The following is a 288,358-nucleotide window of genomic DNA, read 5'->3' as shown; positions in this document are numbered from 1 at the left end:
TACACAGCTCATAAGTGGCAGAGCTAGTGTTTGAATCCAAGACATTCAGGGTCCTAGAAGGAGTCTGTATTTTCAACTATACTACTGTATTTTCCCTCAGCTAATATAGCTACTCCTATTTCACAGGTGAGGAAAGTGGGGGCAGTACAGTATTCAGAGAAAATAAGTAACGTGCCCAAGATCCCACAGCTAGAAAGAAAGTCTGACTATAAACTGTCTTGTACCTGTGAAGTGTTCTGCCCTGTAGACATTGTGTGATGAACTAATCAATTTATAAACACTTTAAAAAACTGATCTCAGCTATATGTGTCCCTGTAGAGCCAGAGGAATCCACAGTGGACAGTGCCCCGATGAAGGGACAGACAGTGAATGCCTGGGCCTTAATTGAATTAATTAATTAATTAATTAATTGTCCTCTCCCCCACCCAAAGACATTGAAAGAGCACTCTTCCAGGGGGAGCCCTAACTAAGAAGGACTATTTTATACCTGGGCCAGCCTATTTTCAGCTTCAATCATTATACAGAAGGAGCTGTTCTTTCTTAACTATGATTGGGCTACACAGTTATTTTTAAAAGAGTACCTTTTGAAGCTTCCCCAATTTAAACAGACCTGTTAAACATCAATTTAAACATGGGGTTCCCATTCTATTTATAGTGCTAAGTCTCATACTGATAAAGAGATTGAATTCCACATGCCACAACAGCCACACATTTAGGATTGCCAGATTTAGCAATTACATATACAGGGCACTAGACAAACTTGAATTTAAATAAACAATGAGTAATTTTTTAGTATATGTATCATGTAAATAAAATTTGATCTTATCTGAACTTCAAATTTCACTGTACATTTCCTATTTTATCTGACCCCCTCTACAAGTACTTATTAACAACTCTCTATGTACATGGAGAGAGTTTTAATAGTAATTATGGCTTCTCTACAGCATATCCTATACTTAATTTGCCAGTTAATCTCCAGAGGAACTCTTGGCCCTCAAGATTTGCACATGGCACACAGTTTGGTCTGCAAAGGAAGGTCACAGAACCTTTGCAGCCAGCTTTCTTGGAGACTAGATTTGACTCTCATCCTAGAGCATCCTGATCAGACAACTCCACCCTGAACTTGGAACCGGTTCTTGGGTGTTCTCCCTGCTATGGGACTTGTGGACCCTGCTCATTTCCACCTCCAGTTTTCCTGTTCTCTTATTTTATCCCCACCAAACCCAGTGTGTTCAGACCCTGTCAAAGCTGAAACTCAAGCTGCCTGAACACAGTGTGTCCAAGGGAGAATCCAAGTGATGTTAGTGGGAAATTTAGGCTATGAAAAAAAAAAAAAAAAAAAAAAAAAAAAAGAAAAGCACTTTTGAGGGTGGACCTGAAGGGAAGGTGAATAGATATAGTCAGCAAATATAGCAAATAGAATAATCCAGTAAAGTCAGAAGCTAAGAGGATCTCTGAGAACACTGAAGGGTCAAGGTGAGAGGCCAGGACTAAGGCAGTGGATGATGGGAAGGTGCTGGGGGTACCCTGTGGTGAAATAGGGTGGTTCAGAGACAGGTAGGGACGAGGTAGGGTCTGTGTTCAAGTATGATGATTAGTTTTATGTGTTAACTTGACTGGGCAATGGTGCCCAATTGTTTGGTCACACACTAGTTTAGAGGTTGCTATGAGGCATTCTTTTTTTACACGAATTTAATATTTAATCAGAAGTAGGAGTAAAGCAGATTACTCTCTGCTGGGTTGCTCTTGACTAAAACACTCAGGGGTTACTCTAGGGAAACTGGGCTAACTGGGCTGCATGAAATAACCACACAAGAGACAAAAATACCTTTTTCTTTGGGGGTGCTGTGACGGCTCCTCTGACCTTAAGGGTGGGTGAGGGGGAGGAGAGAGAGAGAGAGAGAGAGAGAGAGAGAGAGAGAGAGAGAGAGAGAAAGAGCACATGCTAACCCCTTTTATTGAGGAGAAGCTATTCAAATAAGGCAAGGGGTCAGGTTTCAGGGGGCTGAGTCTAGCTTCATGATGTCCACTGTCAGCAGGTTGACTGACATCTGGGTAGGCCACACCCAAGGACACAGAAAGATAAGGGGACACACAAAGGGTGTTTCCATGGAACATTCTATCCCAAACAGGGCAAGGGGTAATATTACAAAGGAACAGGTGAGCATAGCTTCACCCATGAGTATGCAGAAAAGCACGCCCATGCACAAAGACACAATTACTCAAACCCTAGAAAAGTGGGGCAGTCTAGCAGCATGGCTGCCGCCTGATGCCTCATTACTTAGCAGGGGAGTTGACTCAGTCACGTGAAAGGTTGGTCTCCCACAACTCTCCATATGTGTATAGGTCTCATCCAATCAATTCTCTCTCTCTCTCTCTCTAATTTTGTTTTTGTTTTGGTACTAGGGATTGAACCTAGGAGCACTTTACCACTGAGCTACATTCCTAGACTTTTTACTTTTTATTTTGACAGGGACTCACTAAGTTGTTTAGGGTCTTGCTATGTTGCTGAGGCTGGCTTTGAACTTGCAATCTTCCTGCCTCAGTCTCAGGAATCACTGGTATCACAGGCATGCACCACTACATCTGGCTCACCCAAACAATTTTAAAGGCCTTCAAGGACTGAAGTTCTCTGGGGAGGAAGGAATTCTGTCTCCAGAGTTATCTTTGGATTCAAGGCTGCAGTATTGGCTCCTGCTGGAATTTCCAGCTGCTGGCCTGCTTCATAGATTCCTAGACTTTCCAGCCCTCACAACTATAGGAGCCAGTTCATCTCTGTCATTTTCTCCACTCTGGAGTTCTGTTTCTCTGGAGAACACTGACAAATACTAGCATATGCTCTGAAACATTTCTGAAGGGGATGGAGGTGTCTGTGAGCACTACCCTGGTCCCCTGCCTTCCCACCTGCAGCACAGCTTGGCCACTCAATTCATGGCAAAAGGATCATGTGATCTTTTCCTGGTGGTCAGCCCAGGGCTACATGATACTATAAAAGCACTGGACCAGTGGCTTAAATTGGTTGCTTCCTGGTCGGCTGGCCTTGGTGCTCTGGCCAGGATTGTGAGTAGCCAGCTGGTAGTCCCTACCTGGAGGGGCTGTGCACATGGGGTAGTTCTGAAGAGGACCACTCTGCATCCCTCATGTGCTGAGATAAAAATGTTACTTGAATTAGACTACTTGTTATTTATTTATTTATTTATTTAACTTCTAAATCAGTACTTGTGGTGCTATTGTGGTTTATGGAAAACAGCTAAGGCGGAATCAGGTGCCGGTTCTTGTTTCAGCTCTCAGACTGGAAACAATTGTCCTTTTTGCAGTCTACTTAATGCAACTTTGATTTGCATTTTTGTCCTTTTTATTGAGGATTTCATTGTTAAAATGGCACAGTGCTGAAGTGCTAGTTACTACCCCTTATGGAGAAAGTACAGGTCACGTAAGTTGGAGTTAAAGTGCTGGTGAATCAATAATATGTATTGTATAAGATGCCTCTAAACAGAAGTACACATAAATGGGGATATGTATTGATCACCTGATGAAAATGTGACCAGAGGCTCAGGGGACCCTAACCTCTATTTCTCCTAGGAGCTGCAGTTCAGTTTTTGGAATTCGGTATTCCAGCCAACTTTACAGAACATGACTCCTGAGAAAAATGAGTAAAGGTCAGATTCTGGGCTCATGTTTTCTAGTTATGATTGCCTTTGTTCCCAGTGTTCCTTTCATCCAGGTATCTACATGCAGCCCCTCAGACACTTGCTTTGCTCTTAGGGAGACAGAGTGTGGTAGAGAGGCTGCAGCGTCTCACCCCCAGTAATTCTCTCTTCTTTACCTCTTCTATCAGGGGATAGAAGACTGGGTCCTATTAAGTCTCCTCTTCATCCTGCATTTCTTCAGGGCAAACGGCAGTTGGAGAAGATTGTTCTAGGTATGTGCATACTTTTCTAGTGAACATCAAAAAGCCTTCTCTGCTCTGTTGCTGTGATGTCACTCTTTTTTCTGATCCAGCAATGCTTCCTTGACTACGGATTGACCTGCAAGCTTTCCTGTTATCCTTTCACACCAGCTTCTTGCTCTTTTGTGTGTGATGTCTCAGTCTCTTAATGGTCCTTCCAGTGGAGGATGATGGGTCTTTCTGTTGAAGAACACTGCTTTGGAGTTCTCATTTGGTCCAGCTCCATCTGGATATTGTGTGTGGCCAGGCCCTGGTGGCACCATCTGTGGGAGAAACTCCTTTCTTCTCAGGCTGACTTGACCCCACGAACTGAGAGGTCCCCACTCAGTCCTGGCTGTTACCCACCAGCACCTGGGAAAATGTGCCATATAGCCCAAGTTGGGGAGCCCAGTGACCCTGCTTGGTTCAGGGTAGGTTGAAAAATGTCAGAATTTAAACCTGTATTGCCATCTGGCAAATAAAGGATTCTTTCTTCTGGTGATTCTCATGCCTGCCTGACTTGGTGCTCCTTTTTTAAAACAATATTTATAATAATGCCCTCTTTACCTTCTTGAAATGAAGTCATGAATAATATAACTTATGTGTACACACATAATTAAAAAATCAATATCATGGCCCACCATATAAAATTAAATGAAAAGAATTGATAATAAAATAGTATTGTTGATGTTCACTGAGAAAAGACAACCAGAATCATCCTGGCAGTAAAAAAAGTTAGGTTACTTAGCTTGCTGCAGCTGGGGAGAACACACCCCAGATGAGGCATAAAAAGAGAGAGGTGAGAGAGGCCTCTTATAAGCCTTGGGCTTAAGGTGAGTGGTTCTAAGGAGAGATTAAGAAAGGAGGGGCTGGGCCAGGATGGGAGATTGTCAAGAAACCGGGGTATGTGGGGATTGACTATCTGAACAATCTTTATCTAGGAGGATTCTAGTGAAGTTCTGGGGAGGATTAAAGTTCAATTAGAGTGGCAGTTGGTAAGGAAGTGATCACTCTTGTTAGTCATAAAAGGGGTATACTTAGTCATTTTTGTGGTTGTAGAGTAGTCTTGCCTCCAAATTTGGTCACAATATGGCCTTGTCTCAGAATTGTTTATGGAGTTAAAAGCATCATAATCTGGCTGCCACAGTGAATGTCTTTCATTATCTTGGTATATATTTCAGGTCTATCTGTCTGTCTCTCTCCTTCAATTGAAACTGGGGCCTCATGCATGTATTCCACCACAGATACACTCTACACCCTTGACACATCAGATATATTTCTCAGCATATATTCCAGTGCTTAGGCATAACTAATTAGAACACATGAGGAAATAGGTGCTTCTACCCATGTGAACAAACACATGAATGCAATAGCTACAAATGCTGCACCTCCTCTCAACTGTATCAGGGGACTCAAATATAAAAAGAGGGATTGCCACAGTGATGGTGTTTTCAAAATGGTGGACAACTTTGAGCAAATTTCTGGAAACACAAAACATAAGTTTCTTTTGGTTTATTCTGTAGTTATATATCTAGGAAATCTGGATTACATTCTAACAGTTCCAAGTTAACTTTTATTTATACGTATGATAGAATTTGGTTCAAATTTGACTCAAATACTTGGAAGTCAGCTTTTTCATGTATGTAAATGTCCAATTTGATATTCAAACCTCATTCAGGATTCAGAACAATTCTTCATTGTAGGGCACTGTTGTATGCCCTAAAAATACAACAGTACCTTTGGCTCTTAACCATCAAATGCCAGTAATGCACCCAATGATTTTTTTTTATTGGTTGTTCACAACATTACAAAGCTCTTGACATATCATATTTCATACATTAAATTGAAGTGGGTTATGAACCCCCAATTTTACCCCAAATGCAGATTGCAGAATCACGTCGGTTACACATCCATAATTTTACATAATGACCTATTAGTAACTGTTGTATTCTGCTACCTTTCCTATCCCCTACTATCCCCCCTCCCCCCTCCCATCTTCTCTCTCTACCCCATCTACTGTAATTAATTTCTCTCCTTGTTTATTTTCCCATTCCCCTCACAACCTCTTATATGTAATTTTGTATAGCAATGAGGGTCTCCCTTCATTTCCATGCAATTTCCCTTTTCTCTCCCTTTCCCTCCCATCTCATGTCTCTGTTTAAAGTTAATCTTTTCTTCCTGCTCTTCCTCCCTGCTCTGTTCATAGTTGCTCTCATTATATCAAAGAAGACATTTGGTATTTGTTTTTTAGGGATTGGCTAGCTTCACTAAGCATAATCTGCTCTAGTGCCATCCATTTCCCTGCAAATTCTATGATTTTGTCATTTTTTATTGCTACATAGTACTCCATTGTGTATAGATGCCACATTTTTTTTATCCATTCATCTATTGAAGGGCATCTGGGTTGGTTCCACAGTCTAGCTATTATGAATTGTGCTGCTATGAACATCGATGTGGCAGTATCCCTGTAGCATGCTCTTTTAAGGTCTTCAGGGAATAGTCTGAGAAGGGCAATAGCAGGGTCAAATGGTGGTTCCATTCCCAGCTTTCCCAGGAATCTCCAAACTGCTTTCCAAATTGGCCGCACCAATTTGCAATCCCACCAGCAATGTACAAGTGTACCCTTTTCTCCACATCCTCGCCAGCACTTGTTGTTGTTTGACTTCATAGTGGCTGCCAATGTTACTGGAGTGAGATGGTATCTTAGGGTGGTTTTGATTTGCATTTCTCTGACTGCTAGAGATGGTGAGCATTTTTTCATGTATTTATTGATTGATTGTATGTCCTCCTCTGAGAAGGGTCTGTTCAGGTCCTTGGCCCATTTGTTGATTGGGTTATTTGTTATCTTATTGTCTAATTTTTTGAGTTCTTTGTATACTCTGGATATTAGGGCTCTATCTGAAGTGTGAGGAGTAAAAATTTGTTCCCAGGATGTAGGCTCCCTATTTACCTCTCTTATTGTTTCTCTTGCTGAGAAAAAACTTTTTAGTTTAAGTAAGTCCCATTTGTTGATTCTTGTTATAAACTCTTGTGCTATGGGTGTCCTATTAAGGAATTTGGAGCCCGACCCCACAATCTGTAGATCGGAGCCAACTTTTTTTTCTATCAGACGCAGAGTCTCTGATTTGATATCAAGCTCCTTGATCCATTTTGAGTTAACTTTTGTGCATGGCGAGAGAAAGGGATTCAGTTTTATTTTGTTGCATATGGATTTCCAGTTTTCCCAACACCATTTGTTGAAGATGCTATCCTTCCTCCATTGCATGCTTTTAGCCCCTTTATCAAATATAAGATAGTTGTAACTTTGTGGATTAGTCTCTGTGTCCTCTATTCTATACCATTGGTCCACCCGCCTGTTTTGGTACCAGTACCATGCTGTTTTTGTCACTATTGCTCTGTAATATAGTTTGAAATCTGGTATCGCTATACTGCCTGATTCACACTTCCTGCTTAGAATTGCTTTTGCTATTCTGGGTCTTTTATTTTTCCATATGAATTTCATGATTGCTTTATCTATTTCTACAAGAAATGTCGTTGGGATTTTGATTGGCATTGCATTAAACCTATAGAGAACTTTTGGTAATATCGCCATTTTGATGATGTTAGTTCTGCCTATCCATGAACAGGGTATATTTTTCCATCTTCTAAGATCTTCTTCTACTTCTCTCTTTAGGGTTCTGTAGTTTTCATTGTATAAATCTTTCACCTCTTTTGTTAGGTTGATTCCCAAGTATTTTATTTCTTTTGAGGATATTGTGAATGGAGTGTTTTTCCTCATTTCCGTTTCAGAAGTTTTGTCGCTGATATACAGAAATGCCTTTGATTTATGTGTGTTGATTTTATATCCTGCCACTTTGCTGAACTCATTTATTAGTTCTAGTAGTTTCTTTGTAGACCCTTTTAGGTCTTCTAGGTATAGAATCATGTCATCTGCAAATAGTGATAATTTTAGTTCTTCTTTTCCTATTTTTATGCCTTTAATTTCTTTCGTCTGTCTAATTGCTCTGGCCAGTGTTTCGAGAACTATATTGAATAGAAGTGGTGATAGAGGGCATCCCTGTCTTGTTCCAGATTTTAGAGGGAATGCCTTTAACTTTTGTCCATTCAGAATGATGCTAGCCTGAGGCTTAGCATAGATAGCTTTTACAATGTCAAGGTAAGTTCCTGTTGTCCCTAGTTTTTCTAATGTTTTGAACATAAAGGGATGCTGTACTTTGTCGAATGCTTTCTCTGCGTCTATCAAGATGATCATATGGTTCTTATCTTTAAGTCTATTGATGTGGTGAATAACATTTATTGATTTCTGTATATTGAACCATCCTTGCATCCCAGGGATGAATCCTACTTGATCATAGTGCACAATTTTTTTGATGTGTTTTTGTATTCGATTCGCCAGAATTTTATTGAGGATTTTTGCATCTAGGTTCCTCAGAGATATTGGTCTGTAGTTTTCTTTCTTTGAGGTGTCTTTGTCTGGTTTCGGAATCAGGGTGATGTTGGCCTCATAGAATGAATTTGGAAGCTCTGCCTCTTTTTCTATTTCCTGAAATAACTTGAAAAGTATTGGTATTAATTCTTCTTTAAAGGTTTTGTAAAACTCCGCTGTATACCCATCCGGTCCTCGGCTTTTCTTGGTTGGTAGTATTTTGATGGCTTCTTCAATTTCATCCATTGATATTGGTCTGTTCAAATTGTGTGTATCCTCCTGACTCAGTCTGGGCAAATCATATGACTTAAGAAATTTATCGATGTCTTCACTATCTTCTATTTTATTGGAATATAGGTTTTCAAGATAATTTCTAATTGTCTTCTGTATTGCTGTAGCATCTGTTGTGATATTGCCTTTTTCATCCCGTATGTTAGTAATTTGAGTTCTCTCTCTTCTTCTCTTTGTTAGCATGGCTAAAGGTCTGTTGATCTTATTTATGTTTTCGAAGAACCAACTTTTAGTTTTGTTAATTTTTTCAATAGTTTCTTTTGTTTCAATTTCATTGATTTCCGCTCTGATTTTAATTATTTCTTGCCTTCTGCTACATTTGCTGTTGTTTTGCTCTTCCTTTTCTAGGGCTTTGAGATGAAGTGTGAGCTCATTTATTTGTTGGTTTTTTCTTTTTTTGAGGAATGACCACCAGGCGATGAATTTTCCTCTTAAAACTGCTTTCATTGTGTCCCATAGATTCCGATATGTTGTGTCTGTATTTTCATTTATCTCTAAGAATTTTTTGATTTCCTCCTTTATGTCTTCTGTAACCCATTGATCATTCAGTAACATATTGTTCATTTTCCATGTGATGTAGGATTTTTCCTTCCTTCTTTTATCATTGATTTTCAGTTTCATTCCATTATGATCAGATAAAATGCATGGTATTATCTCCACCCCTTTATATTCACTGAGGGTTGCCCTATGGCATAATATATGGTCTATTTTTGAGAAGGATCCATGTGCTGCTGAAAAAAAAGTATATCCACTTGATGATGGTTGATATATTCTATATATGTCAGTTAAGTCTAGGTTATTGATTGTGATATTGAGTTCTATAGTTTCTTTATTCAACTTTTGTTTGGAGGATCTGTCCAATGGTGAGAGAGGTGTGTTGAAGTCACCCATAATTATTGTGTTGTGGTCTATTTGATTCTTGAACTTGAGGAGAATTTGTTTTATGAATGTCGCAGCACCATTGTTTGGTGCATAAATATTGATAATTGTTATGTCTTGTTGGTGAATGGTTCCTTTTAACAGTATATAATGTCCTTCTTTATCCCTTTTGATTAACTTAGTCTTGAAGTCGATTTTATTCGATATGAGGATGGCCACCCCTGCTTGCTTACGAGGACCGTGTGCATGGTATATTTTTTCCCATCCTTTCACCTTCAGCCTGTGTATGTCTTTTCCAATCAGATGTGTCTCCTGGAGGCAGCATATTGTTGGATTTGTTTTTTTAATCCATGATACCAGCCTATGTTGCTTTATTGGAGAGTTTAAGCCATTAACATTCAGAGTTACTATTGATATATGGTTTGTACTTCCATCCATGTTTGATTATTTATCCTTTTTTAAAAAAATTTAGTTTGTTTCTCCATGATTATCTTTCCCCTCGCCCTCTGTCTTTACCGAGGCACTTCCTACTGATGGTTTTGGTTATTGTTTTTCATTTCTTCCTCGTGTAGTGTTTTGCTCAAAATGCTTTGCAATGCTGGTTTTCTGGCTGCAAATTCTTTTAACTTTTGTTTATCATGAAAGATTTTTATTTCGTAGTCATACCTGAAGCTTAATTTTGCTGGATACAGAATTCTTGGTTGGCATCCATTGTCTTTCAGTTTTGAAATACATTGTTCCATAACCTTCTTGCTTTCAGCGTCTGTGATGAAAAATCCGTTGTTAACCTTATTGGTTTACCACTGAATGTAATCTGTCTCCTTTCTCTTGTAGCTTTTAATATTTTCTCTTTGTTCTGTATATTGGATATCTTCATAACAATGTGTCTTGGCATTGGTCTACTGTGATTTTGTGTGCTCGGTGTCCTGTATGCATCTTCAATTTGTATATCTGTTTCCTTTTTTATTTCTGGAAAGTTTCTGTAATTATTTCATTCAGCAGGTTACTCATTCCCTTGGTTTGAATCTCTGTACCTTCTTCTATCCAGATGACTCGTAAGTTTGGTTTTTTTATGTTATCCCATAACTCTTGGATGTTTTTCTCGTGATTTTTTACCAGCCTTTCTGAGTTGGCTAGACTCTTTTCAAGATGACATATTTTGTCTTCATTATCTGATGTTCTGGCTTCTACTTGCTCCACTCTGTTAGTGATACTCTCAATTGAGTTTTTAATTTGGTTTATCGTTTCCTTCATTTCTAGAATTATTGTTTGATTATTTTTTATAATCTCTATATCCTGATAAAGATGCTTAACTTCTTCTTTTATCTGTTTATGTAATTCATTCTCAATGTGTTCTTTCACTGCTTGAATTTGCTGTCTCGTATCCTGTTTAAGGTTGCATTCCATCTGTCTAAGGTGTTCCTTGAGTTCTTTATATGACCATTTTTCTGATGACTCTAGGTCCTCCTGAATATTTAGGCTGTCCTGCATTGTTTGTACTCATTTTCTTCCTTGCTTTTTGAAGCTGCTCATGTTACTTCTTGTTCTGTTTGACTGCTGAGTTACTGTTTACTCCTATAAATTTATTGGATGCTTGGGAGGAAAGGTATTAGAAGGGAAGGGAAAAAGTCACTAAAGAGAATGAGAGTAAGCAGGTAGAATTCAAGGAAGGGGGGATAAGATAATTGAAAAGAAATGAAAAGACAAAAGAAGAAAAAAAATAGGAAATAAAAAAAAAGAAAACAAATTTTTTAAAAATAATAAAAAAATTAAAATTAAAATTAGAAGAAAAAAAATTTAAAAAAATTGTAAAAAAAATTTAAAAGAACAACAAGAAAGAAAAATGAAAATGAAAGAAATACCCAAATCAAAAAAAAAAAAAGAGAAAAGAAAAAAAAAGAAAAAAACCTAGTAACTGCAGTCTTAGAGTTTGATTAACTTCTCTTCCAGTAGGTGGCGCTGTGCCCACCAGGCCAAGTTTCTCCTGTCAATACGCGGGAACCAATCACGGTGCAGCAGCTCCTCCCAGTCTGGGCGAGTCTCCAATCCTGAGTGCCTAGGGCCTCCTCTTGTGTCTAGTCACTTCCCACTTTTCCTCTAGCCAGGCCCCTCTCACGGGTGCCACTCACCACAATACTGGCTACACGCCAGGTCTGCTGCTCCCGGGAGCCCTGTTTTCATGAACGACCGGGCACACTCTCCCTGTTTGCCATTCCCTCAGATCCTAAGTTTGTAGAGCTTGGGGCTGAGAATCCTCAGCAAATTTTACTTGCCCTCTGGTAGCCATGCCCCCAGTAGCTGGTGCAAGAGACTTCAGCTGTCAGCACTGGTGGGAGGGGTAGTTCCGCGCCGCGGGTCCCACGCCACCTCTGATTCCCTGGGTCTGGCTATCGCGCTCACGGGAGAGCTGGGAGGGGCCCTTACGGGAGTGCTGGGAGGGGCCCTTAAGGTTTCCCCGATCTGTGGAGAGGGAAGGCTAGGGAATTACACACCTGTAGCCGCAGGTTTCAATGAAGTTATCTCCTCTGCTGCAGTCTGATGACGTCAGTTCTCTGCCATGGTGGTACCTCTTGCAAATGGCGACAGTTCGTTTCCCTTTGTCGGGTGACCAATGCAACGGGTGGGTCCTTACTGTCTCTCCCAAGCCCCGTTTCAAACCTGTGGCCACTACCTATGAAGGCTCGGTAGGCATTTACCTCCGTAGGATCAGAAGGGCTGACCAGTTGTTTCAGCCGGATGGATTAGTGCTGAGTCACAGCAGTTTGTCTGCGGGAAGCAGGCGAACTGGAGCTTGAATTCAGCTGATCCGGGCTCAGTGTGTGTTCTGAGAGGCCCAGACTGTTCGCCCCAGATCCACGTCAGCTCAGCATTGCCTAGTGATCCTGAGCAAACAGATTTAGGTTGTTTACGACTCCCTATGCCCGCACAGCTGAAGAGGTCAGAGACTTGATCTCTCTGCGCCCGCCGCCATGTTGGAATCTGCACCCAATGATTTTAACAATCAAAACATTAACAAGGGGACTGGAGATATGGCTCACTTGGTAGAGTGCTTGCCTCTCATGTGTAATGCCCTGGGTTCAACCCTCAGCACCACACACACACACCCACAAACCCACACACACACAGAAAACAAACAAACAACCAGTACCAAGAAGATGATAACACCATCAGCACCACAATGGTGTGACAGACCCACATATTTTCAAGGTGTCCTAAAGATGGTATGACTGTACGATTCCACTGAGAATCATATCATTTATCTATTTAGTGAGGCCCCACAGAGGTGAAGTTTACTGTGTGACAGGCATAGTTCATTGGGCTTTCCCAGATTTTGGTAAATATCCCTTAAAGCTATTCAAATTACACTGTTAGGATTCCATTTTTCATAGACAATCTGATGGTTAATTCAGTTTTTTGAGTACTTTGGTTTGGGAAAGGGGATGTCAGAATTCAACTGTTGAATCTCAAGCAATCCTAACTAGGCTTGACCTAAGACATCAATTGGCTTTTCTTCCCCCCCCCCCACTCTCTCTTCTTGAATATTTCAATAGACACAATTTGCAAACTTAAAGGATTTGGTGGAAGGGGCCATTAAATAATTTTTAGAATTTGTTTTTAATTACATAAATAATAGAAATATGCATATTTTAGAAGGTGCAAATATAGGGCACAATGTCTTGCTCAACCTCACCCAGTTATCTATGTGTTTATAGGGAATCTGCTATTTTTAGCCTGGTGTTTATTGTGCTGTATACTTTTAATGATGGATTTATATGCAAATGACTTTATAAAGACATGGAGTGTTGTGGTTTTTCATTTATCCAAATGTGATTATAATGTATGCAATCTTTCATACTTTGTGTTTTTCACTTGGCCATCTTTCCATACTAGATGGGATATAGGTCTTCCTCAATTAAACAACGTCTAAAACAAAATGTAGCTTTCCCTTTGACTTTATTTAAGATATTTTTGGGTACCTGAAATCTTTTCTTTTAAAGTGGCCATACTTATTATTTCCTTTCTGTGGTAGGCTGAATGTGTGTATACATCACAATTCCTATGTTAAGCCTCACTCCCAATATGGTAGTCCTTGGAGGTATGACCTCTGTGTGGTGATTAGGTTGTAGGATTAGTGTCTTTATAAGAAACCATAGAAGACCGGAGGAGGAAGACGCCAAGCGCCAAGCCAGACCAGAGGAGGAAGTCCGGCCCCATCCTGAGTGCTAGTCCGGAGGAAGCCCATCAACCCTTAAAACCCATCAAAGGGGCCCATCAAAGGGGGTGTGGCTACCAGCATGGTTCTGCGGTTGATCCAGGTACCCGGTTTCCAACTCCCCCACCCTTAGCTGCGATAACTCAAAATATTTCCCACAGGGGCTGGGGATGTGGCTCAAGCGGTAGCACGCTCGCCTGGCATGCGTGCGGCCCGGGTTCGATCCTCACCACCACATACCAACAAAGATGTTGTGTCCGCCGAGAACTAAAAAATAAATATTAAAAAATTCTCTCTCTCTCTCCTCTCTCACTCTCTCTTAAAAAAAAAAATATTTCCCACAAGCTTTTGGGGGTTGTAGCTATCAACGCAAAACAACAACTGTACAGGCACCTGGTTTCTACCTCAGAGACTAGAGTAGGGAAGATACAGGTGGAAGCTCATTTCCTTTCACACTGGCTATACCCACCACCCTGAATACAGAGGCTCAAGCTAGGAATAGACAACGCCACCTACTGGAAGCAAGGAAAACAGTGTTCTGGGAGACTTTTTTTTCTCTTTCTTTCTCTCTTTTCTTCTCTCTCTTCCACAACTTCAGCATATGTGAAACCAAGAACTGTGCATGAACAACCGAATTACCAAAGTAATATAATATAGAGGAATTGCATATATCCCACCTTCCCCCCATTTTTTTCCTTTATTTCTATCTTACTTTCCTTCTCTTATTTCTCTTTTCTTCTTTGTTATTTTTTTCTTTTTTTCATTCATATTCTCTCTATCCCACTTTTAATCTCCTAACTTTTGCTATCTATACATAGGGTAACTATCTAAATACAGATAGGAGGTTGAGTCTATACATTACTCCATAAATTACCAGTCTATTGGTTAGAGTTCTTCAAAGGTGCTAAGTTAGTTTAACCTCATACCCTCACTCCTTTCCCTCTAAGTATAACATCCTTCATCTAAAATTAAGTTTTCTATATGCCACCAGATATGGTACGCCTTTTATGAAACTAATAAATATATTCTTAAGTAATAATTAAAACCAATATCTATAGTCTTAGAATCTAACTATAAATGTATTAATAATGAAAACTTGTGCTTAGATAATGTACTGTTGATATTGAGAACTGTTAACATTTTCTTTCTCCACAAAAGAGGGATTTTGGAGCTATACAAGAACAATACAAATATATAAGGGGAAAAACATTAGCACAACAGTTTCATAAAGCTAGAAAGAATCATGAGCAGCATGAAAAGACAAGGAAAGAAAGGACCACAAACAATACAGGTCAATTCAACATTAGATGAGGTAATATCTGCAGCTGATGGAATGTCAGACAAAGAGGTCAGGATATACATGCTTCAGATGATCTGGAGTCTCAAGGAAGACATTATACAGAAAATTCAGACAATGAAAAATCACTTTGACAATGAATTACATTAACAAGTCCAAGAAGCAAAAGATCAACTCTATAGGGAGGTAGAGGATATAAAAAACAAACAAACAGAAATCCTGGAAATGCAGGAAACAATAAACCAAATTAAAAACTCAAATGAGAGTATTACCAGCAGAGTAGAACACTTAGAAGATAGAACTTCAGACAACGAAGACAAAGTTTTTCTACTTGTAAAGAACATAGACAGCTCAGCGAGAATGTTAAGAAATCATGAGCAGAACATCCAAGAATTATGGGATAACATCAAGAAACCAAACCTAAGAGTTATTGGGATACAAGAGGGTATAGAGGTCCAAACCAAGGGAATGAGCGATCTATTCAATAAAATAATACTAGAAAACTTCTCAGACTTAAAGAATGAAAAAGAAATCCAAATACTAGAAGCCTACAGGACACCGAATGTACAAAATCATAAGAGATCCACACCAAGACACATAATAATGAAGATGCCCAACATACAGAATAAGGAGAGAATCTTAAAAGCCACAAGAGAGAGGAAGCAGATTACATTTAGGGGTAAACCAATCAGGATAACTGCTGATCTTTCAACACAGACTCTGAAAGCTAGAAGATCCCGGAACAACATATTTCAAATGCTGAAAGAAAAAGGTTCCAACCAAGAATCATGTATCCAGCAAAATTAAGCTTCAGGATTGAAGATGAAATAAAATTCTTCCACGATAAACAAAAGTTGAAAGAATTTGCAGCTAGAAAACCAGATCTTCAAATCATCCTTGGCAAAACATTACAGGAAGAGGAAATGAAAAATAACAATGAAAACCAACAGTGGGAGGTAGTACAGTAAAGGAAAAACTAAGCATAGAGGAAAAACAAATCATGTTAAGTAGCATACATAACCAAATATGGCTGGAAATACAAACCATATCTCAATAGTAACCCTAAATGTTAATGGCTTAAATGCATCAATCAAAAGACATAGGCTAGTAGAATGGATTAAAAAAAGATCCAACAATATGCTGCCTACAGGAGACTCATCTGATAGGAAAAGACATACAAAGACTGAAGGTGAAAGGTTGGGAAAAATCATATCACTCATAGGGACCCCGGAAGCAAGCAGGGGTGTCCATACTTGTATCAAATAAAATAGATTTCAAGCCAAAGTTAATCAAAAGGGATAAACAAGGACACTACATACTGCTCAAGGGAACCATACACCAACAAGACTTGACGATCATTAATATATATGCCCCAAACAATGGTGCAGCTACTTCATCAAACAAACTCTTCTCAAGTTCAAGAGTCTAATAGACCACAACACAATAATCATGGGAGATTTTAACACACCTCTCTCACCACTGGACAGATCTTCCAAACAAAAGTTGAATAAAGAAACCATAGGGCTCAATAATACAATTAATAATTTAGACTTAATTGATATATACAGAATATACCACCCAACATCAAGCGGATACACTTTCTTCTCAGCAGCACATGGATCCTTCTCAAAAATAGACCATATATTATGTCACAGGGCAAATCTTAGCAATTACAAAGGAGTTGAGATACTACCATGCATTTTATCTGATCATAATGGAATGAAATTGGAAATCAATAATAAAATGAGAAAGGAAAAATCCTACATCACATGGAGATTAAACAATATGCTACTGAATGAACAAAGGGTTACAGAAGACATCAAAGAGGAAATTAAAAAATTCTTAGAGGTAAATGAAAACTCAGACACAACATATCGAAATCTCTGGGACACTATGAAAGCAGTACTAAGAGGAAAATTCATTTCATGGAGTTCATTCCTTAAAAGAAGGAAAAGCCAACAAATAAATGACCTCACACTACATCTCGAAGCCTTAAAAAAAGAAGAACAAATCATCAGCAAATACAGTAGAAGGCAAGAAATAATTAAAATTAGAGCTGAAATCAATGAAATTGAAACAAAAGGAATAATCGAAAAAAATCAACAACAAAAACACCAACCTGTCAGCCCTCTTACTCAGCCACAGCCTCCAGAGCCACTGCACTGTACCTGTCACAGACCCTGACTCACCTGAACCTGCGCAGCGCCCGAGAAGTAGTCGCCGGAGTCTGCGCCTTGCTCTCGTCCTTTAGGGCAGCATTTGCCAGGAGTGTTCAGAAAGACTCTGCGCCGGATGGAGATCCAACATGGCGGTGGGCGGGGAGAGATCAAGTCACTGACCTCTTCAGCTGTGTGGGCATAGGGAGTTGTAAACTGTCTAAGTGCTGTTTGCTCAGGATCACTAGGCAATGCTGAGCTGACGTGGATCTGGGGTGAACAGTCTGGGCCTCTCAGAACACACAATGAGCCCCAATCGGCTGCATTCAAGCTCCCGTTCGTCTGCTTCTCGCAGCCAAACTGGTGTGACTCAGCACTAAGTATCCCGCCAAAACAAGTGGTCGGCCCTTCTGATCCTACGGAGGTAAATGCCAACCGAGCCTTTATAGGCAGTGGCTACAGGATTGAAATGGGGCTTTGGAGAGACAGTCAGGACCCACACGTTGCATTGGTCACCCGGCAAAGGGATCGAACTGTCACCATTTGCATGGGATACCACCATGGCAGAGAACTGACGTCATCAGAACGCGGCGGAGGAGATAACTTCATTGAAACCAGCGGTGACAGGTGTGTAATCCCCTAGACATCCCTCTCCACACAGCGGGGAAACCTTAAGGGCCCCTCCCAGCTCTCCAATGAGCGCGATAGCCAGACCGAGGGAATCAGGAGTGGCGCGGGACTCGTGGCGCGGAACTCCTAGCTACCGCTCCCGCCAGTGCTGACAACTGAGGTCCCTTGCACCAGCTACCGGGGGCGTGGCTACTGGAGGGCAAGCAAATTTGCTGGGGGTTCTGAGCCCCAAGCTCTACAAACTGAGGGTCTGAGGGAATGGCCAACAGGGAGAGTGTGCCCAGGCGTTCATGAAAACAGAGCTCCCAGGAGCAGCAGACCTGGGGTGTAGCCAGTATTGTGGTGAGTGTCACCGGTGAGCGGGGCCTGGCTTGAGGAAAAGTGGGGAAGTGACTAGACACAAGAGAAGGTCCTAGGCACTCAGGATTGGAGACCCGCCCAGTCTGGGAGGAAGAGCTGCTGCACAGTGATTGGTTCCCGCCTATTGAGAGGAGAAGCTTGGCCCAGTAGGCACAGCTCCACCTACTGGAATAGAAGTTAATCAAACTCTAAGACTGCATTTATTAACATATTTTTTTTAATTTGGGTTTTTTGTTTTTTTATTTTCATTTTTAAATTTTTTTAAAATTAAAAAAAATTTAAATTTTAATTTTCATTTTTTATTATTATTTTTTAAATTTTTTTCTTTTCTATTTTTTTCTTTTGTCTTTTGATTTCTTTTCAATTCTCTTATTCCCCCTTCCTTGAATTCTACCTGCTTACTCTCATTCTCTTTAGTCACTTCTTCCCTTCCCTTCTAATACCTTTCCTCCCAAGCACCAAATAAATTTATAGGAGTAAACAGTAACTCAGCAGTCAAACAGAACAAGAAGTAACATGAGCAGCATGAAAAAGCAAGGAAGAAAATGAGTACAAACAATGCAGGACAGCCTAAATATTCAGGAGGACCTAGAGTCATCAGAAAAATGGTCATATAAGGAACTCAAGGAATACCTTAGACAGATGGAATGTAACCTTAAAGAGGATACGAGACAGCAAATTCAAACAGTGAAAGAATACATTGAAAACAAATTACATAAACAGATAAAAGAAGAAGTTAAGCATCTTTATCAGGAGATAGAGATTATAAAAATATCAAACAATAATTCTGGAAATGAAAGAAACTATAAACCAAATTAAAAACTCTAATGAGAGTATCACTAACAGAGTGGAGCAAGTAGAAGCCAGAACATCAGATAATGAAGACAAAATATGTCATCTTGAAAAGAGTCTAGCCAACTCAGATAGGCTGGTTAAAAATCATGAGAAAAACATCCAAGAGATATGGGATAACATAAAAAAACCAAATTTAAGAGTCATTGGGATAGAGGAAGGAATAAAGATTCAAACCAAGGGAATGAGTAACTTGCTGAATGAAATAATTACAGAAAACTTTCCAGAAATAAAAAAGGAAACGGATATACAAATTGTAGATGCATACAGGACACCGAGCACACAAAATCACAGTAGACCAATGCCAAGACACATTGTTATGAAGATATTCAATGTACAAAACAAAGAGAAAATATTAAAAGCTACAAGAGAAAGGAGGCAGATTACATTCAGGGGTAAACCAATAAGGTTAACAACGGATTTTTCATCACAGACGCTGAAAGCAAGAAGATCCTGGAACAATGTATTTCAAACACTGAAAGACAATGGATGCCAACCAAGAATTCTGTATCCAGCAAAATTAAGGTTCGGGTATGACAATGAAATAAAAATCTTTCATGATAAACAAGAGCTAAAAGAATTTGCAGCCAGAAAACCAGCATTGCAAAGCGTCTTGAGCAAAATGCTACATGAGGAAGAAATGAAAAACAATAACCAAAACCATCAGTGGGAAGTGCCTCGGTAAAAATGGCGGGTGGGGGGAAAGCTAATCATGGAGAAACAAACTAAATTAGAAAAAAAAGATAAATAATCAAATATGGCAGGAAGTACAAACCATATATCAATTGTAACTCTAAATGTTAATGGCTTAAGCTCTCCAATAAAGCAACATAGGCTTGTAACATGGATTAAAAAACAAATCCAACAATATGCTGCCTCCAGGAGACACATCTGATTGGAAAAGACATACACAGGCTGAAGGTGAAAGGCTGGGAAAAAATATACTATGCACACGGTCCTCGTAAGCAAGCAGGGGTGGCCATCCTCATATAGAATAAAATCGACTTCAAGACTAAGTTAATCAAAAGGGATAAAGAAGGACATTATATACTGTTAAAAGGAACCATTCACCAACAAGACATAACAATTATCAATATTTATGCACCAAATAATGGTGCTGCGACGTTCATAAAACAAATTCTCCTCAAGTTCAAGAATCAAATAGACCACAACACAATAATTATGGGTGATTTCAACACACCTCTCTCACCATTGGACAGATCCTCCAAACAAAAGTTGAATAAAGAAACTATATAACTCAATATCACAATCAATAACCTAGACTTAACTGACATATATAGAATATATCAACCATCATCAAGTGGATATACTTTTTTCTCAACAGCACATGGATCCTTCTCAAAAATAGACCATATATTATGCCATAGGGCAACCCTCAGTAAATATAAAGGGGTGGAGATAATACCATGCATTTTATCTGATCATAATGGAATGAAACTGGAAATCAATGATAAAAGAAGAAAGGAAAAATCCTACATCACATGGAAAATGAACAATATGTTACTGAATGATCAATGGGTTACATAAGACATAAAGGAGGAAATCAAAAAATTCTTAGAGATAAATGAAAATACAGACACAACATATCGGAATCTATGGGACACAATGAAAGCAGTTTTAAGAGGGAAATTCATCGCCTGGAGGTCATTCCTCAAAAAAAGTAAAAACCAACAAATAAATGAGCTCACACTTCATCTCAAAGCCCTAGAAAAGGAAGAGCAAAACAACAGCAAATGTAGCAGAAGGCAAGAAAGAAATAATTAAAATCAGAGCAGAAATCAATGAAATTGAAACAAAAGAAACTATTGAAAAAATTAACAAAACTAAAAGTTGGTTCTTTGAAAAAATAAATAAGATCGACAGACCCTTAGCCATGCTAATGAAGAGAAGAAGAGAGAGAACTCAAATTACTAACATACGGGATGAAAAAGGCAATATCACAACAGATGCTACAGAAATACAGAAGACAATTAGAAATTATCTTGAAAACCTATATTCCAATAAAATAGAAGATAGTGAAGACATCGATAAATTTCTTAAGTCATATGATTTGCCCAGACTGAGTCAGGAGGATACACACAATTTGAACAGACCAATATCAATGGATGAAGAAGCCATCAAAATACTACCAACCAAGAAAAGCCGAGGACCGGATGGGTATACAGCGGAGTTTTACAAAACCTTTAAAGAAGAATTAATACCAATACTTTTCAAGTTATTTCAGGAAATAGAAAAAGAGGCAGCTCTTCCAAATTCATTCTATGAGGCCAACATCACCCTGATTCCGAAACCAGACAAAGACACCTCAAAGAAAGAAAACTACAGACCAATATCTCTGAGGAACCTAGATGCAAAAATCCTCAATCAAATTCTGGTGAATCGGATACAAAGGCACATCAAAAAAATTGTGCACCATGATCAAGTGGGATTCATCCCTGGGATGCAAGGATGGTTCAATATACGGAAATCAATAAATGTTATTCACCACATCAATAGACTTAAAGATAAGAACCATATGATCATCTCGATAGACGCAGAAAAAGCATTCAACAAAGTACAGCATCCCTTTATGTTCAAAACATTAGAAAAACTAGGGATAACAGGAACTTACTTCAACATTGTAAAAGCTATCTATGCTAAGCCTCAGGCCAGCATCATTCTGAATGGCATATTTTATCTCAACCTTTCACCTTCAGTCTGGGGATGTCTTTTCCTATGAGATGAGTCTCTTGAAGGCAGCATATTGTTGGGTCTTTTTTTAAAAAAAATCCTGTCTACCAGTCTATGTCTTTTGATTGGTGAGTTTAGGCCATTAACATTTAGGGTTATTATTGAGGCATGGTTTGTATTATTGGTCATTTTTGCTTATTTTTGGTATTTAGCTTGATTTTGTTTCTCCTTTGGTTGGATGTTCCTTTATTGTAGTTCTTTCCTTTGCAGATTTTCATTTCTTGCTCATGAAATATTTTGCCAAGAATGTTCTGTAGTGCAGGCTTTCTTGCTGTAAATTCTTTTAGCTTTTGTTTATCATGGAAGGTTTTTATTTCATTGTCAAATTTGAAGCTTAATTTTGCTGGATATAAGATTCTTGGTTGGCATCTATTATCTTTTAGAGCTTGGTATATATTGTTCCAGGATCTTCTGGCTTCGAGAGTCTGGGTTGAAAAATATGCTGAGATCTGAATTGGTCTTCCCTTATAGATAATCTGGTTTTCTCTCTTGCGGCCTTTAAAATTCTATCCTTATTCTGTATGCTAGGCATTTTCATTATAATGTGTCTTGGTGTAGATGTTTTGTAATTTTATATATTTAATGTCCTATAGGCCTCTTGTATTTGATTTTCCAGTTCATTATTCATGCTTGGGAAGTTTTCTGATATTATTTCATTGAAGAGATTGTGCATTCCTTTGGTTTGAATCTCTGAATCTTCCTCTATCCCAATAAATCTTAAATTTGGTCTTTTGATGATATCCCATAATTGTTGAATAATCTGTTCATGGTTTCTTACCATCTTTACTGTGAAGTCTACTTTATTTTCAAGATTTTATATTTTTTCTTCATTGCCTGAGGTCCTGTCTTCTGAATGTCTTGTCTGTTGGTGATGCTATCTATTGAATTTTTAAATTGGCTTATTGTTTCTTTCATTTCAAGGATTTCTGTTTGTTTGTTTGTTTTCAGTGTCTATTTCTTTCTTGACATAATCTCTTGCAACCTGTATTTGCTCTCTTATCTCTTTGTTGGTCTGACTGATGGACACCTGTACTTGTTCTCTTATCTCTTTGTTGGAGCAATCAATTTTTGCCTGTATCTGCTCACTTAGGTTGTTCTTTTTTTAAATATTTTGTTTTTTAGTTGGACACAATACCTTTATTTTAATGTGGTGCTGAGGATCGAACCCAGGGCCTCCCACTTGCTAGACGAGTGCTCTACCGCTGAGCCACAACTCCAGCCCTAGATCGTTCTTTAATTCCCAAATTATTTTAGTTATGTATATTCTGAACTCCTTCTCTGACATTTCACCTACTTCACTATCTATGGATTCTATTGTTTTAGTATCTTGGTTTGTTTGGGGCACTTTCCTCCCTTGTTTTTTCATGATATCTATGTGTCTTCCTCTCTTGCAGTGTAGATCCTAGGTATTACAGCTTTTGCCCTATTGTATTATAGTGTCCTTATAGGTTACCAATACCTCACTTTTAAGGGAGAGATCAATATTACAGCACTCAATGTAACCAATGTGCAGCCATATATCAGTTAGCTTCTATTTTTACATTTACAGTTTTGTCACTATAATCAGAAATGATGAGTTTGGTTATCTTCTACCATATAGTCAAAAGGTTTGCATAATGGCTTACAGTTTCTAATGGTAGAAGGGGGGAAAGAGGGTTGGCTGAGATGTTTATGAGGTAGGATGTAAGAATATGGAGATATTAGATTATATGAATAGTGAGAGGGTAATCATAAGAAGTTGGCTCTTAGTAGGAGAAACAAGAGAGGCAACCCCATGCAAGACTCCTTATTACCTCAGCAATGGGATAACTATTAGCACCCCTAGTAGAGAAACCTCTGGTGCAGCCAGACCCACAGGGACTTTGGTGACTTCTTACCAGGTCCTTAATGTTGTCCCTTGATAGAAGCAGGGATATCCCAGTTTCGTGGCTATGGCAGCTTCAAGCCTATATGTATCCTGATTTTGGGGCTGTGGAGCCACGCTTTGGTGAATAAAGAATTTCAGAGCGGGGTGGTTCCCTGAGCAGGTGCAGGGTGGGCCTCTGTCTGGATCTCCAGGCCTCTGTGTGGTGGGGTGGGTGGGCAGGGTTGTTGCTCTCTTTAAAAAAAAATTGCATGACTATTGTACATTTCTTTTCTGGATGGTTTTAAAATCAGATTATGAAATTTCATAAATTTTTAAAATTTTGATTGGGATTACATTGAATTATGGATAATAATGTAAGAATAATTAAAATTTTAATAACATTGAATATTTCCTGTATTAATTTCCTATTGCTGCTATAACAAATTACCTCAAACTTAGTGGCTTAAAACAATACAGATTTTTGTTCTTACAGTTTTGGAGGCCAGATCCTGGCATGGGTCTCACTAGGCCAAAGTCAAAGTATTGAAAGGGCTTTGGTCATTTTGAAGGGTCTAGGGGAGAATCTGGTGTTGGTGTATAAGGAATCTATAGATTTCCATTTATTGATTTTGTGTCAGATTATCTTAGTGAACTCTTTTTATTTATCTTTTCTGGTAGTTTTCCTTGGATAGTCTTAATAGGTGGGTTTCTGTAAATTGTGAAAATAATGAGCGTCACTTTTTATGTACATTTTTGTGTTCATGCTCTGGTCAGGACCCCCCCCCCATTACTAATAATAGAGGGCATCTTTATTGTTTCTCTGGCTTTAGCGAATGCTTCTAGTGTTAAGTTAAATGAAATGTTTGGTAAATAAACTTTATCCAGTTAGGACACTTTCTTTTTTCCCCCTTTTTTTCAGTTAAGATGCTCATAGGGCTTTTCTTCCTTGGTCCATTTATGTACTAAATTATATTAATAGTATTAGTCATGTAGAACTGTCTTTATATTCTTTAATTAAATTATATTTGGTCATGATATAAAATTATTTTAAATACTGTTAGGTTCAATTTGCTGATATTTTACTTAGGGTTTAAAAAACATTCTTGAGAATGGCCTATATAATTTTTTTTTCTTTGTGCTTACCTTGACTTGGTTTTGGATTCCATATTATGCAAGACTGTGGACTCTTTCCATTTCCTAGTCTACATTTCCAATCTAAAATTTTGAGGAGGAAGCCTCTGATGTACTGTACCCACTAACCTCTCTCCACTCAGCAGTTGCTTATGGTTTGGCTGATCTAATTATCAGTGAGATCCTAACCTTCTTACTCCCTGTTGTGACATGGGGACTTTGTAAAATCTTGTTTCAGTATGTGTCCTGACCTCAAATACCAGATCCCATTCCTCCCAAGGGCCAGCCCAGCCTTGACTGCAGTCCTCTTGTGTCCATTCCAGGATGGGATGCTGCTCTTTTGCACCTGACCCCTCTGTTTCCCAATATATATAAATTAACTGGCCTTTAATTAACCCCTCTGTTTCCCAATATATATAAATTAACACCTTCATGCTGGTGGAGCCGACTGGGCAGTCTGGTAAAACTTAGAAACCCTAGTTGTTCAGAGAGGAGACTCAGCAACCTTTACTTCACTTATCAATCCCAGACTGCTCATAGTTCAAGCAGGGGAGACACTTTTTTTCCCCTTACCAGAGTCAGACTGCTCGCAGAGCCTTGCATTCCCACCTTTATTTTCCAGATCCAACCATCTGTACAAGTCCAAACTCTGTCTACTTTATGTTTCTTCAGCAGGGATTCATGAACCACTGGGGACCTCAGGTGTATTCTGAGTTTGTATGTTCTTTTTTTTATGTTTATTTTGCAGTTGGACACAATATCTTTATTTTATTTATTTATTTTTATGTGGTGCTGAGGATCGAACCCGGGGCCTCACATGTGCTAGGTGAGTGCTCTACTGCTAAGCTACAATCCTGGCCCCTGTGTGTTCTGTATAGATTTTTAATGTTGTACAATCATGTACCACAGAATGATGTTTTGGTCAATGGTAGGCTGCAGGTATGACAGTGATTATACCATACAACCTAGGAGTATAGTAGGTTATACCATATAAGTTTATATAAGTATACTCTACGATGTTTGAACACTGACAAAACTGCCGAATGACACATTTATCAGATTGCAGTCCTATATGGCTGTATTTTCATTTTGTTAACAATCTAAAAAAAAGTTAATACAAGCATGCCTTAAATTAACCGAATGATGTCTTCAAGTGATGTTTTTTAGCTTAGAAGTTGAGGTGTTTTTCCAACTGTGGTCTTAGGCAGTAGAAATTTCTTGGTTTTGGGCCTGGAACTTTCCTTAAAAATGTGTATGCAGAGTCTGGGGTTGTGGCTCAGTTGTAGCGCACTCATCTGGCATGTGAGGGGCACTGGGTTCAATTCTCAGCACCACATAAAAATAAATAAACAAACAAACAAATAAATAAATGTGTATGCATTTCTCAGTTTGAATATAACTGCTGTAGACTGCTCTGAGACTACTCCCTTTAGTGTTTATGCTCACCTTGATGCCTTTACTGCCATCCCTCACCCTTAGCTTCTCTGTGGTGCCACCTTCTAGTCCACAATTGGACTCTGCACACACAATGCTTATCTATGAGCGTTGCTGGTGGGGAGTGTAGGCTTTGGGCAAGTCCTTTGGTACAGGGAGAATGGAGGGGCCAGAGCCTCTCCTCAGGTTGGCACCATGGTTTTCACATGTGTCTCCAGGACTTGGCAGCAGGGGTCGCTGTACATAACGTTATTATCAAGGTGCCAGCTTTTCATCAGCTTCTCAGTGTTATGCTCAAGGGAAACCAGGGTGGCTTTGTTCCAGCTGTTTATCCCAGAGGGTCTATATTAACTGTGCCAAAGTGCACAGTGGAGCTGAAAGGATCTGACTTCATTGTGGCTCCTGCCAGCATCACCACAGCAAATGGGAATGAGTTCACTTCCTGAACTGATTGCTGGGACTAAGAATGCATGTAGACAAATGAGACTCACCCAATTAAATCAGAAGTTAATTATAAGCTCCCTAGACAGCTATGCATATTAAGAAAATAATCATATCACACCACTGAATAAGACCCAAGGACCACATCTCTATTTTAAATACTTAACACCTTGAAAATTGTAGCAATAGCTCTGGGTCTTTTGACTCTGTCCATGAGTCCTGGCAGCTCATTGGCCCCTCATGGCCCAAGAGTTCCCTTAAGATCAGAGACAAGAGCTGGGTGTGGTGGTGGTGTGTGCCTGTAATCCTAGCGACATCAGAGGTCAAGGTAGGAGGACCGCAAATCAAAGCCAACCTCAGCAATATAGCGAGACCCTATGCAACTTAGTGAGACCCTGTCTCAGAATAAAAAATAAAAAGGACTAGGGATGTGGCTCAGTGGTTAAGCACCCCTGGGTTCCATCCCTAGTACCATAAACAACAACAAAAAATAAAGATTGGGGGAGATCAGAGACAAGGAAGTCCTTAGCATGCCTTTAAGTCTTCTCCAAGTAATTTTTTCTTCTGAAAGTTTGATAGAAAAAAAAAACAACAACTTGCCATCTTGGATAGGTTATTTTCCAACTGAAAATGAGGTTAAATCATTGTTTCTAAATCTGTTTTTTTGTGAGATGATCATAAATGTCCTAAAACCAACCTAACCAACTCTCAGAATAATGAAGGCAGTATTTTTTCTTAAATGTAAGCACACGTGTTGTGGTTATTATTATTATTATTATTATTTTAAAGAGAGAGAGAGAGAGAGAGAGAGAGAGAGAGAGAGAGAGAGAGAGAGAGAGAGAATTTTAATATTTATTTTTTAGTTTTCGGCGGACACAACATCTTTGTTTGTATGTGGTGCTGAGGATCAAACCTGGGCCGCACGCATGCCACGCATGCCAGGCGAGCACACTACCGCTTGAGCCACATCCCCAGCCCTGTTTTGGTTATTATTATGTAATAAACTACCTTTAAGGGCTAGTGACCTGGCCTGGGAATATGGGGTTGAGAGTGTGCTCCACCAGATGATGGTGACATTGAATTCTGTCTTTGATTTAATTATATTGCTCTATGATATGTCTTTTGTCTTGCAACTCATACACATTTTTGTTACAGATTATGCTTTTCATTCTTCATACAAAAAATTAATTTATCTAATATTTTCTCTCCATTATGAGTTAAAGCAACATGAATAAATTTTTGATTATTTTGTGTAGCATTTAACTCCCCTATGAGACCATTTTGGTAGAAACCAAATGAACTACTGGCATTAGGTCAAAGCATGATAATTTAAAAAAAGTGTTATTGTTAAATTTCTTAAGAAAACATTGGATTCTAGGATCTCTAAAGTTCTTTTTGGGCCAGTGAATCTAGGCTAATATGGATGTAATTCTGGAAAAAAAGAAGAAAAGAGAGTAAGCACCATCCAATAGGATATTAGGGATCTTCCAGTTGAAGTGTGTGTATGTGTGTCTCTCTGTGTGCACAGTGGGTGAATGACGAAAGCAATCAAGTTCAAGGCTTACGTCGCCTGGACAGATAGGACTGTATTTGGAGTTTATCAGGGAACATGTGACTAACGGGCCTCCTCAGGACTCCTGCCATGGCCACACACACACTCAGACAGGGACACACCCACCCATTCAGAGGGACAGACAGACATACACAGACCCAGACACACCCATACAGCCACAAAGATGCAACACCCAGGCACACATAGAAACACATCCAGACATAGACATACTCACTCAGATACAGATATACACACAACAACACACACACACACAAACACACACACACAGGGCAGACATACACACCTATTTTTCAGAAAGTGTTAAAAACGAAGGCATCTCCTTCCTTGGTTCTTATTTTATAGGAGCTTTGATAAGCTTCCTTGATAATCAGGGCCTTTTCTAGTGGCATCCAAGGTGCACTGGTGACCTCTGAGTATTCTGTTCACCTTAAAGGCCTTTGTATAACTGAGTTAATCCTTCATTTTCTATGGGAATTTGGATTTCAGATATTCTGACAGTCTTCCCTGGGACTCAGTAGACCTCAAAATTCTTTGTGCTTATGAGATGAGGTCTTGGGCCCCAGCCTCTAATTCTGTAAGTTTGAAAAGTGGCCAGGGATGTTCAGTTTTACAAGTCCCCAAATGATTCTGATGCAGGAGTTTCAAGGAGAAACATGCCATCAACCTGTTTAAGAAATTACACAAATGCAACAGCATGTGCTGAGCAAATCAAGGCACCTAAGTATTATAGTAAAAATGTACAAGAACTACCTGGAACACCCCAGTCCTAGGAGTCCCCTTTGTTCTTGCTTTCACAAACAGACAGTTTTTCTGCCTTCCTGTCTAGTCTAGATAATAAAGCTAAATATGTCCATATGTAATGTGCTCTTAGAATTCTAGGATTCCCAGCCTCCTTGACTCATAAGATAATGACTTCACTGACTTTACTGGGGTTGGTTCCTTCTCTTTCTTCTTTCGATACTGGGGGTTGAACCCACGGCCTCGCATGTGTTAGGTAAGCATCTCACCACCGGTCTACATCCCCAGCACTTTTTATTTTGTTTTGAGACAGGATCTTACTAAGTTTCCCAGGTTGGCGTTGAACTTGTGATTCACCTGCCTCAGCCTCCTGTGTAGCTCAGATTATAAGTGCCCACCACTGCATTTCACTTCGTGATCCAGGATATACATATGCAAACATACTTATTGAAAAAACTTCTCAACAATGTTTACCTTTATATTTCATTTTCTTTTCTATTTTGTTTTGCTTCATTTTTGAAAACATGCTGATACAGTAGATTGATTTCATGACCCACTGTTCTGGTTATCTTTTGATACACACACACAAAAAAAATCATTCCAAAACTTAGTGGCTTAAAGCAACAGTAATCATTTTATTATCTTATGCTTTCTGTAGGGCAGGAATTTATTTATTTATTTATTTATTTATTTATTTATTTATTTATTTTTATTGGTTGTTCACAACATTACAAAGCTCTTGACATATCATATTTCATACATTAGATTGAAGTGGGTTATGAACTCCCAATTTTACCCCAAATGCAGATTGCAGAATCACGTCAGTTACACATCCACAATTTTACATAATGCCCTATTAGTAACTGTTGTATTCTGCTACCTTTCCTATCCCCTACTATCCCCCCTCCCCTTCCCCCACATCTTCTCTCTTTACCCCATCTACTGTAATTCATTTCTCTCCTTGTTTATTTTCCCATTCCCCTCACAACCTCTTATATGTAATTTTGTATAGCAATGAGGGTCTCCCTTCATTTCCATGCAATTTCCCTTTTCTCTCTCTTTCCCTCCCATCTCATGTCTCTGTTTAAAGTTAATCTTTTCTTCCTGCTCTTCCTCCCTGCTCTGTTCATAGTTGCTCTCATTATATCAAAGAAGACATTTGGTATTTGTTTTTTAGGGATTGGCTAGCTTCACTAAGCATAATCTGCTCTAGTGCCATCCATTTCCCTAGGGCAGGAATTTAAAAAGGGTTCAGTAGGGCTGTCCTGATTTAGGTGTTTCACATGATTATAGATAGTAGTTGGGGCTGGAACAGTGGCAGTTGAGTCAGCTTTCTCCATGTAGTCTTTCTAATGTGGTCTGTCTGCATGGGCTGATATTATGGCAGCCTCAGGGCAGTCAAATTGATTAAGGTACCTCAGAGTGCCAAAGGTAAGGACCAGGCAGAAGACAGCCTAGCCTTGGAAGTCACATAGCATCGTTTTCTCCACATTCACAATTCCACTGCAATTCAAAGAAGGAAGCACAGGCTTCATCACCATGATGGATGGGGCTTCAAAATCTCATTTTAAGAAGAGCAGAAAGGATGGGAGATACTCCGTCAGTCATCTTTGAAAAACACCTATTGAGGGCACCATTGCAATTTGAAGAACACTCCCCTAGAGGGCACTGTTGTCATGAGACATCAGATTCATGGGTAGAAGGATGGGGAGAATGTTGGGAAGAGCGATGGGAAGAGAGAAAAAGGAATTTGGATGTTAGCAAAGATAGAACAGTTCATCCTTTGAAATTGATTGTTTTTATGTTTCATAGAGCTTGAGGTGGCTATAATGGGGTATGTGGCTCTGCAGATGTCCTAAGGGAAGGGAACCCAACAAAAAAGGAGCAGGGCTAGTAACCAATTTGCAGGGTTTTAAGTCTTTGTGCATTTCCGCCAGTCCCTAGCAGAAGACCTTACACAAAGATCCACTCTGAAAACTAAGCATAAAGTGCCTGTGGGTCACTAGGCAGAAGGGCAAGCTTTGGGAAGAACAATGCTGCCTCTCGTATCCTTAGTTTGCAATAAACTATGGCCGGCTCTACATTTTCAATGCTTGGGCACTGGAAGTGCTAATTTGGAAGACTGTTGAACATGTATTTGTGGGTAAGATTGCCCAAGGAAAATGCATAAAGTCAGAAGAAAAGGGTGTCAAGGAGAAAAAACTGAGAGCCTCCAACATTTGAAGTTAAGAGATAGCAAAGGAGACTAAGATGGTATGGCCTGAGATATAGGAGGAGAACCCAGTGAGAATGGCGGCATGTGCTGGGACAGTTTCCAGGAAGAGGGAGTGGTCCTCAGGGTCAAGTGTGGCAGCAAAATCAAGACTAAAAAGACACCATTGGATTTGGCAATGAGGAAGTGACTGATGACTTTTATAATGTCACTTGCTGGAAATCAGGTAAGGATGGTATTATGGGAGTCTGGAAGTGATGAGAGGGAGTAAAGGGTGATAACTTGAGATAGTCAAGAGATTATCATTTTTAAAAGTTTTTTTGGATAAGACTAAGCATGTACACAGGCAGACGAAAGGATGAGAAATCAAAGACTAAAATGGAATAATTGATACAGCCTGGTCTGGGGAGGAGTGGGATCCAACATCCGGACTGAGGGGTGAGACTTGAAAGAGTAAGGCGGCTGCTTCTGAGAGGAGAGATGGTAAAACAGGGAAGAGATCAAGATTTGGGAAGGAGGGGCATTCACTGTGTAGATGCTTGAGAATAATTTGCCAATCGGTCAGAGATGAGTGAAAACCTGTTCAGTTTCTGCTCACACACATCCAGTGCCCATTCTGTTAAGTATTGTCATTTACAACAAAATGTGAAATAGGAGGCATGCTTGGCTGCAGTCTCTTGCCTCTCCCTGGAGGAGTTCATTCTTCACCTAAGCATGGAAAGAAGGGGTTTGTGAGGGAAAGGGGGTTATGGCAACCAGGTCAGTCTTGAACTCAGAGTAGTGTGGGCATCACCCAGTCCAGAAATCCTTGGCGAGGCAAATTGCCTGCTGGAGACAAGAAAGAGCTTTGAATCTGGAAAGAAAGTGTCCTTTCGACCTTTGCCCAAGCTCTAAGCAAAAGAGGGAGGGGGGATATGGTGAGTTTTGGATCCAGGTGTGCACATGGAAGGTTGAGGTCCATAAATGGTGTGGCCTTGGCTTTTGGTTCCTAACAGCTTTGCATCCTTGGACGGGGCACTTAATACCAAGCTTCTGTTTTCTTTCCATATAAAGGGCACCATCTTACTGAACTAGTGTTCTTTTTGGAATTCAAAGAACCTGTACATCCTAGAAACCCCATAGCTGCTACTATTATTATCAGTATTTAATTTACTATCTATCACAGAGAAAATCAGGAGCTTCTGACTTAATACCAGGATTGTAAGAATATGGTATGATTTTGGAATCTGTATGAAATATAGACTCATTTTATCATTTTCCTATAATTCCATAGCAATTATCATATTATGCATAGTAATACCAATTATTCCATAGTAATTAAACCCAAGATTCCTGAGTACTTCATTTTGGGGAGTAATTCAAAAAGGGAGCTGAGGAGAACATGTCCTACTTTACTGCTTGAACAGGGGGTGGGAAGAGGAGGGGAGAAGAATCCAGAGGTCAGAGTGGCCATATCTGTGATGGCAAGAAACTTGCTGCTTGGAGGAAAGGTGACTGTAACTAGAATGGGTTTGGAACCCAGATAAAAGGAAGGCCTTTTGGGGGACTCAAGAGATGCCAGCTGCAGCCAAGTCATGTCCAAAGGGAGGGCTTCATTGTCTTGTGTACTGCCCAGAGCCTGGACAATTGCCAAGATGGCTGGGTCCTGTGCCTCCTTTCCCCCAGGTGTTCATCTGACCGTAGCACACAGTCTTTTGTGCTCATCTTGTTGGAGTCACTCATCACTCAGGAGTGCCTCAAGGGGAAGGGCAGGTGACTTGTTCACTGTTTGGTTGAATTCTTCAGTGGTTGGTGTTCAGTGCCTTCCAAGTAGCCAGTTCCCTGTAAATGTGATTCACTGGCTGTCTGCATGCCCGAGTGGATAAATGACTCATATATTTTTTAAAAAAATTATTTATTTATTTTAATTAGGTGTATATGACAGCAGAATGCATTTGGAGTCATTGTATGTAAATGCAGCACAACTTTTAATTTTTCTAGTTGTACATGATGTAGCAATGTAGCTTTGCACCATATGTGCAGTCATATATGTACCTAGGGTATGGTGTCCATCTCATTCCACCATCTTTCCCCCATACCCACTCCCCTCTACTTCCTCCCCTTTGCCCAATTAAAGTTCCTCCATTTTTCTGACCCCCCCCCCACGTCCCGCTCCATTATGGATCAGCATTCACTTATCAGAGAGAATATTTCGTCTTTTTTTGCGGGGGGGGGGGGAGGCGGATTGGCTTACTTTGCTTAGCATGATGTTCTCCAACTCCATCCATTTACCTGCAAATGCCATAATTTTATTCTCTTTTAATGCTGAGTGATATTCCATTGTGTATATATACCACAGTTTCTTTATCTATTCATCTACTGAAGGGAATCTAGGTTGCTTCCGCAATTTAGCTAGTGTGAATTGAGCTGCAATAAACATTGATGTGGCTGCGTTACTTTAGTATGCTGTTCTTAAGTCCTTTGGTTATATGCCAAGGAATGGGATAGTTGGGTCAAATGATGGTTCCATTGTAAGTTTTATAAGGAATCACCATACTGCTTTCCAGAGTGATTGGAAAGACCAATGTGTAGTCCCATTACCAGTGTATGAGTGTGCCTTTCCCCCCACATCCTCACCTACACTTATTTTTTGTTTGTATTTTTGATAACTGCCATTCTGACTAGGGTGAAATGAAATCTTAGAGTTTTGATTTGCATTTCTCTAGTTACTAGAGATGTTAAACATTTTTTCATATGTATTGATTAATTATATATCTTCTTCTGAGAAGTGTCTGTTCAGCTTCTTAGCCCATTTATTGATTTTTTGGTGTTAAGTTTTTTTTTTAAATAAATATACTAGTTGTAGATGGACACAATACCTTTATTTTATTTATCTTTATTTGGTGCTGAGGATTGAACCCAGGGCCTCACATTTGCTAGGCAAGTGCTCTATTGCTGAGCTACAACACCAGCCCTAATGTTAAGTTTTTTGAGTTCTTTATATATCCTGGAGATTAGTGCTCTATTTGACGTGCATGTGGCAAAAATTTGTTCCCAAAATATCAGCTCTCTCTTCACCTCATTGATTGTTTCTTTTGCTGAGAAGAAGCTTTTTAGTTTGAATCCATCCCACTTATTAATTCTTGATTTTATTTCTTGCACATTAGGAGTCTTGTTAAAGAAATCAGGGTCTAATCCAATGTGATAAAGATTTGGGACTAATTTTTCCTCTATTAGGAGCAGGGTCTGTGGTCTAATTCCTAGGTCCTTGATCTGCTTTGAGTTGAGTTTTGTGTATGGTGAGAAATAGGGGCTTAGTTTCATTTTGGTGCATATGAATTCCCAGTTTTCCCAACACCATTTGTTGAAGAGGCTATCTTTTCTCCAATGTATGTTTTTGGTGCCTTTGCCTAGTATGAGATAACTGTATTTATGTGGGTTTGTCTCTGTGTCCTTTTTTCTGTACCATTGGTTTACAAGTCTATTTTTGGTCAATACCAGGCTGTTTTTTTTTTTTGATACAATTGCTCTGTATTATAGTTTAAGTTCTGGTATAGTGATGCCAACCGGTTCACTCTTCTTGCTAAGAATTACTATGGCTATTCTGGGTCTCTATATATTTCTAAATGAATTTCATGATTGCTTTTTCTATTTCTATGAGGAATGTCATTGGGATTTTGATTGCAATTGCATTAAATCTATATAGTGCTTTTGGCAGTATGGTCATTTTGACAATATTAATTCTGCCTATCCAAGAACAGGGAGATCTTTCCATCTTCTAAGGTCTTTTTAAATTTCTTTCTTTAGTGTTCTGTAGTTTTAATTTTAGAGGTCTTTCACATCTTTTTTTAAGTTGATTCCCAAGAATTTTATTATTTTTTTGAGGCTATTGTAAATGGGGTAGTTTTCCTAATTTCTCTTTCAGAGGATTCATCACTGATGTACAGAAATGCCTTTGATTTATGGGTATAGATTTTATATCCTGCTACTTTGTTGAATTCATTTATTAGTTCTAGAAGTTTTCTGATCTTTTAAATAAAGAATCATGTCGTAGGCAAATAGTGATAATTTGAGTTCTTCTTTACCTATTTGTAACCCTTTAATTTTTTTTCATTCATCTAATTGCTCTGGCTAGAGTTTCAAGGATTATGTTATAGTGAAAGAGGGCATCTCTGTCTTGTTCCAGTTTTTAGAGGGAATACTTTCAATTTTTCTCCATTTAGAATGATGTTGGCCTTGGGCTTAGCATAGATAGTTTTTATAATGTTGAGATATGTTCCTGATATCCCAAGTTGTTCTAGTGTTTTGAACATGAAGCGGTGATGTATTTTGTCGAATGCCTTTTCTGCATCTACTAATATGAACATATGATTCTTATCATTTTTAAGTAATTTTTTAGTTGTAGATGGGCACAATACTTTTATTTTGTTTTTATATGGTGCTGAGGATGGAACCCAGTTTCTCACATGTGAGAGGTGAGTACTCTCACTACTGAACTACAATCCCAGCCCTGATTCTTATCTTTAAGTCTATTTTTTTAAAAGAGAGAGTGAGAGAGGGAGAGAGAGAGAGAGAGAGAATTTTTTTTAAATATTTATTTTTTTTTTAGTTATTGGCGGACACAACATCTTTGTTGGTATGTGGTGCTGAGAATCGAACCTGGGCCGCACGCATGCCAGGCGAGCGCGCTACTGCTTGAGCCACATCCCCAGCCCAATTTTCAAGATTATATATTTTGTCTTCATTGTCTGAGGTTCTGCTTTCCAAGTGATCTAATCTGTTGGTGATGCTTTTTATTGAGTTTTTAATTTGGTTTATCGTTACCTTCATTTCAAGGATTTCTGTTTTTTTTTCACAATCTCTGTCTCCCTATTGAAGTAATCTTTTGCTTCTTGTATTTGCTTATGTAGCTCTTTATCAAAATGATCTTTTGCTGCCTGTGTTTGCTCTCTCATATTATCCTTTAATTTACAGAACATTTTAATTATGTACATCCTGAACTCTTTCTCTGTCATTTCTTCTGCTGTGCTGGCCATGGATTCTAATAACGTAGTGTCTTGGTTTGTTTGGGGCACTTTATTCCCTTGTTTTTTCATGTTGTTTGTGTGTCTTCCCTTCTAGCAGTGTAGATCTGAGCTGTTACAGTTTACCCTGTAGACTTTTAGTGTCCCTGCAGGGTTCCAATACTTCTCCTTGATATTGCTTCTAGGCTCTAGCCCAAGCTGGGAGTTGCCCCAACTGAAACCAGTGATGGCGTTACAGAGCATATCCCCAAGATGGAGACAAATGTGTCCCAAGATGGAAGTGGCCACTTTCAGAGATGGGGCACTGAGGAATGCTGGGCAGTGGCATTGGGCAGCATGCTTGGAAGTGCAGTTCAGTGGCATGCAGTGCTGTGGCAGGCAGCTGTCTCCAGACCCTGTCTGGTGTCCCCAGATGCAGGGTACTGTGTACAGGGGACTGTGGCAGTGGTTGCAGTGTCCCAAGGTGGAGGTGACCAGGGAAGCCCCACTCTGGGAGATGAGGGTCCACATGGGAAAAGTGGTGGGAGGTCCTGTGAGGGCACTGAGGCCAGGGAACCTGCGTGGGATCAGCTGTCGGGAGTCCTCTGATAACTCGCAGAGGAACAGTATTTCCACTGCTTTAAGCCCAGGTCATGGAGCAATAAGGAATGCAGCCTCCCTCTGGCCCGCCATCTTGGATCCTCAATGACTCATAATTGAATAACAGAATAAAGTGAATACTAAAGCCTGTTTGAATCTACTGAAATGTGGCCCAAGCATCATTCAAGGTTACCTAATGCCCTAAAAACTAGATAAGACTCCTCTGAGTGATATATTTCATATCTGGGAGGTTCTTGGGGCTGTGGGCTAGTGTGGGGAAGGGAAAACAGAAGCAGAGAGGCTGTGGTACCCACTGGCTCTAAACTCCTGCTTGCTTGGTTTAAGAATGGTTTCCGTTTGACTCTGCCTCATCCACGTGTGCAATGCAATCCCTCCTTTATTTCCACATAATCTGCACTCCCACTGATCAAGGCAATTTGTGTGTGAAGCAGATTTTACTGAGTACTTGGGGTCGAGGCAGAGGAGGAGTTTATATCATGGCAACATGAGCAACTGCAAGTGGAATGTTATTCTTAAAATCCTTTTGCCACCCACCATTAATGATTTCTTGTTGGTCTTATTGACAGTGAAGCCCAGTCTTAAGCCATTTTATAATTTCCTCTTTCCTTTCTTTCTCTCCCCTTCTTTTCTCCTCACCTCTCACACTTCAGATTGCTTTGGAGAAATTAAAAATCTCTGTATTTTAAAGAGCAATTTATCCTTTCAAGAGCATCCCTAGTAACAAAATAACTAAAAATTATAGGTTACTTTATAGCTCTCTCTCTATTTGTATATATTAGGTGCACTCCATGTTTATTTCAACATTATTCATAATAGTCAAGATTTGGAATTATATTAAGTGTCCATTAATAGATGAATGGATTAAAATATGTGGTATATATATACACACACAATGGAGTACTATTTGGCCATAAAAAGAGCAAAAATCTTTTCATTTGCACAACATGGATAAGCTAGATAATATTATGTTAAGTGAAATGAGCCAGGCACAGAAACACAAATACTATATGTCCTTGCTCATATAGGAAAACATCAAATTTGATTTTATAGAAATAGAGATTAGAATAGTGTTTGCATGAGGCTGGAAAGGTATTAAAGATGAGGTTAACACTTAAATAAGTAGACTTTGAAAACAGAGATTTCTCTCCACAATGTATTTCTCACCCAATCAGTTGATCTCCTTAAGAGAAAAGACTGAAGTCACTTGAAAAGGATAAATTCTGGGGCTGGGATGTGGCTCAAGCGGTAGCGCGCTCGCCTGGCATGCGTGCGGCCTGGGTTCGATCCTCAGCACCACATACAAAGATGTTGTGTCCGCCGAAAGTAATACACTTGGGGTTGGGAATTGTGGGTCAATGGTAGAGCGCTTGCCTAACACGTGTGAGGCCCTGGGTGTTCAATCCTCAGCACCACATTAAAAACTAAATAAATAAGTAAAATAAAGTTATAAAAAAAAAAAAAGAAAAAGAAAAGGATAAATTCTGCCTCCAGACTACCTTTGGATTCAAGACCACAACTTCAGCTCCTGTTAGAATTTTCAGATTGCTGGCTTGTCCCACAGATTTTGCAGTTGCCAGCCCCCAAACTGTGTGAGCCAGTTCCACCCTCAACCCTGGATCAAGAGAAGGTCCATGGACTGGGACCAATGTGGGCAAGAAGCCCAAGAAGTATTAATAGGACAAACACCTCTGCAAGGAATATATTGATGAGCCTCTGAAGCTGGTCTTGAAATTGGGAGGAAATGAGGCTACTGACAGGTCAGGATGCATTGTTTTAAAGATCAGAGCTATATTGAGATACAATTCACATACCACATGGTTCACACGTTTAAAGTGTCCAATTTGGGATATAGCTCAGTTGGTAGAGTGCTTGCCTCATATGCACAAAGACCTGGGTTTAATCCCCAGCACCGTACACACACACACACACACACACACACACACACACACAAAGTGTACAATACACAGAGTTGTGCAGTCATCATCACAGTCAATACCTGTTGAATTTTTCTCTTTTGGGGTGAGGATGGGTGCTTAAAACAAGAGTTCTGGAAGTCAGGAGTCAGACATCAAGACAAGGTTAGGGTTGGCCTTCTGGAGGCCTTGAAGGAGAATCTGATTAATCTCTATCTCTTAGCTTCTGGTTGTGACAGTCCCTGGTATCCTTGGTTAGTGGCTACATTACTCCTGTTCCTACCTCTGTCTTCATATGACATTCTCCGCTGGATTCATGTCTCTGGTCCTCTTCTGTTTTTATAAAGATGCTAGTCATTGGATTTAGTGTCCACCCTAATTCAGTATGTAAGTCAGGACACAATTTAAGGCTCTCTGAGGACAAAAATGAACATGACAAGCAATAATGGAAAAAGTAGTTCCCAGATAATGAGAAAGGGAAAAACAAAGAAGAGTAAAGGTGGATAAGAAGCAACAAGATCAAGACCTTTTGGAGGATGAAGCAGAATGCTTTTGAAGTCATGCATGTATAAGTTTGGGATTTTTATATCTGAGTAGCTTCCTGAAAGGTCTTTAGATAAGCAAGAAAGACAACAGGCAACCCTTCCAGAAGATTTGAATCAACAGATGAGGCAATTGCAGAGAATGGACCCAACAGCTTTCTGTTCATTCCCTGTGACTCCTCACTACCTTGTAATGATTAAACAATAGTGATTTTAATATTTAAAGGGAATATCTAGATTAATGACTGACAGTCTACAGAACCACTAAAGAATGATTTAGAAGTAACATGTACCAATTCCATGCTGTATAACAAACAGCATTATTATAAGGTTGCAAAGAGGCTGCTGCAGGAAGGCTGGCAAACTCTTTGCCTGGACCAAACTCGGAGCTTGAATCAGTGGCTAGTCTTCATTGGCAGACTCACAAAAGACTGGAGAGCAGAAAGATAAATTGGGTATTTGGCAGAGATGGGAGGACCATGGCTATAGGCCAAAGAAGAATGAAGACCCTGTAGATATTGATACCAAAGTCTTCAAATTCCCACTAAGGAAAGTAAACAGAAGTCAGAGAGAGATGTGCTCTAAAATAAATGTAAAAGCAAGATGTTAGAAAGAGGACAGGGTCAGTCTGGGTCTGTATTTATGGGATCTGAAGGAAGGTTGACCAGCAGGTTGTATGGTCAGTTGAGTTTGAAAGAAGAAGACCAGATGGCCAACGACACGGAGACTTTTCCTTTCTGGACATCCTATGGTGGGAGACTCAGGTCACTGTCTTGTAAGACTGGGGACAACAACTCAATGGCGCCAGGCTGGAGTGAATAGCTTGCAGAGGTTCTAAAAAGATCAAAGTAATCCTGTTGTTCCAGTGTGTTTGAATTACGGACCCTACAATTCTCACACAGTGTCCAATGACACCACATTAACAATTATTAGCCAAGATGGTTCAAGTTTAATTAATTGAATTTATGGGGAAGAATCTGCCCTTCTTAGTACTTTCAACATACAGGTTTTATTTCTGTTTTTCTTTTGTAACATGCCACATTTACCTATATATCATGGTAGATCATTTATTGGATATTTTGTTGAAAGGAGGGCATTCTAGAATCCTGTAAGAGTTGGAAATGTTATCTCCCAACGAGGAAGGTCAGAGTAGAACCCTCCACACATCAAAAGAAAGAGAGGTTATAGAAATACAGCAGTCCTATAACTAAAATAGTAATATATTTTTGGTGCTCCAGTTAAACTTTTTTTTACTCTGAAGAGGCTGAAAACTTCCAGAAAAAACTCAGCAAAGACACCAAGTTGCTCAAGGAGTTCCAGGAACCCAGAATAAGCTTCTGAGCCTGGGCCTTCTCCCACAACATGTCTCCTTCAATTCTCTCAACCAAGAGATGCATTTTGATGAACAAGTGATCTATGACTTTAAAAATTTTGCACAAGTAACTCCAGCATGCATCACAAGCATACAGAGTGGGGAAAAGCAGTGGGGATTTTCACTCCTTCCCCATTGTAGAAAACAGAAAACATTTGTAGATTTAACAGAAAAATTTAAAGAACTGATTTTTCTTATTGATGACTGTGGAATTAGAAAGTAAATGATATTTAATAATATATAATATACTTTTTACATTCTTAACTTGGAGATGATTTTTTTTCCCTAGAACTACTACAGATAAGTATTACATTAGATATTATATATTAATAGATTTTTAATTAGTTTTAATTAGCAATTAGTGTTCTAAGGATTGGAAATGTGTTGAGTAATAAAGCTGAACCTTGAACATGGAGAAAAAGAAAGGAAATATATGTTGCCAAGAGGGCATCTGATCATGTGTCAGTACCCCTTACCAATTTGCAGTGCTCCTCTTTGGTAGCCACTGCTCCTTGGTGGAACTGACCAACCCTCACTCTGTGCAGTTCTGGTAGGAAGAACACTCTAAGGACTGCAGTAGCCTAGGCTTGGCTGATCAGGACACTGCATTTGTAACTGAAAGCTCAGTCCCTGTCCCCAATGCCAATCAATGTTAATTTTATAATGAGGACATGGTTTTGAGAAAAAGGAAAAAGAAGGTTTATGGCTTTGTTAGCAAAGGAGAAACACAGGGGACTCCTGTCCCAAAGGCTGTGACTCTCTCGATCAGGAGGGACAGGGGGGTTTTAAAGGAAACCTTCAAAGGTTATTATATTCCAGGTTTGCTCTGGTGGGGGTCCCAGGGCACCCTGATGGAGTGTTAGGATTCATTTGTTAATTTGGGAGAGATTCACTTCTCAAATCCTCAGGAGGCATCTCCTTCCTTAGTGGGTGTGTTTAAGGGCAGTTAACTAGGGCAAGAAAAGATAACACTGTCTCCCTAATCTTGTTAGAAAGGGGGAGAGGGGAGAAGAGAGAATCCCCTCCTTTTTTTTTTTTTAATAAAAATAAGCCATAGAGCAATGAGGGCTACATTTCAGAAGGTGAAGAAGGGACCAGGGACCACTGTTACACATTCATTTGACCAAGGTGATTGGTCCAGGGATGGGCATATGATCGAAAGAAGGCCAATGAGAATTTTCTCCTGGCTTAAAGATCTATTTTTCCCCTCTTGCTGCATAGAGGAAATCATCTGTAAAAAGTACTCATGAGACTAATCCACAGAGAGAATCAGTACAAAGGGAAGGAGTTAGCCTTAATAAATGGGGATATTTTAAGTCGGTCATGCTCAAGGCCAACTCCAACTCTGCCATAAGGGCTAACAGCCCCCTTTCATTCAAATTTGTGAAAATTGAGTCGAACATCTGTCACTTGTAATTCGAGGAGCCCTTGTTGATCCCTTCACTGCCTGCTATATCAATTTTGACAGCCTTCCCCAGCCTGACACTTCTCCCGGGGAATGTGTGATCTTATCGTAGATGCATCTAATGATTCTGTCCTCTAGCAGTGTACTCAGAGTGTTCCTAGAATAACCACCAACATAAGAATAGCTAAGATCTTATCAGAATCAAAGTCTTATCAAAAGCATAGTGCTAAGGGCATTATATGCATTTTTTTCTTTGGCATTATTATCTCCAATTCCTTACTTTTAATTGGAAAGTACTAGGATTTGGGGAATTTGAGAAGTTGCTCATCATTTGGCCACCAGTAAGTTGGAGGAAAGAATGTGTAAACCCAGTCGAACTCTCTGGAACCTGTGCTGTTACATTATATTGTCCCTTCCTGGGCTTGGCCTCCCAAAGAACAGTGCAGTCACGGAGAGCTCAAACAGAATCCTGTGGCTCCACTTATTTATGAGTTGGGTGGCCACTATTTTGAGATAGTGAGTAATGCTGAAGGGCATTTTGTACTAGGCTGACAAAGTGAACCCTCTTAGCAATGCAAAAGAAAAGGAAATAATGTCCGCAGCTTACAGGTTGAGAAACGCAAACTCAGAGTGGTTAAGTGACTTGGACATGGTTACACTGTAGCAGTGTTGAAGTTGGGAAAAGCTCCCAGAAATGTGTGACTTCAGACCCAAGAGGGCTGAAAAGAAAATGTGACTTTGGAAGGCTTATAGAAATCAACGTCTTTAGGTGGATGGTGTGAAGGGCTTGTTCCAGTAAAAAAAAAAAAAAAGTCTTTCCTTGTTCAATGAATTATTTCATTCTGGGGAGGAGGACTTTGTCTACTTTTCCTTTTTCTGGAAAGGTCAGCCAATGGGTCAGGCAGTTGGGGATTTTCATGAGGTTAGGTTTCCTGATTCATGGGGTCAGATTTATCTCTCTTATTGCCTCTCAGAGAAGGATGAGCTCATTGGTGGTGACAAGAGCAGCTCTCTGTCCCTTCCCTTCTCCAAATGCTGGAAGAAGTGGGATGTGAGCTCTCAAATGTCACAGAAGCCTACAAAATGCTGACTCCCGGATGCCGTGCATAACTGGGGTTGGCTCAGAACGTGGAGACAGGGCAACACCATCATCTGCTAAGAATTCATTGTTCTGCAGCTTGCCCTGGACACAATGGTAAGACTGAGACAGGAGGAATAGATGTGGGGTGGGTGGGGGCAGCAAACTGGGTGTGTCTTTGCAAACAAGTCTTCTTAGGGGGTGGGGAAAGGAGCAGTGCAGGATTAATCAAGAAGCAGACTGTGTGTGGGTTTAGGGCACTGAGAAGCAGGGACATAAAAAAACCAGACAGAACAAAGCAAAGCAAAGCAAAACAAAACAAATACTCAAACTAAGAAAAGGAGGTGGGAAGCATTTGTTTGGAAAGATTTTGATATTCACTGCTTAAAAAGAAGCATTGAAGTCCTCATGGGAAAATTTAGAACTTTGTTTAGTGTTTTTGTATTCTAAATCACAAATGGTAGGTGGGCTCCTTGACCTTTGCAGAGTCAAGGTGCTATTTGGATTAGGAGTTCTGCTGGGTTGAATGGTGCCAGAATCCCTTGTGGGCAGAAGGGCAGCTGATGGCCACATGCTTTGAGTGGCCCCGAGCAGTAGCCTTGATCATTTCAAAAACAACCAAAAGGAAGAGTTCTGAAGGAAGAACTCCAGAGCTCCAGAGGGCTAGCAGAGGCGAGATTGGAGGTTATTTCTTTTGCTTCTTTGTGTGTTTTCCATTGTTTTTGGAAATACTGCAGTCTTATGCAAAATTTTATTTTTATGTAAGAGTAAACTATGTCCCTATTGACCATCACTCCATTTGTGGCTTTTCCTTTGTATTAACATGTATATAATGAATCACACAGATGAGAATCCCTGTTTTGTGTGAGTGGCTTTTAAAAAGCATAAATGATACTGGACTGTTCATTCTTTCTGCAACTTGCATTTTCCTCTCAAGATGTCCTGATCTACTTCATTCTTTTAACTACAGCATGATAGTCCATAGTGTGATTTTATTATATGTACATATAATATTTACAATAATACAATTATTGTTGTAGCTATTACCTTTATAGTAAATATTAAAATTATTATAATAAATATTCTAACACATGGCTATATATTTATATAGCTATATATGACTTTCTGTTTTATGTATGTTTTACTTATTTATACATTTATTCCTTTTCTTATGGACATTTGGGTACTTTCCACTTGCAACCCATTGCAAATTTTCAGTGAACAGCCTTGAGGGTAGGGATATAGCTCAGTGGAAGAGCATGTCTGAGGCCCTCAGTTCAATTCCCAGCACCACAAAAACAAAACAAAGATGTGAACAGCCTTGACTCCCTAGGCATGTGTACAGAAGGTTTCTCAAGGCAGATATGGAGGAACCACTGATGGTTGATGCAATCAACTTGTGCTCCATAGAAGCTGTAATGATTGTAGTCCCAATTGCATTATTAAAATATTGATTTCCTACAATTTTATCAACACTTGATCATGAGGGAAAAATTGCCAATCCAATAAATGAAAAATGGTATCTCATTGATTTTTCTTTGGTATTGCCCTAGTTCCCAATGAGGCTATTTTAATTTATTATTCATCCTTTTCTTATTTAAAAAATTTCCTCAGGACATATTCACTCCTTTTATAGTATTGAAGGGAGTTCTTTCCTCTTCTTTTCCTCCTCCTGTACAGTATACAGACAAAGACTATTAGCTCTCACTGGGCCATATTAGGTCTAATGACTATTCTTGAACCCGTTTTGGTTAGGAGGTAGGACCTATCACTGGAGCAAGTTGAGTGGGTTCTCCTGATTGGTTGTGGACTTCTCCTGGAGCTGGGCTGGGTCAACCCTAAGTTCCCTACAGCTGCTGCTGCTGAACAGAGAATGGAAGTAGGGAACAGGAGCAGTGACTTTCCAGTTCTAATATTCTACAACTCCCAGAAGTCCTGAGATTCTACTTGCTTTATCAGGGATTTTTTAAAAACAAATATTTATTTATTTATCAATCAATCAGGGATCTTTTGATTAAAGAGAACAAACACTACTCAAGCTAAATCAAATGTTAAGTGGGATTTATTTAGTGGGGGGAAGCATGGCAGAAAACAGCTGGGCCAGGGTAGGAGCCAGAATGCTGGTAGAAACAAAGGCCTCTTTCTCTCTCTCTGTTTTCCTAGGCACATATTCCCTTTTCATTTTCCTCCCGATCAACCTCTTCTGCTCACATATTTTCTGCATGACCTAGGCTGACCATCTTAACTTTGACTTAACTATGTTTTCTTCTTAAGTATCCACCACCTATTTCCTGTGGTCTCTGGGTCTCTTGTTCAATTATTGGTAAGATAGGAATACATTGGTTTCTAGCCAGCCAAAGGAGATCATGTGTTCAAACCTGATCTAATCAACTTGTCCACCTACATGAAGGACAGAGCTATTGGCCACAGAGAGCTGCCCCTTCCAGAGTCAGTGGGTGTGGCAGTTCCTGCAGAAACTCTAGGCAGGGCAGGCAGTAAAATGTGCCCACTACAAAGGTGTGGTCCTCTTAAATCCAATGAGTTGTGCTGTATTCTAAAGTATGTTGGGGTGAGCAAGAATAGCAAGAGTTCCCCTAAATATTCCCTTTTCTCTTCTTCCTCCTTTGACCCTCAAATTTAAATTCTGGATCAAGTGGAACATGCTTAGTAAGTGCTCTACCACTGAGCTGCACCCCAACCCTTAAGCTAAATTTTATGTACAAAGATGTTCTTTAAGTGATAAATGGAAATTAATGAAGTGTTATACTCAAAGCATGGCTGAATAAAATACATCAATTCCATGAAATAGTGTGTGTCATTAAAGTGATGCTCTTAAACATTAAAAATAAAGGAAATGCATACAATGATATATATATGTATATAGTTAGTGAAAAAATAGGCCATTTTGGTATATATAGTATGCTTATGGTCATAGAAATTAAAAACTCAAAATTATATATGCATATATATGTATTTATGGACATACATGTATATATACATATATGTGCACATATATATGAATGATATGGTAGTCTGCTTGTTTGACAATGGGCATTTCTTTCTTGCCTCTACTTTTCTGTATTTTAATTTTTTAGATTTTTTAATTTTTCCATATTTTTTATTGGTGAATTTTAATTGTAAATAATGGTGGAATTTGTTGTTACATATTTATACATGCACACTTCTGTACTTTTAGAGGAAATAAATACATTTGTCTTTTATAAAAGGAAAAACCTAATGAAATTTATTTTAAAGAAGATAGCTTGGGCCTCTTGAACTCTGGGCTATGCGACCCATAACTCTTCTCAGTAATGTCTAAAAGCCATTTCCATTGGGCTCTGAGTTCTGGGCCAAAGGGAATATTCTTTATATTCAGGGTATCACAGCTTAGCACAGTGCCTGGGTGCATTCGACACTGAGCAAATAATTGCCAAATGAATGAATGAATAATGTATGGATCCTTGTGCTGGGTGTGTGGTGAGATTCCAGCCTCTTATTTAGCAATTTAAGTGGAAGAATCCTTCAGTGTTTCTCAACTAATAATCCTCACTTAAAAGAGAAGTTCACTGGGAGTTTCCTTATCCTTCTCAGGGCCACCACTGATTTATCCTGGGTAGGACTTGGGAGACCTTTTTGGCTCAGCCCCTGCACAAACCACTTGACTTCCATCCATGAAGTCGGGACCTCAGGCTGTCAGGAGCTCAGTCCTGTGATCAGCAGCATTCCCATTTCTGTTCTCCATTATACAAAGTGCGCACCCTGTCTTGGGGTGTTGCATTGGATTGGGGTCTTACTAAAACCAGAGCTTTCTATTCTGAGAGACATATGTGGGAGTAAAATTTTGAAATCAATAGATCTGTGAGAATGAACAGGTAACACCCCCACCCCCTGGAACCTGTCTGTGCTGCATTGTCTTTTGACCACCAAACATCCATGAACTTCCACATTCTAGATTTCATCTCTTTCCTCCTTTAAACCATTTTACCCTGCTGGGGCCGCCCTCACCCCAGGTGGCGCACTGGATCCCATACAACTCCTGTGTCCTTCGGGCTCCAGTAACACCTATTTATTGTTGAGATAAACCTCCAGGGGCTGCCAAACTGCTTTTTGCCTCTCTCTGCAGAAGCCCCCTTTCAAAGCAAGTAAGCTTTTCTCCCTGTTACCCCTTCACCTTCTCTGTAGTGCTATAGCACCTCATAGTAGCCAGTACTTGGTAGAGCCCTGTGCCACCCAAAAGTAACTTTAACATTGACTAAGGTCCTACCATATGTTAGACACCTTTCATGGTGCTGGGGGCACAATAATGGACAAGGCAGAACTGATTCTTCCCCCCTGAAGCTCACCTTCTACCAGGGTGTCAGACATCAATAGAATCAACACAAAATTGGAGCTCAGTTGTCACGATAGCCATGAAGAATTGCAGAGCACCACAAGAGCATCTTGGTGACAAGGTCCAGGGTGACTGAGGGGCAGATGAGGATGTCGAGGAACTGCGAAGCCAAGGTTTTGGATGGGTTGATTTTGTGGATAGATGTCTGATTCACCCAAGAAGCAGAGAAAGTATGAGCCAGGTGGCAAATTTTTCAATGAATAATGAATTTGGAAGAGGGAAATGATGCTGAAGTCATATATTTGGAGGGGAAAAATGTTAAAGGAAAGATAGAGAAATCTAGAAAGGGGTGGTGGCAGGCAAGTGTTCCACTTAGAGCTTTGACCAGTGGGGGACAGCATTGAGATGCTTGAGGAGTTTAGACCTGACAATCTCTGGAAGGAGGGAGGGCACCCACCTAGTGGATCAAAGTCCTTAAACATGGAAACCAGAGGCTTGTTGGCTTATCTTATTTCACTCTGAGTGGATATAAGAGTCCAGTAACAGCGCACCCCAAATACTCCTCCCTCTGTCAAAGACTTGAATAGTGGCTGGCACTATGCCTGGAGGAAGTCATTTCAGTGGGAAATGCTCTTTTCCAAACCCAAACAGGCCTCTTTTCTGCTGAGAGCTGAGAGTTCTTTCTGGGTGTGGTTCAAATCCTGGATCTGCCATCTCTTGGCTGTGTAACCCCAGGCAAAGTACTTAACTTTCCTGTGCCTCAGTTTAATGTCAGAACCTACCTAATATGGAGATTAATGATCTACTTTAAGCAAGTTAGCACATAAGGAGTGCTTAGAAAAGTGCTGGGTACCTAGCAAGTACTAATAAGTCTTACATAGATTACTTGGATCCCTGCAAATTTACAAATTTGTGGAATTTGTAAAAAAAATTATAATTATTTACTTATCTGGCAAGAGTGAAAGGAATAGGACTTATTCAGGTGTGAAGAACAACTCCTGCAGGGGGAAGGGGGGATCCCTGTTGGGGGTTGCCCTGAATTTTGAATTTTTATTCTTACAAATTCCTGGGCTACAAAATTACCAGCTTCATGCCTTTTTGTTGGTTTGTCTCTCAGTGCCTCTGATAGAGGAAACTTATCTCTTTCCAAAAGTTGCCAGACTGGGTTAAGCCCACCTACTAGACCCACCCAAGAAAAGTGTATATGGCTCAGCCTGGGGGTGATGGATGAGGCAGATGGTGCTAGCAGGATTCTGGGAGAAGGTAGGGGTTGGGACAGCAGTGTATGAGAATCAGTTCCTATGGACCTGCCAGAGTCAATTGCTAACTTTCTGGCAAATTTTAAGCCATTAAACATAGCTATTATTAAATATTACTTTACTTAAACTTACAGCTAAAGACATTTACTAAATACATTATAAGTACCAAAATTATCTTAATTATTTAACTACATTTAAACACTTATCTATGTTTGCAAGGTTATTAGGTTATTAGTGGAAATATTATGTAATGGTATGCTATTGAACATCTTTCCAACTCTGTATGAAGCGATTTTGTCAGTAGCTTGAAAAATGGCCGTGTAGGGATGGAGAAAATGATATATTGAAGACTAAACTTGTAAGTGTATCACATCTGTTGCTGTTAGCTGTTACATTGCTAGTAATAGAAACATTTGAAGAAATATTCTTCCAGCATTATAATGAACAAGTCACTTGTTACTAAGCATGAAATATCAGCCAGCATTTATGTTGGACCTATTCTTGTTTATCATTCACAACATTAGGTTGGTTATCCGTGAAAAAGTTTGGCAAAAATCAATGGAAGTTTTGTTTGGCTTACCAATTAATTGATTTGATGGAATTTGATGAACTTTTTCATCAAGAATATTAAGTATTGTTATTTGCATCCTTTATATCCTAAAATTTATATGCAAACATGCCACCCCACCCACACAGGTTGTTAAACATTTATCAGTGCAACTCTAGTGGGGAAAGAGGGAAAGCTGGGGAAGAGAGCCAGGTCCTGATGGTGCCTTTATGGATTCTTGGCCACAGGAAACATGAGGCCTCTAGCACCCAATAAAACAAAACTGCAGACTTCCTTTCGGGTTGTTGAATTTCCTCAATCTCCTCCCACTCTCATATGGTCCCCATGGTGTCACTCCAGCTGCCTTAAACTTAGACTCTCCCTCCTTGCCCAGTGCCTTTCAGTTGCTGAATCTTGGTGAGGCTGCCTGGCAGTGCATTCCTCGGGGACCTAAGGCTACAACTTTGTTCAGCACCCAGACTCTGGCTTGTCTGAAAGAAACGTTTAGAGAATTTATCCTTCTCGAGAACTTAACTTTCTCTTATGTAATATTGTGATTACTAATAACTAATATTTATTCTGTTTTTATTATTAATAGAAGCAGTTCTTTGGGCAGTTATTCTGCTCCAGGTGATCTCTTGGGAAATTTACATGTATTATCTCTGATGCCCACTACCACCTGAGGTTATTTTACAGATGGAGAAATTAGAGCCCAGTAGTTTGGGGTCCCATGACCAGTTAAGGCAGAGCTTGGATTTGAATCCAAGATCTGTGTGACTTTGAAGACAGTTTCACAAAACTACTGTTTTACATCGTGTATGGATTCTACCCTTGCTTAATATGTAGAAGAGTTCGTTAGCTAACATTTTAGCATTGCAATCTAACAAAATTATTTTTCATGTACAGTACTTTACCAAGAGAGAAGCTGTGCTACTTGAATATCTTAGAAAGTTCATTAAACATATAATTAGACTATTTTTGTGAAATAATCTGTGTGAGTCAGCTTTTTGTCTCTACGACCAAAATACCTGACAGTAACTATTGAGAGGAAGAAAAAGTTTATTTTGGCTCATGATTTCAGAGGTCTTAGTCTGTGGTCAGCTGATTGATTCCATTGCTCTGGGTGTGGAGTAAGGCAGAACATCATGGCAGAGGGGAGTGGTGGAGGAAAGTGGCTCAGCTCATGGTAGCCAGAAGGCAGAGAGAGGGCAAGGCACCAGGGAAAAATATAAGCCCCAAAGTCATACTCCTAGAGACCTGTTTCCTTCAACCACACTCTATCTGCATACAATTATCATTCAGTATGGTAGTCCTTTCAGATTATTAATCCATCAAATGGATTAATGCACCGATTAGATTGCAGCTCTCATAATCTAATCATGAGCTTTTGGGGGACATCTCATATCCAAACCAGAGCAGAATTATTTTTGCTTGGGTAGTGATTTGATGAAACAAAGCCAACTTCACTCATCTTTTCTGTGAGACTGATCATCAGGAGCAAACCAACAGTTATAGGGACTGACAGCTTTGGGGTCTCTCTGAATTTCCCTATCAGGTCTGCTCTATCCTGGCATCACCTAGACACCCTGGGGAAAAGATACAAATATTCTGTCTCATTGCCAAGTTACTCTGTGCTTCACTTTGCTTATGCATATAAAGGCAATGTGAGACCAGAATTGGATAGAAGAATGACAAAACCCTTAATCTAATGTGACTTAAAATTATTTAGGGAAATGGGCAGGGGTGAAGATAATGGAAGGCCACTGTCCTACCAAATCCTTCCTTCCTACATTAATTCTCCCATGCTCTAAGAAGTTCGGAAATTCAAATATATATGATTCATTTCCTGTTCTTCAGAAACCCATAGCTGTGAAGACAATTAATGTTTAATTAAAGTACAATAATTGTATCTTCAGGATCTAGCCCCAAACCATCTGGACCAGCAGAATGAAACTGAAAGAGTTTGGGGATGTGACCTGAGCAGGACCTTGTAATGGGGTAGACACTGGAGGCTGGTTCATGGGCTGACGTATAAATTCAGGCAGTAGGTGAGGTGGGTGATGAGTTCCAATGTGGTTCAGGCAGAAGTTGACGTCTAAGTTGGATTCCCCAGGGTAGAAAGCAGTCAACCCAGAGCAGGGAGTCTGGGATAGATGGTCTTGCCACTCTTGGTGCTTACTGAATGGAGGCAGGCTTGCCAAGGGGTGGGTTAGTGGGACTGACACCAGGCTTTGAAGTGGGGAGATACGGGAGCAAGGCAGAAGCCCAGGGCTGAGCATTTGAGCTTAGCATATCAGCTTCAAGTAACACTATAAGAAATCATTTCAAGTACTTACTGCTACATAGTAAATCATTACAAGACTGAGCATTTTAAGATAAAAAGAGTTTGTAATTTCTTAGGACTTTGTGAGGAGCCATGCAGTTCTGTGATCTTGCCCAGGCTCACTAATGCTGTAAACCCACAGATGGTGGCTAGAACATTGGAAGGGCCAAAGTGGTCTGTGGGTTCTGGTTGTTGGCTGGGTGTCTTGGTTCCCTATGTAGCCTCTTACTTAGGAGTAAGCTACACTAACTGGAGGGCATGAGAATGAAGATGGAATCTTCATGGAGCTGGCTTTGTAAAGCCCAGGCTCTGGAACTCACATAGAACATTTCCTTCATATTTTATTGATCAAAGGTAGTTACCAAGCTAGTCTAAGATCACCTAGATTCAAGGGGCTAAAGACACAGACTCCACCTTTTGAAGGGAGGAGAGACATTACCATGTGGCAAAAGGGACCTGGATCTTTATTATACTTACCATATAGCCCCAAGGAGCTACATAAGACCTCATAGTCAGAAAATGGAACCTCTGGGTTGGCATTATCTTATTTATCTTTATGGACTGGAGCCTGAGAGTGGACTCAGGCTGCCTGACTGATGGTGATCTGAGAGGCAGAGGACCAGAATCAGGGGATGGATACTTTCCACAAGCCCTGGGCTGCTTCATGCTTGCCTGTCCCTATGGTGGCAGACTGGACCTCATTGCATTGCAGCCTCTAGGGGCCTTTTGCACACATCCAACTTAGATCCCAGGAACAGTTCAGACTCTGTAGACTTTGTGTTCTCTTCATGGTAGGAAGATGGGCCTGAAAAGAAGAAGAGAGGCCCTCCAACCCCTCCATGCTGTCTCCTCTTCCCAACAGAAAGTCTTCTACTCTTCAGGTGTGTTCTGAGCTTTTCAGCTTGTGGCAGGGAGTTCCAGTCCTTTGGGTGAAAATCTGGTGGCATAAGAGGAACGGAGAATAGGGTTGAGGTTGTGGGGCCAAAGACAAGCCTGGAATTTCTCAAAGTACCCTGGTCAGCTCCTCACTACCTGGAGGGGAAATCAGGCATAGTTTTCTTCAACCAGGGCTGTGGTTCTGGTAGTTGGGTGGTGCTTGGGGGCATGGAGACTGAAGGATGAGGGGAGTCTTAACCAGCTGTGGCTAATATGGATTAGAACCTTCTGCTGTCACCAAGGTCAGCCCCAAGGCCCCACGGCAAATCTTACTTCCCGCCCCCAGCCCTAGTCATAAGAAACCCACACCACTTGTTCAGTCTTCCTTGCAGAGGACATTTCATCTCTTTGAAACCAAGCATTCAGGTCTTTCCCCAGCAAACTCGGCCCAGTTCTAACTACAAGCTCTAACTACAGAGAAGCTTTCAGTAAGCTTCATCCCCTGCTTCCCCTAAGGTCTGCCTGATCCCACCCCATAGCCCCCTGTGCCCAAAGGAGGAGCAGAGGAAAGTGCCAGAGCCAATCCTGGGTGGTGCTGCTCCAGGGGTTCCAATAGCACTTTTAAGCCTGGGCCAAATGAACTTCCTGTTTCAAAGAAAGGAGGCTTATTGTGGAGGGGGCTCAAGCAGCTTGGCACAGCCAGCGGAAGAGGTAAGCATAAATAAATCACGCAGGGCGACTTGACTTTCTCTTATAATGCAAACTGGGTTTCAAAATCCCAGGGAATGTGCTTCTGGGCACAACTAGTTTTCCGAATGCCAAGGCACTGGGTGTGGGAGAAGGCTGTGGGCTTGGTGTGGGTGGGCTCTGGTGTAGAGTGGCGCTGGGAGAATGGATATACAAGAAGCAGAAAGTGTTTCTAAACCTCTGATAGTCACAGTTTTCTGCTCCTGGACTTCACATTTCCCAACCAAATCTCCCACTTGAGGCTCATGGAGCTATCCTGACTTTTTGGCGGGGGAGCAGGGGGCAGAATCATTAGGAATTGAATTCCTAAACTTTTCAAAGTCTAGACTCAGTTTGCTGTGCTCCAGTTTCTAGCTGGAGTAGGACAGCCCAGGATGGGGCTCAGGGGTTAATTTTTATTTGAGAAGACCCGTCTTCCCAGCCCTAGTTGAAGACATGTCTGGGTTCCTACTAGGGTATCAGTCATGCAATTTCCCAGTGCTAGCAATGCTGATTTAGGCCATTCCTTTCAGCCCAGGTGATCACAGTGTCAACAGTCTGGATGGGATAAAGGGTGAATGGGCGAAGGGAGAGGGTGGAAATCCCAGTGAATGGCCAGTGATGGACTCATGGATCAGACCAACGGATAAGGTCTAATCAAGGTCAGAAGGAGTTGGCATCTAGATAGGTCCTTATAGACACTCTCACAGGAGGGAATGCCAGGTAGTGGAGGTGGGGCAGAGTAACCAAAGGAGCTCAGGACTGTTAACCTCAACTCTCTGTGACTTGGAATTTAAGGAGTCCCTGGGAGAGAACGAGCATGAGACAGGAGTTGAGGGAAGAGGGAATGATTAAGCAAAACCATGCAGAGATGCAAGATGGTGCCAGGGCCCAGCAGGGATGGAGTCTTGGAATCTTTTTTTTTTTTAATATATATATATATTTTTACTTGTAGTTGAACACAATACCTTTATTTTATTTATTTATTTTTATGTGGTGCTGAGGATCAAATCCAGTTCTTTACATGTGCTAGGCAAGTGCTCTACTGCTGAGCCACAACCCTAGCCCCAAGTCTTGGAATCTTATTGGCATCAATGATGATGTGGTTTTCCCTAGCAGTGCTTGGGAATCCTGGCCACAGGGGCCAGGCAGGGAGAAGGACAACATGAGCAGATGACTAGGCACTTATTTTTATAAAACTGCTGATCTTGAGAGAAGGATTCAGAGCTCTCAGGGTCTAAGAAGATTTTTTTTTTTTTTTAATGGCATATCCAGGTCAATTTTTAATGCTGCCTGGGAATACTGCACAATTACAAAGTTTATACTTTAATAAATCAAAATGATACTTTGCCATAGTGGGTAAGCAGTGGCCTCACAGGACTGTTCATGGCTAAGGTAATCAGCAATGTGATAAAAGGCACTTGAAGATCTGCATGGGCCCAGTCTCTGCAGGCTTCATGATGTCTGTGATGTAGTCATCAGGCTTCTCCCTGTCTTTCCAGGCCCGTTCCGGCCCTTTGGCCATTTGCCTTCTACACATTAGCCATGCATTGCCACAGGGTCCACAGTATTGGTCTTTCTCTTCTATGCCAAGTGCTCTGCCCTTGTCCTAGAAGATCCTCTCCCCATTTCTAAATGGAAGAACCTCTCGTCCTCAATCAATTTGACTGTTTATTGTCTGCAACCTAGAAACTGTTTTTGCTGGGCCAAGTTCTGTGTTTCTTCCTCTGTACTCCCCAGGCCCTCCAGTACATTTCAGTTATGGCATTCATCATTTTTGTAATAAAATTTTATGCACATGCAGTTTTCTCTCTAGGCAACAGCATGATCTCCCTGTCTTATTTATCTTTATACCTCCAGAGCTGAGCGTAGTGTGTCTTGTACATATTTAAATTCTTATTAAAGTATCTTACTTTACTTGATTTTAGAAAATCAAATGATTTAAAACTGTTTTCTTTTAAGGATACATATGAATGTGTGTTTTAAATAAGATATGTGTATACTTTTTTTTTTTTGAAAAAGTTACAAGTTTTTCAAGAACTTAGGGTGTGGTATCTTCATCGGCTCAGGCTGCCATAACAACATTGACTGCATGGCTTAAACAACAGAAATCTATTGTCCCCACAGTTGTAGAGGCTGGAATCTCCAAAATCAAGGTTCTGGAAGGGTTCAGTTTCTGGTGAGGGCTCTCTACCTGGCTTGAAGACCCTGCCCAATGGTCCTTCTTGGATCTAAAATATTTCCTAAAACGCTATTCCAAATGCAGCACATTGGGGTTTGAGGTTTGACACACACACACACACACACACACACACACACACACACACACATATATATATATTTTTGGGGGTGGTGGATACAATTTAGCCCATAGCAAATATTGTAAATAATAAACATGAATATCTTAAGTGGTATCTCTAGTGAAATTCAGGATGAACCCTGATCTCTCAGCAGACTGGGACCTTGCTCAGTGCTGCCAGTTCTTCCAGATATCTTCCTCCCAAGCCTCATTACTACCCACTTTGAATCTTCTCCATTTTTCTGTGAATTAATTTTTACTTAGGCAAAAGTAGCAGGTCACTTTAATTGACCAAAAATGATTTCTATTGATTCCATCACTGATCCTCCCTGTCCAGAGGTAGAAGGGTTTGGGGTGAATGGAGGAGGTGAGTGATTGTTTAACTCCAGAGGGTCACCTTATTAGCTGCCTTCTCTCCTTCTCCCTTCATGTTGTGGTGACAACTGGGAGAGGGCAGCTTTATGTCAGATCCAGAAGAAGTGGGAGAGAGCTGAGCTTTGGCCTAAGAAAAGCATCTGACAAACACATTTACGTATACTTTTATTATAAAGGAAGATATAAAAATGAGTACGAACAAACTCATTTTATTACCTAGTTTAAGCTTTAAACATCATCCTTTATATGGCATGTGTCCTTTTGTACCAGTGACTGACATCTGTTAAACACAAGGTTTGGAATGTTGATCTAGTTTGTGTAATTCTGGAAGGTTCCAGAATGTTCTTGGGGAAAAAAAAAGGCACTGGTCCTATCTCTGACAGGGACAGTTAATAAGCATTCACTAAGCTGCCTAATGAGCATCTCTGTGGCGATTAAAGCCTATGTAGGTGTTTTTCCAGGCTGTACATATAATTTAAATTTAATCTTTATTTATTTTACACTGATTAGTCTAGAATTTGTTTTCTTAGGAACAAACACTGAGCCATGCATATTTCCATCATAAAGAGGAAAAATAAAATATCCGTGAACTACAAGGGGCCCTTCATTTTCCTGGCAGACTGCCAGTTCTCCCTCCCCTGTGGAGGCATTTGGTCATTTATTATCTTGCAGGTGCTGTTTGTTTCCTAGGCCCAGCTCTACCTGTTTCTCAGTATCTTAGTTCTTTCTCTTAGTAGAGAACATATTTTATTCTTTCCTCTTCAAAGTTTTTTTTTTGTGTGTGTATGGCTATAAAAGCAATTCATGTTCATTGTAAAAATGTCCCAAGTACAGAATGGTACAAAGAAGCAAGAAAAAAAAATACTAATAAATCTTAGTACCTATTTGCAATCCCTATTCATTTTTTGTTTTACTTCTTTCCCTTAGATTGTCTTTGTATTTTTGACATTGTTGATTCACACTGTATTTTTCAATATTATATCTTGTTTTCTGCACTTGACATTTATTTCTGAAGCTGTCTTATTGTTATTCAAGCAAAAAACCCTCTATAAATATAATTTTTGATGATTGATACTCTTGTACAGATTGTTAAAGGATAATTTTTCAAAGGTAAAATTATGACTCTTATACACATATAAAATGAGCATGTCAAAGATTTTATTTCTCATCAATTAATGAAGGAACTAGTAAGATGTTATAACTGGTTCAAAGAGGGAACTTAAAGAACTATATATATAAAGACAATAAGGAGTGATGAAATGAATTTACAAGTAGGTAAAAAATTGGAATATCCAGAGGGCAATAATCAGTTGCATTCACTGAATACAATTCATTTGTATTTTTATGAATATAGGGGATTTGCATTATTATCAATTTTGACAATTTGCATAGTGGTAAAATAGCTCAAAGAAAATGAAGGTCAATTATAACCCAGTCATCTTTTTAATCATTTGCAAGTCTTTTACAACCTGTCTTGGCAAGATGTAATATGATTTACTTAGCTGTTAGCATGGGATGTGCAGTATTCCTACATGAACATGCATGCTACAGAATGATTGGCTTTCCTTCTGAGTAAGATGCGGTAAGTTGCCGAACCTCACTTGACTCCACAGGTTCTTATCTGTAGAGTGAGAACGAGTTGGGTGGTCTCAAAAGACTTTCTGAATCTCCAAAGTCCCTACTCCATAATTACCTCATAGCAAAGGTCCATTTGGGACACATCACTCTTTCCTTTCTCTCTTATTCTTCCTTTTAGCAAAATTATACTAGTAGGATAATAGTATCAAATAGGGTATACCTGTACCCAGTTTGAATGTAAGCCCAAGAGTGATATAAGATAAAAACCAGTGATTAGGGCTGGGGTTGTGGCTTAGCGTGGAGCACTTGCCTCACAGGTGTGAGGTACTGGGTTCAATCCTCATCACCACATAAGGATAAATAAACAAAATGGAGGTATTGTATGTATCTATAATATTAAAAACAAATAAACAAAAAACAGTGGTTAGTCTTCAAAAAAATTTTTTTGCAAGAAGTTTAAATAGAAAAATCATAAGAGGAGAAAAGCATTGTGTTATAGTTTAATTGCCAGGGGTTTTGCTTTCTTCCTGGCAAATAAGATAATGGTGTGTCTTAGCATTGTTGGTGGCTTTTAGTTTTTTTAAAAAAATATTTTTTTTTAGTTATAGGTGGACACAATATCTTTATTTTATTTTTCTGTGGTGCTGAGGATCAAAGCCGGTGCCTCACGAATGGTTGGCGAGCACTCTACCTCTGAGCCACAACCCCAGCCCCTGGTGGCTTTTACTTGATGAAATAAAGCAATAGCTTTACTGGAAGGAAGAAGAATCACCACTGTGAAAGTAAACATAGGTTACATGATGCACTCATATTTCAGAAATAGTTTTTTAGAAAATCCTAAACCAAGAAACAAACAAAAAACTGAGTCAGAATTGAGAAAATATATTTGCTTTTGGCCAGTGGATGAAGAAAGAGATAGACCATAAATCTCTTCCTGTTTTATGGATAGTAGGGATTTTGTAACCCAAATAAAACAATTATTTTCCTGATTCCAAAAGTAATGCTGTTGGAAGCAACCCAAATATCTTATTAACTGATGAATGAAGAAACAAAATGTTATAATCCCCCAAGTGGAATATTATTCAACCATAAAGGGGTGAAGTACTGATACACACTATGACATAAATAAACCTCAAAAACATTATACTAAAAGAAGGCAGACACACAAGGCAACATATTGTATAATTTACTTATATGAAATTTAAATTCAGAAAGGTTAAACACACAGAGAAAGAAAGCCAGTCAGTGGCTGCTAGGGGCTGGAGGAGGAGTGAATGAGGGATTCCAATTAATAGCTATAAAGTTTCCTTTCGGGGAAACAGAAATATTTTGGAACTAGATGGTGGTGACTGAATGTACCACATTGTGAATATCCAAATGCTGCTGAGTTGTATCATATAAAATGGTTAAAGTGGGAAATTATGTTATTTGTATTTTACCACAATGAAAATAAATAAATAATCCATGTAATACTTGTTGAAAAAAATTTAAAATTCCTAATTAAAAAAAAAAAAGAGAAAGTAAATGCAATATTAGCATTAGAATGTTAAGTTCCTTGGTGGTTGGAACATACCACTTACTATTTGTTGCTTTTTGCCTCACTGAATTGAGGCTTGTTAGTGGGGCCCACAGTCCATCAGACACCCAAAGGTTCTTTCTTCTACCTTTATGGGGCCACTCCCATCCTTTGTCCTTCTTCAGTGGATCTACTAGAATCAATAGGCTGGGCAACTGGTCATTCAGAGCCTTTTTGAGTGTTTTCTGCTGCAGCTTCCAGAAGTCTTGGGGGTGTGGGGGCTCGCTGATCTCTCTAGCTTGAACAGACACTTCAAACCCTCTTCCATCTCCTTAGACACCACCTGGGGACTTGGGATTCAGAGAGAAAGACAAAGAGTCTGTACAACTTCCCCTAGGAAGCTTCAGGGGCAGGAGGAGGACCTCCTTTCTTGGCATGGACAAGTTGACAGGAGACACCTCAGAGGCAGGAGAGGATAGAGAAAAGGTTCCTAGTGGCTGAAGCTTGAAAGGTGTGAAGTTAGACATGCAAACTTCTATTTTCCGAGAACCATCATTTTCTCCAGCTTTCTCTACACTCCACCCCAGAAGCAGCAGTTCATCTTTGCATCTAGATTGGTTTTGAGTAAGTAGGGTGAGGGGTGAAGAGATGGACGAAGGCCAGGAGACCTTCGTGGGAGGAGCTAAAGGATTTAGCTGTGTGGGAGGAGCTAAAGGATTTAGCTGGTGTTGAAAATTTTGAAGGCTTCAGGGTTAGAGGTGGGCTGAGGGGTCAGGACACAGAAGGGCTTTATCCTAAGAACAAGGTGAACCATTTGGATGCCCCATTTCCCTTCCTGCATCTGGGAATATTTAAGAAGACATTTGCTCCCTGTAAAGGCCAATTGTATCTGCTTGACAGTTTTCCCAAAAGATGAATCCTCTTGTCTTCAAGTTCGTTCAGTTGGAGTTGAAGTGGCTCTGAAGCTAGCAATCAGCAGAGGCCCCCTCTCCTGTCAACTTCAAATCATGTCAGGGAACAAGCTCATTCTTCTGTCCTGGTACTTTGTGTTCAGATGCCTGTTCTCCTAAGTTACATTTCCATTACAGAGCATGTGCTTCTCACACTTTCAATGTGCCAAGTTAGACATGTTGTCACTCAGACCCTTGCCCGGGGTTATAATGCAGGCTGTTGGCAGGGCTGAGGATCTCACTCTGGTTCAGTGTGTGGACTTTCATTTAGCTTCCTGGTTTGGGGTGTGCATTTCCCTCACTCCACTCTGAGGGTGCTGGGGTTTAGAGACTAAATTTCCTGGAGGCGGGGGAAAGATTGTTGTCATCTTATGTCTGCCTGAAGAAGGGATCAGTTTCAACGTAAAGGGAGCCATTTATGGACTTTGAATCAACCTCCTTGCTTTAGTTCCGCATCTGTTCTCCCTTTTATGATTTTTCTTTTTGTAGTGGGTATTGAACCCAGGGGCACTTAACCACTGAACCACATACCCAGCCCTTTTTAAAATATTTTATTTAGAGACAGGGTCTCACTGAATTGCTTATAGCCTTGCTATGTTGCTGAGACTGGCTTTGAACTTGCGATCCTCCTTCCTCAGCCTCTCTAGTTGCTGAGATTACAGGTGTGTACCATGGCACCTGTCTTGTGATAATCTTTTTTCTCCAGTTTCTGAGCATTTTTGGAGTTCTGTTCTGAAAATATCTTGCTTCTCATTGGTATTCTTTCAGGTACTCATGTTTCTCCTCTGCCTTTCAGTTATCTTCCTCCAGCTGCTCTGTTCTGATCTGGGTTTCTGATGGTTCTTTTTAATGTGCGTCTTCAAAAAATTTTTAAATACATTTTTTATTGATATAATAATTGTACATATTATGGAGTACAATGTGTGATTTTTCTTTTTTTATTTGTTCTACAATATGTGTTTTGATACATGTATACATTGGGTAATGATCAAATCAGGGTCATTAGCATATCCATCCACCTTAAACATTTGTTATTTCTATGTTGTGAGAGTGTTGGAAACCTTCTCTTCTAGCTATCTGAAATACACAGTGCATTATTGTTAGCTTTAGACATCCTACTGTGCCATAGAGAGCCAGAACTTATTCCTCTAACTATAACATTACACCTGTTGACCAACCTGTTCTCAATCTCCCCATCTCCCTTATTCTCCCCAGCTCTGGTAAATGCTATTTGATTCTCAACTTCTATGGGATCAACTTTTTCAGCTGCCACATATAAGTGAGCTTGTGTGGTACTATGCCTGGCTTATTTCATTGAACATAATGTTCTCCATGTTGTGGGATTTCATCCTTTTTTATGGGTGAACAGTAGCCCACTGTGTATATGCACCACATTTTTAAAATCTAATCATCGGATAGGAATTTAGTTTGATTCTGTATCTTTGCTCTAGTTCTGTGATAAACATGGGGGTGCAGATGTTCTTATGATATACTGACTTCATTTCCTTTGGATATATATCCAGAAGTGGGATTTGCTGAGTAGTTCTACTTTCAATTTTTTTTTGAGGGGGGGTACTGGGGATTGAACTCAGTGTAACTGAGCAACATCCCTGGCCCTTCTAATTTTGAAACAAGTTCTCCCTAAGTTGCCCAGGCTGGCCTTGAAATTGCAATCCTCCTGCCTCAGCCACCCTCATAACTGGGATTATAGGCATGTGCCACCATGCCCAGTTCATTTTTAATTTTTTGTGGAATCTCCATACTGTTTTTCATGATGACTATACCAATTTAGGCTATTTTACCTCATGTCATGGCCAATGTCTTGAGGAAGCTGATAATTAACCTTCTATAAAAAGGAAGGAAGGGCTGGGGATGTGGCTCAAGCAGTAGCTTGCTCGTCTGGCATGCGCAGGGCGCTGAGTTCAATCCTCAGCACCACATAAAAATAAAGATGTTGTGTCCACCGAAAACTAAAAAATTAAAAAAAAAATCTCTCTCTTAAAAAAAAAAAAGAAGGAAAAATTACCCTAAAATTTAATATCTGACAGACCACTACTCTGGCAGGGCACTCCATCCTTATGAAAACAATTAGAGAATCTGATACAATATAATTAGTGTCTTGATTTTGTATGTTCCAGAAAAGTAATAATCAAGATGGCCAGGTGCGGTGGTGCACGCCTGTAATCCCAGTAGCTCAGGAGTCTGAGGTAGGAGGATCTCGAGTTCAAAGCCAGTCTCAGCAGAAGTGAGGTGCTAAGCAACTCAGTGAGACCCTGTCTCTAAATAAAATACAAAAATAGGTCTGGGGATGTGGTTCAGTGGTCAAATGCCCCTGAGTTCAATCCCTGGTACCGAAAAAGAAAAAAAAAAAAAAGAAAAAAGAATCCGGATGGGCTGTGTTTTGGTGGCCACATCATGGAGAAAGAGGTTTGGACAGAAGTAGTGATTGGCCTGGAAAAGCATGGCCTGGAGTGGGAATGGAAGAGTCTAGAAAGAGCATTCAAAGAAAGGTGGGAGGTAAACTTGATGGTGAAAGTTGTAGCCCAAGAATTTGTTTGGGAGTCAGGAAGTCATCAGGTTCCTTGCTGCCTCCCTTTCTGGATCTGTGAAATGGCTTTCACAAGAGGGGAGTCACATGGAGGACAAAGCACATTTGCTACATATTTATAGTTAAGAAAAACCAAAGAGAACTGCAAGGCATTTATTCACTAAATATGAAAACTTTCATCTCTCACTCCACCCCAGCCTGGAGACCTTGGTTATAAAGAACTAATGTAATAACTGTGTTGCAACATGTTTTTCCTCTGGTCTGTTTCTTATTCCTCTAGAGAGAGAGAGAGAAGTATGGACATTTAGACCTCAACTGGAGGCATTGATTGCAAGGATTTCTCCCAGAGTTGGCCCACTCGGAAACCAGGTAATCGGAGCTGGAGGAAAGAGGCACCCCCCACCCCATCCCACCAACTTGTTAGCACACACAACACAAAGCTTTTAACTCCAATCAGAAGGGTCAGTTGTCTTGGTGTGTGAGCTGGGGCTGCAGGCAGTTGGGCTGGGTGGAAAGTAGATGGTTGGCATAAGCTCTTTTTCTTCAGAGTCCGGAGTCCGTTGGGGTGGGGTAGGGGGAGGAAGGGAAATTTGCCAAAACGGGGAAGGAGAAGCTAGAAACGGGTGGAGTGTGCTAGGAATGTGCTTGAGATGATCAGAAGCTGAAGCCTCTTTTCATGGGACCCTGGCTGTTGGGTGGTTGATGTGTTTTTCCAAACTCCAAACTCCCCATGATTCAGTACTGTGGCTTTAGTAATTACCAAAGTACTACTTTGCCCTGTGTGTAAATGGCCAATTACCTCAACCTGTCAAAAGGGCCCAGAAATCTCAAATAAGGACCAAGTTCCCCAAGGTCAGAGAATGGGCTGACCCAATTTTAAGAATTTTCAGGTGTTGCTCTGAAGACAACATGGCTTTGTGTGGATGTATGGAAGTGTGGGAGAGGAATGGATTTGGTGGATATATATATATATATATATATATATATATTTTTTTTTTTTTTGTAAAACAGTTTTATTGAGATATAATTCATGAACCATACAATTTACCCATTTAAAATGTACAAGTCACTGGTCTTCAGTGTATACACAGGGTTGTGCAATCATCATCAGTCAATCTGATAAAATTTCATTACATCAAACATAAATCCCATACCCTGTTGCTATCACCCCCTCTGCCCACCCCCACCTCAGCCTCAAACAACCACGGATGTAGTTTCTGTCTCTATGGTTTCCCTATACAGGCCTTTCACATGAATGGAATCATAGTATGTGGTCTTTGTGTCTGACTTCTTTCACTTGGTATGTTTTCAAGGGTCACCCGTGTTGCAGCATGTATCAGTACTTCATTCCTTGCTATGGTGGAATATTACTCCATTGTATGTATATGCTACATTTTGTTTAATCCACTCATTGGCCATTCAGGTTGTTTTTTTACCTTTTGTCTAATATGATAATGTTGCATTAATTATTTGTCTGCAAGATTTTTGTGAGGAGGTACATTTTCATTTCTCTTGGGCATAGACCTAGTTGAATATGATAACTCCACGTTTAACCATTTGGGAAACTGCCAGACCGTTTTCCACAGCATAAGTACCTACCATTTTGTATTTTCACAATCAATGTATTAGAATTTTAGTTGCTCCACATTTTATTTTTTTTTGTTAACTTTTTAAAATTATTATTGGTTGTTCAAAACATTACCAAGCTCATGCTATATCATCTTTCATACATTTGACTCAATTGGGTTATGAACTCCCATTTTTACCCCAAATACAAATTGCAGAATCAAAAATATGGAACGCTTCACGAATTTGCGTGTCATCCTTGCGCAGGGGCCATGCTAATCTTCTCTGTATGGTTCCAATTTTAGTATATGTGCTGCCGAAGCGAGCACTGCTCCACATTTTCTAGCTAATGCTTGTTCTTTTTTGACTGTGAAGTTGTAAAAGTTCTTTATGTATTCTAGGTACTATTCCTGTACCAGGTATATGATTTGCAAGTATTTTTTTCATTTTATGGGTAGTCTTTTCGTTTTCTTGATGTTGAACTTTGAAGCATTAAAGTTTTTAATTGTGATGGAGTCCAATTTATGTATTTGTTGTGTTGCTCATGCCATACCCAGAATTGTTTTTTTTTTTTTTTGCCAAATCACAGTGTTGTAAATATTTGCCCCTATTTTTTTTTTGCTAAGAATTTTATAGTTTTAGTTCTTAAATTTAGGTCTTCGATCCATTTTGAATTAACTTTAAAAATTTTGAGACAAAATTCACATAACATACAATTAATGTGTATAATTCAGTGACATTTAGTACATTTATAATGTTGTGAAACCATCACCTCTCTTTGGTTTCAAAACTTTCACCACCCAAGAACAACCCATTTCATCGAAAAACTACTCTCTATTAGCCCCTGCTCCTGAAAAACTACTAGTTGATTTCTGTCTCTATGGATTTTCTTTTTCTGGATTTTAATATAAAGGAGTTTTACAATGTATTACCTTTTGCATTTGGTTTCTTTCAGTTAGCATAATGTTTTTGAGGATCTTCCAAATTATAGCATCTATTAGTACTTCATTTCTTTTTTATGGATGAATTATATTAATTGTATATCATAATAGTCAGCTTTCTGTCACTGTGACGAAATACCTGAACTAATAAACTTAGAGATAGGAAAACTTTATTTTGGCTCACAGTTTCAGAAGATTCAGTCCATAGTCATTTGGCTGTGTTGCTTTTGGGCCTGTGGCAAGGTGGTACATCATGGTAATTCTGTTTAACATCTTGAGGAACTGCCAGACTGTTTTTCATAGCAGTTGCTTCATTTTCCATTCTTGCCAACCATGCATGAGAGTTCTAATTTCTCTACATCTTTTTCAAGACTTATTTTTTCTGTTTTTAAAAATTTATTATAATTGGGCATAGTGGTGCATGTTTATGATACTAGCTACTCTGGGAGCTGAGGCAAGAGGATAGCAAGTTTCAAGCTAACCTTGGCAAGTTAGTGAGACCCTCTCTCGAATAAAAATTAAAAAGGGCTGGGGATGTTGCTCAGTGGTAAAGTGCCTCTGGGTTCTGGGTTCAATCCCTAGTACTGGGAAAAAATATTGTAGGCATCCTCATGGGTATTAAGCAGTGTTTCATTGTCATTTTGATTTGCATTTCCTTAATGACCAGTTGAGCTAATTTTTGCATATGGTGTGAGGATAAGGATTCAACTATATTCTTTTGCCTGTGCCTACCCAGAACCATTTGTCCAAAGGACTATTCTTTCACCATCTAATATCTTGGTACCTCTGTAGAAAATTAGTTGGCCATAGGTGTATGGGTTTATTTCTGGACTTAATTTTAGTTTTATTTCATTGATCTACACGTCTATCTTTGTGCTAGTTATCACACTGTCTTCACTGCTGCTTTGTATAAGTTTTGAAATCAGGGAATGTAACTCCTCCCATTTTGGTCTTTTCCAGGATTGCTTTGACTACTTGGCGTCCCTTGAAACTCTGTGAATTTTACAATCATCTTGTCAATTTCTATAAAGATGTCAGAAATTCTGATTAGTTTTTTGTTGAATTTTTAGGTCAGTTTGGGGAATTTTGCCATCTTACCAGTGTTGTCTACAGATTCATAAACAGTGGATGCTTTTCATTGATTTAGAGCTTTAATTTCTTTCAGCACTGTTTTGTAGTTTTCAGAGTAGAATAAAATTTTTGTAGTTCTTTTGTTAATTTTATTCCTAAGTATTTTAGTCTTTTTGATGCCATCATGAATAAATTATTTTTCTAAATTTAATTTTAAGGTTATTTATCACACTTATGTAAAAATAGAATTATTTCTGCACATTGATCTCATATTCTACAACCTTGCTGAACTTATTATTCTTAATAGATTTTTTAAACTTGATTTCTTTGGATTTTCTTTATACAAGATCATGACATGATAAAATCATATCATCTCTGAATACAATTTTACTTTTTCCTTCCAATTTGGATGTGTTTTATTTATTTGTCTTGCCCAGTTGTTCTGTGGAGTGGAGTCTTAAAGGGCCAAGAAGACCAAAATATACTAGACCAATCTATGGAGAGAAGTTCAAAAAATGTACCCATTATGGGTTCAGGACGATCAGGCCTACATCCATCCATTTATCCCCAAAATGTATATGGGGTATTCATTGTGTCCTAAAAATCTGATAAGAATACCATTATCTTCCTCTTGAACTAATGCACTGCCTTTTCAATGAAGACTTGACTTATTTTTGACATGTTCTTTTAATAGGCACCAGGGACAGGAGTGGCCGACACTGAGCTTAAGGTCTAACCAGGCATATAGACAAGCCAAACCGGTAATTATATGCTCATGAGAACATCACAGTCTATGGGAGCCATATCCAGAGTGATAGAGGGAGGTGAGAGAGATAGAGAGAGAGTGTGTGTTGAGGGAGAGGAAGGGGGAAAAGATTTCCAGAGGAAGTAGACTGGATTGGGACATCTTGAAGAAATAGGCAATGGGCCCAAATGTGTTTTAGGCACACACTGAAGCTCTAGCTGGCATCTGCCAGGACAGCCTTTCCAGGGAATTCTACTTCCCTATTCAGCCAGTGTGCAAATAGGATTGTGTGGACTGCAGAAAGTGGGGTGGTGGTCTTTAGAGGACTCTGGAAGATCGAGTGAGGTTAAGAGAGGAGAAACAGAGAAAAAATATGGATGGGACTAACCAGGAAGCATAAATATGACTTCTACTTGGCCTTTTGAGAAAAATTACCCATCCTTCTCTTTCTAGTATCCATTTCCTCTGGGTTTATTCTGTAATGTGTCTTTGCTCTCTTGAGCTCTGCTCCACTTGAGTCACAGGGCCTCAGTTCAAATTTTAACTGAGGTAGTCACCGGTGTCTTCTTTACTGTGTTCAGTTGAATAAGTCCTAAGCATGTCATAAAAATGTCTGATGGCAGGGTGACCAATTATCCAGGTTGCCTGGGACTCCAGATTTCATCACTGAAAGTCCTGCAATTTGGGAGACTCCTCAGTTTCAGGCAAATTGGGATTCTTGATCACTTAGTATGGCCTTAGATAGGAGCAGTCTTCAAAGGAAGTTCATTACACATCCAAAACCAAAACCAGAAAGGTTTCGGTGCCTCTGGGAGATATTACAGTCTATTGTTGACTAGCCTGGAATTGGAATTATTAAGATCTAAGTTAGACTTACAGCCCTGCCAGTTACCAGCTTCCAGCCTCTAGCTTCCAGCTTCCAGATTGGTTAGCTGTGGATAGTGCTGAGTCTCAGCTTTCATGTCCGTGGAGCTGTGGGAATAATGTTCTCCGAGGATTGTCTAGAATGAGAAAATGCCTCCAAAGTGCCTGGCACAGATTTTGAAATATTGTAAGTGACCAAAAAAATGATCCACATTTTTGTTCAGAGGTTGACAAACTGTAGCTGGTGGGCCAAACCTTGCCAGCCTCCTATTATTGTAAATAAAGTTTTATTGCAACAGTCACACCCTTTTGTTCACGTATTGTCTAAGACTGCTTTCAAGCTACAAAGGCCTAGTTGAATGGGTGCAGTTGAGTACATATGGACTGCAAAGCCCAAAATATTTATTTTCTGGCCCTTTATAGAAATAGTTTGCCATTCCTGGGCAAATCTTATTAATATTACCAGGTGTGGTTGAGGGAGCCTTGACTCAGATCCAGGAAGCTTGGGTTCCAGTCTGGTAGGCATCCTGTCTGATAGAACTGTCTCTGTTACCTTGAGTAGATCATTCAACTTCTTAAGATTTATGCCCTTATCTGTGATACATAGAGGCAATTTATAAAGCCCATTCATGTAGTCAACTTTCTAAGACATTTTGAACCTATGAGACATTCCAGAAAGAGGTTCTATGGAAGGTGGGTAAAGGGTGGAATGAATTCTGGCTTTGATGCCTCATTCTCAGATTCCCTGGGGTTGACAAGTCACCATCCTCCTCAGCTGGGTCTTCTGTAGTAAGTCCCAGCAGCCTTCAGGAGAAGGCAGGTTGAACAAGTTCATTAAACCTACCAGAAGTCCTTGGTCAACTGCCCTGGAGAAGTCAGGCTGTCTGCCATGCCAGGGAACCTGGTTTCTAGTGTGAGGAAGAATGAATCATGATTCTCTTGTATCCAATCTTCCTGCCTATCAGAGGTTGTGGTATGAGTCACCCAAATTTGCCAGTGATAAGTGTGAATGACCTTAGGCCACCTCAAACATGCTGATTTGCAAGGTGATGCCCTTTGGTTTCACAGTTGTGAAAAAGTTGTGAAAAGGTGAAAAAGAGAAAGTGTGCAAACACACCAGGCCCTCAAGAGCTTTCTGTAATTAATAACTCAGGACAGAAAACTTTTAAGAGGTGGCTTCATTTTATAAAGATATCTTCTTTCTTCCTTTTTCCCTTCTCCTATTCTGGATGCTCTTCCCTGTTTCAGGATGTCCTCTTCTAAGGTCCCCTAAGCACTGGGTTAAGTCCTCCCTCTGTGAGCTCTGGCTAACTCGGCCCACCCCAGCACTGCCCTTTCTGCATTTCTGTCCTGTCTGGTCAGAACCTTCCCAGCGTTGCTTCACACACAGCCTGGGTTACTTTCTGATAGTTCCATGGACATTAATCAGCTCTCCCCAGCCCCGTCACCTCCACAAGGGCAGGGCAGAGCTGGGTTGTCTCTCTCATCTGCATGCCCTGGGGGCTGGGGTTGGGTGCTGGGTGCAGCAGGAAGTGTGGCCCAGGTAGAATGTTCTACCAACCTGTTCCTGCCCAGGGCTGGGGCTTCCTTTCCTCATCCAGGCTGTGGAAGTTTCATTTAAACTTCTCCCATATCCGGGTCTCTACTTCAATTCACTATCCTAGCAGGTTGAGTTGGCTTATACTACCCTGCTTATTCCTTGAGGCTATTGTGTGACAGTTCTGGGCCTTTATCCTGATTAGGATAATAACATCCTAAATTTGGCCAGTGGGCAGCCTTTCGTTACCAACTGAAAAATGAACTGGAAGTTTCTGCCAATGAGTGTTTATATACCTTGTTCTTCTACAGAACAATTAGTGTTCCTTTATTATGAAAGCCAGTTGTGTCACGGGATGTCTAATTGGATGGATATTACTGGAACTCTTTGGAGTTTCTTTGTCAGGGTGTCAAGTTTCATTTTGATTATATGGGGGAAAACTAACCCTTTTTATTAAACCAATGTGAATATTAAATATAATCACTGACATTCTAGCAATCTCATATTCAAATAAGAAATAAGAAATAGGCTGAATCTGCACACCCCTGTGTGGTATGTGGAATGGCCTCTGGGAAGGGCCCTGGGAGGGGATGAAGGGCCTATGGCCTTCCTGGTTCCCACTGAGTCTGGGGACCAGCATGGAACACACTCCTCAGGAGCATTTACTTACTCACATTTTATTATTACGTATCTGCTAAGTCCTTACAAATATAAGAACACAGCATTTTTTTTGGTCTGCTTATTTAGGAATGCTCTGTTTTGTCCTTTCCATTTTTAAAATTCCTATACAGCATGTGCTTGGTTAACTTGGACCTATTTTGAGTTCACGTGTGGTTGGACATTAAGAAGAAAAGTTCAGTTTGGGATTGTAGCTCAGTGGTAAAACGCTTGCCTCGCATGTGTTAGGCGCTGGGTTCAATCCTCAGCACCACATAAAAATAAATAAAGATATTGTGTCCATCTACAACTAAAAAAATATTTAAAAATAAAGAAGAAAAATTTCACCTTAGGTAAAGCAAAATGTTCCTTAAGTAAAACAGCCATGGGAGCTACTTCCTATCCTGAATATGCTGTGCTTTCCATAAAGACAGTGCTTGGTGGCCCCTGAGAGGTCCTGGAGACTGGCTAATGCTGAATAATCAACCAGAAGCAAAGGAGCCCTCAAGCTCTGCTCCCCAACCTTGTTAAGGAAGCCCATAGCTGCACAGGGGCATGAAGACAAAAGGTGTAGGTGGTTCTCGACCTTGAGTTTTGTGTCCAAGGATGTCCAGTCCCTCTAACAACCGTGGACCAAGAGGCTATGACAAACATGACGAAGAAGTCAACAGAGTAACCAGTTTCATCCTTTTCACAGAAAGCTGGACATCTGTCGGCAGGCAGGGCTCAATTGCAAACGGTCAAGTGGGTTAGGCAAGGTTTGAGAAGTGTTTTTGATGTTCCCTTGATGTTTGTTGTCCCAGCGGGAGCCAGGCAAACCTGTCCATGTCGCAAGTCCCTTGACAGGAGGGAAGATGAGTTTTTATTTGTTTTGTTTTTGCTTAGTTGGCCTCTTGTACGCATTGGTTCTTCTTCCCTCAATTGTGGGACATAATTCACAACACAGCTCCCATTCCTTGCATTTTAAAAACACACAATTTTCCCTAATACAATTTCTGTGTCATCTTTATGGCTTTACCGCCCCCCGCCTTTTACAGAATTAAAGACTATTTTACAGATTTGAAACAGCTTTCCTACAAATTTGGATGCTCTTTTTGCTTTGGTGGCTTTCCAAACATAGGCAGGCACCAACAGATTTCTGTCTTTAGGTTTCTGCTGCAGATGTGTGAAGAATCTGAAGAGAGTGTGAAGCCAGAAGGAGGGGCTGCCCCGCCCCAGCTCACCTGGCTAAATGCAGGCTGGGTGCCTGTGTTGGCCGCAGCCTGACCAGCCTGAGGACCCAAGGCTGCTGCTTGGGACGAGGTCAGACAAGCCGTGGAAGCTTTATTTCCTTCACAATTGCCTCTCATTCTTTAACCCAGAAGTTCTGTTCTTCATGAATGGAGTAATGTTGAAAGCCCACTTCTTCTAGAAAGTCCTTTGTTTATTATGTACTTGTGTATACGGAGATCCTTGGAGAATCTGACAAGAGTGCCCGGAATGTTCTAGAACAGCAGCTCCCAGATGGCTGGCTGTGACTCTTGTGTCCTAGCCTGGTTGTTGAACGGAGGGATCCCAATCCCACTGTAGTTCTAGGTCAGAGTCCTACTAGTCTTGTCCAATCTCTCTTCGGGGAGGAGAATTTGACAACTTCCCACTCTACATCCACAAGAAAATGGTATGGAGGACTATGGATTGAATTGGGTCCTCTCCAAATTCATATGTTAAAGTCCTAACCTGTAGTAACTAGGAATGTATTTGCAGGTAGAGATTTTAAGGAGGTAATTAAAATGAGGTCATTAGCATGGGTCTTAATAAGTGTCTTCCTTAGAAGAGGAGAATAGGATACGGGTGTACACAAGGAAGACTATGTGTGGAGACCCAGGGGGAGGCGCCATGTATGAGCCAGGAGAGAGGCCTCAGAAGACACCAACCCTATCCACACCTCAATCTCTGACTTCCTGCCTTTAGACTGTGAGAACAGGGATTTCCGTTGTCTAAGCCTCCCAGTCCATAGTTGTAGATGCCCTAGCAAGCAGATATGCTGGGTCTGGTGGGCACTGTGTGGGTTTTTGGCAACTATGAGTACTTAATAGACTTCAGTTGTCCTGTGGGATGTTTCTTTTGCAGTTCACTGAGAGCTCTCCAAGGATGTCCTGCTCCCCCAAGTGTAACCACAAAGTTTATACTTTGCTTTTTTATTCTTTGCATTCTTTTCTTGGATCCTGGAGGACTGGGAGTAGGAGACTGGAGCCTCAGCTCCAGAAGCAGTTATCAGATTGTGTGACCTTGGGGAGGTCATGCAACCTCCTGGGCCCTCAGGCTTCTGGCCTGTCACATCAGCAGTTGAGCAGGTGGTCTCTGGAGTTCCTCCTATCTCAGACACCGACTCTAGACACTTCTGCCATTAGCCTCACACTGTACACTCTTGTGAACTCAATCTTTTCTCAGGTTGCTGATTTCTCCCATTTATAACGTGGCCAGGAAATTTCTTTTTGTTAACATCAGCCTGGGAGGTCATCAAAATAAATAGTCCTCTTGGAGTTCACATATATTTATGAGAGGACAGGGAAGCCTAGTTCTAATTCCAGGGAGCAGACTGGGAACTGCAGGGCTGTCAATTTACCTCCCAGTGCTTCTTCAGACTGACTTCTTTCCATCAGACAAACTGGGGATTTATTTTTTGCTTTAACAAAGGTGGCGATTGAAGTAAAATTAGGTGTCATTTGAAAACTGAATGATCATGGAGATGTAAAATAGCAAGAGTGGACTGACAAACAGTAAGTCATGTGAACCTGCCCGCTTATCTTGGGGATCTTTGTCATTTTGCAGCTTGGCCTGGCCTGTGGTTTTGTATTGAATCTTGGTGCAAATAATGGACTTTCCTTCCTTTTCCTCTTCACATTCAGACTGCTCAATTCAGAGCTCTGCACTGCCATCAGCCTACCTGTTATAACAGGTACTGGCTCATTTGTCATTCTGGCACACACCTTGGACCCATCCTAGGCATTACTCATCTGAAATTGGAGGCTACTAACCATTTTCCAGATGAGTGCCCAGTGGCTTCATGTTTTGTTATAGCCTCTTTTTAATTTTGTTCAGCTCAGTGCAACTCCAGAAATTTGAACATTTTCTATGTATTCAGAACCATGAGGGGTACACCAACCATGTCACAAACCAAAGAACTACATGACCCGGTTCTAGACTCCAGGGAGCTTGTGGTTTTCCTGGGAAGACAGGATACTTGCATGAAACAAGCTGCGAGTAGTCAAGTTGAAAAAGTCATAACCTCAGCTGGTCAGAGCAGAGGCGCTAGTGCTCTTGACACATTCCAAGACTGGCGAGGAAGCAGAGTTTAGGAACAACTGTAAGTGTCAAGAAAGATCAAAGAGGAGAGATGAACCTTGACCTATCCTTGGCATTGGGAAATTTGGGGCAGGTGATCCTAGGTTTCTGAGGGCAACTCAAGCTGTGGAAGATCTGCAAGGATTTCGTAGACTCTCATAGAAATGGGACACTGGGGAGAGGGAGAAAGCTCTTAGGAGAGGTGAGAATTAGGAGGAGGGAGAGAGAGAGGTGGGGGGATCAGAGGTGGAAATTGGACTTGAGCAAACAGACTGTTTAATTTGGACTGTGTGAGATGGTTTCCAAACAAACCTCCCTCCCCTTTCTCCATCCTGTGCCTTCTTTGGTTTCCAGACCCTGACGTCATGACGTGGCGCAGCTGCAGTTATGTATCTTTTCCTTTCCGTTTGACCTCCCAGCTAAAGTACCACTTTCTTGGCACCCAAAATGGAATCACTGCCAGTGGGCAGAGGAGAGATGGGTTTTGGAGATCAGCCCTGTGGAAAGCTGAGGGATATTGCATGTTCTTCCCTGAGGTGGCCACTAGAAATGATGTGGGGTGTGTCTTCTGGAAAGGAGTGGAATCTAGGATGTCTACAAAGCCCTTCTCTAGAAAACAGACACTGGTAGGCCTCCATACTTCCTGAATTAGACTGTTTCCCCTTTTCCTGTTGGATGGAGACCCTAGTCTCCTTCTAAGAGGATAGAGGTGGTGTTGTCTTGGGAATTAATGTGATGGTTGGCCAGGTGAGGTTGAGGGTTCAAGACAAAGCATGCTGCATGAGGCCACAGCCCATGTCCAACTATTATGGGACACAAATCTAATAGGAAAGAACAGATTTTCTTTTTGTAGTTCTTTGGGAGAACCACCTCCTTGGAGAGTGTTAGCAGGCTGTATTATTCCATTTTCAGTTGCTATAACAAAAATACCCAATCTGGGTACTTTATAAAGAAAATAAATTTATTTAGTTCATAGTTTTGGAGGCTGAAAGTGTGGCCTCATCTTTTTGGAAACTGGTGAAGTTCCCCTTAGCTGCATGATTTTGTGGCATCATGGTGAGAGCACCCGTGAGACCGAGAGATCACATGGTGAGACAGGAAGTCAGAGAAGGTGGAGAGATCCCAGTTTTATTCCTTGTTCCTACCTCTTAAAAGGTTTTACCTTCTTAATATTGTCAAAGTGGGGACAAAGCTTCTAACATATAAACAGTTGGGGGACATACTCAAACCATATTCAAACTATAGCAGAGTCCATGGTGCCTTCATTATTTAATTTTACTTAGCCATGAAGAGGAATGAAATTATGCCCTTTGCTGGTGTTTGGGTGGACTGGAGAGCATAATGATAAGTGAAATAAGCCAGACTCAGAAAGTCGAGGGCCAGCTATTCTCTCTCATATGCAGAAGCTAGCGCAAAATAAGGGGAAAAAAAGGTGGGTGGTGATGCCACAAAAATAGAAGGAAGATCAGTGGAGTAAAGGAAGTTTCAGGGGGAAGAAGGAAGGATGGGAAAAGGGAGGAACTGCGGAATGGATCTGACCAAATTACGCTATGTACCTATATGAATATACCACAGTGAATTCCACCTTTATGCATATCTGTAAAGCACCAATTAAAAAAAACAAGAACTAAATAGAAGGAAGATCTGTAGGGTAGAGGAAAGGGAATAGGGGGAGAGAGGATGGGAAGGGAAAGAGAAAATACTGAACTGAAATAGAGCAAATTATATCCCGTGCCTGTATGGATACGACAAAATGAACCGCACTATTACGTATACCTATAATGCACAATTAAAAACATTTAAAAAGTAAAATATCATCAGGAAGAATTCTGGATGGGCCTTGATCTTCCCTAGGTAGAGGATGGGTACATGAGGATGGGTACATGACCTAATGAAGGCTTCGTTAAGATGATTGTCTCAGGGCACTTTGTGCCCAGAGCTCTGGAACATTCCTGTAAATTAATTCACCTATGCCCATTCCTTCCCAAGACAGGTAAAAGGAGGTTCTAATTGGTCAGACACCAAGGGCCCTAACTCCTCTGAGATAAAAGAATACCACCAAGTGTGAGAGAATCTTGGAAAATCTTGTTTGCCTCCACTTGGGATCATGCTAACAGCACTTATATCCTTCCTTCCTTCCTTCCTTCCTTCCTTCCTTCCTTCCTTCCTTCCTTCCTTCCTTCCTTCCTTCCTTCCTTCCCTTCCCTTCCCTTCCCTTCCCTTCCCTTCCCTTCCCTCCCTCCCTCTCCTTCCTTCCCTCCCTCCCTCCCTCCTTCCTCTTTCTTTCTTTCTTTCTTTCTTTCTTTCTTTCTTTCTTTCTTTCTTTCTTTCTTTCTTTCTTCTTTCTTCTTCTTTTTTTTTAACAGCACTTATATCCTAAAGGACCTTTTTGCAATAAAATTCAGATGTTTCCACCCAACTCAATACCACTCTGTCTCTCCCACATGCACAGGTCTCTGTGCTATTTGGAAGCTTAAAACATTGTAAAGTTCTGGAGAATTACATGTTTATTAGTCAAACAGAAATATGTCACCTCCTTTTTTTCCTCCATGCAGAAAAGTATCTCTGGAAACATACACCAACCAGTGCCAAATGCCTGGGAGTCAGGAACCTGCCAAGTCTTTCAAGTTTGATTCGCTGCCATCCAAAGTGAAAATTAGGGAGCTGGCTCTCCTGAACTTTGGACTGGTGACAGAAGAAGCTAAGTGGACCCTGAATTAGAGGTTAGAGGAGCCCAAGTTCTCTGGAACTCACTAGTCACAGGACACTGGGCAAATCACAGAATATCTTGGTCTCCTCCTCAGTGAAATGGGACAATTGGAAAGTTATGGAGATGAAACAAGGTAATGGGAACACTCAGTGTCTCAGCTGCGAAGCAAGCAGGAGATCAGCAGGGCAGGAGATAGCTAGAGGGTGTGGGCCCAGGATAGAGGGACTGGGAGGGGGATGGCATTTGGGATGTCAGAGTCTTAGTGGTCACAGTGGCCTCCAGTTTGAGCCAGCCTGTGCCAGCATCCATGGGGTCATACCTGGTGGCTGAGGTGAGCCTTATGGGGTTTGAGCAAGGCCTTACTTAGCTGTAGAGAGGGGTGTGGGAGGTGAGGCAGGCTGTAGCCAGCAGGTGGAGGTAGAATGCTCCAGGCTTGAGAGTGGGCTCATGCCTGCTAGGCAGGGAGTCAAGTCTAGGGCGTGCTAAGCATGGGGCCGGGGCTCCCTTTTGGCCTTTTCAAGGGCCTACTTAGAAACCCAAGGCAGAAGGAGAGTCAGTGGTCAGAGTTAGGGTCAAGATTGCAGATGGCAATTTGGGTCTACATTAATTTAAGGCAGTAAGAACAATTTAGGAACCCACTCGTGTAGTGGGGGAGGGAGGATGAGATGAGGGTTGGGCTCCTAACGAAATTCCTGGTCTGATTAAGGTCAACTCACAACCAGGGACTGAGCTTGCTGGACCTCAGCAACTATGTTAACATGGACCAACACATATTGATAGGTATGATGTGGAGTACAAAAGCAATATGATAACAATATTATTGAATTCATTCAATGTTCTGAGCACTATACTAAGTGCCTCATAAGCATCTTCCAATTTAATTTTATTTCATTTTAATCTTCAGATCTATGAGACTTTTACCCATTTTGCGGACAGGGAGATCAAGAGGTCTAGTGGTGGAGCTGGCATTTGAAACCAACTTTCTCTGACTGCAGAGATTGTGCTATTATTATGATTTCACTGAGTACCATCACGGTGATAACAGAGGTGAGGGTTGTAGTGGTCCCAGCTCTGCATGTCCTGAGTAGGCGCATGACTCCTTCTACTCCTCACATGACCCATGACATGAATATGATCTCAGCTTCACAGATGAGAAGAGACCAGGGCGTTAACTTGCCCAAGGTCTCAGAGTTGGTGAGAAACACAGCCAAAACAAGACCTGCATCTGGCTTGGTGCCATGGTCACCTGTAATCTCAGTGGATTGGAAGGTGGAGGCAGGAGGATCACAAGTTCAAAGCCAGACTCAGTAATTTAGAGAGGCCCTAAGCAATTCAATGAGTCCCTGTCTCAAAATAAAGTACAAAATAGGGCTGGGGACGTGGCTCAGTGGTTATGCACCCCTGGGTTCAATCCCTAGTAGCAAAACAAGATAAAGAAAAAGATGTGATTAATACCCTCATAAAAGAATCTTGAGGGAGCCTGATTGCTCCTTTGCTGTGTGAACACATAGCAGTTACCATCTGCAAAAACTGTGTGCTCAGCAGACACCGAATCTTCTGGCACCTTAATCTTGGACTTTCCAGCCTCCAGAACTGTAAGCAATAAAATTTTTGTTGTTTAAAAATTACCCAATCTAAGGTATTTTGTTATAGCATCATGAATAGACTAAGACATTTGCTAACCTATTGAGAACTAACAAACATTTTACAATATTTACTTTTTTTTTTATTCATTTGGACACAAAATCTAAAGTTAACCCTCCATATTTGCGGGTTCTGTTTCCTCAGATTTGACCAACTTCAGATCAAAAATATTTTAAAAAATGCATCTGTATTGAACATGTAAAACTTTCTTCTTGTTATTATTTCCTACATAATACAGTGCAACAATTATTTACATAACATTGACATTGAATTAATGATTACAAGTCATCTAGAGATGATTTAAAACACATGGTACAGGGCTGGGGTTGTGGCTCATTGGTAACGCGCTTGCCTACCATGTGTGAGGCACTGGGTTCAATTCTCAGCACCACATACAAATACTAAAATAAAGATCCATCAACAACTTAAAAAATATTTAAAAAAATAAAACACATGGTACAATGTTTGAAAGTTACATGCAATTACTATGCCAGTTTATGTGGGAGACTTAAGCATCTGTGGATATTGAGATTCACTGGCACTTCTGACATCAATCCTCTGTGGATAGTGAGGGAGAACTGTATTTTATATAGTCCAAAAGTGAGTAACATTGTCTTTTGCATTGTTGCTTTAGTGGCAAATTTATTACCCTACACCTATTTCAAATTTGTATACCCCATCTTCAGGCCATAGTCACAGGGCTGGACAAGCTCATCTTCCAAATTTCTATCCAGTTCTTAGTACCTTTTTATGTGCCCTGCCAGAGGCACCTATAGATGTGTAGGTCACATGCACAGGGAAAGAGTTCTATCTACCTTTAAAAAGAATGTGAAGAACAAAATAAAGTAGCACTGGGTTATAACTCAAAGTATAAAATAAATACTTGAGTCCATACTGTTGTAAATAAATGATAGAATAAAAAGAAAAAGATGTCATGCTGAAGGATTTCAATAGATTTGTTAGATGCTCCACACTGAAGTGGGTGGGACAGAAGTCTGTATTAATTTCCTGTGGCTGTTGTAACAAATCACCACAAACTTGGGACTTGAAACAATGATCTATTCTTTTTATAGTTGCAGAAGCCTGAAGTCTGAAGTCCATATCGCTGAACCAAAATCAAGGTGTGGGCAGGTCTGAGCTTCTTCTGGAGGCTCCAGGGAAGAATCTGCTACTTGCCTCTTCCAGTTTCTGGAAGTCATGTTGGCCATATCACTCCAATCTCTGTCTCAGTCTCCTATCCTGTGTCAACCTTCCTCTGCCCCTCTCTTATAAGAATCCTAGTGACTACAGTTAGGGCCCATTCAGATAATCCAGGATCATCTCCACATGCCAAGATCCTTAATTTAATCACAATTGCAAAATCACTTTCGATCCATATGCACATGGAAATGGCTAATACTGAAGGTTCTGGGGATTAGAACATGGGCATAGTCAGGGGCCACTGTTCAGTCCAGCACATTCTCTACTCCTTAAGTATGGGCTGACACACTGACTTCCACCCAAGGACAGTACATAAAAGGGGAAACATGAGTGATGTTACAGTGGAGAAACCTGAACTCAGCCAGATAATCAAGTTCAACATCAATAATGATAAATCATGTTGATAGTATGTTTCCTTGGCATGCCACCTCTGTGATCATTCTCCCTGAACCACACAACCATAACCTAATTATGAGGAAAACATCAGACAAATCCCAATTGAGGCATCTATAAAACACCTGACCAGTATCTCCCCAAATGGTCAAGATCATCAAAAACAACAGAAGTCTAAGAAACTATCACAGCCAAGAGCAGCTCAAGGAGACACAACTACTAAATGCAATGTGGGGTTCTGGATGGGATTCTGGAACAGAAAGAAGACATTTGGTAAAAACAAAACAAAATCAAATTAAATGATGCATGGACTTTAGTTAATAATAATACACATAAATAGTAGAGTGGCTACACAATGGAATATTACATAGCAGTGAAAATGGGTCTCTGACTATATGTATCACTATGGATAAATATTAGCAAAATGATGTCAAGTGAAAAAGCAAGTCCTAGAAGGCTATCACATAATACCTTTTTCTAAAGGTGAAAAGTATGCAAAATTTAAGCAACACATTGTTTGTATATGTTGTGATCTAAATAGCTACATCTGCATGTATATATTTATATCTACCTATTTATTTAAATATCTTTGTATATATAAACAAAGGGACATATGTGTACCACATTATATATATCATATATATATATATATATATATATATATATATATATATATATGCTTTCTTAGAAGACATATATATTCTAAGAAAGTTATGGCAATCACAGGATTATAGGATGCTGTGTCAAGAGTACAGGCAGGGAAAGAGGTAATGCGAAGAGTCAAAGAGGCACTGTAGGTGGTTAAAGATTTACAAATTTTTTGAACTCGAACAGCCTTTTTAATTTTTGTGTTTTTTTCCCCCACATTTTTATCAGTGCAACATCATCATACATCATGGTGGGATGCTTTGTTATATATTCATACGTGCATACAATATAAGAGTAGAATTTGGCCAGATGAGGATTCCAATGATTTGTCAAGAGCTGTCAAGGCAGAGAGTCCAGTAGGACAATAGTTTCAGCTTCAGAGTGCCAGTTTGAGGAGCCGGCTTGGAGTGACCTGTGTGTCTTCATTACGGGCAGGAGAAACCACACTGTGCAGAAGCCCAAGGGGACAAGAAATTAGAGGGTCAGCACTGTGGCGATTTTCCTCAGCAAGGAGAGGAAAAAAACATACACATATACACGAACACAAGGGTGCTTGGTCTATGTGAATGGCAGAGCTTGCTCATGACACCACGTAGCTGCTACAATTCTTTTAGTTTCTTAAACATTGTCTTTTCTCCACTATCACTTCAGCCTTTCTGTCTTGGGCTCATCATAGTACCAACATCTTTTAGTGCATTTCTTTTCAACTTTCTCAATCTGTAATTATCCTATTTATTACTTTGCTTATCACTTATTTCTCTCCCCTAAAAATATATGCTCCAAGTGGATGGGGATCTTTACTTTTAGGCTCACTTCTGTATTTCTAATGTCTAGTACCACCACTGGAATATGTAAAGACCCTTGATAAACATTCTTGAAGATTCATTTGGATGAATGAATAGATAAAGGTTCACTGGGGCCTCAGTTATAGCTCGAATTTGTCAAGCAGATTTAAGTGCAAGGCTCTGTGCTAAAGGCTTTATTTTACTATCTCACTTAATCCTCAGTGCAATCTCAGAGGGTGGGAATTCTACGCATGTGACAGATGAAAAGACTGAGGATTGGATACAAGGCTATATGACTTGACCAGGCTTTTCAGCCGGTAAATGGTGGAGCCATGATTTAAATCTAGACCTTTGTGATGCCTGAGCCCATGAGGATAGCCAGAGAGCAACACTGTCTCTCAAGGGTGCTATGGAGCTTCAGCAATGAGATCATGGCCTACGGGGGAGGCTCCCAGAACTGTTTTCAAAAAATCCACTTTAAAGAATAGTTAAGGGAAGCTAGGAGCAGTGGTGTACTCATAATCCCAGCTACTTGGGAGGTTAAGGCAGGAGGATTTCAAGTTTAAGATCAGCCTGGGCAACATAGTAAGACCCCATCTGAAAAAAATAAACAAAAACCAAAAAACCAAACCAAACCAAACCAGAACAAAATAAAAAAAAAAAAAAGGACACTTTTGGATGGCTTAACCACAACCATAACAGGTATTAAAGAACACAAAGAAAAAACAAACCCCCAAACTCCAAACAGTATTATTTCCCTTCCTGATATTCTCTCCTGCTGGCCCTGGCTGGGGATGGGAACAGAGATGTGGCAACCTTGGGAAGTGGGGTGGGCATTGGGTGAGTTTGGCAGGGACTCTGTCACCCCTCATAAATCGATCTCCAAGTCCAGCTGGATGCATTTCTGAAATGTTTCTTGATTCCAGCTCCTCCATTCTGTACCCACCCGCATGGCGGCCGTTCAGGAGCTGAGCACATCTCACCCTGAGCCTTCCTCCCTTTTATTCTTTTCTTTCCTCCTCTACTTCCCCCTCCCTCCCTGCTGTCCTCTCGAACCCAGCAACCCAGCCAGGGCTTCCTGCAGAAGCTCGCTCCTCTCCTCCTGGAAAGCTCTGTTGGTTTGGCTGGGCTGCCATTCCCAAAGCTTCCTCCAACTTTCTTCTCCAACCTCAACTCCTGCCCACCTCAAGAGCCTTCTGCTCCAGTCGTATCCCTGTCACTCTCTTTCCAGTCACCATATTAATAGATTCTCATCCTCAGCATGAAGTGCCTTCCTTCACTTGACAAAGAATTCTTCAAACACAACCGTTGGAGGGAAGGCCGGCACTGAGCCCTGGTGGCCTCTCGTGGATATCTCTCAAGGGCAGTTCTGTAGCATCGTAGGCTAATTTGCCTGTCTCTTCCCCTAGTTGTGGAGCTCTTATTCATAACTATATTTTTAATATCCATCTTTCTTGGTGAGAAGTTGCTGTTTAGCCAATATCTGTTGAGTGAGTGAATGAAGGAAAGGAGTCTATAGTTCCAATTATATGCCAAGGAGAATAGAGTTGTCTGGTGTCATTAAGAAAGATGTGCATCTAAAGTGTCTCTGGGTGGGCAGTGACCAGCTCTTGTTTCCTTCTTAGATGAAGGAAAATAAGCCAGGAAGGGGCAGTTAGGGTGACACACTGTGTTTTCTGTGCTGAGAGTTGGCATGAGATACGAGGAGAGCTCTTGTGGCAAGGACTCCCCAGCCTGGGAAACCTCAGGAACTCTCCTGTACACAGGTGAGGTCATTTGGCTGTGCACCTGTAAAAATGGAAGGTGGGGTTAACCACAGCTTGCTCCTCCACCTCTTTGCCCAGCTCCACCCCAGCATGGTGCTGATGGGTTGTTCCCAAAACACTTGCCTGAGGGTGGGAGGTGGTGTTTGCTTAGAAAAAAGCTCCAGAAACTAGGCCTGACATTGGCAATAAATGACTTGCAATCACCTGGGGATCTTCTGAAAGACAAGGATGGCTGGGTCATCCTCAGATTTTTCTTTCTTTCTTTTCTTTTTTTTTAATTGGTGCATTAAAATTATGTATAGCAGTGGGATTGCCATATTTATACATGCACATTATATATTTTGATCCATCTCATTCCCCAGTATGAGATTTTGATTTAATTAGTCTGGGTAGGAATCAATCATGGTATTTTGTAGTTGTTGTTTGTTTGGTACTGGGAATTAAAGCCAGGGGTACTTTACCGCTGAGCTAAGTCCCCAACCCTCTATTTTTTCATCTTGAGACAGGGTCTCACAAAGTTTCTTAGAGCCTCACTAAGTTGCTGAGGCAGGCCTCAGACTTGCAATCCTCCTGCCTCAGCCTCCTGAGTCACTAGGATGGTGTGTGCCACCAAGCATGTGGTTTTCGAAAAGGTCCCTAAGTGATTCTTGTGTGTGTATACGTGTGTGTAGCTGGGAATCTCATCCAGGGCCTCAGCAAGCTCTCTACCACTGGGCTATAGCTTAAGCTTTTTCAGGTGATTCCGATGTGCAGTCAGGTCTAAAAAATCTGTTCCCATTAGATGTGTTCTTAGCCAGTTCAGATGGGAAAAGGCTGGGTTTGCAAATGCGCTGAGGGATGACTCCTCTGGAAGCTCCAGGTATGGCCCCACCTAATGCCTGGAGGCCTGTTATAGTTCGGATCTTGAATGTCTTCCAAGGGACTGTGTGTTGAAAGTTTGGTCTCCAGCCCATGGTTTGACTGGGAGGTGGTGGAACTTTTAGTAGGTGAGGCCAAGTGGAAGGAATTAGGTCACTGGGGGTGTGACCTTGAAAAGGATGTTATGACCTTGGCTTCTCTTCTTCTCTCTTTGCTTCCCAGCTGCCATGAGGTAAGCAGCTTCTTCCTCCATGCCAACCTGCCATGACGTACGGCCTCACCACAGGCCCAGAAGCAATGGGACCAACCAGCCATGTTGTGAAAATTTCAAAAGTGAGCCAAAATAAACTTTTCCATTTTTAAAAGTTATCTCAAGACGTTTTGTTATAGTAATGGAAAGCTGACCAACACAGGCTACCTGTCAAGGATATTACTCCAAGGCTTTTCTGGAAAGGCCAGATAGTATGCATATTGGTTTTAGTGGGTCATTTGGCTTCTGTCACACTTATTTATCTCTGCTACTTAGCTTGAAAGTAGCCACAGATAATACTTGAATGTACATGACTGTATCCCAAAAATGTCACGCATGGACACAGAAATTTGAATTTCATATATCATAAAGTTTTTTGATTTTTTTTCCTTACATCATTAAAAAAATGTAAAAATTGTTCTTAGAGCTTGTGCATTATACAGTTAAAAAAAAAGGAAAAAAAAAGTGATGGGTTGATTTGGCTGCCAGCTCCCTGCTCCAAGAGATGAGTGGCATCTCCTCACAGCTAGCCTTAGCAACTGAATGAAACTCTGTCTCAAAATAAAATTAAAAAAGGGCTAGGGATGTAGTTCAGTGGTAAAGCATGTGTGCTAGACAATTAGTATCAAGCCAAGTGTAAGGGGAGGGGGACACTATCATTGTCACTTTCCTCCTGAACAAAAGGTGCTTAAGAACACCAGGCAAGTGATTGTTAGACAAGGTAAGTCTTAGCTTTTAGCTTTTTGAGGGGCATATTTTCTCCAAAGAACTGAGGTCACTGTAGCAAGAACTGTGATCAGACATTCTATCTAGAGCCTCCTTAGGATTAGGATGGGAGGGAAACAGTGGCTAAAAGCAGTGAGAGATCATTCTCTTTCCTAATGAGGCTTAAAGAATAGCCATGATGCTCCCTCAAGGATGGTGAGGGGGTCCCTGGGAGGTGACCACTGACAGCTCCCAGGGAGAAGAATGTCATTTGAAGAGACACATTAAACACCCCATAAAGCTGTAAACCGGAAAGGAAGCTAATGAAGGTCAGGTGAATGTCTAGGTGGAGGTGTCCCAATTGTTGTCATCAAGCTTATTAAAATCTTTGAGCTGGAATGGCTTACAATGAATTAAGTTATATATATATGTTATTCATTACTTTGCATAAGTGCAGATATACCTACTGATTTGCCTAACTCTGTGTAATTTTCTTATTCATTTATTTATTTATTTTAATGCTGGGGATAGAACTCAGTGCTTCATGCATATCAAGCATATAATGCGGTAACACTGAGCTGTGTACTCAGTTTGTACTTTCCTCCCGAGCACAGGGGAAACCTGGAGCAGCATGCTAGCAAGACACTGCTTCATCTGCAGAGTGTGAAGGTGGGAGGTGCGCATTCCTGGACAACCTCTGAGAAAGTTTCAGGTATAGTCCTGTTTGAAGAAACTCAGTATCCACATGAAACATCCAAGGTTTCTAAGTGTCTCTCCCCACATCTTCCACTTTTAAGACCTCCACTATGAAATTAAGTAACTGTTTAGAGTCCAGTAAGTAAGTCTTCACCCCTTATATATTCTAATTTGGTTTCTTTCATTTGAGTCTTTCTAATTGCCCTTCTATTTAATTCATCCACATTCACTTTCTAAATGTGAAGGAGATGTTTGATGGCTGAGAAACTTCTTAAATTCCATTCTCAAGGAATATTCTAGAAAGGGCATCAGTGTATGTAAAGAAACACCAGTGGGTGGGTTTTCATTTAGCTTGGATTCGGTGGGAAAAGTAAACTTTCTATCACAAGCAGCGTTGGGTTCTGGATCAGATGCCAGGAATGTGAGAACAAAATGTCCCGTCCACTGGTGTTGGCCAGTGCCGGGCTCTGGGCCACCTAGGATGATTCTCAACAGGTTGTCCTGAAGGCTGAAAAATAAAGTCATCATGCCACTGGGGAGAGCTGAGAGAGGATATAAGGACCAGCAATAGCAAGGAACTATTAGTGGGTTTCTCCATGGTCAAGAGTAGGGATACTCTTTTTTATTTCTTTCCGTTTTTAAACATTTCATAAGTTCCCAGGAAAAGATAATACCCAGTTAAATCTGAGTTGGTTTTCATAGGATCCAAATAAAATCTAAAAAGTAATGGAGTTTTACTATGTCCCCGTCATTTTCCTCCAGGCATCACATATGTTAACTCTTCAATGAGCTATGTGAACTTGGACAAGTAACTTCATCTTTTGTCTCAGATTCTACATATGAAATTGGAGGTAATAATAGTGTGCCTCCCTTATAGGATGAAAGTGAGGATTAAAAAATAATGGCTGTCAGAATTCTACCAGCAAGAAGTCCATCACTAGATGTGGCCTTTTGACCTTGGACCTAGAACCATGAGCCAAAATAGACCTCTTTTGTGCCAAAAACATACATTGGAGAAAAGATAGCCTCTTCGACAAGTGTTGCTGGGAAAATTGGAAATCCATATGTGGAAAAATGAAATTAAACCCATATCTGTCACCTGGCACAAAAATCAACTCCAAGTGGCACTAGAACAGAGACCCTGTGCCTAATAGAAGAAAAAGTAGGCCTAAGACTTCACCATGTCGGCTTAGAAATGGACTTCCTTAACAAGACCCCTAAAGTGCAAGAAGTAAAATCAAGAATAAATAATTGGGAAGGATTCAAACTAAAAAGCTCCTTCATAGCAAAGGAAACAATCAAGAACTTGAACAGAGAGGGGCTGGGGTTGTGGCTCAGTGGTAGAGTGCTCGCATAGTAACGTGTCCTTTGATCCACTTGGAGTTGATTTTTGTGCCAGATGACAGCTAGGGGTTTAATTTCATTTTGCCACATATGGATTTCCAATTTTCCCAGCAACATTTGTTGAAGAGGCTATCATTTCTCCAATGTATGTTTTTGGCACAAAAACATACATTGGGTTCGATCCTCAGCACCACACAAAAATAAAATAAAGGAATCGTGTCCACCTACAACTAAAAAATATTTAAAAAAGGAACTTGAACAGAGAGCCTATAGAATGGGAAAAAAATCATTACCACATGCACCTAAGATAGAGCAATAATCTCCAGGATGTATGAAGAGTGTAAGAAACACTAAAAAACCCCAAATAACCCAATTGATAAGTGGGCTAAAGAACTGAACAGACACTTCACAGATGAAGAAATACAATTGATCAATAAATATATGAAAAAATGTTCAACATCTCTAGCAATTAGAGAAATGCAAATCAAAACTACTTTAAGATTTCATCTCATTCAAATAAGAATGGCATTTATCTAGAATATAAGCAACAATAAATGTTGGTGAGGATGTGGCTAAAAAGGTACACTCCTACATTTCTGGTGGGACTGCAAATTGGTGCAACCATTCTGGGAAGCTGTATAGAGATTCATTAGAAAAGTTGGAACGTAGTCACCATTTGATCCAGTTATCCCACTCCTCTGTTTATTTACAAAGGACTTAAAATCAGCATGCTACAGTGACACAGTCACATCAGTGTTTATAGCAGCTCAACTCAAAATAGCTAAACTCTGGAACCAACCTAAGTGCCCTTCGACAGATGAATGGATAAAGAAAATGTGGTACATATACATATGCATATACATATACAATGAAATATTACTCAGCCTTAAAAAAGAATGAAATTATGGCATTTACCAGTAAATGGGTGGAGCTGGAGAATATCATGCTAAGCAAAATAAGCCAATCCAAAAACCAAAGTTCCAATGTTTTCTGATATGCGGATGCTAACTCACAATAAAACTGGGATGGTGGTGCAGGGGAAAAATAGATACTTTGGGTTAGATAGAGAGTAGTGAAGGGAATGGAGCAGGTTCGGGGGTAAGAAGGATAGTAAATTAAATCAGACATTATTACCCTATGTGCATATATGATTACAGTTTGCTCTACATCATATACAACCAGAAGAATGAGAAGTTATACTCCATTTATATTTGATGTGGCAAAATCATTCTACTGTCATGTATATGGGTGGAGTAAATGGGTGGAGCAAATTAAATTAGAACAAATTAAAAAAAGAAAAAATAAACCTCTTTATTAAAACTTAAAAATGACTAATATTGAAAAATTCTTACCATATGCCCGGAATAATTTCATTAAAAATCTGTATTCATATGCATAAACCAATATTTGTTTTATAAAAATAGAACTGTATACTATTTTATAATCTGCTAATTCATTTAAAAAACAACAGGAACATTTTGTCTGTGGTATTTTTTATTATCTCTGAAAATTTTTAATGATTTCATAGAATGCCACTGATGTACTATAATTTATTCAACCATATCCCTATTGATGGACACATAAGTAGTTGCCAGTTTTCTTCTGTTGTAAATATTTTGGTAATAATCTTGTAGGTAAAAATTTTACTACATTCATCATGATTTCCTAGAGATTATAGTTGAAATTGTACTTTAAAATTTTTTAATTCTCATCTGTTAATATATGACAACAGAATGCATTACACATATAATTCATATTACACATATAGGGCACAATTTTTCATATCCCTGGTTGTATAGAAAGTAGAGTCACACCATTCGTGTCTTCATACATGTACTTAGGGTAATGATATCCATTTAATTCCACATCTTTTTTACCCCCTTACCCCTTCCCATCTCCTTCCTCCCCTTTTCTCTATCTAGGGTTCATCTAATATTCCCATGCTCCCCCTCCCAACGCCACTATGAATGAGCCTCCTTATGTCAGAGAAAACATTTGGCATTTGTTTTTTTTGGGATTGGCTACCTTCATTATATTCTCCAGCTCTATCCATTTACCTACAAATGCCATGATTTTATTCTCTTTTATTGATAAGTAATATTCCATTGTGTATATATACCACATTTTCTTTATATATTCATCTACTGATGGGCATCTAGGTTGGTTCCACAGTTTAGTTATTGTGAATTATGCTGCTATAAACATTGATGTGGCTGTGTCCCTGTAGTATGCTGTTTTTAAGTTCTTTGGGTATAGACTGAGGAGAGGGATAGCTAGGTCAAATGGTGGTTCCATTCCCAGTTTTCCAAGGAATCTCCATACTGCTTTCCATATTGGCTGCATCATTTTGTAATCTTACCAGTAATGTATGAGTGTGCCAAATTTTTTCCCACATCCTCACCAACAATTATTGTTATTTGTATTCTTAATATCTGCTATTCTGACTGGAGTGAAATGAAATCTTAGAGTAGTTTTGATTTGCATTTCTCTAATTGCTAGAGATATTGCACATTTTTTCATATATGAAATTGCACTTTTTAACAATGAGTTAAGTTCTTCAGGAAATTGTGTCCAGTCACACTTCTAGTAATTTAAAGTAGCGTCTCCCGTCATACTAATAAACATTTCTTCAGTTTTTGGAGAGGTTGATCTTCTCCTGGGTTGATTCTTACCTTGCATCTGTCTCTTCCCTCAGGATAAATTCCTGGAAGTGAAATTGCTGAGCCAAAGAAAATATCTAGTTTATAGTTTTTATTTTGGCACTAAATTTCCCTCTAGGAAAGTTACACCAAATTACACTTTCTTTGTTAGTATTCCCAATAACCAGGAACAGATGCCAGACATAACAGAGATGCAGGGACCTGGGGAATCCCTGCTGGTGAGGCAAAAACCCTTTAGTTACTGGATCATGGGAATGGTCCAAAGAGCTGCAGGGCTACAGTGGGGAACAGTAGGGGTATCCTACTGTAGGGTGGAGGCCTGAGAGGGCTTTGGGTACTGAGCACTTTCCCAGGGAATGTGGGTTTATTAGCAACATTAATGCATATCAATCCTGGTCATGGCTCTGAAATGCATCTTTCATCATTTGTGAGGTAGAAGTTTTTTGTTTTGTTTTAATTAGTTACATATAACAGTACAATAAATTTTTATCATTGAGTATTTGCACATTTTTCTTCTGTCAGTTGCAAGTTCACTTTGTTGGTTCCTTTCCATTTTTCTCTTATCAACTGTAACAAAATTCTCTATATTGACTGCCATCTATATTAAAAATATTTTCTTTACCTTGTTATGTAACTTTCGATTCTTCCAAATAACTTAAGGGAATTGACATTTTTCCAAAATGCATCTTCTCCCTCTGGGCAGCACCTCTAATATGCTGTATCTACTTGACATCATCAATCTCATGATAGATTTGTGAAAACCAAACCAAGACATTACATTCAAAATTAGATAATCCTTTTAAACCACTTTTAGCCATTGATAATAATTGCAGTGACAGACTGGCCTCTTAACACCCCCAGGTTGAAGCAATCAGGAAATCTATCATCTAACAGACTTAAAAGTTTTGAGATCAAACGGGTTTCAGGGCTGGCTAATTCAGCCTTTCAACCATGTCATCAAAGTCCCAGCTTGTATTCATCACTCTTCAGAACAGGCTCTGGCAGGTAGATGGAGCAGTCCTGACTTTGCATGCAGATACAGCATGTCTAGAGATCAAGAAGGGCCATTTCTCTATCTTTTTCTTAGAAAGGAAGAACCCTCCTAGAAGCTGAGTTGAAGAATGGAGTCACTATTGATCTTTGACATGGGATGGGGCCACTATATTGTTTGCCAAAGAGAATGTACCCCTACGTGGTGTTGGTTGTCCTTCATGAATGGAGATCTTGGACTCTGAAAATGAAGGTAAATGTGAGGCACAACAAAAATATATGCCTATTAGTTAAATTGATTAGCTTAGACTCTCCGTTTTGTTGAATTAATATTATTGGAAATTGAAAGTGTCTTTGAATGTCAGCTTGGAGTCAGCTTTTGACACATGGATGTTCAGTTTCTCATGAATAATTCTTCACAATGGGCTTGAATTGGTCACTCTAATCTCTCCTAGCTTTGAAGATTCTAGAATCTATTCTTGAGGATTATTTAACGGAGCTGCTTTGTATGTGACAGGAACCCTTCTGTGTAACAAAACTTTCTGTTTTAATTTTTCATCATAATATAATCCTTTCCAAAGGCATTTTAATTGGTAATTAGGGATATAGACTTAAGTTAAAAAAGTGAATATAAATATTCAACAGAAACAAGAGTCAAATGAACAGATATATCTATGCATACATAATTTCTCACATGCACAGCTAGTAACAATAGCATTTTAATTTGTTTCTTTGCCTGGTGGCTGGTTAAGTTTCTTTGGACATGTGAGTTATATTTCAATTTGCATAGCATTAAAGTGTTAAAAAATCTGCATTTTAGAATAGAGACAATAGAATGATAGTTTTTATATTATGTTGGGTCATGGAGTCAAGCTTATAATCCATCTGCATAGTAATTTACAGAAACTAACAGATTACAATTTAATAGGATAAAATGTTAAGTCATGGACTTCATTAAAAGCAAGCAAACAAACAAACAGTAAGATGTGGGGGGGGATAAGTCTACACAGCAGCACCCTTTAAAGTATGTGAGGGATTTTGATGACATTGAGTTCAATACAAGCAGTAGCTGGCTCTTTTTGGATATCAACATTTTCACCCTGGGTATTCCCCTTTCCTTGCTCTACATCTAGTCTAGTATTTCAGAAAGCCTAATCCTTTAGGAAAGCTCAGTGAGGAGGAGCTGGAAGGGAGAACATGAATTCAGAGCACAGTCAGGGGAGATTGGGATCTTCCCCCAAACTCGAGATGTTTCCAAAACTGATAGGGGAGAAGAAAGGAGAGAGCAGTTGGAGTTGGGTCCTGCCTCAGAGAGTATAACTGGGAGATGGTCAGACCCCAGAAAATGGATATGTGGGGACTCTAGGCACATGAGCCTTTTGGTGGCTGCAAAAAAAAAAAAAATAATAATTCTTTGCTCGGCATGTGACACAGTCCCAGTAGGAAGTCTCTAGGTCCAAAGAGCCATGGAAACCTTTTAGAGAAAGCCTGTGGGGACACATGGCTGATGCCTGATCCTGATAGTCTTATATAACCCTAGGGAGGAAGCACCAAGGATAATCAAGTTACTTTTTTTTTTCCATCCCATTGGGAAGGGGACCTAGAGCCAGAAACTGAGTTACAAAAAATAAAGGGATGGATTTTTCTCGCCTGCTTGAGTTACCTACTATTGAGATACCTGCAGCTTACAATCTAAGGCTGAACTGATGCAGCAGAGCAGCTGTGATGTAACCTTCTGTCCTCGCACTGGGATGCTGTATTTTGTACAAGGGCCTAGATTTTAAGTGTACAAACCAAGAGGACTCCTTTCATCTACTATGGTATGTTCAAGATTCCCTCTCTCAGACATCTCCACTCACATGGCAACCATGCACAAGTACATTTCCTGGGTCTTCCTCCAAGGGCCTGGGCCTGTTTTTGCATGAGGCTTGGTATTCTCCTGTTGGTTCTGTGTGCAAAGATGTTCCAGCAGCTGCTGCCAGCCTGGGAACTTGGGAAGACTGGAAGGGGGTCAGTTCCATTTGGTCTTAAGAGAACTGGTGTCTCCTCAAGGCCATAAAAGGTAAGCGCCAAAGGAACTGGAGGCCTTGAGGAGAAAGGATCCAGAGGCAGATGGGGTTGAGAGTTGGGACTTCAGCCAAGGGAGGCTGATAGCTGTACACAGTTGAGTTCACCAAGAGATCAGTTAGAGCTTGGGGCAAAAGTGTTATTGAATAAAATGATTTGAGGGAGGTCAACTGAGTTCTATGTGCTTCTGCTAAGTGGGAAAATAACTATTTCCTGCTGCTCAACAAGCCTGCTTCACTATTATAGAGTTTATTAAAAGACCAGTCCTAAGATAGAGACACACTTTCCTTCAGACATAATAAGACCCATCCCATGAGCTTTGCCTTTCTGTTTAGACTCTTGGGGTATCATCCAGAAAACTCTTCTTCTTCTTCTTTTATCTATTTTTATTTTTTATTTTTGGTACTGGGAACTGAACCCAGGGGAGCTTAACCACTGAGCCACATCCCCACCCCTTTAATCTTTTTTTTTTTTTTGAGATAGGGTTTTACCAAGTTGCTCAGGGCCTTGCTAAGTTGTTAAGGCTGGCTTTGAACTTGGGATCCTCCTGCCTCAGCCTCCTGAGTTGCTGGGATTACAGGCATGAGCTACCACACCTGGCACAACTCCTTAAGGCAGCTCTGCATATTCCCTGGTCTGACTAATCTCCCACGCCTCTCTGCCCCTAGTCCTCCTACCATGCCCTACAGAACTCTTGATTACCAGAAAAATTGATTATGTCCTCAACCTCTTCCTTCTGTGGAACTGGACCTTGCTTAATGAAAACTTGGCTGTCTTATCTGTACAGTGTTCCATTTGATCCTTTCTTAAGGCAAATGACACAGGGCACAGACCCTGGGTAGATATCCTTCTTGTTCCTTGTGCCAACTCCAGCCAGTTTCTCCTTCCTTTTTCTGAAAAATCCTTAGTTTCTGTGACACATGGACCATCAGGTTCTACTCACAGGCTACTGCCTGCCTTCTTAAAGTCACCTACAAACCCTCAGCCATTCCCTCTTCTTTATTAAGATTTTTATCAGCTAGCTCACCATCTTTCTCTCTACCACTACTCTTGTCAGCATTCTCAGTGATGTCAATGTCAATATAGTTAATTCATCCTACCCCTGGCCTCTCAGACCCTTGACTTAAACTGCCTCACCGCTTCCCTATCATCCTTGCTACATCTCATTGTTCAAATGACCGGACCACTCCCCAAATTATCAGCATTCTGTTCTGTGGTTACCACCACTTGTTTTTCCAGATCATTTACCCAATTATACCAAGTATTTTTCAATTCAACTGCAACCTCTAAAATATTGACAGGCCTTTTACACTGTCTACTCTCCTCACGACTGTAATGACTTTTTATTTTCTTATTGAACATATACTCCAAGGTCCATCATTATAGTCATTTCCCTGGCAAGCACAATTGCCTTGTACTGCAGTCACTCACTCCCTTTTACTCCACAGGTGATGCTGCAACCCTCGATAAACTCATTTCTCCAACTACTCTGCTCCTAAGCAGCAGATGTACCTGAAGGAAAACCCCACAGCCATGCCGACTGTCCTTATTTTACCTATATGACCACAGTCCTCAAGGGATCTATTAGATCTTGTTGTCCAGAAGTACTGAAATAATTTTCTTTTTAAATCCATTCACCTGATTGCCAAGAGAACTTTTGCATACATCACTCACCATCTCTCTAAGCTACGCATACCCTCTTTCTTATTCACAAACGGCCTCCTTGTCTCTTATTTTCATTGAGGAAAAAGAACAACAGCTCATCTTCCCACCATCACATTGACTAGGTGACATGTATTTTGGTCACTCACTTTCTACATACTCTGTTTCTGCTTCCAGTACAGGAGAAGAACTATTCCCTCCTCCTGTCTAACGTCAATGTCACCCACACTCTGGATCACATCCCCTGTGGCCTACCATAATTGTTCATCTCCTCTGTCATTAAAATGTTACCTTCTCTACAGGATTACTCCCACGAGTGAATAAGTGCACCAGAAAATCTTCCATATTCAACAAACCTTTCATAGTCTTCAAATCCCCCTCGCTTTTGCCCCCTTTCTACTCACCTTTTAATGCAATGTCTCAAAGAGTTGTTTTTATTGTCTCACTTTACATTTTCACTCCAGTCAATTCTAACCAGACTTTTATCTCTAGACTTCATTGAAAGAACTCCTCCCAAGATCACCAATGATTTTCACCTTGCCAAATCCTAAATTTAATTTTAAGTTACATTTGTCTTATCTTCCTGGCATCTTGGATACAGTCAACCCTTCTCCTCTTCTTGAAACAGTTCCTATTCTTGGCAAAACCCTCTTCTGGCTTTCCTTCTTCCTTGCTGGAAGCTCCTTCTCTGTCTCCTTTGCTGGCTCCCCATCTTTCAGACTTCTAGATTTTGGAAAGCCTGGGATTCAGTTCTTGAGCTGTTTCTCCATTTACCCCCAGGGTGACCTCACTATTCCCAGGGTCTTAAATGCCATCTTTGTGTTGACAACTTCCAAATTTATACTTTCGTCCTAACCTCTGTCCTGAAGAACAGACTCATGTATATAATTATCTACTCAACAGCTGAAGACAGCTCAAACTTAACATCTAAAACTGCTCCCCCAACCCATTCATTCCTTGGTTATTCCCATATTCAGAAATGACTACGTCATTCACACAGTTGCTCATGCCAGTTAACCATCTTGATTCCTTTCTTTTCCTCATATTTCATACTCAAAACTTTAGCAAGTTTTGCTGGCTGTAGCTTTACAGTATTTACCCTCAACCTCACCATTTCTCACCACTTCTGCCAATACCATCTTGGTTCAATTGACAATTTTTGCTAGACAATAGAAGAGCCTCCAAACTGGCCTCTCTTCTAATATCCTTGCTCCTCTGTGGTCAATTCTCCACATATTAACTAAGAATTTGCTTTAAAAAATGTAAAATCCGGGCTGGAGTTGTGGCTCAGTGGTATAGTGCTTGCCTTGCATGTGTGAGGCACTGGGTTCGATTCTCAGCACCACGTGTAAACAAATAAATAAAGGTTCATCAATAACTAATAAAATATCTTTAAAAATGTAAAATCCACTTTTAAATGTATGTTCTTCCCCTGATCACAACTCTCCTGTGGTTTCCCATCACTTTTGGAATAAGATCCAATATCCTGACCACATTTTGCTGGTCTTCTTGGTCCTATCCTACCCAGTCTCTGACCTCATCTCCTTCCCTTATAGGCACTCTAACCAATTACTTTCTTCAAACCCACATTTGTTCCTGCCTTAGGGTCTTTGTACATGCTAGTTTTTTTTTCCTCTGTGGAACAGTTTCCTCCATGTCACCTCAGGTCTCCCTCTCCCAATTTACTTTATTCAGGTCTTAAGAGTTTGTTAATAAACTTCCCTGACCATTCTATTTAAGATAACTATCCACCCCTATTGCTCTCTATCCATATATCCTACTTTAGGTTTTCTCATAGAATTTACAACTTAGTAGCAAAACCCTCTAGGAACCTGATTTAAAATTGGGATAAAGGCTTAAATGCACACTTCTCCAAAGAAGATATAGAAAAAGCCAACCGGTTTATGAAAAGATGTTTACTGTTTAGAGAAGCAAATCAAAATCACATGAATGACTACCTCATACCTGTAAGGATGGTTATTATTTTTTTTAAAAAGTAACAAAAGATACCAAATGGGGAAATTAAAACTCTTGTACACTGCCAGTGGGAAAGAAAAATGGTACAGCCATGATGCAGAATGTATATAATTATCTACTCAACCTTACTGGATCTTCTATGAAGCTCTAAGTGCTTATTATATCTACAGCCTTCTTCTCAGGGAAGGAGTTAATTTCACTTCTAACTCCAGGAATTAATTTTTTTCCACATGGTTATACTTAGGGTTGTGACCTCTGCCACTAAACTAGACCAAGGTTGGATATAGAGGATGAACATAGAGGAATCCATTGCACATCAGGTATGTGAGTTGGGCTCTTCAGAAAGAAGATGCCAAGGTGGAATTAAACATGCAACAGATGCATTGGGGGAAACAGGTAGACCTGGGGAGATCCTTCAGCCCACGAAGCTGGTTTGACCCTAGTGAAAGGAGAATGGGGGAGAGGAATTTTGCAGGAAGAGCCTCCAATTTCAGTGCACGTCTGGGAAAATCTCAGCAGGGTGGATAGGGAGTCTTCATACAAGGTTGTCTGCCAAAAGAGTCCTTTGTTAGTAAAAAATGGCCTAGCTCTAATTCTCTTGCTGTGCTCAGTCAGTGAGGGGGAGGAGCCCTCATAGCATATGACTTGTGAATGCTGCAGAGATCCCCAAGGTGCAGCAGCTGGAGGTGGTCCACTGAGTATATCCTTGCAGTAGGGAGGTCTGTGGGCTATAGGCTGATCAAATAGGGGACTCTAGTTGTCTGATGATGGATTGACCCAAGCAGATTTGCTGTCTATTGGGAAGAATGAAGGTTTGCTTCTAAGGGTAGTCAGGTAGGTTACTGGGTCTTAGGGAATGCTTATTTGAAGTAAATGACAATTCAGTTCTCCATGGGTGACCCTGCAACCCAGACTTGGAGTCCTGCTGTAAAAGCCCTGCATCCCTGCTTCTGCATGTGGCCTTACACTACACCGTCATCACCTAAGGTCCCTTGAGCCATGTCTCTCTGGGATCAGGAAGAATTTTCTACCAGTAAGAGTTACCCAACATATGCTAACCTCTCAGGAAGAGAGTTTGTATTGTTCTCTCACAGTGCTTGCTTGGGCTCAGGTGGCATGAACTCCTGCAAATTTGGTTGGCAATTTGAACTAGGCCAATGTTTCTCAAAGAGTGTACCATCTGCATCAGATTACCTGTGTGTGGGAGGCAGGGGTGAAAAGGGGGAGGCAGATCTCTGGACCTTACTGAGTACTTTGAATCAGCATATCTTGGGGAAAGACCCAGTTAGCAGCAAACTTATGTTGAAGTCTGGCTAGATTAAAACATTCTGTGAAGTTCATTTCCACTCTAAATGTCCAAGATTCAAAACTTCTAATGCTTTTGTTAACTGGGTCTAGTTGGAAACTCTTGGGAAAGCTAATGAACCTTTTGTTTCTCAGTTTTGTCACTTCAAAACAAAAATGTAAGTATAGCCTCCCCTACTTCTGGAGACCTCTGCCTCTATTTCTACCTTATTTTTTCATTTGAAATATAAGGTGTGTGGGTCTAAGCAAGCATATTAAAAAAACCTGTTGCAAAGAAATGAAATAGTAAGTGCTCGATAAATTTTTGTTGATTGCTAGCTTGGTTTAGGGTTAGTCAAAGGAGAACATTGAAAACAGGAGGAAAGCCACATCTTAGAATGCAGGAGCTTCCAGACCTTGGCTCACTTCAGAGTCAAACATGAAAGCCGTTATTTAAGTTGTGCTTCTGAAGTGGGCTGAATGGAGGAGCCAGACTTACCATCACAGGACTGCTACGGACTTATAATTGCTCTGCTAGTGATGTTTGTTGCCTCAAAGAGGTTTTTCCTGTGTGGCTTTATCAGAGGACATGGGCCAGCAGCAGGACACACAGAGCTTTCCTGTGTAGGCACAGAGACTCTCTGTCAGGCTGACCCTCAGAGGAACCACAGGGGTGGGTTCCATGCCCTCTGTAGGGAGGGGGTTGGAGAAGGAGGTGGCAGCCCATGGGTTTGTCCAGATCTCAGAAGTTGCAGGCAAGATAAGCAAAATTCACTGCCATGTTTTGGGATGCAGAAGCTTCTAGATGGTGGCTTTGGCTGCAGGGTTGCCATCTTAGTTTTTAAGAGAACACTTAGATCAGTAGGTAAAGGATGCTGTATGTTGCTGGGAGGCTGAGAGATGCCTCTGCTTGCATGGGACCCGTAGGATCCCGTTGGCTGAAGCAGCTGCTGCTCAGGTCAGATTGCTTGGGTGGAAGCCTGGGCTCTCATCTGCTCTCCTTTTCTGGAGAGTCTGCCTTTGGGAATATCTGACTGAGCTGTTTCTGTGATGATCATCTCTGGCTTATGGCCTTGTGAGGAGCCCAGTGCAGTGACTCACTGATGTATCCTTTGGGCTTTAGCACTGGTCTAACATGGCATTGACCAGCCTTGGGAGTTCTCCAGTGTCTCGCTGGCTAGGTCCCTTTCCTTGTTCTTTCCTGAGTCCCAAGTCTATTCAGATAAATCTCTGGGATTCACTGGGGAGCTGAGGAGTAGATCACATCCCAAGTATTTTTGTTCAAACATTTTCTTTCTCTCTCCCCCAAAGAAAGAGAATTTGCATTAATAAAGGACTTACTATTTGTGAAACCCTCACACTAATATTCTTCAAAGTGGTATAGGCAATTCCCCAAGGGTGACCCATTAAGAGTGGGAACAACATCCTAAGACTTCTATTTGTTTATTTTCCAATCCAAGAAATAAGAAAGAGATGACTTACATATATTAAATGGAAACTGGCGCCTTCGCGCCTGGTACGTGAGGTATCCTGAAGGGCAGAGTGGGGGTTCCAACCACATGGAAAGCTAACAGAGGCATTCTCAGGCTTTAGTTCATTGATTTTTAGCATTCTGAAACAAACTGCAATAAATTCAGTGGGTTTATGGATTGCAAAATCATTCTTAAAGTGAATAAATGGCTTAAAGGAGTCAAGGATTGAAAACAATACTGAAATGTTAATACAAGAAAACCACAAAAAATGGCACATACTTCCACATCCAGAATGAGCTGCACCAGGCAGTCATGTTGCCCAGAAAAACCAGTGACAATCCAATCAGGTAGGAAGAGAATTGGTAAGACAGGGAGAAAGTTGATAAAGAAGACTCTTTGAAATAGTGATTTATCCCCCACATTTGTGTGTGTGTGTGTGTGTGTGTGTGTGTGTGTAACTGGGAATTGAACCCACGAGGTTTATCCCTGAGCTACATCTCCAGCACCTCCCTGCACCCACCCCCATTTGTTGTTTAGATTAAAACAAAATTTTTTTGGGGGGGCACCAGGGATTAAACCCAGGAGTGCTTAATCACTGAGCCATGTCCCCAGTTTCTTTTTATTTTTTTCTTTTTATTTTTTTGAGACAGGGTCTTGCTAAGTTGCTTAGGGCCTTGCTAAATTTCTGAGGCTGGTTCAAACTTGCCATCTTCCTGCCTCAGCCTCCCAAGTCGTTGTGATTTGATTATAGGAGCGTGCCACTGCACCTGACTACCCCCAACAATCTTTAAGATGACCCTCCCTCTAAATTTATGTCATGTGGAGAGATTAGCTAATGGCTAAACAATTAGCAAGGTATTTAAAAGCTAAGCTCCCAGAACAGGAAGACGGGACTTCATAATTTTTCAACAATGTTTACAGTCATGAAAAATCAAACCTGTTTTTAGGAAATTTTATTAAACTTAAGACATGCTTCAGTCTCTTTTGATGTTTTTTATGTAAGCAAAAGAAGAAAAGCCATAGGTTGTTGGTCAGATACTTACTGATTGTTTCAGTCAGCTTCTTTGCTGCTGTGACTAAAAGACCTACCAGACAATTGTAGAGGAGGAAAAGTTTGAGGGCTTAAGGTTTCAGAGAAGAAGAGAGAGAAAGGAGGAGGGGGGAGGGGAGAGAGGGAGGGGGGAGGGGAGGGAGGGGGGAGGGGAGGGAGGGAGGGGGAGGGGAGGGAGGGGGGAGGGGGGAGGGGAGGGAGGGGGGAGGGGAGGGAGGGAGGGGGGAGGGGAGGGAGGGAGGGGGGAGGGGAGAGAGGAGTGGGGGAGAGAGGAGTGGGGAGAGAGGAGTGGGGAGAGAGGAGTGGGGAGAGAGAGGAGGGGGGAGAGAGAGGAGGGGGGAGAGAGAGGAGGGGGGAGAGAGAGGAGGGGGGAGAGAGAGGAGGGGGGAGAGAGAGGGGGGGGAGAGAGAGGGGGGAGAGAGAGGGGGGGTAGAGGCGGGGGGGAGAGAGAGGGGGGGTAGAGGCGGGGGAGAGGAGCCATGCTCCCAATGTTCCACCTCCTCTAGCCAAACACCACCTGTCTTCAGTTACCATTCAATTAATTCCATCAGGCAATTAATTCACTGATTGGGTAACACAAACATTTATTCTCTGAACCTTTTTGCCTTGTCTCACATGAGAGCCTTTGGGGTATACCTCACATTCAAACCATAATTTTTTATGCTAGCAAGAATTTCCTGACTACTTGGCTGACACAAACAGAAAACTTTGGCCCAAACTAAGACACATTCGTTTGTCAGAAAAATAATTTTGCGGCTGGGGAGGCTGAGGCAGGAGGATCTCAAGTTCAAGGCCAGTCTCAGCAACTCAGTGAGCAACTTAAGCAACTTAGCGAGACCCTGTCTCAAAATAAAAAATAAAAAAGGTCTGGGAATGTAGCTTAGTGGTTGAGCATCTCTGGGTTCAATCCTTGGCACCCCTAAAACAAAACAAAAGAAAACAAAAAAATTTGAAGAAAATTATTCAATGGTGCTTAGAAAACCTTGCTTTGTATTTGAAGCAAGAACTTTTAACAAGAATTACTCAGTGTGAGAGGTGTTTTGTGTAGTTTTATACAGTTGGATGGAAGTGTAGATAAGTCTAACAAGTTTTAGCTTATGGTAACTACTAACACCTATTTCAGTAAAGAAATACTATGAAAAGTTTCCTTCTTTTTAGGATACAGAAAACTGCATGAACTCATTGTTTCCCCCTCTTCCAGGTAATGAGGAAAAAAACTGGGGTGGGCGAGGGGGATAAAAAAGATATTAAGTGTTTTTAAGCCTGTTAGATGAAATCTCAAATCAATCAGATTAACTAATTCCAGGGGATGAGAAGCCCTGCCAGGGAAAGATGGGACAATCACTCAAATGTAAAGTAGAAGAGGTATAGACCAGTAGTAGAGATAAAATAGAATTATAAAAAGTACTAATTAACCAAAAAAATCAGGAAAAGAGAAAAAAAAAAAGAACAAAGAACAGATGGAACAAATTATCAGTGGTAGATTTAAATCCAAACATATTAATTAATAGTAGATTTAAATCCAAACATAAATAAAAGGCAGAGATTATCAATTGGAAAGAAAAGCAGGTCTCACAATGTACTGTCCACAAAAACTTACTTTAAACATAAAGATACAGATAGGTGAAAACTAAAAAAATGGGAAGAGATATGTCTTGCAAATAGTAACTTAAAAAAAGATAGTGTGGCTGTATCATTATCAGACAAAGTAGACTGTAATACATGGAACATTACCAGCTATAAAGGGGAATTACCTTTATCACATGGTGATAAAGAGGCTGCTTTATTAAGAGGATATAATGATTCTAAATGTATATGCACCAATAAGAGTCTCAAAATAGATAAAACAAATATGACAGAAATTCACCCAAAGTAGAAATAGACAAATACACAATTATAGTTGGAAATATCAAACAAGAAACACCTAAAGAAATATGAATGGTCACAAATATATGAAAAAATGTTTAACATCTCTAGCAATTAAAGAAATGCAAATTAAAACTACACTGAGATTTCATCTCACTCCAGTCAGAATGGCAATTATCAAGAATACAAGCAACAGTATGTTGGTGAGGATGTGGGGGAAAAGGTACATTGCTGGTGGGACTGCAAATTGGTGCAATCATTCTAGAAAGCAGTATGGAGATTTCTCAGAAAACTTGGAGTGGACCCACAATTTGACCCAGTTATCCCACTTCTTGGGCTTAAAATCAGCATATTATAGTGACTTGGCCACATCAATGTTTATAGCAGCTCAATTCACAATAGCTAAGCTATGAAACCAACCTAGGTGTCCTTCAACAGATGAACGGGTAAAGAAAATGTGGTATATATACACAATGGAATATTATTAATCATTAAAGAAGAATGAAATTATGACATTTGCTAGTAAGTGAATGGAACTGGAGACTATCATGCTAAATAAAATAATCCAGTATCAAAAAACCAAAGCTGAATGTTTTTTCTGATATATGGATGCTAACACACAATAAGGGGTGGGGAGGAAGAATAGAAGTTCATTGGATTAGACAAAGAGGAATGAAGGGGAGGGATGGGAGGATGGGAATAGGAAAGACAGTAGAATGAATCAGACATAAATTTCCAAGGTTCATATATGAATACATGACCAGTGTAACTCCATATCATGTACAACCACAAGAATGGGATCCTAATTAGAATAAGTTAGGATCCATGTATATATTTTAAAATATACTCTACTGTCATGTATATCTAAAAAAAATAAAAAACATAAAAAGTATATATAAAAAAAGAAACACCTAAAGAGACAATTTTGGGGTTACTAAAGAAAGACCACACAAACCAGATATATTTTCAACAGTGAGAATCTTTTAAACTCAATAACTTTTAGGAAAATTTGTGTAAGCTTATCACCAATGGAGTAGTTGCTTTGAAAGAAATGCAAAAGAGCACTCAGAGGTAAGATTACAGAGGTCACACCATGGATAAAATTAATTATCACTAAATTCACTACATTATTTTAAAAACAAGCTTTTCATCAATATTGTTGTAGCCACAATTACCTTAGGAGTTATAAGGTATCACCAATTTGGTAACTTTTATAAAAACGAGGCTATAAATATATAGTAGAATCTTAATAATATTCTGCATGAGCTGGGTGGTGGCCACAAACATTGTTGATTCCACACAGAAATTGGTTGATTATCTTGTTGGCAGGATCCTTAAGAACAAGTTAAGCAAATTTCTTTGATTAAAAAGAAAGGCTCGGGATATGCTGCCCTTTTACCTGTGATGACAAGTGGCCTTTTTAAGTGTGCTCCCTAAAAGGTATTTTTAGAACAATAAACATGGGCTTTTGTTTCTGCAAGGTTGTGGTCAACCTCTAGCAATGAGGGAGACTGGCTGTTTTGTAACAGGAAGCTGTGCTATGGGAAGAGCCCAGTTTATGTGTTAATGCCATAACATAAGTATGTAGTAAAAAATGAAGTCAGAGGGCACTTTAGAAATGCCCAGATCTGGGCTGGGTGTGTAGCTCAGTGGAGACACTTGCCTAGCATGGGTGAGGTCCTCAGTTCACTGAAACAAAAAGCAAAGCCCCTATCAGCTCTGGTAGAAACGGAGGAATGTGTTCTCAGTATTTCAAAATCTTGGAAAGAAAAAAAAATTCAAATTCACTTGTTAACAATGTAAAATGTAACATCTTCTAACTACTGTGTTGGAACAACTGCAATGAGGAATAAATTCACTGGTTGCATTTCAACAAAAGTCTTTGCAAAACTGGTCTATCAGTTTGAAAACTGAATATCACCCTTTGCTTCTCTCATGTGGGGCCCTCCTTTTCCAGCAATGATAGTCAATCAAGCCAGAAACTGACCAGAGCTCAAATTTAGAACTGATCCTGGAAATGTTGTATCAAAACAAATTAAACAAGATTCCAAAAATGTAATAAAGCGTACCAAGCACATTTCTCTTATTGAAAATACGAATAGAATTTTTACATTTCTTTTTTTAGTTGTAGATGGACACAATACCTTTGTTTATTTATTTTTACATGCTGCTGAGGATCGAACCCAGTGCCTCACACATGCTAGGCGAGTGCCTACCCCTGAGCCACAGCCGCAGCCCCACAAATAGAATTTTTTATGTGAAAGTTAAAAGAATTTTTAGATAACTTAATAAAACAAAAAGTATTTTCTAGTCTTGGGTCAATTATTGGACTGTGGTAACTTATCAGTTCCTCCACACACAGCACCCTCCCAGCTCCACAGCCCAGGACAGATATCCCTAGAGGAACTCTTCTTGAACTGTGAGGACTTTGGTCACCACAGATTCCTCCAGTCCAAGCAGGCACAGCCAGGCCCATGGCCCTGCGAGCTGGGCCTTCTGCCTCTTCTCTCCTTGCGTTCAGAAGAGCAGCTGATGCAAACTAAGGCTACTGGTCACTGTGGTGTTTCCAAAGGTCCATAGCCAATCTGAAGACCACCTGGGAAGGCGCTCTGAACCGAGGCTCGAGAACAACCCTTACCGCAGCTTCAGCTGATGTTTTACTCGTGCCTCATGTTCTCCCACACCAGACCCCTATCAATCCAGTTATTATGACTTCTATTTAACAGCTGAGGTAAGAGGCTCAAATGCTCCAGTCAGTTTCCCGGCTATGTGGGCTGGTGGGTGGCAAAGCTTACAGTTGGACCCAGTTGTGACTTCTGTTCCCTTTTGGGGGAGAAGAGAGATGTCTCAAGAGAGCACAGTAGTGGGCCACCCCCCCCCCATTGGTGGTTTCATTTTTCGGCTGTCAGTTACCCTTGGTGAACCTGCATAGTTGGCTGTAGGATCTTCCTTTGGATGGATCGTTGAATGCTACGTCACTGTGCCAGCCACGGTCACCTCCCTTCATCTCACACTCTCACAAGAAGGGTGAGTACAACACATAAGATGTTTTGAGAGAAAGACCACATTCTCATCACCTTTATTATAGTAAGTTGCTATATATTATTGTTAATCTCTTAATTTATAAACTATCGTGTATGTTAGGAAGAAAAGCATAGTACAAAATAGAGTTTGGTACTCCCTGGTTTCAGGTGTGCCCTAGGTCTTGGAAAGTATCTCTTATGAATGCTGCTGTGATGGCTTTCATGTTGACGTGGGCTCCCTTGTAGGGTCCATAGAAACACAGAAAAGGCTAAGATGGATGGTGAGATCAGCTCTGCCTAGGAATGTCAAGGTTTCAAAGAAGAAAAAGAAACATTTTAGGTATCTCTAAAGCAGGTTCCTAAATTTGCTGCCTATATTTGCTGCCTATCAGAATCAAGCGGGGTGGATACTGTGGAGGGGGTAAGAAAAAATTCTTGGGGCTCCACTTCAGACCTATCAAATTAGTACTGCAGTGGGAAAAACAATCCATCTGAATTTTCCCCAGTAGCTTCCCTGGCCCAGGTGAAGACTCTTGGAGGGCTGGGGGGACAGGCTGGGGCTGGGCACCTCGTCCCCTCGAGATAGCTTTGAGTACTGAATAGAAGGGCAAGGTCCTTCCTGCTTCTCTGATCACTCAGTTGGGTCTAGATACCAGGGTTGCTGCCCCAGAGGAAGAGCCTCCCCACACGTGATATAAGCCTCATGGGTTTGTTTACTGCCATGGCCCAGGATTGTGCTCACAGAAATGATTTGTCAAAACACACGACAGGGAGCCTTTGGCCCCGGGGTTCTGTTTCATAACTCTTTTATTGGAGCAGAAAGAAGTAGCACATTATTGTTCTTCTGCTCCACGTTTTCTCATGGATCAAGAAAGCAACAAGCACTTTGTGCAAATAGAAAAGCCTGCTTTGTTGTCTGAGATCAGGGAGGTGAGGGTGCAGGGAGAAAGGCTTTCACAGACCATAAAAGAGACTCTCCACACAAAGCAGGCTGGAGGCGATGGGATGGGCAGGAGGGCCTGGGAATGGGTGGAAAGAAATCATTTGGGCTTATTCACTGCCTCAGTCAAGGTTTTACATGGTTCTGTATAAAAGGATTTGGCAGGCATGTGTCAGAGCTGCTTCTGTGAGAAGGATCCTTTGGGGCTGATTTTTCTGAAAAAAGAAGCTAGTTGGCCAAGTTGAAGGCACTTTGATGTTTTAAAAAAACCTTGGTACTACTAATAAGACAATTAGCAGGATGCTTTTCTCTGTCACTTGCTCCTCCTGACCTAGGTGGAGGCAGGGTGGCTGTTATCACCCTCAGTTACAGACAAGGCTCAGAATAAGTTCTCTGCCTGGCTCACCTGATGAGCTAGGTTCCGTTCCTGGTTCCTGACATGTGCTCCCTGTACTTTACTGTCACGATGTCAGGAATTGTTCCACAAATCGGAATTTTTCCTCCTGGGATTTTCTTTAAAGAGACATCGAAGTTGATTCTTCCAATAAGGGTGTCAACTTCAGCTGATACTATCTAGTCAGATGTGCACATGCCCTTGGGGAATCTTGTTAAAAGAATTAAATTTTCGACAACATAAAAAGCAATAAACAACAAGAAGTTTCTTTTTAGGCCAGGGATTTTTCTCTCCCCATCTCCAGGTAAATTGCTCTTTAGAGCATCAGAATCACCTGGAGAGCTTGGTAAAACTGATTGCTTGGTCCTACTCTGAGGAATTCTTATTCAAAAGGCCTGGGAGAAGCTGGAAAATTTGTATTTCTAATAAATTCCCAGCTGATGCTGCTGGTACAGGTTTTTCACATTTCTACAGTGATTTTTTTCCCAGCACATATCTCCATATCCCTGCATGTACATATAATGGATATTTAAATATGGACTGCTGGATTATTAATAATTTCAGTTTGTTTTTTCACAAAATATTCTACATATCATTCCTATTCCTATCTGAGATTGAAAATAGCCATTATTCTTTTTAGTTGCTGCATAGAATTACATTGTGTTTGAATCATTATTTAACCAGTCTTTTTTTAGGTGCTTAATTTGTTTTTATTTTCTATTACAAAGCTGCAATTCTTTTACTTATAAATTTATATTCTTTTGCTGATAGTTTTGAAGGATAAGTTCACAAAAGTGGAATAGATGGGTAATAGTGTATACACGTTTTAAAATTAAACTGTCAATATCCCTCTTATTAAGTTCATTCCAAGTTTTATTCCTAGCAATAGAATTTGAAAAATGCCTCATTGCCTAGTTGACAACTGCTTGTAATCCCACTATTCAGGAGACTGAGGCAGGAGGGTTGCACACTTGAGGCCAGCCTGGGCAACTTAGATGCTGTTTTTTTTTTTTTTTTTTAAAAAAAAAGCTCAGTGGTACAGTGCCTGCCTAATATGCACGAGGACCTGGGTTCAATGCTCAGTATGATAAAAATGCCTCATTAATACTGGATGTTAGGAATTTTTTTCTTATGGGTAAGGAATGTTATATTGTCTTAATTTGTGTGACAGTGATAAGTTGGGCATATCTTATTGGTCAATTTATTTCTTTTGTAGTATTGATACCGCCAGTTATTGGTGATGAGTCCTGCTTCCCCACATGTTGAAGTTTGAACATTAGAGAAGCATGCTGAGGCAAGCATATGAAGCAGGGTTTATTTAAAAATGGGTAACATGGACTTCTCCCGAAAGGGAGAAGGGGGCCATAGCTGGTAACATGGTATCCCAAGAAACAAGGCGTTCCTTTTTATGTCCTAAGATTCCTTTGTTCTCCTGCCTTCCCCCCTTATCTTTCTTCTTCCTGTGTACATGACTAGGCCCAGGGATGCTTGGTGGGATGCCCAAAAGGTGGGAAACAGGTGGGCTGAAGGGGGAAGGGCAGGATGGAGTAGACAAGGACACATTAACAACCTCATAGCTCCCTGTAGGAAGGGGAAATTCCTGGGACAGGTTACCTTGGCAACAGGTTGGTGCAGGGGCAGGTTTTTGATAAGATTCTCTCAGAGGACAGTCTCCAACTTCCCAGACTAGCTCAAAATTGGCCTCCTTGACCTGACCTGACTCGACACACCCATCTACACTTGACTGCCTGTCTAATTCTGGCTTCAGTATGCCTCCTTATGTCCTTATTTTAGAGAAAAGTTCAGGATTTTTCGTGGAAATTTCCCCATTATGTTGGGTATAGCTTAGGCCACTGAGGCAATTTGGAGAAGCCACAGAAATGAGTAAAAATGATTAAGGCAGGGATATAGAAAAGCAAAAGGAAAAAAGATTGAGAATAGAAGACTGGAGGAGGAGGAGAAAAGATGAAAGCCTTACATTTCTCCATAGTGAGTGTTTCAGTTTATGCTGTTATAACAGAATACCCAGACTGGGTAATTTATAACAAGAAATTTATTGGTTCAGTGTTCTGGAGGCTGGAAAATTCCAAGATAAAAGCACCTGCAGGTTTAATGTCTGGTTCGGGTTGGTCTTTGCTTTCAAGATGGCACCTTAATGCTGAATTCTCTGGAGGGGGAGGAATGCTGTTCCTCACTTGGTAGAAGAGCAAAGAGGGCAATGGAACTTGCCTTTTATAAAGAAATCACTTCTGTGATAATGGCCTAATTGACACCACCTCCCAACACTGCTGCACTGGGGATGAAGTTTCTGACACATGCCTTTTGGGGGACACATTCATTCACAAGTTTTTTTTTGTTTGTTTTTTTGAGAAGGGAGGCTGATGTATGCTCTTTCTGCCAGGAGTATGGCCCAACTTGAATTCCAATAGGTGGGCTATATTCAGTGTAAGGAAAGGTTTTCTGATTATAAGTGTTAGTTTTAATCTACACTTCCATTTTTAGAGATTCAATTAGAGATATTTTTGGTGCAGCACCTCCTACACCTGAAATCATGGAGCCGAATCTTCAAAATACTTCTGTGTTCCCTTTTTAGGCTAGAAATTTAAAAAATACAATGAGCGGTCAGGTCAAACTGATTTCATGTAATTAGGGCTCTTTCCAACTCATCTTTGGCTTCAGTGTTTTGAATTGCCCTTTACTCTCTGGGTAGCAGGAGACCCAGTGCTTTGGGGAATCATCTGTGGACCTTTGTTCTCTGCCCAGATATTGAATCTGGCATTGAGGTGACATGACAACAGCCCACCTGAGCAGCTGAGGAGTCCCTTCTCCTTCTCTCCATGGGACATGATCAAGTGTTTTGCATTCAGAGAGTTTGGAGTGATGGGACACGGCCCTGGGAGATCAGCCTCCTGGCACACACTCTCTGCCCCATCCCTGGAAACAATCTTGACTCCAGTCTCAATAGTTTCTTTTTTTCCTGGTTTCCAGAAGTATATTCTTATCCTCAACATTAGCAAGCAGTGTAGTGACAGGAAGGTACTACTGAATGACATTAGAGAACCAAGGTTTCTTCAACTCCTCCCAAACCTTCCACGTTTTGTCAGTGGCTAGGTCTTACCAGTTGTCTGTAAAATATCCATATTTTTTTTCATCCTCATTATTCCTGCCTTAGTCCAAGTCCTTTCTCCTTTTCTTGAATGAATGCATTGGTCTGCTGGTTCCTCCAGTCGCATCTTCCTCTAGTCCATTTTACCATGTAACTATTCATTCATTCATCTGTCTTCTATGAGAACTGCCTTCGTCTTTGTGCAGAAAACATTCAAGAATTGCATAAGGGCTGGAGATATAACTCAATGGGTAGAGTGCTTACCTTGCATGCACAAGGCCCTGGGTTTAATCTCCAGCACCCCCCCCCCCACACACACACTCTGCATAAGATCATGAGTTATTAATTACAAAGAAGAAATACAAAAAATAAAAATAAAAAATACAGGTAATCAACTCCGTTGGTTCAAAGGAATTGGGTTTCCAGGGTGTGGTTCCAGATAGACTTGGGGTGGATATTCACATGTGCATAGGTAATATGAAAAACACTGAGAGTCATCCGCCCAGCCATCATGTCCTCTTCTTTCTTGCTAGTGATGCTAGAATATGCTCAGGGAAGTGACTTCCTATTCCAGCTTGCAGAGAGTGAATTCTGATTCATTCAAACCAAGATTATTCCCATTGCAGTCATTAGGCCAATGGGATGTAAGAGGAATTCTGCTGGGTGGTAGGAAAAGGTATCAGGTAAAGGTTTCCTTCTCAAAAGAAAGGAAAGCCACAGGAAGAAAGCCCCTATTTCTTCACAGAGGTTGCATGTGACTCTTGAGACTGCACAGCCTCGTGGTTGTGAGGGGAGATATGGCCAACGTATTGAAGTTGGCAGAGCAGACAGTTGGAAAACACTTGAGACCTTTAAGGTGCCATCAGACCTATGAATTCAGCAACTCTGAATGCTGCTTGCACTTAAACACACAGAACATGAGAAAAAACTTAAATCTATTTTAGTTGGGACTTCAGTGACATGCAGTCCAAAGCATTATGTGGGTAGGGTGTAACCCTTTACAAGTGGGAGGACTATGTCCCGGCTTACAATCCTGGGATCTCAGTAGGTACCATTTAATTCTGATTCCACCCCCCCCCAATCAAGTTGCAGACTACAGGGTGCTGGATGCCAAATCTGTAGTGTGGCCTGATGGAGAAATGGGGATCAGGAACCAGAACATGGGTTGGAAACCCCTTTATCATTCCCATCTTCAGCCATAGAATTACCCATCATATCCAGAAATAAGGAGACTCCAACATGGAAAGGCACCTTGACCCTCATCAAGGCCAGAGGTCAGGCAGAGGGTGTAAATGAATGAAACAGGCCTATGGTTTGCTTATTAACCATGGAGGGAATATTCTCTATTTTATGAAGAAAATAAAATTTTTTGGAGGAATATCGATTTCTTGGTTTATATTTTAAATTTTTATGATCATAGAAAAAGAAAACTAGTTCCCTACTGAAACATAAATCATCTATTTCCCAGTCTCTAACTAGTGGGGTGCAGTGACCTGGAAAGAGTGGCCCATTGAAGGAATGGCTACAGACTATTGTTGCTATGTGAGGTTCCTGGAGCAGTATGACAGGCCTTCTGATTCTTCAAGACAAGACTGAAATCTGATTTAAAACAGAATTTTAACATATATCCTCTTGTTTTCTGAGCATGTGCAGGTTTTAGGGATGCACATTTAGGAGCGGAACCTGGGGACAGAAGCATTTATAATTAGGTGTGCAGAGTGGGTTGGTGAACAGGCAGGTTGTAAGAGATAGGAGCTTGGGCTTCTGATGGACGGGTGCAGAATTTTAGTCTGATTTGTAAGCATTATAATGAGATTAAGACACTATAGAAAATTCAGAAAAGCAAAAACAAAACAAAAAACAAACAAAACCAAAAATCACTCCTGATCTTGTTTATAGAAAAAGCAAGAATTTTTAATCTTCCTTACAGACTGTTTTTCCCACTCTCTCCTGATATTAGACTGTGAGCATTTCCCCCTGGTTATTAAAAGTTCTCTGAAAACTTACTTTTGAATGACAGTATCTAAGTCCAGTGCCAGTACCATCTCTCATGAAACCCCAAGCATTCTAGTTTGTTGGAATAAAATCCCCTCTGGAATCTTGGCTGGTTGCTCAATTTATTTCATTTGTTTTGCTGAAATGCTACCTGTCATGCTACAGCTGGAATAACTGCATCCCATGGCAAAGGGCCCAGTGGGAGAAATAAGAAAGGATAAAAATTGGTAGAGTGGAATCTAGGGAGAAAACCAAGGATAAACCGATCTTCATGAACTTTAAGTGGAACTGGAAATCATCAATCCAACTCTGCCTGAGTGTGATTCCTTTTAGGAAAGTTTAGTTCAGTAAACATTGATCTCTTTCTAGGCATAAACCATGCACGCTTCTGCACTCCTTCTGGGCTCTGGGAGGGAGTAGGAACCTTCTGCATTTGCCTTCTGCTAACTTCACTCTCAGGTGGCTTGGCTGGGAATGAAGGGGGACTTGGGAAAATCCATGCCCAGTTCTGTAAGGATACCTCAAAATACTGGCTGAGCAGCAGTTTCCAACAGTTAGCAGTCAGCACTTCTGAGGCCTCTAACTGTTGCCCCTAGGGCAGGCACCCAGGGGCCAGCTGGAAGGGGTATAGTGAGGAGGGCCTGCAGGAATACCGTTGGGAACAAGCTTCATCTTTGTCACCTCTCATTGCCCTCTGTTGGGGGAGGGGGCCCTGGCAGACACACTATACCTGCTTTGTGACTACGTGCGTCTCCCTGAGGGCGTGTTCCTAAGCCTTGTGCAATGACTGCCGAGTTGCTTGGCACCGATCTGAATGCATTTCCCAGGCAGATGGCATGATGACACCTGGCTGGCCCAGCTCTCCTGTGAACATTCGGCTCCCCTCCTCTCTGCCGTATTCCTTTAACAGACACTTGACATAGTAGTGAGAACCAGCTTCAAAGATCATTCACAATGCACCCGTGTTGAGAGAGATCTTCCTTTGTATATATAACAGGAATCCCAGGGATCAATAAGGCTGAAACCAACAAAACAAACCGATGTATAATGCAGACTGTTTGTATTGCTAATAATAGTTAATGCAATAGCTATTTATTGTTTGCTTTGTGCCCATCTTTGGGACTAAGAGCTTTCATGCATTAACTCATTTAAGTCTCACAAACTTCTGCATTAGATATGATTACTATCCTTATTTTACTGTGGGACCTGGAGAGGTTAGTCACCTGCCCGAGATCTTCACTGGTAGAGCCAGGACTTGATCACAAGTCCGTGCATGTGACCATGCATTGTAGTGTGGTTGTAGCTGTCACTTGTCCTTGTCCTGGGATCATCCCTATTGGTTGTGATACTTTTCCTTATACTTCAAACTAAAAATCTAAAATTTTATTTAGGATTTAAAAATATTCACATATAAATGAGATTGAGCTGTAGTCCTTCCCACCCTGTATGAGATGAACATCGAGTCATTTGCTTCGAATTTAAAATGAGTGGCTTTTTTGAGTTCTGGAACGATTTGTAATTCACTGAGGGAGAAGGGCAAGACTTTCTTAAGATAGAAAGCCCAGAACCAATTAAGATAAAAATAAGACAAAATTGATTATATACATAACATTTTTTTAATGTGGCAGAATTAAATGGAGTCAAAAGAAAAGTGATTACATTACTTTACAAATGACAGTTAATATTGCACATCTACAAGTTAAAGAAAAACTAATAAAAATGACTAAAGAATATGAATAGCATTCAGAGAAGAAATCCACATGGCCAATTATATCATGCCAATCTGTTCTTTTCTAGTTACCCAATTTCCTGTGCCCCTTTGCAAACATCAGTGGTTGTTTAACCCAGCGCTGATCCATAAAATGCAGAGGGAAAGCTGCTGTAGAATCTCTGGGAAGGCATTTGCTGATAAAAGGTGCAAATGTGGATGTTGCTACCTCTGTAACTCCACCTGGAATACAAACGTGATTGCCACCTGGAGTTGTAGCAGCCATCCTGTAACCATGAGAACATAAGCATAGTGTTAGCTTTCTATCACTGTGACAGAATATCTGAGAAGAATTAGCTTAAAAGGAGGAAATGTTTGTTTTGACTCAGTTACAGATGTTTCAGTCTATGGTTGCTTGGCCCCATCGCTTTGAATCTTTGGTGAGGCAGAACGTCATGATGGGGAGCCTGTGGTGGCAGAGTTGAAAGAGGAGGAGGCTGGGGCTTCAGTACATTCTTCAAGGACATGCCCAAGTAATCTACTTCTATCAGTCCCTACCTCCTCAAGTTTCTATTACCTCCCAATGGTGCCATCAGCTGGGGACCAAGCCTTCAACACAGGAGCCTTTGGGGGACATTTAAGATCCAAACCATAACACATGGGAACAAAATTCAACATGCTAATAAAATAGAGCAGAAAAACCGAAGTTATTAGACTTCTGAACCAATAATCTCTAACACTTTACCTTCAGGCCCTTGTTACATGAGAAAGAAAAAAAAATCCCTTTTTGTTTAAACTTTTCCTAGGAATTTGTTTCTGGGTGACAAATAAATCTTTAGTCAGCTATATACATACCCGTTAGTGAGCCATTCCTATGTGTGACTCCATCCTAAGGAATGAAAGTACCAGTATGTAGACATGGATATACAATTATGTATAATATGGTTTTTGGAAGCAAGGAACTGAAAACAATTGTCCCTCAATAGTCATAATGCTAAATAAAATGCAGCATGTTTGTACAAGAAAATGGTACATACTATTAGAATGTTTAGAATGATGTCTATTGGCATGGGAAAATGTTCATAATGTACTACTGGGTGAAAAACGGCAAACTAAATAAACAATTATAACCCCTAATATGTGAAAGATACATATGTGTAAATGTTTATGTCCACACCAGCATATAAAAAGTGACAAAAATATCTAGAAGGGATGAGGGAAGTAATATAAACTGAAAGAGACCTGGAAGAAAAGATGATTCAAATATTGTTAAACTTTAGGTTTATTGAACTATGAAGAGAAGTGGCCAATATAATAAAAATATACATGTATTGATGACTATATTCTAAATAGGAAATTGTATAGAAAATTTACAATTATGTTTTTGTTTTCTCATAATTTCTTATTCCTTCATTTCCCCCTGTACCAAGAATTCAAGGACAGGTTTTATTTCCTTTTTAATAAAGTGAAGGCAGAATTAGCCTTAAACTGTTTACCTTGAGGTCATGCTTAGTTTTCAGAATGAAAAGTTTAAAAGTGTGATATGTCCAGAGGTGGAGTGTTGAAGAGTTTTAAAATATATATATGATTAAGGTTACAATCACGGGAACACTCTCAGAATTCTGGTACACCAATGTCTTATTCGGTTTTCAGCACTGGATGTAAAACCTTTTCATAGTTCTTCATCCGTACCATCAGTACGGAGAAAGGCCACTGAACAATGTCACTTCATCTCCATAACTGTAACAACAGGGGTCTAATTTATACAATTTAATCTTCACCTCTTCAATTTGAAAATGAACTTCAGACCATTACTAATGGATTTTCTATAGGAAAGTGAGCCCAGTTATTTCTTGCCAAATAAGTTTCCCATAGACAGTTTCTCTAGAATGAACAAATGGAATCATTCATTTGAGGAACTACTTGTAAATGCCCTTCAAAGGCATTTTTGAAGTGGCTTTTTTTTTTTTTTGTACTGGGAGTTGAACTTGGGGGCACTCAGCCACTGAGCCACACCCCCAGCCCTTTTTTTTTCTATTTTATTTAGAGACAGGGTCTCACTGAGTTGCTTAGCACCTTACTGTTGCTGAGGCTGGCTTTGAACTCATGATCCTCCTGCCTCAGCCTCCTGAGTTGCTGGGATGATAGGTGGACTTGGAGGTGTTTTGACAAAGAAAATTACCCAGAATTGATTTAATTTTAATTGTTGAGCTCAAGTGGGGGACTTTTCCTCAAATCATACAAACAATGCAGTTTTTCGTCCACATTTAAAAAATTGATTTGTCCCAAGAGCTTACTTAGTCACATAATCTTCATGTAAGGCCAGAGACCACCATATTGTACAGACAATTCATTGTGCATCAAACTGTCTAGGTTAAACTGGGGTGGGAATTGGCATAAAGTCCACTTACAACTAAAAAGTATATATTAAAAAATTAATTGCTTCAAAATACTCTCTACTATCATGTATATCTAAAGAACAAATTTTTAAGAAGTTGATTGCTACTTTTATCATGTGCTCTTTTTATTGTTTTGGCAATCAACAGATTCTTGGTGAATGACACAAGGAGTTTAAATTCTGTTTGCTCCCTGAATGCTGCAGCTGTGAAACCTAGATAAGAAATTCCAACGGGAACAACATCGCAGCGGCACTGTTGGTACTGTCACTAATTTTGACCTGTCTACTTTAAGCTTTTCAAGAACGTTCTAAGTACAAAATAATTTATTCCTCGATGCAACGTCTAATCATGGGCACAAGTCCAATTTCTTTTCTCATGTTAAAAAAACAAAAGCAAAAAACTAAAACAATACTTATTAGACTCCATGAACAGCTGGCCATATATTGTCTATATGCTGTCATCTGTTACAAGGGAAAAAAGTGTTTGTGCCTAATTTGGTCTGTATGTTTTGAATCTGATTTTTATTTTTTTTACTATTGGTTCCTTTTAGTTGCATATGACAGTAAATTCAATTTTTACATAATTATAAAAGCATGGAATACATATTGTTCTAATTCCCAGTACCTCTCCTTCCCCTCCTCTACCCCCACCCCCATTTCTTCCCTCTACTGATCTTTCTGCCATTTACTCATAGGTTTTTTTAAAAAATTTCTTGTGGATGCACATGATGTTGAGATTCATTGTGGAGTATTCATATATGTACTAAGCAAGTTATGTCAGTCATTCTGCCGTCTTTCCTTTTCTCATCTCCCATCTTTCCCCTTTATTCCCCTTTGTCTGCTTCATTGAACTTATGTTCTTTTTCATTGTTTAGTCAGCCACCCCTTATTGTGTGTTAGCATCTGCATAACAGAACGTTTGGCCTTTGGTGTATTTGTGATTGGGCTTATTTCACTTAGCATGATGATCTCCAGTTCCATCCATTTACTCGAAAATGTCATAGTCATTCTTCTTTGTGGCCGAGTAATATTCCATTGTGTATATACACACCATGTTTTCTTTATCTATTCATCTGTTGAAGAACAAATAAGTTAGTTCCATAGCTTAGCTATTTTAAATTGAGCTGCTATAAACATTGATGCAGTTGCATCACTGTAGTATGCTGATTTTTAAATCCTTTGTATATATACTGAGAAATGGGATAACTAGGTCAAGTGGTGTGAACCTGATCTTTAATGTGCTAAACAACATTTCCAGTGAAGGCATATTGTTGAGGCAAAACCAACAGAAATTCTAGTCTATTTCTTCACTTCAATGAATTTTAAAATTTGCTTTTCCTTTTCTTGAGGACTTTAGTTTTTTAAATAAGTTTTTTGCATTGTTTTTTTTAAAAAAATTATACATGATGATAGAATGTATTTGTTTTTTGATATATTAGACATACATGGAGTATAACTTCCCATTCTTGTGGTTGTATGTGATGTGGAGTTACATTGGTTGTGTACTAACAAACATAGGAAAGTTGTGTCCAATTAATTCTACTGCCTTTCCTATTCCCGTCCCCCTTCCCTTTGCTTCATTCCACTTTGTCTAATCTATTCATCACTCCCCCACCCCTTATTTTGTGTTAGCATCCATGAATCGGAACATTTGGCCTTCAGTTTTTTGTGATTGGCTTATTTCACTTAGCATATTAATCTCCAGTTCGATCCACTTATTGGCAAATTCCATAATTACATTCTTTATGGCTGAGTAATATTTCATTGTGTATATATACCATATTCTTTATTAATCTGTTGAAGGGCACCTAGGTTGGGTCCATAGCTTAGCTATTGTGAATTGAGCTGCTTTACACATTAATGTGGCTGTGTTGCTGTAATATGCTGATTTTTAAGTCCTTTGGGTATGTGCTGAGGAGTGGGGTAATTGGGTCAAATGGTGGTTCCATTCCAAGTTTTCTGAGGAATCTCCATACTGCTTTCCAGAGTGGTTGCACCAATTTGCAGTCCCACCAGTAATATATGAGTGTACCTTTCTCCCCACATCCTCACCAACATTTATTGTTGCTTGTATTCTTGATAACTGCCATTCTTACTGGAGTTGAAATCTCAGTGTAGTTTTTATTTGCATTTCTCTAATTACTAGAGATGTTGAACATTTGTTTCATATATTTGTTGGTTGATAGTATTTCTTCTGTGAAGTGTCTGTTCAGGTCCTTGGCCCATTTATTGATTGGGTTATTTGTTTTTTAATTTTTTTCCATTCTTTATATAACCTGGAGATTATTCCTCTGAGGTGCAGATGGCCCATATTTTCTGTGGGCTCTCTGTTCACATTCTTGATTTATTCCTTTGCTGTGAAGAAGCTTTTTAAGTTCATTTCTATCACATTTATTGATTCTTGGTATTCATATACTTTAGGAGTCTTGTTGAGGAATTTTGTTTGTAAGCCAACATGCTGGAAATTTGGGTTTACCTTTTTGCCTAGTAGGTTCAGGGTCTCTGGTCTAATGCTTAGGTCCTTGAACCACTTTGAGTTTTGTGCAGGATGAGAGAGAGAGGAGTTTAATTTCATTTGCTATCTATGGATTTCCAGCTTCCCAATGTCATTTGTTGAAGAGGCTATCTTTTCTTCAATATGTTTATGGCTGGCACCTTTGTCTAGTATAAGCTCACTATATTTATGTGGGTTTGTCTTGTGTCTTCTATTTTCTTCCATTAGTCTTCATGTTTGTTTTGGTGCCAATACCATGCTGTTTTTGTTACTGGAGTTCAATAGTATAACTTAAGATCTGGCATTGTGATATCTCCTGCTTTACTTTTCTTACTGAGGATTGCTTTGGCTATTCTGTGCCTCTTATTTTTCCAAATGAATTTCATGACTGCTTTTCTTTTTCAATGAAGAACATCATTGGAATTTTAATAAGAATTAAATTAAATCTGTACAGTGCTTTTGGTAGTATGACCATTTTGACAATATTAATTCTGTCTATCCAATAACATGGGAGATCTTTCCATCTTTTGAGGTCATCTTCAATTTCTTTCTTTAGTATTCTGTAGTTTTCCTTATAGAGTTCTTTCACAACTTTTGTTAGATTGAGTCCTAAATATTTTTTTGAGACTATTGTGAATGGGATAGTTTTCCTAATTCTCTTTTAGTTGGTTCATCACTAATGAATAGGAATACAATAGATTTTATAGATGTTAATTTTATAACCTGCTACTTTGCTAAATTCATTTGAGTTGTAAAATTTTTTTTGGAGTTTTTTTTGGGTCTTCTAAATATAGAATCATGTTGTCAGCAAACAGGGATAGTTTGAGTTCTTTTCCTATTTATATCCCTTTAATTTCTTTCTTCTAATTGCTCTGGATAGAGTTTCAAGGATAATGTTGTATAGAAATGGTGAAAGAGGGCATCTTGTCTTTTTCCAGTTTTAGAGGGAATGTTTTCATTTTTTATCCATTTAGAATGATGTTGGCCTCGAGTTTGACATATGTAGCTTTTAAAATGTTGAGGCATGTTCCTAAAACTAGTTTTTTGAACATGAATGAGTGCTATATATTGTCAAATGCCTTTTCTGCATCTATTGAGATTATCACGTTATTCTTGTCTGTAAGTCTATTGATATGCTGAACTATGTTTATTGATTTCCATGTGTTGAATCAACCTTGTATCCCTGGGATAAACCCCACTTGATCACAGTGCACTATCTTTTTTTAAAAATATTTATTTTTTAGTTGTAGTTGGACACAATACTGTTATTTATCTATGGTGCTGAGGATTGAATCCAGGGCCTCACACATGCTAGGCAAGCACCTTATCACTGAGCCACAACACCACCCCTTCACTACCTTTTTAATGTTTTTGCATGTTATTTGCCAGAATTTTATTAAAAATTTTCATCCACATTAGGTATATTGGTCTGAAGTTTTATTTACTTGATGTGTCTTTGTCTGGTTTTGTTATCAGAGTGATACTAGCTTCATGGAATGAGTTTGGAAGGGTTCCCTCCTTTTCTATTTCATGGAATAATTTGAGGATTATTGGTGTTAATTCTTCTTTGAAAGTCTACTAGAACTCAGTTGAGAATTTGTCTGATCCTGGGCTTTTCTTGATAGACTTTTGATGGCATTTTCTATTTCATTACTTGTAGTTGATCTGTTTAAATCATGTATGTCTTCCTGATTCAATTTGGGTCCGTCACGTGTCTCTAGAAATTTGTTAATGTCTTCACAATTTTCTATTTTATTGGAGTATAAATTTTCAAAATAGTTTCTAATTATCTTCTGAATTTGTCATGTCTGTTATATTTTCTTCTTAATCATGTATTAGTTATTTGAGTTTTCTCTTAGCATGGCTAGGGATTTATCAATTTTATTTTTTTCAAAGAACTAACTTTTTTTAATCGATCTTTTGAATTGTTTCTTTCAATTTAATTGATTTCAGCTATGATTTTAATTATTTCCTATCTTCTACTGTTTTGGTGTCAGTTTGTTTTTTTTTTCCTAGGGCTTTGAGATAAAATGTTATGTCATTTATTTATTGACTTTTTATTCTTTTAATGAATGAGCTCAATGCAATAAACTTTCCTCTTAACACTGCTTTCATGGTATCCTAGAGATTTTGATATGTTTTATCACTATATTCATTTACCTCTAAGCATTTTTAAATTTCATCCCTGATTTCTTCTGTTATCCATTCGTTATTCAGTAGCATATTAGTTGGTCTCCAGGTTTTAGAGTAGCTTCTATTATTTTATCATTGGTTTCTAATTTTATTCCATTATGATCTGATAGAATATAGGGTATTATCTCTTTTTTTGTATTTGATATAAGATCAAAAAGCAACTCTTAGAATATAGGGTATTATCTCTATTTTTTTGTATTTTCTAAGAGTTGCTTTTTGACCTAAGATATGTCTATTATAGAGAAGGATCTGTGTGATGCTGAGAAGGTGTACTCTGTCATTGATGGATGAAATATTCTATATATGTCCAGGCTAAATTATCAATTGTATTTTTTAGTTCTATAGCTTCTTTAGTTTTTGTTTGGAGGATCTATCCAGTGGTGACACATGTTAAAGTCACCTGGTGTTATTCTGTTTCAGTATATTTGATTCTTGAAATTAAAAAGGGTTTGTTTAATATACATAGATGGTTCATTGTTTGGGGCATAAATATTTGTGATTACTATTTCTTGTTGATAATTCCCTAAAGCAGTATGAAATGTCCTTCTTTGTCCCTTCTGATTAATTTTGGCTTTAAGTCCACTTTATCTAAGGATAGAAATCCCTGTTTGTTTACAAGATCCCTGTAAATAGTGTGTGTTTTCCTGTTATCTTCAGTCTATGACTATTGGAGACGGCATATTGTTGGGTCTTGTTTTTTAATCCAATCTGCCAGTCTACACCTTTTGATTGAGTTTAGGCTATTTAATTTATTATTATTGAGAAATGATTTTTATTCCCTGTGATTTTGATTTATTTCAGGTTTTTAATTTGAATTAGTTTCTCTTTTGGGACTATTTTTCTAGTGTAGGTCCTCCCCTTGCTAGTTTTCACTTTTATTTTTCTTCATGAAATATTGAGTATGTTTTGTATTAAAGGCTTTCTAGTTGTGAATTCTTTTAAATTTGTTTATCGTGGAAGGTTTTTAATTCAGCATCAATTCTGAAGCTTAATTTTGTTGGGTATAGTATTCTTGGCTGGCATCCATTTTCTTCCAGATCTTGTATATATTATTCCATGGTCTCCTAGATTTGAGGGTCTGGGTTGAGAAATCGGCTGGGATCCAGATTGGTTTCCCTCTAAATGTGACCTGTCATTTTTCTCTGGAAGCCTTCAAAATTCTATCCTTATTCTGTATGTTAGACATTTTTATAATAATGTGCTTTGATGTAGGTGCGTTGTTATTTTGTATATTTGGCATCTTGTAAGCCTCCTGTATTTGATTTTCCATTTTATTCCTAAGGTTTGGGACATTCTGATATTTCATTGAAAAAACTGTGCATTCCTTTGGTTTGTGTCTTAGCTTTCATCTATCTCAGTAAATCTTAAATTTGGTCTTTCACGTTATCACATATTTCTTGGAAGTTCTGTTCATTGTCTCTTAACATCTTTTCTCCATAGTCGATTTTATTTTCAAGATTATATATTTTGTCTTTATTGCCTGAAACTGTCTTCCATGTGGTCTAGTCTGATGTTGATGGTTTCCATTGAATTTTAATTTGTTTTATTGATTCCTTCATTTTGAGGATTTTTGCTTGATTTTTTTTTTCAGAATCTCTTTGGTGAAGATCTTTCAAACTTGTATTTTCTGATTTAACTCCTTACAGCATCCTTTTACTCATAGGTATGTTTAACTATGAACATTCTAAACTCCTTCCTGACCTTTCTTCCATTGTGGTGTCAGTGGATTCTGTTATTGAATATCTTGGTTTGTTTGGGGCAATTTGTTCCTTGATTTTTCTTGTTGTTTGTATGCCTATCCAACTAACTATATGGATCTGATGCAGTAGAGTTTCTACCCTCTGTACTTACAGTGTTCCTGAAGATTTCTAGTACTTCACATTTAGGGGGAGAAAAATAATAACAACTCAAACAATATACAGCATTCAACAAAACAGTTCCTGCCATGATGTCTACAATGTTAATTGTCACAATAAACAGAAATGATATGATCAGTTGTTGCCTGTAGTAAAAACAGTAGGTTTTTCAAGAGTTTACAATGGTGGGCAGGAGAGAACAGAATTGTAGGATGTAATGATTATGGGGATGAGGTGAGAAGAAAGAAGTAAAAAATTACAGGAAGTGTGAAAGAACAATAGAGATTGGGTATTAGAAGAAAGGAGAAAAAAATCAAGAGAAATAGATGAGAGAAAAGCACAAAGAATTTTTAAAAAATTTAAAATATGAATATAAAACTTAAATATTCTAATCAAATGTTCTAGTCCTCAAAACAACTGATTCATGAAAAATAACTGGCTTCAAAAATGCTAGAAATGAGGAAAATAAACAAATATGAATATGTATAAATGTCTATGTACCACTAAGGTCACAATTAAGCAGAAAAAAGAAAAAAAGTCTCATTGAGAAGTTAAAGAATTACTTCCATTAACAGTAAGATTCCCAGCTTCCCTCCTCAGTGTCTAGGTGGGTTTGTCTGGAATATATTTGTTCCATACTCAGGGTGGGGTTTCTAGAGAGAGAGAGAGAGGTAATCTCATAGGTGGAACTCCTAGGTGAGGTGTAAGTTTAGGTAGGCTCTAGGGTCTTTGCTGAATGCCAATTGGTCTGGATATTTTAAATCAGTTCACCTATAGTGCCCAGCAATTGCTAGTCCATGCAGGAAGACTGTACCCCTGGGTTCCACTTATGTGGTTGAGGAGCCAATTCTTAGTGTGGGGTCCTCAATGATGCAGTGGACTTTCTGGTTTCCAAATGGAATCTCTCCCATCCCTATCCTTTTAAATTCCTAGCCAGGTGCATCTCTCCCAACCTATCCTGCAAGCAGTGGGATTGGAAGGGTATCGGGGAGAGCTGCATGGGCTTTCATGACTAGTAGATCCTTGTGTAAACCCCTCTCCATGTTTGATTTTTCTCCTACCCATTTAGGAACACTGTCATGTATTGTGGGTTTGCCATGCTTGTATTTTGAGCCAAACTTGGGTTTGCCAGGAATTGGCTCCCCCAGCTGCCATTTGTCCCTTGTGCCATAGCTACAAAATGGTTCCTTCCTCTGTCCTATGCATGCAGCCAGAAGAAATGGGGCTTCTTTCCCAATCAAGCATATTGTACAACATGCCTTTCATTTTAGTCAGGCAGTGTCTTTGATTTGTAAACTTTCTGTGCCCAGACATACTTCAGGCCTCTTAAAAATGCTGGTTCCCTCAATTTCCTTATTCCTCCACTTTGCTTGTGGAGGGACTGCTCTAGCTGCTGCCTCTCTGGCATTGGCAGCTGCTGTGGAGCTTGAGATTTCTTATTATATCCAACCTCCTGACTCCCTGATCTGCTTTGATGTCCAGTATTAAATTCCTGTAAATCCCCCTACCTTTTGTTTTTGTTCACCCACATTGCTGAGAAGCTGCCTACCTGCTTTCTTGGTTTCATGCCATGGAACAGCCAGGAAAGTGATCTTCTCTATTCCACCATCTTGTAAAACCTTAAAATTTTATCAAGGTATTTTTTATACCATAAATTTACTCTTGTATGCCAATGTCTTGGCTGGGAATCACGAGCCACCACAGCTTTGTTGATTCAAACAGCAATTCTTTATTCCCGAACTCACACCGGCCTCCACACACGCTCTGGGGCAATCCAAGTTCTCCTCCGCCCAATTCACCTACTCCACGAGGCTTTTTTTTCAATCTCCTCTGAATCTCAACAGAACTCAACGGGAACAAGCAGCAGGAACACCCTAATCCCGGCAGCAATAATCTTCAACCTCGAACTTCCCTAAAACCCATATTGTCTTAAACTGGGAACGCCTTAAACTTGTCTTAAACCGGGAACGCCCCAAACCCAAGGAGCGGGATACTTCCTCAAACTGCAGGATACACCCTAATCCTGGATCCACCCTCATCCTTGAGCAGGGTCACCTTTCTCAAACACACATGCAATGTCAACAGCGAAATTCCAAGGCAAGTCCATTTAACATGGGGTATGCTGGCAAGGAAATTTCGATGCGTCATTCCTACTTGGCAATGGCCCTCAGCACTTGTATAGAATTAAAAAGTTTTAAGCATGATCACAAAGTTATAACATTATCAGTAGCCCCAAGACTCCCTTTACCCATTAGCCAATATGCTCTTCAAAATTCATCCATGTGATATAATTTAACAGTGCTTCATGCCTTTCTTTTTTTAACCAAATATTCAACAATTTGTGCTACATCTAAAAAATTCCCTTATTAGTTGATGGACAGTTGGTTTGTTTCTATTTTTTAGTGTTATAAATAATGCTGCTAGGAACATTTGTTGCAAGTTTTGCTGTGAGCATATATCTTCATTTTTCTAGTATATATGCCTAGGAGTAGATTTTTTGAGTCATTATTATAACCCTATGTTTAATTAGGAAGTGGTGAACTGTTTCCAAAGTGGATATATCATCTTCCATTCCAACTATCCAAGTATGAGGGTTCTGATTCCTCCACATCCTTGCCAACACTTGTTATGTGACATTCTGAGTGTAGCCATCCCAGTGGGTATGAAGTGGCATCTCATTTGGGTTTGATTTGCATTTCTATGACGATTAATGGTGTTTAGCATCTTTTCATATGCTAGTTGACCAATTGAATATTTTTGTCCAATTACTTTGCCCATTTTTAAAATGGATTATTTAATTTTTTCTTGAATTATAAATTCTTTTTTTAAATATAAAGCTTTTTAAAATTATAGGGTGTTTACTTTGCATTTTTAAGGCAGACATGGCTAATATTAAGTATCTTAGTACCCTGACTTAAGAGTTCTTATGATTAGTTCTCTAGTAAAATATCATTCTATCAGAATTATTTCCTTATTCAAAAAAATTTTTATCAATACATATCAAATATACGGAATGGTATGTTTCATTGTGGCATATTTATACATACATAAAAACACAATTTGATCAATTTTCACTCCCCAATATCCCTGCCCTCTTTCTCCCTCCCTTCCCCCATCCCCTTCTTCTACCCTAATGTTCTTTCCTCTGCTTTCATGGCATTGCTTTTCTCTGTAGCTTCTGCATATGAGAGAAAACATTGGTTATTTTCTCTCTGAATCTGACTTATTTTGCTAATAATTTATGTTCTCCTGTTCCAAGAAAATGGATTTTTTCTTGCAAATGGCATAATTTCCTCCTTTATGACAGAATAAAACTCCATGTATATATCACACTTTCTTTTTCCATTTATCTATTGATGAAAACCTAAGCCGATTCTACATCTTGATTATTGGAATTGTGCTTTAAAATTACATGAATATGCACACATCTCTAAATTATGTTGACTTTAATTCTTTTGGATAAATATCAAGGAGCAGTATAGTACATGATGATTCTATATTTAGCTCTTTGAAGGACCTCCATACTGATTTCCATAGTGGCTATCCTAATTTACATTTCTCACAAACAAACAGTATGAGTCCCTCCACCCCCACCAATCTTCACCAGCATTTATCATTATCTAAATTGATGGTTGCCATTCTAACTGGAGTAAGATGGAATCTCAGTGTAGGGTTTGTTTGTTTTTGTTTTTTTTTGCTACTAGGGATTTAACCTCAGGGTGCTAAGGTATTGAGGCATGTCCCCAGCTCCCCATTCATCCATTTCTTTGAGACAGGGTCTTGTAAAGAAATCAAAAGGAGAGAGAAGTAAGATGCAGAGGCGGCAATGGCTAAGAGGCAAAATGGCTGCTCATCTGAACTTCTGGCTTTATTTATATCAATAGGTTATAATCAGTCACAATGTAAGATGTTTTGCTTATGATTAGTCATGTGCTCTGGCCAAGCATACATTGGTTATCTCAAGAGTACCTGGGAAAGACTGCAAAATATTACAACCATGGGAAAGGGGGTGCCTATTACGCCCTGGGAGTTTGCTCACTGGAGGAACACTGCCTTGTACATTTCCATGGTCAGAATCTCTAGAAGGTCTCCCTGAGTTTCTTAGGGCCTTGCTAGTTTGCTGAGGCTGGCTTTTAACTTGCATTTCTCCTGCCTCAGCCTCCTGAGTTGCTGGGCTTACAGGCATGTGCCACCATGCCCAGTTTCAGTGTAGTATTGACTTGCATTTCCCTGAAGGCTAAAGATGCTGAACATTTTTTTTTTCATATAGTTGTTGGCCATTTGTATTTCTTTTTTGAGAAGTGTCCATTTCATTTATTAATTTATTAATTGGATTATTCAATGTTTTAATGTTTTTTGAGTTCTTTATATATTCTGGATCATAATCCTTGTCAGAAGATCAGCTGGCAAAGATACCCCATTCTGTTGATTGTTAATTTTTTCCTTTGTGGTGCCTTTTTAATTTTCTGCCATCCCACTTTTATTTCCTGAGCTATGAGGATGCTATTCATGTGGTCTTTTCCTGTGCCTTTACGTTGAAGTGTTTCCTTTATTTTTCTTTTTTTTTTTTTTTTTACTTTTTAAAAATTATTCTTTTTTATTTTTTTTTCCCTGTTGTATATTTTTTTTATTGGTTGTTCAAAACATTACAAAGCTCTTGACATAGCATATTTCTTACATAAGCTTTGAGTGAGTTATGAGCTCCCATTTTTAGCCCCAACACAGATTTCAAACTCATATCAGTTACATATCCCCATTTTTACAAAATGCCATATTAGTAACTGTTGTATTCTGCTACCTTTCCTATCCTATACTATCCCCCCTCCCCTCCCCTCCCCTCCCATCCTCTCTATCTACCCCATCCACTGTAATTTATTTCTCTCCTTATTTATTTTCCCATTCCCCTCACAGCCTCTTATATGTATTTTTGTATAACAATGCGGCTCTCCCTCCATTTCCATGTAATTCCCATTTTCTTTCCCTTTCCCTCCCCCTTCATGTCTCTGTTTATTGCTAGTCTTTTCTTCCTGCTCTTCCTCCCTTCTCTAATCTTAATTGCTCTCATTATATCAAAGAAGTCATTTTGTATTTGTTTTTTAGGGATTGGCTAGCTTCACTAAGCATAATCTGCTCTAGTGCCATCCATTTCCCTGCGAATTCCATGATTTTGTCATTTTTTAGTGCTGCGTAATACTCCATGGTGTATAGATGCCACATTTTTTTAATCCATTCATCCATTGAAGGGCATCTGGGTTGTTTCCACAGTCTAGCTATTGTGAATTGTGCTGCTATGAACATTGATGTGGCAGTATCCCTGTAGTACGCTCCTTTTAGGTCTTCAGGGAATAGACCGAGAAGGGCAATAGCAGGGTCAAATGGTGGTTCCATTCCCAGCTTTCCCAGGAATCTCCATACTGCTTTCCAAAGTGGCCGAACCAATTTGCAGTCCCACCAGCAATGTACAAGAGTACCCTTTTCCCCACATCCTCTCCAGCATTTGTTGTTGTTTGACTTCATAATGGCTGCCAATCTTACTGGAGTGAGATGGTATCTTAGGGTGGTTTTGATTTGCATTTCTCTGACTGCTAGCGATGGTGAGCATTTTTTCATGTACTTATTGATTGATTGTATGTCCTCCTCTGAGAAGTGTCTGTTCAGGTCCTTGGCCCATTTGTTGATTGGGTTATTTGTTATCTTGTTGTCTAATTTTTTGAGTTCTTTGTATACTCTGGATATTAGGGCTCTATCTGAAGTGTGAGGAGTAAAAATTTGTTCCCAGGATGTAGGCTCCCTATTTACCTCTCTTATTGTTTCTCTTGCTGAGAAAAAACTTTTTAGTTTAAGTAAGTCCCATTTGTTGATTCTTGTTATTAACTCTTAGGCTATGGGTGTCCTATTAAGGAATTTGGGGCCTGACCCTACAATATGTAGAGCGGAGCCAACTTTTTCTTCTATCAGACGCAGAGTCTCTGTTTTGATATCAAGGTCTTTGATCCATTTTGAGTTAACTTTTGTACATGGTGAGAGGAGAGGGTTTAGTTTCATTTTGTTGCATATGAATTTCCAGTTTTCCCAACACCATTTGTTGAAGATGCTATCCTTCCTCCATTGCTTGCTTTTAGCCCCTTTATCAAATATAAGGTAGTTGTAACTTTGTGGGTTAGTCTCTGTGTCCTCTATTCTGTACCATTGGTCCACCCGCCGGTTTTGGTACCAGTACCATGCTGTTTTTGTTACTATTGCTCTGTAATATAGTTTGAAGTCTGGTATTGCAATACCGCCTGATTCACTCTTCCTGCTTAGTATTGCTTTTGCTATTCTGGGTCTTTTATTTTTCCATATGAATTTCGTGATTGCTTTATCTATTTCTACAAGAAGTGCCATTGGGATTTTGATTGGCATTGCATTAAACCTATAGAGAACTTTTGGTAATATCGCCATTTTGATGATGTTAGTTCTGCCTATCCATGAACAGGGTATATTTTTCCATCTTCTAAGATCCTCTTCTATTTCTTTCTTTAGGGTTCTGTAGTTTTCATTGTATAGGTCTTTCACCTCTTTTGTTAGGTTGATTCCCAAGTATTTTATTTTTTTTGAGGATATTGTGAATGGGGTGTTTTTCCTCATTTCCGTTTCAGACGTTTTGTCGCTGATATACAGAAATGCCTTTGATTTATGTGTGTTGATTTTATATCCTGCCACTTTGCTGAATTCCTTTATTAGTTCTAGTAGTTTTTTTGTAGACCCTTTTGGGTCTTCTAGGTATAGAATCATGTCATCTGCAAATAGTGATAATTTAAGTTCTTCTTTTCCAATTTTTATGCCTTTAATTTCTTTCGTCTGTCTAATTGCTCTGGCCAGTGTTTCTAGAACTATGTTGAACAGAAGTGGTGAGAGCGGGCATCCTTGTCTTGTTCCAGATTTTAGAGGGAATGCCTTCAATTTTTCTCCATTCAGAATGATGCTAGCCTGAGGCTTAGCATAGATAGCTTTAACAATGTTGAGGTAAGTTCCCGTTATCCCTATTTTTTCTAATGTTTTGAACATAAAGGGATGCTGTACTTTGTCAAATGCTTTTTCTGCATCTATTGAGATGATCATATGGTTCTTATCTTTAAGTCTATTTATATGGTGGATAACATTTATTGATTTCCGTATATTGAACCATCCTTGCATCCCAGGGATGAATCCTACTTGATCATGGTGCACAATTTTTTTAATGTGTCTTTGTATCCGATTTGCCATTATTTTATTGAGGATTTTTGCATCTAGGTTCATCAGAGATATTGGTCTGTAGTTTTCTTTCTTTGAGGTGTCCTTGTCTGGTTTCGGAATCAGGGTGATGTTTGCCTCATAGAATGAGTTTGGAAGCGCTCCCTCTTTTTCTATTTCCTGGAATAACTTGAAAAGTATTGGTATTAATTCTTCTTTAAAGGTTTTGTAAAACTCCGCTGTATACCCATCCGGTCCTGGGCTTTTCTTGGTTGGTAGTCTTTTGATGGCTTCTTCAATTTCATCCATTGATATTGGTCTGTTCAAATTGTGTGTATCCTCCTGACTCAGTTTGGGCAAATCATATGTCTTAAGAAATTTCTCGATGTCCTCACTATCCTCAATTTTATAGGAATATAGGTTTTCAAAATAATTTCTAATTATCTTCTGTATTTCTGTAGCATCTGTTGTGATATTGCCTTTTTCATCCCGTATATTAGTGATTTGAGTTCTCTCTCTTCTTCTCTTCGTTAGCATGGCTAAGGGTCTATCAATCTTATTTATTTTTTCGAAGAACCAACTTTTAGTTTTGTTAATTTTTTCAATAGTTTCTTTTGTTTCAATTTCATTGATTTCTGCTCTGATTCTAATTATTTCTTGCCTTTTGCTGCATTTGTTGTTGTTTTGTTCTTCCTTTTCTAGGGCTTTGAGATGAAGTGTGAGTTCATTTATTTGTTGGTTTTTCTTTTTTCTGAGGAATGACCTCCAGGAGATGAATTTCCCTCTTAAAACTGCTTTCATTGTGTCCCATAGATTTCGATATGTTGTATCTGTGTTTTCATTTATCTCTAAGAATTTTTTGATTTCCTCCTTTATGTCTTCTGTAACCCATTGATCATTAAGTAACATATTGTTCATTTTCCATGTGATATAGGATTTTCCCTTCCTTCTTTTATCATTAATTACCAGTTTCATTCCACTATGGTCGGATAAAGTGCATGGTATTATCTCCACCCCTTTATATTTACTAAGGGTTGCCCTATGGCATAATATATGGTCTATTTTTGAGAAGGATCCATGTGCTGCTGAGAAAAACGTATATACACTAGAAGATGGTTGATATATTCTATATATGTCAGTTAAGTCTAGGTTATTAATTATGATATTGAGTTCTATAGTTTCTTTATTCAACTTTTGTTTGGAGGATCTGTCCAATGGTGAGAGAGGTGTGTTGAAGTCACCCATAATTATTGTGTTGTGGTCTATTTGATTCTTGAACTTGAGGAGAATTTGTTTTATGAACGTCGCAGCACCATTATTTGGTGCATAAATATTGATAATTGTTATATCTTGTTGGTGAATGGTTCCTTTTAACAGTATATAATGTCCTTCCTTATCCCTTTGGATTGATTTAGTCTTGAAGTCGATTTTATTCGATATGAGGATGGCCACGCCTGCTTGCTTGCGAGGACCGTGTGCGTGATATATTTTTTCCCAACCTTTCACCTTCAGCCTGTGTACGTCTTTTCCAGTCAGATGTGTCTCCTGGAGGCAGCATATTGTTGGATTTGTTTTTTTAATCCATGTTACCAGCCTATGTCGCTTTATTGGAGAGTTTAAACCATTAACATTTAGAGTTACTATTGATGTATATTTTGTACTTCCAGCCATGTTTGATTATTTCTCTCTTTTTTTTTTTTTATAGTTTAGTTTGTTTCTCCATTGTTAGCTTTCCCCCAACCATCTGTCCTTATTGAGGTACTTCCCATTGTTGGCTTTGGTTATTGTTATTCACTTCTTCCTCGTGTAGTGTTTTGTTCAAGATGCTTTGCAATGCTGGTTTTCTGGCTACAAATTCTTTTAGCTTTTGTTTATCATGAAAGATTTTTATTTCGTTGTCGTACCTGAAGCTTAATTTTGCTGGATACAGAATTCTTGGTTGGCATCCATTGTCTTTCAGTGTTTGAAATATGTTGTTCCAGGATCTTCTCGCTTTCAGCGTCTGTGATGAAAAATCCGTTGTTAATCTTATTTGTTTACCCCTGAATGTAATCTGTCTCTTTTCTCTTGCAGCTTTTAATATTTTCTCTTTGTTCTGTATATTTGATATCTTCATAACAATGTGTCTTGGCGTTGGTCTACTGTGATTTTGTGTGCTCGGTGTCCTGTATGCATCTTCAATTTGTATATCTGTTTCCTTTTTTATTTCTGGAAAGTTTTCTGTAATTATTTCTTTTAGCAGGTTACTCATTCCCTTGGTTTGACTCTCTATCCCTTCCTCTATCCCGATCACTCTTAAATTTGTTTTTTTTATGTTGTCCCATATCTCTTGGATGTTTCTCTCGTGGTTTTTAACCGTCCTATCAATGTTGGCTAGACTCTTTTCAAGATGATATATTTTGTCTTCATTATCTGAAGTTCTGGCTTCTACTTGCTCCATTCTATTAGTGATACTCTCATTTGAGTTTTTAATTTGGTTTATAGTTTCCTTCACTTCTAAGATTATCGTTTGATTCTTTTTTATAATCTCTATCTCCTGATACAGATGCTTAACTTCTTCTTTTATCTGTTTATGTAGTACATTCTCAATGTGTTCTTTCGCTGCTTGAATTTGCTGTCTCATATCCTCTTTAAGGTTCCATTCCATCTGTCTAAGGTGTTCCTTGAGCTCTTTGTATGACCATTTTTCTGATGACTCTAGATCCTCCTGAATATTTAGGCTATCCTGCATTGTTTGTACTCCTTTTCTTCCTTGCCTTTTGAAGCTGCTCATGTTGCTTCTTGTTCTGTTTGACTGTTGAGCTATTGTTTACTCCTATAAATTTATTTGATGCTTGGGATGAAAGGTATTAGAAGGGAAGGGAGGTGGTCACTAAAGAGAATGAGAGTAAGCAGGTAGAATTCAAGGAATGGGGAATAAGAAAATTGAAAAGAAATGTAAAGACAGAGGAAAAGAAGGAAAGAGAGAAAAGGATAGAGAATTAAAGAGAATTTAAGGACAAATAATAATAATAGAAATGAGAGATGAAGTTTAAAAATGGAATAAAATAAGATAAGATAAAATGGATTAAAAATATCCTTTAAAAAGACAGCAACAATAAAAAAAAATAAAAAACAAATTAATAAAAAAAAATAAAAAAATAAAAAAAAAATAACAAGAAAAAAAAAATATATTTATAAATGCAGTCCTAGAGTGCGATTAACTGTTCTTCCAGTAGATGGCGCTGTGGCCACCGGGCCAAGTTCCTCCTCTCAGTAGTCGGGATTCAATCTCTGTGCAGCAGATCTTCCTCCCGGACTGGGCGGGTCTCCACTCCTGCTGTTCGCCCTGTGGGCGGGGCCTGTTGCCGAGCCCGGCGGGGGTCGTTTGTGGCGCTGGGCTGGCAGTTTGGATGTGGTCGTCTGGAGCCCTGCACCTCCAGAAGGGATTCACAGATCTGGGCCTGCTGGAGCCGGGCAGGCAGTGCCCTCTCCCCCACTCACTGCAGCATGTGGGCAGTGGCCGCCTGTCTGTGGCTGGTGTCAATTTACAGAGCTGGACGGGCTCGGGCCCAGGCAGGCAGCGCCCGTCCCCACTGTCGCTGCAACGTGTGGGCAGCGGGCGTTTGGCGGCAGCTGACGACCACTCACAGAGCCCAATGGGCGGGGGCCCAGGCAGGCAGCGCCCGCTCCTAAGCTGGCTGCAACGTGTGAGCAGCTGTTGGTGGAGATTCACAGAGCCGCCAGCGTGGGTCCAGGCAGGCCGCGCCCGCTCCCACGATCACTGCAACGTATGGGCAGCAGCAGGGGCCGGTTCCCAGAGCCGCCAGCGTGGGACCAGGCAGGTAGCGCCCACTCCCAAGGTCGCTGCAACCCGCGGCCGGGGCTGGTTCACCGTGCCGCCGGCGTGGGTCCGGGCAGGTAGCGCTCGCTCCCAAGGTCGCTGCAACCAGCGGCCGGGCCGTTTCCCAGAGCCGCCGGCTCCCAAGGTCGCTGCAACCAGCGGCCAAGGCCGGTTCACTGAGCCACCGGCATGCGTCCAGGCAGGTAGCGCCCGCCCCCAAGGTCGCTGCAACCAGCAGCTGGGGCCGGTTCCCAGAGCCGCCGGCGTGGGACCAGGTAGACAGCACCCGCTCCTCTGTTTACCGCAACGTGTGGGCTGCAGCCATTTGGCGGCAGCCGGCGGGGCTGTGTCCCAGCTCTGCGTTGCCGAGATTCAGGCGTCTGGGACACGCTGCCCCCTCCAATTAAACTTACTAGTTCCAGGCAGGTCTCCTTTCAGCTGAATTTTGCTAGAGGTTTCTCAGTAGGACGCCTGTGGGTGTAATCTTTCTGATCCCGTTACAGCGGAGGCACTGACAGTGCTGTTTCCTCGCTGGCCGCCATGTTGTCCTCCTTTATTTTTCTTAACAGTTGCAAAGTTTCCAGTCTTATACTTAATTCTTTGATCTTTAGTTCAGGATGAGAGATAGGAATCTAGTTTCATTCTTCCACATATGAGGTTGTCTTTTCTCCAGTGTATGCTTTTGGCACTCTGTCAAAAATCAAATGGCTGAAGCTCTATGGATTTGTCATCTTGTCTTCTATTTTATTCTATTGGTCTGTGTGTCTATTTTTATGTCAGTACTTTACTGTTTTTTTTTTTAAACTATGGCTCTATAGTATAATATGAAATTGGGTATTGTGATGCTTCCTTCCAGCACCACTCTTTTTACTCAGGAATGCTTTGATTATTCTGAGCCTTTTGTTCTTCCATATAAATTTTAGGAATTTTTTTCTAGTTGCATGAAGAATGTCACTGGTATTTTTGACTGGAAGTGCATTAAATCTGTAGATTGCTTTTGGCAATATAGCCATTTGACACTATTCTGTCTATTCATAAACATGGGGGTCTTTCCATCTTCTAGTGTCTTCTTCAATTTCTTTATTCAGTGTCCCATAATTTCCATTGTAGAGGTCTTTTCCCTCTTTGGTTAGGTTTATTCTTAGGTTTATTTTTGGTACTGGGGATTGCTCTCGGGGGCATTCGGCCTCTGAACCACATTCTCAGCCCTATTTTGTATTTTTATTTAGAGTCGGGGTCTCTCTGATTTGCTTAGCACTTCACTTTTGCTGAGGCTGGCTTTGAACTCATGATCCTTCTGCCTTAGCCTCCCAAGTCGCTGGGATTACAGGCATGCACTACTGCACCTGGCTAGTCTTAGGCATTTTTTAAAACTAATGTGAATGGAAATTTATTTCTGTCACAGTGGATTCATTATTGGTGTATAGAAAAGATACTAACTTTTCTATATTGATTTTTGTATCTTGGTTTGCTGAATTTGTCAGCTCTAGAAGTCTTTTGGTGGAAATTTTATGATCTTTGAATTACAGCATCATCCTGTGCAAGAGGGGATAATTTGACTTCATTTCTTACTTTTATCTCTTTTCTTTATCTTGCCTCATTGCTGTGGCTAAAGCATCAAGTACTATATTGAATTGTAGTGGTGAGAGTAGACATCCTTGTTCCTGATTTTAGAGGAAATGCTTTCATATTTTCCACATTCAATGTGCAGTTTTATGGGGATTTGTCTCATATGACCTTGATTTCATTGAGGTAGTTCCTTCTATCCCTGTTTTCTTCAGTTTTTTTTTGTCATAAAAGCGTATTGAATTTTATCAAGGGCTTTTTCTGCATCTACTGAGATGATCATGTGTTTTTTCTTTTTTGTCCTTAGTTCTATTTATGTGGTGTATTACATTTACTGATTTGCATGCATTGAACCATCCTGGAACCCTGGGAATGAAATCAACTTGGTCATGGTGTATGATTTTTAATGTATTATTGAATTTGATTTGCTAATATCTCATTGAGTATTTTTGCATCTATTGATTATCAAGGATATTGGTCTGTAGTTTTCTTGAAGTTATCTAGTTCTCTAGTTTTGATATCAGAGAAATACAGGTTTTGTAAATGAGTTTGGAAACATTACTTCCTTTTCAATTTCATGGAATAATTTGAGGAGTATTGGCATTAGTTTTTATTTAAAAATCTGGTAGAATTCAGCTGTGAATCTCTCTGGTGTGTGTTTTTATTTGTAGGGAAGTTTTTATTACCTTTTCAATCTCATTGCTTGTTATTGGTCTGATTAGGTTTTCTATATCTTCTTGATTTGATTTCAGTAGGTGGTTTACATATTTGTCAAATTTTTCTAAGTTATCCAGTTTATTAGAATATGCATTTTCAAAATAGTCTAATAATCCTCTGGATTTCAGTTGTGACCATTATAATATCCCCATTTTGTCTCTAATTTTATTAATTTTGGTCTTACCCCTCTTCTGATTATTTTGGTTAGAGGTTCATCAATCTTGTTTATATTTTTAAAGGATCAACTCTTCATTTCATTGATCCTTTGTATTCTTCTAGTTTTTATTTAATTTCAACTCTAATTTTTATTTCCTTCTAGTTTTGGATTTTTTTCTAACCCTTAAGATTCATTATCATAAGTTGTTTACTTAAAAATAAAAATAAAAAGATGACCTTAAGATTCATTATCATAAGTTGTTTACTTAAGGGTTAGAAAAAAATACAAAAATAAAAATAAAAAAGATGATCTTATTTTTTTAAAATTTTTTATTTAGATCATCTTTTTTAAATGTAGGCATTCATAACTAGAAACTTCCCTCTGATAACTGCTTTTGCTGTATTCCAGATATTTTGATATGTTGTGTTTCTGTCTTCATTTTATTCTAAGAATTTTAAAATTTCCCTCTTAATTTCTTCACTGACCCACTCATCATGTAAAAATGTATTGTTCAAACTCCATGTATTTGTACATTTTCTGTAGCTTTTCATATTATTTCTAGTTTCATTCCATTGTGTTCTGTAAAGGTATAAAAGTTTCAATTTTATTTTATTTTTGTATCTGCTAAGACTTGTTTTAGCCTAAAATATGGTCAGTTTTGGAGAAAGTTTCATAACTGACTGGATATTCAGTTCGGTTTTTGGAAAAAACTATTTGTAGAAGTTTGTTAGGTTCAATTGATTTACAGTATAATTTAAAATCTGATGTGTCTTTATTGTTTTTTTTCCCTGTCTAGATGACCTGTTAATGAGAAGGATGTATTGAAGTCTCCACTATTATTTTATCAGGGCTAATCAGTTCCTTTGTATTGAGTAATTTATGTAATTGGGTACACGGACATTTGAAGCATAAATATTTATAATTGTTTTATATTCTTATTGGGTTTTCTTTAAAATATTTTTCAGTTGTTGATGGACATTTAAAAAATTTCTTTATATATGGTGCTGAGAATTGAATCCAGTTCCTCACACGTTAGGCAAGTGCTTTTCTGCTGAGCCACAACCCCAGTCCCCGAGTTGTTTTCATTACCAATATGTAATGATCTTTGTCTCATCTGACTGATTTTGGTTTGCAGCCTGTTTTGACTGATATAGGAGTGGCTATTCCTGCTTGTTTTCAGGTTCCATATACCTAGATATTATTTTTTCTATCCTTTCACTTTCAGTCTCTAGATGTCTTTGTCTATACAACTAGGTTATTTTTTTTTAAATCCAGTCTCCTAGGCTCTTTTAATTGGAGTAGTAAGGCCGCTTACATTCAGCATTATTTTATTTTATTTTTTATTTTTTAAAGAGAGAGTGAGAGAGAGGGGGCAGAGAGAGAGAGAGAGAGAGAGAGAGAGAGAGAGAGAATTTTTAAAATATTTTTTAGTTTTTGGTGGGCACAACATCTTTGTATGTGGTGCTGAGGATCAAACCCGGGCCACACGCATGCCAGGTGAGCGCGCTACCACTTGAGCTACATCCCCAGCCCCTCAGCATTATTTTAAAAAAAATATATTTTAGTTGTAGTTGGATACAATACCTTTATCTTATTTATTTTTGTGTGGTACTGGGGATGGAACCCAGGGCCTCACACATGCTTGACAGGTGCTTTACCACTGAGCCACAACCCCAGCCCAAATTCAACATTATTATAGAAAGATATTTATTATCTTTACCTACCCTGTCACCTTCTTTTATTTCAATGTTTTAATCAATCCTAATTCTCATGTGCATATTTATTTTTCTAATGTAACTTATTCTTTTCCATTCTCTTTTTGGTTATTCTTGTCTATGCTGTATTCCTATAAGTGTCTTCTATAGGGCTGGCTTATAGTGGTCATGTATTCCTTTTAATTTATACTTGGAAGATTTTTTTACTTTGATTATGAAGGATAACTTTGCTGGATATAGTAATTTAGGTTGATAGAACGATGTCTTTTAAGCCCTGAAAGAAAACTGTGTCCTCCTGTCTTTTAGAATTTCTTCTGAGAAATCTGTTATTCAGATGGGTTTCCCTTTATGAATGACTTGGCACTTTTCTCTTGAAGCTTTTAAAATTCATTCTTTCTTGGAATTCTTTTTGGAAGTTTAACTATAAGATATCATGGAGTGTTTCTTTTCTGGTCATTTTGCTTGAAGTTCTAAATGCATGCAGTACATGTGTGTTCATTTTATTCTTAAGATTTGGGAAGTTTTCTGCTATTTCACTAAGCTTTTTATGCCATTAATCTATATCACCTCTCTTTCCTAAAGACTTACAAGACTTAAATTTGCCTAATAATGTTGTCTCAGAATTTTTGTTTATTGTTTCTTTTCCACCCACTTTATTACTGAATATTCTAATTCCCATGCTTTGTCTATGAGCACTGATATTTTTTTCTTCTGCCTAATATAACTGAGATTTGCCACTGATAGTCTTTTATTTGACCAAGTTTTCATTTCCAAGAAATGAGATGTTTGGTTATTTTTCAGAATCTTGATTTCATTATTGAAATGCTCTTTCATATTACGTATATTTTCATTAGTTTATTTCTTCAATTTCTTTTTTGATCATTTTAACAATCAACTTTAAAAAATTGTGTTTTTTAGTTGTTGATGGACCTTTATTTTATTATTTATGTGGTGCTGAAAATCAAACCCAGTGCCTCACACGTGGCAAGGCATGCACTCTACCACTGAGCTACAATTCCAGCCCCTTAACAATCAACTTTTTGAACTCTTTCTGGTATTCCCTCCACTTTAATGACTATGGGATCAGTTATTTGAATGTTATGAACCTTTAAAATTAATTTTAAAATAACATCTTATGTTTCTTGTACTTCTATATTGATATTTGTGAATCTGTTGGGATGGATTTCCCTTTAACTATTATCAGGGTCTTTTAAAATGAGCTGCTTTCTCTTTACTATGTGGCTTGGGCTGGGGGTATATCTCGGTGTAAAAGTACCCTTATGAATGTGACTGTGGTGCTATGATCAATCCCTAACATTGCTTTGAGAGGAAAGGATAATCACCAGTAACTGCAGTCATTACTTCAGAATATACCATAGACTAACAAACCATAAAAACTTAAAAATTTATTTTATAATTCCCCTAGTCCAAAAGTAGAAAAAGAAGTAATACTCTAGACTGAAAAAATATGGTACTGAAGTAAAATTGCTATTAAACTGTATAAGGCATAGATAAAAAAAAAAGCAGGGGGGAAAAAGAAGCAGAATAAATAACAAAAATAAATAAAAGGGGTTGGAGTACAGACATAAATAATAATACAAGAATATATAAATAAAAAAACCCAATTGACAATTCAAAACATTAACAAAACAAAATTGAGTTAAAGTATGCAAATAATGGAGCCAATCAAATCACAAAAGACAATACCAGTGAGAGAAACCTAACATTAAGGAATATAAATTTATTCTTTGCAAAGATATTTGAGATAAACTTCTAACTGGTTATTTCAGATTTGGACTCTGTTAGGTTTTGGGAGACTTAGTAAATGACCATGCTTCCTCATATTGCCCTCTTAAGTTTCTCTGGGAATGGAGTTAGCATCACACTAGCCATCTCTATGGTGGGTTGGTGAGCTATATACTTGGATTCTCCCATCTACCTCAGTTTTCTGTGTCAAACATTGTATAGAACTTTGGTCTTGTCACCTATCCACATGGACTTCATTTCATCCATCTTTAGTCCAAATCTAGCTGGTTCTCACAGTTCCCTGGCATATCCAGGTACCTAATATATCTGGAGGGTCAGAGGCAAGGGTCTCTGATTGTCAGATCTCTGGCTGTGCCTGGAACCTTGTGTGTTCACCTGGAGAAATGCCACACTTGCCTAGAGCTATCAAAGAAGGTGTTAGTATGCATCTATGTAATTTTCAGGGTGTGCAAGGTGTGGCAATCCTGTGGCAATCCTGTGGCAATCCTGTGGCAGAGGCTTAGCAGCCCTGTTCCTGAGGCTCATGGCTTTGTACTCTGGTAGAGTCATGCTCTATCTGTCCCACTCTACTCCCATTGTCAGTGCTGGGGATAGGGAAGTGTCTTGACAGCCTTCTGCTTACAGAGATCCCACTACACAGGTTACTCAGACCACCATTTCAAAGGCATGTGTTCTAATGGTATTTGCTGTTATCTGCAGGTGGGATGAAGATGAAGGGATTAATCCCTTTCAGGGTCATAGGTTTAGGTGTGGTTCTACAAAATGGCTTCTGACTCATTTTCTATTAGTCAATTGAGAGAAGCAGAGAACTTCTTTCTCATCAGGTGGCTTTGTGCCCCTTCCTCAGCCTACCTTGGTCTTTTTCCTCTATTGCTATTTCAGAAGTAAGCTTGTTAGCCTTGCCTCTCCTTACTTTTTCCTTTATTAACCTTCCCCTAATACCTGCCCTGATGCTGCAAGTGTAGTGTTGAAATTAATGAATTCTTTCCTGTTTTCTGTTCCATTAACCAGAATGTCCACATCCAAGTCTCTCAATGTCTAATATTATGTCTCAGTGCAATCCTCCATCACCCACCTTTCCAATCAGCTGTTTTTTCTGCTTTCTGATTTCAAATGGTGATGGATTAGCAAATCCTATTTCCACCATCTTGATTCCTCTTGAATTATGAGTTCTTTATATATTTGATAACTGGTCTCTTATTGGTTGTATGAATTGAAAATATTGTCTCCTTTTCTGTAGATGGTCTTTTCACTTTATTGGGTTTTTTTTCCACAAAAGATTTTAATTTTGATGAAATCAAATGTATTTTTTTCTTTGGGCTTTGTATAAGAGCCATTGCTTAACCTAAGGACACAGATTTATATTTATATTGTCTTCTAAGAATTTTATAATTTTAGCTCTTATACTAAGGTCTATGACTTATTTTGAAATTCTTATGGTGTAAGATAGAGGTTCAGCTGGGTGTGGTGGCACATACCTGTAATCCCAGTGGCTTGGGAGGCTAAGACGGGAGAATTGAAAGTTCAAGTAGAACCTCAGTAACTTAGTGAGGCCCTAACCAACTTGAGTGTCCCTGAGGTTCAATCCCCAGTTACCCCCCCCCAAAAAAAAACAAACTACCAAAAAATGAAATAAAGATCTAAATAAAAATTATCCTTGTCCATGATTGGAAGATTTAACACTATTATGATGAATCTTCAAGCTGATTAATAGTCATTCTTACCTGAATCCCAGATTACTGCTTTATGGAAACTGATTCTCAAGTTCAGACAGAGTTGCCAAGGAATGAGTAATGAGAAGAAAAAATCTTCAAAAAGTAGGATGACTTGCAATTTTTTTCTTTCAAATATACTACAGAACAGTACTATGGAGGCAGGACAACTTTGATATAAGGATAGATAAAACTGACCTAAACAATAGCTCAATAAAACGGAGTGGGAAGCCCCAAAATAAAGCCATATGTCTGTGGCTAAATGATCTTTGATAAAGGGACCAAGACAATCCAATGGGGAAAGAAGTCTTTTCCAATAAATAATGCTGGGTCAACTGGATGGTCGCATGCAAAAGAATGAAGTTTGACACCCTCCTCCCCTGCTTTCTTTTTTTGTACCAGGAATTGAACTCAGGGGGCACTCGACCACTGAGCCACATCCCATGCCCTATTTTGTATTTTGTTCAGAGACAGGGTCTCACTGAATTGCTTAGCACCTTGTCATTGCTGAGGCTGGCTTTGAATTTGTGATCCTTCTTCCTCAGCCTCCCGAACTACTGGGATTATAGGTGTCTGCCACTGTGCTCAACTTAATAGTTATTTGAGTACAAGTTTTTCAATTTTTTACTAAATTTATTCCTCATTATCTTTAAACATTTTTATTTTTTGAAATGCTTTATTGACATATAATAATTATACATATTTATGGGATGAAGTAGGTAATTCAATACATGTATACAATATGTAATGGTCATATCTGGATCATTATTTCCATCTCCTTAAACATTTATCATTTCTTTGTGCTGGGGAACCTTCTAATTCCTCTCTTCTAGTTCTTTTTAAAATTTATAAAATGTCTAATTATCCTACAGTAACATGGAATACTAGAATTTATTACACCTATATAACTGTATTTGGGTACCAGTTATCTAACCACCTTCTATCTTCATTCCTATGCTTCCTAAACTCTAGTGAACAGCATTCTACTTTTTTCTATGAAATCAACTTTTTTTTTGGCTTCATTTTGAGTGAGAACGTGCAGTGTTTGTTTTTCTGTGCCTGGATTATTTCACTTAAACCAGTTTTCTCTAGTTCCAGCCTGTTGCTGCAAATCATAGGATTTCATCATTTTCATGGCTGAATAATAATTTATTGTGTATATATATATGCCACATTTTAAAATCTATTCATTCATCAATGTATACCTCGGTTGACTCCATACCTTGGCTATTGTGAATAGTGTTGCAATAAACGTGAATACAGTGTCTTTTTGACTACCTCATTTCATTTTCTTTGGACACACAGTGTATCCTGACCAGCATTTAAAAAATTTATACAATTATATTTACTCTAACTGGGGTGAGTTGATATGTTTTTAGTTTTGATTTGCATTTCTGTTCTATTGATGTTGAGCATTCTCCCCATATATTTATCTTCTTTTGAGAAATGTGTATTCAAATCACATATCCACCTTTGAATTAGCTTGTTTTTTATGCTGTTGAGTTTTTGAGTACCTTATCAATTCTGAATGTTATTTGCAAACTATTCATTTGATAATAATATATTTTCTTTCATTGTTTTAAGTTGTTCTTTCACTCTATTGATTGTTTCCTTTGCTGTGCAAAAACTTCTTAGTTTGATATAATCCAATTTGCCTGGGTCAATGGGCAGAGACCATGGACTGAAACCTATGAAACCAGAAAAGAGGAAAAAAAATCCTCCTTATAAGTTGATCACATCAGGTGTTTTCTCACAATGAAAATCTGATTAACAGTGATTTTTTTTTGAGTAAGACTCCAAAGACCCAGTTTGATATATAATAGGATTATATGAAACTAAGAAGTTTTTGTATTTTCAATATCTTGAAGTGTTTCAGCTGTTTTCTTTCTGTAGGCCCATAGTTTTAGATATTACATTTAGGTCTTTATCCATTTTGAGTTGATTTTTAAAATATAGTGAGTGCTTTATTTTGGATGTGAAATGTCCCTCAAAGGTTATTGTGTTAGAGGTTTGGTTGCTAGCCTGTCACTCTTGGGAGGTGGTGCAACTTTTAAGAGGTGGGGCCTAGTGGAAAGAGATTAGTTTTTTGGGGTCATGCATTTGAAGGGGAAATTGAGACCCTGGCCCTGTTCTCTCTGCTTCCTGTCTGCCTTGGGGTGAGCAACTCCACCATCATGCAATCCTGACATGAGGTGCTGTGTTGCCACAGGCCCCCAGACAATGGGCCAAGTGACGTGGACTGAAACCTATGAAACTGGGAGGGGGGTAAAAACCCAAAACATTTCCTCCTTATAAGTTGATCATCTCAGGTGCTTCCTCACAATGATGAAAATCTGATTAGCACAGTGATCGACATCTAGCTTTATTCTTCTGCTGTTTTCCCAGCACCATTTATTGATGGTGTATGTTTTCCTTTCTCCAGTGTATGTTTTTGGTAACTTTTTTGAAGATCTATCAAGTATAGATGAATGGTTTTATTTCCATGTTCTCTATTCCATTGTTTTAAGGGTCAATTTTTATGCCAGTACTAGGCCACTGTGGTTACCGATAGGTTTGTGTAGTGGGCTTTGAGTTCAAGTATTGTGATGCTTTCAACAAAATGATGATGTTGTTGTTCAATAATGCTTTGGGTTTTTTGGTAGGAGACCTTCAATGATACATAAAATTATAAGAGCTCATGAGGGGCAAGGGGGAGGGGAAAAAAAGGGAGAGAATTGAACAACAGCAGGGGAGGTAGAGAGGGAAGATGGGAGGGGAGGGGAGGGGGGATAGTAGGGGATAGGAAAGGTAGCAGAATACAACAGTCACTAATATGGCATTATGTAAAAATGTGAATATGTAACAGATGTGATTCTGCAATCTGTATTTGGGGTGAAAATGGGAGTTCAAAACACAATTTGAATCAAATGTATGAAAGATGATATATCATGAGCTATGTAATGCTTTAAATAATCAATAAAAAAATAAAAAAAATAATGCTTTGGGTTTTTGATCTGAGGATTTTTGTGGTTCCATGTGAAAATTTGGGAATTTTCCTCCTATTTCTGTAAAGAATGCCATTGATATTTTGATGGGAATTACATTGAATCTGTAAATCAGTTTGGGTAACCATGCATGTTTTAACTACATTTCTTTCAATCCATGAGCAAGGGATATCTTTCCATTTTCTTCATGTCCTTTTCAATTTATTTGCAGTGTTGTATAATTTTTATTAGTGAGAATCATTTATTTCTTGGTTATATTAATCTTGAGTATTTTTTATTATAATTGTAAATGAGACTTTCTTTCTCAGCAAGTTTTTTTTTTATTGGTGTGTAAAAATGCCATCGGTTTTATGTTGATTTTTGTTATCTTGCAACTTTACTAAATTTGTTTAGCTTCTAATATATATCTGGTGAAGTCTTTATTTTTTTTTCTATATTTAAAATCATGTCATCTGCAAACAGATAATTTTTCTTTTTCCTATTTGGATGTTCTTTATTTCTTGCCTTATTGCACTGGTTAAGACATCTAATATTATGTTGAATAAGAGTAACGAAAGTGGATATTCTTGTCTTATTCATGATCCTTGAGGGAAATGATTTCAGATTCTCCTCAGTATAATTTTTGTCTGAGTTTGTCGAATGTAAATTCATTGTATTGAGGTACATTGCTGCCACACCTATTTTGTTGAGGGTTTTTATCATGAAGAGAAGCAGAATTTTGTCTAATGATTTTTCAGCATCTATTGAGAAGATCATATGTATTTTGTCATGCATTCTGTTGATGTGATATGTTTATTGACTTTCGTATGTCAAATCATCCTTAAATCCTTGAGATAAATCCTGCTTGATCATTGTATTTAATCCTTTTATATGCTGTTGGGTTTTGTTTGCTAGTATTTTGTTGAGAATTCTTGCATCTATGTTCATGTGGGATAGTTTGTATTTTTCTTATTTATGTCATTGTCTAGTTTTGGCACCAGCAATTCTAGGCTCACAGAAATGAGTTTGGAAGTATTTAAGAGAAAGAGCCCTTAAACATTTTGTAATCATTTGAGAAGAATTGGTGTTGGTTCTTTAAAAGTTTGGTAAAAAAAAAAATTTAGCAGTGAAGCCATTTGGTCCTGGTCCTTTTCTTTGTTGGGAGACTTGATTACTGATTTACTACAGTTATAGGCTGTTTTATAACTGCTCCCCCACCCCCGCACTGGAGATTGAACCCAGGGCCTTGCACATGCTAGGCAAGTACACTACCATTGAGCTACATCCCCAGCCTGGTTCAGGTTTTCTGTAACTTCAATTTTGGTAGGTTTTACTTGTCAAGAAATTTACTCATTTCTTCTGGGTTTTCTGGCATGTAGTTGCTAACAGTCCACAACTATCCTTTGTATTTTTATAGTATCAGTTGTAATGTCTTTTTCATCAGATATTATTGGGTCTTCTTTCTTATTGGGGGTAGCCTAGCTAAAGTTTTGTTAACTTTTAAAAAATCTTTTCCCAAAGCTGACTCTTCCTTTCATTAAAGCTTTTGTAATTTTTAGGTCTCTATTTTATAATTTCTGCTCTGATCTTTATTATTTCTTTTCTTCTACCAATTTAGGGCTTTAGTTGTTCTTCTCTAGGAACTTATTGCTGTATACTCCCCTCTTTGTACTACTTCTTTTTTTTGTATTCTGTAGGTTTTGGTATGCTGTGTTTACATTTTCATTTATTTTAAGAAATTCTTAAAATTTTCTTTTGGTTCTTCATTGGCCCGTTGGCCATTCAATTACATTGACATGCTGTTTAGAAATTGTGCAATTACATGTTAAATAAAGTTCCTTTTGTTGATTTCTAGTGTTATTCCACTGTGGTCAGAGAAGATTTTTTTATTGGTACATTATAATTATGATAGTGGGATTCATTATGCCATATTTGTACATGCACATAACAATTTGATCACTTATTATCCAGTACCTTTCCTTTCCTATTCCTGATCTACTTGCTCTACTCTATTGATCTCCCTTCTATTTAGTTCATTATAATTATATGTGACCATATATATAAATATATATACACACACATATCTATATATACATATGTATATATACACATTTATGATTCATTATGGTATATTCAATACATATAGCATAATTTGGTAGATTAGACATAGCATAATTTGGTAGATTTTATTGTCTAGGACTTATCCATGCCCTCCCTTCTTCCCTCCCTCTTGATACCCTTCCTTTTCTCTATGGGTCTTCCTTCTATTTTCATATTCCTGTCTCTCACTTGCTTCTTCATGAGAAAAAAATTTGAGTCTGAATTTTTTCACTTAGCATGATGTTCTCCAATTCCATTCATTTTTTCCTGCACGACATAATTTCATTCTTCTTTATGGCTAAATGCTGTGTGTATGCATGGAGAGAGAGAGAGAGAGATTTTCTTTATCCTTTCATCTGTTGATGGACACTTAGGCTGTTTCCATAACTTGGCTATGAATTGCACTGCTATAAACATTTATATGCATATAACACTATAGTAGCTGATTATAGTTCTTTTGGATAAATACCAAGGAGTCGGATAGTTGATTCCATTCTTATTCTTTTAAGGAATCTCTATACTCCTTTCCAAAGTGGTTTAACTAATTTGCATTCTCACCAACAGTATATAAGTGTAACTTTCCCCCACATCCTCATCAGCAATTATTTTTCTTTGTGTTCTTATTGATTGTCATTCTGATTGGAGTAAGATGATATCTGTTTAAACTTTTTAAAATATATTCACTGTTTGCGTTTCTTCTTTTGAGAAATGCCTTTTGTCCCTTTATTAATTGGGTTATTAGGGGTTTTTTTGTTGCTAAGTTTTTGAGTTCATTATATACTGTAAATATTAATCCTCTCTCAGAAGAGTAGCTGGCAAAGATTTTCTTCCATTCTGTAGGCTCATGTTTCCCTTGATGCACAAGAAGCTTTTTAATTCTATGCCATTCTATTTATTTTATTTTTTGAGCTTTAGAAATATTAATAAGGAAGTCAGTTCCTGCTCTTATGTTAGAGCATTGCCCCTATTTTCTTCTAGCAGTTGAAGTGTGTCTGATCTAATTTCTATTGCTTTGATTTACTTTGATTTTTATAGGGGGGTGAGAGATACAGTTTAATTCTTCTACAAGTACATATCTGGTTTCCCCAGCACCATTTGTTAAAAATGTTATCTTTTCTCCAACATGTTTTTGATGCCTTTGTCAAGGATTTGTCAAGGATCAGATGACTATCTGTTATCTTCTATTGACCTTTATATGTTTTTAATGCCAATACCATGCTATTTTTTGTTATTATAGCTCTGAGGTATAATTTGAGGTTTGGTATTATAATGCCTTCAGGATCACTCTTATTGCTGAGAACTGCTTTGGCTATTCTGGGTCTTTTATTCTTTTTTCTTTCTCACCAGAGTAAAAGGCATAAGTTTAATATAAGGGAAGGGAAAAAAAGACACTCTCAAGGAAGAGAATGAGTCCTCTCAGAAGAGAAAGACAGTGTACCCCTCCTGCCCTCTAATTAGGAGTCCCAGGGAAGTTTCCAGAGAGTTCCACCCAGGTACTTACTTCCTGGAAGAGAGGCTGGCATGGTGCTCACAGAGCTGGAGTTAAGAGGAAATTGAGTACCCCTGTTTTCCACTCAATATCCTGCCCCTTAATCAGTATCTTAATAGCCCTCAGCAAACTTTCTTTGTGAAATTTTGTTTTGGTTGCTAGAGGGATTGGGGATTGTGACAAAGCTTTGGTGATAGGGAAGGTCCAAGCCACCTGGTAGGGTGTGACCTTATCTTGAAACAATAGTTTTTCCTAGAGGCATAATTATGGCTGGGAGAGGTTTTGACATATAAGACCCCATCTTCCAGATACTAATTTGTCAGATAAGATAACCTGTGGTTTTCAGTCATCCTTTATTGTCCTTCCCTGGTTACTCCTCCGTGGCTGACTAGCTGTCTAGCATAGCTCCCCTTGAAGACTTGGGTCCCTGAATTCTTTTAGGGTATCTGGGTATCAGATCTGGCTGATTCCTGCTGAGTGCATGAAATTGGGGAAATGAAGGTCCTTTTTTTTTTTTTTTTTTTTTTTAAATCAGGTGGGGCTTGGTATCAGGGAAGACCATAGATCCATGGTGGCAGTTGGTGGGAGATTGGATAAGGCATTTATAGGGAAGAGATCATTCTAAGACAACAGTAAACAAGACATCAAGGGCTGGGGATGTGGCTCAAGTGGTAACGCGCTCGCCTGGCATGCGTGTGGCCGGGGTTCGATCCTCAGCACCATATACAAAGATGTTGTGTCCGCCGAAAACTAAAAAAAATAAATAAATATTAAAGATTCTCTCTTAAAAAAAATCTTTACAAAAAATATTTTGATGTCTTGTTTTTTTTTAAACAATTAGCACAAAACCATTTAGTATTATTAGTCTCTGAAAACCCCCAATATAGTAACTCATTAAACTTAAGGTCCAACATGGCATTGATATGAGTGGAGGCCATTTAAGGCTTTAGAAACATAAGGAGATTTGTTAGAAACATATAAAAACACTTAGTTTTTATAATGGCAAATGTATCCCCTTGAGTTATAGTTAAGATATATAATGCTATCTGATTTCTGTAAAATAGTCTTTCATATGAATTTTAGGATTTTTTTCTCCAGGTTCTGTGAAGAATGTCATGGTATTTTGATGGGGAGTGCCTTAAGTCTGTAGACTCCTTTTGGTAATATGGACATTTTGACAATATTCTGCTGATCCATGAGCATGGAAGATCTTTCCATCTTCTAAGATTTTCTTCAGTTTTTAAAGTGTTCTATAATTTTCTTTGCAGCGATCTTTCACTTCCTTAGTTAAATTAATTCCTAACATTTTTGAGGTTATTGTGAATAGAATAATTTTCTTGATTTCCTTTTTAGTGGATTCACTATTAAAGTATAGGAAAGCTACTGATTTTTGTGTATTGATCTTGTATCCTACAACTTTGCTGAATTTGTTTTTCAGGTATAGAAGTCTTCTGATGGGGTTTGGGGGATCTTCTAAGTATAGGACCATGTCACTAGCAAACAGTTTGACATTTTCTGTTTCTATTTGTATGCATTTAATTTTCTTTCCTTGCCTGTGGGAAGCCATTCTAACACGTGATTGGGTGACTCCCGTTAAGGGCCTGAGGCGCTTTGGCTCTGTCGAAGCTTTCCCGACCCTTTCCTGATGAGAGAGCCCATCCGTGTGGGGGTGTGCCTGACCACTGACCCCGGAGACCCAATCACTGACCCTGACCTTGGAGTGCAGCCCCCCTCAACCTTCATTGGATGGAATTCTCCCCTGAATCTCTTGTTCCCCAATAAAGGGCTACTCCCAGGCGTGTTCGCGCTCTCTCTCTCCAGCTAGCCCTGAGTAATCCTCGCTGCCCTGCTGGGCGGCTAGAGGTGGGAACCAGAGAGGTGAGCCGTCTCGGACCTAGCAGTATAAATAAGGTAACTGTCTGTGTGTTTTATTTCGATCTCTTCTAACTAACTTTATGCCTAGAACCTCATTAATGAAACCACTGCGCAGGCCGCGTGGTAGACTTGCCTGATAGCTTTGGCTAAAGTTTTAATAACTACATTGAGTGGTGAGAGTGGACATCCTTGTCTAATTGCTGATTTTTGAGGAAATGCTTTCAGTTTTTCTACAATCATTATAATGTTGGCTTTGGGTTTGTTGTCTATAAACTTTCTGAGGTTGAGGTAAGTTTGTTCTACTCCTTATTTCTTCCCCCGCTCCCCGATTTTAATGCAATGAATGCGTTCTTGATTTTGTTGAAATTTTTCTATGCATCTATTGACGTGATCATGTGATTTATGTCCTGAATTGTATTTATTTATATTTTTTTGTTAGAGGATTATAGTTATACATAGTAGTAGGGTCTTTTTGAAAAAAATCATACATGCATGGAATTTGATTTAAATCCCTGTTCCCACTTTTTTCTGTCCCTCCTCCCTCCCCCTATTCTCCTTCCTCTATTCTACTGATCTTCCTTTTGCTGGGTTATTTTTGATTAGTACTTTCTAAATATAAGTAAAAGTGAAATTCCCTGTAATACTTACAAATGTATATAATATGAATTTGTTAAATTCATTCCACATTTCCTTCCCTTTCCCATCCTTACCCCTCATCTCCTTCTACTTTACCAATCTTCCCTATATATTTGATTTACTTCTTCCCCCCACTGCCTTCTTTCTATTATTTTGCCTTAGCTTCCACATATGAGAGAGAACATTTGATTCCTAATTCTGGCATATTTAATTTATGATGTTCTCCATTTCCATCAATGTACCAACAAGTGCCATAGTTGTTTTATTTTTTATAGTTGAGTAAAACGCCATTGTGTATATACACCATTTTTTGGATTCATCTATTGATGGGCATCTGGACTGATTCCATAATTTGACTATTGTGAATTTGCTGCTACAGTGAAGTGGCTGTACAGCTATACTATGCTAATTTTAGTTTTTTTCGATAAATACCAAGGAATAGGATAGTTGGGGCATATGGTGGCTCCATTTCTAGATTTTGAGGAATCTCCATACAGCATTTCAGAGTTGTGCTCATTTGCAGTTCCACCATCAATGTATGAGTGTACCTCCCCCTGCCCCAATCCTCACCAGCATTTATTATTTGTGATTTTTGATAATTGACATTCTTATTGGAGTGAGATGAAAGCATAGTTTTGATTTGCAGTTCCCTGACTGCTAGAGACGTTGAGCATATTTTAAAATCTATTTCTTGGACAGTTGTGTTTATTTTGAGAAATGTATTTAGTTCTTTTGCCAATTTATTGATTGGGTTGTTATTATTTTTAGTGTTGTGTTTGAGTTCTTTATATATCCTGGATATTAACCTGTCAGAGGAGTAACTGAAAGTCTACATTCTGTATATTCTCCCTTAATCATTTCCTTTGCTATGCATAAGCTTTTTAGTTTGATGGCATCCCATTTATTGTTTCTTGGTTTAATTTTTTAAGCTTTAGGAGATCTTATTGAGGAAGTTGGTACCTGCACCTATACGATGGTGTTAACCCTGTTTTCTTCTAGCAGTTGCAAGGTTTCTAGTCTAATTCTAAGTCTTTGATCCATTTTGATTAGACTTTAATGCAGGGTGAGAGATAGGAATCTAATTTCATCTTTCTACATATGGATAACCAGTTTTTTGGCACCTTTATAAAGTATCAGATGACTGAGAATATGTGGGTTTATCTCTGTGTCTTATATTCCATTGATCTTCATAGGTATTTTAATGTCAGTTCCATGCTGGTTTTGTTGTTATTGCTTTGTAGTAAAATTTGAGATGGAGTATTGAGAGGCCTCCTGCATAGTTTTTCTTTCTCAGAATTGCTTTAACTAATCTGGGTCTCTTATTCTTCCAAATGAATTTATGGACCATTTTATTTCTATTTCTGTATAGAATGTCACTTGTATTGATAGGGATTGCATTGAATCTATATATTGGAGTATGGTCATTTTGAGAATACTAATTGTGCCTATCCAAAAAACATGGGAGATCCTTTTATCTTCTAAAGTCGTCTTCAACCAATGGAACAGAATAAAAGACACAGTGACATACATACCCACATAAAAACAGTTATCTCATACCAGACAAAGGCACCATATAAACATAAATTGGAGAAAAGCTAGCCTCTTCAACAAATGGTGCTGGGAAAACTGGAAATTCATATATAGTAGAGTAAAATTGAACACCTATCTCTCACTCTGCAGAAAACTAAACTCAAAGTGGCTAAAGAACCTAGGCATTAGACCAGAGACCCTGTGCCTCCTAGAAAAAAAAGTAGGCCCAACTCTTCATCATTTTGGCTTAGAAACCAATTTCCTCAACAAGACTCTAAAAGTCCAAGAAGTAAAATCAAGAATCAATAAATGGGATGGAATCAAACCAAAAAGCTTCTTCACAGCAAAGGAAAATATCAAGAATGTGAACAGATAACCTATAGGATGGGAGAAAATCTTTGCAAACTATACCTCAGAACAGTAATCTCCAGGATATACAAAGAACTCAACACCAGAAAAATGAATAATCCAATCAATAAATGAACAAAGGAACTGAACGAACACTTCACAGAAGAAGAAATACTAGTGGCCAATAAATGGGCAAAAGAACTGAATGAACACTTCACAGAAGAAATACTAGTGGTCAATAAATATATGAAGAAATGTTCAATATCACTAGCAATTAAATAAATGCAAATTACAACTACACTGAGTCCATCTCTAGTCATAATGGCAATTATTTTGAATACAAGTGACAATAAATGTTGATGAGGATGTGGGGGAAAAGGTACACTTGTATATTGCTGGTGGGACTGCAAATTGACACAAGCAATCTGAAAAGCAGTATGGAGATTCATTGGAAAACTTTGAATGGAACCACCATTTGACCCAGTTATCCCACTCCTTGGTATATATCCAAAGGACTTAAAATCAACATACTATAGTGATGCAGCCACATCAATGTTTATAGCATCTCAATTCATAATTAGCTAAGCTATGGAACCAACCTAGATGCCCTTCAACAGATGAATAGATAAGATATACATGATAGAATATTACTCAGCCTTGAAGAATGAAATTATGGCATTTGCAGGTAAATGTATGGAGCCGGAGAATATCATGCTAAGTAAAATAAGCCAAACCCCCAAAACAAAGGCTTAATGTTATCTCTGATAAGTGGATGCTGATACATAATACAGGGTATGGGAGGAGAGGTAGGGAAGAATGAAGAAACTTGGGATTGGGATAGGGAGGGGAGGAGGTGAGAGGGTGGGAAGGATGGTGGAATGAGACAGATGTTATTACCCTTACATACATGTGTGATTACACTACTGATGTGACTCTGCTCCGTGTACAGCCAGAGGAATTAGAAGTTGTGTTCCATTTGTGTACAATATGTCAAAATGCATTCTACTCATCTGTAACTAATTAGAATAAATTAAAAAATAATTTTGGATGTCAAGTTCCCAAAAGTAACGGGATGCTACTAGTAAGAATTATGTAATCAAGAAAGGCCTTGCTCTATTATACTCATGGAAATAAACCAGTCCCAAAGAACCAAATGCCAAGTATTTTCTCAGATATGCAGATTCTAGTTCACAATAAGGGTGGGGAGAGAATAGAGGTAATTTGGACTAGACAGAGGGGAGTGAAGGGAGGGGAATGGGCCTGGGGTAGGAATAATGGTAGAATGAATCAGACATTATTACTCTGTGTGTATGATAACATGACCTGTGTAACCCTACATCATGTACAACAGATGAATGAGAAGTTATACTTCATTTATGTATGATGTGTCAAGATGCATTCTACTGTCATGTATAACTAATGAGAACAAATTAAAAAAATACACACACATACATAAAAAATTTAACAAAAAAACCAAATAACCCAATCAACAAATGGGCAAAGGAACTGAACAGGTAGTTCACAGAAATATGAATGGTCAACAAATATATGAAAAAAATGTTTACCATCTCTAGCAAACAAAGAAATTGAAATTAAAACTACACTGAGAGTTCATCTCACTCCAGTTAGAATGGCAATGTCTAAGACTATAAGTAATGATAAATATTGGTGAGGATGTGGAGAAAAAGGCACACTGATACATTGCGGGGGGGGGGGGGGAACTGCAAACTGGTGTAACCACTATGGAAAGCAGCATGGAGATTCCTCAGAAAACTTAGAATGGAACCACCATTTGACCCAGTTACCCCCACTCCTCAGCATATACCCAAAGGACTTAAAATTGGCATACTATAATGATGTGGCCACATAAATATTTATAGCATCTCAATTTTTTTAGATATAATTTTAGGATATTTGGTGACTTTAATGAATGAGCTCAGCAAAAAATTTTCCTTATAACTGCCTTCATAGTGTCCCAGAGATTTTGATAAGTTGTGTTGCTATTCTCATTTACTTCAAAGTTTTTTTTTTTTTTAAATTTCATCCCTAATTTCTTCTGCTATCCCTTGGTCATTCAACAGCATATTATTTAGTATCCAGGTGTTAGAGTAGCTCTCTTATTTTTAATTTTATCATTGATAACCTAATTTTATTTCATTATGATCTGACAATGCAAGGTATCATTTCTATTTTTTATATTTGCTAAGGGATTCTTTATGGCATAGCATGATTTATTTGAGAAGGATTTTGCTGCTGAGAAGAAAGTATATAGAGTCATTAATGGATGAAATATTCTATATATGTCTGGTAAGTCTAAATTATTAATTATATATTTTTATTACTGTAGCTTCTTTGTTTAGTTTGTTTGATCTGTCCAGAGGTGAGTGCGTCATGGGTATTGTTGTATCGTAGTCTATTTGATTCTTGAAATTGAGTTTGTTTGTATGTAGAGTCTCCATTGTTTGGGGCATATTTTTAAAAATGTTTTTAGTTGTAGATGAACACACAGTATTTTTATTTTTTGTAGTCCTGAGGATCAAATCTAGTACCTCACATTTGAGGCAAGTGCTTTACCACTAAGCTACAGCCCCAGCCCATGGAGCATGAATATTCATGATATGTTTTGTTGATGTATAATTAATTCCCTTAAGCATTATGAAATTTTAGTCCTTTCTGATTAACTTTGGCCTGAAGTACACTTTATCTGATAGAAGGATATAAACTCCTGCGTGTTTGAGATGAATGTGAATGATGTATTTTTTCCCATTCTTTACCTATGAAGTGAGTCTCTTGGAGAGAGCATGTTATTGGGTCTTGATTTTTAATCTAATTCTGCTAGTCTATGTCCTTTGAGTTTAGGCCATTTACATTCAATGTTATTATTGAGAAATGATTTTTTTCTGTCATTTTGATTTATTTCTGGTTTTTTAATTTGACTTAGTTTCTCCCCTGATTGAATATTCTTCTAGTGTAGTTCCTCCCTTTTTTGGTTTTTACTTTTATTTTTCATTTCCTCTTTATCAAATATTATGTGTTTTGTAGTGCAGGCTTTCTAGTTGTGAATCTTTTAAAGTTTTGTTTATAGTAGAAAGTTTTTACTTAATCATCAGTTCTGAAGCCTAATTGTCCTGGGAATAGTTTTGTTGGCTGGCATGGATTTTCTTTCAGACCCTAGCTTTGAGGGTCTGGGTTGAGTAATTAGCTGAGATCCCAGAGTGCTTTCCCTCTAAAGTGACCTGATATTTTTCTTGATAAGCCTTTAAAATTATGTCCTATTCTGTATGTTAGGCATTTTCATAATAATGTACTTTGGTATGGGTATTTTGTAATTTTGTGGTCTTGTAAGCCTCCTGTATTTGATTTTTTCCATTTCATTCCTAAGGTTTGGGAAATTTTCTGATATTTCATTGAAAAGATTGTGCATTCCTTGAAGGCTCAGAATTAGCTTTCCTCGAGATCTATCAACTCACATATTCTTCCTTTGCCTCAATCTGTCCCCTAATTCCAGTTAAAAAAAAATTTCACACACAGATTATGATTAGTTTAGCTTTGGCCACTGTGAGACCCTGTTTCTAAACAAAATACAAAATAGGGCTGGGGATGTGGCTCAGTGGTCAGGGGGCTGGAGTCAAGTCAGGATACAATTTCTTTCTGAAAATTTTTTAAAACAAAAATGTGAAAATATTTAAAAGTCACTGAGATATTGGTGGGAAAATATACCACAATAATAAAGCAGATTCTAATAGCTTATAATGTACTCATAATTTTGAACGTTTAGGTAAATGCTTTCTGTCTACAAAAATAGTAAAGTTTGAAAGAAGATTCTATTGTAACAGGCCTCAAAATAGAAATATATATGGTTTTGGGGTGGAGGGATGATTAGCTGTGCTGGGGATAGAATCCAGGGCCTTGTATCTGCTAGGTAAGTGCTCTGCCTCTGAGCTATATCCCTAGACCTTCTTATTTTAATTTAGTTTTTAAATTTTTGGTACCAGGGATTAAACTCAGGGGTACTCGACCACAGGGCCACATCCCCAGTCCTATTTTGTATTTTATTTAGAAACAGGGACTCACTGAGTTGCTTAGCACCTCCCCTCGTCTTTGTTGAAGCTGGCTTAGCAGTGGGAGCTGCTGGGATTACAGGTATGCACCACCGTGCCCAGCTTCTTATTTTTTATTTTTGAGACGGGGTCTTGCTAAATTGCTTAGGCTTCTGTCGTACTTGTGATTCTCCTGCCTCAGCCTCTCGAGGTGGTTTTCAGGTGTATACCACTGAGCCAGCTATGTTTTACTATTTTTAAATGTGATATAGTATTTTGTTACTTGTTTGTAGCTTGGTAGATAAGTGTCATAATCAAAATCCATTTTTTTTTGTACCTAGGTTTAGTTTACAGGTTAAACTTGACTATATTATGAATTTCTAACTTTATTCCCAAGTATTTATATTTAATTAATATGAAATTAAATGCAAAAAGATATTTCTAAATATAGTTTCATGTGCAACAAGGATTGAGAATTAAAAAAAAAAGAATAAAAAAGGATAAATAAAAATGAAAGAATTCTAACATGTGAAAAAAAAAGATTGTGCATTCCTTTGATTTGTATCTGAGCCTTTATCTATCTCAATATATTTGAAATTTGATCTTTCATGCTATCCCATATTTCTTGGAAGTTCTGTCCATGGTCTCTTAACATCTGTTCTCCATGGTCAACTATATTTTCAAGATTATATATTTTGTCTTTATTGTCTGAAACTGTCTTCCATGTGGTCTAGTTTGCTGTTGATGACTTCCATTGAATTTTTAATTTGCTTCATTGATTTCTTCATTTTAAGGTTTTTTTTTTGCTTGATTTTCTTTTCAGAATCTCTTTATTGAAGTGATCTTTCACTTCCTGTAATTTTTTAAATTTTACTCCTTAAATCATTCTTTTCCTCAGAAATCAGTATAAACATTTTAAACTCCTGGTTTGGGGCAATTTGTTCCCTTGCTTTTTCATGTTGTTTTCATGTCTACCCATCTAACAGTATGGATATGAGGCAGTAGAGTTTCTACCCTGTGGATTTCTAATGTCCATGAAGTTTCTAGTACTTCACCATTTAAGGAAAGACGAATTATAACAGCAACCAGTGGGAACAATATACAGTGTTAACCCAAATAGTTCCTGGTATGACATCTACAATGTTAACTGATCACATCATTTTTGTTTATTGTGTCAATTATCGTCCACAGTAATAACAGTAAATTGCAAAAGGGCTTACAATTTTGAATGGTGGCCAGGGAGAGAACAGAAGTGATATAGGATGTGATGATTATGAGGGAGGAGGTGAGATGATAGAAGTAAAAAAGGAAGCATGAAAGAGAATAATAGAGATTGGCTGTTAACAGAAGAAAAGAGTATCAAGGGAAACAGGTAAGTGAGAGAAAATATATATAAATTAAAAAATTTTTAAAATAAAAATAAAAGAATTCAAAATACAACTGAAATATACTAATCCAACTTCCTAGTCCTAAAATTACTGATCCATGAAAAATAACTGGTATCAAAAATACCAGAAATTATTAAACATATTCACATTTAGTTTTTTTTTTTTTTTTTTAAGTATCCATGAACCTTCTCAGCAGTGTTAGGTAGTGTGGTCTGGAGTGTGATGCCTGTTCCATTCTCAGGGTGGAGTTGCTGAAGTATAAGAGAAAATCCCATAGACAACTCCTGGAGGCAGGGTTTAAGCCTAGGTAGTCTCTAGGTTCTTTGTTGATTGGCAATTGTTCTGAAGATTTTTAAATCGGCATATTTTCCAGGCCCAGCAGTTGCCAGTCCACATTGGAAGACTATATTCTAGAGATCTTCCCTGGGTTCCACTTGTGTGGTGGAGGAGCCAATTCTTAGTCACCTCCATCATCAAACCCAAGACCCCATGTTTTCGGGTCTTGGGTTTAGTTTCCAAACTAAATCTCTCCTGCTCCTGCCTTTTCAAATTCCCAGCCAGGCACATTTCTCCAAGAAAGTCTTGCAACTGGATTGGAGGGAGAAGGAGGTAGGGTAGGTGGGTTTCCTCAACCAGTATTTCCCTGTGTGAAACCCTTTCCATTTTCTCCTGGTCACTTGGACACACTCTATTTCATGCCGACTGGGTTTGCCAGGCCTCTATTTTGGGCTGATCTTGGGTTTGCCAGGAATTGTCTTCCTTAGTTGCTGGCCTCTTTGTGGCAGCTGCAAAATGGTTCCTTCCTCTGTTCTCTGCCGGCCGCCAGGACAGATGAAATTTCTTTTCTGCATAAGGATGTTGTGCAGAATGTCTTTCAGTTCAGCTGGGCAGTGTCTTTGTTTTCTGATCCCTCTCTAATCGGACACATCTCAGGCCTCCTAAAATGTGGGTTCTTTTAATTCCCTCATCCCTCCACTTTGCTTATAGAGGGACTGCTTTGGCTGGTGCTTCAGTTGTGCCATGGTTGGTGGTACTGGGGATCTCTCATTATTTTTTTAATATCCAACCTCCTGAGTCCCTGATCTGCTCTGAATGTCCAGGTTTAAATCCCATTAAAGTGCCCCCCACCTTCACCCACCTTGTTGAGAAGCTTGTTTAATCTGCTTTCTTGGTTTTACACCATGGAGCAGCCAGGATAGCAGCTATTCTGCCATCTTCCCAAGCAGTTTCCAACATCTCCCTTTTCATCTCTAATTTTATTAATTTGTGTTCTGTCTCTCTCTCTGTGTTACTAAGATATCATCAATCTTATTTATCATTTCAAAGAACTGACTTTTAGTTGCCCTGATCCTGTGTATTTTTTTTTTATTTCTTAATTTTGGTTCTGATTTTCATTTCATGTCTTCCATTTTTGGAATTAGTTTGTTCCTTTTCTAAGGCCTTGAGGTGGAGTATAAACTTATTTATTTGTGATATATATATATTTTTAATGTAGGCACTCAATGCTATAAGTTTTCTTCTTTCATATTACTCCAGAGATTTTGATATATTGTATCACCGTTCTCATTTTTTTCCTAATAATTTTTCTTCTATGATATGCTCTTCACTTAAATGCATAGATTGAACAATATTCTTTTATGTGGCTTCTATTAGCTTTGTTACTGTTGATTTCTCCTTTAATTCCATTACGATCTGATAGGATATATGGGGTTTATAAAAAAAAATATTTTTCATATGATCTATTTTAGAAAAAATTACATAGCTACTTAGAAAAATATAAATTTAGCTGTTTAGGAGTGAAATATTGCATAGATGTCTAATCTGAAGGTATATTTGATTTATAGTATTAGGTTAGTAATACATCGATTTTTATGTTTGGATGACCTATTTATTGATGGTAAGGGTGTGTTGTAATCACTCAGCATTATCTTATTGGGGTTTAGCTCATTTCATGAAGTGTTTTTATTTTTTTAAATTGGGTGCACTGAAGTTTGTGGTATATATATTACTATGTCTTCTTGTTGGGTTTTTGTTCCCTTTACCAGGAATCAGTGGATGACTTTGTCTCTTATTAATTTTTGCTCAAGATTGCTTTTTCATGTGAGAATAGCTACTCCTGCTTACTTTTGGATTCCATTTGCATTAATATTTTTCCATTCCTTTACCTTTTATCTTGTGGGTGTCTTTGCCTATGAGACAAGTCTTTTACAAATAGCATATAGGTGTATCTTATCTTTTGATCAATTCTGCTATCTTTGTCTTTTAATTGGGAATTTGAGACCATTTATATTCACTGTTATGTGTTTGTGGTTTCTTGCCATTTTGTTTCCTATATGTAATTCTGTCTTGATATTCATTTATTCTTCTAGTGATCTTCCTCTATTTGTGTGGTTTGGGGTTGTTTTTAAGTTAGTCTATGTGCACTACATCTTTGAGTATTTTTTGTAGGGCTGGCATGGTGGTTTTGAATTCTTTTATTTTATCCTCACCACAGAAAGCTTTATTTCCCCATTGATTTTTTTTTTTTTTCAAAAAGAGCTTTGCTTGATATACCAGTCTTGACTGAAATTGTTTCCTTTTGGAGTTTAGAATATCACATTCCATTTCTCCCCCATCCCCTAATTTTAGTGTTTGAGTTGAAAATTTGGAGGTGAACTTTATTGTTTACCTCTAAATGTGACCTGATGCTTTTCTCTTGAAGATCTTATTTCCTTATTTTTCCTGTTAGACATTGTGACTATGATGTGTCTTTTTTTATGTTGATGTCTATTTCATTTCTGATATAGTAACACAAAACCTTCTCCATATCGATGAAAATGTTCTTGATGCCTTTATCCTTTATCTCCATGTTTCCTTCTATTCCAATGACGCTCAGGTTTGTTCTCTTGACATTGTCCCAGAGTTCTTACATATTCTGGTCATGGTTTTTAATTTTCTCCCCTTTATTACACCCTGAGTATTCAAGTTCATGTAGCCTGTCTTCAAGGTCTGAAGTTCTATTTTCTATGCAAGCTAATCTTTTGATGATTTCAAGTAAATTTTTAATATGATTCATTATGTCTTTCATTTTTCAGGAGTTCTGATTGGTTTATTTTTCTTTATTTAAATTCTCATTTCCTTATTTACTATCTTAATTCATTCTTTAGTTTTTCTTTCAGTTCATTTAATAACTTTTAATAATCAATTTTTAATAATGTTTCTCTGGATTTTCATCAACTTTAATACTTGTGTGATCCTTTGGGAAATTATGAATTTTGGGGGGAGATTTGTTTGCTTGTTTCCTCTTGTTTTTAGAGGCCTTGGACTTATGCACCAATTGAGATGGACTCTCCTTTTATGTTTGTATTTTTGTGTGTATTTTTTATTGTTCTGAGACTTCTCTGTTTTTAATATGTAAGTGGGTGTCTAGGTTTGTGAGATGAGTCTCTCTGGTTGTTCCTCCTTAAAGTCTGGTTGTTGGTGTGGGGCTTTTTTTCCTCCTCAATTATATGTGATAGTTATGTCGAGACTCAGGTGGGGTCAGATCTTGTATGGGATGAGATTTACTCTCATTTGATTGACTTGTGAGTATTGTTCTGTAGCAGGATATCTTTTCTGTGAACTAGAAATATCCCTATAACTTTCCAGCCTTTCTTGGGGAAGTGTTATTCAGAAATAGCATTAATGTTAGCAACAGATGTATAGCCTAAAATAAGTTTCTGGTGTCTACTTTGACTCTATAACACTATAGGATTGACAGGGTCAGCTTTTAGTGACAGTATCAACAATAAATATGAACTAGATCTGGCATTAAATAGCAAGCAGTCATCTACTATGTCATCCACTGTATTAATAATTACTGCAAAATGAATGAGGTATGAATTGTATAAACTATTTAATTCTATTTAGCAGGATAATAGCCCCTATGTAAAGAAAAATTAGAGAGGAAGGCAAGATAAAGTTTGAATTGGCAAAAAAAAAAAAAAAAAGTGAACATAGGAGAGACATAAGATAGGTAGCAGATGTTATCTGTAAAGGAGGAGGAATAAAAAATTAAAAGTATTAAACTGAAAGAAAGAGTGAATAGGAAAATTTGACTCTTAGTGGGGCAAGAGATTGAAGAAGGGGCAATGAGAGGAACAAAAATCAAAGTGTGAACAAACACAGCAAATGTAAGATCTAATCAACTCAAACCCATGTATAATTTTACCTTACCTATGCCAGCCAAGACCAAATAATGAGCATGTACAGAGGAAAGCAGTTAAAGTGAAGGGATAAAACCTATTCACCCAGTGAGCACACCCACACTCACATACAAAATCTCACAGAATGGAAAAAAGTAAAAAGCAATACAGTGAAATTATACTTGAAAAAAAATAAAAACAATAAAATAAGAATATATTTTAAAAACAGGGTGAATACAGAGAAAAGAAAGATAAGAAATTCTTGAAAAAGGGACTTTGTTAAGGTGGTCAAACTGTTGGCAGGTATGGATTTTTGTTCTTTATTTTTGGTGTTGTACTTGGCTCAAAGGTTGGTTGTTTTAAAACAAATAAACAAAAAACCCAATGCCTTGATGTTCCTCACTTAGCTGTCAACCTTGTGGTTAGGAGGCAAAGATGAGTGTAGTATATCTAATCTCAGCTTCCAGTCTTTCAGTATAGGATGGGATAGACGGGGGCATGCTGACAAATAGTGTATTTCTAAAAACATTTTAAAATTTTTAGTTTTACATGACAATAGGATGTATTTTGGCAGAAAGTGTAACTTATTCTGTTAGGTTCCCATTCTTGTGGTCATACATGATGTGGAGTTACCCTCGTTGTGTATAAAATACAAAACTAGGAAAGTTATGAGGTAGCGTGTTTTTGTAGTGGAGGTGGTTCAGAGTTCTAAATTGGAAGTTCCTGTACTTGGGATTTAGTTGTGTCTGAATTTTGGAATGCTACTTGTTGGTTTTTTGAGATTTGATCCATATCGCCTATTGCCTGGGGGATGCCAGTCTCTGCAGGATGTCTGGGTCTCTAGGGCCTCTGCTAAAATCTACTTTTGGGTGTAGGAAATAAAGCTCCACAGGTTTCACCTTAACTACTATGAATGTGAAATACTGGATATTGGTCCTGGAGTGCAGATGTTCCTGTGTGGCTGCTATAGGCATCTTCCCAATAACTCTTATGAAATGACTGCAATAAAATAAGCTTTAAGCTTTCTCACTTATTGTATAGAGACTGGTCCAGGTATAATTTTATTTGTGTGGATTTCAGTCACTCTGGTTCAGGTACCCTCTGAGAATTATAATAGGCAACTGTTGGTAACTTCGTTTATGGGCTTCTGATCTTCTGTCTGTTTGCTGCTGCATAGAATGTTTCTCATGCTGCACAGCTAATATTTTCACATTGGAGATGTTTTCTACACCTACAGAATGCTTTCTATGCCAGCAACCCTGCTTCAAGGTACCCACAGGGTGAGATATTTTTGGGTTTTCTTTTACTAAACTGTTTTTCCTACCAACTCTGTGTCCATTAAAATTAGTCTTCCTCTCTAAGTCAAAGGGTTTCCCAAGGCAATTTTTCTTTATTTTCTCTTTATTTGTCCTTCATGCAGCCTTCTGTGTTCCCCTTTCCCTTAGTAGCCACTGCTATTATTGCTTGCAGCAAAGCTTGTGCACCTCTAATTTCTTATATGATGCTCTGTTTTCTTTTGTCTCTATGGTTTCTTTTATAATCCAGTATTAAGTTTCAGTGAGTTCCCTTAGTTACCCACTTCACTGAGGGGCAGTCTTCCCACTTTGTAAATCTGGTGTTAAGAAACTGCCATCTTCTCCTCCTGCCCCCACTATAATTACATTTTTTGATGAATTACTTTTCTTGATTTGCATGTTGAACCAAACTTGAATTTCTTGGATGAAACCAATTTGATTATGGTATATAATCTTCTTATCTTTTTTGAATTCATATTGCTAATATTTTATTTAGAATTTTTGCATCTGTGTTCATCAGGATTATTGGTAGCTTCCTTTCCTTGATGTGTGATTTTCTGGTTTTAGTATTGGGGTGATACCTGTCTTTGTAGAATGAATTTGGGAGTGTTCCCTCCCTTTCTATTTCATGAATACTTTGAGGAAAATTGGCATTAGTTCCTTTAAAAGTCTGGTAGAACCCAACTGAGAATTCATCTGGGTTGTTCAGGCTTGTTGGAAGATTTTTATTGCTGCTTCAATCTCATTGATTGATATTAATCTGTTCAGGTGTTTGATATTTTGTTCACTTTGGATAAGTCATGTGTATCTAGAAAATTGTCAATATCTTCTAGATTTTTCCAATTTATTGGAATGTGTTTTCTAAAGAGTTCCTAATGATCCTTTGGATTTCATCAATGTCTATGGTGATATCTCCTTTTTCCTCTCCAACTTTGTTGATTTGGGTCTTTATCTTTCTTTTAGTTAATTTTGTTTATCTTGTCAAAATCTAATTATTTGTTGTATTGATCCTTCATATTGGCTCTTTACAACTCTCTCATTAATTTTGGTTCTGATCTTAATTATGTCCTGTCTTCTATTGGTTTTGTAATTACCTTGTTCTTGCTTTTTCCAGGGCCTTTGATGTAGCATTGGATTGTTTATTTGGGATCTTCATCTTTTTTTTTTTTTAATATAGGCACTTAATCTTTCCTCTTAGAACTGCCTTCATAGTGTCCCAGAAATTTTATTGCTACTCTTGTTTGAGTCTAGGAATTTATCTCTCCTCTTATTTTTTCTGTGTTCCATTTATTATTCAAGAGTATTGTTCGATATCCATGTGTCTGTGGATTCTATAATTTTTGATATGTATTTCTAATTCCATTCCACTAAGATATTATAAAATGCAAGGTATATATTGATATTTTTTGTATTTGCTTTGTAACATAAAATGTGGCCTATTTTTGGAAAAGCTTCCATGCATTGCTAAGAAGAATATAAATTCAGCTGTTGTGGGATGAAATATTCTATAGATATTAGGTCCACTTGATTTATAATATTTAGTTTATAAGCATCTTTTTTGATTTTTATGTTTGGAATACCTGTCTGTTGGTGGTATGACTGTATTGAGGTCTATCTGGGACTTGGTGTCAAGGTGTTTTTCTTTTATATAATTAGATACACTGACATTTGGGGCATTTTAAGATATAATGTCATATCTTGTTGGGTTGTTCTCTTTAGTATGTAGTGACCTTCCTTGTATCTTTTTTTTCTTGAAATCTGGTTTATTAGACATTAGAATAGCTACTCCTGCTTGTTTTTTAGACCCTGTTTGCTTGGAATATCTTTTCCATCCTTTTACTTTCAGCTTGTAGATGTCTTTGCTTGCTTATAAGAAGAGTTTCTTGCAAACAGTATATAGTTGGGTCGTGTTTTCTTAATCCAATCTGCCAGTCTATATCTTTTGAGAGTTGACATCATTTTCAGAGTTATTATGGAGAAGTTTTTCTGTTCCTGCCATTTTACTTTGTTTCATATATTTAATTTGGTCTTAATTTTCATTCTCTTAACTGCTCTTCTAGTGAGCTTTATCTAGTTGAAGGTTCTGGGGCTGTTCTTGAGTTCCTCTGTATGCATTACTTCTTCAAGTATTTTCTGTAGCACTAGCTTAGTGGTCATGAATTATTTTATTATTGTGGAAAGGTTTTACTTCTTTGATTTGAAGTGATAGCTCTGCTAGATTTAACAATCTTAGCTAGTGGTAATTCAAGCTCTGAAAGAAACATCTCATACTAGACACTCCTTGATTTTATAGTCTGAGCTGAGGAGTCAGAAGTGAGTCTTATTAGTTTACTTCTAAATATGACCTGGCATTTTTTTCTTGTGGTTTTTAATACCCTCTTCTTACTGTCAGGCATTTTGATGATGGAGTTTCTTGAAGTTCTCTTTTGATCTTATATATTTGGAGTTCTATGTGATTCCTATATGAGGATGTTTATCTTATTCCTAAGGTTTGGAAAATTTTCTAGTTCACTGAAAATATCTTAATGTCATTAGCCTATATTTGCATGTTCTCATCTATCTAAATGATTCTTAAGTTTGATATCTTAATGTTTTACCAGAGTTTCTGTATATTATGATAATTATCTTTTATTTTTTCATCATACTGAGCATTCAAGTTCACTCTGTTTTCAAGGCTTGACATTGTTTAATATGTAATCTAGATCTATTGGTGATACTTTCAAGTGAATTTTTTGTTTTATTGAATCTTTGATTTCCAAGAGTTCCGTTTGGTTTCTTGATAGTATCTTTATTGTTTAGCTCATTGTGTTAGCTTTTTGTCACTGTGACCCGAATACCTGGCAAGAACAACTCACAGGAAGAAAAATTTATATTGGCTCATATTGTAGGTTGAATCCATGGTTGCCCTCATTCGTTGCTCTGGACCTAAGATGAGGCAGAACATCTTGCTAGAACCTCCAATACAATGCTGAGTAGAAATGGGGAGGATGGACACCCAAGCCTCTTTTCTTAGAGGGAATGCACCTTTCATCATTAAATATGTTAGATGTGGATTTTCTGGTGGATATGATCAGGTTGAAAAAATTTTCCTTTAATTCCTAGTTTTCTTTTTAATAATGGTGTTGGATTTTGTGAATGCTGAGTTAATTGAGAGGGCATGTGTTTTAATTAAACAATTTTCTTCTGGTACTATTGAACCCAGCGCCATACACATGCCAGATAAGCACTCTACCACTAAGCTACATCCTCAGCCATTTTTGTTTTGCTTTGAGACAAAGTTTTGTTAAGTTGTTCAGGCTTATCTCAAAATTGTAAGTCCCCTGCCTTCAGCTCTCAGATAGTGGGATTATAGTGCCACTGTATTCTGTCATTTTTCATAATATTAATAATGTTTTATATTGAGTTTTTTTGGGGGGGGAACAAAACAATCTTGCATCTAAGGTTAAATCTTACGTGTCATAGTTATAATTCTTTGTTCATGTTGTTGGATTCAGTTTGCTAGTATATGGTTGAGGGTTTTTTTCATCCTTATGCTTAAGAGGCATTAGTCTTTATTTTTTTTTTACTTGTGATAGGATATAGCTTTCATATGAAGTATGATAAATAGGAGAAGGAAGAGAAACAAAATAATCAGTGAGCTAATTTGGGCCTGATGTTTTCTAAGCAAAAGGGGATTATTATCAGACAAATTTTTCAGACCTCTTCTTAGAGTGACCTCCTGTCTATTTAAATTTTCTGCTTGTTGTAGGGTTACTTTTTGCAATTCATGTTTCTAGTAAAAAATTGGTTATTTTATTGAAATCTAAAAGTTTTTAGCATAATTGATAGCAATCTTTTAAAATAAATACTTGGTAAGTTTTGTCATTTTTAATTTTAAGTTTTGGGACTCTACCCCTCACCCCTAGGGTGTTTTTTTTTTTTTTGGTCTTGTGGATTGAACTCAGGGCCTTATTGTATATGCCAGGCAAGCACTCTACCACTGAGCTCCACTCCCAGCTTATTCCTTCTTTTGTATCATTTTCTTCCACTTTATTTAGGCATTTTGTGCTTCATATTAAGTCAAACATCTATTTTATGCTTAGTTAAATAACAGATGATTTTACTTCTGGGTATCAACTGACTACAGTGTAGAAACTTTGTTGTGAAATCTTTATAATCACATACTTTGTGATTATAGATGGGTTGCTTATTTTCCCTGGCTAGAACCTCCAACATGCTGAATAGAAGTGGTAAGAGTGAATACCCACCATTTCTGTCTCTCTCAGCCAATGCTAAATAGTTTTTTGTTATTATTATAGCTAGTTAAATTAAGATAGTCCACTTGTAGTTTTGGTATTCCATTTTTAAAGGATGTAAATTGTACATTTTGGGGGATCATCTTTAAGGTTTTCTGGTTCAAAGTCCAAGGTTTTATGAAAAAAAGTAGCATCCCCCCATTTTGAGATACGCCTTTTATCCTATGTCAATATTTTAAATAGCCATCCAAGGAAACACTCTAGTTATAGATCAAAAGCTTTTGAGGGTGTTTGTGACCTCACTAGGCTCGGCTCAGCAACCTTAGCATTGGAATTGGATACTTAATATGCCAGTTTGTGCCAAAGTTATGCCTTTTGCAATTTCTTTCCAGGATGGAAATAAAGCAGGATGCACCTGAATATATATTGAGGTAGTAAGTCTTGGAAGTGGCCATAATTAAACCTTGTATAGTGCTGCCAATTGTATTCAGTGGAAAGGTCTTTATATCCATAGATCCTTAAGTGGGTGGAAGAAGGTCACAGAATGTTTGGGATGTATTTCTGATCCAGTTTAGATAGCAGTACACCAAAATGTAGAGGATGGGGAGAAGAAAATAAAAATCTGTTTTCATTTTCAGCATCACACATCAGACCCCAAAGTCAGAGTGCGTGTGTGTGTGTGTGTGTGCATGTATTTGACACCATGAACACTTTCAGTTATTTGGTGATGGGAATTGATGGCTAATGCCCCAGTCTTCTGATCATCAGAGTCTCAATTTGCTTAATTTGCAAATAGATTTCTAAATATTTCCTCAGTGGGAACCTAGTGGGATTGAGCTGTCATTTTGTAGTGATACAGTCCAGGAAGATGCATATCATTGGTGTTCCCTATTCTCTCTCACTGTTCTTGGTCCTCATTTCTGCTTCCTGTGATTGGGAATCATTTATTTTGGAGGCAAATTCTCAGCCCCTGTCTTTGGGGAAACTTACATTTTAAAATACATAAATCTGAAAGGGTTTCATTATGAAAATGACATAATTTTGAAGTAAAGTCATTTGCTGGGTCACTTGTATACTTGCCATACTGCTTGTTTCCAACTGTAAATTAGATGTCCTATTTCAACTGCTATAGAATTGTAACTCACATCATTGCCTGTTTTTGTCTGTGGCCTCCCAAGAGAACAGATCAGAATTCATAGAAACCAACCACAAGAAGGGAATCATGTAGCCTAAAGGCTTAGGAGGGTTTTCTCCTATCTCTGGGTACAATCTTCTCCTCTCAAAAGCAGCTCAGGCCTGGACATTTCCAGAAGAAAGGCTTCTGGGGTGTGGACTCTATTTAAAAAATAGAGCTGTGAAAGCATTCAACATTCTCCAATGAGTTATCCCACTTTTTTTTTTTTTTAAATGAAACTAATACAGAATAGAATGGTAAGGGGTTTAACAATTCCTGACAGATATATACCTAGGTTGTCAGATTCTTGGGAAGTCACTCACTAGTCGGAACATACAACAATTTTTGCTCAGAAGAAAAGCTCATCATGGTAGGGAGCCAGGAAGTATTGAAAAGACCTGTGAGGTGTCCAACTGTAGCAGCCAACACCAAGTCCCAATAATGTGACCTCACAAAACCCAGTGTTCCCCTGCCTCCAGTTGGCCCAAAGCCCAATATATCCACTTTTTTTTTCTCCCAATAAAATGTTGCCTTACCTGCCATGCCTCAGGCATAGGAATCAATGCTTGGGCTACAAAGATGCACAGGACAGATCCTTGACCTTGAGGAGCTGCTTGTTCCTCCCTGAGTAGTCTTGGGCCCCACCATCCTGTGCCCAGGGAGGAACAAGCAGTCCAGCACAGTGAGATGAGTGTTCTAGCAGATGTATGCATGAAGAGCTCTGGGCACCCTGGGAGGAGGTGTTATCTTCTCATGAGGCTGTGGGAAGGCCTCAGAAAGCAAGGCATGAGTTGTGAAGGAACAGAAGAAGTTTGCTTGGGAAAAGAAGTAGAAAAAAATTATTCCTGGAAAGAGAACTGAAGGCACAGAGACATGAGAAGACCTGGCAGAGCCTGAGAGCCAACGGCTCAGGAGTAGAGGTTGCTAGTGGATGGTGACCTTTGGACAGATTTTTTCTGGGGCTACAGAGCAGTTCATAAATTTGAGCCACACTTAGAAATGAAGATGTTTTATGAAAAAGTTCAGACTTCCAACTTCTTCTGGTAATTTATTTATTTTTTTTTTTCAAATTTGGCCTCTATGCTGTTTATTCAGCATAAAGGAAAGTGACTTTCCCATTTAGAATAATCTGTGCCCTTCAGCTGATCACCATGTCCACTCCCAGCCTTGGATTCAGGCACACACATGAGCCTGCAAGCTTCCATTAAGCAGCTGCATTAACTCAGATGGCCTGTGTTACTCTTGGAGGCAGCCTCTGAAGCATCACTGGAAATTAAAGAGAGGGGAGGGAAGATTGGTAGTCAGACTAGCAACTGTGGGAAGCTATTACCACTCCTAGGACTGGAGGGAAAGGTGGAGGGAGTGTTGTTAGGAAGCCTGGCGAGTGCAGGCACTGGGCAACCTGGGCCTCGAGAGCCCTTGTGAGGTCAGTTACTTCCAGAGACACAGCATTGGAGCAAGGAGGGAATGAGGATGTTGTACCTGCTATCCCATGTCTCCGTTCCTACTGGCTGAACTGGAAGCCACAGGGCAAGTCCACAGGGGCCAGCCTCCTGAACAGGGAGAATGAATTTGAGAGGAGTGAATAACTAGCACATCTTAGCACCTGGGGGGGTGGGAAAATCCAGAAAAGGCCCTCTCCTGAGAGTCCTTCAGGATGGTTAAGCCACAGACTCCAGTGTCCGTAGAAGGCAAGAAAGAAGGGTAGGCAGGGCCTGAGATCTCCTTCCATTTGGGAGGCAATGGGACCCACAAGACAAGAGCAGGTAGAGGCTCAAATCTGGGTTCACAAAGATTATTCCAGAAGAGTATTGTGGAGGTAGAGGCTTGGAGTTAGTGGAGCCTCTATGGGTCTAGTTTACCAGGGGACCTTTCTGTCCCGGCGGTCAACCTGACTTTGCTTGATTACTTCAGTGTTCAGGAACAGAATAGAAGGCTGCTAAGGCCAGGAGAGGGCTCTGATGATGAAAAGTAGCTTGTACTAAACTAAAATCAACCTCTTTCTCCTAACCCTGCACCTTGAAGCCAGACCGGACACTTCTTTACCTCTGAGGACAGTTTTTCTCACTCTTCTGGGTCCTTAAACACTTTTTTAAAGCTGATATGCTAGGATCATCACTCTCTGGAGGTGGTCCCACTTGCCACCGACTCTGGAACTATTTCTCCTGACATCCCTCCCCATGTGCCTTTTGCCTTGGACTGAAGGTCCTATGCCTCCCTTGAGCTGGACAATATATTAATGGCATTTAGGATCACACTGGATCTCTGCCCCTAGAATCAGACTGTGCATGCTTATTTTATCTTGACTCCCTGAGATAAATAGGCAGGAAATAAACAGGCACTGGAGGTTCAGAAAGAACAGTAACACCCCAGGGTAAACAGCTGGCAGGGTCTGTATTCATACCCTAGGATTGGTCTCTGGGCCTCCAACGGGCACCCAGGAGCTCTGCAGCCTGGCTATGGGGTTTCTTTTAAAAAGGATGGTGGGAGAGTCATGCCGCAGGGGAGGGGAATGTCTGCTTGCTTTATCCTGATAGGACAGTTTCAGTGCTGCTGGCTCCTCACAGCACCATTCTCCTGGGGTGTCCCATGCCTTGATCCCTGTATTGTGCGGGACAGATCAACAGCTGAAGTCCCAGCCCTGAGTTGGTGGAGCAGTCTTTTGAGCATCTGTTTCCCTTCCTCTTAGAGGGTTCCCCTTCCTCTTAGAGGGTTCTCCTGTAGGATATGAGATGGAGGATTTTGTGGCAGCAGGAGTACCTTTGGTGCCAGGGCACCCATGCTCCAGGTCTGGTGCTTCCACTGGAGCCAAAGAACTGCCACACTGCCCCTGCATTTCACTTTTATTTCTAAGTGCAAAATTTGACTCCTGGAAAGCTATGCATGGTTCATTGGTGCATGACCTCAAGAACCTGCTGTGTGGCACTCCTTACAGGACCCTGTTATTTTTTCCCACCGCACTTCTCTGCCTTAGATGAGTCTACAGAGGCCCAAGCCTCTGTCGTCCCAGGGGCTAACATCTGTTGGATATTAAATATTCTGCTGGGCATGGTGGCACACACCAGTAATCCTACAGCTTAGGAGGCTGAGGCAGGAGAATCACAAGTTCAAAGCCAGCCTCAGCACCTTTGTGAGACCCTATTTCAAAAAAGTGTGCGTGTGCGTGTGTACGGGGGGGGGGGGGGGGGGGGCGCTGGGGATGTTGCTCAGTGGTTAAGCACTCCTGGGTTCCAACCCTGGTATAAATTTTTTTTTAATATATAGTATCCTTAAGGGCAGATGAGAATGGGTAACAAGGAACTCTGAGCACCAGGCATAATGCCTCTTCATGCCACCTGCTCTCTGGGGCTTGTTGCATCCTAGAAGGCAGCAGGATTAGATTAGAGTCACCATAAGAGATTTTTAAACAATGGCAGGGGTCCGTCTTATATATTCAAATTTCTTATTGATCTGGGAGAAGATATATTCTTCTCTGACAATTGGCAAGTTGCTCCCTATTTCTTGGGGCAAAAGACTGTGGCAGAGATCTAGGAGCTTGCTCCAAGTAAGTTCTGTAAAGAGTAAATGTAGAAGAGGGGATTTCGGGAGATGGGGGAAATAAGCACTGATGTTGGAATTCCAGGTGGCTGCAGGGCAAAGAGCTTTGAGCTGGAGTGGAGGCCAGGCCATAGTCGGACACAAATGCCCCAACACTGTCAGGCAGGAGTCAGGGCACAGAGGCCAGGAAAAATAGAGGTCTAAATCTTGAGGTGGCTGGACCCCAAAGAGTCTAAAACATGGATAGTTTGGTCAGTTTTTTTTTTTCATTTCTGTGACCAAAAGACCTGATAAGAACAATTTTAGAGTAGGGAGTTGTATAAACCAAGGTCTCAGTTTATAGATGGCTGACTCCATGGCGCTGGGCCTGAGGGAGGAGGAACATTGTGGAGGGTGTGGAGGACAGCAGCTCAGGACATGGCACTCAGGAAGCAGAGAGAGCGCTCTGCTCACCTGGAATGGATTATATACCCTCAAAGCACACCTACCTCATCCAGTCACACCCTACCTGCCTATAGTTACCACCCAGTTAATTCATTCAAGTGGATCAATGCATTTATTATTTCATCTGTAAACTTTCTTGCCTGGCCTTATATACATGAGCTTTTGAGGGAAATCTCATCTCTAAACCACAACAGTGAATTATTTTTCAAATTGTCTAATGCAAGTCAGCTGAATAAATGGGGAAAGGTCTAACGTTCCTCAAGTCAAAGGTACTCAAAGTTCATAGATACTTTGATGGGTCCTCCTTATCCCAGGCAGTCCAGTGTACCTGCCTAGGACCAGAGACGGGCAGTGGACACAGGGTCCAGGGGGCAGGCAGCCTCAGCAGGAAGAATACTCAGAAATTGAGCAGAAGCAAATGTGGGGACTAGTGGAGAAATCCACAGTTAGAAATAAGGCCTTTGGGTGTCCTTGAAGGCCGGGATCATGAGAGGAAGATCAAGTAAAGCCAGCTGCTCTCTCCTCTTGAGAGCTGGGTAAAAGCTTTGTTGAGGGACAGAGACGACCAAGGAACTTGGATTGACGTGTTAAACAACTTTAGAGTAGGAATCTTGGTCCTCTGGGCCTTACTACAAAGAGCTTGAAACTTCTTTCGGACCAAGATTTCATGCTATTCAGCATCTATTTCGCCCTCTGCTTCTTCATGAGCAGCTCATCTGTTGGACATGTGAGGCCCATGCACACATGAGAAGTGCAGAGATCTACCATGGGGTTTCAGGACCTGATGGCTGTAGAATAATTCCTTACAGTCGGATACTGGGCAGTGGGGAGCAGAGCGAGTGGGAATATGATGGAAGATAAGCCTGTCTGTTCCTTCTCCTAGGTAGAGCAGAGAAATCATGATAATTCAGTTGTCACTTTCTAATGTTTGTTATATTTGAACCATGAGAGATAAATTAAGTTTCACTTTATCTGCAAAGTTTTTCCTAAAAACATAGCCCTACACTAAAATTTGTTCTGAGTCTTCTAGTACAGAGGGTCTCATATTTGAGCATGTACCAGAATCACCTGGAGGGCAGAGGGAAGGGGATACCCCTGGAGTTGAGTAGGTCTGGTCTATGACCTGAAGATTTGCTTTCCTAACAAGTCCTGGGTAATCCTGCTGATCTGGGATCATGCTTTGAGAATCATAGCTACTAATACACACTCTCTACCTTGAAATGATTTATTTGAATTCTGTCAAATATTCCAGAATTATTTTCTTCATGTTAGTCAATCTTCCCACTCAGAACTCAATTCCTTTGTGACATGGATTGTATGTTATCTATTTTCCTGCACATCAATGAGCACTGTTGGACACCCTATAGATTAAATTACTTATATATTAGGAAGATCTTCAGAAAACTTGATTTCTTCAAGCAGAGAGGGATTAGCTATGGTGAATGACAGGATTCCTGCGTTTTACAAACATCATTTACTTTTTTTTTTCTTATCAATGTCCTAATCATGTTAAAGAAAAACTCCAGTCTTGATTTAGGAAAAAAGTGTTCATTCCTTCATCCTTCCAAACAAGGTACAGTACAACTGAACAACAATGCATATTCCTGAAAAAAACACAACCATATCTTATATTGCTCCCTACTCTTTAAGTATAATTCAGATATTAAGGAAAAGAGCTGCTAATCACATTAACACATTACAGGAATCAAAATTACCACACAAAATAAATTAAAACATTAAATATTAACCTTTTCAGTGCAACATATACAGAAGTCAGAGTAATAAGTTCTTAAAAAAAAAACCACACCAGGTTTGTTGTAATGAAAAGTTGAACATTTCAGTAAATTATTACACTAGGAAGAGGGGCTTCTTTTCAGTACTCGTGTGTGTGTGTGTGTGTGTGTGTGTACACAATACTAGGTCTTTTCAGAAAGCCTAAAGTAAGATCAATGGCTAGAGAGAACAGGTCTTATGTTAGAACGTTAAAAATGAACATGTTTGCTTGTTTCTCTGTGCCTCTTGGTTCTGGGCTGGTTGATCATTCTCCCTCCTTGGCTGGACATATAGGGAGAGAGAGAAATCCCAGAACCTACTAAGGGGTTGGGCCTCATGAGCAGTGTTAAGGGATCATTGGTCCATCCCTGCCAAATTACCTGGAAAAAGCAACCAGTAGCTCACAAGTCCTGGAAAACCTGGCCGGGAGACATCAGACTGTTTTCCACACTTGCTAAGCACATCCTGCCCTCCCAAGAAGTTTCAGTACCATAAATCCTCCTCCCTCACCAATGTGGGTGGATGAATGTCAATCCTTCCTCTTTTTCCTTGCTCAGAAAAAAAAGCACCCTAGAGTCTTTGTGCCCACCTCTTCTGCTGGGACAATGGCCACCCCATCCCTTGCTTAGTTCCACCTGTGTCTAGCTGGAGCCCTGTCTTCCAGATAGGAACTGACTGCTTGAGTATCTTTCCAAGTAGAAACTGTTCCCTGCCAGTATATTTAATGTTACAGTCTGTAGAGCAGAGAGTACATCTAGGTTTTGTAAAGGTTTACAGGCCTTTAATTTTTTTTTTTTTAATGGGGGCTTTTCATGGTCTCCTGACTCGCTAGAAACAGCTATGTTCCTCGCTGCTAGATGTGTGACTGCTTACCAGGTCAGGCCTCTGGGATGGTTACCTTTTGAACACTTGGCCTTCTGAAGGGCAAGGAAACAGGAATTCTGCAGAGATGGCAAGTTAAACACATTTTTATGCTAAGAAGAGAATATTTTTATAGCTAATCAAGGGACTACTATTGCCCGGGAAATGGTACAAAAGGTACAATTTGTCATCATTTGACTTCTAAAAGAGAAATTGGCAAAGAATCAAGGGTGTGGACAATGGTCTAATCAGGCCTGCCTCAACCTGACTTCAGCTTCTGACCCTCTTCAGACCTGCTGGTTTACAAAGGACTGACTCAGAAGGCACTTCTGAGGGGTATGTGCATTTGAACCCCATCACTATGAGTGGACAGGCACAGGAACAAGCACTGGCAGCTATGATGGCCAGAACCTGAGAACTGGAACATTCATAGAGGCTAAATCCGAGGTCTTTGTGGGGAACCTCTGCTTCCACCAGCTGTCCATCCTCGCACCTCTGCCAAGTCTCTTGGATGCCAATTACTGATAGTGTCTTTAGGCTGGATATTGGTGCTTCCATGCATTAGGCAAAAAAAAAAAAAAAAAAAAAAAAAAAGAAAAAAAGCCCCAAGAAATATTTCCACATGAGTTCATACTCTTTAAAAGCAGCCAGACCTCCCAGAGTCTCCAATAGGCCACAAAAGATTCTTAACATCAAAGTGACATACTTAGTCTAATTCAGGATCTCAGAATTTCAGGAAGGTCTGTTGAGAAAGCCGAGTAAGAAACCAGTGTCAGTTGATTGGTCTCTGAGCAGGAGGCTACAGTCAGGTCTTGCCCCACTCATCTGCTGCTGTAGGGCTGACCCAATGAACACAATGTGAATCTATTATCTTTAACACTTAAAAAACCTGGAGCTGTTCGGGGCAAGCTCTGAACAGACCCAATTTCAGCACTTACTGCTCATGTGTGACATCATTAAATAACCAAAGTTAAGACAGGTGGGATCATTGTCTTGCAAAAAAAAAAATCATAGAAATAATAGACTAAGGAAGTAGTTCTGATAGAAACTTCAAACCAACTTGACATGTTAAAAGTCCCTTTCATGATGTGACAAGATAGGTGCACTGAAGGGCTAATAGGTGGGAGTCTTTCCCTTTTCATCGTAGGAGTTTCCTTGCATAGGAGTTCATATATTATTTCATTGCTATTCTGTTTCCAATTTTGTCAGTTTGAAGGGACTCATGCTGGACCGGTGGGTCATAATGTCATCAAGTCTCGGGAGGACAATTTTGCCTCCTCTTGAGCAGAAAGTGAGAGACTTCTTAGTATTTTAGTTAATAAAACTGGCATTCTGAATGGAAGGGAAAGGAAAAACCACTAGGATGTTTCTCCTAATGCTTAAAAATAAATAGGAAAGTTAAACTTCTTCTCTTAAACATAAAGCAACAAACCAACCAAGCACAACATGGAAAATAAAGGACTGGTCCCCTTTCATGGATTCAGCCTGAAATGCCCATGGCTTGCTAATGCCCAAGCTGGGCTCATGAGGAAGCTGATGCACTACCAGACAGTAGAGGTTGTATTTACTCTGTGTACACACACAGGCCCTCCTGTCCTCTCCCCACAACAGAGGGGACAGGTCCTTGCTGCTAGATTTGCTAACTTTTCTACCAGAATGTAACCCGGGGCATTTACCCATTTTGTGTCTTTAGATATCATGAACACTGAGCCCCAATTTTTGCTTCTGTCGGAACCCTGTCCTCTGGTTCCATCCCCACAGCCCTTTGGGAGGCTTTCCCCGAGACTTAGCTGTCTCAAAGAGGCCAGACATTTCTAGTAAGTCTAACTTATCAGTCAGCAATACATACATCATTAATTCCTCTGGAGGGGTTTATGCTCTTTTACATTGACTTAAGAAATTAAAAATCATTATCCATCTAATAAATATGAAATTATCTCCAAGGGTGGCAACAGTATGGGAAGGTCTTCAACATCACATGTGCATGGCAGGTATCAGGCTGGTTGAGGGCCTTGTGGGCAGAGGACATGCATTTTCTTAAACTTGTCTTCATGTAACAATAAGCCATTTCCTCTTCACCACTTTATATGCCATGTGAGAAAACAGTAACAATAGAATCTCCAGTATTGGGCAGGATTCTGTTGAGGGGAGGTAGCCCATTAAGAAGAAATACAGCCTGGAATCCATGACTGGCGGGAGACTGTTGCACACATCTGGAGTCAGTGACCACTGTCCACACCCGATGTAGGTAAACAGGAAGGCCACTCCTTTGCCGTTATCACTTAACCAGTCTTTAAATTGTGATCCACTTATTTCTTTTCCAGAGCACACCAAGTCCAAGCAGACAGTTCTCGAGAGTTTTGAAGGCCCACAGAAGATGAAAGGCTGCACAGGTGATCACAGGCAAAGTAGGAAAGGTCTTCTGGCAAATCCCAGGCATCCCTGGTGCTGCTGACCTATAGGAGGCTTCTCTCCATCAGGCTGCCACAGTCTACCTGGCCAAACTCCTCCTTGGGGGCTCCTCAGACCACTGGCAGGAAGGAAAAACAGGTTAATATGCTGTGGGCCAGACCCAAGCCAAGCTAGGAGGGAGACTTGGAGATGGCATTAGCTAATGTCACCAGGTTCTCTTGAGCAGTTAGGCAGAGTCTCAATCCTGCTGTCTCAACCTCAGGGGAGCAATTTCTGAAATTGTGCTTTCAATGCCAAAGGACGTCAGAAAGGGTGACAAAGTGAAATGAGTTGTAGCAGAAGAGAAGGGAGGTGGGAAGGTGAATGGACCCTCTCCTTAGTGACTCAATTCAACCTAGCTTGTTCCTCTGAATGGTGGCTTAGTGGGCAGCCCATAGAGCTTAGTGTAAAATGCCTTCCCCCTAAGACCATACAAAAATGGACCCATTGCCGGGTGCAGTGGCTCAGGAGGCTGAGGTGGGAGGATCCCGAGTTCAAAGCCAGTCTCGGCAACAGTGAGGTGCTAAGCAACTCAGTGAGACCCTGTCTCTAAATAAAATACAAGATAGGGCTGGGGTTGTGGCTCAGTGGTTGAGTGCCCCGAGTTCAATCCCTGGTACCCCCACCCCCCAAAAAAAGGACTCATTATTTTTCAGTAGATGTTCCCTAAGGGTTTCTTCTGTGGTTGACATAGTCCTCAGCTCCTGAATCCAGCTCAGCCTGGTTAGCTACCTGCCCTGGTTTGTCTGGTGGTTCCTCTGGATGTGTGGAGGGGAGTGCTCTGGTTCAGGGTGAATCACATCTTCAACAGGGTTTGTGTGTAGTACCCCCAATTCACCCATCCTTTAGGCTCAGCTGGCCTGGTGGCATGGGTCATCTCGGGGAGAGGGGTTTCACCCTCAGTGGCCATCTCTGAAAAGCCAGATCCATTCCTGGCTCAAAGCTTACTTTCAAAGGTGGGGAGAAAAGTGACATTAAGAAGAAACTTACTCTACCCCATATGACTTCTGAGAGTCAGACAAATGCTGTTTTCTTAAAACAAATCATGTTTTCTTAAAATGTTTAAACATTTTTATATTGGTGTTACAAGAAAAGAATATCCACCTTCATTAACTCCATGGATGGTCCCTCAAGGTAGTGGAAGAGGGACTTCAAAAGCCCTGGTCCTCATCTTCAATTTTTTACTTTAATTTTGTGGGACCCAAAAGGCCCTCAGGGGACCCAATTTAGCCATTGCATTGCAAATCATATTCTCTTGAGGACATACATCCATTATTCCTTAGAATGTTCTTAAGATTTAGGAAGTGCACAGCTCTTAAGTACTTCTCTTCCACAATTACTAAGGTTATTGAAATGAAAACCAGGCAAACAAGGCTACTGGTCCTCCAACTCCCTTCACAACAGATTGCCATGAGGTTTAATGAACACATTAGTATCTGCTTTTTTCTCCCTGCCCTCTCTGTGCAACCGGAGCATCTGAAATGCCAATTGTTTCCTACACATCCCTGGTGGATTGGCTTTCAGCAGTTGTCTCCTAACCCCATTACTTCTTCAAAAGGAATTTTGTTATGAGGGACTCGGATGACATAGCATCTCTGGAAAGGCTGTTGATGTGGGTGAGAATTTTCATAGGGTCTGGATACAGTTTTGACTCTAGGAGTCCAGAGCCAATAATGCTCAGAATAGGGGTCCTGAGCAGCCTATTGGCCTCATATCCAGACATCCAATCTTCATGGATGTTGATGAAAACCATAAGACAATGTTAAACTTAATGGGGAGCACTAGGTATAAGAGTGTGAAGGTCCTTAGAGAACTTTCACTGGCCAATCTATAATTTGGTATATGCTAATTATGTGCTTTGTGTCGGTACTCATCTGATTTATACAGCAGCATCTTAAGACACAAAAAGGCTCTCTAATATACTTGTCGAAGGTCACACAGTCACCAGTAAGATGAAAGAACTCCTTTCTAAGTCAGACACACCTTGGAATGAACCCAAACTGACTTAATAGAATAAAATAGCCTCCCCCGTTCCTGCTGCTTCCTCCTCGGACTTCTGCACCAACCTGGAGAAGGTGGTCGTTTCTTCCCACCCAGGAGTGCCTCCTAAATCCCCCACGCAGCCCTCTACCTGTTTCTGAGTGGCAGCAAGCAGTCCTTCCCTTCAGGAGGGCACTGGGCTTCTCGTGCCGGCAGATGAGGGTGCGGCACCACTCACAGTGTTTTCGGACCTGGCAACAGCTGCAAAGGAGGAGAGAAGATGGTGTAAACTGGAGCTCAGTGGGAGGCCTGGCCAGGCAGCTCTGAGTCTCAACTAGCCTCCCCTAGGGTCCTCTAGAAGCTCAGGAACCAGAGGGAGCTAGGAGCCCTTGAAGACTGGTGGCCTTTGGACCTGATGCTGGCCCACAACAAAAGACCAACACCATTTCTGAAGCTCTGGACTCGCCGGGCTACATGGTTGTCGGAGGGGGCTGACCAGCCACCCAGCAGCTTTCTCCATAAAGAACCAGTTGAGAAACTCCATGAATGTAGTGGAATGGCCATTAGGCTTGTGCCCAGTCGCCACCCTCAGGCTGGCAAGGCTGCGAGGATTCGGGGGGGTGGTCATTCACCAGGCATTGCTGGGAGTGAAGCAGGAAACTTGGATGGGCCGAGTTGGCCCATGGAAAGAAAGAATGAGTCATGGATCTCAATGGCTTTGAATCCTCCTCTGAGGACCAAAATTCTCTCGTATTGGAAAATCCAACTTCTCTGTAAACCTGTGTTACCCAGAGTCTGGAAGCATAAGGGTTAAGAAGGCTCCTAGGGCTGGGGATGTGGCTCAAGTGGTAGCGCGCTCGCCTGGCATGCGTGCGGCCCGGGTTCGATCCTCGGCACCACATACCAACAAAGATGTTGTGTCCGCCGAGAACTAAAAAATAAATATTAAAAATTCTCTCTTTAAAAAAAAAAAAAAAGGCTCCTATCTCCCTCTGTGGGCAGGAATGAGCAGTTTCCAGAGTTAGCAAGCCCAAAGAACTAAGGAGCCTGGAACAGGAGCAGGGAGGAAAGCACCAGGACATTCATTACCACCTCCTAGCTCTGGGTTCCTTCCCCAGCACCACCGGGGAAAAACACAATTACCTAGAGACATTGTCAGCTGTTTTCCTTGGGCTACAAGGAAGGCTCCATTCCCACTCATTATAATCTTAATGTCTATATAATCAATGTACATGGGCTGGGGGAAATATCCAAACTGATGTGAGCCCAAAAGCAGATGCTGAAACAAGCCAGTGGCTGTGTCTCTTGCTGCCAGGTGGTATTTTCAGAACCCCACTCCAGCCCCTCTCTGCCCTGGAATATGAAGCTAGGAAAGTTACTAAGCCCGTGAAACTTTGGGCAGCAGTGCTGAGAAGGGCCCCTGAGACCTTTCTGCCTAAGCTGCTTCTGTCACAGATGGAAAATGAGAGGTCAGTGTAGTGTGGGGCCGGAGGCCCTCCTGAGCTACAGAGTCTGGGCTGTAACCAGCTCATTCCATGTTGGAAAGAGTTTAAGGCCTTGATTCTAGGTCTAAGCCAGGCAGACTTGCCCTGGTCATTTCCTAGCTAAGGTGTCCCAGGGCAATGGAATCAAGGCATCTAGAGCCCTCTAACAGGGGAGGAGCTGGTCTCAGCCTGGATTGTGTGACTCAGTAATACCCTCTGCCCAGGCAACCAGAAGCTTAATCTCTAGTAGGGACAGGGACAGCAAAGAAGTGGGACTGGCCACTTCTGTGGGAATAAAAGATGGTATCCAGGCATCTAGATTTTTCTTGTCCCCACAGAATCTGAAAAACTTAGTTTTTAAGTCCCTCTGGAAAGACCCACAGGGGTTCTTAATCTTGTTCATAAGGATAATAACCCTCTTGGCTACAGAAATAGCTAGCTGGCCATGCTCCCCTGGAAGGGTCTCGAGTTGACAGTCTGGGATGTGCCCCACCCAAATCAACGCTTCTTGTCTATTCCCCACAACTGTGCTTTCCCAGGATGCCTGCGAGGGGAATGGATTCTGCCTAGGGAGGAAGGAAAGGCCACCTCAGTGCCGACTCTATCCTCCCTCACTTAGTGCTGACTTGGCCTAGGGGAAAGGTGTGAACAGGCTGGGGCTCTAAGAGGCTCCTCATTTGTTGTTAGGAACCAGAGGCATGAGCTTCAGCTGACGGGATAGTACTGGACCAACAAACCAACAGGACGGAGCCTGTTTTTGAGTGCAACCTAGGCGCCTCTAGAGGCGCCTCTAGGCTTCCTGCATTAACATGTAGCTGTGTGTGTGTGTGTACTCCAGCTTTGCCACTGACTGTCTCCACCATGACTCAACCAGCACTGTGCTGACCTGAGAACTCCTCAGAGTTCTTGCTCTCTGACTCAGACTTCAGATATTTCCAGGTAGGAAATCCAGCCTAGTGCTGGGAATACAGCAGAGGGTATTCCCAGGGTCTCGATTCTGGAGAGCAGTTCCTTGGGTAGAGCAAGCAAATGAGGCCAAGATGCTCGTGAAAAGGGTTTCTGAGTCTAGGGCTCAGAATAGCTGGAGGTAGAACTCTAACACAGAAACTGGACTTTGGAGGATGAAGAAGGCAGAGTGGTGGGAAAAAGGGGAGGCTGTGCAGGTCATCAGCATGTAAAAATGGTGACAATGGCCTTTGATGGGACTTTAGAATTGGCAAAGTGCCTTCTGCAGAGAGAAAGTGCTTCTACTGCCCAGAGAAGTCGGGGAGCTGTTTCCAGTTCTCTCTGGGGCACTTGTCTATCTCATCACTATCCTCAAGGCTGTACCCCAACAGTGGAGAGGGAGTGTGCCTGGACATTGGCTTTGAGCAACATACAGACCCACCACAGGGGCCCCTCCCAGGATGCGCCAGGCCCTTCCACAGCTTGGCTACCATGCTGTGCCAAAAGTAGTCATAGTTCCTCTTAGCTTTGCTGATGTTACTCGTGGTTCATAGCTGTGCTGAGGTGGCCCTGTTAAGTGGCCAGGGAGCAGAGGTCCCTGGTAGGGCAAGGGACCTGACTTGGGAGCAGCAACTACTCACTGTATCAGCACACATGCAATGATGAGGACAGCCAGGGCCACAATGGAGACCACCACCAACGCAGTGATAGCTTGCTTCTTCTGGCTGGCAGCCACCACGGCCAGGAGGTCTGCATGCTCACAGCGTGCGCCCACGTACCCAGAATGGCAGCTGTGGAAGAAAGGAACATCAGCACGCTCCTGATAGAAGGTCTTGTTCCCCAGTGTTCAGGGAGGGCCGGGCTGAAGCTACCTAGAACCCCTAGGAAAAGCACAAGGGGCCTTCCAGCCTTTGCTACGGGACAATGGTGTCCCTGCCACAGGCACTTCGTCCTAGGAGTGGGGGGACTGATTCTTATTCCTGAGCAGGAGAGGTACCGCTAAAGCACTACATAATTGTTACTGTGCTAAATCTTGGAATAAAGGCAGCAAATGTGTTTATGACAAGAACTTCATTTTAGCAGTTCATAAAAATCCAGGTTATTTTTAAACCAAATGTTTATTCAGAATTTCAGATGAGAGCAAGAAAATACATTAAAGGAGACATAGGCTGTGCTTAGCCTTTTTAAGTTGATTTAGTCCTACAAGTACTTACTTGCTGGGTGGCCCCGTGTACAGGGGGAACCTAGCACCACTACCTGGTCACTGTAGGACTGACTGAAGTTGCCAGCCTTGTGGTGAACCCTGGTGTCCTCATGACCAACAATACCTGGCCTACGTCCACTATAGGATCAGGGTGCCAGGAGGTCACATGTGAACTTACTGGTGCTCTCGTGAACGTGTGCACTCATGGTGGTGTGTTCCTGCTGTTGATACTCTTCTGAGTTTCTCTGTCTTTGATCATGACAATAACAACCTCCTGCCTTGCACAAGTAGATCTCATCTCATCCCTGGTTCTCCAGGATGTGCTCTAGCCACAAGGAAATCTTGGTCATCTTCTTTTACAGGTATTCTCCCCTTCCCCAAGCATCATTCCTCTCAATAGAGGACTTGGCTCACACACTGGTACCTTTTTTATTGTCAGTGAAAATATCTGAACCACCATCTTGATTGGAGTGTGGGGGGGGACTTTCTTCCCATAGGGGACTTTTTTGAAGGGTAGCCCTGCATCACATGCTGGATATAAAGTTTGTTTTGCTCTCCATCCAGATATGACAATAATAGCTGAATCTTTTTTTTTTTTAAAGTCTGCTTTTTGATTAGCCTGTAACCTTTCCTTGTTCCTTTGAAGAACAAGGAAAACTGAAAGGAAATTAACAGTCTCAGGGCACCTGCTATGGTTCCAGTCTGGTTCCAGGCTGGTCCCAGGGCCATTACACTTGTGATTCCCTTATTCAGCGCTCCTGGGCAGCCAGGCCAGAAAGGTACTTGGAGTCACAGGATAAACATGGTATGTTTCCCTGGAGCACAGATTTTTGCCCAATTTAACAAAAGTTGAAGCATTTTAATGTTGAAAGAATAGGTATTATATGAGCTTAAGATTTATGAAAAACAAAAGATGTTGAAAAAGTTGCTACTGAAGGCTTCAGCTTGGGGTGCCAGGGCATAAAGGTTTCTGTAACTTATTTAAAGGTAGTCGTTGGTTTAAATTTAAGCGTTGTGCTTTTGTTTTGTTTGCATATTTAATTCTGTATTTGCCTTTCTTGCACCTGCCCTGCTAGGGATATCAGAGGAGTTTGTACCCAGGTCTGTTGACCTGAGTTTGGGTGCTCTCATGTACCATGCAGCTTTGCCTATAAGAGACTGGGGTGAGAATGTCAGAGTTATCACAGATATGGCTTTTGGCTTAGCCTTATAATCTTGAACAGGTAAAAGAACATTTTAGAGTTCTAATTTAGCAAGGTGCAAAGGGTCTGCAGTGTTTGGTAAAGGGGGAGGCTGAGGAGGGCCCCTAGGATGGGAAATGCCCTGTAGGGCTCTCTACAGACCAGGGAGGGGAGTGCAGACCCTGGATGGTGGAGGGATCTCTAATGACTTCTCTTGGAAAAGGGTCGGGATCACAGAAATCTTGTTAAGAATACTCTCAGGGTTTGGGGTAGTGGGACAGAGGTGGATTTTGTTTGATTTTTAACAAAACGATGCAAAGACAAAAGTGACAGGGGACTCAAGGCTGGGAGGTGACTGGCTCAGGCAGAGCTGACATCTGAGCTGTCAGTGTCTAAAGAAAACTGGGCAAAGGTCCCTCCTCTATCCTGTAATCAAGTTTTTATCCTGTGGCTCCCTACCTTCCAGAGAGGCCCTCTGCATTGTGGGATTCCTCTATTTGATGTTTGGTGCCCCAACATGCCAGGGTCCTAATCTACCCCACGGGCCCACTTTTAAATATATGCACTGCACCCAGCAGAGTGATTGGCACCTGGGCACTTGGGATGCAGCTGCAGAATGAATGAAGGGCTGGCCTCTATTTGTCAGTGCTAACTCCTCCTGGCCTGGAATATTCTTCTTCGCTCTCTTCCTCAGACTCCAACTCAAAGACCACATTCTCCAAAAACATAATTTAGACACATTCATTGGCCCAGTCCCTCATCTGTCCATTTTCCTACCCCTCCCTTAGTGGCTCTTCCCAACCTCCTTGCTCCTGTGGGGCAGGGCCTGGTACTACAAAGTGCCCTGCTTCTCAGATTCTCTTTGTGAGGAGGATAAGAAAAAAGGTTTAGTAACACCTCCCCCCACCACCACTTTTTAAAGAAATGGTTTGGAAAACTTATTTTTAATATTAGACTTAAATTTATGCTGATGATTTTCGGCATAAGTCACACTAGGAAGGAGAGTCACTTCACTGGGCTGTAAATGACTCATGCTTGACTCAGCTGCTGTCCTCTCCTTTACCCCAGGCATGTACTGGTTCCCATCTGGCTGCACATAAGAATCATCTGGGAAGCTCAGGAAAACCAGGACAAGGCCACACCCCTGGAGACGCTCGTTCAATTGGTCTGGGCACCAAGGCCTGAGACCCACTGAGGTAAAACTACCATTTAAGTGCACAGAATTGAGAACCAACAAGTTCATCTGCCCGTTTCCCTTTCTCCCTTGCCTCTGAGCATTTTCCTAGGGTGGCAGCTGTACAATGGGCTCCCTCATAGCAGATGCTGGGGAAATAGGAGCAGTTGCACCACCCCAATTTAAGAAAATAATCTGAACAAAACTTCTCAGAACATAATCTGAGGAGTTATCTGACAGAGGTAAATGGGAGATGTGTAAATGAACATCTTATGCCACTTGACCATTCTCTCTCTCCTGTCTTAGTCGTTGGTCAAACACAAGGTTCTAGAAAGCTGGTTTGTTTTCATAATTCTGAAAATGAGGCACCGGAATCATATTGAAGCTATGTTCCCATAAAAAGAGCAAAAATAAAGTCAAGTGCAAGAGAAAAAGGAAAGGACACAGCTGAGGAGGGGCCAGGAGCACATCAGAGCAGCAAGAGGATCCAGACAGGTGGGTTCCTGGGGCTTTTTGTTTCTGTTGCTGATGAAGTCTGAAGGTTGCTTTGGTGCTTTTTGTAGGAGCAAACATTGTGGCTGTAGGCAAAGAAATACCTTTCTTTTTCCCTCTGCTAAGACATTTTGGATCTTCCCTTTCTACCTGGTTCACGGTACGCTTTTAAAATGTTGAGAGATTTGAAAATACATGTAGAACTGTGTTCTTGAAGATTTAAGAAAAATTTTCCCCAACCAGAAAAGGAACATTTCCAAGCAAATCGGAAAGCACATAACTATAACAAAGCAGAAAGAAATGCAGCCCTAACCCCACTCATGACAGCCCAAGCCACGTTTCCTTTTATCCTATTTCTATGTCATTTTAAGCATAAATTTCTCATTTAACATCCCTGCACCATTTTACCATCATTACCAAACAGTGCAAAAATCATTTAAAATGCCAGTGTGATACTTTATATGTGTAGTTTGCTTCTCCAAACTCTAGTCACTCAGACTCCATCCAACTATGATACCACAACTAATGCCAGGTGATTATCTTTGTGCACACATCTTTGTTTGCATTTGAGATTATGTCCTCAGGACAGGATCCCAAAGGTAGGTACAACATGGCACAGACTCTACAGCCAAATTGTCATGGGTTCTGAGCCCTTTCCCTACTTATTGCCTGTGTGACCTTGAAGGAGTTAGTTAATTTCCCTGGTTCACAGATTGATTGCATCTTTAAAATGCAAAAGTAATAAGACCTATCTCAAAGAGTTATGAAAGTTAAATGAGTTAGGCACTGTTTATTGCACTTTACAAGTGCAATAAAAGAATGGGAACATTTTTGGGGCTCTTGAGATATATTATCTTCATAAGCAGTGATGTAGCCTTTGGTGAGAGGCTAGTACACTGCTTACTAGCCAACTCTTTTGGTATAGGTCTCAAGATAGTCTTGGATGTGACAGTCCAGGACCAAGTTGAAATGGTTTAGAAATATGTTTTACATTAATTTGCCTTTAACATGGAGAAATCCCACAGGGCAGGGGGAGGAGTGGGTATACTGGGTCCAGTGGCATGTGTATTAGGATTTGCCAAGTCCTACCCTCTCTCTACTCCAGGGCTGGGAGGATGCTGAATCTGCCTTTGCAGCTCTGATCCAAGGGTCGTGTGGGATGCCTACATGTTTTCTACTCCTTTGAGCAGGACCTTACAATATCCCTGAGATGTGGTGACAGTGCCTAGGGCGGCTGATAGCACAGCATAAGAGTTCAACTGTTTGCTAGGAAACAGGCTTGCTTGGTCCCTTATGCTGTCCTCTAGAGCTTTTATAATGATGACAGAAATGTCTTTATCTGGTGAGTCTAATGCAGTAGCCACTGGCTAGTGTGACGGAGAAACTAAATTCTAATTAAGTCGAATAATTTAAATAGCCCCACATGTCTAGTGGCTCTTGTCTTGGACAGCATTTACTTTTGATAATTACTGTCACTGAGTCCTCATTATGAACCCATGAAGTATTAGCAACCCCATTTTATAAATAAACAAATTCAGGCTTAATAGGGCTAATAATAGAACTTAATAGAACTCAGCTGGATTTTAACTTGGGAGTGTCTGACCTCCAAATCCATTCCTTTGACTTTATTAGGGTGCCTAGTGTGACCCTACCTGGTACAGGTGGAGATGGGGAGAGAATGGGGATAAGCACTTTCTCCAGATCTGTGGATGAGAGGGACACCCTACTGATTAACCCCTGCCCCTTGGCTAGGTGAGAAGATAATAGACCTACATCAAGCAGCTCATGTACCAACAGGCACACGGTCACTATCTCCGGGGAGGTGGGCCATTAGTCATGGGCAGCCTGCTGGTGCGTCAATGGCCATCAACATCGCTGGAAGTTCAACTATTCCAATTTACTGGAATGTGCTGTGGAATGTTTTCCTTGGCTAGCAGTGGTTTGTTTTCACACTTCGCTGTGGGAAAGTTGTCAGGGAGTTTGGGGGCTGGAGCATTTGGTACAGGTGAGAAACTCTGAGCTAGCTGCCTCTGGTTGCCAACACTAGAACCCTTAAAACTTGTCACTGGGGTGGCTTCCACTGACTGTTTTCTTTTGTTTGAAGGCTTTCACAGGCAGCAGCCCAATAGTTTGAGGGAAAAGTGGTACCTAACCACCCATGTCTATAGCTTCACTGTCTCTGCACATTTTCTGCTAAGTCTCCACTAGGACAGAAGAACTTCAGCAAGCAGATGGGCAAAGGGAGCCATAAATGTGCAGACGAACAGCCCAGGGCTCAGGTGAAGCATAAATGTTTGAGGATGATTTTTCACTACCTTTGGCCACTTTTGACTATTTTTTTTTTCATTCTCTCATCTTACAGTACAAGCTGTTATTTTTAGGTTTTTCTGGAAACTTAAGGACTTCTTATTAGAAGACGAAGTCTAAAAATGTATATTTTGAAACCATCTTCTTGGCTCACTGTGGGTTCTTTATAATGCTGTGACAGATGGGGCCATACCTCAACGTATGTCAGTTTTATTGACCAGAATGTTGTATGTGTCAGCTCCCCAAAGCTGGGGCGGTTCTTAGAAGCAGAGACAGAATGTTCTGGCTTTCTCTGCACGGACACAGTTTCTGGTCTAGTGGGAATTAAGTAGTTAGAACATTCTTCTGAGGACTGTAAATATAAAAAGGTATAAGGTGTGGTCCTGTCCTCCAGAGCTTACGAGATAGCTCTGGGGCTGGGCACCCTGAGCATGCTGTGCAGGTGGGACCATACATCCCCCTGCTCCTGCCACCACCCTGCTAGGTCAGAAGGGCCTGATTTCAAGTCCTGTCTAAGGGTTGAACACTCTCAGCCCTGGGCTCAGGTGGGTGACTGAGGGGAGTGCAGTGGGCTAGGGGAAGCAGAAGATGGGGACTGACACTGTGCTTTGGTGTTGGAGTATCCCTCAGAGAGGTGGGAATCAGAATTGCAGAGAGCAAGCCCTGGCTGGGGGTATGTCTGAGTCTCAGCCCAGGGCTGCCTTTCTTCAAGAGAAATTGGGCATCTGCCAGGAAATGCAAAACCTGACTTCTAAAACACTGCCAATCCAATAAAGCCACCAAAAAAGGAAGTGGAGCATCTCCTACTGCCACATAGTCCTTGTGGACTGAATACTGCCCGCAGGCTGCCAAAGTCCAGAGCGGAAACTGAGGTCAAGAGGTGGAAAGGGTTGGTGCAGCCAGCTCTGCCCAATTGCCAGGTGCCTTGGCTGTCTCATGTTCTTAGGAAGGACTTGTTAAAAAGTCTGGTCAGAAGAGCTTGGGAATGAACCTGACCTTCTCTGGAAGCAGCTTTATCTGCAAGGGGAGAAGTCAACACGTTCCTTGGAAACAAAAATGCTTAGTGATTTGATGTGGATTTTTCGAGCTGAGGCAGAGTGCCCTGTGGGCAGGAGCTGGAATAATTAGGGTGAATCCCACCTCTGCCAGCTACCAACTCTGGGCAAGTTTCTTAGCTTTTCTGAGCTTCAGTTTCCCCACGTCTACAATAATTTTTAGTGGAGAAGGACATGGTGAGAATCTATGAGAGGCTCAATGTGGAGTGCTAGGTACCATCCCTGACCTAAGCTACAGCTTTTACTGGGAGTTTATTCTTAGTAGACATACTTATTAGAATGGGATGGGCAGTCGTCTTTCTTGAGCCAAAAGCTGGACTTGGGATCCAGACAAGGGAGAACAGCAAACCTCCCCTCTCCAAAAAAAAAAAAAAAAACAAAACAAAACAAACAAAAAACACTTCAGCCACAGACAGTTACTGATTGGCTTGCTTGGTGGCCACCGGAAGTCTGCACTAGCCTCTGATCTGAACTTGGTAGAGACTTGTCTCCAAAGAGGATCCTACCAACTCGGCCGGGGCACATGGAGGCCCATGCTGGGCTCTGGAAGGGAGGCTTCTGGCTGTTATAGACAGGCTTCCAGAGCTGTGGTCAAACTCCCTTCAGTGCCAGTGTTTTTCCAGTGACCTGACTACTAATTAAAATGCACATTAGGGGCTTGTTTTTATAAGAATGATAATCATGAGTAATGACAGTGCCTCCTATCAACCTCATTGTGCTCCACTTTACTAGGTGGGGAGGGCTCTCATCTGGGGCAGATTCTTAGAGCTAAAAACATTCCTAGCAGAAAGGTTGCCACCTTGTGTGTCCCCTCTAGGTGAGGCTCAGAGATGGTGAACATGGACAAGGTTGAACCCAAACTGGACTGTGGACTGAAAACCCTCCCACCACATCGGCCTGTAGCAGGCTCTCCTGGCCAGGTCCCTCCCAGGCTAGTTGCAACTAATGCCCTGAAGTACCCTGCCAAAGGACTGGGTTTTAAGAGCCATTGAATCTAAGCTAGGGGACTGGGGCACAACCTCTCTGTGCCCACCTTGTGGAGTCTTCTTGAGGATTCCATGAGTTAACAATGGATTGTGCTTGAAATGGTGCCTGGCATAAAGTAACAGCTTACTAAATGCTGGTTTTTAAATTTTTGCATTATTTTGTACTATTAGGTTGGACTGTATGAAATTGCTGGCCCTGGGCCATTTTTGACCAATGAATATGTCAATTTCACATCGAACTACTTATTAGCCCCCCCCAGGGACATTTGGCAATGTCTGTAGAGACACTAAGGTGGGTAGAAGCTGGCAAATGTCCTTCAAGGCACAGTTCAGCCCCAAACAACAAATTATCTGGCTCCGAATGTCAACAGTGCCAAGGTTAAGTATAGGTTCACCTAATTGTAGTTAACTACAGACAGACTTAAAACGTCTCTCTTCAAAACTTACATGGCTCCTACTGCCTGGAGGCCAAAGGCTCACTTCCAAGAGGCTCTGGCCTCCAACCTCGTCTCCTCCCATCTCATCCTGTTGTAGCTTCTGACCTGTAACAGCAGGTGCCACCCTCTTGACACTCCGACCTGGAGCAGCCTCCACTTGCCCAAGGAAGCTTTCCTCAAGTCCCCCTTCTTACCCCACCTGGCTGACCACAGCAATCACAGGTTGCTCTTTACTAATGTGATTCCTGGGTTCCACCCCTGGAGATTCTGATGCAGGAAGTCAGGATGGGGCTCAGCAGTACTGTGGGGAGGTTGACCAGGTGTGGAAGCCATGATGCATCTTTATGTACATTAATCGTTTGCCTGCACTTCCAGCTTATTTCATTAGCTGGACTGAAGAGAGACTAGAGTGCAGAGTCCTCAACACCTCTGGCCACTCAAAGGTACCCCTCCCAGGGCCTTGCCCTCCTCGAAGAGTTGATTAAACTTTAATTCAGGAATTTTCTCAACTTTGAATCCAAAAGTCACTTGAGATGTTTGTTTAAAATGCAGCCGCCAGGCTCTAACCTCCCCAGGGGTTCTGCCCCAGGGGCTCTGAAACCTGGGTTTTTAGCCACCTGGTTCTAAAGCAAGTGGCCTGAGGCTCTGAACCTGAGCCCAACTTCAGGGTTTTCAGGAGCTTCTGGCAAACCTTGCAGAGGCAAATGCTCTTTTAAATGAGTACAGGACCACCCCAGGGGGCTAGGGATACTTACACACATGCTGGCTTATCCTCCTGCACCAAAAACCTGCAGGTTCCATGAAAGCAGAACTGAGTGTGGGAATCTGGGCATTCATTAAAATGTGACACCACTGCTGCGGCCACAGGCGGATCTGCTGGGGAGAGAAGACACACTGGGCTCAGATCTGGGCACAGATGGCGCTTGCACCCTACCAGTCAAGGAAGGTGAAGACCCTTATAGCTGGGACTTCCTGTCCCCACCTTGGGGAACCCCCTCCCAAACTCGCTTTTTGCCCCCATACTCCATAACTAGTACCTAGTCCAGGGCCACAGTGCCTCCATTCGGTGCCTTCTGGATTTTCAACAATCTCCCCAAAAGATTTGGTATGATTCAAAGACACCAGAACAATTCCACCGTTTCAACCCAAGAGCTACTTATTTCACTTTTGTAATGTGACTGATCAATTTTTTTTTAAGAAAATATAGGTTCTACGGGGTGTGGTGGTACATGTCTCTAATCCTAACAACTCAGGAGGCTGAGACAGGAACGATGCAAGTTTGAGGCCAGCCTCGGCAACTTGGCAAGACCCTCTCAAAAAGGATCTCAATATGTAAATAAATGACAGCTTTTATAAAAAAAAATTTCAAAGCAAAACACCAGAAGGGCACAAAGGAACCTATGCCCACTAGAAACGGAATAGTTAATGATGCAAAAAGATGTTCATGATATATTGTAAGTGAAGTTAGTGTAATTCCAATAGGGTCTGTATGGTCTGAAGAACACAAATGAAATTTAAACCCAGAGGAGTCTGGGAAGGATACACTAAGCTGGCAGCAGGGCTTCTCTTGGTGCTGAGGCCAGGAGAGGGGAAGCTATGTGTCTAAAGCAAAGGAATTCACATGAGAGCAGCCCAGTCCCATTGGGAAGCCAGGAGTGGGCAGGATCAGGTCTTCCCCACAGTCTGGGCACCACACCTTTCAGGCAGGGATAAGACTAGCCAGGTCAGGATGCCTGTCGGGCATGCCACACGGACAGGCTGATGACCAGCACCTGAGGCTTTGCTTTTTTTTTTTTTTTTTTAACTCCACCACTGGCCTCATTCTGTCCAAGTGGCACTGCTGCTGGACGTTCCCTCACCTTGGCAGGTAGGTTTCCATTCTGTTTGGGGAGACTTTCCTACTTATTCCCCCCCCCCCAATATGACTTTTGGAATTCTTGCTCTGTGAAAAAGGGCAGAATATTCCACATTGTGAGGTTTAAGGCCCAAACCAAATGTTAAACGCCCGTTGTCCTCTATTTATGAATTGCCTCTAGAAGTACCACATTTTAAAAATCCTATAATTCCACTGGGAAAAAAAATCACAGGCTGAAAACACGATGGAATCCTTGACATGGAAGGCAAGAGTGTAGTGGCTAAGCATGCACTTTGGAACCAGAGGGACCTGGGTTTAATTGTGCCTCTGCCCCCTGGAATGGCATGCTTAGCCTCTCCTAGCTGGCTTCTGCATCTAAAGATGGGGGGCCACCTACCTCATGGGTGGTTCTGAGGTCTAGCCAGGTAATGCTTAGTAGGTCCTATACCCGATGAACTGGCTGGTCTAGGTCACTGAGCCATCTGTCTTATTATCCTCACTCAGTCCCAAGATACTAATGAATACAGCATATCACCCTCTTTCCCACCATAAATGTGGAGACATGGAGCTAACAGTTCAAATGTTTCCTCAGCCCTAGTGATGGTTGTGCTCACATGTGGCACTCTAGGGCTTCTGTGGTCCAATGGCCTCAGCTGACTGCAGTCAGCCAGCAGCCTGGAGCTGAGGAACAGCGCCAGTCAGTCCCAACAGTGGACTCTGAATCAAGGCAGGAAAGGTCACTAAGTCTGGATCAGTAGCTTCTCTGTGCAAGCACAGAGAAAGGAGCTAGAGACCAGAGGACTTAATTTGATTAAGATATTGAAAAGGCTTTTGATAAGCTCCACAAAAGGCCATTTAAACATTCAACCACCACCTAGTGGCTAGAGGAAGTCCCTTGTCAGCACTTTGAGCCCAGCTCTTCCAAGAATAGTTTGTGGATTGGCCAAGGGCTTCATTCACATCCTGACAGCATGTTAGAAAGTCAAGGTCGTGAGTCCACCCTGACCTACTGAATCGGGATCTTTGAGGTGGGACCCAGGAATCTGTGATAGATTTCCCTGTGATTTTTTTTTTTTTTTAGAAGTCAGGATTGTTTGTCCTGGAGGAGGTTCTGATGCACACGAATGTTTGAGACAAACTTGCTCTCAGAAAAGTGACAGGAGTCCCCCAAAGGATCCTTTTTGAAAGAGCTGGATATCTTCAAATTCCTATATGATACTAATGCCTTAAATCTGCTGAGCTGCTTCATGGTACAGTGTCAACTTAATGAAGATACACTAAGAGAAATCCCCGGTTCTGTCTTTTGGGAACACTATTCCCCAAAACTGCCTGATGAGGAGCGGGTTCTGCCAAGGTGGCTTTTACTCTCTACTGATGGGTACTTTGCCTCTTATCATAAATGACCTGGGAGGTTTTATAAAACGGGTACAGCAGGGCACACCTGGAATCTCAGAGGCCTGAGAGGCCGAGGCAGGAAGATTCCAAGTTTGAGGCCAGCCTCACAACTTACCGAGACCGTCTCAAAAAGGGCTGGGGATGTGGCTCAGGGGTTAAGCATGGGTTCAATCCCCAACACCAACAAAAAGATTAAAAACAGGTACCATGTATATGGGACACAACTGAGAAGAAGGTGTGTGGGAGAGAAGAAAGGGAGGGAAGGAGCAATCAAAGCAAAAGGGAAATAAGGATAGGAGGAGCAAAAAGGAAAGCTGTCAGGCATCAGATTAGTCTACAAAGCTCACATCAGAAAGTCCTGTGCCCAAATATAGCTCTTTGCTTCCTGGCAGCCTAAGCAAGGATGCACATGGTTCATTAGATGGAAACATACCAGTCCTGAACTCCCCAATTCTGTGGTCAGTGAACAACTTCTCTTTCCCTGTAGGTGTTTTCAAAGGGAATGTCATGTGCTACGGTGGACTACATTAACCATAAAGCACACATGGAAACATGTGCTGATATACCCTGTGTTTCTTGGTTCACTAAGAAGCCCAAGGAGTCCAAGACAGGAAGAAACTCCATACAAAAATCGGTGACAGCTGGTAATTTGCTCTGTACATTCAGAGACCAGCATGAAAAAAAGAAGCCTGATGCTCCCAGTCCTCCGTGACTCCACCCGTCTGCCTCAAACCCAAGGTCTGCCTCAAACCCAAGAGCAGAGAGAACAAGGGGAGCTCAAGGCTAGTTAATCATCAGTCATGAAAAATATTTTTCCTATTTTTTTTAATAACAGATGTAATATTTTTGAAATGTTCTGAAGATATGCATATATAATAAAGCCCACTTTTAATCCACTGCTGAGCAAGAACTGTATTAAGTCCACACTGCATATGAACACATACAGGAACTTATGGTTTCTACTTTGTTGCATGTGGATATCATTGGAACTTGTCACAGGTTTTCAAATAGGGGATGAGAAATAAGTGGATGGGGAGGAGTGGGCCACTCTGCTCTCTCTCTGCACCCTCAGGGGGCAAGAGTAATTTGGGGATACAGGAAAGATAGATTGGATCTCAAAGAAGTGCCCACAAGCCATTGCACCTCCTGAGCAACCTGGCCTGTGTCCTTGACCCCTGTTCGTGTGACATGAGTGCAATGTATAAGTGCAGGGAAAACTGGAGTAAAATTATGTGGTTCTATCTAGCCCCAAGCAAACATCCCTCTATATATAACAGCCCACATCAGGGGGTTGCTGTTCCTCTCTCTGGAGATGGCTTGCATTCTCCCTTGAATGTGTCTCTGCTTCCCTAAATAAACCTCTGTCTCTGACTTGTGTCCTGAAATTCTTTTACCTCACTGGTCCTGAACCGAGGTCCCTTCTCTGGGAATTTCTTGGACCTCCAGTGCCAAGGGTGAACAAACCGTAGACAAGAGGGGTGCACTGGGGCTCTTGGTTGCTGTGCAAGCTTGTGAGCTAAATAACTTTACTCCAGCCCTTTCCTATGGTCTGGATATGGACTGTGTGTGTGTCCCAAAGGTGCATGTGCAGGAGTCTTGGGCCCCGGTGTGGCAGGGTTGGGAGGTGGTGGAACCATTAAGGGGTGGGGCCTGGGGGAAGGTGATTAGGCTATTGGGAAGGGATTCATGTAGTTCTGGTGGGACTCTGGTTATTTCCCACAGGAGTGATTGCAATAAAAGGGGCACTCTTGGCCTCTAAATCTCCCTGGCTTCCTTTCCTGCCATGCAATCTTCCCCTCTTCCATGTGTTTCCACCATGATGCCATGTAACCATATTGTCATGTAGCCAGAAAGCCCTCACCAGAGCTGAGCAGATATCAGCACCAAGCTCTCAAACGGCCAGATCAGCGAGCTAAGTAAACCTCTTTTCTTTATAAAGCACCTGGCCTCAGCAATTTTGTTAAAGCAACAGAAAATGGACTAATGTACCTGTGCAAAGTGTGAGGCATGCGGTGAGCAAGGGGGAGAAATTGTTGATCTTAACTGGAGGCTTGTAAAGATGTTTATTTTAGATACCACACCCAGCACCACAATCGGCTATTAATACAGGGCTATTCCTGTTGACGTCCAGAAGAAAAGCATCTTTGGGGAAGGTGGGGGAGGGCAGATGTGGGCTGCCACTTATTGAGCACTCACTGTATGCCAGGTGCCAGGCTCTGAGGCTGGGCAGGCAGCCCACTAGAGGGAGTTGCTCAGTAACTTTGGCCATCATATCCTCATTGCAAGGTACATTATTTTATAAAAAATGAGTCTTACAAGGGAACCCCCAAATTCCAACATCTTCCCTAGAAGGAGTCAGTCTCTCAGTGTCTAAGTTGCTTTCTCCTCTCTCCACTTCTCTTTCCCTCCTTTTTCCTTTCTCTTCTTTCTGAAAAGAAAATATCAAGTAATGGAAGGAATGGCCTAAGGACAGAAAATGATAATACCATCAGGTAGAAAAGGCCACCAGGGAATGTCCAAAGAAGGGCTCCCCTTCAAGTGCAAGTGGAGGGTGTGGCACGGCAGCCCCACCCGCAGAACCCTAGGCCATCTCCTCCAGGCACCGTGTCTGATTAGCACTAGCACGCTGCTGATAGGAAAAGCAAATGTTCTGGTTTTTGGAACAGCCCTCCTTCCGCTCACTCCCAGCAGCTGGGGTTTCAGAGTTGCTCAGTTCCTGATGTCATGAAATTTACGAGAGGCCTCTCCAGCACGGGAACCAAAGGCACATCTTGCAGACACCACTGTTCTCTGGGGAGCTGTGAAAGTTTTGCCCAAAGACCACAGACCCACTAATAGGGCCTGGAACCCAGCCCCACTCACAGGAAGAGGGTCTGGAAGAACAATCAAGGGGCAAGGAAATCCCAGATTCAATTCACAAGAGGGGTTTCTCCAGTTCAGAAGAGTCAGGGAGACACCGTCTGGACAACGCCTTCCGACAGCCCTGCTCCCAGGGGAGCAGCAGCCACACCACGGAGTGCAGTCCCCGCCCCCACTCCCCACCCCAACCAGCCCTAATTGGACGTTCTGCTGATCAGTGGGAGCTGACTGAGGCAGGGGCTCTTCACTCTTCCCCAGATGTCAAAACCCAAGAATGCATTTGCCTGTTGCAAAGCTTACATCATTCTCGGCTATTTCATTACTTCCTCAAATATCACACTTAACTTTCTGACCGTTTCATAATGATGTCTGGCTTTTCAGTGGGAATGTGAGCCAAGGTTTGTGACCTGAGACCAAATATTTTCAGACACTGCAACAGCAAAACCAACAAATGCCTCTTGAATGTCTGGGAGAAAAGGCAGGAGATGAGTATGGCAGCTGCCAAGCAGCACCATCAAAGTGAGGGAGGACCCTAATCTGATGCGCCCTGCGTACTTGCAGTACTCAGTCCCATGTTTTACCCTAAGTCCAGGCTTGAGCTACCTGCAGGGGTGGGCTCCATTTTGGGAAGGTGAGGCGCGCTTCAAGGCCGCAGCCGCCCCAGTTTATGATCCTAAACTCTGGGGGCAGTGCGTGACATGAAGGAGAGGCTGGGACAGAGGCTCATACCTGGGTGGCAGAAATGCTGCACCAGGTCATAGAGAGGCAAACAGAAGTGAGCATTGGTGAACAGGGGTCCTAGCATTCCTTGGCATTTGGGGTTGGTGAGAACCATCCTTTAGAATGGTACTAAAGAGGAAGGCATTGTCTGTCTGCAATGTGGCAATGCCACTGACTTTGACCAGAGAGCGGAACACCCCTTCCAGAAAGATAATCACTAAGAGCAACTCCTGTCCAACCACCACAGGGTGGGTTTCACATGAGCAGCGGAAGTCAGCAGAGTACAGAAAAGTGACCATCTGTGGCTCAGGTAGGAAGTTCATCCTCAAGGGCTATTCACTGACAGGGGGGACTCAATTTTGTTGTTCTGGGACTCAGGCATGGTGGTGGAGATGAGATAAATATAATCACGCAGCTCATTCACTATTAAAACCAGGAACCTATAAAACAGCGATGACATTAGTTAGCTTCACGGCCCCATCATATGAGACAGAAGGGGCATTCTTATTAGTGTAGCAACGAAAAGAGAAAATTCATTTTATACTTAAAATTAACTGACACCTACTACTGCAGTGCCTCTTGCCATTCCACTTGGTGAGTTGGGTGGGGGAGGAGAGCCATTTCTGTCCCTGCCAGCCCCTAACCCTGAGATTCTCAATTTATTGAGAGAACTCCTGTACTTAAAAAAAAAAAAGGGTTTCTCCCTGTAACAAAATACCTAAACACAGATTTACTAATTCATTTTTTTAAAAAATATTTTTAGTTATAGGGGATGGGGATATAACTCAGTTGGTAGAGTGCTTGCCTCACATGTATAAGGCCCTGGGTTTAATCCCCAGCACCACCAACAAACAAACACACACACATTTTTTTAGTTATGGACACATACCTTTTTTTATTTGTTTATTTTTTTCATGTGGTGCTGAGGATCAAGCCTAGTGCCTCATATGTGCTGGGGTTGTGTACAATTGAACCACAACCCCAGACCCCAAGATTTACTAATTCCTCAGCAACCTTTTCCAATACCAGCTAATTTTGATCCTATTTGATTTGGAACTTTCTGTGATCCTAAACTGGCTTGACACCCTGCCCACCTCTCTCACTTAAGGATAGGGACAAACCTCAAGACTTCCCTATAGGTTACACATTATTAGACTCCATTTTTTTTAGATGGGGAAACTAAAGTTTACATATCCTCGCCAATGGCACTTGGCTAGAAAGTACTAGAATTGGAATCTTATCAGTTTTCTCTAATTTCATGAAAATGAAGATCTATAGAAAGTTAGGTTATTGACATCTGGAAAGACAAACGCTAAGAAGGTACATTGACATACACAAATCATGCTGTTAGGAAGGGGACACTTTTTAAGCAGCTTCTAGTAATCAGGGACATTTACAAGAGCAACATAAGGAAGTACTGCTTTTTTGGGGGGAGGAATGGGGAACTGTACATATGGAACTTATTAATCCCACAAGCAGCAGTAGCTGGACAATATAAACAGATGCAAAAGAGATTTCTATGTATCCATGAATGATGCTGGTTCATGAGACACTGCCATGTCTTTTTCTCTAAGCATGCTCCCAATCACAGCCTGCACCTCAGGGCTGTATGGTACTTCTGACCAAGAGACCAGGGGCTGCTGGCTCAGTGAAGAGCTAATACAGATTCCTGAATTGCTTTTGCAGATTTAGACAAGATGCTAAGGGGGAAACCTGAGGAAACATCTGAGTCAATTTAATTCCCTCTCATCATTTCCCACTTGGGGCAAAAACCAAGGAATGTGATGGAACCAGATTCAAAGAAAGATATTAGTAGAGAAGCAGACAGCCTATTTTCTACTTTCCTGTAAAGACATTGGTTATTAATAACACAGCACTTGTGTGTGTGTGTGTGTGTGTGTGTGTGTGTGTGTGTGTGTGTGTTGGGAAAACAGACACATGGAAATTCACCAGTACGATTGGACTCCAGTTGGGTTCATCCTGCTTATGCCTATGTTGAAGGCCAAGGCAGTTTTTTTTTTTTATTCCAATAGAAAGAAAATCAGAAAACATGAGCATAGAAATACTTTGCCAGGATCTTATTTCCCCTAAACACTGTCCAAAAAGTGTTAATCTAATGTGGATCTTCTGAGGTCAGATGATGATGATATTATTAATAGTAGCTACTATTAATAGATGTCTGCTAATTGCAGGCATGTGCTTAGCATTTAGAGAATTCTGCTTAATCCCGTGAGGAGGTCGTTACAATCCCAGTCCTGTGTATAAGGAAAGTGAAGCACAGGGAGGTGGAGTATGTTCAGTGTCACTTTGTTAATAAATGGCAGAGCTGGAATTGGAACTCATGGCTGGCTTCTCTAAAGCTCTTGCTCTAATACAGTGTGTGCATGTGCAAATAAAGGAGTAAAAAAATCCTTAATGTGCTTCCACAGTCCAGACAACTCTTTGATTTGGAAAATAAACAAATCAAGGATTACCATGAAATCCTCAGGGGTATTTTAGAATTAAAAGGGCTGAGAGTCCCAAGGAAAATGGCCTTAATTAGCAGAGTGGCTTTAGGAGTCTAAAATAAAACCTCAGTGCAATCATATGACATATGGACTGTATGGATCCATCTAGAGATGCATGTATTTCAACTTGGCCTCTTACCTATACACCAACTCCTGCCAAGAACACCATCTCCCAAGGGCCTGGAGAGTGGACAGGTGGGGTGGGCGAGATTCCTCAGGTTGCCTGTAAACCTGCATTCTAGATTATGGATTAAAGTGAAATTGAAACAGAGGGGTGTGCATTGGACAGATTGCTCCCTCTCCACTGAGCTCTTCCTGTTCCATGTGACCTTGTTCTCTAGCTCCTAGGCTGCTGCTTCTATCTCTACCTTGGCCTTAGTCATTTTAAGTCAAAAAGAAAAAAGCAAAAAAAAAAAAAAAGAAAAGAAAATTGCAGGTCACGGTTTTGCTTTGAAGACTGAAGCTAAACCTCCCCCTTCTTTTAATATTTTAATCCTTTGATATCAAAGAGATAGACCATTTTCATGTCTTCAAACCAGAAAGTCCCTTATTCTAATTACATCCTCTTGGGTGTCAACCAGCATTGTGAAAATATTTCACTTCCAAGTTTCATTCACAAAGTCAATGTGGATTTACCGAAGTTTGGCTCTCATCAGCTGGCTCTGAATCAGAACATGAAGAGCTCTGGGAACTAGAACGAGTCCTGCTGGATGTGGGATTCTGTCTTGGCTTTGTTGGAGGAACGGCCCTGTTGGAGCCCAGGGCTATCTGCCTCTGCTGTCTGTGTGTCTCTGTTCTCTTTATAAATATCAAAATTGTTAGGAAACACGGTTGGCAGGAAACCCTCAATCTACCCTAAGGAAAAAAAAAATGCTTCCTCTTGAGTCTTTGAACCATAATCCCTTCAAACCCTCCTCACTGAGCACTGTAAACACTACAGGATAACTGTTTTTCTAGAACATTTCATGTCCTCAGAAGTTTTGACAGACACGTTTTCAATTTTGCAGTGTGTAGATGCTATCTTGGTGGATGGAGGATTTCCCCTCATTCTAAGGAGGAGACTGAGAGGTACAGAGGTAAGTAGGTGAGTCAGACTTTGTCCTCTGACAAAAACGTGGCCTGTTCTTGTTTCTCTTGAGTTTCATATAGATGATTTTTGGTTGCCTGTAGATAAAAAGGCCCTTCTATCAAGAAGATACTTTAGTGGGCTGGGGCTATAGCTCAGTGGCAGAGCACTTGCCTAGGATGTGTGAGGCACTGGGTTCAATCCTTAGCACCACACAAAAATAAACAAAGGCATTCTGTCCATCTACAACTACAAAAATTTTTTTAAAAAGTAAAAATAAAAAAAAGATACTTCAGGATTGTGGGTAAGTATTTTTTCTAACTTCCTAAGCTTCACAAAAAGAATTTGAGTTTGAAAATATTTAAAATTCAAACTCAACATGAATATAAATACCATTAAAGTTTAAATGATTTTTATTTTTAATATTTGACTTATAGATTTGTAGTATTTTAGTACACTAAATTTTAGAAGTCTGGATTTGAGTCTACACAAGAAAAGTCATGTTCTATCTCTTGTTCTATCATTAAAAAGGAATAAGGAGGAGTCATCTCTTAAAACAGTCATCTCTTGATTTTCCTCAGGAGCCCCACTTGGATGCCCAAGTCCCTTAAATAAAATTGTAAGAATATTAGTGTATAACCCATGCATATCCTTAGCACCACATACTTTAGATCACTTCTACTTACAATACCTAATCCAATATAAATGCAGTATAAATAGTTGTTATACTATATCATTTAGGGAACAATGAGAAGAAAAAATTCTGAACATGTTCAGTAAAGAACAGCTGCAATTTTTTCAATTATCTTCAACCTGAAGTAGGTTGAATCTGAGGACGCAGAACCTACAGATGTGGTGGGCAGACTGTAATTACTTGGAGAAGACAGAAGATGTTCAGATGAAAGATGAGAGCTAACCTCAGGCTTGATTTCTAGAGGTAGAAACCTCACATACTCCCACTAGAAATAACAAACCCCAGAAAGAAGGCAGGCTATTTGATCCAGTCCATGTCCAACCACTATATTTAATGACATTTTTTAATCAAAAGAGCTCAACCTAGAAATTGCTGTTTTGGGCCAGACACCTCATGAGTTCTGCTAAACCTGGTTCTTCTTCCCCCTGAGCACACAGACTACATTTTCCAGCCTCCCAGTGTAGTTAGATGTGATCATGTGATCAGGTTATGGCCAATGGATTTGAGCAAAAGTGATGGCTCCATTTTTAGGATTGGTCCATAAAAATCTCCTGTGCATCTCCCTTTCTCCCTCCCTAGGCACCAGCTGAACAGAGAGAACTCTTTCAAAGGCATAGAGGAGGAAGGAGCCATAGAGAATACCACATGGCAAAAAGCCTGCAGGGCCAGCATACCTGCACATCAGACATGAGCAGGAAGTCAACGACATTCAGGGCTTTGATAAAGCAGGGAGGGCTCTTCTAAGGCCAGACTAAGCCTGAACAGCACTTAGGGTTGTTACCAAATTTCTGATGTAGGATAAATCATACCCTTTTCACCCACTGTCCGTGTTTCTTTTGGGAACCCTTTCTATAAAGGGTTTTATAATGTTATTTTAAAAGTAACACACATTCATTGTCGAAATTTTAGAAAACACAAAAATTCTAAGTTAAGAGAATCACTTGTGATCTCATCACTGAGAAACAACCACTACTTCTACAGAACATTTTACAAATGTTTAATTTTTTTTCCTGGTAGTTTATTTTCTTTTTGTTCTTTGCATAAGGGATCATATTTTTTGGCTACTTTCCCCTTGCACTGGTTAAGAATATATCTTCTTTTTAATCTACTGATGCTTATCTTTGAACTTTAAAAAATTATTCTCTCGATATCAAGTGAAATCTGATGTTCAATTAGATATTTAGCATAGTTTTGCTTTATCCCTCTGCTTGTCCCCAATTATTAGTTTTTTATTACTATAATCTGATTTTATATCCCTATTATGTTTTCTAAAATGCTAGCTTCTATTTTAATAATTATTTTCAACTTCTGTGCTAGTATAACTATATTGACACATCATCAGTTGGGCACATTGTCACTAATATTTCTGTACCACATCTTCCCATTCAGGAGATTTTTATCTCGAGATAAATGTTACCGAACTGAAGAGGATCTTTGAACATCTTTCCCAGGAAGGGCATGAGATGGGTGTGGCTACATAATGAAACATTATTTGTCTGAAAACATCTTTCTCATCCACACTCATGGCTTTACATATGACAATTTCTCCCACCGTTGACTTTTGGCCTTGTAGTTGATGAGACACCTGAAGCTAGACTGACTCTAGGTAAATCTGTTTTTCTTTTTACTTTGCTGCTTGTTAAGACTTTCTTTGTAATAAAAACTAGTTAAATTACATTGAGGTTAATGCTTTCAATCTTAAGGACAAATGTATTTCAGTTTAAGAAAGTTTTCTGTAATGTTTTCTTCTTTTGGATCCCCTACTTCTATTTTCCAACTTTCTTTCTTTTTTTTTTCCTTATTATTTTTGTCTTTTGAGTTACCTTCTGAGTTCTGGAGAAATTTCCCATCCTATTTTTTTTTTTTTAATTTCACTCATTTGATTTACTGTACTATCCAATCTGAGGCTCCACAGTAGATTAAAAACTCATTGTATTTTATCATTTCCTTGCAGCTGTCTCTTATTTCATAGACACCATGTCAGCTTGAGTCTTGAAGACACCATTTAGAGATGATCCAACCTCTTTGCTTCTCAGGACTATGGACAGACACTCATTGGGATTCCTCAGGAACATTCTTCTCATATAATACATCTTTTCATGTGGCAATTTCTTTCATCATCATCTGTATTGAGAAAGATCTACTTTGTCCAGTGCCATGTGAAGTTAAGGTGGGCTCCATGCAAGACTTCATTCAATATTGGGCCAGGTAAAATAGAAAACAGCAAGTTTAATTGTAGTGCCTTTAAATATCTAAGAAATCTCATTGATGAAAGCCAGAGATAATAGGTAGAACAAAGAATTTTATCTTTGGGTCAGAAGGTATTTTGTCTTTTCTTCCTTGTGTTTTCCAGGCATCCATACCATGCAAGGAATGACAGCAGGCTAGGTTCTGCACTCATTGTTCCTGGTGTCCTTTCTTGAGGTGTTGATAGGACACAGATGGTCCAGCCACACCCCATACCTTGGCCTTCTGAGGTATGGAGCTATTGGTGTGATTCTTCTTATGACAAGCTCCTTGTCTCTCCAAGAATGGTTGTTGGAACAGGGTAAGGTGATTCCAACTTGCACATTTACTGGCAGAAATTCTGTAGAGCTTCCCATACCAATAAGTTTAGAAACAGTTTCATATTCCACTGATCATTGTATTAAGTGACCAAGGGCACACTGGGGCAGTTAATGTGGAATGTTCTAGTCTTCATTTTCTTTTTTTTAAATCATTGTAGTAAGATGAACTTATATTTTCTATGTTAGTTGCACACAAGGTGACCAATGTAACAGTGCCATATCAGCCCCAGTGACCACTGACAGAGTTTACAGAGCACACTCAGTTCTCCTGATGGGAATCCCTAGTCCAGTGTCAGCACATACTCTCACGGACTCCAAGAGGGGTCTGGTTTCCATGATGGCTGCCTAGGCCCGTGGGCCAGGATCTCCCAGAGCTGAAACCTCACCCCTTCTTCATGGTCTGCCAGGATTCCTAGTGAGAAAAGCTCAGAGCCAACACGCTCCTTCAGTGATCTAAGGCCTCTGCCTCATAAAAATGTTGGGAATTCCTGATTTAACAGACTTCCTCCCCAACCCACCCCCGCAGGCTAAGTGTAAACCAACCACCTTGGAAATTTGTTCTTAAAAGGAGAAATGTTAGGGGATCCCAGAAACACCAGCGTCATTTTATCTCTTAATAGTTTCTCCAAGTCATACTGGTTATGAAACAAAAGACCTCATATTCTGATAAAAAAATTTCTTTTCCATTCAAAGAAGAAGAAATGAAGCCCTGAAGAGTCTTCTTGACCTAACCCAGAAATGAAGTTTCTATACCCGAGATGGAGGTGCTCACCTCGAACTTCCCAATCAGCATAGAGCCCTGCTTATGATGCCCTAGAGGAACTCTTTTAGGCCTCTGGGGCTGACAACCTCCAATGGAGAGTTGGGCCAGTTTATTTTTAGGAGATCCTTCTCTGGACCATGTTGACATTTGTCTTCCTGAAGCCTCTTCCTATTGGCTTGAATTTTGCCTTGGAAGTCACACAGAACAAGTCTCTTTCTTCCAAATAGCAGTCATCCCCCAAATCTGAGTTTGTAGTCCTAAACTTCCTGTGAGACCCAGCCTCCAAGACAGCACCCAGTAATCCCCACCTGGCACCCAGAGCCTTGCCAAGGCCACTTCCACCGTCTCAAAGTAGTCTGTGTGACTGATAGAATATGGAAGGCTTGTGACTTCAGAGATGAGGTCATAAAAGGTACTGCATCACTTACTCAGGGGATGGCCAGTTGCTGGCTCATTGGGACACTCAGTGGAGCATCCTTGTAACTATGTGAGAACCATCCTCCAGCCTCAGTCAGGCCTTAGAGGATGGTGCAGCCCCCCTTGACAGGTTCCTTAGTGAGAGACCCCAAGCCAGAACCTCCTGTTTAAGCTACTTCTGATTCTTCTTAGAGCCTATGTCAGACAATGTTTGATTTTGCTGCTAAGTTTGAGGGTACTTTGTTATATTGCAATAGATAATTAATTATCTGGAGAAGTCCTGAAGGCACCAATTAGAAAGAAAATAAAGACTAGAACATTCCACATTCACTGCCCCAATGTACCCTTGGTAACTAATACAATGATCAGTGGAATATGAAACTATTTCTAAACTTATTGGTATGAGCAGCTCTTCAGAATTTCTGCCAATAGATAATACAGAGTTCCTATATATGTGCCTTAAATGAGAAGGTCTGTAAATTTTTTATCTCAGGACAAAGTGATTTTTTTTCTTAAGTGCCCTTCTTAAAATAGTTCAGCATAGAGTAACCATGACAATGACAGCAACAACAACAAAGACATTTACTCAAATGCCTGGAGTGTTGGCCTCTGGGCTGAGTTTTAAACCTACAGTTGAACTTGACTCTTATAAAAGCTTTGTGACATAGATTCTATTATTCTACCCATTTTACAGATGAGTAATACAAGTTTAGAGAGGGTTAGGGCCTTGCCCAAAGGCTTACAGCTAGAAGAGTTGGAGAGGAAATCTAGAAATGGGCCCCTTGACCCTGGAGCTCTTGCTATAAATCTCTGGGATGTAGGAACAGAGTTCAGTAGGAAGATCATTTCCCACGGCCTGATTTCTACACTAATGTCAACGTAAATCTCTATCAACTTTGCCAGCAGTTCTAGAATGCTGTTGGATTATATGAACTTGTGATCAACTAAAGCCTCTAGCTTTTTCTCTACTTACACAGCCATCAAACTTGGACTTACATCCTTCCTAATTAAATCATTATTCTTAACCTAAATACTATTAAATGTGTCACTGTTCAATTTAACCTAGTTGACTGGCTTTGATCTATTAATCTAGCTGAATCCTCTCTTGCGCCTTTGTTCTATCACAGGATTCAACACGAGCTATTGTTCTGGGCATTGTGTCACCTTTGAGTGGGATAAATGTGCCTTACATGTCTTCCTTTGATTTGTTCACAGAATTCTCAGCAGGAAAGGAGGATAGATCTCACTGGCATACCTTGGAGGCCACCTTTCAGGTCAAAAGAATATATCAGTGAATGTTTTCTGAGAATGCCCTGGTTAAAAATTTCCTGCCTTTCCCCAAAACTCATAGGTGATCCCATGTGGGGTGTGTCCGGGGATCCACTCACGTAAGTTCACCGACACTGTTCTACCTCACCTGGTACCTCCCCTAACTGTGAATTATTTTTAACTCCTACTTCTCCACTTTGTTCACCTGGATAATTTTATTTTGTCAAGAGTCTTGCAGAGACCACATTGCATTATCTTGACAGCATGTTCCTGATAGCATTTCTCTCACCAGTCCAAAAAAGGAAGCAAAGTTAGTCTCACTGGCTCTCTGGGAGTTTTCATTCACAGACTCAGGTTTTCCCTTTCTATCTGCTAAAATACTTTGGTCTAGAATTTCCCTGGGAGTATCAAGTTTTATCCTCTCTAAAGAATCTTGAGGCATTTTTACATATTTAAAATCAGAAACATATTTGTCTTTTTCTACTCTCGGGGCCATTTTTACACTTGCCACTCTTTCTTACGAATCACCAGCAAGGACGGCGCCATTGTTGCTGCAAGTTTTCTCAGGCCCTGAGGTGAGCTTCATCTGTACCTGTCCAGCATATTCATTTATGGCATTAGATGGTCATCAACTAAATAATTCTTGCTCATCTATTTCTTATTTACTATATTTATCTTGACAGAAAATATGAAAGACAAATTATAATTACTAGTATTCTTTTCCTGGTCTTTTTGGACTTCTTTAAATTTTGGGTGGCGGCTACCAGGGATTGAACTCAGGGGCACTCAGCTACTGAGCCTCATCCCTAGCCCTATTCTGAATGTTATTTAGAGACAGATTCTCTTTCTCACTGAGTTGCTCTGTGCCTTGCTTTTGTTGTGGCTGGCTTTGAACTTGTGATCCTCTTGCCTCAGCCTCCCAAGCCACTGGGATTACAGGTGGGTACCACCACGCCCAGCAACTTCTTTCCTTTTTTTACCTATCAGTTCCCAACTACTGCTTTAGAAAGCGCTTTGTTTGTGTGGCCAAAGGGGTGCGTGGACAGGCCTCAGTTCCTTCTGTCCTCAGCTCCCTGACATCCTCATGGACACCTGCCAGCACCCAGAGGAACACCTGCTACCTATGAGGCACAAGCATTCCCTCAACATACCTCTCTTCGTCACCTCTTGGGACACATCCTTCTCTTCATCTCTGCAAAACTTATTAAACTGTGGACCAGAGAATTCCTTCTGCAGATGCACTGGGGTTCCTTATATCTCTTCCCCCTACACTTTCTCACACGCCTTCAAGCTATCAACTTGGAGCCATCAAGAGCCACCCAAGCTCCCCAGGTCGTGTTCCCTTTTCGAATCCTACATATGGGATCACATCTGGTTCTTCTCTGAATTTTTGGAGGCTCTGCGTTCTTGACCTCTCGTGCTGCCTTCTTCCACATCTACAAACTTCAAAATAGCACATACAGATACCAACTGGTTGATCTTCTTAGGTTGAGACTGTCTTCAAAGAAGCAGTTGTCCTTGCTGCCTCTCCCACCTTCTGGGTAACACTACAACCAATAGGTATGTGAGGAATTTTTCAGGTGCTCAGTCTGTGGCATGCTGAGATTTCCAGAAAATGCACCAATCTCAAGGTTGCTGTCAAACCACATTCTATCCTTATGACTACTTTGTAATCACGATGCAGACAGAATTAATTGCTTGGATATAGCATCTATCCTTACACTTGATCCGTGATGTTAGTTTTTGAAATTCATTTTTTAACGTTAAAGTCTACATCTCCATTGAGTGCATTTGTTGATTTGGGGCTGTCCAGCAAATATTTCTAACTTTCTAACAGCACTGAATTTTCTTTCAGGGCATTATGTCTTCCCCCACAGGTTTGCACCCCATGGGCACCATGGTCAGTTGCCCTGTGGTCCTTATATTCTCTCTCCCTGGCACATGAATGTTGAGAAGAAAGACAAAGATAATGCAGCTGCAGTCCCATGCAGTATAACTGTGGCAGGCTGAGCATGGCTTCTGTTCTAGGATGGAAGAGGTTCCAGGAGGCTCCATGGAACCTTCTGGGTTACCATCCATTTCCAAATGTAATTCTCCAGCGTTCCTGCTGATTCTATGGGCTCCCCAAAGCCCACAAGATTGCTTTTGTTTGAGTGAGGCAACATGACTGCTGTGACCAAAGAACCCCCACTGATGTGTCCTCAGCACAAGGCCTATTCTTCCCACCATGTATTAAAATGCTGTTTCTTCTCACTGAATCCCTAGTGCTGAGAGGATCATGGAACCACTGGATCAAGTCACTGGAACCATCCATCTACTTCAGCTTCTCAAACACATTTCCTTAACAAGCCCACGATGCAGAAACTGGATTAAAATTTCAAGTTTAATCTCTCTGCTGTGCCCTAAGTCTAGAGTTACCTCAGGCCTCAAGTACGGTTTATAGTGAGCTGGTGTTCTCCATTATTACTGCCCTTTCTTCTTCCTTAAATCAAGCTCACCCTTCCCAAATTGATAAAGCATAGCCTCATGGTTCACTTTAATGTTTTGCAAAATTAAAAACCCAAGAGCTGGGCACGGTGACACATGCCTGTAATCCCAGAGGCTGGGGAGGCTGAGAAAGAAGGATCACAAGTTTGAAGACAACTTAAGCAAAATGAGGCACTAAGCAACTCGTGAGACCCTATCTCTAAATAACATACAAAATAGGGCTAGGGATGTGGCCCATTGGATGAGTGTCCCTGAGTTGATCCCTGGTACTACCCCCCACCCCCTGCAAAACACAAAAACAAAATGAGGACTGAGAATCCAAAGGAACTGAATACTGCTTAAATTTCAAACTATACCTGCCACCCTCTCCATTATATCTGTTGTTACAGTCTTGAGTCTATCTTCTCTCCCTCAAATTGCTATTTATGGACACATTGATCATCTTGGTAGCTCTTTAGCTAAAAATGCACTTACCTCCTTACCCTTGAATGCTACAATCTATCTTTGCTGGAATCCTTATGGGCTACAGTCATATTTACATATCAGGTTTATATAGGAAACAAGTCCATTTTGGTGGCTCTGTAATGACCATTCTCCATTTTGCCTCAAAAGAACAATCAAGAAAGACTGGATACCTGCCAATTAGCGACATCAGTGCAACACTGGACCCTTCCACAGGAAGTCACAATTCACAACCATATCGCCAACTTATGGAATTGAAGACTGGGGATTGTCTATCCTTCCAGGTGTTAAGGTCACGGTATTTGAAAGGCAAAAGCTCACAGTAATTATCTTAATTGACGTGTCCTAAATATGTTTTTCCTAGCCTGCCAAGTCACGAAGTCATTGCTCTCTGCTGCTCACTAGAGTGGATCTTTCATGTGTGTACCCACACATGAGAGAGTCCCTGCTTATGGAGAAGTCTAGATTTTCCAATTGATGCAGCAAAAATGCCCTCTGTAGACCTAGATGGTGAAACAATGAACGTTCTGATGGATTCTACAGTGGCCCTGAAGGAAAGGGAGGCACAGGGAACAAAGGCAGAGTATTTCACCTCTTTTGATCCTTGTCTGGGCACCTTTAGGTTACCCTTACTCTTAGTGGGAATCGACCCCAACCCCAACACAACACCCAAGAAAATTCCACCTGCATTCTTAACAACTATATCTCCCTGCCTTTATTTAATTCTTGTTTTTAATAAATTTTGAAATTGCAAAAGCAACATAAGTTCAAGGGAGAAAGTTGAGAGTTCCAGTATCTCATTATTACTATGTACGAAACTGAACATCCATCTACACAGATTTTTATTCATGCATATTTATGATTATCTTCCTGGGAGTAGAATTAGTGTGATAAAGGGACACTCATTTCTAAGACTTCTCAAACATACTGTCGGGTTGCGTTGCAGGATGTGTGCAAGCATATACACTTCCCTAAGTACGGGGTGTGTTTCTTCATATCCCTTCCAAAACTGGATCTTATCTTTCATTTCCATTTGCCAGTTGTATAGAGGTCTATGTGAATCTCTTACATTAATAGTATTTTCTTGAGTTGTGATGCAGAATGTTATTTATATGAATATTAGAATGTTCATTTCAACTTTTGGTTAATTAGCTGTACCTATCTTTTGCCTTATTATTTTACTTTTTGGTACTGGGGATGGAACCTGGGGGCATTTATCACTGAGCTACTCCCCAGCCCATTTTTATATTTTATTTAAAGACAGAGTCTTGCCGAGTTGCACAGGGCCTCACCCTATTGCTGAGGCTGGCCTTGAACTTGTAATCTTCCTGCCTCGGCCTTCCAAGTGGCTGGGATTACAAGCGTGCACCACTGTGTGCGATTCTTTTATCTATTTTCTATAGATGTTATTTCTTGTTTATTTGTAAGCACTCTTTAAAATATAATAACAACTCTGTATCCTGTTATATATATTACAAGTAATTTGTGGTTTATGTCTTCAATGTGTTTATGCAGAAGTCATACTGACCTTATAATTAGAGGCCTTCCTTGAGATTATATAAATATTTACCTCTGTTTCTTTCTACTAGTTTATATTTAATTTATATTTAAACCATCTAAATTTTTAGTGCATAGCATGTGCATTATTTTCTAGAGCCAGCCAATTATCCCAACACCATTTGTTGAACAGTTCATAATTTTCTTATTGTCTGAAATGCTACCTTCAGCATACATTAAGTACTCGCTTTCTGGTTTGTTTAGTTCCATTGAGAATCTGTGTATCTGCACCAGTATCAAACCATTTATTTATTTTAACCTTGTAATATGATTCAATATGACAGTTCAAGTTTGTCCTCCTCCCTTGCATCGGCCACTCCTTTTTGGAGAACAGGTTGTATGTTCTCACCTGTTTGTTTTTTTCCAGATGAGTTTCAGAATCATTTATAAGTTCCTTCCCCCATATCCAGTCTTTTGGGGACTGACATAAACTAGAGATAACTAGTCCATTTACAAAATTGAGTTTTCCTAGCCACAAATGTGCTCTGATTATCTCTTTATGCATATTTCTTTTTCATTTTTTGGGGGGGAGGGTACTGGGAATTGAACTCAGGGGAACTGGACCATTGAGCCACACCCCAGCCTTATTTTGTATTTTATTTAGAGACAGGGTCTCACTGAGTTGCTTAGCGCCTTGCTTTTGCTGAGGCTGGCTTTGAACTCGCGATCCTCCTGCCTCAGCCTCCGGAGTCGCTGGGATTACAGGCATGTGCCACTGTACCTGGTGCTTTATGCATATTTCTATTGTGGGCCTGCAGTAAAGTTCCACAGAAGTCCTGCACACAATTGTTACTGGATTTATTATTTCTATGCTTGGCTTCCTGTTAACCACCCTGGACAGGATCTGAAGAGGCCTCCAGCTTCCAGGCTTGCCATAATACTGTGTACCAGAGGCTGGAAGGATGTACCAGGGATAGAAGAATGGCACTGCAAAGGCCTGGTCCTGGTGGTTGGCTCCATCACACCCATTCTTAATGACTTTAACCAAGTTACTCCCTTTCCTGGGTCTGTTTACTTCTTTGTAAAATGATAGGTTTGTTCTCCATAGCTAAGGTTCTTTTCAGGTTAAAATTCAGATTATATAAAAAAGGAAATGATGGATGGGACTGTCCTTTGAGGTTGTGTCTATTCATGACACAATGCTTAGGCTCTGAAGGAGTAAGGAATAAAGGGGTGGCTAAGTATGGCTAGTTTAGTCTGAGAAAACCTGGAGATGGCAAACTTGAATGTGGGTTGTTGAGGGGCACATGGGTCGGTTTCCCCATGCAGAACAAGGGCTCAGACCTGAGAAGTAGAGGAAGGCAGATTCCATCCAATGGGACTAGATACCATGAACCAGGGTAGACCCTTGACCAAAGAACAGAAAAAGGGAGTCAGCGCAAGTTTTCGTAGACTGTTTCTTTTAGCCATGCCCTGGGAGGCAGTTCTACAGAATCCACCACTCAAATCCATGAGCGCCTAGTCAAGGAAGTCCAGCCTAGTCCTAAGGTTTCTTCAGTCCAAAGATTTGTCAAAGAATCCAGGTAAATTACATCAGGGGTCTTGGCCTTGACTTCATCAATTCCAGGAGTTGAGGGGGAATGGGAAGCACAGAGCAAGAGGATCTTCCCTGGCCCAGGAAGCAAAGCAGGTCTGTGATGAACCAGGCACGGGAGGCACAGTGGTCCCAGAGTGGGTTTGGACAGGCTGCCCTGCAGAGCTCTGCTAGGGTCAGATGTGTTCTAATGCTCAGAGCTGCCTGCCGGCTCCCTGGGCAGAGGTTCTTCAGCAGGTGAGTGCCTTCTCCCACCAGCTGCTGGGGAGAGGTGGGCGTTGGAATGCTGCTCCTGGGCGCCCTGGCCTCACTCAACCTGCCATTTCACACACCCATTCCTTAACCTCATTCTCTGCCCATTTCATTCCTCTTCCCACGCAGTGTTTACTAAAATCTCTCCTCCCCACTGGACGAAGCTCGAGACCTGGGTTTCCTGGGCTGTCTGGGGAATGTTCCCACAACTAGTGAGCCACCAGGCAGAGAACCAGTGGGTGGCCACCCTGTACCACCCACTCCAGGCAGAAGGACCCCATCTTCCACCTTGGGGATCACAGATGTTCTTGGGAACAAGAAAACCAGGCCGTCTCTGAGAACGACTTTTCCTCTGGGGCTTACAAGTGAAAAAACAAAAACACCTTACAGGAAAGGGAGATAAAGGATCCTGTAGCTTCACTGTTTGTTTATAAAGCAGGGGACAGTAGTCAAGGGACAAGCCAGAACCTGTGTGGCATTTTATAATCACTGTGTCTAGAAGCCAGTGTTTAGTTACATGTTTTCTTCTGTAGACTCGGATCTTGCCATTCATGGTGTGGTCCATGAATGAGCAGATTTGATGTAGACTGGGAACTTGCTGGAAATGCAGAATGCCAGGCCCCACTCCTGGACCCTGAACCCAAATCTGCATTTTAACCAGCCCCAGAAGAGCTCTGTGCATGCGCACCTAGAGTCGTGCTGCTTTGGCATGCTGCTTCTCAATCCTGGCTGCACACTGGAATCACCTTGGAAAAGTACCAGTGCTTGGGCCCAACCCCACACCCACAGATAATGATTTAACTGTTCTGGTGTGCATCCAAGACAATGGGTTTAAAAAAAAAATTCCATGGGTGAATCTAATAGGCAGCAAAATTTGAGAACCGCTGTCTAGCCTACGTATCAATGAATTACAATAAAACAAGAGAGAAATTCTTTCCTGGATTATAAATAGAATTACAGAAAGCTTTGCAAACAAGTATGGCAAAATTCCTTGAGAATAAATGGAACATGCCACAGATATGATATGTCTTTACCACTTAGTGTCAATAAGCAACGTGCTTGGGGAAAATAAAAACATTCAGTTGTACTCTTCAGTGGAATGAACAGATAACACTTTCTTTCTTCTGTCTTTTTCTCACTTTGTGATTAAAAACTAAAAAAGCCTCTTCATGGAACAATTTTCAGAGCATAGCAAATGGGAACATTTTTGTGCTCTAGTTTTCTTAGCATGATTTCATTTTAGCATTGCAAATTTTGGTCTGATAATGTGCTTTGCAGTAGGGCACCGTCAGTATAGTGGAGGCTCTTGTGTTCTCTTGTAGAATACAGAGTTTCCCTTTTACTCACATACTCCTTTAATGTAGTTGGACATCAATCTTTCTAGCTTAGAAAGGACGTTTTATTTCATTGCCAGGGGATAGAACTTCCAAAAAACACAAATGTCTTTCAGCATCATGTTGAGTAAATAATCAAGGGTCTATGAATTGGTCTCTCTCTCTAACTTCCTGCCTTATTTTGCTTTCAACTCATAGGTGAGCTAGGAAAGGACATCTGCGTGAACGTTCCTGCCACCTAGGCAGGCTATCAGCCCTGAAGATGAGTCTCAGCCTCCAGAGCTTCCTAGGCTTGGCATGTTGATCTGCTCCTGGAGTTTGTCAACAAAAAGCAACACACACTATGTTTGTGGACCAGTCACTGCCTTTCCTCTGAATTCAAGCCATTCAAAAAAATCAACTCAGGAAAATATACAGTGACTCCTGGTTCAAGTTTCCCCAAGAATACCAGAGTTCATATAGGATATGACCACATGAAATGGAACCTGACAGCAGAAAAACTGTTGATGTCCTCTGTCCAGGTTCAGAGGGAGCACAGAGTTCACATCCCCACCTTCAACACCGATGGAAGGCATTGTGAGTGCCCATGGCCCCAGGAGGAACCCAGAAAGTTCACTGAGAATTGGATGGGGCTGAGGACAGTGACCTGAGACTCTGGATGGTGCTTCTTCCAGGTCTCTCAACAGCCAGGAATGCAGTGTCAGGAATGGGTCAGAATGGAGTCCTCGGCACCAGCCCAGGCTGAGGTGGGGAAGGCCTGGTGAGGTCTTGGGAGGTTGGCCAGGACTGGTGGCTTTCAGTTCAGTAGAGGGAGGAGGCCCAACAACTGTCCCAATCCAAACCAAACTTTCCAGCTTGGCCCAACGCAGGAGACAGGAGACATTACCCACACCATGTCTGTGCAAAGGAAACCCACTCCAAGATGGCTCCGCCAAAGTCTACCAAGTCTCCTTGGAGTGGATTGTGAGCTGGCCTCTAAAAACCTTAGTTTTTAAAAAAATGTACATTCCCTTTATCTTCTTGAGAATTCACAAAGGACAAATATACCCTGTGACAAGTCTCCCTCTCATCCTATCCCTAGCTAGCCAGGCCCCTCCCTGGGGACAGTGACATAAGGGGCCTCATGCACATGACTTCCTGGCACTCCCTTCCTTGTAAGAAGGGTCCTCTGATGAGTGAAGGGTACCTCTTTGGTCTCCTCTGGCTCACATACAGGCATGTAGAAAATTCCAGTCCCTTTCAGTGTCCTTATTCCTTGGGAAGCCCCACGACGCTGTTCCACGTGGCACAGAGAAAGAGAGCATAAAACTGCACATCTCCAGCATCTGGCAGATGGCACACATGCAATGTTTTCTTCCACCAAATATCAACTGAGCTCCTTTTCTGTGCAAACTTGCTAGATGCTGCAGAAGAGGAAGCCATGAACGAGCAAGTCATGCTCTCCTTTCGCAGGATGTTAGACCTGGGTGAGGTTGGGACCCACCCTCCAGTTGATGGGAAGACAAGCAAGAGAAAACAAAGGGATCAAGGGGTGAAGAGGAGGAGGCGGCAAGACTACAGGCAAAACCTTGAGAACTGATGCAACAGGGGCCGGGAAAGGAGAGAGAAAGCTTGTTCCCTATGGATTGGAGCCACTCTACAGCCCTACCATTACATCTTCACAGCTACTTGAATGTGGCATTTCCTTCTCCACACCTGGCCGAGGTGGGGCCAAGGGAAGAGGATTCTAGAACAGGATTTAATGGGCCCTGTCTTGGATCATGGTCAGTTGAGGATGGCCCTGGAATCTTCTCAGCCAGACTGTGTATCCCTTGAGGTCAGGTGTGGACAGAACAAGTGGCTGCATGTTTCATTCATCATTACCAGACAAACAAGTATTATTTTCCCATTTCTGAGACAAGGAAACAGAATCAGAGAGGTTAAGTAACTTGCTCAAGGTTGCTCTGCAGGCTAGAGTCAGAGCTAGCTGGATCAGGAACCCAGGGCTGTCTGGTTATTCCAGCTCAGATCTCTTTTCCCCCCTCTAGGCCTTGTTCACCTTGATGCTCCTTGATATCCTTTTTGATGACTGATTTGATTTTTGTGTAAATTAGGGGTTTTCCATATTCCCAACTTTAACTTCAAAACCCAAGCCCAATTTCACAGCCCTTCCACATGTTGGGATAGCAAGTTGTGACTGTGCCCCCCTTTGCATGTTTCTTAATCACTGTACTTCAAATGTGCTCAGAAAAACAAAGGTATCTTTCATGTTACTTCCTGGTAAAACAACTCTGCATCTGGTGTTGCTAAATTCTAGAGCAATTTGTCCCAGTTGTTATAAGACTGATTTCATTCTCATTTTAAAATTTGAGTTTTTATAGGCATACACACTAACTTGACGACTTTGTACATCTCATTAATATGTTCAAACTCAATTTATGATGAATATTGATCATGGTTCTTGTACTTATGTGCAGAAGAGAGCACATACGTGTCCATTTACTAAGTTATTAAACATGCCACACATGCTAGCATCAAGTGATAACTCTCACTATTAATGTTTCCATTTCCAAAACAGATACATAGAATAAGGCCCACATTCCCTTCTGGTCAAGTGGCTTGTAGAGACCTGGGCCATTCCACTGTATGGCCTTGGTGTGTTATTATAGCCTCAAAATTCTCTTTCTATATGTGTAAGCTCTGTCATGGTTTGGATATTTGTAATGATAGGAGCCTGAGTAGGAAAAATCTTCTAGGAAATATTTCTAGAAAGATCTAGGACCACTATGGGAAACTGAGACCTACACACCCCCCGTATCAGTACACCTTGGCAACTATCTATCGTGGTTCTGATGTCTTCTAATCTCTGCATATGCCTTCACTTGCCTCTGTAGCACTCAATGAAATGTTCCAGAATCTTCTATATGAGAATACACCACTCACTTAAGCACACCCCACCAAAGGAAAATGCTAACAATTGTGTAGCCAGCTTCCAAGACAAATAAACTAAAATCTACTCACAGTCTCACCCATACTTATCAGTGTCAAAGCAATGATGCATCTAATGATGGTAAACATATGCTTGAGGAAGAACAGATCTTTAGAGCAAGGAAGGATGATGAAAATGAGGTAGAGAAGGCATTTCTTAAGGCAGTGACTAGAATCTAGGTCTCTGAGCTGCTCGCCAGGACCAACTAATAGGTACACGGCTCAAGTTCAAATTCGATTTTTCCTCCTTCTCTAAATGTATTAGTTTCCTATTACTGCTGAAAAAAAATACTACAAGTTTTGAGACTTAAAACCACATAAATGTATCATCTTACAGTTCTGGAGGTCAGAAGTGTGAAATGAGTCTCAAGGGGGCAAGAAGCAAGGTGGCATCACTATCAGGGACGGTTCTTTCTGGAGACAGTAGGGAAGAATGTGCTTCTCGACCTTTCCTTCAGCCTGAATTCTTAAACTTCTTCCCTCTTCACAGCTCCTATTCTGATTTTTACCCTCTTGCCTTCCTCTTGATGAAGGTCCTTGTGATTATAATGGGCTGACCCATCCAGGGTAATCTCATTTCCAAAGTTACATCTGCAAAGTCCCTTCTGATGTGTAAGGTAAAATAGTCACAGTTCCTGGGGATCAGGGGGTGGACATCTCTGGGGGACAATTAGGACAAGCCTACCCCACTACACACAAGCCTCTCTATTGCCCACAAAAAACATTCTCCAGTTTGATGGCTCTCCTGAAATGCAAAGCTGGGTAGAGAAGTAGGAAGAGGAAAGTTAACACTTTTTGTTTGAATGGGCATAATCCACAGCCCAACAGAAGTCAGAAATTGAAGCACATGACTATGTCCATTAGTACTACACACAGGTGTGCAATGACAAAACAGCAAATGACAGATTTGGCCTCAAAATAAAGTAACTTGTAAGATACAAACCTGAAGAACTTCCATCAAAATGGAAAAAGGCAAAATACCAAACAAGAAACCACCAAATACATCACTGCCATTTACCTTCAACCCTCAGCCAGGGACTTGGCATGACATGTTCCAAGTGGACCGGTACCATCCACATAGGCTCTGCTTATCTACTCCAAGGCAGTTTGAAACCTTTCATAGGATCTCTTATCATCTCAGCACTTGGAGTTTTCTTGATAAATATTTTGCTGCAACGAACATTATCACAAGTACATCTTGACACAAATACACTCCTGCTTATTTTCTTAGGAAAAATCCTTAGAAGTGGTACTTCTGGATCAACAGGCAAACAGAGCTTATTTTATAGCCTTATGATGAGGATTACCAACCGGCTCTCATAAAAGTAGCAACAATTTACACACCCAACAAGTCTCCAGTTTTATCTGCTTTGTACACAGACACTTCCCTTAACTTTGTTAATCTAATCAATAAAAATGGTCTCTCATTTATTTGCATTACTTTTATGACTAGGGAGGGGAGATATCTTTTCTATATTTATTGGCCATGAGTAACTACACATCCTTTTATGACTTGCCTATTTAATTAATTTATTCATTCTCTTACTGGTATGTTAAAATTTTGTGATTGATTTTTTAAGAGTAATTTATGTGTGAAGGATTTGAATCCTCTTTAGGATTCAGATATTGACAAATATTGCTTATAAATTTTCTTTCTATAGTGTTTTTTGTGTGGCTCATAATTTATCATCTGTATGTATCTATTTTCCTTTATGATTTTTGTCTTCAATGTTCTGATTAGTTTTCCTTTATCTAATTATATATTAATTTATATCATCTTAGAGAACTTTTGTGCTTCTTTTTTAAAAAAATTTTTTTAGTTGTAGTTGGTACAATATATTTATTTATTTTTATGTGGTGCTGATGACTATTTGATGACTAATTGAACCCAGTTCCTCACACATGCAAGGCAAGTGCTCTATCATTGAGCTATAGCCTCTGTGCTTCTTTTAAATAGTTCAATCAGATTGAACTCATTTTAGAATCAGCTTGAACTTGTTTAGAATGTCATTACCTTTTCCAATAAAATTTGTTTCTTTTTAAATGTTTAGCCTGCCATCTCAGAATCATCTATGACATGATCCACCTTTTCCTTATGGATATGAAATGCCCCTTTACCACATATGGACTTGTTACGTGCAGTTGGGTCTCTCTTGGACTTTTCCATGCTGGTCTGTGAATATATCTTTTCTTATGCCAGTGTCACAATGTTTTAATTATTTTAGCTCTATTATACTATTAATATTTGATGGTAAAAATACTTCCACACTTTGAATCAACATTTTCTTGTACCTTATTCTTAAAAGAGAACTTTGGAATCATTTAGTAAAGTTCCCCCTTACTTGGAATCATTTAGTAAAGTTCCCCCTGAGCCAGCTGACAGACAACTAGAACTGCTTTAGATTTTGAAAGCAATGATGGGAAGAACAATTTTATCCCATGTGCTTTCCCATTGAGGAACAGGTCTCTATCAAATAAATTACCTTAAATGGAAAAATCTATGGTACTCTTCAAATAGATTCTGAATGCATCTTTTACAGATTATTCCCACGCCGTCTATATAGTTTATATCTTAAAACCATTTGAGGCTGATATTCTCTGTATATTTTTTACTGTTACTATGATTGTTCTATTTGGGGGATTTTTTTCCCCTCTTAATTTTTTTTTGGGGTGGGGATACCGGGGATTGAACTCAGGGACACTCAACCACTGAGTCACATCCCCAGCCCTATTTTTGTATTTTATTTAGACACAGGGTCTCACTGAGTTGCTTAGCACTTTGCCATTGCTAAGGCTGGCTTTGAACTCTCAATCCTCTTGCCTCAGCCTCTGGAGCTGCTGGGATTACAGGCATGCACCACTGCAACTGGGTCGCTCTTAAGTTTTTAAATATACAGTGCAGTATTTTTTTCTTTTCTTTCTTTTTTTTATATAGAAGATTACTAGAATTTTTCATCTTGCATCACTGAAATTTTACACCCATGGAATAATAATTCCCCACTCCTCACATACACCTAGTATATTTTTCATTGGTTATAGATGATTTATAGGGAAACTAATGACCATTTTCTTACTTGTACCCTACTGTATTCTCTTAACATTCCTAATAGGCGTTCTGGTGGTATGTGTGTGTGTTTCTGGTATATAATTTGTAAAAAAAGTTATTTATCTCCTTTCCAACTTGAGTTTACTGAAAGTAGAGTCAGCTGCCCAGATCTCATCAGTACTGATAAGCTGCTGCTGCATGCACTTGCGTGGACCTTGAAGTTCTTGTACCTGGAGGAAGGAGGTGCTGGGACCACACCATCATGGTTGCCCTCTGCCGTCTAAGTGCTGCCATAATTATTTTTATTGTGTTTCAGTAAATCTATAATCCTCATGCTCAACTGGAGCTCTACACCTCTCTCCAAAATATGCTTCTACTGGAACACTTCCTTGTTACCACCAAGTTCTTTGCAGAAGACAGTGAGAAAACACCTATTTCAAAGGCCAAAGACAAAAAAATTCTAAGCCATGGGAAAATAAAACAAAATACTTCCTACAATATATCTATGAAGATAAAGAAAAAAGGCAAAACCTTAAGCTGGAAACATAACCTCAGACTTGATTCTGGCACAAACTTTTGCCTAGCTGAGGTCAAATCTTGGTTCTTTGTCACTTTAATTCTGTCCCTGGGCAAATACCTGAAACCTCCTGGGCTGTAGTTTCCCCATGCAACAGAGAACATATAAAGATGCAATGGAGCTGGGTGTGGCGGTGCACACCTGTAATCCCAGTGGCTTGGGAGGCTGAGGCAGGAGGATTGCAAATTCCAAGCCAGCCTCAGCAAAAGTGAGGTGCTAAGCAACTCAGCAAGACCCTGTCTCTAGATTAAAAAAAAATACAAAATAAGGCTGGAAATGTGTCTCAGTGGTCAAGTTCAATCCCTGGTACCCCATTCCCTCCACAAAAAAGGAAAAAATGCAAAGGGCTTGGTATGGAGCTTAGTATTTCTGCTTTCCTTTACACACTCAACAAAATGTCGTATGTCTTTTATGTGCCCTACACTGTGCTGGGCATTGGGGATAAAACAGACAAGGTTGCTATAGTCAAAGAACTTTAATGGGGCAGGCAGGCAAATGATAAGTAGATAAATGAAATCATTACAGCACTGAGGACTATGAAGGAAACGCACAGAGCTGTGATGGACAGTTACTGCAAGAGACCACTAACACAAGGCTTCTCTGAGACAGAGAAGCACAACGGAGACCCAAAAGACACAAGCAAGTCAGCTGTGGGGAAAACTGGGGAAAGAGCACTCTGGGCAGGAACTAGAGCAAGTGCAAAAGCCTAGAGGTTAGAAAAAGTTCTGACACATCTGGGAAAAGGGGAGCTGGAGCACAGAAAGAGAAAAGAGGTGTGCATCTGGAGAGGAGGCGGGCTGCCTGGGGAGGGGCTCTCAGAGCAAGAGAGCCTGGGTTTTACTGCACTTTCCTATTGCAGTTGCTTTGTTTTTTGGTACCATGGATGAACCCAGGAGTGCTTTACCACTGAGTCACATCCCTGGCCCTTTTTTATATCTTATTTAGAGACAGAGTCTCACTAAGTTGCTTAGGGCCTTGCTAAATTACTGAGGCTGGCTTTGAATTTGTGATCTTCCTTTATCAGCTTCCTGAGCTGCTGGGATTACAGGCATGCACCATGGTGCGGGGCTCATAGGTTGTTTTTTGGTTGTTGTTGTTGTTGTTTTTTCAGTTGACACCGACGTGAGAGATACTGCTGTGGGTTTGCCATTTAACTCAGAAGTTTGACATACATTCAACTATGTCATTTGTGACAAAGAGATCTTACTTTAGGAGGAGGCTCATTTTATGACTGTGGAGCATTTCTCTTCAATTTCAATCCCCTTGTTTATACCAGATCTAATGCTGTGCACAGAACAATGAAAAGTACCTACTGTGCTTATATGAGAGGCGCAGAGATTAGGAAAAGCTGCTCTTGTGGTCCTCTGCCTACAGAAGCTGAGCTCCTTGGGCATCTTTTCCTTTGGGCACAATACATTCCTGCCTGCCAACTTCTGATTAAGAGTTAACTAAGGAAGGGAGGCTCAGGTGGGTGGCCAGGAGGAAAGTGGTCACTCACTAGCTTTTGGAAAGGTTGTAGTCACCTGTAATCTGATACCTGAGATAAAACCTCCACTGCCAAGAACCTTGCCCCATCAGCCTGGCCAACAAGAATCATGTGAAGGCTGTAATCCCAGCAGCTTGGGCAGCTGAGGCAGGAGGATTGTGAGTTCAAAGCCAGCCTCAGCAAAAGCAAAGTGCTAAGCAACTCAGTGACACCCTGTCTCTAAATAAAATACAAAATAGGGCTGAGGATGTGGCTCAGTGGTTGAGTGCCCTTGAGTTCAATCCCTGGTTACCTGCCTCCCCCAAAAAAGAATCATTGTGGGATCTATGTGACAGCTGTCCAGGTGGAGAAATTCTGTCCATCAGTTTTTAAAGTCATTTGTATCAAATGCACTAATCTGTATTTCCCCAAATGATGTTGCATTTATTTACTGTAAGCTACTCTTGCACTGTTCTGCCTTGAACGTTATTAGACACGAAAAGAAGTATAATTAAAAACGGCTTAGTCTAGCATTAATTTTAAACTCTGCCAATGGAAGCAAGCTGATGTGGTATTTTTATAACCAGAGAAAACCGACTTTGGGGACAGTTTCTAGCTTTTACAGAGTAGCAGCACCCCAAGAGCTTATTTGCAAATTAGTTGATTACATCTCATTATCCACAGGAAACTGAATACCATTAAGAGCAGGTGAGAGTGCTGCAAGCTTCCGTGAGCTGATCTCACCTTCTGCCCACCTGACTTCATTGCTGCAGAACTTGCCTTTCCTCACCATAGCACTTCGGTTCTTGTGCTGGGAACAAACTTCCTGAGCATATGGATTTCCTAAGTTCATTAAGCCACTGTCAAACATGAACAGGGCTCCTCCCAGGCCAGGGCATTTGCTGCCTTTCCTGGTGTGGTCCTGGGGTATCAGTTGAGTGGGCTGTGGGGGAGCAGAAGTGTAAGGCACAAGTTCAAATTGAACCGGGCCTGGGAAAGAGGATGACAGAATACAAGCCTTAGGTTAAAAGTTTGGGAACAGACTGGGGGGGGGAGGAAGATCAAGAGGGTCCCCCTGACACTTGTCTTTCTCTTCTTTATCACCAAGATTAATGGAGAGAAAGAGAGGGAGAATGGACCTCCCACTTACTGATGATAGAGAGGGGCAGGTGCAAGGGTTTGGAGGACACTGCCATTCTGTCCCTGACTTTCTTGGGGTAGGAGGTCCTTCCTGTACATGAGCTTGCACAGATCTAGGCTGTATAAAAGTCCACAACTGGGCTGGGGATGTGGCTCAAGCGGTAGCGCGCTCGCCTGGCATGCGTGCGGCCCAGGTTCGATCCTCAGCACCACATACTGACAAAGGTGTTGTGTCCGCCAAATACTAAAAAATAAATATTAAAATAAAAAAAAAGTCCACAACTGCCAGGACATAAAGGCTGTATTTGTTCAATACTGTAGTTGATAGGTCCTTTCACATTCATTGAATCTCCATGGCTATGGACGATTATACAAATCAAGACTCAAGTCCCTATCAGAGGATTCCAGGATCCACATACAATCCCTCAACACCTGTGGCTTTCAACTCTGACTGCTTACTAGAATTCCCTGGGAAGATTTAAAACATACTGATGCCTGGACCCCATCCCCAGACCTGTCACTTATGATCTTTGCAGTGAAACTGAGTTGAATAACATTTTATTTTACCCACAAAACAGTGTCATTTCAATAAATGACTAATGTAAATATCTATTCATAAAATACTCATTTTTAAAAGAAGAGAATCTTTAAAATTCAGTATATATTGTATATTGTCAACACATCTCAGTTTGGATTAGCCAGATGTCAAGTGTTCCACGGCCACATATGGCTACCATATTGAACAGTGCAGTTCTAAGACAAGCTTCTGGGGGCTTCTAGAGGCTTCTTCTTTTCAAGGAGGATACAAATGCTAGTAGCCTGAGCATCAGGAACTCTTTCACTTAGAATTAAAACATTCACTAAATATCCCTCCTGGACCAGATTCTTAATTATGTCAGCCTTTGAAAACACACACATACACACACCGTATTTTCAAATATTAAAGATGTCAAAGCCCTTTGCCCAAACAATATCCTGGTTTAGGGGATAGAATCACTCAAAATTTTGCTACTTAAGCCAAGTTTCAAAAAGTAACTCAATGTGCAGTGTAATATAAGGGCAAAAATGCAGCTTTGGAAAATTCCTTTGGCTTAATCAGTTGGTACTAGTCTTTACAAGAGCAAGTCTCTGAATAGCCCTGTAATACCAACACACTTAACCAAGGTTGATCGGTTTAATTTGAAATGTGACTGGTAAGGAAGAAGCCTGCTCTACTTACTGCCTTCTTCTCCCAGGGTGTCTGGTACTGCCTTAGCTATATTCTGAGTTGAATGGGCGGGCTCTCTGTCTGCCAAAGAGCTGTGGGCATTTCTACTACAGAATGACTTAGTAGGTGTACAGTTTGGAAATATTTTTTTTTCCATTCTGTAGGTTGTTTCTTTGCTCTGTGAGCTGTTTCTTCGGCTCTACAGAAGCTGTTTAGTTTGATGTAACTCTGTCTACTTTTGCTTTTGTGCTTTTGGGGTCATATCTAAATAAAAATAATTGCCCAGATCAATGGCCCACAGTTTTTCTCCTGTTTTTATCTAATAGTTTTATAGTTTAAGATCTTACATTTAGATTTTTCATTCATTTGTAGTCCATTTTTGTACAGGATGTGAGAGAAGGGTCTTAAGTATGTGAGATAATGCATGTCATTTAGCTTGATTTAGCCATTCCACATGAAAGCATGTATTAAAATTTCTTGCTCTACATTATAAACATACAATTTTTACAAACCAATTTAAAAAGTACTGTTTTTTAAAAAATTGCTTCTCTAGGGGAGCCTTCTGTCTTCTCAGGCAGAGGACAGCCTGCACCCAGTCCCCCCTAACACCAATTTGCTCCTAACTCTGGCAGTAATCATTTAATTCAGGTAATGTTTTGCAATTCCAATCCTCATGTCTGCCACTTAAAAGATCCTGAGAGTGAGAGCTGTCCCTTGTCCATCTCTAAAGCCCAGCACAGTCTTCTGTAATAAGCCCTCACATTTAGTCACAAAAATACTAAAAAGAGAGGTGGGGAAGTCAATTTAAATTGGACCAAAGAGCTCTTCAGTATAATAATCTCCTCTTTCCCTAAGATATCAAAAAGCTTTTTCTTTTTTTGAAAAGATGTAATTTTCTTCCATTTTGTCCCCTTGGATGGTTAAGAATTTAATCCCCGGAGCTCTAGTTCCTCAATTAGGTACACTCTCCATTTAACAATCTAATTATTTTCTCATCTTCCTACCTTTCTATCTTGTCCTCCCACTTCATGTTTTATAGCCTTAGCATCGAAAGGGAAATGAGGATGAGTTTTTCCCACATAAATTGCTATAAATAGTCCCCACTGTGATCCTCAACATCTCCCTGAACCCTCACACAAGTGAGAGGGACCTGTATGCATTTCAAACACCAGGGAGAGGGCTTGAGAATGTGACCTGCTCAACCAGGTGGTCCTGCAGCCTTCACCTCTCTGCATGGGTGACATGTGCCCAACACCTGCGTGGAGGCGATATCTGCCTCTCTGGCCCTCCAGCCTTTCCACACAGCTTCCCTGGGCTTCTTTCCAATCTTTCTTTTTCTTCATGAATCTTGTTGCTCAGAGTAGGACACAGCATCCCACATCTCCCATGACTGCCGCCAATTGGGCAGACTACGTTTCCTCTCCTTAGGGTACTGTGATTCTAAAACTAAAGTTCAGTTTGGGGCACCTACTGGAATAGTAGGCTCCACACACCACTTGCCAAGAGGCCAAGTGGGGCTACTTTGTTCTAGTCTTCAGGCATCGAGGGGCTCCTCCTTAGTGTTGGATTGTGTGATTTACCCCATTGAGGGTACATCCTTTATGAATTGAGATTCTAATCTGGTCTCTTCGCCAATTGGTTCGGGCCATTTTGCTTTTTTCAGATACCATCTTTTATATGGATGTTATTGCTTTCTCACTTTTTGTTTCTAAAATTAAATGAAAAGATTTATATAACAAATACCTAGGATTTAATAATACCTCATTCCCTGCTAAGCACTTGACACATCTCATTTAATTCTCAGAACAACCTGATGAGGTAGGTTCTGAATTCTCCACTTTACAGATGGGGAAACCAGGGCACAGAGAGGTTAAGTAAGTAGCCTGAGGCCGCGGGCGCCAAGAGGCGCCAAGATTTGAACCCAGGTTGCCTAGATCCAGACACTAACCACTGCGCCTTCAAATATTTGTGGTTTTTGTATGAGTCCCTTTCCATCAAACCAAAGTTAAATGATGAAGGTGTAATTTGCCACCTGCTAATGAGAAGTGGGAATGAGGTGCAGCATAAACCCTGACTTAGAGACTACCTCCACTGCCTGTCCACCTAAGACACCTGCCAAATGGGGACACTGCACACAGTAAAGCTCAAGAGGGGAGGACTGTCTTTGTCCCCAGACTTTGTGACTTCTATACATTCTATAAGTTCTATAGGTTCTATGATTTCTATATATTCACACTCCATGTTTCTAAGTCTCCCAACGCAGCCTTCTTAGATGGATCACTAAGGAGATTCGGTTAGGAAAAACCTATCTGTGACCAGACCTGTCCAAAAACCACCTACAGGAAAAGGAATCTGATACCTCAGGTCAAAGTCCACCATAGCAACTGAGTCAGTCTTTACTAAATGAAACAAGCACATAAAGGAACAGTGCATAGTTTTTTTTTATTATTATTATTTTTAATTGGTTGTTCAAAACATTACAAAGCTCTTGACATATCATATTTCATACATTAGATTCAAGTGGGTTATGAACTCCCATTTTTACCCCAAATACAGATTGCAGAATCACATCGGTTACACATCCACATTTTTACATAATGCCATAATAGTAACTGTTGTATTCTGCTACCTTTCCTATCCTCTACTATCCCCCCTCCCCTCCCCTCCCATCTTCTCTCTCTACCCCATCTACTGTAATTCATTTCTCTCCTTGTTTTTTTCCCATTCCCCTCACAACCTCTTATATGTAATTTTGTATAACAATGAGGGTCTCCCTCCATTTCCATGCAATTTCCCTTTTTTCTCCCTTTCCCTCCCACCTCATGTCTCTGTTTAATGTTAATCTTTTCCTCCTGCTCTTCCTCCCTGCTCTGTTCTTAGTTGCTCTCATTATATCAAAGAAGACATTTGGCATTTGTTTTTTAGGGATTGGCTAGCCATATCAATAGACTTAAAGACAAGAACCATATGATCATCTCGATAGATGCAGAAAAAGCATTTGACAAAGTACGGCATCCCTTTATGTTCAAAACATTAGAAAAACTAGGGATAACAGGAACTTACCTTGACATTGTAAAAGCTATCTATGCTAAGCCGCAGGCTAGCATCATTCTGAATGGAGAAAAATTGAAGGCATTCCCTCTAAAATCTGGAACAAGACAGGGATGCCTTCTATCACCACTTCTATTCAATATAGTTCTCGAAACACTGGCCAGAGCAATTAGACAGACGAAAGAAATTAAAGGCATAAAAATAGGAAAAGAAGAACTTAAATTATCACTATTTGCGGATGACATGATTCTATACCTAGAAGACCCAAAAGGGTCTACAAAAAAACTACTAGAACTAATAAATGAATTCAGCAAAGTGGCAGGATATAAAATCAACACACATAAATCAAAGGCATTCCTGTATATCAGCGACAAAACTTCTGAAACGGAAATGAGGAAAAACACTCCATTCACAATATCCTCCAAAAAAATAAAATACTTGGGAATCAACCTAACAAAAGAGGTGAAAGATTTATACAATGAAAACTACAGAACCCTAAAGAGAGAAGTAGAAGAAGATCTTAGAAGATAGAAAAATATACCCTGTTCATGGATAGGCAGAACTAACATCATCAAAATGGCGATATTACCAAAAGTTCTCTATAAGTTCAATGCTATCCCAATCAAAATCCCAACAGCATTTCTTGTAGAAATAGATAAAGCAATCATGAAATTCATATGGAAAAATAAAAGACCCAGAATAGCAAAAGCAACTCTAAGCAGGAAGTGTGAATCAGGCGGTATAGCGATACCAGATTTCAAACTATATTACAGAGCAATAGTAACAAAAACAGCATGGTACTGGTACCAAAACAGGTGGGTGGACCAATGGTACAGAATAGAGGACACAGAGACTAATCCACAAAGTTACAACTATCTTATATTTGATAAAGGCGCTAAAAGCATGCAATGGAGGAAGGATAGCATCTTCAACAAATGGTGTTGGGAAAACTGGAAATCCATATGCAACAAAATGAAACCCAATCCCCTTCTCTCGCCATGCACAAAAGTTAACTCAAAATGGATCAAGGAGCTTGATATCAAGTCAGAGACTCTGCGTCTGATAGAAGAAAAAGTTGGCTCCGATCTACATATTGTGGGGTCGGGCTCCAAATTCCTTAATAGGACACCCATAGCACAAGAGTTAATAACAAGAATCAACAAATGGGACTTACTTAAACTAAAAAGTTTTTTCTCAGCAAAAGAAACAATAAGAGAGGTAAATAGGGAGCCTACATCCTGGAAACAAATTTTTACTCCTCACACTTCAGATAGAGCCCTAATATCCAGAGTATACAAAGAACTCAAAAAATTAAACAATAAGAAAACAAATAACCCAATCAACAAATGGGCCAAGGACCTGAACAGACACTTCTCAGAGGAGGACATACAATCAATCAACAAGTACATGAAAAAATGCTCACCATCTCTAGCAGTCAGAGAAATGGAAATCAAAACCACCCTAAGATACCATCTCACTCCAGTAAGATTGGCAGCCATTATGAAGTCAAACAACAAGTGCTGGCGAGGATGTGGGGAAAAGGGTACACTTGTACATTGCTGGTGGGACTGCAAATTGGTGCGGCCAATTTGGAAAGCAGTATGGAGATTCCTGGGAAAGCTGGGAATGGAACCACCATTTGACCCAGCTATCCCCCTTCTCGGACTATTCCCTGAAGACCTTAAAAGAGCATACTATAGGGATACTGCTACATCGATGTTCACAGCAGCACAATTCACAATAGCTAGACTGTGGAACCAACCTGGATGCCCTTCAATAGATGAATGGATAAAAAAAAATGTGGCATTTATACACCATGGAGTATTACACAGCACTAAAAAATGACAAAATCATGGAATTTGCAGGGAAATGGATGGCACCAGTGCATAGTTTTGTGATAAGATAAAATTAAAGCTTTAGATAAACACACAGGCACACACAGGTCACCCACATGTGCACATGCATATACATACACATGTGCATGGACACGTCATTAAACACACACATACACATTGTGCCTCATGCATGCTAGGTGAGCACTCTACCACTGAGCCACAACCCCAGCCCCTCTGTGTGTATTTTTTAAGGATAGTGGTGAAGTGCTTAAAACTCTGCAGCCAGTTACCTAGGCTTGAATGTTACCTAGGCAGTTACCTAGGCAGAGTGGAGCTACTTTGTCACTTTCTAACTATGTGATCTTGTGCATGTAACTTCTCTGTGCCTCAGTTTTGTCAATGGCAAAATGGGGCTAATAATAGAACCTTCTCCGAGTTGCTATAGGAACAGTATATATAGACCAGTGCCCAGCACAAAGTGAATGCTCTGTGTTAAGTCATATTATGTAAATTATATTGTAATTGATGAAATACAATTTTTTTGTTGGTTTTTGGTAGTGAGGATTGAACCCAGGGGCACTTAACCACTCAGCCACATCCCCAGCCCTTTTTTGTATTTCATTTAGAGACAGGGTCTTGCTGAGTTGCTTAGAGCCTCACTAAGTTCTGAGACTGGTTTTGAACTTGAGATCCTCCTGCCTCAGCCTCCTGAGCTGCTAGGATTATAGGCATGCAATACCACACCTGGCAGAAATACAGATGTATTTTAAAGTGTCACCGAGTTCTCAGAGCAGATTTGGCCATTAATGTATATTACTTAATACAACAATACTAAAGGCACAACTACTATTTGTGGGACCTCACATATTCTTGGTGTTAAAAATGGGTCTTTATTCTGAAAATGCTGAGAAGCACTGACCAGGGTTCAAGTGAAAAACTGCCCACAGTGCCAACTACAATTTGGCTATCATTTGGTCAGATGTGCATTCAGGACGCTGGAGCCCTCCATCATGCTGGCTTTAACAGGCTATCAGTGGGAAAGAGTGCTAGAAATGGAATTTTACAGAAAATGTCAAAATTTTATAGAGACATGACACAGCTGTCAATAAAGCATCCGGAAGATGCATTTGTGGTAGATTTGTAGAAAACCTGATAACTTCCACTTCTGAGATCTCAAAAATACCATCCTAGGCCTACCTGCAAGAAGGGTGAGGATGTTCATCATGTTCCAAGTCCCCCAAAATTCAGGATGAGAAAGGCCCATTAAAAGGGATTCCTTGGTGTACTTTGCATACAACCAGAAATATGAAAAACTGTGCTCTAGATGTGTAATATGAATTGCAATGCATTCTGCTGTCATATATAACAAATTAGAATTTAAAAATTAAAAAAAAAATAACAAACAAAAAAAGGGATTCCTTACAAATTGTTAAGTGAAAGAAAAGATGCTGCTTCTGAGGCCCAGGCTGCATGAGACTCATGTGTGGATAGAATGTGGGCCCTAAGGACCATTGTGGTCAATGTAGCCTGGTGATAAAATGGCTAGATGTGTGAAATCACCTTCCATTCCACCTTCTGATAAGGGAACTGGGCCATGAGTTCTAAGACGGGACGTAAAACCCAGCAATTGCAGAGGCTGCTGCGGGGACATGTGAGCCCCTTCATTAGCACCCATCTGAGCCAGATGCTCCAGGCATATCCCAAACTCAGAAGCTGGGGCGGGGGTTGGGTTTAGGCTCCCAGAAAACAAAACTGATGTCCTATTCCAAAGACTATGTTCCCTGTGCCATCCCAGTGAGGGCGATGAGAAAGGGGATGCTTTGAGGCAAGGGCCTGAGTTCTGAGAGTTTTGACTTCTCTCTCCCAACCTCCTGGGTGAACACTAGAAAGCCAGTCTTGAAACATCCCTGAATCTGGCTGAGGAGGAGCAAGAGCCCAAGATTGGGGACGTGTCACCTGAAGGTGATGGGAGCTCAGCCTCATCTTCCCACTGAGCTCTATTAAGATGTGGTTGAGGACGATAACACAGATTTCTAGGTTGAACGCTGAGGGGGCCCAGGAATCCTAAATCATTTTAACCCAGCAGGATGCCTGATGCATCCTGCTGAACACCTTAGCACCAAGAGATAAGGAGCACCACGAAGATACAGTCTTGCCTCATGGTACAAGCATCACTGATAACGAGGATAAGAGCAGTAGCAACTAATGCTTTGAGGAGCTGCTGTGTGAAGGTGTTTCCTACCTAGTAAGTCCTTAATCTTCACAACAACCCTAGAAGTAGAAACTATTATCATTCCCCTTTTACAGACAAGGAAGCTGAGGCACAGAGTGGTTAAATAGCCTGGCCAAGGTTTACAGCCTGTGAGTGGCAGTGGTAGAATTTAACTTCAACATACCTAGTTCCAGAATCTTCACATTTGAGATACTGACTTTTGGGCTGAGAGCCCAGGAAGGCCCAATACCTCTGTTAAAATAAGGGTACAAAGTACAGATGCTCCTGGCACTTACTATTGGGCTACCTCCTGACAAATCATTAATTGAGAATATCGTTAAGTTGAAAATGCATTTAATGCATCAAACTATCGCACAATATGTTTTGCCCAGCTTACCCCAAATGTGCTCAGAGCACTTACAATAGCCTATGGTGGGGTAAAATCATTGATCATAAAGTCTGCTTTAGAATAAAGGGCCAAATATCTTATGCAAGGTATTAAATACTGTACTGAAAGCAAAAACCAGGATGGCCTATAGGTATGCTTCTACATCATCATAAAGTTGAAGCATTGTATCTTGAACCTTCAAAAGGTGAGGCCCATATGTATTTAAAATTTCTGCAAAGTGGATCGAGATTTAGGAGGCACAGGGCTGCTGAAAAAGAATTTAAATGAGTATCCTGAAAACTCTAAGGTAAGTTGGCAGCTGCTGGGGCCAACCTTACCCAACAGCAAGGCCCCAGGATAGCTGCTGGTGCTAGGGAGCCAGGCTTGGGTACAAAGCCACAAGAAATAGGGTGGCCCGCATGCAAGGTCAGTGTGGCAGGTCCCTGTGCCCAGAAACAGCAGTATGGGTGTAAGCTTCACTGACAGCTACCACTGATGGCCACCAAGGACCAGGCAGCCTGGACTCAGCACAAGCTGGATGACAGACCTCTTAATTTTCTTTCTTTCCTTTTTATTTTTTAAAGACACTGTGGAAAAACAGGAAAGTATAAAGGAAATGAAAAACCATCCTGGTTTTTGCTTTCAGTACAGTATTTAATACCTTGCATGAGATATTTGGCCCTTTGTTCTAATACAGACTTTATGTGATCAGTGATTTTACCCAACTGTAGGCTTTTGTGAGTGCTCTGAGCACATTTAGGGTAGGCTGGGCAAAGCATGTTATGCAATAGTTTGGTGCATTAAATGTATTAAATATTCTGATTAAGTAGAGATAATTAATGTTAACACTATCTTGTTTGCTCCTTATTTTTGCACCTGTGTTTGAGTTATATCAATTTTATGTACTTTTCCTATATTTATATCATGTTCATCTGCCTATATCATTAAATATTCTTTATCAACATGATTTTAAAGAGGTATCCAGTAGCCCATCTACCAGTTCCATAACTATTTGCCTCTTGCTGACACTTAAATTGACTCCTTTCTACTGTAATAAATAATAACCTTATATCTCTTACAATTGTTTTAATATCTCTAAAATGCAACATAGGTCATAGGTCAGGTACAATGTTAAAGCTCTTGCTTAATAATATTAAGTAATTAGGTTCACCATTAATGGTAAACTATTTTTCAGAAAGGTTATGTCAATAACAATACCTCTTAGCAATATACATAGCCATCTCATATCACACACACTAGTGTTCAATATTGCCATTCTCAAAAATGTGCCCATTTGATAGACTAAAATATATAATGTCCAGAATTATATATTTTAGTCTATCAAATAGCAGAATATAAAGTCTTTCAGAACAGGGTCTCTCTTCTGGGCAGGGCCTGGCACATGGTAAATGCTCACTAAATGTTTTTTGACTGACTGAATGATGTAAAGGATCAGTCTGGCCTAGGGACTTCAGAGGCAGCCCCCTTCACCCAGGCCATGTGGTCATGGTCTGTTCTTACAACATGGATAACAGATAATAGCCACAGCCTGGAAAAAAAAAAAGACAATTAGATGAAAAACCATCTAGGCACCAAACCAAGGAAGATACAATAAAGAGAATAAGTACGCAACATTGAACTTCCATTAAAAAATGGTAAGTCTGAATACGGCACAAATGTTCTCCTTTAAAAAAAAAAATCCATCACGGTAGAGCATAGCTTTGTGTTTATGAGTTGTCTTTGAGATGTCAAAATCAACAGCATTACCTGCCTGCCCTGGTAACTCTGATGGCAGGGCTCAAGTTTAATTCTGGCCTGAGGCAGTACTCATCCCAATCCCCACCATGGCACTGGAGACTGAATCCAGGGGCGCTCTACCACTAATCTACATCCCCCTCATCCTTTTTGTTTTGAAACAGTGGCCCAGGCTGACCTTGAATTTGTAATCCTGCCTTAGCCTCAAGTAGCTTCGATTAAAGGCATGCACCACTGCACCTGGCTCTGAGGCAGTACTTAATAAATGTACACTAAATAAATGTTGAAGACTAAAAGATAGAAGACCAGTAAGGCTTCAATAGGCCTAGACTTTAAAAATTCCACAAGTCTTATCACCTGCATTGCTTCTTTCAAAGACGGTAGATGCTTCCTTAACTGGGCCCTACTTACACCAAACCCTGGATTTACTTTATCCCATACTCACAATTCTTTTGTTACACAATCTAAATCAATGACCTTAGCATATGAAAACTCAATTAGTTGGCTACTCTGGTTGATCAGTCTATTTCTGTTCCTACTAGATAGGCTGTATATATATGTTCCAAGAGGTCATTCGTGTTTGTTCTCAAACCTGTTTATGTCAGTGGTACTCATTATTGTATTTGCATAATTATATATTACATAAATGAATGATGTATCTGTGCATAAGGAAAGAGCTGTTGTTTCTATAAGTTGAGTGTTTTGGAAAGACTTAGTGAAGGGGAATACATTAAAAGAACTTCCGTGAAATTAGGGGTGGTAGGCTAGAGTTGTGGCTTAGTGGTAGAGCACTTCCCTCGCATGCGTGAGGTTCAAGCCTCAGCACCACATTAAAAATAAATAAGTAAATAATTAAAGATATTGTGTCCACCTACAACTAAAAAAATATTTTAAAAATTCAGGGGTGGATGAGACAACTATAAAAGACCACGGGGGTGTGGGGGAGGAGAAATGTACTGGGCTAGAAAGATGTATGGCATTTACTTTGCAAGTGTCTAAGTTCTTAGAAAGATATCAAATCTGAAAATTATAGAGGATGGAATACAGGTGCAATTCATGCAAGTAAAGTGATGCCAAAGGCTGACTGATATGCGGATCTATTAATAACTAAAGCGAAGGTATCATGAAACAGTACCGCCCTCCTTCAATGCTCATTCCACTCTGAATATTAACTCTATTCTCAACAATTCAATTGATTTTTTAAAAAATGTTGGTAGTGCCCCAGAGAAGTGATTTTGTAACACACAGTTTGGAAAGGCACAGACTTAATGCTATTCCTTCATTTAATGGATGAGGAATTGAGTTTCAGGAAGATTTAAGGGCTCTATTTAGGTCTCTCAGCCAGTGAGTCAGAATTACAACTCTTCTCTTTCCGTATTCTGTATTCTGCCTACCACCCTGAGCAGCCTTTGCTCAAAAAGCAACTAACCCAGCTGAATTTCTTTTGCAAAACGCAGTCAGTGACAAGAATACACGCTGGACAGGCAAAGAAGCCTCTCATTCTACCCTGCTCTCCTCTGAGCAGTAGCTAAAGCAAGCACACAGGTGTGTGTGGCTTACCCCAAAATATACTGAGTCTCTTGTGTTACAGATACATATTTGGAACAGGTGAACCATATACCTGGGTCGAACACGTGAGCCTTCTAATTTTAGAATGACTTCAGCTCCACGTGAGAAAACTCTAGACAATGGAACGGGGAAGCAGTTTGCAGTTCTGAAAAGCTTTTGTTAGATGAGATGAGCAATAAGCAGATCCTTGGCTTGCTGGCTGACCCACGTTCTACCTGTTTTCCAAACAGGTGAGGCCTTTAATGACTTTTCCCTATAAGTTAATTTACCCTCACTCGAAGCACCCCCAGAGCAAACTCACCATCTTGACATTTAAGCCCTGGGTCCCACCAAGATCCGACCACCATCCCCCCACCTGAGCTGATGGTGGTGACATTCTCCCTGAATAACCCCACTGAATTTTCCATGTTCTATCATCATCTCTGAAAAGCCTCCCAGACTCTAAATTAGGCAAGCCCTCAAACATGCCCCGATTCCAGATGGGCATCATTAAACACAGGCTAGAGGAAAGGGCAGAAGTCGCCTCGAGTATGTAAGCAGATCTTGCCAGGCAGATGGCAGTGGGAAGCTTGGAGCCTGGCTCCTGAGTGCCCTGAGCAGGGCCCTCACCACACCCCCTCGGTCACCAGAGGGAGTCTCATGAAAATATGAAAACCAGATGGGTGGCTTGGGAACCAGACAACATTTCTGAGGGTTAAGCAAGCAGCTACCCAGCAACTTCTTAACCAGGGTGCATTCTGTCCCTTTTAAGGGGCATTAAAAAGCACCTTTTGAAGATAGGTTGTAACTCCTTCCTTGGGAGGGTGTGACAGGTGTTCTGAGCTGTGGGTGCTGCCACCCTTGGCTGCCTCCAGCTAATGTTTCTTTCTATGCTCTGCAAGTTGACAACCAACCAGATAAAAATGTTCTGTCCCAGACCCAAGACTATTGATTTAACTCCCACAGCAAGTATTTTCTAAATCACATCTAAGTGGTCAGCAAAGCTGCTCATGTCGTAAAGATGCTCTTGTTGTAAGTTCCCCTGCTCTTGGATCACCCGTGGAGTGGGCGCCTGGAGAGAGCCTGCTTCTTTGCACATGATTCCAGCCCTTAGAGGGTTAAAATGTGAATGTACAGCAGCGTCCAGTTCCAAGAGAATCAAATAGTCACTACTTGATATCCCTGAAGGATTGGTTCTAGCACATCCCCTGACCCTGTGGACACCCAAATCCACAGATGCTCAAGTCCCTTATATAGAGTGGCATAGTATTTGTGTATAATCTACGCATGTCTCCTGTAGACTTTAAAAATCATCCCTCGATTGCTTATCATGCTTACTATTATGTTAATGCTATGTAAATAGTTGTTACACTCTATTAATAGTTTAGGGAATAGCAACATTCAAAAAGCTTGTACATGTTCAGTAGGGATGCAATTTTTTCCCAGATATTTTTGATCTGTGGTTGGTTGATGATGTAGAACCTCAGGACACAGAGGGCCAACTGTATGTGGTGGTCACATTACTACTTCTCTGAGTCCTCAGTGGGTACCATCAATTGATCACCTCAGGACTTCCTGAAAACCTGAAGACAGCCTTATAATCCCTCCCAACCCAGCTCTCCAAGTCCTCTCTACCAATCCATCAGTGTCAGGTGAAGAATCTTAAAAGCCAATCCTAAATCCAACAGTTGAGGAAACAAATCCAAACAGCAACCTGATGAATAATGACTTGGTCAGGGACCTAAAAAGTCTGGAACCATGTGGGTCCAAACACCAAGTTCTGGGCCTCCAACCTAAGGCCCCATTGCCTTCCACTGTCCCAACAAAAGCAAATGTCTGAGAAGAACATGCTGATGATGATCCAGTTCTTTATGCCTCTGGTATCATTTCCCCTCTATATTTGGGGACCCAAGAGGCAGGAAGAAAGGAACTCTCACAGAGAAAGACCAAGGGCAACTGTCAAATAAAAATGTCATGGATTTTTTTTCCTCCCTAAAATGCAGAAGAAAGATACATGAGATCAGTCCCTGTTTTTTAGAGCCCTATTACCAACCTTGACTGGCACACGGAGCTTGCAATTCTCTCTCTACAACGCTCCGCTAATGGCTGGGCCTCCCCCTGAGTACTCCTATGGCCCTCTGGCTCCAGCGCTGTCAGTCAAGAATGTATCAGACTCTATCTTACATCCATATGGCTTCTCATTCTAGTCCACAGAGTGAAAAGACATCCCCTGACCCTGTGGACACCCAAATCCACAGATGCAAAGTAAATGAAGATGAAAAATCAAAAAGCACAAAACTAAGTACAGTCTCATCTATCCTCCATGTTAAGGATCTGATGAAAGGAATCAGTGTTGCTTCTGTTGGCATGGTAATGAAACTACAGTTTTGTGCTTAAAAGTCCTTATCTGTCAAGACACATATTGAAGTGTTCACAAGTGAAATGGACTTTGCTTTAAAATACCCAAATTTCCAAAGGGAAAAACAAACAGAGGTAGGTAGATAAAAGAAAAATGGCAGAGGGGTGCTAGTTGTGGAAGGGTGGTGATAATATATGGTGATAGATTTCACTACTACTTATCTTCTTCTGAGGAGGAAGACGTCTACAATACAATGCTAAGAGCTTCACTTCTTAAATTAGCCAAGAGTTAAACACACATGCATGTACACACACACATGATCACTCCAGTGCCAGGTAGTTTTAAGCGTGGCTGGTGGGTGTTGGTCCCCAGTTTGAGCTTTACCCACACAGGATTTCAGCCTTGTCTTGTGAGGTCAGAGTAGAGTGGGAAGGGGTGGGATGGAGTAGTAAGATCCATCAAGCCCAAAGAAAGAGAAAGTAAAGCAAACAATTCCAATTTAGCTACCAAACCCTGCCTTTGGAGGGGTGACAATGATGTAGTCATCCCTATTTAGATTTGTCTCTTGGTCCAGCCCCCTCCCGACTCATGGCTGGGTTCCATGGTGCCAGGCAGAAAGTAGAAGTGGACAGAGCCAGGTCATTGATCTCTAAGACACTGGGGGTGCCAGTCCTGGGGCTAAGTGCCCCATCCAACAGACAGTGACTGAGACGCCAGACAGGCAGCCCCTCCCCTGTGCACAGGGGCCAGCTCTGGGGCTCAGGGTTCTCTGAATGTTGAATGCATCCTGCTTCTGCCCTCACCTGCCACCTCAGGACTCAAGAGTGGCACTCAGTCTATCACATAGTCATGTGCAGCCATGACCAGCTTGGCTGGTGTTTTCTGATATCGCAATGAGGAAGAACAAACCTCAGAGACATTCTCATGGGAGGAAATCCAGAAAATAAGGGTGGAACAGAGAGGTTGGCCACTATTCTGGTGAGGATAGTCGTTTTCTGGATCAATCCCAGAAGGACCTAGGAAAGCCCAAAGAGCCTAGGTAGAAGCAATGAGAGGCCCTGAAGGAACAGGCTCAAAGATGACATTCCTCAGGTTCTTCTTGTCTGGATGAATGGATGGAGACTTGAAGAATGGATAACAACCCAGAGCGTACCCTTCCCCATGGATGGCAACATCAGCATTTACCATCATTCTATTGTTACCTGAAAATAACTTAGAACCTGGCTCTTGGCCTACGAGGTCCTACAGTGAGGACCAGGAGGTGTTGCAGAGAGAGCTGGGGAATCAGGGATGGAGACCCAGGGCACAGGCCTCCATCCAACCCATCTGGCCCAACTTCAAGGTCTTTATGCCTCACTTCAACCCTTCAAGGTCAAGAAGGGTTCAGGAAGGGCATGGAAAACACAGGAAGCATCTCAGGCCATCCAGAAGCCTTGAAATAAGTGGCAAGATCAGAACTGATAGTAGCCCCTAGGTGGCTTAGTGTGAGGTTCTATCAAATGTAAGTGATATCAGTACTTTCTAGTGTTTAGGCAGAGGTCCATCTGTAGGAGGGGCTGATGCTCTTGGAGTAAATGTATCCCAGGATGAGGGATGAGGCAATTCCGAGAACCTGCAGTGGAATCACTAAGCTATCATCTCTTTCCCCCATATGTTCCCATTAGAACCCTTTGTGGTGAGGGAGGTAATTAAAAGTCAAAGAAATGCTTCATGGAAACTCTGGCAGACCCTGGAGTCCAGAAGCACGGTTTTGGGATGGACACATTCACCTCCTTCTCCTTCTCCTTCTCCATCTTGAATAAAGCACTACACAGGAGAGCCATTTCCTTCTGGTTCAGCATGGGTCACTGAGTGGTGCGAGTACCCCAAGGGTTCCAATGCATCAAAGATAGCAGTGCCAAAAGGGGACTGTGGGGTTGGCAGTATCACCTCCAATGGGTTTGGATGGAAAGGTCTAGAGGAGGTGAAGAGCAAGTTACCAGAGACGCTGTGCAGGTGGTTAGAGAATTTATAAATACATAAGAAATATCACCTCCCACTGGGGGCCCCTGAAATTACTAGAGGGACACTGCAGTAGCATGGGGAAGTAGTCAGGGAAATGTACCCCATTAACAAGGGAACGGTGAGGCTGGAACACTCGTGTACTGCTGGTAAAAATCAGCACAGTTCACGTGGAAAGCCATTTGGCACTTAATACCAAGAGTCGTAAATGCATGTACTCTTATTCTTAGAGACAGAGCCTCAGAAAGAATCCAAAAGAAGAAAAAACTTCTAGGTGGGAAGAGGTGTAGCATCATAATTTAAGATACTGGAAACCCCATCAATATCCACTGGGGATGCTCCGTTAAACCCCACAGGCCCTTTTTAGTGGAACATTGGAACAGTTTAAAAGGATTGATTTCAGGACTTTTCCACAACATGGAAAAATGTCTAACCCCAACCCCTGAGTTTATAAAACAGGGATCAAAATCACTGGGACTCATCAACCCATGAACACACGTGCACAAAGGACAACAGCAAGGCACAAATATGCCTCAGAACGCGAGGGGTTTGCCTCCTACACTTCCCATGCTTTCCAAAGTGCTGATCTAAGATTTTTTAAAAATGAAATGATGACTACACATTTCAAAACACAAACCAGAAAACTACTCAGCACAGTAAGAAGAAGGGCACAGGGGCTTGGGAATGTGATGGGGGCGAGAGCTGGTCCTGAGCTCCCGGGCCCCTAGCCCTCTTCCCAGCACACCTGCCTGCAGCGGGGGAAGAGAGACCCCTGAAGCCTGCAGTGATGACTGTCCTGTGAGCGTCCCTCTGCCTGAGATGAGGACAAGAGAGGACACAGAAAGGGGACAGGCAGGTGCGCACGGGCAGGAGTCCAGGAAGGGAGCTCCTCTGGTGAGGACACAGGCCCACGGTGGCCACGCTCCACCCGCCACACCCTGTCTGCATCCTGGGGAGGCTGTACTCACCACTCAGGGGGGACGTGCTGTTCTCCAGGGCTTGGCACACAGCCAACACGATACCTGTGGGGGGGGAAGCGGAGACAGATAAGTGTCTACTCAGCTCAGAGCTTCCTCAGAGGACTGGAGGGCGGGCCCCTTAAAAGGCCAAGCCTTGGTAGATTTCCAAAGGGGTTAACAGACAGGCCTGGCTACCTCATGTGTGGGACTCAGTGCATAGTGAGAACATGAGACCCCTTGTTCCAAAAGGAGGAACAAAGCACCCAGGACAGGCACCGTAAGTAGCAAATCAATGTTTTCCTTCCTGCCACCTCTCCCCACCTGTCCCGGTGGACTTTCCTTTTTTAAAAAAAGCACTTTATAAGTACATTTCTGTAGTGGGAAAGTATGCATAACACATGAGCCATTTTAACCACTGTTCAATGTACACTGCAGTGACATTAAGTATGTTCACTCCATTTTGTGTGTCATGGCTTGTTGTTGTTGTTGGCTACATATGTCATTGTATGTCATGAGAGCACCTGCAGGGGGCCTGCAGCCCACCCCAGGTACACAGGGACCCTACTAGCAAGTGAGCCAGGGACCTACAAGTTGTTGGGTTCTCTCTCCAGACAGCCGCTGGGCCAATGTGGTACAATCCTATTAGGGTAGGGAAGTCCAGTCAGGTGTCTGTTCTTCCCAGGGACAAGGTGGATGGGTAACCCCCAAGGGTAGTGCACCCTCCATGCCAGGATGCACCAGGTGCCTGGATCAGGGAAGGGCAGAAGTTTGTTTCTCTCTGATTGCCCACTGAACAGGCTATGCAGCTGCCAGCTTGGGATGGTGACAGCTGCCACCATGCTCCACCATACCTAACCCCAACATTTTCTGTACCCAGGCCCCACCAGGCGCAGAGCATAGCTGGGGCAATGACCCACCCAGTGGGGGTGGGAGATGGCGGTAAACAGGACCACAGCAACCAATGCTGTCAGCCTGTGGTGCAGCTCATCATCCTGTTGGGCTTCCCTTAAAAGACACAGATCCTAAGATAAAGTCAGGAGAATTTCAAGACTGCAGCTGCAGAGCATTAAACCTCCAGCTCAGGGTCACTATGAGTGTGGGGCTCTATGTGACCTGCAAAGTCACTCCTGGCCACAAATGACCTTATATACCCTCAAGTTATACATCAGAGGTTTCTGGAAACAGAGCAGCAAAACTCCAATGAAGAAGGAAATTTTTCTGAGTTCTGCAATTAGCACGAATTAGCTTCCCCAAACTGAAATGCAGAAAGTCATCCCCATGACCATGCAGAGGGGCTGGGCCACACAGGTTAGCCCAAGGCAGATGCAGCAAGTCAGCACTGAAAACAAACAAACAAAACAACAACAACAAAGAAATGTCCTGTTGGCTACTTTGCCACAGCACAGGACCCTCATAACCCCCACCAGGCTGGCTATGGGAACTCCTTGCCTCTCTTCACTTAGGGCATGGACACAGGAGTCCTAACTCTCAGAGGAAAACACACCTGAAACAGAGAGAGCACCTACTCTCATATGAGTGCTTCCAACTGCTTTTAGTGCCCAGGTCTGGTGTACCCTTCCCAAATATTGCTACAGAGTCTTGCACCAAATATTTGGGCCAAGCTTAGGGTGGGGCAAGGGCATTAGGAGGCAAAAATGAGTGAAATCTCACACATCTCCGTGCAATTCTTTCTTGTGGCCCCACAGATGCTCACTTTGTTACTTAGCCTGTTAGGATTCCCCTGACACATTTCAAAGGGTAAATCTGGACTGCACACATCAGGTGCTTAAGCAAGGTACGTTGGCTGCAGCCAGGAAGAGCTGTAGAGGTTGCCGCTGGAAGCCAGGGAACAGGCTTCTCCTGACTTTATGTCAGCATTGCCAGAAACCACTCTGGGCTCAAGTCAGCCAGGGACCCCTCATCATACCAAGGAACAACTCAGGGGATGCCTCAGATGCCTCTCCAGGGGGAACGTGACTGGCCTGTCATGAACTGTCCCTGAACTAATGAATGATCTTCACGCCTCCTTCCCTGCCCCATACCCTGTCAGTCAAGGTAAACACAGCCCAGTTCCTGGGCTCCATGTCAGCCTCTGGAACACAAACACCAACTCTCCAGGAAGACGAGGGTGTGCTCTGCCGCCGTTCCCTCAGCCTGGGGGCAAGCGGCTTCCCCCTCTTTCAGTTCCTCACCTGTAAGCAGCCATCAGCTGCCAGACTCACCAAGGTGTTTGGGGGAATTAATTAAAGTTTGCAAAACCACCATGTTCCACAGATGAAAGGCACTGAGGTTTTTATTCATAATTTGAGTAATACGAGAAGAATAGTTCCTTTCTAAACACTCACGTTCCCATGGAAAACATCTTCCCGAGGCCCTGGCTGGGCAATCCTGTTCAAGCACAGCTTCAGTAGAGGCCCCATGACAGGGGGTGAGGTGAGGCCTCTGCTTTCTTTTCACTTCATGGTGAGCTCATTAAGGTGGTCTTGGACCAGGAAGAAAGGGGACAGGCCTCTCTTCTCGGGTCAGGCAGGGGCACTAATTGGGCTCCAGGCCCAGCACACTAGAGTTTTGCATTTTCTCACTTTGTCCTCATAATAACCCATGACACTAGCACTTCTCAGCCTCCCCCACAGCTGGTGGGAATACCCATCTGTGCAGATGAGAAAACTGAGGCTTGGCAAGGCTAAGACATTTACATAAGCTCCAGGGGCCAAGTTCAGACTCAAGTCTGTCCAACTGCTGTGCCCAGGCCTGTCATGAAACACTGGCGGTGTGTACTTATCAGTAACGGAGCTCCATCTCAAAGGACAGACTCAGCAGGCCCAGGGGGTGAAGGTTGGTCATTCTCTTCTGGGAGCCATAACCATTACCTCTTAGGATTTCCCCACTCCCTCCAACTTCCTCCCATAGGCAAGGACGGCAGAGGGACTGTCCAATCTGCTTAAGCCCAGGCATCCAGAGCTCTGGTGACATGGCTATGGTTGGAAAGCCAGACCGTGTGAAGGCCTAGAAAACCACGACCTTAGCAGGCTCCAAGACTCAAGAGATACAAAAGGAAGGGCAGGCAGAGCCCAGCCACAGGGCCAGCTGCTGCCCGCAATGGCTGAGGGACACACAGTCCAGATGCAGGCTCTGTGGCCACAGCCCCAGATTCCTCCTACCCGAGTTTCAATACTGCTGGCCACCAGCCCTCAGGATAGGAACTGAGGGCCACCCAGCCAGCTTTCCTCTAGGACAGGAATCCTTTATTGATGGCTCCTGTCGGCATCCTATTTCTGTCTAAATAGCTCCAAAGTGGGAAATCCCAAGATTGTGGACTTCAAAAAAGAATAAGAAAAGTAGGGGGTGGTGTTGAGGGGAAAACCACACATAACGGAAGAAAAAAAAAACACAAAAGTCTCATGAAAGCCAGATCCCCAGCCCCCAAGGCAGAGTCAGAAGCCAGGCTGGCTCTTGGGGACAAGGGTGGCAGTGCTGTAATCCAGCTGTCTGGAACTCAGACAAGAGTTCCCAACAGAAACAATGTAATGAGAGAGACCCGCCTGTTCTTCTGGAGTTCACAGAAGTGGAGCCACCCTGGAACCCATCCACAGAGGGGCCAGTGGGAAGGGCTGTTGAGAGATGATGGACACCCCTGTTCTCCCAGCAGGATGTCCCTGCTCCAGCTCCTTGCTCCTGCATGGAACTGGCAATTCTGGACAAGGATCCAGATGGTGTCTTTGGTATGCATCACCCTCTCAATTAATCACCACCTGGTAACCACCTCTTCAATGGGGACTTCGACCAGGAAGGAACATCCTCTGGCCCCTGGCCACCCCAACAGAGGTGACCATGGCCTGCTCTGGCCTCCAATGCAGCCAGTATTTGCTTCTAGGCGCCTGCCTACTTAACAGGACGGCTCAGTGGTTTCCCACTAAAACACCAAGTGCCTAATAATGTCTCATCTATGCTTGGGTCCCTAAGCCAGGGTCCCTAAGCTGGGCTACTTTAGTGAAGGACCAGGTTTAGGGGTTGAAGATATGTAGGGAGCCCGGAGGAAAATTGCACCTTTGGGTACAACATGCTCTGGGTTCCAAGAAGGTGGTGAGGACAGATTAAGAGTGATGCAGGGCAGGGGGGTAGCAGGTGGGCTAGAGAGTGGGGCATAAGGGAGTGTGGGTGTTCATGGGGCTCTCAGGCTTCCCCTTTCTTTTCCTACCATGCTTGGACTGGGAGTCTGGAGGAAAGAGCCAGGAGCTTGGGAAGTAATGGGTGGTACCCAGAAGGGGGGGATCCTGCAGCTCAGTGCAAGGTCTGCAGGGGCACCCAAGTAGGCACGAAAATACACATTTAATAGGTCACATAGAACCCAGGGCCTGCAGTACAGGTTCATGGCATCTTCTCTTATAAATTATATACCAACATTTAAATTTTATCAGCAAGTATTGTGGGATTTTACCAGCATAGCAAAAATTGTCCAATTTTTTAATGATCTTATCAGTATTTTTAAAATCCAAAAAGTTGACATCCTGGTGAATTTGCTGACTCCAGAGGAAGAACTGATTGGGAAGAAGGAAAAATGAAATGCTCTGCAGGAGAGTAGGGGACCAGGGGACCAGGAGCCAGGCCCCGGGAGACTTATCTATCTGTACGTTGGTTAGGATATCAGTGCCAGAAGCGGCCACAAGGCATCCCCAGTGGAGAAGAGCTGTGCTCTCTCTCCTGGGAAGAGGTGACAATTCACTTTTGGCCCTGTTCCCAGTGATGCCAGTACACTGTTCCCAGAGAACATCGGGCAAAGCTGCAGAGGAATTTGTTGAGGAACTGGCCAGACGGGATTAGGAAAACTCTGGGGATGGCAAGGACAAGAGTTTAGAAATATGTGACATGGGAATGAATCACCTTGGGCAGATGGGCCCATGGGACAGAGGGCCCTTTCTGTCATAATCCCAGCCTCTGGAGCGCTACTTCCAAAACACAGGTTTGACCTTGTGACCCAGGGAGAGAGTGTGATGGAGAAATCACCTGAAAAGGCTAGTGTTGTGTTCAGGTGGCAGAGCAGAGAAACCAACGATGCAGGGTGGAGGACAGGCTTTAGTTTAACCTCCACCAACCAGGGAGGTCCTGATACCTGCTCCCAAGCAGAGCCATGTCAGCCAACACGTTAAACTCAGAAGGCATTTTTTTGTGCTGGGACAGGGTGGTAGAGGAACCCGATGGAGTCTCTGGAGTTCCCATCTCATATGGTTCAGTAATGGAATTATTCTCATGGCTATTATCATAATTAATAATAGCAGCTACAATATTTGTTTGATCACTTACAATATACCTAGAACCATCTCATTCAACAGAGTTCAAAATAGGAACGCTTGGTTCCGCATCCCCCATCCAAAATTCTCTGGTCCAAAAGTGTTTTGGAATTCAGATCTTTTCAGATTTGTGCATATTCGCATACATATAAAATGAGATATCTTGAGAAGGGGACTCAAGTCTAAACATGGAATTCATTTGTTTCATATATACCTGATATGTGAGGAGAGAAGGTAACTTAATACAACATTTTTAGCATGCCTTCATTTTGACTGCAACTCATTACATGAGGTCAGGTGTGGAATCTTCTACTTGTGGGTTCATGACAGTGCCAAGTTTCAGATTTTAGCCAGAAGTGGTGGTTCACATCTGCTGCTCAGGAGATTGAGGCAGGAGGATCACAAGTTCAAGGCCAGCCTTGCCAACTTAGTTAGACCCTGTCTCAAAATTAAAAGTAAAAAGGGATGGGGATATAGATCAGTGGTTGAGCACCACTGGGTTCAATCTCCAGTAGCAGAAAAAAAAATGTTTCAGATTTTGAAGCATTCTGGATTACACATTGTAGGATTAGGGATATTTAACCTGCATTATGCTCCCGTTTTAGAGGCAAGGAAGTGGAGATACAGGGGGTTAAGACATTTGTTCAGGGTCCCCTAGTTTGCAAGTGATGGACACTGCAGCTCATGTTACAAGGCCCAGTTGGTTCTATTTTGCATCAGAGCACTCCTGTGAAATACAAAGAGCATATGTGTGCTAGCAAATACAGATCTCCTCCTTTATCACCTGGATATAGGTAGTAAGGGAAGCAGTATGGGGAATACAGGCTAACAGGGGAGCCCAGAGACTGGGTCACCCATGAAGGTGTTACTTTTAGCAAGTCATATCACCTCTTCAATCTTGGTCTCTTTATCTTTAAAAGGCAGGGTGGGCCAGAAGATTTACCAAATCCCAGAATTCTGGGCAGTTATGAAGACATAGCTGTCTATCTTCCTCAACTGTCTAGCTGGGGGAATACGGGCCTGGTTTCAATCCCTTATAAGTGGATCCTCTAACTTTAATCAGGGATCAGGCAAAATGAAGTCTGTGTGTGCATTGTATCAACGAAAGTGTGCTTGCTTGATGACAATTCTGTCTTGTGATTTAGTATGGAATCTATTATGTCAATGATCAAAAGATGGATGAGATCCTAAAACAGGGCGCTTCCTGTATCTACATTTCCATTGCAGACTTAATGATGGCTTGATAATCTATGCCAAGGTCACAACCCATTAGGGTCAGTGAACTTGGGATCCTCAGGTGCCCTTCCTATGACTTCTGAGGTGGCCATAAACAGTAAAGTTCAACTTGATGAGTCTAAGGCAATACCTGAGATGATGACATCATAGAAAATGGGCCAGCTTTACCTGAAAGCTCACAGGAATTTTCTATGTCCATCTAAATAGGTCCAAGAATGAGAAAAACTGAAGTGTTCAGAATGAACCTTCAGGATCAAGGAGGCAAGAGAGGTTAGCAGATGGGGTCTGCATCATAACCCACTACCATTTTTTGGTTCTGACTTGGGGGTCTGTCACGGCAGAGCAGAAAGGAGTTTTGCCATCAGACCTGGGTCTGAATCCCAATCTGCCTCTCATTGGCCATGAGACCCAGCATCCACATAACCTAACTTTGTGGAGCCTTGATGTCCATCTGTAAAGTGAGGAGAATATTCCTCACAGGCCTATTGTAAGGATTAAGCAAAATGAAATGAACCAGTAGGCAAAGTCCCTAGACCATCTGCAAATGCCCACTAAACGTGGCAGTTGATGGTGCTTCCTCCTGGATTTTCTCCTTGGCTTATTTCATCATAATCTCTAGGAAGTTCAGGACAAGGAGTTGGTTGGTCCTGGTCCCCCCTCCCTGCCCTCCCTGGGACTCACCAAGAGAACGTCAACAAAGGGGTTTTACTTGAGGCCAGGGTTACTTAGGTGCAGGCCAGTGATATTCCAGGCACTGACCTTGGAATATTATGCCTTTCAAGGGTTTTAAAAAATCACTACTTACTTTTGTTCATGGGTCAAATATTGAGTACCCACTTACTGTTACCAAATTAAAAAAAAAAAGATAGAGGAGATCTGTGATTTGTCCTCAAAAATGACCAAGGTACATGAGACAGCAACAGAAGACACACTATCAAAGAAAAATGGAGTCTTCCATTTTTCTACCATACGTACGTAGCCATCCTTCCCTGATCCTACAGTCCCAGTGATGCTTCCACACCCAACATCATCTCCACCTCCACCCCCCCAAATTCCCACGCCAAGGCCTGCTTATCAAGCGACAAGTTCAAAATTAACTCTGCCTCCTTCTGGGTTCTGGGCAGGACTGAAGACCCAGCAGCCATCTGTCAGCCCCTCCCTCCTTTACTCATCCAAGCCACGCCCTCCTACACACCCCGCCTCCACTGTCCATCCTCTACAGTGGCATCCATTGCCTGCATCCCTACCGCCCTGCCCCCCAAACAGGCTTCCTCTCTCTCTGGTCTAGCCCAATAGCTGCCAAACAGGTTCTCCCACCAACAGCCTTTTTTACCTTTGCCCCTGCTGCCAAAGTGAGCTTCCTGGACCATATCAGTCCTTTGCTCCACACGCTCCACACCACTCAGGACCCAGACCCAAGTTGGAAGCATAGGTTTAAAGTATATCAGCTGCTCCCAGACCTTATTTCCAGCTATAGTCCACACCCACCTCTTGCACCTCCCTTCCTGCCCCCTGCACCCCCTGTCCCCCACCCCCTTAGCAGGCAGAACCCAGCTTAGTGCCTGGGCTCCCGCCATTCAGGTCCTCGCTCAAGTTCCTTGCAGCCACTCACTTTTGGTTACCTGCCCAAGCTTCAGTTTCCTTTGCTGTAAAAGGACATAAAGAGGTATCCATCTCCTGTACAGGTGTATTGTAAAGAAGAAATGGGGGAGGGAGGCGATGCATGAGAAACCTATAGTCTATTAATTGGCACATAATAAACATGCAACCAATGGCAAAGGCCATTTACAGTAACTAATATCATGCTGCTCTCAAATGTTTAATGTGATGGACATACTCACTACCTTGACCTGATCATTACACAATGGACACATATATTAAATCATCACATTGTACCCAGTAAATATGTAAGATTGTTATGCATCAATAAAGTTTTCTAACATGTTGATCTCCCAAGTTGCCACACCTCCTCCTCTACCCATGGGAATCAAATTTGCTCCTCAAAGCCTTGCTTGAATGTCAGAGGGGAATCATGCCTTTCTCAGAGCAGGTCTTATTTTATTCTGACATGTGGTTTGAAAGTTTTCACATCTTATCTGGGTTACCCCTCTAGTGTGGCCAGGATCCATTCCTTAATCTTCTCTGTCCTAACACCTGCACCTCATTAGGCGTTCAGTTAGGTTGGACTGAATTTCTGAGAGGTCACCAGCTTAAGAAGAGTTGGAGGGGGCTGAATAGTGAGAGTATGTAGAGAGAGAACAGGAAAAGCAGCCAATCCTTCTTACGTTCCTTTCTTCCTAAAGCTTAGGTCATGGTCTTTACTTTGATTTCAGTGGAGAAGGAACACAATTGAATCTGACATTCATTCATTAATTCAAGTGCTTCCTGAGCACCTACCCCATGCAGACACAAAGAGGGAGGGAGGAACTAAAAATCCTTTCTCTTATGACCTCTACAGCCTTCCCTTCCTATGGGAAATGCTCTTTCTATTCTTGAAAACCATTACATTCAACTCTGCTATAAATGTCTGGCTACACCATCATTCAATTTGGTGTTAAAATGTGTCTATTTAAATAACGATGTCAATAGTGTCACTAGAATAGAAAATCCATGGAGGAGTGAAGGAAGTGTGGTCCTTATCTGAGACCTGGAGTGAAGTCAGCTGAACTGGCCTCACAGGCGGCCCTGAGTCATTTGGTCACCCTATAAGTTGACCCCTGAAACATTTTTTCCCCCCATTCTTAGTTTTGTTGGCTTTTCCCGAAACTTGACTGAGAAAATGGAAAGCCCTATACTGAGTAGTCCCCAAGGAGGCCTGGACATATCCCAAAGGGGTGAACAAAGGAGGGAACAGGGATGTCTGAGCTCATTAAATGGCAGCTTACCCAGCCCAGGGAACACTCCTTGTCCACTCTGCCCAGGGCTCTCCAAGCAAAACACAGTTGCAACTCTAGGCCAGGAGACACAGTTGAAGCAAACACATTCAACGGTGTTCCTCCAAGTAGCTCTGAGGGTCCCTATCCAAGCTCTTTTCTCCACTCCAAAGGTCCAAGTCTTCTAAACACACCAACTCATTCTCTCCCATGTGGTCACTCTCCCAACCACATGACCTCATTTCTACCCAGGCTTCTAGGCCCTGCACAACCCCACACTCTCCATGATGCCCCCAGGGCTCCAGCAGGCAGGGTTCTCCTCTTGCACCCCTAATACTTATCAGTGATGGAGCCAGAAGTGGTTCCTACTTAGGTCAGCCACATGGACCACTCAGAGTTCTCTGTCCCGCCCTCTTAGCCCAGATCTCATTTCCCACCATCTCTGATTTAGGACAACTGATTACTATCTTCCCTTCCCTACTTCAAGGGACAAGTGAGAATATCTGTAAAACACTTTGAGCTATTTAAACTAACAAATGCCCAGAAGTGACCCCCCATGCACAGGGTTAGCAGGGAAGAGACATAACTGCAAAGGAGGTGACATGTGCTCTTCCTGACATCCAGGGAAGCAGGCAAAAAAATAAACAACCAATAAAAAGCCATGGAAACCCACACAGGAGACTGACACTGCCTGTGGAGACACCTTTGTTCCTGGCAGGTGTGATACCTTACACTGCTACAGACATCTCTCTCTACTAGTCCCCATGCCCTCACCCACTTCAAAGTCTGACAGAGCCATGTTGCCCACTAACTGCTGGTCTGAGAAGACCCCTTCCTATAACCAGAGCAAATGGCATACAGGGGCAGCACATCTTGCCTAGCAATCAATTAGTTAATCAGGATTCAAGGCATTGAGCATCTGCAGGGGATGGGGAAGGCCCTGGGCTCCTGCCTATCTGCACAGATCTAGCCGCATCTGTTTTTTTTTTTTTTTTTTTTTTTTGCCAAGAAGGAGCAGACCTCTGGTGCAGAGTTAAGGTTTTTCGAAGACCTGGGTGAACTTCCTCTTCCTCACAGCCTGCTCCTGTGCTGGCTCCCCACCTGATTTCCTGGAACTATAAGGCAATGAAGCAGCAGCGCTGAGCCTCTTGGGTGGCTGAACTTCCCCAGCTGTGAGTCACTTGCAGGCTCCACAGGGCCAAGCTCTGATATCACAAAGATGCTGTACCAACCAAGGTGCTCCAGAAACCTGCTCCAGCTGACGGATACTGTGATCTGAGCCTGGAGGTGTCTCTGGAAAGGGCTACACTTGACTTTCCCAGAGTCCTAGAGGGAGGGAGGGAGGAAGAAGAAGAGCTGGGGGAGTGGGCCAGAGACAAGACTGGGAATCCACGGGCAGATACCACCACTCTGTGGGCAGGGCCCAGGCCCTTTAGAGACACGATGGCTAAATAGAGAAGTGCAGGCACTAAATGACACCTCTGCATGAGTCCCAGGGATGTGGCAAGCCTGTACCTCATCAGGCCCACTGGCCCTGGCCCAGCTTCCCTAGCCTCATGGTGGCCCCAGAATTGCCACCCTCTGGGCCCAGGGCAGCAGGAGTTTTGCTTGTTTAGACCTCAAACAAGCAGAGTTGGCCTCCTGGGAGCCCCAACCCAGCCAGGCGTATCCCCTCAGCTGTGGCAAGACCATACGTAGCCATCCCTCCCTGCCAGTGGCTTAGAAGTAGGGTATGAGCAGGGAGGAGATGAAAATAAGCAATCCTTGAACTCTGCCCCATTTCCTCCTGTGAATGACAAGCTCATCCCTCCCCACTACTCCACCACACTCAGAACACCCCAGGACCAACCTGTAGACGGCTTTGCAAGACTTGGGGTTTGTGCCAACATCAATACCAGTGTGACTTGGCAGAATCTCCCATCAATGCAGTGTCAGCCTGGGTGTGGGGGCCACTTGGGGGTGGGGATGGCACTGCACCAGTGCTTATCACCACCTTCCCCGTTGCCCTCGGACAGCTCATTTGATCAGATGAGGTGGCTGATTGAGAAGCAAGGTCAAACAGAGGAGGCAACGAGTCCCCAGAACTACAGATCTTCATGAGTTAAGGGGGAAACACCCTTAAGGTTTGGTGTTTCTTAACCCAAAACACATGGCAAGCTGGGAAAACGTCTCAGTTCTTTTCCCAGAAGTGAAGGGCAGGAGCTGGGGAATAGGGAGGGTGCAGAGGAGGGAACAGGTGACAAAGGCCTGGGTGACAAGTGTAGGCACCCAGCTGACAAAGGGCCCAAGGGAAGAGTAGGTAGAGGGTGCCAGACTTTACCTTTCACTGAAGAGCCCACCAGACCATCCCCTGGCCTAGGGCTTCTCTCCACTGGTAGTACACCTACCCTGGAGCACCCGAAACCCCTGGGGGCAGTTTTTGATGCCACAAGGTCTAGGGGAGCACCCCTGGTATTTAATGGGTGGGGCCCAGGATGCTAAGTTTCTGTAATGCACAGGACTCTGTCCTGCTTAAGATGCTAACAGTGCTCCCTGTTGAGACACCGTGGACCCCAGTAGGGAAAGTCCCTTCAACCTCGGGCCAGTCAGCTTCCAACTGCACCTGGGCAGAAGTGTCCAAAAATCAGGGGAAACGGAACTGGCTGGTAGTCACAGGAGGTGACTATAAATTGTATGTGGCCTCTGAGAAGCTTTCAGTGGACTGTGGTGATCTGCTCCACCTTCATTTAACTGGATGCTCCACCCTGTCAGTTTTTCTCTCCATCCTGTGGTCCATCTGTCTGACTTTCTCTATTAACCCAACAGGAAGCCTGTCCATAAAGCAGCAAGATTGACAGGCCACAAACAAAATGGTTCCCGGTGTTTTATAGCTGGGGGTCTAAGGAGATTCAGAAGCTCAAGGGAGGGAAGGGAACACAGAGTGAGGCACTCGACTTTTTCCTGGTCTGCTGCTGGGCTTTAGAGATCTTGAGGTATTCCCCTTGGGATACCACGGGTTCTCGTGGCCACGTGTAGCAAAGCTGCTCAGTGGAGGCTACAAATGCCCTCGGTCCTGAGGAAGCATCTCATTTGCTGACTATGGAGATAAACTGGTAAGGAAGGAGACCTGCCATCCACACGGGGCTGGAGGGTAGAGAGCATCACGTGCCTTTTGGTGGCATCAGTTTAAAGCAATTCAAAGGAAAACAAAAACCTAGTTGAAACCATGCAGTACACATGGAGGACACAGTTCTCCTCCAGGAAGGTGGCAGCTCCCCACCAATCCTGATCTTGCCCTTTCCCTACTGACCACTTTGGTTTTTGTTGGGAAGGGCAGAGATGAGGAGTCAAAGGGAAGAAGGAACAGGGGGAAAAAAAGATCCTCTTTTTCTAGAATGACTCAGCTCTAGTGAGAACAGGGAGGACCACAGAAAAAAGAACGGAGAGGTAGCACTCACATCGGAGCCCCAGATGAGCACAGAGAGAAAAGATCTTGGATTACTCGTTTTCAGAGAATGAGGTATCGCCTGGAGAAACCAGACCCATCTCAATGCAAGTGGTTTAGGCATCGAGACCAACTGGTGAAGTGGAAGAGCCACTTCAGAAGACAGTTTGGCAGTTTCTTACAAAACTAGACATACTCTTACACGATCCAGCTTCTTGCTTCTTGGTATTTACCCCAAAGAGTTGAAAACTAATATCCACAGAAAAACCTGTGCATGAATGTTAACAGTAGCTTCATTCAAAATGGCCAAAACCTGGAAGGAGGCAGCCACGATGTCCTCAAATAGATGAGCAGATAAATAAATGATGGTACAGTTCTACCATGGGATATTACACTGAATAAAAATATAGGGAGGACTCTTAGATGTTTAAGGTTCAAGAAGTGAAAGAATCCAGTATGGAAAAAGCTCTCTACTGTCTACTTATAACTATGTGGTGTTCTGGAAAAGGCATAGAGATGGTAAAAGGGTCAGCGGTTGCTGGGAGCTTAAGATGGGGAAGAGGAAGGGATGAATAGGGGATTTTCAGGGCAGTGAGTCTACTCCACAGGACACCATGATGGTGAATTATAATGGTCATTACAAATCTATCCAAGCCTATACAATGTATAACACCAAGACTGAACTCTAATGTAAACCAGGACCTTAGTTCTGACTTATTTATAGTTTATGACTTATTTTAGTTAAATAATAGTAATTTCAGTTAATAATAATGTGCCCATATTGGCTCATCAATTGTAACATCCCACACCAATGCAAGATGCTCACAACAGAACAGCGTGTGCAGTTTTCTTGAAACCTGAAATTGTTCTAAAAATATTCATTTAAAAACCAAATGAAACAAACCAAACCAATAAAACCCAGCTGATGACACTACAACATGATCAAGTGAGTTAATCTTCTCCATATTATGAACTGTCCAGACACACTGATTCCCTAAAAGGTTCTTCTCCTAGGAAGGCATGACTTGGGTTGGGCTTTTCTGGAAAGGCAGAGGAGACGCTGCTTAACCGCAGACCACAAGCCTTCCAGGGAGCACCATGGCTCTCAGCACATCCACTACCCACTGCTCCCCAGTGTGAAGACAGAAGACAAGTTAGCTTTTGCCATCATTATGAATTCTACCTGGCTGCAAACTTAGGGCAAGAGCACAGTGACTTCTCCTCTGTCATGGGGTCATGTTGGAAGGCTGGGTTCAACAAGTCTCTACTGATGGTAGCTTCTGAGGGGAAGCAATGGCCAGCATTTGGTCAGTGGCCAAGCTCCCTGGGCTGGGCCACCCTGTACCCAAGACTCACTCTCAAACTGACAGCACATCAGATGAGAGGAAGTGGGGAAAAACATGACCCCTGTAGAAATGGGCCCCAGAAGAACCAATGGAGGGGACAGAAGGAGAAGGGGGCAGAGCCATGTGTGAGGGGTCTTCCAGAGAAGGCTTTCAGTAGGGAGGTCAGAAGGCAGTCAGGAATCTGAGCAGCCTTGGACACAACCAAGAAAATCCAGTACTCTGTGTTCAGGGCCAGCGGCCTGGATTCTGTGGTTTGTCACGTAAAATAATGTATCTGAGACCTGCTCCCTCCAAGCTGAAGTCCAACACAATTTTTCCATCTGCCGTCAGCATGCTGTGACTGAGGCAGAATACAAGAGTTAGCAGGGGGCGCTGTTAATGTACCCTCCAGCTTCATCTATGACAGGGGCCTGAGGGGGCAGCAGACAGCCTTCATCATCAAAGGAGGTTGCAGCTACTGAGACCCTTCCCACCCTCTTCTTCCTGCCCCTGCTTACACTTCAGGTAGGAAAGGAACAAGAGAGACTGGGGGCTTTCAAGTTATCCAGCATCATCCTCCTGTAAAACCCAGTACAAGGTCATAAGCAAGGGGCTCATCCCTCTCCTGCTTTACTTTTTCCTCCCACAACTTAACATTTTATTTCTGCCTCCTTGGGATCAAGTGATGGGCTTGTGGGGCAGGGGTGTGTGTTTGGGTCCACTGTATTCTCAGCGCCTTGGACAGCTCTCAAGAAATGTTTGCTGAATGAATTTAGCTCCTTTTCATACCAAACCTGCTGGACGGTTCCAGAAAGAAGGCCAGGGGTCATGAACTAAGAAGATAATCCTTGAGTGCCTAGTCAAGCAGGAGAACTTTCTAAGGACCCTGAGGAATCCAGATACTTTCAGTCTGGAATAAGAAGATATCGTTAGAACTTTTCTATCATAGAATCTCCATCATAGAAGTTTTCTATCATAGAAGTTCTCCAAGAACTAATGTGGACACTTGAGTATTTTCTGTATCATAGGTGTATGTGTATACAAAGAGTCATCATGAATGTCCTTTCTGAATAAGTGACATCTGACAGACGTCTAAACAAAACCAGGGAGCATATCCTTGAAAAGATGTGATGGAAGAGCATCCAAGGCTGAAGGAATACCAAATGCAAAGGTCCTGGGATGGCAGTGAACTGAGATGGCCAAAAAAAGATCAGGAAGGCTGGTGTGGCTGGGGCAGGACAGCAGTGGAAATGAACTTGGAGAGTTGCTAGGGCAGAGGTGTCCTGTGGGGACCCCTAGAGTCTGGATTTTATTTCTCTCTGGGCAGTCCCTGGAAGGTTTTTAACAGAGGAGTCCCTCAGGGGGCTAGGGACAGAAGAAGTCTTAAGGGGGCAACAATGGAATCTGGAAAGAGTGGGACGGGACCCCTGCAGCATTCAGGTGGGGGATGAAGATGGCAGCCATGGAGGACACGAGACGTGGTCAGATGTGAACAGAAACAGTGGGCAGACTTGCTGATGGACTGAGCGTTGGGAGGGACACCCTAGCCTCCTCCTCCCTCTGCCTCTATCTGCACCATCCTCTGCCTTCTTCCCACTTTCCTAGGGCATGTTTGACCCTCAAGATTGGTTCAAATATCAGTGTCTTTAAGAATCTTTCCCAATTACTTCAGATGGAGGATCCCGTCTCCCTCAAAAAATAAAAATGGAAACGAATGAATACATAAGAACACAGACTTAGAGACAGATGCCCATTTGCAGGCTCAAGCTCCACAAGAGTGAATCTATACAATACATCTTACGTTGGTCCCAATGTTCTAAGGCCTCTCTAATGAACCTTCATTAAGCGTTCCCTTCCAAGTGTTGCCCACTATCCCCGAGATATTTCAGGGTGCTCCCACCTGGAATGAAGATCTTGATCATCCCCAGACAAGTCCTAGGAATCTCTGGCTAAGTTAACAGGAGGCTTACCTAGGAGACACAGGTGAAACTCCCAGGACAAGTGAGCCTCTGGATGAAGATGGCTCTAGAAGGCTTTCTAGAAGCTTCTCTGGTGTCTCAACCTGCTCAGCATAAACCCCAGCACTACCACCTATGGCTGGTCTGGCAGCATCACAGGCTCAGAGGCCCAGGGCCCACCAGGAGCAAAGCTAACAGGTGCAGTGGTGACCTGTGGCCAAAGCACAAACAAGCTGCAAATGCACCAAGCCACTTGGCTCTAGGGATCCATGCCCTAACACATGCATGGCCTCTGCAGCAGCCTCTCAGGCTCATGAGGGCACAGCCCAGGTCAACTGTCCTTCACATCCTCCCATGGTTCTTCGGGAGAGCACTTAACAACCATTGCCCATGCGGAAGCAGGTCTAAGGATGCCGAGATGGCTTCTGGGGCTGGAGCAGACATGCCACATACCCTCCAGGGAAAGGAGTCCTTCCCTTTAAAAAGGCAGAGTTCAGTATTCCGCCTGAAGGCAGAAGTAACACCCCCACTAAGATCTCAAGAAGATCCCAAGGTCAACAGACTTGAACACTGACACGGAGTTTTGTACCCAGTGTTAGTTGTGCTTTTGCGTTTATTTTCAGGGGAGGAAAACACCCTAGAGTGTCCTGAAGGATGACAGGACATAATAGTCCACACCCGCCCAGGCTCCTTGTCTTGCTGGGATACTAATTTAACCCTGTCTAACTAGGGCTCACTAGTACTTTTACATGGCTGTGGGATTTATGGACCACTTTTTCAAAGCCTAAGTACTGTTTTTAAGAAAATTAATATGGCATGAAATATTAGCAACATAAGTAGAGACACATTCAATTCTTGGAATCTCATCTTTTTCTCATTCTTAAGTCCATCATTTCAAGCAGGAAATCAAATACATGACACATAGATCAATGCCTCTCTGCTGAACCCACAGCAGACATTACTAGTTGATCACAGCACTGTTTCCCACTGAACTCAGATGCACCCATCAACAACCATTTCCAAGTGATCAGAATTGACCTAGAAGATGGATTTACTTCCCACTTCTGCTCAAAAAAAAAAAAAAAATCTGCTGCTAGGTCAATGATGTTCTGGGGGTAAGAGGTGGTGAGGAGAAGGAAGGGGAAAATGAAGAGAGATTCTGGGGGTAAATTATTTATAATCAGTAAACATATACTAGCCAACCACTGTTACTGCAGAAATTTGAAAATAGGCATAAAAGGAAAGGTGAAATAAAACGCCCACCAAGTAGGAAATGAAACCTCTAGATGAAACACACATACACACACACACACACACTCATGAACTCACACAGAAATGTTACTGCCAATACAGTAAGAGGTCACCCAAAGACACCAATGGGTATGACTATACCCTACTCCAGTACAAGGGAGATAATATGCAAGAATAGCAATGGCTATTCACACAGACTTACCCACCTCCTCAGAACAAAATGTTTTCATACAAACAAAGCCCCAGATTTTCAGAAAGTTTTGCCTGTGAAGCCTCTGAAAATAGCTCATCAGGAGAGAAACAGCCCCAGGTGAAAATAAGGCCTAAGCCATTTAAACTGGAGAAAATCAAGAGCAGCGCGTAGCTAGGCAATGTGGAGCCACCCAGAATTTCTTCAGTGGTTTCCAGTTATCTCACTTTGGGGGGGCGGTATACACACTTTCACAAAAATTTATAACTTTATCTTCAAGGCCAAACAAGGAGGCCATTTGTCCACTTCTGCTTTGCTCCCAGTGAAGTCAGAAGTCATCACCGCCCCAGAGGGGACCCTGGACTGAGCCCGAACCAGGCTCTGGGGCCCTGGCCAGCTCAGAGAAGCAGACCACACACACCAGAATGGTAGTTAACCGGCAAGCCTGCTCTCACCCCCACTCACAAGGGCAGCTGGGGCCTGCTTTGTTGAAGAAAGTATTTTCAAGGGAAGATGCATATCATATTATATTTTCTGGGATAAAACATAAACAAAAACATACCCCTCCCCTAGGCCTGCAGTTCGTTTCTCAAGGCTGGGAGTGCAGATAAACTGTCTGTGTCCTCTCAGACAGTCTCCATCCTTGGCCTGTGGAGAGTCCCCTGCTGGAGCGCAGTCCTCTCCCTTCTTTAGGCAGTTCCTCCCACGAAGGAACCCCAAACAGCCCGAAAATATTGTTCCCTGGTGATAGAAGCGCATCTCTGAACAAGGAGGCAAGGTGATTTCCCATCCTGTTAGAAAGCCTTTCCTTGTTATCATTCACCAGCTCTGTGGCCTCTGACATGCTGGGGTTCAAAGGTACAAGCTGAAAAGATGAACATTTTTGACCCAAAGTGACTGCTCTGTTCCCCCAACTTAAACCTTGCCCCACCCCCCACCACCACAGAATGTTACAACTAAAAGGCACCCATCAGACAAGGAAGGAGGGCTAGGGAGCAGGTCACCAAGTGATTAGGAGACTCAAAGGAAGATGAAGGGCGCCCACAGCTCGAGGTGCAGAAAACCTGTGGGAAAGGCAAGATAGGAGGCCTCTGCTCTGGAAGCAACAGCAATTTCATAATAAGCTGCTCTCTTTCCTGTCTCAAGAGCTGGTGTCTGACAACATCACCTCTTCCTCCTGGTGGCCCATCAGAATGAGCTGTGTACAGTCACCAGTGAGTCAATTTTTTATTTTTATTTTTTTGGACTCTGTAGTGGATGCAACCTACTTCAAGCGAAATCAGACGTGTGAATGATTTGGATTCACAAATTAAGGGGAGATTTTTTTTTTTCTAGAAAAGGATCATCCAATAAGGTCCTTTAATATACAGATTTTTAAAAACTGTCCATTTTAAAAGAGTCCATTACACTTGCTGTTTCGTGTGTAATGCATGGTTTGCCCGTGTATACCACTCTCTCACCTTTCGCCAAAGAAAAAAAAACACCCTGAGCACACTTTTGAAGAATGCTCATACGGTGGCCTTTCTGGAACACATTGGGATCCAGACTCTAACCAGCTATTGAAGTGACTAATCAGAGGTGCAAAGGCCATCAAAAAATGCTGCCAGCCGAGTGACGCTCCTATGTGCAAGCCAAACTGCAAGTGCTCTTTGTGTTCTTGTCTGCTATTCTATACAGTCAACTAGAAATGCCTGTGCTTTTTGTGGGTATGTGTCATCGCTAAAGTTGGGGGAGAGGCGTTTGGAAGTACGGCAGCTATTAGCGAACGTGCTAATGCAGGTTCTATCTTTAGTTAGACTGTGAAGAACTAAATGTGTTAACTCACAAGTGTGAAAGACTCCTCTGTCTTGTGCTATTATTTGGGGGGAATGCTGGCTGGAGTTGAAGTGGGAGATGGAGGCGTTGGGGACAGCACCTCAGCAGAGGATGTTAGAGGCTTCAGGTCACATGCTTTGTGACTTTTAGGCATGTCACCTATTGGGGGACAGATTGCATCCATGGGAGATCCCCCTTTAAAATAAACACCTTTTGGGAAAAATGTATGCTTGAAATGAAAACAGGCTCCTATTAACAAAATTATCATAAGTTCCCAGATCACAAAAAAAGATATGTCAAATAGTTTGTCTCATGTGACTGACTATCTGTCCTTGGAACACCTGGGCTCCATGGAAGAGGGAAAAGGCCCTCTACCGTAGTTATTTCTTTATGATATTTCATAGTATTAAGAAGTTGTACTCTTTCTTTTCAGCCAGCATGACAATGACCTGCATGGGGATTACTCTCAACATGGTACCATGCAGGGGAGGAGCTGTCTGAAGTCTGACTACATGTAGGTCAATGTCTACCACAAAATGGCACTCCCACACACACGAACCACTCCAGGCACCTCAGCACTCACAGCCTTCCATGACTGACAAAGAGAACCAGAATGTTGGGGTGGCTAGAATAGTAGGTAAGGGCCCTTGATCCAAAACCTGGTTCCTCTACATGCTGGCTATAGAAGCGTGGGCAAGTTACCTCACATTTTTGTGTCTTAGTTTCCTCATCTATAAAATGGGAATACTCAATGTACCTCCCAGAACTGCTAAATGTGTTAAAGGAATTTGTGCAGCATGTAAGGCACTTAAAGAACTTTCCATGTGCCAGCACCCTTCAAAGCTTTTATCAACACAAAGTACCCTTGCCCTATTATACCAAGATAACTCCTTTTGAGCCCAAGACATCGACTCTGCATTTCATGCCCTTTCGTTTAAAAAAAAAGTGATGTCTGCTTGTGCCGCTATCCACAAGAAATTCATGGGGATTGAGGGACAAGGGATAGGTCATGGTTCTCTACGTATTAATACCACCATCCAGCAGAGTAATGATACAAGCTTCTATATCTACTAAAGTGAACAATCCATAAAATAAATAACTTAAATAAATCAACAGCACCCCTCACTTTGTGCTGATTGATCTTATTTTTGTTGTTCATCCCATTGACTGTATGATAGATACAGTAGGAAGTGAGTAAAGTAGCCACATTGGGTAAATTAAGAACCAAATGTTACATTGGACTTGGTTCACAAAAAATCACAACTACCATTTAATCACTTAACATATCCTACATGAGATGGTAGCCACGATACTCCACACGATCCATTCTTACTGTTAAGAATGCCTTGCCTTGTATCTGAAATCCAAAGTACCAGTTGAGTTGAAAGGACTGTTCGGTTTATTTTCCGCCTATTGCAGAGTATGGGAAAGAGGCCCATCACCAGAAAATAAGCTCATATTACATAGTGAGTGGATGGTGTCTTCCTAAGCATAAATCTTTTAACTTTCAAGTGGTTCACTGGTGCATAACCAGTCTGTTAGTCAAAATCTTCATAGAGGTTCAAAAAAGAACTTAATTTGAAATCGTAGCCTCAACAGAAGAAGGTCTATCATCTTGACCCTAAGACAGAATTATTCTAGGAATTTGAAATAATGGTTTTAATTCTGGTTCTTCCCCTACCACCCACACACATACAAAGAAAATTAAAATAGAGCACAGTTCTGTTAAATTAAGTCAGAAATCAAGTTTCACGGGAACTTCCCATTCACAGGTAATAGTGCAAACTCAGCATCAACTACAGGTACCACATAGGGGTAAAGGGTTTACTAGTGATGACCACAGGTACTGAAAGACTCTAAAATAGCTTTAGAATCATAAAGATGATGAAATCACACAACCCTTAATGTATACATGTGCCTAACAACAGTGCCAAAGTACATGAGGCAAAAATTAATATAACTGCAAAAATAAAAAGCTGAATCTACCATCTCAGGTAGATATTTCAATACCACTACATCAGAAATGATAAGATCCAGTGGGCACAAAGCAGTAAAGACATAACTGAATTCAACACTATCAATCAACTGGATATAATGGACATCTATAGACTATGTCATCTAACAGCAGCAGAATACACATTCTTCTCAAGAAAACACACTTTGCCTTAGCAAATTTAAAGGAATATCCATACGATGGATGCTCATGAAATTAATAATGGAAAGATAGCTGGAATAATTCCCATATACGAGATTAGCAACATGTTTCTAAAAAGTGCATGGATCAAAACAAGAAATATCAAAAGAAATAAACATATTTTGAATTAAATAAAAACATAACTTGTTGAAATGTATGGGGTATAGAAAAAGTAGTGCTTATGGGGACATTCATGGCCTTCAATGATGCTATCACAAAAGAAGGTTCAAAGTCAATAATCTAAGCTTCCACTTTAGAAAATTAGAAAAAACATATTAATTACATTAACTGGAAAATTATAGTTATTTAAGTCACTGTTATGTTCTACTCTAAGTATCTGAAAATTAGTCATCCGTATGGGACAGAACTTCTCAAACTTTTCCAGCAAATCCCCAAAGTGGTAAAGAGAGGAAACTTGTACTTATTTCGCTTGATTCTGGGAGCAGAGTCTTAAATAAGCCAATTGGGGAAGGAAGTCACAATTCATCTTGTCTTATGTTTTATCCTAAAAATTATTTTGATATTTCAATCTTGAATTCTATTCACTAACACATCTGAGTTTATTTTAATATAGAAAACCATGTTGTAACTAGCTGGTGGAGTTCCTTTCTCAGTCTCTAATGAATCTAAGTTCCAGAGAGTGATGCACCAGGTTTGGTCTGTGGTTCCAAGCATGTCATGTCATATTCTACAGCACTCCTACATGAGAAGGTGACATGAAAATATAAAGCCTCAGTTCACCAGAATGCCACCTGGAGGATTGTAGGCCTGCCTTGTGATCTCCAATTTCTCTCTGTAGAGCATAGAGTTCCAGAAAGACTAGAGGGGAATATAATCTGGCTCACCAGGCTTTTCAGTACAGTGAGACCCAGTGCCCACCAGCCCTAGCCACCCTAGGGAATGAGAAAAATCATCCTCTCTCTCCAGGGATAGAAACATGGTAAGTAATCCCCCCCTCCCACACTGCCTAGGATGCAGGGGAGGAGGAATCTCATCACAGGGAGAAGTGATGAGTATCTACCGTAACACACTGTTTACCTTACTGGTTCTCAATATTTCTTGCCCCAAATTCCTAGGGCAATTATACATCCTAATCCAAAGAGTGGTTCTTACAGCTGTGATCATTGGATCGGTGGACCAGAATGAAAACACCACAAATAGACCCAACTACTCCTAAGAACGTCTCAGGTGACACAAATGTGGGATGAAATCTGTGAGTGTAGAAAAAAAAATTCAACAGATGATATTAGAGTAACTGGATCATTATTTGACAAAGGACAGATTAGATTTTTATCTTGTATTTGACACCCAAAATATATTCCCATTGAATTAAAATTTAGACCTAAAAGTACAAGAAAAAAATCAGGAATCAGCAGGCCATAGAAAAAGCGCTTCCTACACCAAAATTATGCATTACACAAAAGGAGAAACCATCAAGAAATTATGAACAGATTTTAAGACTTTAAAAGTTAAAACCAAAATCAAAACCACACATATGAATTTAAAAGACAAAATATTTTAAGTCATATTTTAAGGCATATTGTTAAGGCACATTTTAAAGGTATATTTTAAAAACCACTTACAAATCAATAAGAATCTATCTAAAACATGGGTTAAGGACATAAATGCATCATTTACAAGAAAATAAACTGAAATACTTGAATGTTAAAAAGCATTCAATCTTACTAAAAACCAATGAAATACAAATTAAGATAATACTAATTTACATAGTGTAGAAAATGATCATATTCATCACAGGCAGGTTTGCTGATAAATATGCATTCACACATAGGTGATAAAAATTACAAATACACAAGATTTTCTGGAAAGTATGTTGTCAAAACATTATATTAAGTGGAAAAATGCATTTCTGGGGACTTATCCATAGAAAATTATTAAAATATGCTGCAAGAATTTTCATTTCAGGTTTGAATATTTAAAAGTTTAAAACAATTTCCATCTCCATCAGTATGAGATGGTTAAGTAAGCGCTGTATAATGGAATTCATTATAGCCATAAAATACATTTATAGATGTATGTATACGTTTGCCATAGAAATATTGTCCCTATGTACTATAAGTGAAAAGCAGATTTTAAAACAGAATCCACCAAATGCTGTTTTTGGAGGGAAAATGTGAATATACAAATATCTGTATCTATGCCCAGAAAGAAGGCTGGTAGTGTAGCCAGTAGCTAAACCTGGTAAAAAGTCTGGTGAGCAGGATTTGGGAGTGTTTTTAGATGCTCTTGTCTGTAAATTCTGGATTATGCCTCCTTTTGGGAAAATGAATGAGCAGTTGGGCATGGTGGTACATGCTTGTAATCCCAGCAGTTCTTGAGGCTGAGGCTGGAGGATCCAAGTTCAAAGCCAGCCTCAGCAACTTAGTGAGAGCCTATCTCAAAAAATAAAAGGGGGGGGTGGCTGGGGATGTGGCTCAGTGGTTAAATACAACTGGGTTCAATCCAAAAAAATAAGAATCAGCAGGGCTTAACCAAGATTGGTAGAGAAGGAGCAGGTCCTGAACACCCACCTACCGAGGTGGCAACCAGAGGTGCCCAAGTTTTATGGACACGAAGTGGTCTACACTATGGCCAGCACAAGTAGTTCTGTTTGCCTTGGGGATTTTCTTTAGAGGGCATGGGGGTGGGTTGATGAGGTCCAGGAATATTCCAAATTCAGAAGGATTCCCCAACTGTGTGATCTACGAGTTGACCTCACAACCCCCCCAAAAAAACAAACAAACAAACAAACAAAAAAATGCCTGGGCCCCAGGCTTGCTTTCATTCCAGTTTAGGGACCTGTGAGTCATCCCCTGAAACCCTAATTATAACACCCAAGTCTGCTATGTGCAAAAAACATCTGTCATTGTTTCAATCTGCATGTGTGTTCAGCATGCAAACCAGCCCGATGATGCAAAACTTGAATGCAAAACTCATAACCCAGAAACCACTGCAAGGTGAGAAGGGCTCAAGACTGGAGGTTCCAACCAAGATCAGTCACGAACAAGGTGAACAGGTCATGTTCAGCCATAATTCACATGCCAATTCCTCAGGGCCACGACCACAGTAAAAGTTACAGGTTTGAAGATCTTTTTTCAATCCAGCAAAGTCTGCTAGATGTGTGTTTCCCCTCATTGGTTGCCAAGGCCTGGCAAAGAGAAGGGAGAAGAGTGTGTAATTGCAAACCTCTCATTTATCAGCTTTGGCTGCTTTTGTGTCACCACATTAGGTGCACCATTTAGCCAGTTAATCTCCTGTGCCTCTTGGAGGTACAGTAATTACCCCGAGAATGCCTCAGACCTGGCAAGAGATGACGAAAGAACAGCAAAGACACATCTATCCTCCATGCACCCAGTACAATTGTTGAGTGACCTCATTCAAACTCAGATTAGAAGCCCTGAAGAACTCAAGCTGCAGATATGCTCACTCTTTAGGAATCTAATATTTTTACCTAGAAGTACAGATCTTAAAAACAAAAGAAAGAAACAAAAACTAAAGCGAATGAACAATAAAAAGATACTCTCCCACACAAGCCCTGGCTGTGCTGTAGTAGCACCTAATGGCCATAATAGTGTTTCTGGAGGTTTCTAAGCTCTTTAAAGCTTAAGGAAGCAGAGGATGCTACATAGCAGTAATGTCCCCACTGAATCATAGGTGGCATTACTATGACAACTTTGGTATATGTGTTATGCAAACAAACTGAAGCTTTGTATCTGGTCTTATGAAACTTTTCCTTGAATTTTAATGATTCAAAATCATTTTCAGCCTGAATGTAATCAAGATTGTTTTATTTTATTTTATTTTATTTGAGGGGCTCTGGTGCTGACGTTGTTTTACTTTGTTAAGGTCACCAATGATGCAAAAAGAAAAATTTCCAAGAGTGATTATTTATAAATCTATGTTAAATTTTACAAATCTGAATTAAACAGATTGTGAGGAAAACATGTCATTATCAAAACTGACATGAGAAATAGGAAAGTTGAACTAATCATTTGTGATGGTGTGGAGCTGACCTGTCCCCAGAAAGTTCCCACATTGAAGGCGTGGTCCCCAATGCAACACGATACAGAGGGGGTGCTATTGGGAGGTGATTGGATCTTAAGGGCTCTGACCTTATGAATGGATTAATCCATTTATGAATTCACAGCTAAATGGGTTTGGGGGGAGGAACTCTGTTATAAAAGCAGATTCTCCTTCTGCTTTCCCAGCTGTCATGAGGTTAGCAGCTCTGCCCTACCACGCATTTCCCGCCATAGTATTTTGCCTCACATGGGCCCAAAAGCAGTGGAGTCATCCGAACATGGACTGAAACCTCCGAAACTAGGAAACAAAATAAGTCTTTCTTCCTTTTAAGTTCTTTATTTCGGGTGTCTTGTTACAGGCAAAGAAGCTGACTACTACACCATTGAAAAAGGACCAGGCTCAGAAGTTTCATAAGCTGTTTCTTTGAAGCCTCCCCAAGAACCACGTGTTTTCATGATATTTCAACTACCAGAGCACAATGAAATGTTTCAAAATTTATTTCATTTGAAAGCTGATGTAAGACTAATATCAAAACCTAAAAAGGAAAACAAGGTCCCAAACAACTCACAATGGGTCAAATTTAGCACCTACATAGAGAAAATAATACCACATACCCAAGAAGGGTTAATGCCAAGAATTTAAAGATGGCGTCGACATAATTGAGTCAATAAATGTCCTTAAAACATTATGAGGGGAAAAAAAAACAAATCCATGTTATCTCCTCCTGCTTCAAAAAACTAATATAGGGGTTAGGTTGTGGCTTAGTGGCAGAGCACATGCCTAGCATGTGTGAGGTACTGGGTTTGATTCTTAGCACCACATATAAATAAATGAATAAAATAAAGGTCCATCAACATCATACACACACAGAGACACAATTAATACAACAAAATGCCAAAGCATTTGTTAAATTATAAAGAGAATTACATCTTAGAAACAAAAATATCTATATATACCTACACACACACACACACACACACACACACAGCCAAAAGTCAGCCACAGCCACATATTTAACTGTTAAATGCACAAATGTTACCAGCATATCTATGAAGAGAAACAAGGATATCTACTGCTTTTTAAAAAATATTGTTCTTAAAGTTCTAGTCAGTACTATAAAAGTAACAATAGACAAGAATATTTAAAGGAAGGGGGGAAAGTTATTATTCAAGATTACATGCCATGTAACTAGAAAACTTAAAGAGAATCAATTGAAGGAATCTTAGAATTTTTTTAAACACCAGTATGAAAAGAGCTTTTATAGACCAGCAATAGCCAATCAGAATAGACAGCAGGGGGATGTCTCACCCACTAGAACACAGATGCATCAGTACCAGGACTCTCCCTCCCTCTTGGCTGATTCCCAAGTACCTAGAAGTATTTCCAGCACAGAACAGGTGCTCAGTAAATAAAATAAACAGATGAACAAATTCAAAACAAGGTTCAGAATGCCAAGCAATGGAACCAAACTGAAATTTCACAATTAGATTCAAGGACTTATAAAATTTGAGCATATGATAAAGATGATACTTCAAACCATAGGAGAAAAGATAGATTATTCCATAGCAATTGAAACTATTGATTGACTTTTCATTAAAAAATTAAATATGAATTGTATCATATAACATACCCTAGAATAAATTATAGATAGACTATTTCAATATACAACCACTATGATTAGACCACTAAAGATTAGAAGGAAAAAGATAAGAAAATACTTGCCTCATTTAGGACAAAGGAAAGCTGTTCTCAATATATAGGCAAAGTAGAAATTTACAGAGAAAGATTTAAAATTTCTGCTAAATAAGAATAAAAACCTTAGGAATATCAAAATGCCATAGACAAAAAGCAAAAGATAAACAATAAATGGGGGGAAGAGGAATACTAATAATATATGACTGGTAAATGATTAAAATCTTTTCAATATAAAATGTTGTCATCATAAAGTCCTTTGAAAAGAATGATCAATCAACAAGACAATTTGAAAAGGTTAAAATGCAAAATAACAAGATGACAAATGATTTAAAAATTTACCCATTCTAACAAATAGCTAATATGAAAAGGTGGCTGAGATATTTTTCTCCAATCTACTTGGCAAATGTTAAGCCTAACTTATGGTATTATAGAAAATTCAAAAAAGTAGACATTTGTAAACTGCTAGAAAAAAGGACAATTTCTGGGAATTTATCCTAAATAATCAAAGATGTGCCAAACATTTAAGGACAAGACTGTTGTATCATTGATTTTCCTTGACTTCCAGCATTATAAACTTAGTATATGCTTGTTATAAAAAAATTAACCCATTCAAACCAAGGGACTGTACTATTCACATAATCCTGGAAACTGTCTTTTTGAATTCATCATGAAAAACTTTATCCTTTTAAATATCTACATAGTAAACCACCATGTTACATGTAAAAATATAGAATCTCCTTAAATAATTACAGCAGTGTGGTACTGGTAATCATTCAACAATCATTGACATTTTTCTTTGCAAATGTCAATGAGAGTTTACACAGGATAGAGCAAATGTGGAACTGATGACTCGGTTATTAATAACTATTACCATACCCACTTCCAAAATGGTGTATCAGTTAATATTCTCAAAAACAATGTGTGGATTATGTATAAAAGTTAAATATAGGAAAGATCTATGTGGCCCAAATCACACAAAATTGGTTGAATTGTAGTATTTATACTCAAGGGAATATTCCCCAGCCACTAGAAATGATGTTATATATTAATGACATAAAGGTGTTTATTATAAAAAGATTGTTAAATTACAAAAACAAACAGTGTGAGCCAACTGGAACTCATGTATACTTTTCGGGGGAAGTGGATACTGGAAATTGAACCCAGGAATCCTTGATCACACCAAGCTACCCTCCTACCCATTATTATTATTTTTTTATTTTAGACCAGGTCTCATCAAGTTGGCCTTAAACTTATGATCCTCCTTCTTTAGCCTCTCAAGTCACTGGGACTATGGATGTATACCACCATACCCAGCTTCCTATACACTTTTGAAGGGAATATCTACCTATACATTCTTCCATCAGATTCTAACAAAATGTTAAACATGGTTATCTTGTGGTGGCAGAATTATAAGTCATTAAAGCAGTTTCTTATACTTTCCTTGATTTTCCAAATGTGCCAGAGGAAATAAATGTTAATGTTTAAAAGCATTAAGTCATAATTTTTTTGACAAGAAAACAACATTCTGAAGACTAGGGCGTTGGTGATGCAAGACTTAGTATGTAATCATCCTTGGTGATCATAATAAAGAGTTGTTCAGGATTGACGTTAACAACCCGGTGACTGTCAACAGAGACTGGACCTGAAGTATCCTGCACCAGGCACTCCAGGAGCTCACGATCAGAGATGCCCAGGTAGAGATGAAACCAAGGAGCTCTCAAGCTAGCAGAGGCCAAGCACCAACCACCCTTATCTAAGGAGGGATACGAGGAGCCAGGGCTCTGCTCCCAGGATTCCGGACCGGGAATGTGAACACAAAGACCAAAACCAAAAAAGGCCAGGCAATAGCAGAAGAGCTGTTCCACAAAAGAGTTTCGGGTCTGAGCCATTAAGGAAATCCTAACCTTCCTCAAGTACTTGAAGAGTGTAAACAGGTGAGGAAGACAGAAGGTCTTGAGGTAAGAAAGAGGACAAGAAAAAAACTAAATGCAAGAGCACAGAATACACCAAGTAGGGGAGGAACTCTGCAGGCAAAAATTGTCTCCTCTGACTTTATGTCACTTGTAAAAGACATAAAACTCCATTTCAATAAACTTCCAACTCTTTCTAAGCCTAAGTAATAACTATTTATTTTTAAAGTCATCTTCAATACAATAAACTCATAATGCTTGAAAAGAATTGACCCAGATTTTTAGAGGTGGCCTGAAGGGAATGTGCCTTGCAATTGAAGAACTCTTGAGAGAGGATTCTGATAGCCTAGATTTCTGGCTTTCCTGATTCTCTGAAAGATTTTTGTATTTCCCATTTGATAAGGGACATTAAAAAAGCTAGCCAAAACCACTATAAAACTCCCCATCCTCCTTCATCTAGAAACAATCTTAAATATAGGACAGAATTAAAATTAGGTGATCAAAAACATTTGAAGTTGGGGCTGAGGATGTGGCTCAAGCAGTAGCGCACTCGTCTGGCATGCGTGCGGCCAGGGTCTGATCCTCAGCACCACATACAAAAGATGTTGTGTCCGCTGAAAACTAAAAAATAAATATTAAAATTCTCTCTCTCCCTCCCTTTCTCTCTTTTAAAAAACCATTTGAAGTGGCAGGAAAACAATGGTCAACTTTGGGCAATCAAAAAAATAATAATCAGGAGGCCAAGGCAGGAGGATCACAAGTTCAAAGCCAGCCTCAGTAACTTAGCCAGGCTCTAAGCAACTTGAAGAGAACCTGTCTCAAAATAAAATAAATAAAAAAGAGGTTGGGGATGTGGCTTAGTGGTTAAGCACTTCTGGGTTCAATCCCTGGTACCAAATAATAATGATAATAATAAAATAAGTAACATGATTAATGCTGATGACTTTAATAACACAGGACCAGTGGGTGCAACTTACACGGATAAAGTACAAGCACACTTATAACAATTAAGAGATCTCAGCAAGAATTCTAACTCTGCCCTGGTCAGCAAGACAGACCTTCGACGTACATTGAATAATGGTTCATAAACCCGCAGCAGCATTTACAAATGTCAGAATGTACTTTACAAAGCAACTGAAGCCAGAACGTTCCCCAATGGCAGTTGATTGAGGAGCAGTGGCTCTTGAAGTGTCCCACCCGCCTCTTCCCTACCAGTTGCATCAGCCACACCTGGGAACTTGTTGGGCATGCAAACTCTCCCACCTACAGAATCAGAAACACTGGGTTGGGGCCCAGCAACCTGTGCTTACCAGCCCTCTAGGTGATTCTGATTTAAGGGCACTGTTGTAGAAGATACTGTGGAAGGTTTGAGCGTGAAAACAAACAGAAGATGCCTAATTCCATGTGTACAAGTCATTCTCATTTTGGCTGAGCCAGTGCCTGTTCGTGGCAGTGCACAGATGAGGACCTTGTTCAAAACACACTTTGAAAAGGTCCTTGGAGATAGGTCCAATGAAAAAGTCATCTATTTTTTATATGTTACCACAGTAACAGTAACACGAAGCATCATTTGCTCCTGAAAGAAAAGTCCCCTTTGCAGGGGACATTATTTACAGAAAGATCACTTTATCCTGAGGAAACCAAATTCTGGAAAAGCAAATAGGGGAAATTCAGCCTTGAAGTCTTCTATATACCCCTTTACAGCCACATTCTAAGTGAACACTCCCTAATTATGACTGCCCAGTATGGAAAACATGTGTCCTAGGCAAACCTTCACGGTCAACTCTGAAAGATGACATTTCCATGTAATGGAGAAAAGACACGTCTTACTTCAGTCCCTCTGCTGATCCCTCAGTCCTAAATTCCAAAAGGAAGGTGACCTATTCCACCTCCGCCTGTCCTTGGCATCTTCTAACAGCCTCCAGTTCTACCTCCAGTTCTCATTGATGAGAACTGCTATAAAAATGTTTATCTTGGGTTATAGCCTCATTTCTGTATCATAAAATCAACTTCATTGTGTGTGTAGCCTTTATAATTTATAAAAAGCTTCCATATTTATCATCTCATTTGATTCTCCTAACAACCTGTGAGGTGGGTACAGTTTTATTATTCCCACTTTACAGATGAGAAAAATGGAACTTAGTGCTGTCCTGAATAAACAAGTGATCATTGAATATTAAAAGGGAGGCACAAATGCTTCACATCAAAAATTAAAGAGCTCATGACATCTGTCCCAAAGAACTCCTAAACTGGCTCGAGTTTGACTTCTACCAAATGATATCCACCAGAAATCACCTAGGTAGCTTTTCAGGTTGGGCGGTATTTTTCTGGCCTAGAAAGGGTGAGGAGCAGGGAGCTGAGATAGTTAAAATGGACAAACTCTTCCAGTTATAGAACCCATGGTAACTTGCAATGGTGCCTGGAATTCTACAGGGTACCAAGTAAAAACAACAACACAGTGGTGACGGCATTAAGATTGAGAAGCTCCTACTACAAGCCAGTACCATTATAAATATATTCAATATATCCGATAATTCTCAACATCCCCATTTTACAGAGGAGAAAAAACAAGGCACAGATTAGCTAAGCATCTTGCCGAAGACTACATCTTGTTCCCTGGACACTGAGGAGGACGTGCAACTGGAAGTGCTAAGACCCTGTGAGGTGTGTCTGCCAGCAATGGAAATCCTACATGGGATGGCAGCCCCTATGGGAACCTGAGTTATGTTTCCAAAGTTGCCATTTGGGCAACAGTCTCCACACTCTGTCACTCAAAGCATTAATCAGCAGCATTCAGGTTCCAAGTAATCAAGCATTAGCTCAGACTCCTAATAGCCCTTCTCAGACTGTCCCCAGCCAGGAAGGTTTTCTAGATCTTGCTTAGCAATGGAACAGACTGATTTGCCTGGAACTGCCTTTAACTAATTTAAGAAAAATTAGAGAGGAAAGCAGCTTTGGAGGAAACATGGCAAATTAAAGATGCATGTGGGAGGCAGCAGTTCTAGTAAATGCACAGAACTGACAGCTCTGATTTTTCTTTTAAAGAAATATAAATAAAAAGGAGTCTTTAGTGGTGTAAATTACTACTGATCTTTTTCTACATTTTTCAACTGCTCACATTTTGGAAGTGTATGAGCCAGCTTTTACATATTGATCAATTTTTTTATGTTTATACATCTTTTTCTTAAGGCAGGAAACAAAGACCAAGTTGGAGAGAACATTCTTAGACAAAAGAGAAAAATTCCACGTCTTTGCTCTGAGTGTGCTATGATGGAGGTTGTGGGTAGGGGCAGAAAACTTTCAAAGACTTCCCCAAATTTGTTTGCCTTCATCATTTTCTGTCTCTAAATTTTCACTGCATAACCACCTTGAGGTTCTAGGAGTTCAATGGTAACCTGACTTAATAGCAAAGAAAGTTCCAGGGTATTCTACCCAACCTCTCCTTAAAGCAAAATCCCACTCCTGAGAGACTGGTACCATTCTGACCACAAGTAAAGTGACATTTCCTTATCCACATTTCTTCCACATTCTTATAATCCTCGTCCAACTACTTACTGTGGGCCCTGTGGGCTTTTCTTCCCTCCTCGAGAAAATGGGAATGATAATCAGGTGGGTGAAAACTAAATGAGTTAATAAACTAGTAGTGTGCCTGACACAGTAAGCACTCACATAGTGTTAGCTATTATTACTACTATTATTTGCAAAAACAAAACAAAAACAAAACCCACAACACCACCTCAGAACAGGGAATCTATCCAGGAGGCTTCCACTTATCTGCAATGTTTCACTGCTTTAAAATTTTTTTTTGAACTGAAACAAGTCAATACACAATACATAATACAAAATGCAAAATGGGGAGCTCTTAGGAAGGAGGTGAAAAGCCGCTTATAATCATATCACCTGTTGGTGAGTTTTAGGCGAGGATGCAGAAAGCATCTCCTTCCACGACTGCCCCATATTTTCCCCTAGAGGATGAGTTCCCTACTGCTGCGATTCTTCATCACCCTTAATCAGGGTATCAAGGACAGTACTGCGGGCTGTTCCAGGAACCCCCTGCAATCCTACACTAACTGGATGAGGTCGCAGCTCTGGACATTGCGGGGTGTGTTCTAAAGCTTTCTTCAGACTTTAATGATCCTATAGCGATGTAGCCAGCAACTTACTTTGCAAGGTGAGACTCAGGAGATAGCTACAATTCCTTCCACTGAAGGCTGCAGCGGTAATCGGGACACCTGGACTGATCATCAATCAGCTAACACCTGAGAGACCCAATATCACTAGGGGCAAGAGTCCCAGACAGCGTGCACCCCTGAGCTCCTGACCACGTACAGCATACCTATGAACTTCATGGTAGAAAAGCGCTCGGGCCACCCAGACCAACCCCAGGTGGGCGCGGTTTAACTTCCCCTCTCCTCCCCCACCCCCCATTTATTTCCAAGAACAAACTCAAAGGAAACTGGTAACGCTCTGCTTAGGGTTTCACTCCTGCCCTCGACTGACACTGAAACCACTTCTTCCAAGGAAGTTAATTAAAAGAAAAACTAATCCGCACAAAAATCCAAAACCTACCCCAAAGCTCAAGAGCTCTTAAAGTTAGAAGATTGAGGGCGCTTAAGGGGATCCTGAACTTCTGTCCGTCTGGGGCTCAAGGGTAGGCAGAGGTTACAAGATACCAAGCAAAGGCCAGCCAGAGAGGGTCGGACGCCCACCCCCGGCTCCAAAGCGGCTCAGAGTCTACACGCCACCATCGCCGGCGAAGACCGGTTTGGAGGCAGCCAGGTAAGCAGTAGGTGTGGGCATGTGTACGAGCAGACACACAGCCGCGGCGGATTAAAGTTCAAACCCGTTCACACACCGCTTCCCCTTCCCTGGCGTTCTCACGCACCGCCCAGGCGGCCACTACCCAGGGAAAGCCAGGGCGCTTGACAGTCCCTCTCTTTGTAATTCTTAGCGTCTCCCTTTGCCTCCCAGGCTCCAACCCATTAAAAGCATTAGCCACCCCCAACTCTCCTGCCTGCACAGAAATCCCCCAGAAAAAAAAAGGAAGGGACGGAGGAAGCGGGGTGTCGTAGAGGGCGCACGACGAGCAGCAGGCAGTGTACTTACCGAGCGCGATCAGGGCGAGCTGTCCAGCCGAGGTGACCATTTTACGGGCGGGCGGGCAGCAGGCGCTCCAGCCTCCTGCCCTCCCTGCGGTGCCCAAGTGGCGGAGCGGCGCCGCGGCGCGGGGGGAAAAAGGCGCTGGCAAAGCAGGGCCGGCCCCCCTCGCGGGCGGGCGGGCCGAGGGAGGACCGAGCGCCTCCCGACTGGCACTACCCCTCAGCGCTGCCAGGCGGGCGGAAATCGGAAGGAGCTTACCGTCACCTCTCGCCACTCGGTGACCAGGGCACGACGGACCACCCTCCAGCCCCAATGGGGGTGCCCCCCTAAGGCTACGGGGGGTGGGGACTGGGGGCGGGGACTCTGCACGCACCAAGCAGGGCGCGGGCGGCTGGGCGGGGCAACCCGGGACTCCCTGAGCCGGGCAGTGTGAGCCTGTCACCCAGGCCAAGGAAAAGACAGGGAGCATCTGACTTCAGACACCACCCTCAGACTGCCAGTGTAGTGCGCCCGCCGGCCCCTACGTATGGGGTCGGCTCCTGCAGCTCAGCTCGAGGGTCCCTGGGCGCAATGACAGTTTCCAGGCTCTAGGCGGCGGAGCAGAGCCGCCGGGCTCCTGTCACCTGCGCTGAGGGCGGCTCCAGCGGCCTCTCGCGGGCGGGGAACTGGAGACGCGGGTCAGGAATGCGACCTGTGAACTTTGCCGGCTGCCTGCCAAGACTTGGCCCAAGGAAATGCTCCCCATAATCAAGCCAAAATTTTGTTAAATTAGGTTTCCCTCTGCGTCCTCAGTCTCATCAATTCTGGGGACGTCTGCCTGCTGGGCAAAGCCCCGTACTTCGTGAAGATCAGGGAATCTTAGTACTTACTTCTAACCTGACCCTGATAATGAAGATGAAGAGGAAACCTGAACGTACACCCCTAATGCTACCCATACCCTGACCCAGGGAGCTGAGGCTAGGAACTGGCAGCACTCCATCAAGTGTGACACAAGAGAGGGATGTTGGGTGGGAGTCACCTAGGCGGCCCTTTCAGAATTTGTGGCTTTGAGCTGACCCCTGATGCTGGAATTTAGGAGGTGGATGGAACAAAGGAAAGATATTCTGAGCGGTGAATGGACGACCCATAGATGTCTCAGGGACCGTCCACAGGGAAGAGTATCCCTCAGAGAGTCAATGACAGCCATAGAGATCACAGACTAACCCTTTTCTCCTGCCTCCTCCAGCCTAGCTGTTCCTGGGCAGCCCCACTCTCCTGGAAAATGGAAACTGTTGCCTTGGAGGAGGCTCTGAGTCTCAGAATTGACTTTTGCCAGTTTGTGCACCTATACAGCCAGAGAAATGAGAAGTTGGGCTCCATTTGTATACAATGTGTCAAAATGCATTCTATAAAATCATGGTATTTGCAGGCAAACGGATGGAGTTGGAGAATATAATGCTAAGCATAGTTAGACAATGCTAAAAAAACCAAATGCCAAATCTTTTCTCTGATATAAGGATGCTGGTTCATAATGGGGCTGGTAGGGGGAGTGTGGGAGGATTAGAGGAACTCTAGACAGAGCAAAGGGGAGGGAGGGTAGAAGGGAAGGCGCATAGAGGTAGGAAAGATGTGGAATGAGATGGACATTATTACTCTAAGTACATGTATGAGGACACTAATGGTGTGACTCTACTTTGTGTACAGAGGCATGAAAAATTGTGTTCTATATGTATAATATGAATTGTAATGCATTCTGCTGTCATATATTACAAATTAGAATTAAAAAATTTAAAAAATGCATTCTAATGTCATGTATAACTAATTAAAAATAAACAAAGAAAGCACCTGGCCATTTATCTCAACATTTGGGTAGGAAATACCTGTAAAAGGGGGACATTGAAGAGAGTGTAAATTTGCATTAGTAAATCATTCTTTTCATTACATTTGTTAGAAGACATTTTGTTGTTCTTCAGCCTTAATGCTTTGCATTGGTGGGTGTTATAGTTTAGATAGCAGGTGTCCCCCAAAAGTTCATGTGTGAGACAATGCAAGAACACTCAGAGGTGAAATGATTGGGTTATGACAGCTTTAACCCAATCAGTGAATTAATCCCCTCATGGGGACTAACTGTGTGGTGACTGACCGCAGGTAGGGTGTGCAGGAAAAGGTGGGCATTGGGAGTGTGCCTTTGGGGTGAATATTTTCTGTCTGGTGAGTGGAGTCTTTGCTTCCTGATATGATGTTGCTTCCCTCCACCACACTCTTCTGCTGTGATGTTCATTCCTCCTCCCCTTAGGCCAGGAGGAATGAAGCTGGCCATCTATGGGCTGAGATCTCTGAAACTGTGAGCCCCCAAATATACTTTTCCTTCTCTAATTGTTCTTGTTCTTTGGTCACAGAGACAAACAAAACAAAACAAAAACCTGACTAAACAGCGGGTGAGAGTTTCATGGTAAATTCTGGGGTGCATCTTTTCCTCAGTTCACTGCATTGGTGCTTTCCGACTTCTTTCAGTGTCTGGGGTCCACCTCCTTCGGCTGGGTCTTTACCTGTTCTGATGGTTTCCCTGTGTCCTCCCTAGTCTATCTGCCTTGACATCTGGAGGTAAGGAATCAGGAGTTCTCCCACCCTCTGCTCTCAGGACTGGAGAGGGACCTGTCCATCTTGCTTCCTCCTAGAACATGCACATCAACACAGCTCGGTGTGGCTGCCAGTCAGCTGCCCTGCTATCTGAGAGTGTCTACCTCTCTGCCCCTTGCCTACATATAGACCAGGGTCCAGGAAGTATCCCCAGAATCAAGCCAATGAACTTGTCCCATGATGGACTGACTGGAAAATCTTTTTAATCAAGAGAAAAACTGTCATCTTTGTGAACTAAAAAGTATCCAAATCAAAGGACATTCTAATATTTGAAAATCATTAATTCTCCCCCAAGATTCTCTAGAGCTGGTCCATATCTGTGGTTTTATAATCTTCCAATTCTTTCTTGGTCAAAAGAAAATCAAAGTCAGGAACACAACCAGTGAACTTTGCTGGCTGTCTGCCAAGACTTGGCCCAAGGAAATGCTCCCCATAATCAAGCCTCATCAATTCTGGGGATATTGCCTCCTGGGCAAAGCCCTGTCACATTGGGAAGATCAGGGAGTCTTAGTACTTCTAACACAACACTAATAATGAAGATGAAGGGGGAACTAGTTTTGTTTTTAACTTAAGCACTTTTTGTTTTGTTTTATTTTGTAAACGAACTGAAATTATTTTGAACTTTAATTCACAGGACTATTTATTCGTATCCTAAACCATTGATGATCTGGCTTTTGCATTTTATTTAATCTTCACAGTGACCTTATGAGATAGATCCTATCCCCTTTTCATATGACTACCGTGGAGCTGAAAGAGTTTAGTAACTTACGGAGGCACACAGCCAACAATCACCAGAGTCTGATTTTGAGAACAAAATGAGCTGGTTTCAAGGCTCACGTATTTGCTTCTCTGCTGCTGCCTCAGTTTCCACATCTTTAATAAGCATAATACTTGGCTCATTTGGTTGATGTCAGGATTAGGTGCAAGAATTTCTCTTATGCTTCGCACAGTATCTGATATCAACAAAACTATTTTAAAAATCTTCCTCAGTGGACACATCTCTAAGAATCCTCCCATCATTCTTATTGTACCATGTCTATATTGGTTTCTTAGGCATATTCATTTGCCTGAATGCATGTGTGCATGCACACTTACATCTCTTCCTATGGGAAAGACTTTTACAGTAAATCAAGAGCTATGAATTAGTGTCTTAGCCCACAGTGTGAGAAGGAGGAGGAAGAAAATCACAAAAAAGCAATTTAGAGCAAAGAAAAGAGATTTCCTAAAAGATAATGTGGCATCTTTGTATTTTAACAATCCCAGATACACTGCTTTCTGAGCTGAGGGAAATTCCAGCATAGCTTCATTGAAGTTGTGTGGAGACTCAGGTGTGTTCCTTTTACCTCCAGACTCTTGGACCTGACTTAAATGGCCACTGAGGCTCCTTTTTCTATATGAACACCGAGCCTTCCTTCTAGAAATACACCTCCACTGCCTTTGCATACGTGAACTTCAGCCGCCCTTGAGCTCTGTGTAATCCCCCCTGTAACATGCTGATCACAGCCTGTCCTTCCCGTGCAAATAAGAGAACTATGTTATGTCCTAGGCAGAGGTTGGTAAAACCCCACTGTCAGTTTTCCCTTTCCTTTCTTCTACATACTTATTATGGAGGGTATATTTACAGGGGCCCCTTCACTGTAAATAGCCGCTCCCTCCTTCCTGATTCATTTATGCAAGGGATCCTGGAGCCACAAGTCCCACAGTCTTCCCTCAGTGGTTCAGGGCAGCTGAGCTTGCTGTTTAGCTTGCAGTTACCAGAGACATCTGTGAGTAAACAGCTCAAGCATTCTTAGGGAGGAAGCACAGCTATGCGCCACAGCATTGGAGGAATTGCAATTCCTGCGGACAAACCTCAGAGCCAGTGACCAGAGCGGCTTCAGGTGGTTGCAGGACCTTCCCTTGGGGGCAGTAGCAGATGGGGGCGGGAGCCGGTTCAGAGGAAAAACAGAAGCACCTGGCCTAGTAGGAGGGCAAAGGTCAGATGTCATCTGTGGAGAGAGAGAGAGAACTTTATAAAGGACTCTGGAGAATTTTGTTTAGGTAGAGTGAGGGGATTTTACATGTGATACGGGATTTAGGAAAATAAATTTAATCCAAAGTGAGGTATTGTCCAATTATCAGCCCCCCACCCCCAGTAGCCTCAGCTATTTGTGTATTCCTTATTTCTAGATGAGCAAGAAGTAGGAAACTTTCTGCTGAGCTCATTTTTATACAGTTTTCACCACTAGCATAATGGGTTGGGTAAGTAGAGACAATAGTCTGGGTGATTTTCATTGCCAGTGTTTTCCAAAGACTGTAACCCTCTGCTTCACATCTTCTACCCCTCCCCAACTATCAGGTCTACCTTGGGAGTGCACTGGCATGTGTGTTAAGCTTGACTTCTTCCTTCCCAGAGAATATCATGAAATGACCCCAAAGCCCAGCATTGAAGCTGGGAGGTCAGTGGTTTCATGAGTTGTCCAAATATCTCTATGTCCTACTCAAAGCACGAGGTCAGAGTCTCTAGGACTCTGGGTCACCAAATAGCTGCGACAAAGAAAGACAATTATTTTCTTATATAGCTCACCAATTTCCCAGTGGTCAGAATGTAGTATTCATGCCCAGAGGATTCAGCACAGCGGATGCCAAACCCTTTCATGGAGTGGGCTTAGAAGGAGAAGGGCTAACACATTCCATTGTTTTCTCTGTCTTTTCTATTATCCCTAACAGCCTCCACCACGTGGCCACACCCTTCACAGGACTGGAAAAATAGCCCCCAGAATTCTCAGGATTTCCCCTGGGAAAGTCCAAAAATCAAATGCCTAGAAATCCTTTGGCAAGTAAAACTGATGATGTGATGGAAATAGGGTAGCAATGGTCAAAAGAATCAAAAGAAAGATCGGAAACAGAAAATATAAAGAATCAAGGAGAAATCTATGAACAATAGTCACAAAGGGACTTCATATTTTAGTTTTTCAGTGAAGGGTCAGCCTGGCTGATAAACTCAAGAAATTCTCTCCAAGCTCAGAGGAAAAGGGGGGAAAATATGGCAGATAAGATAGGAAAACAGAGAAAGACAATCCACATTGTCCAAAGTATTTTTCTCTCAGGAAGAGAGCACAGAGCTGATGGAGGAGAATCTGTTCTTACATCCTCTAACACGAGGCGCTATTGATGAGAGCAGGTGGATGTATATCCCAAGGTGGAGGGCATCTTGTCTAGGAGATTATGCAAGTGCAAGAACAGGCTTCCTTTCTGTGATGGATGCCCAAACTCTTCCCATCCTGCCTCTTTTCCAACCCCCCACTGAAGAGACAAAGGAAAAATAACGATGAGAGAATTCCATGCCATTGTACAAAACTGAGAAATGATTCCACCCCCATGCCAAGCATTTCTAGGAATTTCTGTAAGATTTAATGCAGATGAGACCAGTTTGAGAGAAGGTTTTGACAACCTTCAATTCACTTCACAGATGAGAAAAACCTCTGGAGGGAGGTACTCCTCCAAGAACCCAGTGATGCTCCTGAGGCATTTGTGATAAAGCCTGCAGGTGAAATGCACCCCAGGAAAGTAAGCTGGGATACGTTGTTTCTGTTTTGCAATACTAGAGGTAGACCCAGGGGTGCTCTACCCCTGAGTTCCATCCCCAGCCCTTTTTATTTTTAATTTTGTGACAGTCTTGCTACATTGCCCCAGCTGGCCTTGAACTTGCGATCCTCCTGCCTCAGCCTCCTGGGTTGCTGAGATCACAGGCATGAACTACCACACTCAGTGAAGGTGGTGCACTATGAAGGTGAAACTCTCGTGGGATTTCCACAGACAAATGGTTCTTCATGGTTTGCTTTCATCTATTTATTCCACACATCTATTTACTCCCCTTCAGGCCTGTTCTGTTTCAGACACTGGGTTAGGTGTTCAGGGTTCAACAATGGACAAGTAAAGCACCCTTGGCTTTGTGGAGCCACTAAGGCAGAACAATCAGGGAACCTCAAAGGAAAAAAAATCATTTTGACATTTGCCAAATAAATGCCAAAGACAATAAATCATTATCCATACAATTTTGAGAGAAACGATTATGACACAAAATTCTGTTTTTAACCAAGGTATTTCATATAAGAAACTATAAAAACATAAACCAATCTAGGTACTATTATCTGAACTAAAAACTATTCCACAGAAAATATTCTAGCTCCCCCTCCCAAAGAAACTCAATAATGTAAAGGAAATAGAGTAAAAGAAATTTCCATAAATAATGAAAACAGTAAAAAATCAATGTTAAGCCTAGTTCCAGATTTTAGACGTTAAGCACTTACTGTTTTTGCCAGGAGGATAGACATTTTCCTTTACTTCCTGCTAACCAAACCCCAACTTTTATTAGCTGCATGCCTTTGTCCACAGGATGAGGCAAAGCAGTGCCTTGGCCATGGCTGATGATAGGCCTGGAAGTGGGCTCAGGGCGGTCAGGCTAATGAAATGTCAGGGAGAGTCTCTTGTTAGGTTTTTAAGGGAGGAATTTGCTGGATGATAGAAGCAGTGAAGTAGCCTGATTTTTTTCCTGTCTTGAAGTTTTTGTCTATGGATTAAATATGTGGAATTGTGGCATCCATCTTGTGACCATGAGGAGAAGAAGGCTAAGAGACTCTGAGAGATGCTCACCATCATCCTGATGCTGAATTGCTGCTGAACCAGCCCTGGACCTACTTCCCTTTACTCTCTTTTTTTTTTTAAATGTGGTATGATTAAATATCCTTAACTTATGAGATATTGAAGATAATTATATGTAATATACACATATATATGTATCTTTTAAGAATTATCTTTAATGTCTCAGACATATAGGGAGATATATATATATATATATATATATATATATATATATATATATATATCAGGAATTGGAATTAAATAGTAATCATCATCATCATCTAGAGGCCCAGATTACTGTCATAGAAACTGGGAGGACATGGTGTCATAGGAAAGGGAACTAAAAATGCGTTTATTTTCTCATCTTTCATTGAGAAGAATAACTATTGTGAAATTCTTTTCTTTGATAGATATTAAACCCTTTTAAAATTTTCAAGATAACTAGTAATAGAATAAAAATATAACATCCAAATTTCTAAATGAAAAAGCAGGGGGTGGGGAGAGAACAGGAAAACAAGGAAAATTCCAAGATGTAAAAGCCAGGAAGCATACATATGATCAGATGCAGAAGTAAACACAAATGTATCCATTTCCCCATTGAACACAATAGATTTAACTCCCTTTTTAAAATACAAAGTGCGACTAGAGGTTTTTAATAAACAGGCCAATTGGTGATATAAAAAGCAAAAGCAGTTGCCTAGTAAATACAAACCAAAAAACAAACAAACAAACAAAAAATCTGGTGAGAAATAAAATTATAAGAAAACTACATTTTTCAGCAAAAAGAATATGTAGACCACTTTAGTCAAAACTGAAATAAGGGGAATTACAAGGGCAAACTATAATCCCATTGTTTGATAGTGTCACATTAATGGCCCCCAGTGAAACATGCTCCTGGTAACCTATGCCTTTGTGTAGAGCTCCTTTCACACGCAGCCTGGGTTTGGCTTTGTGACTTGCTTTTCCAGTGGGATATCAGTAAACAGAATGATGCATACAGAGATTTAATAAGTTCTGCTTTAAAGCTTCCTCTCCTGGGATGATTCTTACATGGGTGGCAGCTCGACCTAGCCCACTGGACGATGAGGGGCCACGAGGAGCAGAGAACTCCACCCTCCATTCCTGATCCCACCTACCCTTTGAATTTGGCTATAAGAGTGAACCCTGCCAACCCACAGAACTGAGAGAAAGGAAACGTCATTGATTTAAACGAGTAAATCTTAAGGTTTATTATGTAGTGACAGAGAACGGACACACTTTGTGAAACTTGAACCGTTCATCTTTCTATCTTTGGCACCTTAAAAGGATGAAAAGTAAGCAAAGATATGCTGAATTTGAATAATTTAACCAACATAGTTTATATTCTATAAATATAAATATACTCCTTTGATGGATCTCTAGAAGATATTGGAGAAATGATCCTATGCTATCCCTTACATAAAACTCTAATAAATTCCAAGGGAAAATTTTTCTTGGAATATTATATTAAATTAAAACTTAACAAAAAGACAACTTAAATGTCTAATCTCTTAGAAATAAAAAAATGTTTTTCAGAAATAACTCTTGGATCAAAGAGAAAATTAAACTCTGCTACAAAATAATGGTGAGATAAAATCAAAATATTTTGCATTCAGTCAAAGCTATATGCAAAGAAAATGTTGTAGACACAATTTTTTTTTAAAAAAAATTTTTATAGTTGTAGGTGGATACAATACCTTTATTTTATTTATTTGTATGTGGTGCTGAGGATTGAACCTAGGGCCTCACACATACCAGGCGAGTGTTCTACCTCTGAGCCACAAGCCCAGTCCCACACAATTTTTATTATTATTATTAAGAAACAATAAAATTAAATAAAATAACGATGTAATGGAAATAGAAAAAAGGAATAAGGTAAACCTAAGGAAGGCAGAAATATGTTGTCACAAAGGAAAAATGAATGTATTAGAAAAGGCAAAAATCAAGAAGTAAGTACAAGAGCAACTTTGAAATGAACACTAAAACCCAGGCAAGATTATTCATGATACATGGAGAGAAAATAAAAAATGTCCAGCATTGGCAATGAGGAGAGGGTTAGAACCTATGTGGAAAAGTTTTTCTAATTTATAAGAAAATAGTATGTATAAATCAATGGTTAATGAACAGGGAAATTGTTTTAAATGAACAAATTTTCTAGGAAAATGTAACTGACTTAAGAAGAAATAGGAAACTTGAAAAAACTAATAATCAGAGAAGAAATGGAAAATTGTTACATGATTACCCTGCAAAAGATGACTCTTTAGGCTGGGATTGTGGCTCAGCGGTAGAGTGCTCACCTAGCATGTGCGAGGCCCTGGGTTCGATCCTCAGCCCCACATAAAAATAAATAAATAAAGATATTGTGTCCAACTAAAAAATAAATATTAAAATAAGATGACTCTTTCATACAGTTACACAGTTTTCTTTCTACCCTCAAGGAATTTAATGTTTTTTCTGTTTGAAATGTGTTCCACAACATAAAGAAGGAGGAAGTGGTCCCAATTCAGTTTTTAAAACTAAAATAACCCTGGTATCCCAAACTAAAAAAAAAAAATTAGTATGGAAACAAAAAGAAGAGAAAAACAAAAGATTATCTGAGCATAGATGAAAAATGCTAGCAAATCCAGACCAAAAAAGACATTAAAAATAATACACTATGACTAAATAGACTTTGCTTCAGGAATTTGGGTAATGCTTTATGAATATAAATAAATTACATTTTGAATCAAAGATGAAACTTAAAATTATCTCTAGAGATGCTGAAAAGTTCTTAGTTAATGAGATACAGGATCATTGACATAAGGAGTACCTATGTTGAATCAGCACCGATAATATTCTTTTTTTTTTTGATATTTATTTTTTAGTTTTCGGCGGACACAACATCTTTGTTGGTATGTGGTGCTGAGGATCGAACCCGGGCCGCACGCATGCCAGGCGAGCGCGCTACCGCTTGAGCCACATCTCCAGCCCCTGATAATATTCTTGATAGTAACACATTGGAATCATTCCTAGTAGAGTCAGGAACCAGATAAGGATGCTAATTTAACCACTATTATATAATATTTTTTGAATAATATGATTTGGTGAAGAAGTTTTACAGTTTTTGGTATTTCATTACCTTTGTCTTTTCCTTCCCTACTGATTTGAAATAATACCTTTTTGTCATACTGCAAGTCCTTTAAATTCTTCATCCCACTCAAACCCTTTTACACTCTGTATTTTTGATTTGTTTGTCTATCTCTAGCCCCAACTTCACACTATTTTGCATTTTTTTAATTTCATAATGGGTTTTGGCTATTTTTTCCTATTTTTCTCTCTTACACACACACACACACACACACACACACACACACACCTATAGAAAAGTTTTCCCACTTAACATCCCTACCAACCATGTGGTAGGCTTTTTCCAATGTTGGGTATTTTCCCCCAAGCCAGTTAATGTTAATTATCAGTTTTGTGGGTCATATCCATCTTGGAGACTCTGATGAAAATGATGAACTGTCTTCCCATCTCCCTCTAGATATCTATATTTTATCTATATACCATGTCTCTATACACCAAATTGAGCCTGTTATAATAAGTGATAATAGACTCTGAAGTTTATGATGTACCCCAGGGTGACAATGCCTGAAATAAATATTCATCTGTATTTACTCCAGAACTTTTAGATATAATTCTTTATTCTAATTGAAATTTATTTGGGTGATTATTTATAATCCACTTCTGAAAAATGTGCAGTGTGATCCCAATGTCTCTTCCTTGTAAATATGTTAGCATGGGTGCATCAAGAAACACATAGAAGGTTACAGGTATACCAAAATGTTTCTCCCTTTATGTCTGGGTAACAAAATTGAGTGATTGTCTATTCTTTTCTTTGCTTTTCCTTATTTAAATTTTCCACAGTGAATATTTTTCACTTTTGTAATAAACAAGCTGACGTTTTTCAGAAAGAAAGGCAGCGAGGACTTTTTTTTGGGGGGGAGGTACAGTTGCAGGGAGAGAGATTTGAGAGGGGGTTCTCTTCTTCCGTAGAGAGAGAGAGATGGTTCGGGGGTTGGGAGAGACGAAGCTGGACTGTCAACTGTTTGCGCTGCTGCCCAGGCCAGGCAGGAATGGAGGAGGCCTGGGCCCATCTCACAGACACAGGCGCCTCAGTGTGAACCTGGCCTGTGATAGGCCGATACTGCTTGCTCCTGGAACAAGGGCCCTGTGTCCGCCACTGTCCAACACAAAGGACAGAGGTCCCCTGTTTACTTTGGATTAGAAGTGTTAACATGAGAGACAGCAAAAACATTGAGTTTTCCTTCTTTTCCATTTTTTTTTTTTTTTTTTTTTTTTTACAAAAAAACAAATTGTAGTCAGTTGGGGACTTTTTTGGCACCTTCTGTGAATAAGAATCAATCAGACTAGATTGATGAAGGAGTCTTAAAGAGCTTCCCTTGTTAACTATTTTTTTAAGATTTATGGCTTAAAGGTTAGGAAGAAGCAGCAACTGAGTAGGCCTCTGAATTGTCCATTCATTTCCCAGGAAATGGGGCATTCCCAACCCCTTGGTCAGCTGGTCAGAGTGACCTTTGACCTTTGCAATAAGCTCATCATAGGCTGAAGTACCCACATAGTCACAGACATAACTCCCCCTTTCTCCCTCCTGTCTAGCCTCCCACACATTGCAATTGTTCTTCCTTTTCAGAGATATTCGGTCAAAGCCCCATGTCTTAGAAAACTAGGATTAGAAGTTTTATCAAAGAAGCCTGTAAATCATAAAAATCAAGGTGGTCCTACGACATACTGCCTGGGAAGGAATGAACCCTTCAAGATCACGGGGTGGTGGGGGCGTGGTGCAAATTGTACTGACTTTTGTGGTATTGGGTCTCAAATTCTAGCTCTGGCACTAATGGACAGCCCAAGGACAACTTTCTGAACTCTTCAGATTGCCAGTTTCCTTACCTATAAAATGGAGGAATCACATCATATTCAGCACACAGAGCCATGATGAAGATTAAATCAGATGATGCAAGTTAAAGGGCGTAAGTCAAGAGACTGCTCTAGAGAAATGCTTGGTGCATTGTTGGGGCCATCTTGGCTGCGACTTACAACTGCCATCACTTACGGAATAGATAGTAATAGTGTTGGCCCAGTTAGAGAAGATGGAGCGAACCTAGTGCATGTATAGGACTGTAAGAGTAGTTGGCAGGGACAGAGGTTTTCTGTCTGAGGCTGGCTTGTTCTCGAGGAATTACCCCAATATCAATAACTACCAAAGTGGGTGAAAATAGAAGACTTTGAGGAGGGCCTTTGCGTGTACCTTTGACCTTTCCTTTAGAATCCCACATGCCCTTCCAGCAATGTGAAATTGAGAATGGCCATCTATGATGAGAGATACCCTTGACAAGATTATGGTATGCATGTGAACGGTATGGAAAGGGGAAAGTTGACCCTAATTTGGATCCACTATGGAATTCTGTGCCTTGTCAATTCTAACCTATTACTAACATCCTCAGAGGCAAATATCTGAAGCAACATTTGCTTGTTATATTCCAGTTCATAGGGGTACCTTGGTGTAATAGTTAATATGTGTCAACTTGCCTGGGCTAACGGATGCCCACATAGCTGGTAAAACATGATTTCTGAGTTTGTGTCTGTGAGAGTGTTTCCAGAAGAGATCAGCATTTGAATTGGTAGACCAAGTAAAAAACAATTCACCAATTCACCAACGAGGATGAACAATATCCAGTGTATCAAGGGCCCAAAGAGAACCAAAAGGTGAAGGAAAGATGAATTTGTTTCTATTGGAGCAGAGATATCCATCTTCTCCTGCCCTTGAACATAGGTGCTCCAGGTTCCTGAGTCTTCTGATTTGAATAAGAATTTACATCTTTGGCTAGCAGTTCTTGGGTCCTGGGCTCAGGCTGTGACTTGTAGCATTATCTTCCTTGGTTCCCAGTCCTTCAGGCTTGGACTGGATCTGCACCACTGGCTGCCCTGGGCTCTCACCTGCAGATTACAGATCTGGGATTTCTCCACCTTCATAGTGATACCAGCAACCACTCATAATATGTCTCTTCCTACGTATGTCTTTATTCTTCTTATTGGTCTGTTCCTCTGCAGAACCCTGACTCAGTCAGCCTCCTAGAATTACTATTCAGAGTTGACTTTCTGAGGACTTAACCCAAGGCAGTTGGGGTCATTCTTTGCCACTGCAGGGCTTTCCTATTTCTTTTTATCCTGAGTTTCTATTTGCCACCAGCAGGGATGTAGGGATGGTGGTGGGGAAGTAAACCACCATATTTTAAGATAAGAAGAGCTTCTCACTCTCAAGTAGACCACATCTTCCCTTGAATGTGTATCTACCTTCTAAATAAACCTCTGTCTGTGCCTTTGTCTGGCTCATGCTGGAAAACAAAATAACAAAACAAAAAAATAAACAAAACAAAGGGGACTGGGAGTGTAGCTCCGTGGAAGAGTAATTCTCTAACATACACGAAGACCTGGATCCAATCCCCAATTAAAAAAAGAAAGAAAATATATATATATACACACAAATTCTGGCTCAAACAGAAACAAATATATATATAAATATATAATATAAATATACATAAAATATACATTTGTGTGTGGTATATATATGACAAAGAAATTCCCAAAACACTTAAATCATTTTTTAAAATTTATTTTAGTTGTCGATGAACACATAGCATCTTTATTTACTTCTATATTCTGCTGGGACTCGAACTCAGTGCCTCACACATGCGAGGCAAGCGCTTTACCTCTGAGCTACAGCCCCAGCCCTGAAGTCATTTCTTCACACATCACATTTTCAGAGTGCCAGGGGAAACAAGCATTTATTTCCCAAGAAGGCAGATGAGCCGCCATTGAGCAGAGGTGACTGCTCTGTCACTAATAACTGGTTAGGAGACCCGTGATTCAAGCGGCTGGTGTGGCTTCCTGGGCCCAGTGCTAGGCTGTAGCTTCTGCCTGCTCTCTGCTGTTTCCTCTCCTGATGTCCCCCAGGGGACTCATTCCCTGCCTCCATCAACTTCCGCTTTTCTTTTCCCTTTTTTTCCTACTTTCTGTCCATTTCCCACCTTTTCTCTCTCTGTTTACCATAAAT

The 288,358-nt window shown here is 40.9% G+C and overlaps 1 protein-coding gene and 2 long non-coding RNA genes across 4 annotated transcripts; 2 read left to right on the top strand and 1 right to left on the bottom strand.

Annotated features, from left to right (window-relative positions):
• The first annotated feature begins 43,052 nt into the window (after positions 1-43,052).
• On the top strand, positions 43,053-79,229 carry LOC308632257. The gene is made up of 5 exons (XR_014018461.1): positions 43,053-43,188; positions 62,681-62,767; positions 75,659-75,946; positions 76,718-76,860; positions 78,531-79,229. It is a non-coding gene; the product is annotated as an uncharacterized lncRNA (long non-coding RNA).
• Positions 79,230-84,689: 5,460 nt separating this feature from the next.
• Positions 84,690-184,202, top strand: LOC308632678. The gene is made up of 4 exons (XR_014018632.1): positions 84,690-84,774; positions 89,850-90,005; positions 91,348-91,572; positions 184,072-184,202. It is a non-coding gene; the product is annotated as an uncharacterized lncRNA (long non-coding RNA).
• On the bottom strand, positions 172,727-274,366 carry TGFA (transforming growth factor alpha). 2 transcript variants are annotated; one of them, XM_081264958.1, is made up of 6 exons: positions 273,991-274,366; positions 239,712-239,765; positions 190,210-190,330; positions 181,260-181,409; positions 178,341-178,450; positions 172,727-176,288 (listed from the first exon to the last, which is right to left on the bottom strand). In XM_081264958.1, the coding sequence occupies exons 1-6, from the start codon at positions 274,028-274,030 to the stop codon at positions 176,281-176,283; spliced, it is 483 nt and encodes a 160-aa protein (XP_081121084.1). In that variant the 5' UTR covers positions 274,031-274,366; the 3' UTR covers positions 172,727-176,280. The 2 variants fall into 2 exon arrangements, with proteins under 2 accessions (XP_081121084.1, XP_081121085.1); XM_081264959.1 differs by having other exon boundaries at positions 190,210-190,327.
• Between the last annotated feature and the right edge of the window lie 13,992 nt (positions 274,367-288,358).

The sequence above is a fragment of the Spermophilus citellus genome (genome assembly GCF_964194105.1).
Source record: "Spermophilus citellus genome assembly, chromosome: 13".
NCBI classification, from domain to species: domain Eukaryota; kingdom Metazoa; phylum Chordata; class Mammalia; order Rodentia; family Sciuridae; genus Spermophilus; species Spermophilus citellus.
Note: the sequence above shows the minus strand (reverse complement) of the source record. Positions and strands in the feature narration are given on the sequence as shown.

What these genes read in the sequence shown, in the direction of transcription:
- TGFA (XM_081264958.1), bottom strand. Translation starts at nt 274,030, where the DNA reads ATGGTCACCTCGGCTGGACAGCTCGCCCTGATCGCGCTCG. An exon ending in GAGGATAAGCCAGCATGTGT is followed by an intron (nt 181,410 to 190,209) that starts GTAAGTATCCCT and finishes TTTCTTCCACAG; the next exon opens with CTGCCATTCTGGGTACGTGG. An exon ending in ATTGCATGTGTGCTGATACA is followed by an intron (nt 178,451 to 181,259) that starts GTGAGTAGTTGC and finishes CCTCCTTTGCAG; the next exon opens with CTGTTGCCAGGTCCGAAAAC.